Genomic DNA, 250,196 nt, shown 5'->3' with positions numbered 1-250,196 from the left:
CAGCTGTAGACCTTTGTTTAGACCTCAGAAAGATTTAAGATAATGCCTCCTGAACCCTCTCAGCTAGGCAAAAAGTCTACTAAAAAATCCCAAGGACGTGTTTCTTAGACCTTTTCTGTTACAGTAGAGGCTTCTAAAAAACTTAAGAGCCCCGCTTTTCTTCTCAGTGCAAAGTAGAGAGGAACCTGCCTTAGAGTGATTTATCAGTGTGGCTTTTGTTTACTGGAATGGGTTGTAAGTTGATAGAAAAGAAGTCCATACAGTTTCTATTTTATTTTATTTTATTTATTTATTTATTTATTTTAGACGGAGTCTTGCTCTTTTGCTCAGGCTGGAGTGCAGTGGCGCGATCTCAGCTCACTGCAAGCTCCGCCTCCCGGGTTCACGCCATTCTCCTGCCTCAGCCTCCCTAGTAGCTGGGACCACAGGCACCTGCCACCACGCCCGGCTAATTTTTTGTATTTTTAGTAGAGACGGGGTTTCACTGTGGTCTCAATCTCCTGATATCATGATCCACCTGCCTCGGCCTCCCAAAGTGCTGGGATTATAGGCGTGAGCCACCAGGCCCGGCCAGTCCACACAGTTTTTGAAAGAATTCTGCTACCTTGTACTGAAGGGGAGAGACAGCTGAAATAAAAACATGCCTCTGAGTCTTCAAACTTTCATAGTCAGGAAGCAGTTTGAAACTGACCTGCAAATATGGGCAACGTCTTGTAGAAAAGAAAAGATAACTTAGAAGGAGGAGCTTAGAACCCAGAAAGTAGAAGGAAGAGGAATGGAGAAGCACTTCGATGAGTGCAGGACTGGGCCTTCACTGAGGAATGGCGATGTGTTCCCAGCCAGAATTGCTATGACAAGTGACTGCTGTGTGCTTCCTGTTCTCTCAATTTTTTTCAATAGGAATATTTATGCCCTTATCCTTTCTTTGTCTCACTATCTTTTTTGGGTTTGTGTGCACTGCAGAAATCTTTTTTTTTTTTTGAGATGGAGTCTTGCTCTGTTGCCCACGCTGGAGTGTAGTGGTGCACTCTTGGCTCACTGCAACTTCTGCCTCCTGGGTTCAAGCAATTCTCTCTGCCTCAGCCTCCCAAGTAGCTGGGATTACAGGTGCCCACCACCATACCTGGCTAATTTTTGTATTTTTAGTAGAGATGGGGTTTCATCATGTTGGCCAGGCTGGTCTTGAACTCCTGACCTCAGGTGATCCACTTGCCTTGGCTTCCCAAAGTGTTGGGATTACAGGCGTGAGCCACCAGGCCTGGCTGATATCTTGTTTCTTAAGTTCAATGTCTTCAGGTTGAGATATCTTGTCTCCTGTGCTCAAGGAGTAGTACCTAAGGAACTTCACCCAAAGGACTCCATTCACATCTGATTTAGATGATGAAATCTTAGACTTAAGAAGACGAGGCTTTTGAGGAAGAGGCTAAGTGCATTTTGTATGTGGGAGAGAGATGAAATTTGTGGCCAAATGGCAGCTCATAACAATTTGTGTTTCCAAAGGTGGCCACAATAATATCTGCAACCACAGGCTCTGTTGTCATGTGATCTTGCTGCCCCTCCCTCAGGAGGTGAAGTCTGTTTCATTCTTCCTGAATCCTAGCTGACCTTATGATGTACTTGACTAATCAAACAGAATGGAAGTAATACATGACTTCTGCGGCCAGGTCAAAGAAACCTTGCAGCTTCTTCCTGTAGTTTTTGAAGCTCTTGTTCTTGGGAGCTCTGAAATGCCACGTAACAAGTCAAGCTAGTCTGTTGGAGAGACCATAAAATGAAGTCCTGAGACTACATGCAGAGAGAGAGAGAGAGAGAGAGAGAGAGAGAGAGAACAAGCAGTCTCTCAGAATCCCAGTGGAGTCTCCACATGACTCCAATCCCAGCTGCCATCTGGCTGCAATTTCATGAGCGACTCTTGGCAAGACCATGAAAAAAATCATCCAGCTAAGCCATGTCAACCCATGGAACTGTGAAATATGTAAAATTGTTGTTTTAAGCAAATTAGATTTTGGGGTGGTTTTTTATACAATAACAGATAGATGAAACACATATTAATTTATTGTAATATGTGTCCCAATTTCAAGGATCTTTAAATGTAAACAAAGCACAATTTAGAATTGATGAGATACAAAACAAGAAACATATGCAAATTATATGAATAAGTAATTTGTAGAAAAAGAAATCCCAATAGCTAGTATGAAGAGACACTTTACTCCTCTAGTAATCAAAGAAGGAAAAGTTTAAAGAATCAAAAAATAATAATTTTTACTCAAAAAAAAGTACAGACAGGCTTGGCATGGTGGCTCACACCTATAATTCCAGCACTTTGGGAGGCCGAGACGGGAGGATCACTTGAGGTCAGGAGTTTGCCACCAGCCTGACCAACATGGTGAAACCCTGTCTCTACTGAAAATACAAAAATGAGCCAGGTGTGGTGGCATGCGCCTGTAGTCTCAGCTACTTGGGAGGCTGAGGCAGGAGAACTGCTTGAACCCAGGAGGCAGAGGTTGCAGTGAGCCGAGATCACCCTACTGCACTCCAGCCCGGGCAACAGAGTGAGACTCCGTTTCAAAAAAAAAAAAAAAAAGAACAAACAATTAGAAACCTAGATAGTGGTAAATATTGGCAAGAACATAGGGGAAATGAGATCCCCTTGTATACTACTAGAGGGAGTATAGATTGGTGTAGCATTCTGGTTGAATACTAAATTTAAGATAGTATATATCATTTTATTCAACAATTCTAATCCTGGCTTTATAACCCAGAATAATTATCACATAGGTTGATAAATTGACATGTATTAGGATATTCAGAACATTGCTGTATACAGTAGAAGTATCATAAATATCTGTCACTAAAGGAGTGAATAAAATTTTGGTGGATGCAAATTATTTTAGTAGAATACTACACAGAAGTTAGAAGCAAGACACAAAACATGCAAACAGCAACAGAGAAAGAGGTTGAAAAGTACTGAAGGACTTCTGGTTTCTGGCATGACTTACAAAGAGCTTGGAAGTCACCACTGCCACCCTCAAAACAGGGAAAAAAAACTGAAATACTGAAATCAACACCTTTCCTTAGATCCACCAAAGAATTGAGGTTATGGGCAAACCATCACTCAGAAAACTGATAGAACTATAGTTTTGTGAGAGAAGATACCACAGCTGTCATCTGACCTGTGAGGCTTAGATCCTATTTAAGAAGTCTCCAGAGAATCCCAGAGACAAAAACAACAACAGAGGAAATTTTAGCCTCTAATAAAGTCACGAAGAAAGTAAACACAGCCGAACTCCTAGCTAGATAAACATAAAACCTCATGATAACTTACTTCAGTTTCTTTTACCCAATATGTAATAATCTAGATTTCTACAACTAATTACACAGCACTTTAAAAGGTGAAAAGCACATTTTGACGAGGCCAAGCAAGTACAACAAGATTAAGATATGACAGAGATTTTGGAATTAACAGCCTGGAAATTTAAAATAATGATTATTATGCGAAGGGATCTAATAGAAAAAGTGGACAACATGCAAGAAGAGATGGGGGAATATCAGCAGAGAGACTGAAACTCTAAGAAAGAGAAAAAGAAATGCTAGGAATAAAAGTACAGTAATTCTATTACAACGATACATGCACACGTATGTTCATACATCACAATTCACAATAGCAAAGACATGGAACCAACCCAAATGTCCATCAATGATAGACTGGAAAAATAAAATGTGGTACATATACACCAAGGACTACTATGCAGCCATAAAAAGGGGATGAGATCATGTCCTTTGCAGGGACATGGATGGAGCTGAAAGCCATTATCCTCAGCAAACTAACACAGGAACAGAAAACCAAAGACCACATGTTCTCACTTATAAGTGGGAGCTGAAGAGTGAGAACACATGGACACAAGGGGAACGACACACACTGGGCCTGTGGGGGGTAGGTGGGAGAGCATCAGGAAAAATAGCTAATGCATGATGGGCTTAATACCTAGGTGATGGGTTGATAGGTGCAGCAAACCACCATGGCACACATTTACCTATGTAACATGGTCTGGACATGGCTGAGGAAAGAATCAGTGAGCTTGAACATATATCAGTGAAACTGAAAATTTCCCAAACTGAAAGCCAAAGAGAAGAAAGGCTGAGAATAAAGGAACAGAATATCCAAGAACTATGGGACAATTATGAAAGGTATAATAAACACATAATGGGAATAACAGAAGGAGAAGAAGGTAAGGGAACAAAAGGAATACTTGAAGTAATAATGACTGAGAATTTTCCAAAATTACTGACAGACACCAAACTACAGATCCAGGAAGTTTGGAGAACACCACACAGGATACATACCAAGACATCTGCATCTAAGCATGTTATAATCAAACTGCAGAAAGTCAAACACAAATAGAAAATCTAGAAAGAAGCTACAGTGAGGGAATGCTTTGCTTATAGAGAACAAAGGGTGAGAATTACAGCAGATGTCTCTTCAAAAACCATGCAAGCAACAAGATAGTGGAGTGAAATATTTAAAGTATTGAAAGAAAAAAGCCACCAACCTAGAATTGTATGTTTAGGTAAATTGTTCTTTAAAAATGAAGGAAAGTAAAAACTCAGAAAAACAAAAATTGAGAGAAATTGTTGCCTTTCAAGAAATGTTAAAAGAAGTTCTTCATAGAAAAGGAAAACAATACAGGTCAGAAATTTGGACCTATGTAAAGAAAGGGAGAGCATTTAAAGTCTTTCATTTTTCTTATTCTTGTTCTTCATTTTATTTTTATTTTTTGAGACAGAGTCTTCCCTTGTCACCCAGGCTGGAGTGCAGTGCTGCAATCACAGGTTATTGCAGCCTCAAACTCCTGGACTCAAGTGATCTTCCCACCTCAGCTTCCTGAGTAGCTGGGACTACAGGCACATGCCAACATACTCAGCTAAATTTAAATTTTTTTCTAGAGATAAAGTCTTGCTATGTTGCCCAGACTGTCTCAAATCCCTAGCCTCAAGTGCTTTTCCTGCCTAGGCCTCCCAAAGCACTGGGATTCCAGGCATGAGACACCACACCTGGCTTTATTTTTCTCACTCTTAATTGACCTAACAGATAACAGTTTGTTCAAAAGATTAGTAGCCATAAAATATTATTAGTAGCAATAAAACTTACAGATATGTGAAATGGGTAACAGGAATGTTATAAGGGATGGGAGTGAGGTATTGGCAGTTCTCTCTTATAAGGTATGTGTACCACCTGTGACTCAGTGCAGTGTTATTTGAAAGCAGACTTAGATTAGTTGCAAATGTATATTGCAAACTCTAGGCAAGCCCTGAAAATGTTTTTTTGAATTAAGTATAATTGATATGGTAAGAGATGAGACAAAATGAAATAGTATACATTTCTCAATTAAAATCTGAGAAGGCAAAGAACAAGGGAAATGAATAAAAAACAATTAAAATAAGGTAGAGATTAAATCCAAATACATGAATGATAAATTAGAATGTGAATAGTCTAAAGACATCAATTTAAAAGACAGACTATTAGAGTGGATAAGAAAACAAGACTCAATTATATGTAGTCTACAGAAAACTCACTGTAAATATAAAGGATAGATTGAAAATAAAGGATGGAGAAAAATATGCCGTGTTAACACTAATAATAATAATAAGGCTGAAGTAGCTATATTAATTTCAGACAAAGCACATCTTAGAGCAAGGAAAAAGGGGCCAATTCTCCAAGAAGTCAAAACAATCCTGAGGTTTTGTATACTTAACAACAGAGGTCAAAATATGTGAAGCAAAATTGATAGAACTGCAGGGGAAAATATACAAGTCCACTATTACAGGAGACTTCAATACCCATTTATCCATAACTGACAGATCCAGCAGAAGGAAAACCAATAAACATATAGTTGAATTGAGTAGCACAATCGATCAATTGGTGCTAATTGATATTTATAGGATATTTCATCCAACAACAGCAGAATACACATTTTTCTCAAGCTCACATGGAACATTCTTAAAGATGGGTCATATCCTAGTTCAAAAACACACCTTAATAAACTTAAAAGAATAGAAATCAAACAAAGTATGTGTTCAGAAAACAATGGAAATAAATTAGAAATCAATAACAGAAAGATAGCTAGAAAATTTCAGAATATTTGGAGATTAAATAACATACTTCTAAACGACATATAGGTCCAAGAAGTCTTATGAGAAATTTAAAAAATATGTTGAACTAAATAAAAATGAAAACAAGTAAGTAAGAAATACTTCCTAACCCATTCTATGAGAACAACATTACCCTAATACCAAAACTAGAGAAATACATTACAAGATGAGAAAAGTACAGATTAATATTTCTAATGAACAAAAATCCAAAAATCCTCAACAAAATATTAGAAAACCAAACCCAACAATGTGTGAGAATAGTTATGTGCAATGAAGAGTGGGATTTATTCCAGGTATGCATGGCTGGTTCAACATTCGAAAATCATTTAATGTAATCCATCATATTAAAATGCTAAAGAAAAAAACTTTGGGTCATATGAGTAAATGCAGAAAAAGCATTTGACAAAATTCAACACTCATTCCAGATAAAAACTCTCAGCAAACTCAACTGTATATAGACCATCTACAAAAAAAAAATCTACAGCTAACGTTATACTTAATGATGAGAGACTAGATACTTTCCCCTCAAATCCTGAACAAGACGGGGATGTCTACTCTTCCTACTCCTAGTCATCATTGTCCTGGAATTCCTAGCTAATGAAATAAGAGAAGAAAATAAAATAAAAGGTATACAAACTGGTAAGGAAGAAATGAAACTGTTTTGCTCACAGATTACATGGTTGGCTATGTAGAAAATCTTGAAGGAGTTGAACCTTTGGGGCAGGCTTACCTGGCTTTTAATCTTAAAAGAATAAACAAGAGAAACACAGAATTTGAGAAGGAAGAAAGTCAGCTAAGAGACAGAAGTTTATGCTGAGAGGGACTTTCCCAAGGCTAAAATGATTCTTTTAGATTGGACAGAGAGAGGTCAGTGAGTCCCTTAAGAGCAGGGACCTTCTCTAGTTTCTGGTACACTCTGAGTAAGTATCAGGGCTTCAGAAGGAAGGTCTGCATGGAGCACTTGGAAGGTTGGGTTCCAGGCCCAGCCTCTTGTTCTTGGTCAAAGGTTGCTACCCCCAACAATGATAATGTGGCCACAGAATGGTGGATCTAAAATGGTCATGTGGACTACAGACAGATGGCCGTGGTGGAGTGGGTGCAATATCTTGATCCTGCATTTGGTCACCAGGTATAAAGGACCCAAAATGTCTGAAATAAATTTCCTGTCAGTCCAATGGAGCTGGGGTTTAGAGTCATATTTTATTTATGAAAAATAAAGGGATGTGCTATTTCTTGTAGAATATATTGTTTCTAAGAAAACAAAGCTTAAAGCAAAAATCAGCTATTTCCAGGGTTGTGAATGCAATTCTACCCATAGATAAGGATGATTTGTGCTAGCACCTTATTTTATCTTCTCATTTCCGGTTTCTATGGTTATTTTACTCCTCTCTTCTGTCTCCGTTGCCTAACTTTATTTTTATTTTTATTTTTACAAGATTTTTAATAAAGTAGCAGCACTCAACTTTTTTAACCTTTGCTGCCACCCTGTGGCTTTCTTTTGTTTTTTTTTTTGTTTTGTTTTGTTTTGTTTTTTTGAGACGGAGTCTCGCTGTGTCTCCCAGGCTGGAGTGCAGTGGCGTGATCTCGGCTCACTGCAAGCTCCGCCTCCCGGGTTCACGCCATTCTCCCGCCTCAGCCTCCCAAGTAGCTGAGACTCCAGGCGCCCGCCACCACGCCCGGCTAGTTTTTTGTATTTTTAGTAGAGACGGGGTTTCACCATGTTAGCCAGGATAGTCTCGATCTCCTGACCTCGTGATCCACCCGCCTCGGCCTCCCAAAGTGCTGGGATTACAGGCTTGAGCCACCGCGCCCGGCCTGGCTTTCTTTTATTACTGTATATGAAAAGGGCATCTTGGAGCTTCTGCTAAGCCATCCAAACAGGAACAAGTAAGTGTAGGGGAAGCACATTAAAAACGTATTTGAAAATAATACTGCTCAGTATCTGGGGCATGAATCTGATATACACTATATATGCCTTATGTATCAGTATATGTCTTTCAGAATCCTATTAGTCTGTGTCTAACCTTATAGTACTCCCCCATTCTTCACTTCAAATCAAGATGCATAACTACTCTGGGAACACAGTAATTGTTGATCATGACTTGCCACCTAGTGTCAATTATTGATTTTAATAAACTCCAGAAAAAAAATCTTCGTAGGAAGCTGAACCTGAAATCTATAGTAGACTGAATTCTTAAAATAGAGCTCTTTGTAGGCTTTCAGTTGGTCTAAAACTTGTCACATTGGTGCAAAGCATTTTGGCTTTCCCTAAGTGGTAAGAAATATAGTTTTAAGAAGTAGAATATACTTATAGCCCATTTTCCAGGAAAATTTTCCATGAGAAATAAGGATTACTGTAACACTCTCCCTGGGCCTGTCTCTCTCACACTAACTCTGCCACTTGTTATCATCCTAAACAAAATCTGATCTTGCCACTGTGTTGTCTCCAAAAGATTTCATTAGCTTCCTATTGATGGCAGTGGCTGCTGCCATCAAGTCCCCTGCAGCTGGGGTCTGCACACTCCATGGAGCCAGTGGGAGCTCCGCCTCTTCTGAGTTGGGGTGGGGGCTCCCCCAGGTGCTGCTGCAGCCCTGCAAACCTCAGTCCTCCAAATCTCAGCTGCAGACCCAGGCCTCCTGCTCTATGGAGCAGGCAGGAGCCCCGTCCTCCTGGGTGGGGCTACAGCTGCCCAAATGCAGCTGTGGATATGAGCCTCCCTGTGCTCTTGGAGGGGCCGGGAGTAGGCAGGATCTGCTTTTCCGAGTGCAGCTGCAGCCGCCCAATCCGCAGCTGCAGACCTGGGCCTCGTGCTCCACGGAGCAGGCAGGAGCCAGGGACACATGGGAACCTTGCCCCTTCCAAGCTGGTGAGGCGGGAGCTTCCCTGGCACAGGACCTGGGCATCTCTGCAGTGTGCACCCTCATGGGCCCAGGAAGGTCCCTCCCACACTCCTGTCTTTGCAAGCTCAGGGGTGTCTGCTTGCCCTACCTGGCCTCTCTCCGCTCCTGGCAGTGGCTTGGATCTTGGAATGGGGACTTGGGGGCCATGAATGGCAGCAGGAGGCAGAGTCCTGGGAGGAAGGGGGCGGGTCCTCAGTAAGGCTGCACCTTCAGACCAGGAAGGGCCTGAAGGCTGGGGGCCAGGCTGCCAGTCCCACCAACTGGAGTGGGGACTTGTGGTACCTCTTCCTGCCCACCCATGGATGCCCATGGACCAATCAGTACACACTTCCTCTTCTCCGAGGTCCATAAAAGCCCCCGGCTCAGCCAGAGCAAGAGAAGATGGAGAGAATGGAGAGAGGACTCAATGGAAAGACCAGCTGCAGAGAGGAACTACCCTCTCTGCTGAGAGCTTCAGAGACTTCCAGAGATGGGACTACCAGCTGCAGAGAGGAGTAACTCTCTCCAGGATGCCAACTGCAGAGAGGAGCAGCCCTCTTCAGGGCTTCCTCTCTGCTAACAGGAGATGTCAGGATGACCTGTCTACAGAGAGGACACAACTGCAGAGAGGAACTACCTTCTCTGCTGACAGCTTCAGAGACCTGCAGAGAGGAGCAACACTTCCAGGATTGCTCCTCTCCACAGCTTCCTCTCTGTTGATGGCAGATGTCGGGACAACCTGTCTACAGAAAGCTAGCCACTGCAGGTCTCCTCTGAGCTGTTCTAACACTTACTAAAGCTCATCTTTGTCTTGTTCGCCCTTCACTTGTCTGCATGCTGGAAAATCGACACCCTCAAAGATCCCCTAAGACTATTACTTAGAAACTAACATGTAAACTTCTGTTAACACCCTTGATAAATGAGTCTCAACTGATTTCTCTAGCCTCACTTTTTATCACTGCCATCAACACTGTCCTGACTTTTCAACATTAAACCATGTCTAACTCTCTTAGCATAGGCCCCAATTGAGAACTGCTTCCTTTTCTGTCCTAAGCCTTACCTAGATCTTTTCATTGCAATTAGACAAAAATATCAGAGCATTAAGAGTCAGAGACCAATCAACATGATGTTCTCTGTTCCTCTGTTTCCCATCAAATACAGCACTATGCACAAAGGCGGCATTCTCCATTGGGTCCATTTGTTGGGAAGCCCTGCAAATCTGGGCCCCACGCTGATGCAGACTCTTGTGATTGAGATTTACAACAGGAATCGCATGTGCCTTATATAAGAGTGTCTGCAGGCATGGCTGGATCCAATATCTGTGGGCATGGCTGGATCCTTTTCTGAGGAAGGAGATTCTCTGACCCTTTTATTAAATACAGGATAGTGGATGATTCATAATCTTGGACTCCATCGTATTATCTAGTTATAAGTCTACTGGCTCTTTTGAGGACACTGAGGGGCTCTTTTCTTTCTCTACTCTGGGAAGAAAGAAGGTAAGGCAACATAATCTTTAAATAAAGAGACTCTAAGCAAGAACTTTTGTAGGTGTTACCCTTTTGCCTCCCTCAGCATAGTCTGACTTTGGGAAAGGCAAATTCAAATCGTGAGCAGCCCTGGTCACAGTCTACCAGTACCACGCGCCTCACAGAAGAAAGGGACAATCGCTCCATGCTGATGCCAACAGCTCTCAGACATGAACTCACCCGAGGGTCTCACAGATGCCTTTCCTGTTTTCTTTGCCCCATTTTTCTTTTCTTTTCTTCTTTTTTTTTTTTTTTTTGCTTTGCTTTTACATACTTTCTCTTCTTTCGAACACACCTGTCTTTCTGCATTCAGCCTCCCACCATCATCTGAAATCTCAAAAGAGGAGACAGCTGTCTCCTTCCTCACAGCTGAGTAGCACTGAGAAGTCGTTAAGGGAATGGACTCTGGAGCTGGAATGCCTAGGTCAAAATCTTGCCTCATTTTTCACTTGGAGCTTGGGAACGTTTCTGACCTTCTCCAAACTTCTGTTTTTCATTTTAAAAATGGGACTAATAATAGTATCTACATCGTGATGTGATTGTGAGGATAAAATTACCTAATACCAACAAAATGCTTAAAGCAGTGCCAGGCAGATGGTAGATACTCACTATTGCCTTTTAAAAAATTAACCCGTCTACCTCTTTTGTGCTTCTACATTTTTGAAATCTCCTTAGAAAACTTGTTCCTATACAGCAGGTCCTCCAATAAGATTGTTTCTGTTCAACCTTGTTTTGTTATAATGTTGACGAGAAAAAAAAATTAATTCCCAGTCAGGGCCACTTGTCTATGTGGAGTTTGCATGTTCTCCCATGTCTGTGTGGGTTTCCTCTGGGCACTTCAGGTTCCTTGCAAATCCCAGAGATATGCACATTAGGTTCACTGGCACGTCTACGTGGTCCCAGTCTGAGTGTGAGTGTGGGTGTGAGTGTGCCTGCAACGGGATGTCCTGTCCAGGGTTGTTCCCAACTTGGCCCTGAGCTACCAGGAAAAGCTCTGACCACCTGTGACCCTGAACTAGGATAAGCAGCTTGGAAAAAGAAAGAAAGAATGAATACAAATTATTGTGAAGTAAAAACTTCTCCAAACTTCTGTTTGTAGTGTGAAGTAAAAACTTCACAATAATTTGTGAAATTAATGGCTGAGAATGGGATCCATCAGATGTCTGCCCTGTAAAGTAGATGATAATCATACAAATACATGGCAATAAATGAGGCAGGATGAAAATGCTTGGCAACCCCACCACATTTGTTCTCATTTGTTGTTGAACTGCATGCTGGTAGGAGGTTCCACCTCCTAACAAAATTTTGGTTTGTAAACATTTCTTCCTTGGCTTAACCCATCACCACTATGGAAACCATCCCTATAAACTTTGTAAAGGTAATCAGGAAGAAGGAAGGGGGAGAAATAAAAATAAACCCAGCTTGCAGCACACTCAGCATTAAGCACTAGGTCAGCCTATGCTTGGACCTGCTTCCTCCTAGTTGTTTGCTGCCTGTTGCCCTAGAATCACACAGACCCTGGATCGTAGTTCCCCTTAACTGCTCTACAGTTAACAACTTGAACATTATAAAATGTAAAGTTTTCCATTTGAGATATCCTTTCAGGTCCTGCATACTAATGAAACTACTGACATCAGCTGGTCTGAAGGACCCCACAGGAGTTGACTCACCAAAGAATGCAGTTTCCATGTCCTGACGAACTCATTTGCCTTACCCAACCAAACAATGATCCCAATTCTCCAGCTCCTCATCCTCCATGATCCCCTTAAAAGGTCCCGCCCAGAACTCTTCAGGGAGGTGAATTTGAGGGTCTCCTCATATCTTCTCACTTGGTGCCCTGTGAACATTAAACTCTTTCTCTGCTGCAAATCCTGCTGTCTCCGTGTAATTGGTCTGTTATTGTGCACTGGTCATATGAATCTGTTGGTCACGTAACACTATGAATGCTATCACTCAGTGATTCACCATAAATTGGAGAGTTGCCTTGTTTTTATTTATTTATCACATTTATTTCAATGTTCAATATTAGCAATGTTTTGGATCTTCATTTAGAAGTTTGGTGATGTTTCTGTGATCAGATATATGCTGTAGAAACACCTCTTTTTATTTTTTAAACTTAAATATAATTTTTATCACCAAAGTTATGTGCAAAATTTAAAAAAGGCAAATTTTCCTATGACTTTTTATGAAAAATAACGGTTCATTGACTTCTTTAATCTTTAATTTTTATGGATACATAATAGTTGCATGTATTTATAGGGTACTTTTTTTATACAAGAATACAATGTGTAATGATCACATGATCAATGAGATATTCATCACGTTAAACATTTATCATTTATTTGTGTTAGGAACATTCCAATTCCACTATTCTAGTTATTTTTAAATGAAGAATAAATTATTGTTAACCATAGTTGCCCTATTTTGCTACTGAACACTAGATCTTATTCCTTGGTTATATTGATTAGCCTAGGGTAAAATTGGTTTTGTTCTATGTCATGTCACTTAAAGTTGTAGTTTCTAAGAACCTATCAATGATGTTAAGAGAGAATATACTATACAGGTTGAGCATCTCTAATCCAAAACTCTGAAATCCAAAGTGCTCCAAAATCTGAAACTTTTTGAGTGTTGATGTGATGCTAAGAGGAAATACTGACCGGAGCATTCTGGATTTCCAATTTTTGGATTAGGGATGCTCAACTGGTAAGTATACTTCAAATAATCCAAAAAGTTCAAAATTCAAAACACTTCTGGTCCCAAGCATTTTGGATAAGGGATACTCAACCTGTACTTACTTATACTTCTCCAGTAACACATGATTCTCTCACACATGTAAAACTGATATCCAGAGGTTTTTCAACCCAAAGTCATACAAATGGTCAGTGGCAGATTTTGGACTAGAAGTTAAGCTAATTCATTTCTAATTCCATGAAATTGTCATAATATTATGACTCCCACCTAAACATAACTTATTAATTGATTGATTGATAAATTTTCACCATTCTGCAATACGGAGCTTCTATCTAGACTGGCCAGTCATTTTACCTGGTGCTAAAATAAACGATTTCTTCTGCTTTTGCAAAAAATATTTCCACTCAGATATACTCTACACTCTTGTCACTAATCTTCAGTTTAAAAGTGTTTTCTTGGAGTGAAACTTTCCCAGATTGCCATTACATTGCTTTGCGTATTCTGAGGTTCTGCAGTATTGAGGCTGTTGTGAATTGCTCCTAAATTTATGCTAGGTGCTCTTACCTCAATTTGGATGTCATTATTTGTTTATTGCAAATACAGGGTACAATGAAAAGCAGTAAGTGAGCACGGAGCAAATTTGCACTGAGTGAAGAAGGAATCAATTAGAGAGACGCTAGAAGTAGATACTTATTTACCAACCTCATGCAGTATCTGTATTGCAGAGACAAATATCCTTTTAAAAAGTCCTGGGTCTGGGGTTTCCAGCAAAGCCTTGTTTATAGACAAAAGCCTCAAACGTTCTCTTGCTCTGTGTCTGTGGAGAGAAGAGGAAAGCAAACAGGGTGACTAAGGGCTTGCCAAGGAGTGAATATAATTCTAACTGGATATGGACAGCAGCAGGGCTTGCTAAAGGAAACCAAACTGGCTATGGCTGAGAATGGAATCCATCAGATATCTACCCTGTATTACAGGGTAATTTTATTCACATTCTTCTGATAAGAAAAGTAGGAAGCCTTCCAAGGAGTTAGTGTTCCAGTCCAAAGATGTATATTTCTGTGTTATCTTGCGGTATGATAAATCTGATATCAACTAATAAAAGATGTAGATGATTTTGTATTTAGGAGGACCGGTTTTGAGAGCAAAATGAAGGCTTGGGATATGGAGAGCAAACTGCCTATCTGGGACTGCAGGGGACACTGTATTCAGTAAAAGTTGCTTCATCTGAAAGACACCATGGGAGAAAAGCTTGAGAATGGGAGCTTCAGTGGGACAGAGCTACGTGGAGAGGCTTTGACCTATTAGGACTGCAAACCATACCCAATCAGGGCCTGCGTGATCACAAAAATGTCAGCCCACTGGGGAAATATATAGACGTGGTCCAGGAATTTCCACTCTTACTCTGGTGGAAAATCAAAGCCTGCTCATGCTACGGTGTTTAAGCAAAGTACTAGGGGGGATCACGCAGGTATGTCTTCTTTCAGTTCTTATTCCATATATGGTTCTTTTTTCTGGCATGATATTTCTTATATCTTTTCCTCATCTGAAAGACTTAGCATAATTCTCTCCATAAATCAGTATAATACCTGCAATTTTACTTGGGGTGTGTGTGTGTGTATGTGTGTGTGTGTATGTGTGTGTATGTATGTGTGTGTATGTATGTATGTATGTGTGTGTGCGCGTGTGTATGCGTGTATGTGTGTGCGCGTGTGTATGTGTGTGCACGTGTGCTGTATGTGTGTGCATGCATATGTGTGCGTGTGTGTATGTATGCGTGTGTGCGTGTGTGTATGTGTGTGCACGAGTGCGTGTGTGTATGTGTGTGCGTGCGTGTATGCGTGTGCATGTGTGCACATGGCATGTGCGTGTGTGTATGTGTGTATGTGTGTGCGTGTGTATGTGCGTGTGTGTGTGCACGCGCGCGTGTGTGTGCGTGTATGTGTATGTGCGTGTGTGTGTGTGGATATGTGTGCATGTGTGTGTATGTGTGTGTGTGCGTGTATGTATGTGTGTGTGTATTTTGTGTGTGTGTGTGTGTGTGTGTGTATTTTAGGGATGGGGTCTCACTCTCACCCTCACTGCAGCCTCAAACTCCTGGGTTCCAATGACCATCCTGCCTCAGCCTCCTGAATAGCTGGGGCTACTACAGGTGTGTACCACATGCTGGCTGATTTTATTTTTCGATTTTTTGTAGAGATGGGCTCTCGCTTAGTTGCCCAGGCTGGTCTCAAACTTCTAGCTTTAAGAGATCATTCTGCCTTGGCCTCCCAAAATGCTGGGATTATAGGCATGAGCTACTGTGCCCAGCCTCTTCATTTGCTGTTTTAAGACCACTCAGGCTATAGCTCTCTCTCCTCTCTTAGTTCCTACTATAATTATTTGTGTAGTTCTTGGGCTTTTCTTTATTGGTCTCCATTGCTGTACTACCTTTTTAAGGAGATTTATGTATGCCTTTATTCATAAGCACTTCTTGGTAAAACTCTTGGTCCTTTGGATTATTTTGCATGATTGATAAGCTTACATATCAATATACGTGTATATTACAGGTAGTTTTTGCTGTAGTTTTGTAGGTCAAGGAGGAAAAAATAAGGTATGGAGACAGATTAAACTGAAAACAAGATGCACAAGGGTTTACCACACTTTAATTCCTTTAATAATTGAGGTTTGGCCTCCACTTCCACCCATGTTGCTACTATCTCAAGTGAAATAACTCAGAAACAAGAGGTCAAATACTTCACATTCTCACTTATAAGTGGGAGCTAAATAATTTGTACACATGGACATAGAGGGTGAGATAACAGATATTGGAGACTCAGAAGAGTGGGAAGGTGAGAGGGCATGAAGGATGAGAATCACTTAATGAGTACAATGTACTCTAATTGGGTGATGGTTACACTCTAAGCCCAGACTTCACCACTATGCAATGTAGCCATGTAACAAAACCTTATTTGTACCCCCTAAATCTATATAAAGTGAAAAAGAAAAAAAACTCAAACAAATTGGCTTTTATTTTCCCATCAAAGACACTACGCTGGAGAGAACTGAATTTATCTAAGATTCTGTTTAGCTCACGTGTCTCATAGTAATCATAGGCTTTCACAAAAGCAGGTTCCAACTTTCTTATGGGGGTGTCTTGCAGAAGAGTGAAAGAAAAGGTCAGTGTTTGATCCGTAACCTAGGAAAGGAAGGAGCAAAAATTCGGAACCAGGGAGGCCTCATCTCTTTTTCTTTAGCATCAGTCTTCATCCTTTGAAAGATAATTTTTTAGTGAGCTGATAAGATTCATTCTCCAGTTCATCGGGCTCCCTAACGGCTCACATAGGAAGCAGTTGGATGGTAATGTGGATTTCAGAGTTGGAACCTCAGGAGCTTGAGCAGAGGCTCCTGAGAGTAGATTAGAAGTTTATTAGTCTTTTAAATGATTAAAATAATATATATTCCCCTATAATATCCAACGCATGGCTCTGCCTATAGTGAGAGATAGATTATTTATACTGGCAAGCTGACTCTATCTATATTAATATTTCCAAATATTCAGGAAACAGACACACATCAGGTGTTGTTCTTGTGCTGCTAATGAAGTTCATGAAATTACACTATAAGACTGACTGTGATTAATATATCTAGACTGATAGCATATCTATCATCTGTATCTATCTAATCTACCATCTACCTTATTTATCTATTATCTATTTATCTATCTATCATTTATCTAACTTCTCTCATACATGTATGTTAAGGTAAGCTTGATTTAATCACTGACAACCCTTGGAAACACTTCCTATCCTTGATTACCAACTTTCAACATGGATGACGAGGCTTATTTAAGGAAAAGAGTGTTTATCTGAAGTACACAGAAATATTCATATTCTCATTTTAATATAAACAAATCCATACACACTGGCCTCCCCCAACACTCTTGTCTCTGACATTCCAAGTCCCAGGAAGCTTGCGATGAGGAATGAGGATGTAAAATATCTCACGTGAACAGAGAGGATGTGCTTTTCCAAATGGCCTTCCTGATGACTGCTCTTCTCGTACCACATGCTTCCCTGGTAATGAGACCCCCTAGAAGGACTGTTCACCTGGGTCTGTCTAGCAAGGCTGGCAGGGGCCCCACCTGGTCCACAGAAATCAAGATATGGTGCTTGTGCACTTCTGTCCTGCTCATGTGGCTAGATCTTTCAAGCTGAGGAAAATAAGAGAAATCCCCAGTGTTACTGAATAAAGAAAGCCTGTGGGGTAAAAAGAGACAAATAGACTGTGAGACTGAAGAAGTCTATATATAAACAAAGCTGGGGTTACATTTACTTAAATGAGTTCGAAGACACTTGTCCAGTAAGATGAAAACATATACAGGGTATTATGAATACCACCACATTAGATATAAGGTTGACTATTCATAGGATTAAGTAATAGGCATCTTTGGCGTTTGTTTGAAGGTGAGGGAGAAGTATCCTCACACTGGATAGCTAGTCATCTGAGCTGATCTGTGAAAACATCTGTCTCCACACTGCCGTTCATCTCAGCTTTCTTTACACTTTCACAGTTCTTAAAGACTATGCCAATGATTTTGGTACTTAATTATATCTTGCCCTGAAATGTCATTTGACAGTTTTGGCTACCCATGTTTAATAATTTTATCTAGAATGCAGGCCCACCTTCCTTATATTTCTTGTATCAGCACCTAGCACAATGCTAAACATATATTTGGTACTATATGAATTCAGTTTCCTTAGATTATGACCAATGTTGCTTAACATTATTAGGATACTGCTGCTATATTCTTACATGAGATTAAAAAAATCCAAACACTTAGCACCTATTTACCGTTTTCACTGTGAGTTTCAATGGATAAAACCAGATATCATCTTGGATATATCTAAGACTAGACAGCTTCCTGTGTAACTATAGATATAAGAAAGAAAAGAAATAAGCCTCACTATCTTTTGAATCTTGCTCTGTTAAGGTTCCACATAAGCCCTGACATCTTTATTTTTATTTTTAATTTTATGCATGTATGTATGTATGCATGTATGTATGAGTGCACATATGTATGTTGAGACAGGTTCTTGCTCTGTCACCCAGGCTGGAGTACAGTGGCATGATCACTGATCACTGCAGCTTAGACTTCCCAGGCTCCAGCTATCCTCCCACCTCAGTCTCCTGAGTAGCTGGGACCACAGGTGCATGCCACTATGCCCGGCTAATTTTTGTGCTTTTGGTAGAGATGGGGTTTCACCATGTTGCCTGGGCTGGTATTGAACCTCTGAACTCAGGCGATCCACCAGCCTTGGCTATCCCGGCCCGCGGGATAGTCAGTGTAGGCCCTGGAGGAGGGGGTGGGAATTTGGGGAAAAAGAGACGTGAGAAATGTGCTCTGATCAAGTCTCGTTTAATGGCGGTAATGCACTGCCTTATATACACTTGGAAGGGAAGGGGTTGGGCTAAGGCGGAAATGATCTCATTGCCGAGGGCGTGGCCAGGTTAGTTTCGGTTTCTCCGGTCTGACGTCATGTTGCGCTTGCGCTATTAAGTAACAATTTTCCCAGGCGCGGGAAAAGTGAGTGAAGAAGAAGCAGGAAGAGCGCCATCTTTAACGAGGTATTAGTACAGGGGAAAAAAGGCAAAGATAGGGAGGAGGTAGAAGGTGGAAATGAATAGAGCTCAGGCGTTTTAATCGTTAATTATTATTCGCTATGGCCGGGGCGTGCAGCTCCGGACACTTGGCCTCCCAAAGTGTTGGGGTTACAGGTGTGAGCCACCATGCCCAGCCAGCCCTGGCATCTTTAAATAGCTTTGCTAACTATTCCTGTGTCCTCAGTGATCTTTTCATTCCTGGAAATAAATCGCCTTTACTGTCATTGTGAATGGTTCTGAAAACTAACTGCATAACAGAACCACCTAAAGAGTTCATTAAAAACATTGATACCTGTTAGCTGGATGTGGTGGTGGGTGCCTATAGTCCCAGCTACTAGGGAGGCTGAGGCAGACAAATTGCTTGAACCTAGGAGGCAGAGGTTGTAGTGAGCTGAGATCGTGCCATTGCATTCCAGCCTGGGCAACAGAGTGAGATTCCTTCTCAAAAAACAAAAAACAAAAAAAATACAGATGTCTGAGTACATCCTCAGAAATAATAAATTAAATCTTTATTGATGAGACCTGGAAATCTGCATTTTAAAATAAATTCTACAAAGGGTGCTAACCAGATTTTAGAATTGCTGGTATATGTCACTTCTTTATAACTTATGTGTTTTGGATTAATGATGATCCTTTTCTGTCATGTGAAGACTATCTTCACAATTAGACTATAAGATTTCTCTAGGTAAGAGACAGTATCTGTATTTACATTTCCTGTGGTTACTTGAATGTGATTTTGCTTAATTCATACGTCTTGCTTTTATGAAACACATTTAATGTGTCTATTGATGATGGATCAAATTGTGAATATGATTTCTTCTTTTCATCCGAGAAGCTGGGATTAAATTCCTTTAAACGAGTTTGAAGGATTTTGTATTTATTACCAGAGTCATGGGTTCTATTCCAAGTAAAACTTTTTTTATTTTTTATTTTTTTATGAGATAGTATCTCACTATGTTGCCCAGACTGGTTTTGAATTCCTGGGCTTCATGTGATCCTCCCATTTCAATCTCCTGAGTAGCTGCCAGATAAAGTTTCTGAAGAGTGTTGTTGAATTGGGAATCTTTTTTCTGTTAGAAAAATAGAATTGTTGTTTTTAATAGAGATGGGGTCTTGCTATGTTTGCCAGGTTGGTCTTGAACTCCTGGCCCTCATCAAGGGATTTCAGTATCTCTCTCCTCTTGTCCTGGTTACCTGCCAGGGCAAAAGCATAGGCCGGCAGTGCCCTGGTGTAGACATGGCTGCCATGGGTCCCTTCCCTTGCTGACTTCCAGGCTGACTCCAGGCAGAATAGGGCATTACTGACAACAGGGTGAAGACCGAATGATGGTATTTTGACTTATATAAAAAGGGGTCCTGCCAGGTCCTAGAATAAACATAAAGACTATAAGATAGGTGATACCAGTGCTTTTCATATCTATCTATCTATCTATCTATCTATCTATCTATCTATCTGTCTATCTATCTATCTATCTATCCATCCATCCATCCATTTATCTATTCCCTGACCATCTTTTTAGGAATCACTCTTTTTTAAAAAATAAAAAGAATTGCTTTCTGATTAAAATGTAAACTGACAAAAGCAAGGCTAAAGGCCGTGTGCTTTGGATGGATTGGTTTTGGCACATAATCCAGGGCTTTATTGAACAAGTGGATCCTCCTGAAGGAACGACAAATATGATGCATAGTGTTGTGCAAAAGAAAAGATGTCACTTGACTTGTAGAGGAGTGTTATTAATAGTATAACCATAGGCAATATGATTATAACCTTATACCAACCTCTGGTAATATAAACATAGGTCACTGGGTTTCATAGCAGTGTAGGAAGCTGGGAAATGAATGTGGTACCTACAGTGACTGGGAGAGGAATCTCCAGAAGGGATATGGTGATGTAGGCAGAGAGGGTCATTTCATCTTCTACTCTTCTTTGCGAATATAAGAGAGAGAAAGAGAAATTAACTCTACATCAGGAAACCTTTAAAGATGTCCTCTCTCTTCATGGTTAATCTGTTTTCTTCTATGATTCCTTGACAGTTCCTCTCATCTATATTCCCACTGTTCAAAGTTCCACTCTCAACCTAGATTCCATTTCTTTTTCCTTGGCGAGTGGCTTTTTTCTCCTTTGCTGTTGTCCTTTCATATTTTCCAGTCCTTGCCTTTAGGAATTTTCTTGCACCTTCTTCTTACATGTCTTCACCCTTAGAGAAATCGCCATGGACTGGTGAGTCAGCAGATTCATAACTAGCACACAAAAGAGATGATCTTCGTGGCATTGTTGAACAGTGATCTAGAAGTCCTGAAATAGCCATTGTCCTTCTGCTTCTGGGAGAGCCATGTGAGGACTTGGGTAATGTACACTTCATTGATGAAAATGAAGTGTCGAGTTTGAGTAAGGGTCTCACTCAAGGCCCTCAGTAAAATTCAACACCCCTTCAACACATAGCAAGATCTCATCTCTACAAAAATAGAAAAAATTTACCTGAGTATGGTGGCACGTGCCTGTAGTCCCAGCTACTCAGGAAGCTGAGGTGGGAAGATCACTTGAGTCCAGGAGTTTGAGGCCGCAATAACCTGTGATTGCACCACTGCACTCCAGCCTGGGTGGCAAGGTAAGACTCATTATTATTGTCTTTTCCTTTATTATTTACCAGTAAACCTAATTACATGTCTACCCTTGCAATTCAATCATTTGAGAAACACATGTTCAAAATCTGTATCATCTTCTGCTTGAAATGCATTGTATAAGGTTATATTTTGGAAAAAAAGGAATGCTGTTTTGAAATTGGGTTGGCTGTGCCATGAGTTTATAGACTAGTGCTTTAATGTTGCTTAGAAATCAAAGACTATAGGGAAGTAGTCATTATTCTGGAAATGTGTTGTTATAACGTCATATCTCATATGAGTATCTCAATCATCATTGTATAATACAAGAAGGGAATTTAGAATATTATTGTATAATGTAAGAAGGGAATTTAGAAGACAATTATGTTGACTCTTTCATTTTTACTAATGAGATTGAGGCCTGAAGAAGAGGCCTTTTAGCTCCTAATTCAGTCTTTTAAAAAAACGATGGCAATAAAAATAATCTATTGAAAGATGATATTTCAGAGAGTGTTGAAAAGGGGGGATACAATCAGAGGGGAAAATATTTGACTGTGGACTCTGAAAGTAAATAGTCTAAGAGCAAAACTGAAAGTTTAAAAAGGAAGGAGTTAGCCAATAGAGTAACTATACTTTATTTGCAGTGTAATTTGACTTAAAAATGGTTTTCTTTCTCTTGATACTCTTCCCTTTGCTTCAAATGGTTTTTTTTTCCCTCTGCTACCTCTCATACATGTGTCAAAATTCTCTCTGTTCCACATGATGCATCTTCTTTATGAAAAATTTTTATATTCCACAGAAGCGTTATCTTCTTGTGTGTACATTGTACACCTATTGTAATAATTATTACATTTTATCTTATTGTCTTTTTATTGTTGTTGTTGGGTGGCAATGTTGTGTCTAACACATCAAAAGAAGTGGCTTCAGTTCTGGTTCTGCAACTTACCATCTACATGACTTTGGGTGATTAATTTGGCCCATGCAATATTGGGTTCTGTCTCTCTCATACGGGCAATAGGCCTGCTGCACCATTTCATTTTTATCATCTTTGCTAAATAATTAGCATTTATTCTAAAACATAAACTGATTTCTTATTTTACCTAGATCATGGAACACTATATAGTAAGGACAAAATTTGGTACGTTTGATCTTCAAGTTGGTGAACACCTCTAAGCCCATGTCCTGGAAAAAGAATGATTACCCAACCAAACGTAAATATTTAAAAATTATATAAAAGTAGAATACCTAAGTCATGACATTATAGTTTTACCTAACCAAGAAGAGTTACAGAATACTCAGTGCAGTAGTGAATAGTATAATTTTATTCTTTGAAGACTTTGAATTTTGTTTCTCATACTCTTCAGCATAGCAAGGCTGAGTAGTGCAATGTATTTACTATGTACTATATTTATTATATGTAAATGTATGTACTCTATTTACCAATATAGTATTCTATTAATCCTAAATAATTCACAAGGCATATTAATGGATAATATAGGTTACCTTAATAAAGTTGCAAACATTCTCTTCATTGTTGTGTGACATTAAGTACATGAGTAAAGACGTTATCCTATTTGACACAGTCTTTTTCTTCTCCCTCTTGCTAAAACTTGGAATGAAGTCAGTGATGCCCTTCATAGTTGGCAGATTATATGCCCATAAAATATAAGAAATAAAGGGGAGTTTTTTTTCTCTTCTTTCTTGAATGATCCCCAGTGAAAAGAAAATAACCAATGTGATTACTACAAATTATTTCTTGAATGTGTTTATAATTTATAAAAAAGACTATGTGGATATTTTCTTTTAAACAGTGTCTTGTCCTAACGGTGTATTTACCATGTTCATGAACAGACCCAAAATACTCCAAATACCCAACAGTAACAGAAACATCAAGAGAGTTCAAGGATAAATTTTGGACCTTATATATTGAGAGGGATGATATTTAGGATATAATTTAAAATAAAATACATTTATATAATTATTAAGATATTATATATTAAATATATAATATATTAATTCCAGTTTGGGTGACAGAGTGAGACTCTGTCTCAAAAAAAAAAATACATTGACTATACCTAACCCGTAGAACATGATAGCTTAGCCTATCCTACCTTAAACATGCTCTGAACACTTACGTTAGCCTACAGTTGGGCAAAATCACCTAACACAATAGATGTATAATATATCTGATATATTTATATATTTATTTTTTATATTTATTATATTTTATGTATTTATTATATTTTATATTATAGTATATTATATTATAATTTATATTTATTATATTTAAATTATAGTATATTATATTATCATTTATAATAAACATAAATTATTTATTATATTATATGTTATATGATATATATAGCAGATATATTAAATATCTATTATGTTAGGTGATTTTTTATACAATATATAAATATATCAGATATATTATACATTTAAACAATTAAACACCTAAATAGCCCAATTTTATGTGGATCAGTACTACTAATGGCTTAGGGTAAAATGACAGCTACGGCATAACCAGAATGTTAAAGTGCCATGTCTCAGACAACGTGGATGGACATAAAGTATTCGAGAGAATACTCCATAATAGGAAAAAAAAGTTGTAAAGACTAAAAGACTAAATAAGACCTTTTTTTCTTGAGCAATGATTTGCCCAGGCTGGTCTCAAACTCTTGGCCTCAAACGATCCTCCTGCCTTGGCCTCCCAAAGCATTGGGATTACAGGCATGAGCCACTGCTCCTGGCTAGAATTCTTGATTAAACAATAGGGTCTAAATAAATTTAAAACCATTATATTCTTTTTATTCTTGCAGGGTAAACTCAAACATTGTATTTCTTTCCAACTTTGTATTCTTGTCATAACATCCCAATATTCTCTGAGGCAAATGGATGCTTATGACCAACTGGCCTGAAATGGGGGAATATAGGGTTGGTGGTGAGTCACATATAAGAAAATGCAAGAGAATAGCACCATATCATATTTCAAAATAAAATACAAACTCTATATAAAACTGACCCCAACAAGTCTCCATTTCATTTCCTGTCATGTATCCATATGCTTTCCTATAAAGAATAAACTTCAGTTCACAAAATCAGATATAGAAGATACGTTACTTTTTAAAATTCCACGTAATTTTAATTCTAAGATTCCTATGCCACCAGGCTGGTGGGAAATCCATTTTTAGTTGTAATTAGGCCCTTTCTCCAGTATCACATATGAATTTGAGTGTAATACCCCAAAACTTGAGAAGGCCATTGTATCTCCAGTCCACCGGGGCAATGAATAACTTGAGCACCTGATCATTATAATGACCCAGAAGTGTATCTTTTTATTTTACTCTGCGGTGAGTTTTTCTAAGGGAGGAATCCTATTTTGTTTAATTTTGTATTATAGCATGGGATACTGTGCCTGGCAGATAGTAGACAATCAGTTAGTATTTCAGGAATAAACACTCTTGGTCAGTGATACAGCTAATGATTTGCAACAAGCATATCCTTAAAGTACATTTTCAGTAACGATTTCCATATGAACAAAGAAACTAGAACTAAGAGGTAAAATTTATTATAATCCTGTTGTCTTGTTCCCATAGCCATACTCTGATTTCTTTTAAGTTCTGTGCCCTGGATTGATACTTAATTTGACAGCTAATTATAATGTTTATTAAGCTCTGAAATATGCTGTCTCCTGGCCTTTTTGTCTGAAGTTGTTTGAAGTGTCACCATGGTTGGAAGTTAAGAGCGTGGAAGCTAGACTTCTTGGTCTTGAATTCTAGCTTTGTCACTTACTAGCTTAGTAACTTTGGGCAAATTACATGTCTCTGCCTCAGTTTCCTCATTTGGTAAGGTAGTACCTATTTCACAAGGCTGATGGTGGCTGCAGTGGGGCGTCCAGAGCTGCCATCACGCCAGCTGCAGCGACCCCAAGGCAGCCGACTCTGCCGCCACCATCCTCGCGTTGCCGGATGGGGGGACCTGCTCCCAGGCCCGGAGCCTCCGCCGCTCCGGACCCTGGCCCTACGTTGCCGCTCCCGCCCGCCGCGGCGGGCGTGGGGAGGAGGGGAACAGTCCCTGGAGCCGGCCCCGGGAGTCCCCCCGGAGCCTGCCGCCCTGGAAGCCGCCGCGATGGACCGGGCTGAGTCCCCCGCTGGAGGGGGAGCAATGTAGTCGGGCACGGAGGGGCAGACGGAGAGGTGCCCCAAGGCGGAGCTGGGCCCGGAGAGGTGCGGTGCTCGCACACAAAGCGCGGTGGCTGGGCCCAGGGCGCTGAACTGGGCCAGTCTTCTGGGCCGGGGTGGGAAGTGGGAACGGGGCCTGCTTTGGGGACCCGGCCAGTGGTGTGGCCACCGCGCACACCCCTACAGTGCCGCGTTCCTGGGCCTTGGGAGAAAGCTCTGAGTAGTGCCGCCCGGGGCGCGTCTCCAGGGTCCGCCGGGCATTGGGGTGACCGCCGAGCTAGACGCTCCTGACCGCCAGGCCCCAGGGCCCGCGATCTGCTCCCGGAGGCGCCCCCCAGGCAGGGCCGTGAGCCGGGCAAGGGAGAGTCCTGGGCTGCCCCTGAGCCCCGGAACCACTGGAAGAACTTGCAGCAACGTCACCCCTGCTACGAACGCCTACCCAGGCCCAAGGAGGACCTGGAACGCCCCCCTCCTCCCCGCCCCGCTCCCGCCCATCACCCCAGGCTGCAAGGAGGCGCCACCGGAGCTGCACACTCAGAAGCAGGTGAGCCAGGGACAAGCAGGAGCCCCGCCCCTTCCCAACTGGTGGAGCAGGAGCTCCCTGGGTGCAGCGGCAGCCACCCTGCCGCGGCTGTGGACATTTCTGTGCTCTCGGAGGCCCAGCAAAGCCCCCTGCCCACTGCGGGCTCGAGGGTGCCTGCTCCCGCTGCCTGGCTTCTCTCCACTGTTAGCACCCGCTCTGATCACAGGGCAAGATCGGGCCGAGCCTGCGTACTGTCACAGCCTCGCTGAGTGTGCACACGCTCAGGACAGCACTGACACGCCAGCCCCCTGCCGTCTCGGCCCCCTTCGGAACTTGGGCACCAACAAGCACGGGAGGGAGGCCGAGAGGGGGCTGAAGATAGCTGGGCACTGGCTTACAGGCGCCCCTTGGCATGAACAGCCTGGGAGCAGGAGGCAGACAGGTTCCTGGGTGGAAGGGGGTGGGTCCCCAGTGAAGCCCCACCCTCAAGCCGCGGAGGGCCTGGAGCCTGGAGACCAGAGAGGGAACTCGTGGTGCTGTTCCCTGGGCCCACCCGTGGCTGCCCATGGACCAATCAGCACGCATTTCCTCCCCTCTGAGGCTCATAAAATCACGTGGACTCAGCTAGATTGGAAGAGAGGATGGGAAGACAACGGATGACGTGCCTGTGGAGAGAAACTACCCATTCTAGGACCTCCTCTCTGCTGAAAGCTGAACACTCAATGGGAAGACCTGTTTGCAGAGGAGCCGCTCACTCCAGGGTCTCCTTTCTGATAGAAGCTGAACACTCGTTGGGACACCCTGGCTGTGGAAAGGACACCCTTGCTGTGGAAAGGACACCCTTGCTGTGGAAAGGACACCCTGGCTGTGGAAAGGAGCTACTAACTGCGGGTCTCCTTCCTCTTCGTCTTCCTCATCCTTCTGTTCCATTGCTGAATAATGCTCCTCTTCATTTGTCTCATTCTCCAGTTGTCTGCTTGAGGAGCCGCACAGCAAGGCTAAAAGAGCCGTAACACAAACAGGGCTGCAACATGCCCTTTGCTCCCCACAGCGAGAGAAGAGCCGCGGCCCTCTGGAGAGCCCAGACCTGGGAGCTCCTTGAGCCCGGGCTGTGACTCTCTCGTTGGGGCCCTGGTTGATGTCACTGCATTCCCCCGTGCCACTGTGGGAAGCTGCTTGTGGTGCACCCGGTCCAGGGGGAAGCTGTTTGTTGTGTGCCTCGTCCAGCCGCCTCACAGAGAGCCTGTGCTGGTGCTTGGAGCTGCCCAACCCAGGCAGCAACTGGTGTGTGTGACTGCACGGTGGCCACGCTTGCTCACACACCCCTAGCACGCCCCTCTCCGCTGCACCCCTGTCTCAGTCTCTCTTGGATCCGGGACCCAGGTTGCCAGCAAGTGCGAGTGGGCAGAAGTAGCCCGGTGGGCCCAGAGAAAAACTTAGGCAAAGGTGCCACCAGACTAGCCAGGAGAGTGACACCTCAAGGATCCCATGATGCTGATATGTTAATATCTGGGTAATGCTTACAGAATAAGCACCACACAAAAGTGATAGCTTTTATTTCTTATTGTGTTGCCTGGAGACAGAGCTAAGGATTGCTCGAACTTCAAAGTCCTTTCCAGTTCTTAGTTTATACAATTCGTACTCACCTTCTGCCTAACTAAACATTGTCATTTTTGTGCCAAATGAAGAGTAGGACTCCTAGCATTGTCCTCAGACTCTCTTGGCTCAATCCTCCTGCTTTAGTCTTTCCAACTTCTTCAGAAACTCCTGAAGCTTTTGCTTCTCCTTCCATAGAATGGAAATATATGTTGCAATACTTACTGCAAAGAAAATGATATATTTTAAAAATAGACTAAAGAAATGTTGGGAGACATCAGACATCAACCAGATGTTGTGAGAACTGATTTCTGCATCAGAGTATCTCCTTGACTTACAGCTATCCTTTCGTCCTGGCTCAAAGTTCCAGAAGAAAGATGCTCCAGTATAATACTCCTATTTGGACTTTGAGTCATACACATTCCTTCTTCTGAGAAAACTTGCTTCTGCATGAACCCTCCCTTCATTGTTTTCAGCTCATCTGTTATTGAATCTGAGACCCCAGGTTAACTGACTGATGACTCTCATCAGTGGCAGATTTTGGGGTAACACAGGACACACAACTGCCAATTCAGGTCAGGTCCCAATTATCCTGCCTCCCATTATGACCTGTTCAATGTTGTATTCCATTCTACTTCATTTTAATGTAAAGAGTCTTTTCTGGTGAAGCCAGTCTTGTTTTCTTATAAAAATTCACTCTTCGGGTTTTTCATAGGGTATTTCCATAACCACCTTCCTAGTATATAACCCAATACTTTCTTCTTTCCCCACAGTCCTTACATGAAACCTACTCATACCAACATCACTGTATCTTTTTTTTTTTGTATTCTGAAGTCCCTCAGCACTTGATTCCTTTAAGTTTTATCTTGGTGTTCTATTGGGAATCATATGGAAATGTAAAAAGATATTTATTGAATGAACAGGAAACAGGGAAAGACATTGACCAGAAAAAATGTTTATTCATCAAGTCTTTAAAGATACAAAAACATGTGTCTTCTGTGGAGCTCTGAAAACAGGACTCCAGCAAAGCAGTTTTCAGCCTTGTGGTCTTCAAGCATTTCCAAGATCTGTGATATTGGAAAGAAAAAAAATTAAGACAGACTTGGGTCTCCATGAGCAGAGAGTATTCTTTCCCTTAGTTCTGAGTGGCATAGTGCCCAAAGAAACCTAATCAGTACAGTGGGAACCCAAATCTGTTACAAATCTTTATCCATAAGCAATCCTATGGACTGTCTGAGGTTTGACAGAGTCAGTGGCCCTCTCCAGTAAATGTGTTTTTCTATAGTAATGTGCAGTGTGAGTAACCTGATGTTTTTGACAAATATTTACCCAGGGTTTTATGAAGGAGAAGGTTTGGGAGACAAGCTGAAGGAGCTCTGACTGCCTTTTGAAGGAGTGTGAGTGACTTACCTTTGCTGCAAGGGGCATTGTATTCAGCAATTGCAAACTCATCTGGAAAAGAAAAAAACCAACAAAAAACCAGAAATCATTCCATGAAGTGAGGAAGAAAGCAAACATCTGTGGGATACAGGCCAAGGAAGGAGTCTGTTGTGGAAAGAACAGTATTGTACCAGAAACATTAGCATCACTCATTGATGCATTGCTTGCTACCTTATATTCTCCTTTCAAATACAGTGTTTTATATTTTCTTTTATCCCAAACTCCTGAAGGACTCTTCAGATGTTCTACTTACTTAAATCTCATAGTCATACAGTCTATTTATCTGATGAAAAGGGAACTGAATATCCCACCGGTGTTTCGTATTAGTAGTTGATATATTTATAATGTAGGTTGTGTCTACAATGTGTGTATAAGAGACAAAAAGAGGAGCATCAGAATCGATGGAGACAAAATGAAGTGATAATGTAATTACTTAATGTAATAAATAGCCCCAACACATCTCCCAAATCTGAATTTCTGTGATCAGGAATTAAATATTTCTATGTGAAAATCACTGTCACTCACCCGTCTCGTAGTAATCATAGACTTTCACTATGGCTGGTTTCAGATCTCTTACTGGGACATCTTGCAGAACCGTGAAGAACAAGCTCAGTGTCTGATTTGACACCTGGAAAGCAAAAGTCAATTAAATGACCTTTCAGGAAGCTTTCTTCTCTCTTTGAATTAGTTTAAGTATTCACCTGTTTTTTGGGGAAAAGCTTTATCATCCTACAGCACACTATAGGGTCCTTAATTAAATTGTGCAGAAATCTCTCAGAGGGGATGATAAATTCTCCAGATTATTTCTTAAATAACTAACACAACACATATACTTCTGTCAATGCCGATACATAGCTCCTTTCATGTGGGTAAATGATACATACTTTTTATTGGATGACTGTGTTCATTTTTAAATATCCAGAGATTTGGTATAGCTTCACTTCTCTGTCTTGCAGGAATACTTGCGTAGACTCAAGGAGGCATCTAAAAGGTTGATCTTTCCAGGCTTAAATTTCATAAAATTTGTAAACCATAATTCCCATCAACATGTGCATGAACAAACTCTCCTACCACACGTATCTATAAAATCAGATTGGTTTATTGGTGAACTGGTCTTATTTTATGGTTCAAGTCTTTGTGGAGATTGACAGTTTGTTTTCCTTTCATATTGTTGTTATGTTGATAATTAACTAATAATTGACTAATTACAAGTGCTACTTCCTTATATTACTGGGTATCAAAATAACCTGTCAACATAATAAACACATTCTGTGAAGATTTCTTGCTTATGGGGTTTTAGGAATATTCATATCCCAAGATCCTAATAAGCCATTTCTACCCGTAATGCCTGGTAAAATATAAATAAAGGAGAGGAGAACATTCTTTTAGAGTTAACATTAGAATTCTGAAATTTCTAGCATGGAAGTGATGTTTCTAAAATGCATTTACCTTCCCAGACGTTCCCTTGGAGGATTATTATCTACAGTTTTTTTTTTTTTTTTTTTTTTTTTTTTTTTTGCAAATGGACTGGAAGGTCTCTTACCTTATCCAGGTAAATCAAGACATGGTTGTTGCTGACTTCTGTCCGGCTCACATGGTTAGATCTTTCAAGCTGAAGAAAATTGAAACACCACCAATGTTAATAAATAGATGAAACCCCTGGGGGATCCACAGAAAAAATATTTTGTATTGCCAGAATAACCCTGAGGATAGAATTCTTCAAATGCTTTTTGTAAGCAAAGATATAATGTAACACAATTAAAAATGAAAGGCATAAAGTGTTCAATATCAGTATGACACAAGACCAATGTGTAAAGTTATTTATCTGATGAAAAGACAGCTAGGTATTCTAAACTTCGTAGTTACTCATATTTCAAAGTTCAATTCAGTTTCTATTTCTTCATAAGGAGTTTTTTTCCTGTTTTGCTTGCTCTATTTTTCTTTTAACTTCTGTAATACTTATAGTTTATGCCAGTCATTTTCATATTTTTCACTGGTTCATGTTCATATGTTTTATCTTCTTAACAAAATTCTGAGCTAAGAAGACATTGAAAAACACCTGCTGACAATCTTTTTCTTGTAGTCACGGGTCCTAGCGCAGGACTGTGCACACGGTTAGCATTCATACGAACACATGTGATTGTATTTCTGAGCTTGGAAAAAGCGTAAGGCTTTGATAGAGATTGATTTTCATAGTATTTTAATATTAGTATTGTCTTATGCTCGGGATACATACAACATTAAATCAAACGGGGCATTCTGGGGTTATGATAAACCTACCGTTTTCACTGTTGGCTTCAGGGGAATGAAGCCAGAGACCATCTTCACATCAACGATCGCCATGTTGGAGGCAGAGCGGCTCCCGGTATAACTGAGGATCCATGGAAGGAAAGGATTAGAGTTTTCTGTGTTTTTAAATATTTTCTTCTTCTATGTCCATGTTAAGCATTCCACAACTCTAAAAGGTACATGTAAGTCTTCCCAAATATCTTATCCCAGTGGTTTGTAAAAGTGGTGTGTATAGAATTTTTAGGAAGCCTATTAAAGTCACCGAGACCAGGCCCTGCTCTAGACTCGATGAATCAGAATTTCTACCATCTAGAGGCTGAGGATCTGCATTTTTTTTTTTTTTTTTTTGATGGAGTTTTTTGCTCTTATTGCCCAGGCTGGAGTACAATGGCATGATCTCGGCTCACCACACCCTCCACCTCCTGGGTTCAAGCGATTCTCCTGCCTCAGCCTCCCGAGTAGCTGGGATTACAGGCATGTGCCACCACGCCCGACGAATTTTGTATTTTTAATAGAGACGGGATTTCTCCATGTTGGTCAGGCTGGTCTTAAACTCCCGACCTCAGGTGATCTGCCCGCCTTGGCCTCCCAAAGTGCTGGGATTACAGGCCTGAGCCACTGTGCCGGGCCGAGGATCTGCATTTTAAGAAAGCTCTACAGGTGAGGCACAGGCTGTTTGTGACCTCTAATGTATGCCCGTTATTTTATTTATTTAATTTTATTGTCTTTCAGCTGACAAAATGATGTATATTATGAATAATAAATTTCAGTCTACATTATTTACAAAACCAACAACAATTTATAACATTTACTTAAACACTGGCTTTCAACAAAACACTTAGAAACACCTAGCGTCTTGTCCCTGAGAGTTTGCATCTGAAATTTGGACTACTTAATTTATTTTTTGGCATACATATATACGCTAAATTAAATGAAAAAATATATATATATATTTAACTTCCAGGTTCAGGCATACACGTGCAGGTTTCTTATCTAGGTAAACTCGTGTCATGGGGGTTTGGTGTACAGATTACTTTATCACTTGGGTACTAAATTTTGTACTCAATTGTTATTTTTTCTGATCCTCTCCCTCCTCCCATCCTTTACCCTCAAATAGGCTCTGGTGTCTGTTGTTCTCCATTTTGTGTCCATGTGTTCTTATCATTTAGCTCCCACTTACAAATGAGAATGTGCAGTGTTTAGTGTTCTGTTCCTGTGTTAGTTTGCTGAGGATAATGACCTCCATCTCCATCAATGTTCCTACAAAGGTCATGATCTCATTCTTTTTGATGTATGCCAGTTATTTGTTACATAGATTTTGTCTTAACTGTTTTCCTGAATAGTATCCCCAACCAAGTTATATGTTTGTGGAGAGATAATTTTTTGTCAGATCTGCTGCTATTTAAATATTGATGCATATAAGTATATCTTCCCCCAAAATTAATTATATCATATATAACCTGAGATTTAGGAATTCTAACTAAAGATTCACTACTTCCTTCTAGTCAAACTTTTCAGTAATTCTTCATCTCTGTCTTCAATAAAGCAAGAATAATATAGGATTTCATTACATAACAAGGAATTCACGTCAGAGGCAATGGGTAATATTTATTTAGTTGTTATTGAGGGAAATTATTACCCTTTAAACAATGAGGTTGCACAATAATAGATCCTGGATGGACAATGTAAACCCCATCATTGAGAAATTATATTGTATCAACTTAAGAGAATGCATTGCATTTTTAACGAATAGTGCAAACATCTACTATTGTACTGCTTTACTTAAAGAGGAGTTCCAGTATGAAGATTGGTGGTTATTCTTAGGATTAGGTGATACAGTCAGAAGGTCTTACCTGACACTTAGTGAGATTTGGAAGCTGGTGTGGGCTTTGGGTTCGTCACAAGTTGCAGGCAGAGTCTGCACCCCTAACGCAAACGGGAACTCTTCCTTTTCTGGGAGAATATTGTATTTCAAGGATGTCTATGGCACATCAAAGACAAAATCAGTTTTTTGCCCTTTCCCAGAATTCCTCTCAACTTCCCTAACTCTTTCTCTGGTTTGCCCCATTGTTTTCTGAGTGAGGACTTCTCAGTGAGAACAGCTGCTGTCCTCATCTGTCCTCTGTCCTCACCTGCCCAAGAGTCTCACCTGGAGGTAGACACATCCTTCTCCTGTCACTTTCATGCTGTATTCCCCAGGCAGCTCTGGTAATGAGACCCGCTGCAGTAACAGGCGGTTGCTGTTGTCCACTTGGAATTTGTTGGAAAATGTGCCTGAAGACTGGATAGTCACCTGTGCAGCCTTCCCAGTTCTGGTGAACGTGGCTGCTCCATATTTGGACAGAGCATGGAGAGCCACCACTGTGTCCTGGAAGAGACAGATGAGTGAGAGAACCCATTGGGTATTTTAAAGATTTGAGGGCTGAGATATTTTTCAAAGACCCATGTGAGGGACTTTGATTTCCTACTTCCCTCACTACTTAAATATTGGAGCTCTAATTTCAAGATTGATTATAATCTTTAGATAGTTGAAGAGCCATAACATTCAAATATCTACCTTGGACTGTATGCCCTACATGTTTATTTTATTTATCAGAAAATTGATCCTTTTCTCTCTAAGTATATGTGGAACATGGAATGTGGAAAATATAAGTGAATGATAATCAGTTATTGGCATCAGCTATTTGCTAACATGTCTTTCTTGACAACTGTGGTCGTATCTGACATCACCCAAGCAAAGTTCAGTCTGGCTCTCTCCCATATTAAACTTTGCTCAGTTGCTGAGGTCAGTGACCTGAAGAGAACCCAAGGTTCTTTGCAGCCATGAGTAGAGTCATGCTTCAGTTTCTCCAAAAGAAATAAAAGATGAATATTATAATTATCTTATGGATTGAATGACATTTTTATTTGGCTTTCCCTTTTTATTGGGTGATTTCCTGTTCCCAGTGAATGTCTGCTGGTAGACATCCTCATCAACACTGAACCTGGATGGCCTCCTTCAAATAATATATTTCTAAGAAATGAATGATAACCTTTAACAAAATTACTTAGTTTTTTTCATTCATATGATGAAAGATTAATACAATGGAAATAGGATGGAATGCCATTTTGTCACATTTTTTCTGTTTTAGGGTATATAAACAAACATCTAAATTCTCCGAAGATAAAACTGCCTGCTGTGTACATATCGATGAACTGTTCAGATACATGGTTATATAGCTAGACTTAGGAGGTTGGATGAATCGAGACAGTTCTTTATGCTCCTGATGAATAAACGTTTGTGTATTATGAGGTGAATAGGGGGCTGGACGCAGTGGCTCACACCTATAATCCTCGCATTTTGTGAGGCCAAGGTGGGTGGATTGCCTGAGCTCAGGAGTTCAAGATCAGCCTGGGCAACATGGTGAAACCTCGTCTCTACTAAAAATACAAAAATTAGCCGGGCATGGTGGCACATGACTGTAATCCTAGCTACTGGGGAGGCTGAGGCATGAGAATTGCTTGAACCTGTGGGTGGAGGTTGCAGTGAGCCAAGATCGCACCACTGCATTCCAGCCTAGGTGACAGAGAAACACTCTGTCTTTTTTTTTTTTTTTTTTTTTTTTTTTTTTTGAGACGGAGTCTTGCTCTGTAGTCCAGGCTGGAGTGCAGTGGCCAGATCTCAGCTCACTGCAAGCTCCGCCTCCCGGGTTTAGGCCATTCTCCTGCCTCAGCCTCCGGAGTAGCTGGGACTACAGGCGCCCGCCACCTCGCCCGGCTAGTTTTTTGTATTTTTAGTAGAGACGGGGTTTCACGGTGTTAGCCAGGATGGTCTCGATCTCCTGACCTCGTGATCCGCCCGTCTCGGCCTCCCAAAGTGCTGGGATTACAGGCTTGAGCCACCGCGCCCGGCCAACACTCTGTCTTAAGAAAAAAAAAAAAAAAGGTTGAATAGGGGAAGCACAAAATGTGTAGTTTTGAAAAAAGCCTATTAAAGGGGACCGAAGAATGGAGAGATTTGTGAGGAGAGGTTGTTGGAGGATTTTGAGTAGAGTTCCTTTGAACAGTTTGAAAGAGACCCTATAGCTTCCAGGAGAATGGCAGGAGACATCTCCTTCATTCTGCTGATGCTCCACTGCTGCTTGAGGAAGGCAGTGTTGTTATGGGAAACAGAAGGATAATAACACAGTGATGGGTTGCCGGAATTCTGAGCATTTCCTTTTGGCCCTCTTTGACTTTCATTTGCTTTTATTTCCCATTATCCTTGGATACTGAAAACTTTCCTTCATTTCAAGTTATTGTCATCTTTATTTTTTTCTTCTTGGATGTGTTTGTTTCTTTTTTGTTCAAATCTTTTGCTGCCTGAAGGTGAAATCAAAGGTTTTGGCAAATCACCAACCTGGGTGGAGGAGAAACCGCCCTGGGAATTCTGCTGCTTCGTGATCCACTTCACGACGTTGGTTGCAGAGGTCAGGTCCTCCGAGGTGGGGGCTGGCTGGGCCGTGAGGTAAGCGAGGAGCACGTAGGATGTCATCTCCACCTCAGCAGAGGGAGCCTGGGGTTGGTAAAAATGCCCCACTGGGGCCTTAGGTTTCTGAGGGCGCTCCCAGTGGACTGAGTTGTCTTAAAGGTGAGAAAAAAATATTTATAAGTGACTGCATATTTATTTTTAAATATAAATATAAAAGTACCCAAGCCAGTGCTGAAATGAGAATTGCATGCCCATTATAATCCCCTGAACTGTATGTAGATGCTTTTCCTTCTATGTAAATCTGAATTTGGTGTGTTTCAGCTCAGCTAAGGCAGATATTGATGCTGGAGTCAGAAGCCTATGCCTATCTATGTTTTCAAATAGTTGCTATAGTTGGGTTGGTGGGAGAAAGAAATGGCACAGCAGTTGTCTCATTGGGTGTGGCTGTTTCCTATTTATGATGTTATATTAGACCATAGCTGGAGTTTGTTACATTTCCTATGAAGCCTGTCTTTAGTGGTTTCTTGTGAGGATCACAGATCACAGGAAATAGTAGAGTTTGTACTCATTAGATTGAAAAAAACAATACAGTAATCCTTGAAATACCAAAGGCTGACATGAATGTGAAACAGTGGGAACCAACATACACTGCTGTGGGAAGCCAATTGCTCTTTGGTGATATTCAACAATGGGGAAGATATGCTTAGCCCACTAATCCATCATTATGCTTCTCAAAGTGTAATTTGGAGAAACACAGATGCACGAGAAAACAGGCACACGAGTATTCATTGCAGCATTGTTTTTAGTAAGAAAACATAAAACAATTCATGGGAGAAGCTCAATGTGTAAATTATGACTAATTTATAGACTGTAATGTATTACACAGCAGTGAAAATTAATGAGCTGACTCTGACCTACTTGTATAGGGGTCTTCATCCACATAATGTTGAACTTAGAAAATGAAAAGCAAACAAAAAACTAAGCTGCTGAAATATTCAAAAATGTTTCTCTTGTTTCTTGAATGAGAGAGAAAAAAATCTTGTTTCTGTCATGATGAAACACATGTAAAGATTCTAAATATTAGTTAGGGACACATATGCAGAAAAATATAAAGAAATCCATGGAATCGTAATGACAAATTCAGGAGGATGATTGCCTCTGGAGGTGGTAGTGATACACAAGGGATTTATTTTTCCAATATCGGTAATTTTCTATTTCTTAATCTATGAGATAGTTATACAGTATTTTCTAGTTATAGCTTATGCCCTTTTGTGTATCTACTATAAAATATTTCTCAATACATTTCAAGAAGAATTAATGGCTATCAAAGGAAAAAGGTAGACTATTTTAATGGACACCTTATGATTTGCATTTTATTTTCTATGTTTTCAACCCCTCATATAGACCATGGTATATGTAGAAGTATTGTGTGAATATGAGTAGACTGGGCAACATTATTGGTCTTATGAAATGGGCTTAAAATACCAGAATTCACTTTGGGAGGCTGAGGAGGGCGCATCACAAGGTCAGGAGATTGAGACCATCCTGGCTAACACAGTGAAACCCTGTCTCTACTAAAAATACAAAAAAATTAGCTGAGTGTGGTGGCGGGGACCTGTAGTCTCAGCTATTTGCGAGGCTGAGGCAGGAGAATGGCGTGAACCTGGGAGGCAGAGCTTGTAGTAAGCCGAGATTGCACCACTGCACTCCAGCCTGGGCGACAGAGTGAGACTCTGTCACACACACACAAAAAAAAAAAAAAAAAAAAAAAGAAAATACCAGAATTCATTCCAGTAGTTACTTCCATGATTGTTTTCTTATGTTTAAGGTTATACAATGTACCAGGTAAGAATTGGGCATATATTGAGAACTGATATGTTAGTAGTAATAACTAGTACTTTTATAGGATTTGCTATGTGCCATTTACTCTACTGTTTTATGTATACCAATTCATTTAATACAACAGCTCTGTGAGGTCAATACTATTTTTATCCCCATTTTACTGAGGAAGGAACTGAAACACAAGGATGTTAATGACTTTCCCAAGCTCACATAGGTAGCACATTTTGGAGCTAGTCTCCAGAGAATGCTCTTCTTACTAGCATACTATACAGATGGTCCCTGACTTACAATGGTCCCACTTAAGATTTTTCAGACTTTACAATGAGTTTGTCAGGATATAACCCCATCATAAGTTGAGAAGCATCTGCACTGCCTCTTGTCTTTTGATTTCTGATTTAAGAAATCCTAGATTTTATAAAATCACAATATGGACGAAATACATATGATATATAGAAAAGAAGAGAGGAGACAGGGATCACAGGAGGTAGGAGTGAGGGATTTTTGCCATGCAGCTCTTGATACAGAGGATGCGCCAGGAGAAGGATCTCAGGTGTGCTCTCACCTTTCTTCACAGCTTCCTCATTAAGTGACTCGAGTACTTCCTTCCTCTTTTCCTGGTTACCTGCCAGGGCAAAAGCATAGGCCAGCAGTGCTTTGGTATATACATGGCTGCCATGGGCCCCTTCTTGTGTCGTCTTCCAGGCTGATTCCAGGCAAAACAGGGCATTGCGGACAACAGGGTGCTGTGAAGGCAGAACAAGAAGGGAACCGAGCTATGTAAACAGACATGCTAGCGTTCCCAGGCAAATACACAGATCACAGCACAGAAGTTTTATAAACGCATTTTTCCAACTATTTCATTCTTATCGATAGATATAATAGTATTTTTATCTGTTATTCTCACATTCAAAAGATGTATCTTTAAGATTTTTTTTTTTTTTTGGAGTGGTGGTGGTAAATAGCCTAGGGGAATTACTGGGAAAATTTAAACCCTTCTTAAATGGGTTGACCAAATTCTCTGCAGCTCTGGGAAGCACTGGCATTGCATAGAAGGAAAACTGACGCTTTGCTTTTAATAGGATAGTATTTCAGACAGCAGGTCAGCAGTTTCGTGGCATCCAGAACTCTCCTTCAGCAGAGGAATGAGGTGGTACCTACAGTGACTGGGAGAGGAATCTCCAGAAGGGCGATGGTGATGTAGGCGGAGAGGGTCACTTCATCTTCTACTCCTCCCTGTGAATACAAGAGAGAGATGTGAATAATTCAACTTCTGAGAATGCCATTGATTGGTTATTTCTATTCTGCTGTGTCATGGAATTCATCCTTACCCATATCCATCCCTATAGGGCAAAGTATCACAATCCACTTTTGTTCTATCCCCTCTTTTTTGGTGCCATCCAGGTTTTATTTTCTTCTGATGCTTTCCCTTAGAAATTTTCACATTATCACTTCCCTCCTCATCCTTGTAGGTATCATAACGGACAAATCAAAACTAGCTCCAGAATGATTCACCTTTATGGCATTGTTGAGCAGTGATCCAGAGCTCCTGAAACAGCCATTGTCCTTCTGCTTCTGGGAGAGCCATATGAGGGCTTGGGTAATGTGTGCTTCATCGATGAAGATGTAGGCTCGAGCTTGGGCAAAAGTCTTCAGAACAAAGGCTGTGAGCCTGACCAGGGAGGAAGCAATCATGATATTTATGTTGTTACAGTGGTTTTATAACCACTTCACAGCAACAGGCTTCATATGATGTCAGTTAGCTAACAAAAATTCTTGTGTACTTAGAGATCTCATCTCCTTGATTAATCTTTAGTCTGCTTGATTAATCTGCTAGATTTAGCATTTCCTTGCTACCTCTCTCTTTGCCACAGGGAGTCTAAGTATATTTTATTTTATTTTAGTTCCAGGATACATGTGCAGAACGTGCAGGTTTGTTACATAGGCATATGTGTGCCATGGCGGTTTCTTGCACCTATTGACACATTCGCTTAGTTCCCTCTCCTCACCCACCACCTCCCAAAAGGCTCTGGTGTGTGTTGTTCCCCTCCCTGTGTCTGTGGGTTCTCATTGTTCAACTCCTACTTGTGAGTGAGAACATGTGGTGTTTGGTTTTCTGTTCCTGTGTTAGTTTGCTGAGGATGATGGTTTCCATGCAGCTTCATCCATGTCCCTGCAAAGGACACGACCTCATTTCTTTTTATTGCTGCATAGTATTCCATGGTGTATATGTACCACATTTTCTTTATCCAGTCTATGATTAATAAGCAATTGAATTGGTTCCACTACTTTGTTATTGCAAATAGTGCCGCAATAAACATACGTGCGCATGTGTCATTGTAGTAGAATGATGTATATTCCTTTGGATATATGCCCAGTAATGGGATTACTAGGTCAAATGGTATTTCTGGTTCTAGATCCTCGAGGAATCACCATACTGTCTTCCACAATGGTTGAATGAATTTACAGTCAAGTACTTTTTTTTTTTTTCATTCAAGTACTTTGAATTTACTTATTTTTGTTAGTTACTCGAGTAAGGCTTTAAATCTCTCTTATCTTTAGAGATTTCCTTCTGCAGATGACAGAATCTTCTCATATGCAGTAACTTTTAATATTGCTTTACTTTAGGGATTTAAAAGATGTTTTATATTACCGTTTCCTTCTCAATTGTTTCCTCCTATTAATGAATTCATTCTAAATCAAGCTGAATGACTTAGAATGTGGCACAATATACACTGAAGTTAACATGGTTTATCTGGAAGTTATATATGTTCACTGGCAATATCATTTTAAAACTCATGGTTATGGCAGCTACTTTAGAAAGAATAGCCATTTCAGAAAGAAAACCTTGGTATATTATCAATAGGGTCAATTTTGGAAACAAGCCTAACATACATGTATTTGGATATCAGGTTTTCTTCTTGTTACCTTGCTACTCTTGGTGGATTTATCTAGTATAACAAACCATCGGTCTGATAATACATATCTGATAGTGTTGCTGTGAATATAATTGAGGTAATACATGTAAAAGAGCTGGCACACAAAAAGGAGCTCAAAAAATTGTTCTTTCCTTACCAGGTGTTGCCCTGGTTCCTGCCATATCGCTCCCCAAAGGTGCTGTAGGAGCCATCATAGTGTTTGTAGTTCAACTGTCTCTGGTAACCTGGAAAGGAAGATTCATGAAATAGCACAATGGATTAATGTGCATGCTGAGGGTGGAGTAATTACTAAAATACCTTGGCTTCCCTTGTGACATTTCTTAAATTTTGTTGTCATAGATTAGGAGTTTCTGAGCCTTAAACATTTTATTGGAGGTTGGAGAGTGGATAGTTTCCATGAAATTAACTATCATAGTTGCTATCATAGTAGGCTAAGCTAATGTATCATGATATTCATAAGTAACTGAAACCTACTGGGAAATCCAGTTGAAATAACATTCAAGTTTTCCCTTACTCGAGTAATCACTCACCAGTGTTGAGATAGCCAATGGCCTTGGACTCGATCTCTGGAGTAAGCTGCTGTGTTTCATTTAGATAATCCAGAACATAGATGTTAGGAGCAAAGAGGACCATATTCTGCTCTCCACAGCCATAGGGCATCTGGAGAAGATTTTGTATGTTTTGCATGGCAGAGCCTAATATGTCTCCTAGAGAATGGGAGAGATGGGAAGTCATAAAGCTTGGAGATTATCATCTATCAAAATCATTAAGCAGAAATAATTAGTTGAGCTTAGAATTTGAGAAAATTTAGGAAGGATGATTCTTCCAGGGATAGGAGTATGATTGAAAGCAATAAACAAGCCCAAAGAAGAAGAGAAGAAAGAAGTTAAAATTATAGTGTCACTTTTAGTAAATATTTATGGCAATGAAAAATAGTATAATAGAAGCTGTTAATGCCCAGATCCATTATGGGTTGGAGACTCACCCAAAACTGAGACAGAAGCTCGGGCAGATTCTTCTACGACATTTGGTGGCAGTTTCAGGGATAATTCTTCAGCTACCTCACCACCTAGAGAAATAAGCAAATCAGACATATGAAAATTATTTCTGCATTATATCTTTCTAAACAGCTCTATGACCCAGAAGCTAGGACTATGCCTTATACTAAACTTCTCCTGAAAAGTTGTCCTCCTTTAATACGACAGTAATATACATATCTTAAAAATGGGCTACTGATTCCTGTGATTTTCAGAATTTCTTCTTCAATGATCTTTTCAGTAACTTATGTAGAATTGCACGCCAAATATGACAACAAATTGTAAGACCCTGGTGATGCTGTGATTCAGCTGCTGTCATCTGATGGCTAACACAAGATGGTTATCACAAGATGGTCTATTTAGTTCCCACCGCCAACTTCCTTACTCAACAGTTGTATGGAGAAAATACTAACAACAAAGCCCTATAAGTATACATAGGTAAAGGAAAAATTACCCACAAAAGGTCCTGAATTCTATAATAATGCTATGTTCTTTCTTCAAATATTGGATATAAAGATAGTATTTTTATGGAAGACCTAGAAAATTGAGGATAAAGTGAAGATGAACAGTATTTGATGCATTGAAAATAAAATAGTTACTACTGATGAACATACATTTACTTCCATTTTAATCTTGGTAAATTATATGAAATGAAAATGAGAGAAGCGTAGTATTTATTTTCATACTGAATTCCTTCCTCATAAAATTCATATTAAAATGTTTCTTAAAAAAAGCCATTAGCATAGTTAAGGGACAAAAGGCCAAGCAAAATAAAATGCTTGACTCACTGAAAATAAAATAACTGCTACTGATGAATATACATTTACTAAAATTTTAATATTGGTGAATTATATACAAATGAAAAATGTAGAAATTATCTTCCCTTTCTCATAAAATTAATATCAAAACTTTTGTAAAAAAAATGCCATAAACTAAGTTAAAAACACAAATGACCAAATGAAAGAAAATATCTGCAACATATTCAACAGATAAAGAATTAGTGTCATACAACCGAGTCAGAAAAAAACTACTCAAAAGACAAATGGCCAAAGATTATAAAGGCAATTAATAAACATGCAAAACTAAGGTCATGCTTGTAATTAAAAAAATATAAATTAAAACAACAGCAAAAATTTTTTTTCTAAATTTTTGGCAAAAATTAAAATGAAAAACTTTGATGGTAACAGATGATGGCAAGTATAACACTATGGTAATGTATACTGGTGGAAGTATAAATGCATTTGGGTAATAAAGAGGAGAATTTTCTTTTTGTAGTTCTATTAAAACTCAGAATAAAGCAAGATGATGGACTAGAAAGTCTCAGGATCTTCTCTCCCTCCACAGAAAGTCCAACTAGCTACTATCCACAGATCAGAAAATCTATTTTGAAAACCCCAATACTTGGAAACTAGTCTAGAACACATGCATTGTTCACAGAACTGAGTGAAGACAAATTAGAAGGGTAGGAAGAATGGTCTCACTTTGACCATGTCACTGTTCCCACTCTTTTAGGTTAGCACAATGCCAGACAGAGAGGATTCCCCTGGGGTCACAGTTTCTACAGAGGGGAAAGAGAACCAGAGGTAGACATCAAGATTCTCAAGTATTCAAAGACACTTCTCAGGAAGCCCACTCTGGTCTCATTTCACTGGGAACACTGGAAGTAATGGCATGACTAGACTACCTGAGGTCAGGTAGAAACAAAGAAGGACAGAGCTCACAGTGACCAGCATGTGGATTTTAGTAGTGCTTCTGTGTTTCTGCCAGCTATGGCACTCATTCAGAGACACCAGCCAACTGCATAGCCCATCTGCAAAACTGAGCTGGTAACTTTCAGAAGCATGGTGGGAAGTTCAACCTAGCTTGAGTTTCCAGATGGCCAGTCTGTAAGCCCAGCTTCAGAGCTTATGCCAGTGATCCCACCCAGGTAGGAGACACTTCTGTGCATTTCATAGAAGTGTAGGGGTTAAATACGCTTGACCTGGGAGTCTAAAGGGTGGCTCAACTCAGCCAAAACCTCACTCCATGGCTCCATGCACAAGGGTGGGGTAGCAGTCCTCTATTATGCACATCTAAGAAGTATAGTATTTATTTCTGTCCAACCCAAGCAACAACTCCACCTAACCTCACAGCCCAGATTGTGACCCTGTCTACCTTAAGGTCCCAAATAGCAGAATCATCCAGCCAGGCAATATATCCTGTGACTGGCCTGACCAGAGGCCATTGCAGTACCCAGCCAGCAGCTCCACCAGATAGCAGAGACCAAACAGTGATCTTGCCAGACAGCAAGGCATAACCAGTGGCCCTACCAAACATAAGAGCAAAGGCAGTGGCCCAGCCAACTAGGGAACCCATGAAAAACTCTGCCTGCTCAAGGTTGTCACCAACTGATCTTTCCAGAATTATAGGCTAGACTAAATAGCAAATGTTTACCCCTGCCAAAGAATACCTATAAAGGCCAGAAGAAGTGGCTTTCTCCTCAAATGCACAAACAATGCAAGGACAAAGGATTATGAAGAATCAAGGAATCATGACACCTCCAAAAGAAAGTGACAAAGCTCAAAAAATTGACCTCATAGAAATGAAAATCTATAAAATCACTGACAAAGAATTCTCCTCTTGAATAATCCTCTTGAAGAAATTCAGTGGACTGCAAGAATATATAAATGCAAAATTAAATGAATTTGCAAAACAATACACCAACAAAGTGAGAAGTTTGACATAGAAATAGAAACAATTATCTGCAACTTAGCTAATATTGTAAAATAAAAAATAAATAGAAACAATTAAAAAGAAACCAAATAGAAATCCTAGAAATAAAGAATACAATGACTTTATTTAAAAATACAATAGAAAGCTCAACAGTAGACTTGGTCAAGCAGAAGAATCAGCGAGCTCAAAGACAGAATATTTGGAATTATCCAGGCAGAAGAGCAGAAAGACAAAAGAATGACGAAAGCCTATGGAAATTATGGGACAGCATCATGAAATCAAACCTTTGCATTAAAGAAAGTCCAGAAGAAGGAGACTATAAAGCATATTTAAAGCAATAATGAAAAAAAAAAAAAGAGTACAGAATCAGGAAAAAAAAAGAAAAAAAAAGCAATATGGCTGAAAACTTCCCTGATCAGGGGATAGATGCCAGCATCCAACTACAGGAGGCACAGAGTTCTCCAATGAAATTCAAAAGAAAGAATTGTTCACTAAGACACAATAATTAAACTATCAGAAATCAAAGACGAAGAAAAAATTCTGAAAGCAGAAGGTGATAAGAAACATATCACATACAAAGGAATTCCAATACAACCATCCATGGGTTTTTAGCAGGAACCCTGCAGGCTGAGGGAGAGTGGAATAATATATTCAAAGTGCTGAAGGAAAACAAAAATAAAAACAATGTGTAATCAAGAATTCTTCATCCAGCAAAGCTGTCTTTTAGAAATGAGGGAGAAATAAAACATTCCCAGACAAACTACAAGCTAAGGGAGTCGTCAACATTAGTCCTGCCTTCAGGAATTACTGAAGGGAGTTTTTTAAGCTGAAACAAAAGGCTCCTAATTAACAATACAAAAACACAAAAGCAAAAAATTTAATGGTATAAGTAATACAGAGCCATATTCAGAATACTCTGTGACTGTAATGATGGTATTAAAAGTACTTTTATCTCTAGTACAAGGGTTAAAGGACAAAATATTAATAACAAGCATAGGGCAGCGTGATTAAATCTGGAGATTACGTTAAGTGAAATAAGCCAGGTACAGGAAAACTCTGTGTTAGAATGCCCCGAATTCAGCCACCCAGAGTTTGCATTACTAATTATTTAAGGAAACATCCCCTTTGGTATGTGATATGTTTCTTATCACCTTCTGCTTTCAGAATTTTTTCTTCGTCTTTGATTTCTGATAGTTTAAATGGTGACCCACTGTCACCATTTATTTTCAAAGTAGTACTGGAAGTATCAGCAAGAGCAATCAAACATGAAAAAGAAATGAAAAATATACAAATTGAAAAGGAAGAAGTAAAATTTTCACTGTTGGTGATGACATTATCATATATTGGGAGCTCAAAAGACTTCACAAAAGGGTTGCAAGAACTTATAAATGAATGCAATAAAGTTGCAAGATACAAAATCAACACATAAAAATCAGTAGTATTTTCTATACACTAACAATGAATGATCAAAAAAGAAATAAAAACAATCCCATTTACAATAGCTATGAAAAAATATGTAGAAATAAATCTAATCAAGGAGGTGAAGTGTACACTGGAAACTATAAAACACTGATGAAAGAAATCAAAGAGAACACAAATAAATGAAAAAAGCATACAATGTTCATGGATTGGAAGAATTAATATTGTTAAAATGTCCACACTACCCAAAGCAATCTACATATTCAACGTAATCCCTATCAAATTACTGGTGTCTAGTTATGGAATCATAAGTGTCATCAACAGATGAATAGATAAAGAAAATTTGGTATATATACATATGGAATTCCATTCCATTTAAAAAAAGAATCTCCTCATAAATCTGGAGGAGATTATGTTTAGTGAAATAAGCCAGGTACAGGAAAACAAATATTGCATGTTCTCATTTGTATGTGGAAGCTAAAACATTCAAATTCACAGGAGCAGAGAGTAGAATGGTGGTTATGGAGCATGAGGCTGGAGTAAAAGGAAGATTGTATTCAAGGGACACAAAGTCTCAGACAGAAGGAATACATTTTTTTCTTTTTGGGATCTATTGCACAGCATGGTGAATATAGTTAATAATAGAGTGTTGTATGTTTCAAACTTGCTTAGAGAATTTCAAACGTTCTCACCACAAAACATAAGTATTTGAGATTAGCTTGATTTAATTATTTCACATTCTATTCATAAATCATAACATCACTTTGTATGCTGTAAATATATACAATTATAAATGGTCAGTTTACAATGTAATTAAAGAACAACAACAACCAACCAAACAAATAAAACTATGCATATCTACACATATGCTCTCTGACTCAGGAATTTTTAACATTTTGGTATGTACCCTAGCTGTACTTGTATATGTTCATAAGGAGGCTATTATTATAATTAACTAATTTTTTTAAAGCTAGCAAATAGTTGAAAAAACCAATATAGGAAGACTAAAACACTAAGCAGAATTGTGATGTATTTATATTATAGGATTAAAAGCAATGAAAAGGAAAGACCTAGATCTACAATTTGACATAGATAAATCTCCAAGACAGGATGCTGAGTAAAAAACAAACAGTGATTTATACAATGAAACTTATACAGTTTATTATATGTAAATCACACATCCACAAACATATACATCTACACACATTATTTCGAAAGATAAATGGATGACAAAGTACTGAAAAATGTTCAGGGGGTTGACATTAACCTTTAATATGATGTTCTTTTTTGTTTTTTTTAAATAAGAATATATTTTTGTACAATTAGGTAAGCAAATTTGATTATGTTGGTAATTAAAATGAAATTAAATAAAGCTATTTGATGATTAGCCCTTACACCTAAGAGATAAATCAAAATAAGGAACTCAGAAATGGAGAAGTCATGATAAAAGGATTGAATGATAGGTACTCAATTCACTTAAATGTAGAAATAAGGCTAAATGACGAGGAAAATATGGTTTTAGGATACATTTTATATGTTACATCTTGGCCACAGATGAATAGGTAAAGTATTTAGTATTTAGTATGAAAAACATACTAAATAGAAATTTGTAGGTAGTCAGAGAAAGGCAATGAACATATGTATGGTGTTGATTCAGTGTTGGTTTGGGGTGAGAATGTGTTGTGCTGATACATTTCTTAGTGTATTAAATTTTTACTGTAAGTTTTACTGTAAGTTTCTTCTCAAATGATTGATAGAGCATTAAGTACAGGATAGGCATCAAACAAACATTAATATGACAATAATGGTAAAGGCCATGACAACTTTTTCTTTGGGAAATAGCAATCCCATTATCAAATACCGTTGGCTATGCAAAACTCAGTGTTAGAATGCTCCGAATTCAGCCATCCAGAGTTTGCATTACTAACTATTTAAGGAAACATCCCCCTTTGGTAATATTCATTTTGATTCTACCCACTTTCTACCTATGCCCATACCATACACTGGTCAGAAAGTCATTTGATGTTTGCATAGGTGCTACAATAGATCAAGACTCAGAATGTAGGCCTAGGGATATTCTGATCAAATTACTTGGCCTTCCTAAGAACTGTTTTCCCCATTTGTCAAATGCATTGATGCTGCTTCAGGTCTTAGATCACAGAGAAAGTGTAGGAATAATATATAAATGTTCTTTGAACTTTAAATGTTAGACTTTAATGTTTTTTAAATTATAATGGTTGACTCTTACCTGATGGACAAAGCAGGGAGTTGAATGTTGTTTCCTTCTCTAGTCCTTCAGGCTTTAGGTAAAAGAAAGAAAAGTTAGTGAGAATGGACTGACCTTTAGAACATGTGTGTTAACGGAGGGACCACAGATATCTGGATAGTGAAGAGAAGGATTTGAACTGTATTATCTAAGAAAATTCTGTACATATAAGCAATATATGTAGGAGGTAATTTTATGCAAGAAAGTAAATCAAAGGGAGGCTGGGCATGGTGGCTCACACCCATAATCCCAGCACTTTGGGAATCTGACGTGAGTGGATCACTTGAGGCCAGGAGTTCGAGACCAGCCTGGCCAACGTGGTGAAACCCTGTCCCTACTAAAAATACAAAAATTAGCTGGGTGTGGTGGTGCACGCCTGTAATCCCAGCTACTCAGGAGGCTGAGGCACAAGAATTGCTTGAACCCTGGAGGCGGAGGTTGCAGTGAACAGAGATCCTGCCACTGCACTCCAGCCTGGGTGATGGCAAGACTCTGTCTCGAAAACAAAAACAAAAACAAAAACACCCCAACAAAACAGAAAGTAAATCAAGAGACAGAGAGATACATGAGAATAATATTATAAAATATCCATATATTATTATTATGTTACCCATATATATTACTATATATTATCATGGACTATATATTATTTAGGTTTACTTACTTCAACCAACAGAGGCTTGATGATTGTGTCTTTCTTTCCATATTGAGGGACTGAAGCCACCTCAGTTCCACACAGCTCTTGAGACTCTAGTGCCTCTGCACTCACAGTGAAATTCACATTTCCTGGAAAAAAAAAAAAAAAGTCCAATAGAAATGAATGCCATCTTCCCCTTCCTCCATGCCTCCAAACTCAAGATTTATAAATGTTCAATGCTCTGTAAACTTTTGTTTTATTAAAACACAGAAGCAGGAATGGAAACATGCAAATGAGAGGTGAATGATACTGGGAATTCAAGGTGGAGATGTTGAGGATATCTTTGTAGGTATCTTAGAATAAAAGACAAAGGAAAAAAATCGCAGCATCTAGCGGTCTTTTCCTGAAGGAAGTAGCACTCAGTATAAGGTTCCCACTGCCATATGCAATCTTTGAGTAGAGAATTACCTCTAGGAGTTTTTTGCTCACCTAATGATTTTGGGGTTATTGCCCAGGACACAGTTTGCCGCCCGTTTGCACAGATGCAGTGAGGCTCTTGTTCCTTCTCCACTGGGACAGCTAGGAAGGCGGGAGAGGCTTCCAGCTGCACACTGACCTGAAACCACACATAAGAAAGAGAGTAGAGGGGGCAGGAGAACAGAGGGAGAATGGGTTTGCAATAAAGCATCTTGAGGAATTGGTTAGATTTCAGGTTGCCTCACATTAAAGATGATATAAATGAAGATCAAATACCTGAAATACATTTAAGTGGATCTGACATATAAATCTGAGTTATTTTGGAAGCAACCTGCTCTTTCACATGATGGGACCAGAGGAAGGGAAAGGTAATGATGGCATGCTGCTCTACCTCTTTGGTCTGGAACTTTGACCATTCCCTCAGATCTCCCAGCAGAGGATACAAGACTTATAAACAGTTACGGTTTCAGCAGAGGTAAGATGCTCACAAACAACTTTTAAAATTAGGTTTAATATAATGAATGAGCTATGAAAAGTTAAATATATGAGATCATAGAGGTTGAAACCTTATGGAATCTGTCATGAGAATAAAGTCCTGACTTTTGTCATCCCTGTCAGAAGTCTTCATACCACACAAATACTAACTTTGAAGGGTTATAAGGGCTAGCAACTTGCTTTACGGTGCAATTTGGTATTTGGAGATCTCACAACCTGTAACTTATACAATCATGAATATCTAGTAAGCATAGTTTGCATACAAGAGTTTGTCAGTACTCCTAGGAATGCAACTTTTAATTTACTTGATGGCTACCTTGTGTGTAATTGAGGAAAGAGATCCTTACCCGGATGCATTTGGGAAGGTAATTTAGGACCGTGGCCTTGAGTGTGAAGGCCTCTCCACGGATCACAGAGTAGGGCATTGTGAGCTCCACAAAGAAGGGCTGGAAGGCTCGGAGAGAGGCAGTGGGAGAGATACCAAGTCCAGAGTCTTGGGACAAGCAGAAGGCCCCTGCCTTCCAGTCGGTGATGGTGTCAGGGACTGTTACTCCTACCTCAGCCACACCTGATGAGCTGGAGAGGAGGGAAAGTGAAAGATAGAAATTAAGCAGTTAAATACATCCTCTCTAGGGAGAGAATCCCTAGGAATGATTCTACTGTCACGACTTAAAAACACTCAATAGAAATACCAATAACAGAGAGTATAATCAAGGATTGAGATGGGGAATATAAGGCCTTTTCTTCCAGCTGTTTTTAATTGTAGTATATAAGAATTGTAGCATAATTTTTTACAGACAATATAGTTATAAATTTAATATGCAGTTTGAGATTGTTCTTAAGTTCTCTTCCCAAAAATGCTGTTCCACTGAGGGCTGCTTTATAATTTAAAATTCTACTACTATGGTGTATAGTGGGTCTGAGTGAATCTGTATTTAACTCAGGATTGCCAACCAATGAGGGATCTCTTACAGGCATTAATCTGTGCAGTACTTGGTTATATTTGGTCCTTATGCCCATTTTCTGGAAATCTTAGAATTAAATTTGCACAAAATTTTTTAGCTCTGATGCAATTAGATTAGTAAGACTTCTTAGCTGATGTATTTACATTAAACATCTCCTGAAATTAGCAATGCGTTTGAAAGAAGTACTTCAGTACTGAAAAATTAGCTAACAGCTCCTAGTTAGGCTTCGTCTACCCACTTCCTCAGTTGCTGACTGAGTGCTGGGCTTCTAACTAGCCTGCACGGGGAAGCAGAAGGGGCAGGGAAACGATCGACTTACAGGGAGCCTGAGAAGCAGTAAGGGCACTTCCCATGCCTCCTTCCCCCGGCTCGCCCCACAGATAAAACCAGGTCTCCAGCATACCCCTGGGAATAATTTGTCTATGCATCAAGCACCCCAGCGTCTACAGCTCCTACCTAAGGGTCGGGCTCCTAAATCACCCAGGAGTAGTTGGAGCTCTGCAATCAGGAGTCTCCCTAGACCACAGTGAACACAGACGTGGTTTTAAATAGGCCTTTGAGCAATGCCAGTGGCTACCTGCCCCCAACCACCCCTTGGCTCAATACGGAGAGAACAGGCAAAATCTCCTAGCTTCCGGTCTCTCCCTCGAAGGAGTTTGTCTACACACATTTCTGGCTGCCTCCTAAGGGTTGGGCTTCTAAACAGTCTGCATCTGGGAGTGAAAGGGAGAGGTAGACGAGACTCCAGGAGCCTGAAAGGGAGCATATGGCCATTCCCACTCCTTCTCTCCATCTGCCCCACTGGCTTGTTTCAGGGATAAAACTCCATTTCCAGTATCACTTTGGAAGGAGTTTCTTCACTCTCCTGGGTACAAATGCACATTGCCACAGCCATTATGGAAAACGGTATGGAGATACCTCAAAAATTTTAAAATGGGTGGCCGGGCGTGGTGGCTCAAGCCTGTAATCCCAGCACTTTGGGAGGCCAAGACGGGCGGATCACGAGGTCAGGAGATCGAGACCATCCTGGCTAACACGGTGAAACCCCGTCTCTACTAAAAAATACAAAAAACTAGCCGGGCGAAGTGGCGGGCGCCTGTAGTCCCAGCTACTCGGGAGGCTGAGGCAGGAGAATGGCGGGAACCCGGGAGGCGGAGCTTGCAGTGAGCTGAGATCCGGCCACTGCACTCCAGCCTGGGCGACAGAGCGAGACTCCGTCTCAAAAAAAAAAAAAAAAAAAATTTTTAAAATGGAAACTACCATATGTCCCAGAAATCCCTCTTCTGGGTATACTCCCAAAGGAAATGAAATAAGCACCTCGTGGAGATGTATGTGTTTTGGTGTTCATGACAGCATTATTCACAGTTGTCAAGATATAAAAACAACCTAAGTGTCTGGGTGAATGGATAAATAAATTGTGGCTATGCATAATGGAATATTATTCAGCCTTAAGTGGAATAAGATCCTGCCATTTGTGACAACATGGATGAAGCTGGGGGAGATTATGCTAAGTGAAATAAGCCAGACATAGGACAAATACTGCATGATCTTACTTGTATCTGGATGCTAAAAGAAGTTGAATACATAGGAACAGAGAGTAGAAGGGTGGTTGGGGTTACACGGATGGGGAGAAGCAGGTCAAAAGGTACAAAGTTGAAGTTATGTAGGATGAATAAATTTAGAAATCTAAAAGTACAGCATGAGGACTATAGTTGATAATATAGTCAACTATAATGACTATATAGTTGGATACTGAAACTTGGCTAAAAGGATAGATTTTAGGTGCGCTTGCCACGCACACAAAAACAGGTAACAATGTGAGCTAATAGATGTGTTAATTTGCTTGACTGTAGTAATCATTTCACTGTGTGTATGTGTATGTACATCAAAACATCATGTCGTACATCATAAACAAATAAAACAATAAAAACAGAAAAACTAGCAAAGAATTGAAAATAGTGAGGGACCTCTATCGTTGCATATTGCATATGCAGGAAGTTACTTACTTTACCACCACCAAATCCCAGATCCATGTCTCAGGGAAGTACTTCCGTACAGTTTCTGTGTGAGGCTCTTCAAGTTGCAGCTTGCGTGCCTGGCCTCTTCCCATTACATCTGAATCTATGTTGGGTGAGGGATAAGATACTACAATAAACATACAGATAAAGCTTATGGGAGAATGTAATAGTTGTCACCAAAAAAAACCCAAATGGTCTGATGAAATAGAGAGGATGGAGGAGAGGGCACTTGGGTCATTAGGGAAAGCTTCTTTGAGGAGGAAATATGTTGGATGTTGGATGACTTATGAAGTATTAGAATAAGCTAGGAGTGGCCGGGCGCGGTGGCTCATGCCTGTAATCCCAGCGCTTTGGGAGGCCGAGGCGGGCAGATCATGAGGTCAGGAGATCAAGACCACCCTGGCTAACACGGTGAAACGCCGTCTCTACTAAAAAATACAAAAAAAAATTAGCCAGGTGTGGTGGCGGGCGCCTATAGTCCCAGCTACTAGGGAGACTGAGGCAGGAGAATGACGTGAACCCGGGAGGCGGAGCTTGCAGTGAGCGGAGATCGCGCCACTGCACTCCAGCCTGGGCGACCTGGGTGACAGAGTGAGACTTCGTCTCAAACCAACCAACCAACCAACCCACTCCCCCCCAAAAAAAGAATAAGCTAGGAGTGAGCTGGGGGAGGAGGATCATAAGCAGAGGTTATAGAGACTTTGGCAGACAGAGGCTTGGATTATCTGTGGGGCGCAAGGACTTTGTGGAGTCCTTGGTGGCTGCTGCCGCTGTGCTAAGTGGAGAGTACTATGACACAAGGCCGTGAAGAGGGCAGGAATCCAAGTTTCCATTGGTGTGCTCCTCTGCAGGAGCAAGGAAAAACTAACACAGATGTTACGACAGTGGCTTTGAGAAACAGTTTACAGGAGGGAAAAGTTCAGTGATAATAAAGACTCTTTATTCTCTATCGTGTCAGAAGATTACAGTTAGTTTCTTTCACTCTATTCACCTTCTAGTAAGGGTGTGCTGGTCAATATTTCACAACCAGCTCTCTGGAAAAAATTGTGCATATATAAACCTATACATGCATAAATTTACTATCAACCTTACTGATAAAGGATGGCACAATATAATTTATAAATAGTAAAATACACCATAGACTTCATAGTGAATTCCGTAGAGCCAATTGATTCTCCCTAAATGCTTTCCTTGATTTTTGACCCTCTTTTCTCTGCACTCAACTTATCCTCAATCATGATTTGACAATATGGGACTATAAATAAATGCTTGATTACTATTCAGTTCATCAAAGAAGTAGCTCATGTCATTGATGAACGTGTGTGGTTCCAACATCAATATTGGTTGATGTGTTGGGGAAGTTGAACAGCGTTTTTACCTGACTGATGGAGAATGTAGTCCTGTTTTGTGAACATTTCTATTTCTCTTTACACTAATCCTATGCTTGGAAACGTTCTCTTTCCTTTTCAGCCTAACACATCTATCTCCATTTACTAGAATTTGAGTTTATATTGCTATGTGACCTTGAGCAATAACCATAATATGTATGACTCACAAGTCCTTTCTTTTGTTAATTTTTGTCACATTGTATCTTTAAAAAAATTTAAAAGCCAGTGAATATATTAGGTAATACATATGTATTAATTTTTTGTTTACCATAATAACCTACACGTAGACCTTCAGGTCCATGCATTTCATACTGTTGAAGCTGTGGACATATTTTGGGTTTACGAATCTTTGAGTTGGTGAATGCCTTTAAGCTCATGTCCTGCAAAGGAAATTATTATCTAATCAGTAAATATATATTATAAAATATACATAGGTGGATACTTCTTTTCATTGAATTTGACAAGCAATCCAGTTAACTTAATATTAAACTTTGAATATTCACATGTGTAGAAGGGATATTTGTATACTTAAGGAGGTAATTTTATTCTTTTCATTAAACTCTTTCAACAGTAATTATTTTGTATATACGATATTAATAAACATCACAGAGCAATTAATTTCTGTGAAAAAAGGAAACTTGAATAATATTCCAGAAAGTTCCAGCTTAGTTCAGCAGCTTTTAGCAGATCTGCTGCTATTAGTGGAGAAGCCACTTACCTCTTTATATCCCATTACCCTCAACTAGGACATGAAGGCATTCAAATAAAGACTCTTTTCCAAGTGTAATATTTTAAGAACCTTAAGATCAGACCATCTACAACATAAGGAGTTTACCTGTAGGAAGCTATATATATCCTTTTCATTTGTATTTGATACTGGAGTATATGTGATTCCATTAATATAGACATTATGACGATTGACGCAGTCTTCATCGTCCTGGTCATTCAAAGGCTCAGGGAAGCCAGTGAGGTCCTTTACTGGTAGCAGGTTATAAACCTGTACAAATTCAAAAGACAAAAAGGCAAACTTATTTGTGACTTTTTTTTAAGTTCAAGGAGAAAAGAATAGGAATAATGAACATCAGTCTTTCTTTGAGTGCTCTCATTGCTCTGATGATTTATAGTGGGTATAGATCATTTTCTTGACACAGTGTTTTCATTTTGAAGATGTTTAACAATTTTAGGGAAAAAAAAACACTCCATCTAAGTACTCAAGGGCCATACTACTTCGTTACACAGTTCAGAGGCCACCACTAGACTCAACACTGGAATGAAATAAAATTTTATTAATTGAAAAATCGAGGTCTGATGTATATGTGACATTGCACAAAGCTTTGAGATGAGAGAAGGAAATGATAGTTTTGTGCTTATCTTGTGGTAAGCAACAAAGTTAATGGGTGCATGTTCTAAACAGGCACACGATAGGCATATCCTCTCTCCACAGGATATGATGGCATTTTCTTAGGTATTATTAGTGGAAACAAAATGCTCCAGATCTTCATATAATACATAAAACTTTAACTGTAAAATCCTAGGCATGATGCTTTCAAGTCCATTTGAAGGTGAGAAGACAGACAGACATAAAAACTGTGATCGTTACATTGCATTATATTCGTAGGAGTTTAAAACTGATTGACAAGAACAGATGAACAAAGTGAGTGGTGTGATGAAATTAGACACCTTCTCAAAGTATCTTAACATTTCTCCTTTCCTCTCCCTGCTTTATTGTGGCATATTCCATAATTATCATCTGTCTTACCTATGGGACAGACAATGTAACTTCCATGAGACATAAATTTTTATCTTTCCAGTGGCTCACTGCTTGATCTCTACTAGCACTTAGTATAATGCCTAGAACACAGTGGGCATTAAATAAATGTGTTGAATGAATGGCCTATACTAGTAGCAGCAAAGTATTTCACTGGTAAAACACTAATCAAAGGTTGAGAAGAGCTGGTGTTTTCACTCGGGTCTACTACTAAATCCCTGAAAGCTTCGGCTTTATTATTAATACATAAGATTGTCTGCCTTATCTACCCATCAGGGTTGTTATAATTTGAAAAATTCTTTGAGAATTATAAAATTATGTTATTAAAAACATAAAACATGTATATTATTTTCCCACATATCCTCTTGAGATCCTACTGCTGAAATGTACTTACTGCTTCCTTTAGAAGTATTCTAATATTTTCAGTTAAAATCCCATTAGAAGGACAAACAAGTAAGAAATATTTTCTTATAAGTTTCTATTTCAGGAAAATAAAAATATAAATTTCTCTTTGTTCAATTACGGTAGTAGAAAAAACTTCAGTAAGAGGTTATTACAATTGGCCTCATATTAAAAATCTGAAGATGTGAAAAAACTACTATTAGTACATGCCGTTAGCTAGTTTTTGCTGTTCCAATTCAGCATACCCTTTTGCTATTTCTTCTATTAGCTCCATATTTTCAAAGATTTCAGTTATCAATGTCAATTATATAGTAATTCATTTTTCCTAAGTTTTGTTCCTCACAGATAATACATATTAGGAAGTGGGAGCTAAGCTTTGAGGATGCAAAGGCATAAGAATGATACAATGGACTTTGTGGATTCAGGGGGAAGCGTGGAAGGGGGGTGAGGGATAAAAGGCTACAAATTGGGTACAACGTATACTGCTCGGGTGATGGTTGCACCAAAATCTCAGAAATCACCACTAAAGAATTTATTCATGTGACCAAACGCTACCTGTTCCCCCAAAAACCTATGGACAAAAAGGGAAAGTATTCTGATACTTCCGTGGTGTAAGGCTGAATGGGTCAGAATGGGGTAGCAATGCAGAGATGATGGAAATGATGGAAATGATGTGTAGCTTGGGAAAGCAATTATTTCAGCAGATATAATTCTTTTTTTTTTTTTTTTTGAGATTGAGTCTTGCTCTATTGCCCAGGCTGGAGTGCAATGGCATGATCTCGGCTCACTCAACCTCCACCTCCTGGGTTCAAGTAATGCTTCTGCCTCAGCCTCCCAAGTAGCTGGGATGACAGGCGCTACCACCACCTGCCTGGCTAATTTTTGTAGTTTTAGTAGAAACGGGGTTTCACTGGTCGTGTTGGCCGGGCTGGTCTGAAACTCCTGACCTCAAGTGATCCACCCGCCTTGGCCTCCCAAAGTGTTGGGATTATAGGCAAGAGCCACCAGGCCCAACCATAATTCTTAGAAAAACAGAAATCTGATATTTCCTTTAGCCTGTGTAGTCTTAGTACAGGTACCTGTATCACTTTTGTTAGGCTTTTTGAAACGTTGAAACTAGTTTGAAAACTCCTATTATTGGTTGCACGGAGCTCTGGGATTTTAAGGACTTTGGGTAGTGCATGGTCTTTTTACATTTTAAATATATAATTTCCAAATGGCTTCCCTGATTGCTCAGTTAATCCTTTCTTTTATTTTGCATAACTACACTTCTCTTATAGCACTTCTCACAATCTGCTCTGTATTCTCTCCAGCCTTGCATATACGGATGTCTTGACACAATCAGAAGATTTGAGTTTGCATTGCTATGTACACTTGAGCAAGAAGCTTAACATATCTGAATAACGAGTCCTTTTTTGGTTGTTAATTTTCATCACATTTCATCTTTTAAAAAATTCTTTTATTTGATTCATTATACTGTATTAAGCGATACTTTTTTTTTTTTTTACCTATAGAAGTGAGTAGTTTTGTATATATATAAAATTCCTTACCAATGAAAGCCCACAAGAGAGCCCAAAACAATTAATTCCTAGATAAATACAATTTTAATTGATCTTATCCTACTTATCCAGGCATTTTTCCTTGCTCTGAGCCCCTGGCATGGCCCTTCTTGATTCCTGAGGCTGCTGAGAACTCACCGAGGATGCCGAGAGCTCAGCGTCAGGCTTCATGAGCAGCACGCTTTGGTCCACAGCACGGAGGGCGCAGAGGGACTGAGGAGCCGCTGTGACTTGCAGGTGGGCGTGTGAGGCTGGGAGGCTTTGTGATGGGCGGAAGCTCAAATCCACCTGTGAAATTGGAACAAAAGGTCCGAAAAGCAAATTTCCCGGTTTACCCATGCATTCACTCGCATTTGCAGTGTTCCTCATGTACAATGTATAACCACTCTGCTTGACTTCGTGAAGGGTTGGCATTATGTCAATCCTGAAGCTTTTTGTCCCCTACACTTCTCTTTCCTTCTCAAGAATCACTTGAGCCATTAGAATTATTTCTAATTATTCTTATACATTACTAGTCATGAAATGCCATTTTTATCTTTGATACACGGCAAGGTGCTTATTAATTGTGGTGGAAGGTGCATGGGTCGAGGTGCTCTTGCATTTTTTCTTTTGGCTCCTTAGTAGTCTCAAAAACATGCTTACATATTTCCCAACATTTTACCATAGAAGAAGGGAATAATGTACTCTGAACTGTGTAATTGGTAAGAGGCAATGCTAGGAGAAGTTTGAGAGTTTTGTACCAGGAATCAAGTGATTCTGCTTCTTAGTATGACTCTGCCACTACCTTGCTGAAAGTCTCTGGGGAATTTGTTTAACCCTTTTGGCCCTAATGTTCACATGTATAAAACAAACGATAACAGTAGTAACTTCTAGTTTAAAATGTTGAAGATTTTATTATGTAAAGTACCCACCTTGTTGTCCAGACAATTTTCGACCTCGTATTTTGCAGAATCCCCAATCACGTCCCCAGTAGGTAAAACGGCATATATGAGCAACCGAGCGACAGGAGCAATGTCTGACTTCACAGGGATTGAGATGGAAAAATGGCCCTTCACTGGGGCACAAAGAGAATGAGAGGAAGCGATCATAGGTTAATGACTATTTCCATTAGTAGATGTAAAAGACATAATAAACAGAAGATGTAACAAATGGAGGACTGCCTCTAAGGACTCTAGCTTTAGAGAAAAACCTTATCAAAGCCCTCTCTCCTCTCATAAATCCTATACTATGTTGATTTTTCACCAGCTTTAAGCTTCAGATCACCTACATAATGTTCTGATGCTCGTTAAGGGTATGAAGACATCCTGTTCACTACCATTTGATCTAGGCCTCATACTAGAAGAGGGAGCTAGAACCTGAAGTTATGAGATGTAAGAATAAGAGTTTAACACATTGTATTCATGCTACATCCACTTTAACCTTCTATGAGCCAATATTTGATTCTTTCTCCATAAGAGGAACACCATGCTCCTTCAGAAGTTATTTTTTGATGCCTATGTAGATTCTTGAGAGGTTGTATTAAGTTTCCTTCAGTCTGCTGTGGTACTTCTGTGTTGCTACAAGAGCTAATGAGAGAGTCGACTACTGATACTTTTTTAGCAAGTTATCTTTTAGAGTCTATTAGACTAGGAGCAACCTTCAAAGGCTTATATTATAACATATTTGCTCATGGTAAGAGTGCAGTTCAGTGGTGGAAGTACCCAATTTAATGCTTCATAATTCATAACTATCTTGAAGAAAAAAAAGATATTTGTAATAATATAAATGATGGCTGAATGTGGTGGCTCACGCCTGTAATCCCAGCACTTTGGGAGGCTGAGGCGGATGGATCACGAGGTCAGGAGTTCGAGACCATCCTGGCTAACACGGTGAAACTCCATCCCCACTAAAAATACAAAAAATTAGCCGCACGTAGTGGCGGGCACCTGTAGTCCCAGCTACTCGGGAGGCTGAGGCAGGAGAATGGTGTGAACCCGGGAGGTGGAGCTTGCAGTGAGCCGAGATCACGCCACTGCACTCCAGCCTGGATGACAGAGCAAGACTCCGTCTAAAAAATATATATATTTTATATATTTATATGAATATATAAAAATATATTTAATATATTTAAATATATTAATATAATAAATTTAAATATATTTAATATATATTTAAAATATATAAATAAATTTATATAAATATATAAAATTTTATATATAAATAAATTTATATAAATCTACATAAATTTATATATATAAATATATTTATATAAATGTAAATAAATAATATATATAAATGACTCAGCACAAAACCTGGTATATACAACATACCCTGAAATCTTACATTTTCTCCACCCCATTCTCTAACACAGTTCTCATTTTGAGAAGACGTTCAAGAATATTTATGGTTTGAAAATTTGGAATAAGCACAAATTATACACAGCAACATTTTATGTATTTTATTTTCCTATTTATTTATTTATTTATTTATTTATTTACTTTTATAGAGATATGGTCTCACTATGTTGACCAGGCTGGTCTCAAACTCGTGACCTCAAGGGATCCTCTCATCTTGTTCTCCCAAAGTACTGGGATTACAGGTGTGAGCCATCACAGCTGGCCCACACCAACATTTTAAATAACTCAAAGAAAATAAGCTAAAAAGAAAGACAACACATATTTGATAAAGGGTGAGAAAAAAAAATTATTGTTTTCCCTCCCCCAACTTTCTTTTAATTGATACTAGATGGAAATGGTCTCTCGTTACTTGAAAGTATTCCCAATATTTCCAGGTCAGGAATGGAAAACCAAACATCATGTTTTCACTCATAAGTAGGAGCTAAGCTACTAGGAAGTGGCAGCTAAGCTATTAGGAAGTGGGAGCTAAGCTATGAGGATGCAAAGGCATAAGAATGATACAATGGACTTTGTGGATTCAGGGTGAAGGGTGGAAGGGGAGTGAGGGATAAAAGACTGCAAATTGGGTACAATGTATACTGCTCAGGTGATGGGTGCACCAAAATCTCAGAAATCACTACTAAAGAATTTATTCATGTTACCAAACACCACCTGTTCCCCCAAAAACCTTTGGAAAAAAAGGGAAAATATTCTGATACTTTCGTGGTGTAAGGCTGAATGGGTCAGAATGGGGTAGCAATGCAGAGATGGTGCAAATACTCACTGTGTTCCTGCTTCACAAGCAGTCCATGAGTCCCAGTTCGGACAATGCCTCCCCTTGCCATTATCTGCAAAAAAGGAAATAAAAAGAAACTGAATGTGCCAAACAGAGAACATGCTTCAGTCTCACTTCAATATACTTGTTTTATTGAGTCCCTGCTGGTAATAATCCACCTCAAGAGAAGTCAAACTTTCAAAAGGAACATGGATAAGAAGTCGAAGTAATGACATCTACAGAACTTCATGATCACTTGCTCCACAGACAGCTTTTGCCTACAGAGAAGTCAATCCAGTAACCTCCCTTCTCACCAGATAATAGAAGGAGAGCTTCTTCAGTCCCTGCAGGGCGCCTCCGTTCAGAATATAATGTGCCTGGACTGTCTGAGTTTGGCCACATGGTAGTTCATGAGGCAGGGGCTCAAGGTGGACAAAGCTCTTGCTTGGGGAGAACACAAGATAAGCAGTGTGATGAGCCTCTTCGTGTTCTTCTGACACCCACTGGTAGCCGTAACAGGGACTACGATCCTTGTGTTTGACCTAATGAATTAGAAAAATTATGTTATTTTTAGATTATATGTCATAAAAATTAATGTTCTCACAAAACTGTGTAAGTTTGCTGTGCTACCTTAACTAGTAGCTAGAAATCTTTTGTTCTACGATGAAAAGTGGGAGAAGGACCCCGTATTTTGTGTGTCTGCTTTAAATGCAGGCGTGCTTTGTGGCTTTACACTGCGGAGCCTCCTGGGATTGAGATGTATATTTCTTAAGAGGATAAAAAGAAGCATCCTTTGCTCTGATTAGCTTGCCTGAAATTTCTCTGGCTGCTTTACCTGACAGTTAGAGACACTGGAGCTATGAAACTTCATTGAGGAGAGTAAATAATCTCTAGAAATGGAAGAACTGTGCTTTCAGAAAGCAGCTGCCTCTTTTAGGGTGGATTTTAGCAGCTGCCACTTTTAGGGGTATTATGAATAAATAAAATATTGTAACTTTAGGGGTCTGAGAAGACATTGATAAAAAGCATTGGTTTAAGAGCTGAACTGATGAATTAGCTGAAGTCTACCTCTTCCAGGCTATCTTAGGCTGATTGCTATTATTGTTATCGTTTTGAGACAGGGTTTTGCTCTGTCGCCCATGCTGGAGTGCAGTGGCACGATCTTGGTTCAGTGCAATCTCTGCCTCCCGGGCTCAAGTGATCCTCCCACTCAGCCTCCTGAGTTGCTGGGACTACAGGTGCATGCCACCCCACCCAGCTAATTTTTTGTATATTTTGTAGAGATGGGGTTTCACCACGTTGCCCAGGCTGGTCTCGAACTCCTGGCCTCGAGCAATCCACCCACCTCAGCCTCCCAAAGTGCTGGGATTACAGGCGTGAGCTACTGTGCCCCGCCTAGGCTGATTAGTTTTAATACTCCCTGCAGTCTGGATTCTAATGCCTCAGAGGCCGTAATTGGATTATATTTCCAACTTTTCTTCCTGTAGAAGTTATTCCTTAGCTCCTTCCAGGCTTCCTCTACCTTCATCCCCAGCTCCTACAATAGCACTAGTGAATCCTTGAGCAAAACATTTTGTTCATATCTTAATATATATTTTGGTGACAACACATATATGATCACCCCAAACAGGGAGCATGTAGAAATAATAATTTCATTGTCAAGACTGGCACAGTGCCTGGCATGTACAAAGCATTCAAGACACTTTTTGAAATGAGTAAATGTTCAAATTTGAGTTTATTAGAGGTAGGTGCTTTTATGCCATCTATTAAAGCTAAATAAATACAATGCATTATTTATTTCTCTATAACAACGTAAGGACTCTAAAGAGGCAGGGGTTTTCCATTACCATGATTATGTAATATATGTTGAATATGTATTGTATATCCATGTATCTATAGATATGTCTATGTCTCTCTTGATTAATAGAGGACTGCATGTTATACTGACCAAGTTATATTGGTATGAACAGGTCATCTGGAGAAAATTAGAATAGCAAAACAAAATAAAGTAAGGTAATAATTTTTGGAGTATACATTTTTAAAACTAAATGCTAATTATGTTAGAATTGGCTTTTATAGTAGAAGTATCTAACAGTTAAAGGGGGCTTACTAAGTGCTTCAATACGTATTATTTCACTTAATCTTCGCAACCACCCCAAAAGTTAGGTGTTAATATTGCAATCATTTTACAGATGAGGAAATGAAGCATAGAGGTTTTAGTTAATTCCTTAAAATAGGGTTGAGCCAGTATTTTTAACCAATTTATCTGATTCAGATCCTGGAATTCACACTTTTCAGAAAAGTATTATAAACACACACACACACACACACACAACATAAAATTACCATCTTCATTATTCTTTAGTGTACAGTTTGGCAGTAGTAAGTATATCTGTTGTGCAACGGATCTCCAGAACTTTTCACCTTGTAAAACTAAACCTGAATACCAATAAGAGCAATTCCCCATTTCTCTCTTTCCCTAGCCCTTGGCAGCCACCATCCTGTTTTCTGTTTCTATGACTTTGACTACTTTAGAAACCCCCATATAAGTGAATCATATAGTATTGGTCTTATTGTGACTGGCTTATTTCACTTACCATACTGTCCTCAAGGATCATTCATGCTGTAGCATGTGACAGGATTTCCTTCCCTTCTCAGGCTGCATAATATTCTGTTGTATTTATATACCACATTTTGTTTACCTGTTCATCCCTTGATGGACATTTGGGTAGCCTCCATCTCTCAGCTATTGTGGATAGTGGGGCTATGAACATGGGTGTGCAAATATCTCTTTGAGACCCTGCTTTCGATTCTTTTGAATATATGTCCAGAAGTAGGATTACTGGATCATATGGTCATTCTATTTTTTAATTTTTTCAGGAACTACTATACTGTTTTTCATAGTGGTTGCACCATTTTACGTTCCCAGCAACACTGTTAAAGTCTAACCTGCACTTTTAATCACAACAATATACTGCCTTCTTTTCATAAACTTTAAAAAAGTTAACCTTAAATTGGTTTCTAATTGCCAGCTTTTTCTCTCCATAGAACTAAACACAGTTTGGAAATTTTATCACCCTTAGGTTGCAACCTTGTTTTCAAGGCTACTTCATGTTATTGGTAACTTCTTTCCAAACTTACCCTAACAGTAAGAGTGGTACCCATAACGTTGGTGGTGTTGATAGAGAACTGTACAAGGCCATGCTCATCCGTGGTAGCATTGGAGTAATAGTTTGCTTCATTTCCTCTGATGAATATGACTTTATTTGGTATAGGGACGCCTTTCCCATCTACCAGGCGCACCTGAAGATTAAAAACTATGGATGAGTTATATCGGTAATAACTAATAGGCACCAAACATATTCATTTTTTCACATTTTTAAGTGCCTCCTCTATGTTGAACATGGTTCCAGGCACTGAGGACACAATAGTGAAAAACAAAAAACAAAGTTTCTTCCATCACAGAGCTTACTGTCTAGTGAAAGAGACAGATGCTAAATAAATACATATATAACATACACTAATTTAGTAGTAATCAATCCTAAGAAGAAAAACAGAGCAGTGTGAAGGGATAGACAGTGATAGAGATAATAACAAGGGTGACCTGAAAAATGTATTCTAGATATTTTGGAAGTGCTGTGTATTATTATATATAACTCTTAGATAGTCACAGAGCACTAGAGTAATATGATAATGAAATATCTAAATCTATTAACTAAATTTATTTGTGCCCCAAACACCTATTTTGGGGTGGACCATTAACTTCCTATAGATTAGTGTCTGAAGTCTCAAAAGTGCACAAGTAAACAATTGCCAATACATTGTCCCATGTGTTTCTCTAGCTGTCTTAGACATGGTCTCTGCTTCTCAACCTAGATCTTCAGCCTTTTGGAAGGCAGGCAGATTTTATGGCAGACTTCCCAAGTGAAAAATGTAAAATTGGAAAGAGGCACACAGTATTAAATAAGTCGCCAAAGCTAATTTACTGCTAATATTGTGTCGGCAGTTGAGTAGTCCAGCTCAGATTGTAAAGGTGGTGATTCTTTTTCAGTATAAGCTACATTTGGTAGCAGGAAGAACAATAGGCTGACCCCCATCAGTACCCATAATTGATTTACAAAATCTAAGTTTGCCAATGAAATGTTGGCTGCATGTACAAAGACAAGAATAGGCACATAATTCTGATTTTCTTCTAGCTAGAGGCTCTTCTGACAAATAGGATATTTAACAGCAATAAAATATACTTAAAAAGTACACTATCTTTCTGAGAAATTTACAAATGAGCTGCCCTTTCATTTTAGGAAGTTGAATACATTTTGGTGTCATGACATAACCAAGCCTTCCAGAATGTACGCTACTTTGTTGAATTTATGCCTCTTTTACACCCTTCATAGCTGAAATCCTATAACATTTACATTAAGAAAATGATACACAGTAAATACACATTGAGGCACATGTAACTGTCATCTCAGACTTCTAGAGTCATAAAGATCCATTTGTACATCTGCTGACAACAGAAACATCGTAAGAGAAGATTTTTTTTTGGTAGATACTATGAAAAGTCATAATTCAAAAATCTGAGAACCTTAAATAGCAGTGTTTTACCCCATGTTCACTGTTTTAGAAATATACTTGTTATTATAGAAAAATAGTGTAAATATACTATCCATGAAATAAACATTATCGTAGAATCTTTACTACTTCAAAATTAAAACCACCTACCCACCTGTTTCCATACAAAGTTAGTGTTAGCATCATAATGAAACCGGTCAGCATGAATTTTGAGATTCTTGTGAGAAAATGTCATAAAAACCTGAGACTGCCTGGTAAACCATAAGAAGCAGATTGTGTGACTTGTACAATGCTGTTTCAAAAGGAGGGGGAAAACTCTACTAATTTTAATAAGGCTTTAGGATAATTACATACATTTCATATACAAATTTACAGAAGAATAAATCTATTTTTATGTAGTTTTATACCTTTGGTTATACTAATCAACCGTGGTGATATTTTATACCTTTGGTTATATTAAATGATGACATTAACCAGGCATGGTTTTAGCAGAAACCGTAACTATTGTGCTAATTAGGTAACAGCACATGGGTTGATGAGTGAACTGGAAAATACTCCACCTGCCCAAAGAAGGGAATCCCTTGTCTAAAGTTTGAGTCCACTTTCACAAATGAGAGTTTGGTTATGGTTCTTGTGATTTCACTGGACTTCTTTCCAGTCAATTCCACTACTGGAAAAGAAGAAAAAAATACGTTCTTTTTGGGAAGAATGATGTCTCTAAAATTCTATTACCTCCCCTCAACTTACAATTCATTATTTGGCTAAGAAAATCAATGTCTACTGTTTTTTCTCTTACACCCATGTAGTACACAAACCTGTTCCTTCTTCTTGGATCTTGGCTTCAGTGTGAAGTTTCATTTCATACTCCTTCCTCTTCAACTGGAAGACCTTGGTTTTTACTTGCTGATAGAAGCAGCCATGGCTGTTTAGCTAAGAAGGGAGAAAATAAAATACAAAAATACAATGCATATTATACTAAATAGATCATTGGTCAGTTAATCTGGTGTGATTTTTGTGGGGGTACAACATCATGTAGGCATTTTCTATGATGAGGACATGATAAATATTCTCTAGCAACTAAATATTAAATTTCACAACAATGTCTCATGTATAATTGACAGATGTATTTCTTGGTATCTGAAATTCCCTAGATAGAATGCGACAGAAATGTCTTAAAATTTGGAGAGTAATCTTTTTTTGTACAAAGGATGCATAATATTTATACATATTTATGGGGTACACGAGATATTTTGTTACATGCATAGAATGTGTAATGATCCCATCGCGGGATTTAGGATGGCTACCAACTGAAATATTTATCATTTCTATGTGTTGGAAATAGTTCAAGTCCTGTCCATTTGCTATTTTGAAATACATAGTACATCTGCTCTTGACCATTAGAACTCCTCATCAAAGTCTGGTTCCTCCTCCATAATATTCAGCTGTGGCTGGGAAGTGGCCTCCCATATGCGGACTGTATCTGTCTGGCATCTTGGTGGGGCCATGTGTTAGGTTCTTGCTCAAAGAGAGAGCAGAACTGATGCCCTGGCCAGCTAAGGCAGTTAAGAGGTGTATGGTTTTTCTCCTTCCTTTGTAGAAATGAATGCCCATGGAGGCTTCGGATGGCTCAGCGTCTATCATTCTGAAACACTCACAATGGGCAATTACAAGAAATAAATAATTCCCATTGTGCTAAGTTCATGATTTTTTTGAAAAATTACAATAGCTAACATGGAATTCTCTTCTAGATTGTTCTCTTCCTGCATCAGAAAAATGCTGCAACTCACTGCTTTTCAACAATGCCTTTATTGTCATTCTCTAGAAAAAACAGTGTTCAACCTACCTGTCCACTGAATTTCTCACAGAAAGCCTTTGAATCTTCACCAAAGCAGTCAGAAGCGTCACTATACTTTCTGCAAATGCTCACAGTCACATGTCCTGGGACAGGCTTCCCATATGTGTATCTGTCATGAGAACATTCCCAAAGGAATCAGAGCAGGCACTGAACCTCCCCATTTTCTAGCTATTTATATCTCCCTTTTACCTACAGTATACTCCCTGTCTATACTTCCCGCTGCTCTCTGCAGGCTCACACAATACTGAAGATAAGAGTCACTAATGGCTCTTATAGAAATCTCCATTGCAACATGCTGAAATTTACTAGATTCTTCTTTTATCATTTCTTTTTTTCCTTGATTTTTTTTTAGCTTTATCTCAAAAAAACTTCCTTATTATAAAACTTAAACTTGTACTTAAAAGAAAAAGTAATACCAGCAAAATGAAAGAAACAAAACAAAGCAGAACAAAAAAAAGCAAAGAGAAGAAACAAACACCCTCAAGTCTACCTAGGAATACAACCTATTAGTACGACAGTGTCTCTTCTTCCATCATCCTCTCCCCATGTGCAGCCATCTCTATATCGAGTTTTACTTGTTTACTTTTTTACAAAAGTGGGATTGTGTCATAAATATGTCACAGACGATTGCTGGGTTTCCAAGTGCGTTTGTCTCCTTTCCTATTTGAGAATGTCCTCTGTCTCTCTATTTACTAGATCACACTAGTTATGAGGAACCAGAAACTTGGCCATTACTGTGAGACAGAACTGGAGCAGGGGCCCAGCTGAATAGCAGGTGTGTTCCATGTGTGATCTTTGGGCAGGACTGATTCCTTCACTATACCTGCTCTTTCTGCTACTGCTTCTGTGTGCCACCAAGGTTAGGAGCATAAGACCCAGGACACAAGAGTTTTCAAGGTTGGAAGAGACTGTCTTGAGAGATCACGTTCAGTCTCGTAAAAATGTCAGTGCAGAGAGGTATGTAGACCAGCCTTAGGTCAACCAGTAAGTTAGATGAGATTTCAGTTGTATGCCTATCTCTACAAATTCTGAATCTCAGTGATTTTTCCAGCAAGCATGCAAGGTCAGGTAAATGATCTGTTGATGATTGAATTTCCCCTATAGCCATGTGTTAATTATCTCCCTAATATATGTTTGGTTATTTTTGGTTAAGGCAGAGCCAATACCCTTCAACACTATCCACCCTTCCCATTGTGTGTGTGTGTGTGTGTGTGTGTATGTGTGCAGTTTTGTCACTTTCAGAATCAATCTTATTAGCATAACCTCTCTAGAAACAGTTTCTTACCTCATGATAGAATAGTGCTGATAAGAACGTGAAAGAAAATAAAAAGGAAAAATAGAAAAGCAACAGGAGAATAACATTCTAGAGAGGAGGATGCTGTCAAAGCACTTAAAATTTTTGTGTTGCCACTACTCCTAAAGAGAGTAGCTAAATATCCAAAAAAATGAGTCTCTTTTAAATAATCCCCCACAAAAGATTTTTAAAAAATGAACTCACAGGCCACACACTGATACATTCATCTCTTCTTCCAAGATGGTGATTATCTTTGGTACTGTTACTTGTACTTCAAACTTGGGAAGAACTGTTGATTGGTGATAAAGAAGGTTGGTGATTGGTTTTCAACTTTGGGGGAATTCATATTTTCAAGTTCCCTGTAACGGTTCCCTAATAATATTTTAGGGCTCTGAAAAAGGTAGCTCTGCTCTCCAATATAGTCTTATCCACCCTCCTCTCAAATGAAGATTTCAGCTGAGGGACTATGAGAGATCACTGTATGCTTAGTTATGGAAAACTCAGTTAAAACAATAATGTTTTAATTTCAGGGATTGGTATTAAATATTGCTATAGAAAATAACCAAGCTATGTGAAGTCCTATTCACAAATCACTGATGTCCTCGTTGGACTTAGGTGTAATTAGTTCTACTCCAAGCCCAATGTCACCCATGGGAAATGGAAAGACTCCAAATGAGCTTAAATTCCAGGCTCTAAGAGTTTAAATATGAAGAAAAATCATGTTCGATGACTTTTCATGATCCATACCAAATTCCTCCACGGTGAAAGGGTGCTCTGTCCTTCTACCTGATTTCTTCTGTACCACCACCTTGTAGGAGCCCTGGAAGGGCTCTGACGAGAGGGGAAAAGACAATTGCTTGAGGCCACCCTCTAACTGGAAACTCTGCCATTGTGCGATGCGATTTCCTTTGGGATCCTATGAGTGAATTAATTATAACTTACAAAAGCACCTGGAGCATTGGAGCTAATAAAGGATATCTATGGAAACCCTAAGTTATCTACGAAAAGGACAAATGGGGTAGTAGTAAAGGGTGAGGAGAGGAGATTAGTTAGAGCCATCTAGCTCTATGGGAGTTGGAAGGCTTCTCCTTTAATGACAAGTTTCTGAGATATTGTAAAAACCTCTCAAATAAGAACATTTTCCCTGTATGTATTGCTTTCCTTCTAATATGGAACGTTTCATGTTGCTTACCTGAATGTATACTAGTGGAATCTGAAAGACAAAAGAAAAAAGAAGTTTGTACTTATTTTCAAATATTCTTAAATCTCATTTATAAGCAAAGCAGCTAGGGTTTGCTAGCACAACAGGGTGAGTATAGTAAAAAATAATTTAATTGTACATTTAAAAATAACTAAAAGTATAATTGGGTTGTTTGTAACACAAAGAATAAATGTTTGAGGGGATGGGTACTCCATTTATTGATATAGGCATGCAATGCATGATAATAATCATTATCCATATCATTATCCATGATTATCCACAATCATTATCCACAATCATTACCGTGCACTGCATGCCTGTATCAAAATATCTTATGTAACCCATAAATATATACACCTACTATGTTTCCACAAAAATAAAAAAATAAAAAAATAATAAATCTAAATTAGTTTTATGTAGAATAATTAGTTTTATGTAGAAGAATTCCCTCTATAGTGAAATACAGAAATATTCCAGATTAAATTTTATAGAACTTTTCATTAATCTATTTTAAGCAATTAACAAATGTTAAAAACTTACTAGGCCTTCAGCAACAAATATACATGTAAAGTGCCATTTACTAAAAATGGATTTATTAACCTTTCTTAAGTGCTTATAGCATCCTAGTGAAGATCAGTCCTTTGCTGTGCAATTGTATAGGTTAAGAATAAACTCTTATGTAACTATAGGTAAATATGTTCAGATGTAATCATTAAGAGGGGTCATGGAACTCTTAGGTAGTTCTAAGAATGAGGAGGAATGGACATATTTCATTAATAAATATTAGTTTAATAATATTAGTTTATTATTATATATTAATATAAATATTAGTTTAATAATAATAATATTAGTTTAATAAATATTACTTTTAAAAATGAATAAACATTGATAAAGGAGCTACTTATCAATGTTTACTCATTTTTTAAAACTAATATTTATTAAGTAACTTCTCATGTGCTATGTATCATTCTAGGTATTGAGAATATAACCACGCACAAAAGAACAATGTGCCTGCTTTAATGGAGCTTATGTTATAATAGAAATGGGCAGATTTTTAAAAACCAGTATGTGTAGGATGGTGGTAAGTGCCAATAGAAAAACAAAGCAGAGTTAGGCTGACAGAGAGGTGGAAGTGGTGCCTCATTTTAGATAGAAGAGTGAAAGTAGAAGCTGGGAGACCACTTTGAAGGTTATTGCAATGATCTTGTTTAGAGATGATATTGGCTAGGACTAGCTTGCAGCAGTAGTTCAGATGATGAGAAATTGTATGAATATATTTTAAGCCAACGTGATTTTCCAGTGAGGTGGATGTGGGTATGAGAGAAAGAGAAACAAGGACTAGGCCATAATCTTTTGTCTTTGGAGCTGGAAGAGAAGAGTTGCCTCTTTTTGAGATAAGAAAATGTGAAGAAGTTGATTTGGGAGAGAAAAATGAAGACTTTGGGTCGATGTCTGCATTACAATAGAAATAATTGTTTCTTATCACAGATACCAAGGGTTAGTCTTGAGGAACAAATTAATTATCCTGACTTTCCTTTACAGTGAAGATTTTGGTAGGTGTGTATAGAAAAAGTCTAAATCTTTAAAAAGTTTTTGGAGCTTAGGTTCTTTGAGGGTTTATCTGTGTCTGTTATTTAATGTAGCTTTCTAATTGTCCTAATTAAGAACAATCTGAAAAATAAATTTAATTGTGTGACAACTGACTGAGTACCAGCACCAAGACAGAAAGAATCACCTACTTTCTTTACCTGGAATGATGTTTTAGATTAGGATCTTGTGCTGTTGTAATGCCAGAAGTTACTGTTAGTGATACCAGATTCTTTCTCTCCCTGGTCTTCCCTCAACACAGAAAACAGGTTCCCAGCCTGTTTATACAGATAATCATTTTAGGTAGATAATAGAAAACTCACCAACTCGTTCACAGGGTGAAAGTTTTCATCCAAGGAGACAACACGAAATTTCACTGAAACAGAAATATTTTTCATGAGCCCCTAAACCCAAAGTAGGCCTGTAGGCTGGTAAGACAAGCTATTAAGGAATGAAAATTATAAGAACTTTGCCTGGGGAACATCCAGGGGAAGAAGATCTTTCCTTTTTGAAGTTGTTCTGTCTGTAGGCTTCTTCCTACCTGTCTGCTCTGGTTTGTAGATTGATTTGTCTGTCTGGACAAAGACCAGACTTTCCTCGTTCTTAACCATCACTGTGGTCCGCTTCTTAAATTCTTGGGTTGGTCCTTTCACTTGGACAGTGAGGAACATTACCTCCTCATTGGATGAAGACTTTGGGACCTGAAATATAGGACAGATCCTGAAACCCCATTCAGCACCCACAGGTCTCCCCTATTTGCTGTTCCACTCTTCCCTGGAGATTTTGCCCTTCTTACTTAACTTCACTCCCTTGTTCTCAGCAGGGAAAGTTGGCAGGGACAGGAATCACTTCTGCCATTTTACAAATGGGGAGACAGGACACAAGGTGGAGGAAAATACATCAGTAAGAGAGGTCATAAATGAGATTCACATCTTCATACAGCTCAGAAAAAAACAGTCTTGATTCATTTATACACTGAGCTTTACCAGGTTGATGTTACATGCTAAAAGGGCATGGTCAAAGCGTGTTTTAAAGGCTATGGAAAAAAACTCGTATTTTACTGACACTAGGCTGTAAGCATCTCACATGTGGACAACTCTGAAGAGATATTGTACCTTTGCTCAGGGCAATTTCTACAATTTTTACTCTTAGAAGTAGTGTGGAGCAATGTGTTCCCGTCAGTCCACCACTGGTGGCTCAAGTTGAGCCTTGGCCTAGTTTGCTTTATTAATATTTTTTCCATCTTAATTTTAAGAAGTCACATTTTGTTTTTCTTTTCCTTTCTGGCTAGTAGGTTTCTATTTGATTATTAAGTGGATTTTTAGTGTGCCTGTAAATATTTGTCTCCCATGGCTGGAGAGTCATGCATTGCTCTTCAATTTCTATACTTAGCTTGCTACATTTGAATTCTTTCTGAAGTTCTTACCAGCCTCCCAAAGCCTCATCTTGACAGAATACTAGATCCCTATGACCCTGACTAAAATAACCAAGTATATTAAGTCAAACAGCCACACTCACAGCAAAGGCGACGCAGTGGAGCACATCGTTCTCTGCCTCCAGGTCAGTGAAGAGGCTCCTGTTTCCCCTGACAGACTCCAAGGAAGCACTTACAGTCACTGTCTCGTTCAGGTAGCTCAGAAGGACACAGCCCTTCTCAGGGGTCTCAGTGTGGAGCAGGGAGGGGACCAGAACCATATACTGCCTGGGAATGAGACAGTTCAGTTAGAGGAAAGTGAAGGAAGAGAGGCATTGATATCAACAGCACTTTTTCCCATCATAATAATTGTCATCATCAGTTCTACACCAAGAGAAGACATACTGATGAGCATGAAATTTGGCTGTTGAAGGCCATGCATAAGAATTATTTCTTCTTTCCTTCACATGCCATGGCAGTGGACATTTTACTTGAGGTAGGTATTAACAGATTAAAATTTGTAGGCATGTTTCACTTTAAGGAACAATTTCTGAACATCTGAATTCAAATAAAAATATGTAGTTACATTTGTTCATGTTGTAAATCTATTTTACCTTCAAGTTGCTGTAAAAAGTAAGCAAGCTCTCAGTCATGCGGACATTACAAAAGCTAATCAAATTATAGAATTCTCATTAAAATATATATACACACATACACACACACACATATACACACATTCAGCAGCCCTATGAAAATTGTATGGTAAGTACCCGCTCCCACTCCACAAATATGGAATCTGAGCCTCAAAGAAAGTGAGCCATTGCTTTACAGTCTCAGTTGTGGTAAGCAGCTAATAAAGTCTTAAGAGTGTTACTTAACCATGGATGTTTGCATTTTAAATATTTGCCTTTCAGCTCATGATCAGACGATGGCTCCATGCAAAAACGGTCCTCTGGTGATTGACTTTAGACCTTGGTAACTCATGTGAAGTACAGAAACTTTCTCAGTACCCTGACATAATTTAAGATGAATCCTGTAGTTTTTATATGGTTTTACTCACAGAACTCCTAAAATAATTTTTGGACACTGTGCGCTCCTTACATATTTTCAAGTAAACATATTTTTATCATGATTTTAAATAATAGCAAAAGATATTATTTTTGATGATATTTTAAATTAATACTTAGATTAATTTTACAATTTTCTCATGGAATAATAAACACTGTAGTATAAGATACCTACTATCACTATTTGAAAATACATTAAAAATTCTTTTAATGATCTGATATATAATATCTTTCTCTTCTTTTTTCCTTTTCTAATTTGAATTTCCATGCCAATTACTGTACAGAAGTTTATCCTAAATTTTTATATTTCAAAAAATTTTGTGAATTATCCTTACCTCTTTATTATCAAGCATCTACACATATATGTATGTATACACATGTTCACATATATACATATATGTATACATATACATAAATACATATATATGTAACATATGTGGATAGGTAAATTTAACTTTAACTCCTCTTTTAAATAGAATGTGACCATAAATTTATAAATATTAAACATTTCCTTCTGATTGAGCTATTTAAAAAATACTTGTATATAACTGATCAAAACAAAATAAATACATTACAAAGTATGATTCATACATATTAGATATAAAATTAAAATACTTTTGAAGCACATCTTTAATGAGAATGATGAACTGCTTTTCCCCCCAGTGAATTTATGTATCCATGGATGAATAGTCCGTATTGCAAGAATTAAGCAAGATCTAACATTAATTCTGTTACTATTTTGTTTTGTGTAGATATAAGTGCTAAGAAGAATGGTTCATGTAAAAGTAAGTAAATGGCAGGTAAAACAATTGCATCACTGTTACCACTTCTTGCAACTTCTGCATTACATGCTAAAAATCACCTAGTACTCTATTATCAAGAATTGCTTCTCATCACTCATCAGCTGGTATTTCCTTTAGTTCCTTCTTTAGTTGTGTTGAAACAAAGAATTCATCACCACCTCATCTGCAAAAGGGTTTTCTCTTCTGACATTAGAATCTCTCGCTTTTTCAATATCAACACCAGTATTTCAAATTGTTCCTTTATTTGGCAGTCTACAGATTATTATACTCCAGGGCATTATTCCATGTTTGGTTGTGGGAGATAATTGTCTTTATTTTTATAAAATAGAAACTGGACCCTTAAGAAAGAGGAAATAAGAAAAGATAAATAGCATGGTCTCAAGTAGATCAATATGAACAGGAAAATCTAAATATTATTCTTTCAAAAAAACTAAAAATTTCTGACACTCCTTAGGAAGGCTTTGCATATTACAGATTCAGAGAGTTGGGGAAGAATGATGAAAAATAAGCAAGTAATGAGTAAACCAGATTTATAAAATCTGCAAGGAACCTTAGAGACAAGAAGGCGACAGTATCATAGGAAAGAAAAAGGAATGATGGAAAAATCTGCAATAAATGAAGGACTCTAGGTTAATGCTTCATGCTCTCTGTGTGGAACTCACGGTTTTCCAGAGACTGAGACATCTGTGGGCAGGAGGACCAAGAGGAGAAGAACAAGACTTGGATGAAGGAGTGTGTTCCTCCCCATGTTGCAGAAAGAAGGAGCTGGAGGAGACCAGACTGTATTACACCCTACTCCCTACAATTCATCTGGTCCCAAACACTTCCCAGAGCAACTGGGCTTTATGCTGCTCTGTGTGCAAACAGGAAGTTCCACCCACACAAGATCTCTAAACAAAGTTGAGGTCTCTGAACATTCTCTGGAAAGGTCATTGATGGCTTATTTATAGTCAAAGTTAATTCCTGGCGGGCTAAATAGAATCCCTGGAGGGCTAAAGCCACATTCCCGTAAGAGCTCACTTTCTCTGGGTTTTACCGTAAAGCAGCTAATAAGCTTTTCAACCTCTTCTCTCCCTCACTCCCCCACAACTCCTCACAACGCCTTTTATGGTGGTTCTCACATCTCTTGTATGAATAGTTGGCAAGGGAGACTACAATTTAAGCAACACTGGGCAGGCTCAAAATAGATATTTCACTACAAGTCAGCGTGGCTGCAAGTTCTCCATTAGATATGCCTACCCTAAATGTTTGAAGCCACATCAGAATTCTGTAGTCCTCTTTGAAAATGACATGAATTAAACCGGTAGCTTTTTGACATTAGGGATATTACTGGATTGCAGATGAAGAGCCAGGCCCTGAAAGAATGATCATAGCAAAGAGTTTCCTGTTTTAAGAAAGTGAAACAAAGAAAGGTGAAGTAACAGGACTTTAAAAACAAATTTTGACCTATTGTGCCTAACAGACTTCCCAACTGCCTTTAGCATCGACTACACAAACTTCCTTACTGCCTTCCAAATATGATACTCCTCTGCAAACTTTAAGTCATATAAACAGTTTCATTAGTCCATCCATCCATCCTATTCATCCATCTATTTATGTAGCTATTCAGCTGCTTTGTAAGTATTTTTTGATCCTACTAGGAGTAGACATCATGCAAGATTCTCGAGATAGAGTGGTCAAATCAGTATGAAAACAGGCACTTAAAGGTTTTTACATTCTTGTGGAGGCAAAAGCAGAAAAACAGAAAAACAACTACTGTATAAAATACAGTATAAAATACAATATAAAACTACTGTATAAAATACAGTAGCCAAACATATTATTGGAGAAGTTCAGGATGCTCTGGGAGCACATAGGAAGGGCACATAACCCAGACTTGGAACCTTTTAAAAAAATTTGGAGGGAAAGCAAAATGTAAATTAAGATCTGAAATATGAGTAGTGGTTGTCTAGAAGAACAAGGAGATGAAAAGAGCTTTCTAAGCATAAAGAATGACAGACGCAAAGGTCTGGGAGGGAGAAGAATCACGGCACATGCATGAAATGAAAACTATTTGGTATGGAGGAAATACTCCTTTCTGATGCTTCAAATCAGAAAGGAACTTGTCGACAATATTAAGGTATTCAGAGGAGTAATCAGTGGATTGACTTCAGATTTGTTTCCTGGAAAGCTTGCTCTTATTGAAATTTGAAAGGGCCGCTGGAAAGAGGTGATCCAAGATGCAGGAAGACCAGATGGGAGTTGTTGTAATAATATAGGTGAAAGCTGATGGCATTTTCAACTGTGGTATTGTGGTGGTATTGAAAAGAGCTTTCAGATTTGTATCATATTTAAGAGGTAATTATAGTGCTTAGTGAATATATGAATGGAGGAATAAAGGAAAATGTGTCTTTCCATTTTCCTGGCTTGTCACTGAGTGAATTGTGTTGCCTTTAGCTGAGTGGGTGAAACAGAAGAAACACAGATTGGTGGGAGCAGAAGGAGGACAAAAGGGCTGAGGGTTGGGAAGATGAAGTAAGTGTCTGTAGGATATTTACATATTAATATTCACAGGAGTTTGACATTTGAATGCTGAGCTTAGAGCAGTGTGGTCTACTAGAGATATAATGTGAACCCCCTGTGTAATTTTAAATTTTCTAGTAACTACATAAAGAGAAACATTAAATTAATTTTAATAGTCTATTTTATTTAATCCAGTATATCCAAAATATGATTATTTCAACATTTAGCCAATACAAAATTGTTAATGATACCTTAAAGACTTTTTTTTTCATAATTTGTTTTCACAAGCTGGTGTGAATTTTATACTTACAACATAGATCAATTTAGGCTAGCCATACTTCAAGTGACCAATATTAGACATAATATAGGTAACAATTTTCAGATTATGGTGTCACCATCTAAGTGGGTTATAACATCATGACCTGAGAGTCATGACCAGGATTTAAAAAAATGAAATAGAGTATAATGAAAAATACAATGTACCAGACAGAATAAGTGAGAATAGTGATTTGGGAAACATCTGTTTCATATACATGCAGCAGAGGCTGGTGGTTGTTCCTGTTACCACTTCTCCAATTCTGCTTTAATAATAGACCTCCTGATCCTTTGCTGGGTGCAGACTGCCTGGTTGACTTCTATTTCTTAACCCACTCCCTTGAAGCTGGGTATGGCGTATGACTAAGTTCTGGTGATTGGAGGGCAAGTGGAAGTGATACATGCAACTTTCAGTTCATGACTTAAAAAGGAAGGTACAGTTCTGTGCTTCCCCTTTCTTCCTTGCCGAGGCTGCAATGTGGACATGCTGACTGTAGTGATAGGTACTGCTGTAGCTCGTCAGATGGAAGCCATGTGTTAAGGAAGGCAGAACCACAAACAAGGCACAGCCCGAGCCCTTGAGTCATCAAAAGGCTACTCTAGTTGGGACCTTCATGTGACAGAGAAATGCATTCTGTTAGTTAAGCCATTGCATTTTGAGGTCTGTTTGTTACAGCATTAAAACCTATATCCTAACCTTATTTTTCTTTGTCACTATTTCTGTCTCAATCATCTGTATCCTTTACTATAAGTGGCCTAGGTCACAATTGTGAAAATGTGATTACAGTGTTACATTGGGAACTGCTTATTGAACATGTACAAAATCCCTTATTTTTGGTTAAAGCTAAAGCAGTCTGAATGCCACTAGCTGATGAGATCTGCTCTACTTATAGAGACTATGGATATATCAGTTTATTGGGAAAGCTGATGCCATGGAAATGGATGATAATACCCAGGTAGAAGATGTTGATGAAAAGAGAAAAAGAGCCCAAGACAGAGTTAGAGGGAAAGATCTTGTCTACGCAATAGGCAGGAGCACCCAAATGGAGGAAGAAGGGCCAGTTAGAGAAGAAGAAACACAGGCAGGAGAGTGTGGGGTCTCTGAGTCCCAAGGAAGGGAACACTTTAGGAAGAGAATGATCAATAGAAGATTACTACTAGACCAGAGTGGTCATGACTTTATACAAGGCATCAATGTTAATAGCACACAACATTTAAAAAAATTATTACAGAAGATTGTATGATTTTATAATGTATTGATTCAAAATGTAACATAATTTAAATGATTTCTAAGGAGCTAGAAATAAATGAGCATTTACTCAGATTAGTGACTTAAAATCGGAGGGATTAATGTTAATAATATTCATTTGATGCCTCATCATAAGTTGCAAAGATGATGATCTATAAAGGTTGTTATTGATAAATTCCTGGCTACCCATGTCAAGTGCTGCTGTGAAATCAAATAATAGATTGATTTTTTTTTTTCTGCTGGGTTTAGGGACAAGGACATTGGGATTCAGTTGTTTCAGTGCCAGTGTGGGGCAGAAGCTTGCTGAGGGGGGTGGGGAATGTGAGGAACTAGAGCCAGTTTGGCAGTTTGTCTGAGGGAGAGAAAAACGACAGGGCAGTACCTGATGGAGATGCCAGGGTGAAAGGAGTATTTCTTTAGGTGGAGATAAACTTGAACAAGTTTGAATGAAATATTGCTTCTAAAAATGCTGAGTGGCGGATGCAAATGACAGGGGAGAGGTTGAGCTTTTTCAAGTGAGAAGGGATGATCCCCGAGGAAGGTCTCTGAAGGATGCATGCAGCAGATGTATTCAGAATGTGGTGGAGGAATGATCCTTAATGGGAGAGATGCCACATTCATTATAATCACAGATAAAGAGGAAAGTATCACTAAAATCCCCTTTCACCATGACACAGCCTCATATTCTTTAGGAGAGGGAAAATGAGCTTGAGGGAAAAAATAACTGGACCAGTTAGTTGCCAGGACACCTGAGCCCTACTTCTAACTTAGCTGTGTGGTTCTGGGTAACTCAGTTAACTGCTCTGAGCCTCAGCTTTCATGCCAATAGTGGGGCAATAACATCTGTGATCTCACCTTCATGAGGTAGTTTCATGCAAGACGCTAGGTGTAACACAGCTTTAACATTCTGATCCTTACGATACCGATGTAAATTAATTTTATCGTTTGAATCCTGATGGCTGAGGATGACATCTATTTCATCTCCATTCTGGGTTTTGCTATAGGAACAGCATCCATCAGCATTTCCAGGAAAAATCACCGATTGGGTTACCTGAATAGCAAGTTCTTGACAGAAAAGGAAGCACACAATTTGAACAAGTTCTATACAGTTTTGAAATATTTAGCAAATACTGCTAGAAAGCTGAGGTGAAGGGGTAAAGAGAGAAAAAAAAAAAAGGAAGGGAAAAAGATAGTTCATGGAAAAGAAAGTAGAGGAGCAAAATACAGGAAAACACATAACATTAAGAACAAGCAAGGAATGTTTGGGAAATGAGAGAAATTAGGATTAGGAGGTAGATGGGCCTTAACGAAAATAAATAGAATAAAAATTTCCCCTTGTATTGCTGTAGTGCTTCCCAGGAACTGAATATAACGTATTCAATTGTACCAGTTGTACACTTCATGCACATTGTTCTGGAAAAGAGAACACTTAAGCTTCCCGTAGTCCTGACAGTGACGATAATGAAAAGTTCAGCTGGTTACATATTAACTGCCACCAAAATTAGAAAGCCCAGTAGGTGGCATAACCATATTCACCCTATTAGAGGGTTTACTGGCTTTTTCTTTGCCCAAGTATCTTGGGCAAAACCTGGAGTGAAGGAAATATGTATCTACAGAGAGGTACTCAGAGATCAAAGAGCAGAGCTTTTCTCATTTGTGCTATCTCATTAACATATGTGTGTGTGTGTGTGTGTGTGTATATATATATATATATATAATTTTTTTTTTTTTTCTGAGACAGGGTCTTGCTCTGTTGCCCAGGCTGGAGTACAGTGGTTAGATCATAGCTCAACTCAGCCTTGAAGTCCTAGGCTCAAGCGATCCTCCCATCTCAGCCTCCCAAATAGCTAAGACTACAGGTGCACTCCACCACGCCCAGCTAATTTTTTTCTTAAGCTTTTTGTAGAGACAGGGTCGTACTATGCTGCTGAGGCTAGCCTCGAAGTCCTGGCCTCAAGTGATCTTCCCACCTCGGCCCCCCAAAGTGTTGGGATTACAGGCATGAGCCATCATACCCGGCCTTTCTGATTTTTAATGAGAAAAAAATATTTGAATATACAAAGACAAAAGCACATCCTCAGTTTGTTTTCATTCTAATATACTTCCATCGTTTTTCAAAATTATCAAAAAGCACTTTGGGAGGCTGAGGTGGGTGGATCACGAAGTCAAGAGATCAAGACCATCCTGGCCAACATGGTGAAAATCCATCTCTACTAAAAACACAAAAATTAGCTGGGCGTGGTGGTGCATGCCTGTAATCTCAGCTACATGGGAGGCTGATGCAGGAGAATTGCTTGAACCCGGGAGGCAGAGGTTGCAGTGAGCTGAGATTGTGCCACTGCACTCCAGCCTGGCAACAGAGTGAGCCTCTGTCTCAAAACAAACAAACAAACACAAAAAGAAAAAAAAAAGCGTTGGCCGGGCGTGGTGGCTCAAGCCTGTAATCCCAGCACTTTGGGAGGCCGAGACGGGCGGATCACTGGGTCAGGAGATCGAGACTATCCTGGCTAACAAGGTGAAACCCCGTCTCTACTAAAAAATACAAAAAACTAGCCGGGCGAGGTGGCGGGTGCCTATAGCCCCAGCTACTCGGGAGGCTGAGGCAGGAGAATGGCGTGAACCTGGGAGGCGGAACTTGCAGTGAGCTGAGATCCGGCCACTGCACTCCAGCCTGGAGGACAGAGCGAGACTCCGTCTCAAAAAAAAAAAAGAAAAAAAAAGCGTTTTATCTTTTTAATCAGGATACACTTGCTCTTTTAGATTTCTAAAGAGGACTGATTTCCACGCATAATCCATTTTACTAGATCCTATGTTTTGCTACAGAGGAATTAGTGTTTGGACTAAAACAATTTACTACAAACCATAGAATTCAATGGCTGTCCTAACATATTTATACTTTCGGGTATGTAGAAATATTTTTGTGTAATGAATCTGTCCCCACTGTGAATTTGCTATGTCAAAGAGTATATACATTTTAAACTTACAGATACTATCTCATCAACTTTCTAAAATGACTACCAACTTACCTTCTCACTAGCAATGCTTACATGTGTGTATTTTCCCATCACTTTTAAAATTTTACCAATCTGATGGGGAGGGGAGCATGATCTATTAAAATTTTACCAATCTGATGGGGAGGGGAGCATGATCTATTTTGCCTTTTCTTTTTTAAGCTCACGGTTACTAGTGATGTTCAACATCATCGCCACTTATAGGAACTCTGTTTCTTATAATTTATCTTTGTTTAACTTTCTTTTTTTAATACTTTATCTTTGTTTATTTTCTGATTAATAAGTACTTCTGCATATGCATACTGAAATTGTAAAAATATTATCCTACATTTTTTCCTACATTAAGTATTTGTGTTTAGATTTTATTCTTTATCTGTAGTTTATTTTGGAATATGAAGCAAAGTGGGGGAATTACGGGATTACTTTTCCTTTGATGAACAGAAAATAAATGTGTGTATGTTCGTGCGTTTGTGTGCACAGGGTTGATTCATGACTCTTAACCATAGGAGTCCCCTTTGTTCACTGTGGCTCTCATGTTCACTGTGGAACTTTCCAGTGTCAGAACTTTCATTTTAGAGAGCTCTATTTACTTTGGGAGCAAACATTGGGGTTAAATGTTAAAAGCAGGAAAGATAAAGTTGTTTGCCAACTTTACTTAATTACTCAGATGATGCTGATGATAATGATGCTAACAACAATAGCTACAACAGTAACAAATAATGACAGCTAGCAATTATGTAGCACTTACTATATAAATGGGCTAAGACAAGTTCTAAGAGATTTAGGTGTTCTAATTTTTGTTATGCTAAAAGATTATTTTACCATTAGTTGAACTGTGGGTCCCTAAACCCACAATTTACAGTAATATCATAAAAATTTGTAAAAAAGTAATTATGGAATATATTGTATAAGATATTATTGAAAGCTCTTAAGTTTTAAATAGTGTAGCTTTCATGATTCATGTATTTTCAAAGCAAGTTATACATATGTACTCTCATTATTTAATTTAAAGTAATGCAGTATAATTTGAAGGTAAAATTACAAGTTATGTATAAAGAAAAGGGTATAAAAAGGCATGGTATTTAAAACGTATGCATCAAACTCGTTTTTGACTTTTGGCAGTAATTATAAATAACTATTAATTAGACATCATAATGTAACTTTTCCATGTAATTAAAGAAAATGGTATAGACTGCTAACACATTTTAACTTTTATTAGAAAGTAAAACATGTTTTTATTTGGTAAAATAATTTGAATGTATCTTGTTATTGGTACAAATATTTTAGGACATAATTTTATAAATGAATTTTAAGTGACTTTATTTAATCTTGTATATAGTAGTTCCCCTTATCCGAGGGGCATATGTTCCAAGATCCCCAGTGGACGCCTGAAACCACAGATAGTACCCAACCCTATATATATACACTATGTTTTTTCCTATACATACATACTTAGGATGAAGTTTAATTTATACATTAGGCTTAGTAAGAGATGAACAGAACTGATAATAAAAGAACAATTGTAACAATATGCCAACATCACTACTCTTGAGCCTTGGGGCTGTTATTAAGTAAAATAAGGATGACTTGAACATAAGCACTGCAGTATTGAGATAGCTACTAAGTGACTGGGCTGGGGGCTGGGGGAATACCAGCAGCATATACAGCATGGATACACTGGAGAAAGTAATGATTCATGTCCCGGGTGTCAAGATTTCATTATACCACTTCGAATGGCACACAATTGAAAATGTCTGAGTAATTTATTTCTGGAATTTTCCACTTAATATTTTTGAACCCTGGATGACCAAGGGTAACTGAAACAACAGAAAGTGAAGCTGCGGTAAGAGAGAACTAATATACGATCTTTCTTGCATAAAGCACATCAGCAATACTAATTGACTACATTTCTAGTTTCAGTTTCTTCCTTGTTTGTGAAGCAATTAGAGTATTTTCCTAGATCTTTTACATTATCCCTTAAACTTTATAGTAATTTCCTCTATGCCTAATTCAGTGGCTTTTTTTTTCCCCAGAAAATGCAAGATGAGCCTAGAATATCTTATCCTACCAAACAGAAAGGATGCTGCCAAAGACTACTAGGGTTATGTCAAAAGCACTCAGCTGCCGCCCTTAACCCATTTCCTGTTTAGAAAAAAAAGTGCAGAGCTCCCTGCCAGCATTCATTTAATTTTAGTAAACACATTCCTTGAGGCTGAAGCAAATCTGACTGATTTTCAATGTGAAAATAAAATATAAAAGCTGTTCTTTTATATTTTATTTCTAAACAGAAAGGCTTTAATTTTTTCTTTTACTCACCTGTCCATTTAGTCTGTATATCATCACTAGACAATGCTGAAGTGTATTAGACTTTGCTAAAAGGGTTAGAGTAATTAATTACAGAAAACATTATAACACAAGAGGGAAAATACAGAGCTACATGGTAAATATACTTTGTCCCGCAGTCTATGAGTAAAAGCTCTAGATATTACATTCTTTCTAGGCGGTCTGTCATGGACACACTCAGCTCCTAATCTCAGTTCCTTGTTCTCACCTTCTTCCTATCCCTTTATAAAAGCACTTCATTCTTCTCTTCTCTGCTATCTTTCCAACAAACTTTTGCGAATGTCTGTCCAGTCCTCCTAGGAATTGATTCATCTCTCCCCAGGAGTACATTTTTCCTGTCTGGGTTGTTCTATCTAGAATAATGCCAGGGAACCGCCTTTGGTAGGACACCCTGCGGTGGGCTTGGTTAGCTTTCTGGGGAATGAGGACTGTGCTTTAAATTCTATGGCAGTCCATGGTGAGTTTGGGAGCTTGAAGCCTGGTTCCCTCTTAAGTTCTCCTCAAGAGTGGTTTTGGTGTTTTCCCGGCCGTTTTTTTGAGCCCACTCATAGCACAAAAATTCTTATAACTGGTAATAATGCAATTAAAATTTCCGATTCCTTCTGCCGATTGCAGCTCCTTGGGCCGTTCTCCTCCCCCTCACCCTAATTTCCTGCAGCTCTCGCCAATCATTGGCCACTTAGTCCTTTGGGGGCTGGGCAGCAGTTCCGTGCACTTTGGGGTCGGGGGCGCCTTCCTAGCGCCCAGCCTCCGAGGCCATGGCCTGTCTGTGCCCTCCACCCGCTTTGTGCCCTCATCCTCCTCCGGGGCTATGGCAGCGGCGATGCCAGCGTCCTGGGCAGGTCCGACAGGCTGCTGACGGGCACCAAGATCACCACGCAGAACATCCACGACCACCTGGTTCCTACCTGGACAAGGTGCGGGCTCTGGAGGAGGCCAGTGGTGAGCTGAAGGTGCAGATTCACGACCGGGGCCACAAGCAGCGCCCCGGGCCCCCGGCAATTACAGCCACTACTTCAAGACCATGGAAGACCTGCGGGACAAGAGTCTTGGAGTCACCATTGAGAACTCCAGGATTGTCTTGCAGATTGACAATGCCCGCCGGCCTGCCTGCAGATCACTTCCGAACCAAGTCTGAGATGGAGCAGGCTCTGTGAAGGAGCTTGGAGGCAGACATCAAGGCCTGCGCAGGGCGCCCGATGAGCTGACCCCGGCCAGGGCTGACCTGGAGACGCACATGCAAGGCCTGCAGGAGGAGTTAGATCACCTGGAGAAGAACCACAACGAGGAAATCAGTGCCGTGGGTGGCCAGGTCAGTGTGGAGGTGGATTCTGCTCCAGGCGTTGGTCTTGCCAAGATCCTGGACAACACGTGAAGCCAGTATGCGGTCATGGCTGAGCAGACACGGAAGATACTGAAGCCTGGTCACCAGCCAGACTGAGGAGCTGAGCTGGGAGGTCGCTGGCCACACGGAGCAGTTCCAGATGAGCAAGTCCGAGTCACGGACCGGTGGCGTACTCTCCGGGGTCTTGAGATTGAGCTGCAGTGGCAGCTCAGCATGAAAGCCGCATTGGAAGGCCACACTGCAGGAACGGAGGCCTGCGTTGAGGCCCAGCTGGTGCGGATCCAGGCCCTGAGCAGCGGTGCCGAAGTCCAGCTGGGCGATGTGTGTGCTGACCACCAGAGGAGGCCTGAGCAGGAGATCACTGCCCACCACATCCTGCTCGAGCTCCAGAAAGATCCCTACAGCAACCTGCCCACCTGCAAGGCCCGCTGAGTGGCAGTCTCCTGGCTTCTGCTCTCCTTCAGAGGGAGGATCCTGGGTAGGGGATGGGAAGCGAGGGACCCTTACCGCTGGCTCTTCCCCTTACCTGCCAATAATACTTTATGGCCCAAGGGGGTGGGGGAAGAATGCAATTAATTTCCAAACCAGTTGTTCTTACACCGATTTTCTCTGGCAGAAGCTGGAGTGGGGTGACTGGGTCTGCAGGTATTTCATACTTGCAGTTACACGTTTTTGAAGTATGTGAAATCTATTCTCTTTGCTATGTATTTAGGCTCTAACTATGATAAAACCAGACCACCAGAGTACCACACACCTGGACGATACTATCTTGACTTGTAATGGGGTTTCATGAGGTGGCTTGCTTTTGAATGTCACCAGCTAGCCATAACCTCTTTCTTTCTCTGTTTCTCTTTTGCTCTTTCTTCATCAAAAGATAGTTTCAAGAAATAACCATGTTTTTACTCAAAACCTACACAGGCACATCGGGCATATCCTAGGCACTGAATAACAATCGGTATTCATTAAATGAAGAACTGTATTAAACTAATTTCTTAATTTGGTGCTAAATATAACTTTTTATTAAAGGCATTATTCATTATCACTAGTTGATGATACATTTATTACTTCACTCAATAAATATACATTCTGTTGGTGACTATGTAAGTACAAATAAATGGTCATTACTATTTGAGAAGAGAGATAGAGAAGAAAGTACCTTGTAATTTTAAAATTTTTTCAAATATTTCTCTGACTATAAAAAGTAATGTATACTTATAAAATATATAACTATGAAGAAAATATAAAGTAATGTGTGAGCTACCCACCAAATTCATAAACTGAAAGTATTGTATATAATAATATACATGAAGATGCAGGAATGGGTTTCCTTTTTCCCATCTTAACCATTTTATTTTTCTGAGACAGAGTTTTGCTCTCTCGCCCAGGCTACAGTGCAGTGGCACGATCTCTGCTCACTGCAAGCTCTGCCTCCCGGGTTCACACCATTCTCCTGCTTTAGCTTCCCGAATAGCTGGGACTACAGGTGTCCACCATGGTGCCGGTTAATTTTTTTTTTTTTTTTTTTTTGAGACGGAGTCTTGCTCTGTCGCCCAGGCTGGGGTGCAGTGGCCGGATCTCAGCTCACTGCAAGCTCCACCTCCCAGGTTTACGCCATTCTCCTGCCTCAGCCTCCCGAGTAGCTGGGACTACAGGCGCCCACCACCTTGCCCGGCTAGTTTTTTGTATTTTTTTAGTAGAGATGGGGTTTCACCGTGTTAGCCAGGATAGTCTCGATCTCCTGACCTCGTGATCCACCCATCTCGGCCTCTCAAAGTGCTGGGATTACAGGTGTGAGCCACTGCGCCCAGCCAACCATTTTTAAATGTACCGTTTAGTAGTGTTAGGTATATTCACATGGTTGATCTGATCTCCAGAGTTTTTATATCTTGCAAATCAGAAACTTTCTACCTATTAAACAACTTATTAAATACCTCCCCTTTCTCCTCTTCTCTGTCCCTGGTAACCAGCATTCTTCTTTCTGTTTTTATGAATTTGGCTTGGATACTTCTTATAAGTGAAATAATACAGCATTTGTCATTTTGTGACTAGTTTATTTTACTTAGCAAAATTTCTTCAAAGTTCATCCATGTTGCAGCATGTATCAGAATTTCATTTCTTTTTAAGGCTGAATAATGTTTGATTGTATGCATTCATTCTTCCATTGATGGACATTTGACTCGCTTTTACTTCTTGGTTATTGGGAATAGTGCTATGACTGTGGTATGTAAATATCTCTTCAAGATCATGTTTTCAGTTCTTTTGGGTATATGCCCAGAAGTAAAATTCCTGGATCATATAGTAGTTCTATTTTAATTTTTTGAGGAAACTTCACAGTGTTTTCCATAGCAGTTAAACCATTTTACAATCCCACCAACTATGCACAAGGGTTTCAATTTCTCCCCATCCTTGCCAACACTTGTTACTTTCTGTTTTTTTTTTTTTTTTTTTTGATAGTAGCTATCCTCACAGGTGTGAAGTAATATGTCATTGTGATTTTGATTTGCATTTCTCTGGTGATTAGTAATGTTGGGCACCTTTTCAATGTTTATTAGCCATTTGTATATATTCTTTTTTTTTTTTTTTTTTTTTTGAGACGGAGTCTCGCTCTGTCACCCAGGCTGGAGTGCAGTGGCCGGATCTCAGCTCACTGCAAGCTCCGCCTCCCGGGTTTACGCCATTCTCCAGCCTCAGCCTCCCAAGTAGCTGGGACTACAGGCGCCCGCCACCTCGCCCGGCTAGTTTTTTGTATTTCTTAATAGAGACGGGGTTTCACCGTGTTAGCCAGGATGGTCTCGATCTCCTGACCTCGTGATCCACCCGTCTCGGCCTCCCAAAGTGCTGGGATTACAGGCTTGAGCCATTTGTATATATTCTTTAGAGAAATATCTATTCAAACATTTTGTGTACTTTAAAATCTAGTTATTTGATTTTTTCATTGTTGAGTTGTGGGAGTTCTTTATATATTGTGGATAGTAACTTCTAAATATATTCTTTGTAAATACTTTTCCCCTTTTGTATGTTTCCCTTCACTCTTTTGATTGTGTCCTTTGATGCACAAATGTTTTCAATTTTGATTCAGTCCCATTTATCTATTTTTTCTTTGTTACCTGTGCTTTTGGTGTCACATCTAAGAAGTCATTGACAAATCCAATGTCATGAGATCATCTGGTCTGTTTTCTTCTAGAAATTTTATAGTTTTAGGTCTTATGCTTATGTCTTTAATATAAGTTACATTTTGTAAATAGTGTAAAATAAAGGTTTAACTTTCGTTTCTAGTGTTCCCAACACCATTTGTCGAAGAGACTATAATTTTCCCAATGAGTGGTCTTGGCACCCTTGTTGAAGATCATTGACCATATACAAACAGGCTTATTTCTAGGCTATTCATTCTATTCCAATGGTTTATTTGTCTGTCTTTATGCCAGTGCCATACTGTTTTGATTAATGTATCTTTGTAATATGCTTTCAAGCCTGGAAGTGTGAGTCTAATACCTTTGTTCTTCTTCCAAAGTTGTTTTGGCTATTTCAGATTCCTTGAGATTCCATATGAATTTGGGGATGGATTTTCCTTTTAAAAGTGAGAGTTTACTATACATTTTGCTTTTCAATTTTTTAAATTAAAATATATATTGGAGACAGCTTTTCATGTTAGTATGTCTCTATTAACAGGAATATACTCTTTTGAATAATTACATTTTATAATTTTATGTATATTATAATCAATCCCATAGTGATATTCAATCAGATTTTTGTTATTCTAGTTATCACCTCAGTGAGCATCCTTGTTTTTGAGGTGTAGTCTGTAAGGTAAGTTACTAGAGGTGAAAAAGTTAGATCAAAGGGTAAACACTAGGATGTAAATTCCACAAATGAAAGGAAGTTGTTCATTGCTGTATTCAGAGTGTCTAGAATAGTACATACTATGCCCTGTGTACAGGTGTTTGATAAATATTCAGTTAATGATGAAACAGTACATACTATATATATATTTATATATCTGTCTTTTATGTATGCTTATATAAATATCAATATAATTTATATACATATATACATTTCTAAATTTCTAAGATATAACTCTTGAGTTGAATCTCACAAAAAAGGAGAAGATATTTTCCAAGCAGACTGTGGCAGACACTGCTTATTGGCTAAACTACCCACAACATCCCTCTCTCTAGGCATCTTCAAACCAGAGTGACTAAGGTGCTGTTTGGGCAATGAAATGTAAGTAGAAAACTGCTGGGTAGGGCTTATGGGAAGCATTTTCTTTCTTAAAAAGAAGAGTTGTAGTGGGCATACTCCTGAATGTCCTTCCTTCTTCTTACTTAATGGAAAATAGATGTGGTATTTAATATTTCAATGACCATCTTGAGACAGCAAAGTAACAAGCAGGGGGATGAAGGTCTGCTTGTTAAGGAAGTCTGAAAGATAAAATGGGCCTTGGTCCTCATCAGCATTATTGGGCAATTCTATCAACCTTGGAACATCAGCCTATGGACTTTCCTATTTGTTTAAGCAACTGCTAGTTGCTTTTCTGTTATTTATTGCCAGAGGGATTCCAGCTGATACAAAATATTTTCAAGATAAGTCAGTGTGATAAAGGACATGGGTTGTGAAACAACATAGGGTGTTAAGTAATCTGCAAGTACAGAAAGAAGGTCAGCTTGACTGTGGCTTGCTTAGGGATTAGGCTAAAGAGAGAGAGAGAGTCAGAGCCCTGTGTGCCATATGAAAGAATCTGGATTCCATTCTGCAGGCAGTTGTGTAGATAATGAAGTGAGTGAGGCACAAGAGAAACATGATTTCTCTGGCATGAATATGACACACACATTGGAGAAGGGCAATATAGTCGGCAGGGAGACCATTCATGGGGCTAACTCAATGTTCAGTTGAAAGAAAATGAGGGTCCAGTGTAAGATTACAACAGTGGGAAGAGTGAGAAAAATATGTATTTAAAATGTATATGATGTGACGTAATTACTACTTTAATATGTATCGGCACATTGGAGAGAGAAGTTGTGTTACTGCAAATTATCACATCTGAAGCACCATTGAGGTAAAGGACACAATTTTCTAACAAAGTATTTAAAGAAAAAATTTCCACCTGATTAATCATTGGATGTGTATCCAATTACGAAACACTACTTATCACAAAACATATCTTGATTTCAGAGATGTGAAAAGACGTGCCTCTTTGAATCAATGAAAACGGGTATAGCTAAACTACTATTTATAGATACTGTATGCCAGGCATTGTGATAGGCACTTTGCTTATTTCATTTAGTGCACTCAAAACTTTATGAAAAAGTTGTGGATTTTTTTTTTTTTTTTCGTTTTAGAGATAAGTAAAGGATGATTGTAGATTTCCTACTAGGGCAAGTGCTGGGTTGTGTTGCTAATAACAGATAGGGAAAGTAGACATATTGAATTTGAGGTTCTTTTGAGATATCCAGTGAAGCTATTCAGTAGGGAGCTGGGCACAGAGTTCAGAAGTTGAAGAAAAATTGATTAATTGGGTTCAGTCAATATTTAAGGGCTGACAATGAACCAGGCTCTTGAATTAGGTACTGGGGATGTGTGGCAAGTAAAGCAATCAAGTAGAGAAGATGGATATTATTTAGTCAGTTCACAAGAATTTTAAAGCCTATTTTGTATCAGATACTCTTCTGTGGTGAAGAAAAACCACATGTTCCTGTCATTGGGGATTTTACATTCCTGTGGAAGAATACAGGTCAAAGTATATAAACAAATAAATTAAATAAGGTAATTCCATATGGTGATAAATGCTGTGAAAGAAAAAAATGTTTCTTTTCTTCCTGATTATCTAGGGAGATCCAACATAGATTGTGCATTCAGGGAAGACCTCTCTTATGATATGGCATTTAAGCTGGGAATGATCCTTGCAAAAAGGGAGAGGGCAAGTTATACAACATTATAGGCAGAGGGAAGCATGTGCTAAACTCCCCAGACAGAAATAAAGTATTCAAGATTAGAGAGGGCCAGTGTGCTGACACATCATCACCAAAGAGGGGAATAGTATGAGGCGAGAGAATCACGGTGAAAATAGCAATCTGGGAGCTACCTATACATGCTATTAAAAGTTGTAGAAATGAATGAAGAAAATGTAGAGTGCAAAGAACAAGGAGTGTAGATCTAAATCTAGAGGAATCTCAACATTTAGAGGTCTGATAAAGAAGAAGATATCCAGAAACGGGTCTGTGAAGGAGGGGCCTCAGAAGAAAAATAAACAAGTGTTATTTTGCAGAAATCAAAGGTAGAGATGGTTCTAGAAAGTATAGATTGTTGGGTTGAATGCTGCTGGCAAGAACCCTGCTCTCAATATCAACCTTGGTAGAACTGGAAGGAAGTCTATGGAACGCTTCCTTCCCTGGTTAGACTTTGCCTGTCTTGGTCTCCATAACTATCATAGCAGAATTGCATAAGGGACTACAGAATCCATGGTGTTTTGGAGAAGAATGCCACTTCCAATCTCTCCATCAGTCCCCACCTCAAGTGCTTGACTCCAGTCTCAAGATGGAGGCTATAATCCAGACCTCTCCTTAAGAGAAAATAAACTAATGCCCACACACGCATACATCTTTATTTACTTCAGTTGCTACAAGAAAAAGACCCCCAGGTGTCTTTCTTTCAAAAATTTTATTTTATTGTGGTACTTTTTAACATGAGATCTCCCTTTTAACAAATTGTAAGTGTACAATACATTATTGTTGACTATAAGTACAGCGTTGTAGAGCAGATCTCCAGAGCTTATTTACCTTGCTTCACTGAAATTTTATGTCCGTTGATTGCAAACTCCCCATTCCCTCTTCCATTTAGCCCCTGACAACCAGTATTTTACTCTTTGGTTCTATGAATTTGTCTGTTTTAGGTAAATCATGTAAGTGGAAACATGCAATATTTGTCTTTCTGCGACTTATTTCACGGAGCATAATGTCCTCAAGATTCGTTAATTTTGTCGTATACAGCATAATTCTCTTCTTTTTTTTTTTTTTTTTTTTTTTGAGATGGAGTCTTGCTCTGTCGCCCAGGCTGGAGTGCAGCGGCGCGATCTCGGCTCACTGCAAGCTCCGCCTCCTGGGTTCCCGCCATTCTTCTGCCTCAGCCCCCTGAGTAGCTCTTCTTTTTAAAGAAGTTCGCCCTTTGGTGCTGAAAATGCAACTGTTGGGATCTTCAGAGGCTGCGCAGCTAGGGGCGGAGGCAGCTGGGGAGGTCCTAGCCATGTAACCACACCGCCATCGCTCCTCTCTTCCTCTCGTCGTCCTCTTCCTGTACAGAAAATAACTTTTTTACTCTAAAGAAAGAAAAAAGTAGCCGTCCGCCCCTCACGCCCTCTCTTCCTCTCTGCCCTCTGCTCTGTGAGGAAGCCCTGGGGGCTGCTCAGCAGCTGGGGCAGCGCAGCCAAGCCCCGGCATTCCCGGGCCGCCCCACCTCTGCCTCCTTGCATCCCTTCTACCCCAGAGCCACCACCAGGGTAAGCGAGATGTCCGCCGCCATGTCCTTCGTCTCCAAGTTTCTCCACACCAAAGGGCTCACGAACGAGCAACAGCTGCAGACCTTCAGCCACAGCCTGCAGAAACTGCTGACAGAACATTATAAACATCACTGATTCCCAGAAAAGCCATGCAAAAGATCAGGTTATCTTTGTATTCGCATCAACCGTAAAATGGATCCTCTGGACAGGCAGCACAGCGGATTGGACCGAGCAGTCAGGAGCTGTTCAAGCTTCTCCCAAGTGAACTCACACTCTGGGTTGGACTCACGCTCACCTGAAACTATGAGGTGTCTGTCCTACAGACTTGGAGAGGATGGCTCCATCTGTGTGCTGTATGAAAGCCCCACCAGCAGGAGGAGGTAGCACTCAAAACAACACCGACATGCAAATGGTAGACAGCTGAATAAGCTGTAAGGACGAATTCCTCTTGGGCAGAACAAGCCCTTCCAAAAACTACAGTATGATGACTGTATCAGGTTAAGATGGATCATCTTATAGTGCATGGATAAATTTGATTTTTGCTTTGGATGGGCCCCTATCGGGGATGGATTATGGACTTTAAACCATGTCACAGCTGTGAAGATCTGGCGCAAGATAGAACGGTAAACATTTTTTAAAAAGTTGGCAGTGCCATATTTTGTACAGTACCTTTCAATAACTTAATAGCCTGTGAGTCCAAGTAAATGATCACTTTATTTGCTAGGGAGTGAAGTCCTAGAGTGGTTTCAGCTTCTCCCAGACATACTTAAATTTTTACATCAATTTCTTTAAAGAAAATCTGTATGTCAAAGAACCTTTCTCTGCAGTAGATCTTGCAGAGGAATTTGCACTATCATGCTTGAAAATTATTGTTAACATTTTTGGCACCTCAATAGTTCAACGTTTTAAACATGGTAGTACTGGAAATTTTACGACAAGACTTTTACCTAGCAAATATTTATAAATGTCCATAAAGACAAGCTAGCAAACATGACCTGGGAAAATGGTCAAACTTTGTATTGTGTTTTTGACCTTGAAAGTAGGGAGTGACCAGAATCTGCCATGGCAACGGGTTTTTAAAAAGACCCTTAAAAATACTGTCTCAACTGTGGTGTTGGCACCAGCCAGCTCTATGTGTATTTGCTAGCTTGTAGTTTTCTAAGGCAGAGTAGACTTCTATTTTAGAAAGTGGAGGTCTGGTTTGTAACTTTCCTGGGTAAAAGTATTTTCATCTATTTTGTGAACTTTGTTAATCATCTTTTATTTGGTAAATTATGAATGGATATAAATTTGTAGAGTTCATGTATATTGATTGTGGCAAAGTTGTACAGATTTCTATATTTTGGATGAGAAATTTTTCTCTCCAATAAATTGTGTCTTATCTTGGCATTTAAAAAAGACAATATTCCACTGTGCATGTATGTGTGCATATATATGTGCATATATATGCATGTGTATATAACATGCATATACATATATACAAATACACAGGAATATATATACCATGTTTCCACAGCAGTGGCACCATTTTGCATTAACACCAACGGTATGCAAAGATTCCAGTTTCTCCACATCTTTGCCAACACTTGTTGTCTTTTATTTGATAATAGGCATCCTGACATGTGTGAAGTGATATCTCATTGTGGTTTTGATTTGCATTTCCCTGATTATTGGCATTGAGCATTTTTTTCATATACCTATTGGTCATTTGTATGTTTTCTTTTGAAAGATGTCTACTCAGATCCTTGCCCATTTAAAAGTTATGTTATTAGTTTTTTTTTTGCTGTTGAGTTGTAGGAGTTGCTTATATGTTTTGGATAGCAACCCCTTGCCAGATACATGGTTTGCAAATATATTCTACCATTCTGTATGTTGTCTTTTTACTCTGTTGATTATTATTCCTTTGCTTTGCAAGAGCTTTCCAGTGATATAGTTCAACTTACATATTTTTGTTTTTGTTGTCTGTGATTTTGTTGTCATATCCAAGAAATCATTGCCAAGACCAAGGTCATAAAGCATTTCTTTTATTTTTTCTTTTATCAGTTTTACAGTTTCAGACCTTACTTTTATGTCTTTAATCCACTTTGAGTTAATTCTTGTGTATGGTGTAAGATAAATATCCAATTTTATTGTTTTGCTTATGGATATACTGCTTTCTCAACACCAGGATAGTCTCTACAAAGTCTCTTCAACAAGGAGACTATCCTTTCCCCCTAGTGTATTCTTGGTACCCTTGTCAAAGACCAGTTGAGCTTGTATGCATGCGTTTATTCCTGAGATCTCTATTCTGTCATTGATGTTTGTCTGTCTTTATGCCAACACCATACTGTTTTGATTACTGTGGTTTTGTACTAAATTTTGAAATTAGGAAGTGTGAGTCCTCCAGCTTTCTTCTTTCTCAAGATTGATTTTGTTATTTGTGGTGTTTTGTCATTCCCTCTAAATTTTAGGATTTCCTTTTCTATTTTTGTAAACAATACCAATGTGATTTTGATAGGGGTTGCATTGAATCTGTAGATTGCTTTTGATATTATGGTTATTTTAACAATAGTAAGTCTTCTAATCAGTGAACATGGTATATATTTTTATTTGATTGTGTCTTAATTTCTTTCATCAATGTTTTGTTTCCAGATACAAGTCTTTCACTTCCTTGGAAAAGTTTTTCCTTAAGTGTTTAATTCTTTTTTGTGCTATTGTAAATGGGATTGTTCTCTTAATTTCCTTTTCAGAGTTTATTGCTGATGTATAGAAATGCAGCTGATTTTTGTATATTGATTTTGTAGCTTGCAATCTTACTGAATTTGTGTATTAGTTTTAACAGTTTTTTAAAATGGAGACTTTGGGATTTTTAATACATAGTACAATGACATCAGCAAACAGGAAAAAGTTTATCTCTTCCTTTCTGATTTGATAGCCTTTAATTTATTTTTCTTACCTAACTGTTCTGGCTAGGGCTTTGGTACTATATTGAATAAAAGCAGCAAGAGTGGGCATGATTGCCTTGCTCCTGTTCTTAAAGGAAAAGCTTTCAACTTTTCACCGTTGAGTCTGACATTTTCTATGGGCCTTTCATATATAGCCTATATTATGTTGAGGTACTCTCCTTCTATTTCTAGTTTCTTGAGAGTTTTTAACGTGAAAGAATGTTGAATTTTGTCAAATGCTTTTTCTGCATGCATTTATATAATCATGTGATGTTTTTCCCTTTATTCTGTTAACATGGTACAAATTTATACATATTGAACCATCCTTGCATCCTGAAAATAAATACCACTTGGTCATGATGTATGATCCCTTTAATGTGCTGTTGGATTCTATTTCCTAATATTTTTTGAAGAATTTTTGCATCTATATTAATCAGAGATATTGGCCTGTGATTTTTTTTTCTTGTAGTGTCCTTGTCTGGCTTTGGTAGTAGAGTGCTACTGGCCTTATAAAGTGAGTTTAGAAGGGTTCCCTCACTTTTTGGAAGCATTTGAGACAGATTGGCACTTTTTAAAAAAAAAATGTAGTAGAATCTACCTGTGAAGCTATCTGATCCTGGGTTTTTATTTGTTAGAAGGATTTTTATTATTCATTGAATCTCCATGCTAATAATAGATCTTTTCAGACTGTCTTTATTGTTACTTTTGGCATATTTTACGTGTTTAGGAATTACACATTTCTTCTGGGTTATTAAATCAGTTGACATATTTGTTCACTTATGATCATTTTTATTTCTAAAAGAGCAGTTATAATGTCTCTTCATTTCTTTTTTTTAGTCTAGATAAGAATTTGTCAATTTTTTTTCAAAAAATCCACTCAGCCTCTTTGATTTTTTTTCTTTTCTTGTTTTATTTATTTCTTCTCTAACTTATGTTATTTCTTTCTCTCTGCTAATTTTGAGCTTAGTTTGTTCTTTTATGAAGTATAAATTTGGGCTGATTATTTAAGATCTTTGTTCTTTGTTAATGTATGTATTTATCACAGTAAATTTCCTTCCTAATAGTGCTTTTGCTGAAGACCATAATTTTAGTGTTTTTTATTTTTGTTTTCATTTGTATTGAGGCACTTTAAATTCCTTTTTGATTCCTTCTTTCACTCAATGACTGTTCAAGAGTCTGTTGTTTAATATCTATGTATTTTTTATTTTTCCAGTCTTCCTTCTGTTTTTGATTTATAGTTTAATTTCATTGTGGCCAGAAAAGACACTTGGTATGATTTCAGTCTTCCTAAATTTGCTATAACTTATTTTGTGACTTAATATGTGACCTATCCTGGAGAAAGATCTGCGTGCACATGAGAAGAGTATGTATTCAGCTGCTGTTTGGTGGAATATTCTGCATATGTCTGGTCCATTTGGTCTACTGCATTATTCAAGTCTGCTGTTTTCTTTTGGATATGGATTTCTGTCAGAATGATGTATCCATTATTGAAAATAGTATTGAAGTCTCCTACTATTATTTTATTGGTGCCTATTTCTCTTTTCTGTTTTTCCAATGTTTGCTTTGCATATTTAGGTGTTCTACTGTTGGATGTGTATATAATTGTAATTGTTATATATTCCTGTTGAATTGACCCTTTTATCATTATTTCCCTTTTTGTCTCTTGTAACAGTTTTTAAGTCAAAGTCTATTTTATCTGATATAAGCATAGCCACTCCTACTGTAAGAGTTAAAGAAAGAGGAAAGAAACATGAAAAGTGGCTCAACAGTCAAAGACAGGTTTATTTTGGAGAATCAACATGAGAGAGGATTCTGGCCGATTTTGGTCAGGCCCACTTTCTCTTACAGACTAAGAGTATTTAAGGGTTTTAGGGCAAGAGACTTTATCACAGGCTTGGAATGTTTCTGTGTGGAGGAGAAGTTTATTGCAGGGTTGGAATGTCTCTGGTTAGAGGGGAGGTTATCTTGGGGCTGACATCTCTCTGGCCAGAGAGGAGGTTATCTTGGGGCAGGCATGTCTCTGGTTGGGGAGGAGTTTATCTTCATGTTAGAATATTTCTGGTCAGAGATGTCATTTGTGGTTTATGGTCATGCTGACGTTAGCCATTAGGCCAATGCCCTTTGGGGCGCTTTTTGGGTAGTTGTAAGTGAAATGTCCATGACCCTGTCAGTTAAAAATCTTTCAAAAAGATTAATTAGGCAGGGTAAGAACATTAGTCCTAGGCATATTAGTAGGGGAGGGCCCAGGAATGGGATGACCCATGCTATGGTTTTGTTTCCAAACCAAGAATCCATTTGGTTGTTTTGGAATTCCCTTAGCTTTTTTGGCCCTTTCTTTAAGTTATTTAGCAGCATTTCTAACTAGGCCCGATTGGTTGAGATAGAAGCAACATTCCTTACCTAATAAGAGGCAGAGGCACATGTTTGGAAAGGGCCATGTGTTATTTTCTGCTAGTAACCATTATTAAAAAATAAATCATGGTAGGAATGGTTTGCTTTATTATACTTGGTTTAATTATTTGCATACAGTGCAGCAAGAATAATTATTTGTTACATAGGCTTTTTAAACTGGCATTGATGGAATTTTGTTCCATAGAAGGAATCTGAGATAAGGCCTTTTAAAGCTGAGCTCAGTCATGGAATTGTACTATTAAATACCTATGAGTTGGGTGAATTCCTCTCCTCTTGAGGTTCCAAGATAATTTGGTGGTCCTGGCCTGTCAGAAACTAATATTCTTTACTTACCACAGGTCAGAAACCCTGTACAGGGACTGTGCACATAAAATATGAGGCCAATTTCCCAAGAGCTTTATTGGCCCCATAAGTCAAGTTTGATTCCTTAAAGGAGAGCACACCATTCCAGTCAAAGCCTTGGTAAAATAACCAGTTTTTCAGATTGTGTTCTGTTACAAAATAAAACAGATTCTTATTGCACTTATGCAAGTAACTATATTACCATAACTTAAAAATCCTCAAAAAGTCAAAAAGATTACTTTAGTCTCTAGAGACCAAAAACAAGACAACAATTGTTTATGGATGACAAAAAGTTTTATGGTAGCCACAGTTAAAGTCACAATTGACAAGAATATCTGTTACCTTTGTGGCATGCAATAATTTTAATATAACAATTAGAATTAATACTGATAACATACCCTAAGATATATCAGAAATATAGGAGTCTCTTATAACTTTGGAACACATACCAATAACATATTTATACAAATATAGCCCAAAGAAAGTCAAATACCATTTTATATTTGACAATGCTTCCTGTATGATTTTATACCAAATAAGCGAAATTTTACCTTTATATTAGTGTGCTATTAATGTTAAACTCGATTTTTAATGGAACGTTGTAGACACATTTACCCAATTTTAATGTTTGACCATAAGGTAAGATTTCTATAGACCCTTTTTAACCCTTCATAATTTTTGTTAAAGAGCAGGTTAGTGCTTTAAGAGAAACCCATTGTGCTTTTATTTTAATGTCAGTTTACAGAAAAAGTAGACGATACCCCTTCAACTTTAGCCAGCATATTTATACACAGAATTTCCTTTACAATTAACCTTCAACAACTTGCTTAAACCTTCATTTTTATTTTATTCAACTTAAAACAATTCTTTAACCTTTTAATCTAGGTAAAAATCCACATTCTCATGCCTCCTTATAATCTTTTTACCAAAAGTATATGTAAACTGTTTTTTCAATAGTTTTAAATACATGTTACACTGTTAACTTTTAGCAACCTTTACTTTGGTTGGTAAGTTTGGGATTTTAATTATGTACTAGGTGGAAAGCTTAGGACCCAGACAGAAGTTCAGATAAGGTCTGACTTATTCCAGCATTTAACTCCATGTGTCCTAGGTCTTACCTAGCTGCAAAGCAGGCAAGTTGTACAGCTAAGAGTTATATGGCATTTTATAAAGCATTCAGGAGGCCTAATCACTTTTAAATTGTACAACATTTCTTGCATAAATTCCCTTCTATAAATTTTTTTATGACTTACATGGAAAATCTCTGACGTGCCTCAACTTTGATGTAAACATCTCTCTCTTTAAACAACCAGTTAATTTACTTTAGGACAAGAATTTACCATATATGATTCCTTTTAATATAAATTCTCTTTTCTTTAATATCAAAGATGATAACAGTCCTTTTGCAAAACAAACTTCCTTCATGTCTGTGGACTAGACTGCCTAAGGCCACAAGATTAGAAGTTAGGGTATTTCACTAAATAGTTCAAGATGAAGCTATCTTTATTAAACCAATATTAATGTTTCATTTATTAAAAAGTTACACAAGCAAAGATTATTCTGATTGGGCTGAGTTATAGTTTTGTAGACTCTATGCAAAATTTTGCCACCTTATAGTATTTGACAGAGATAAGTTTGAAATTGCTTGATTAATAAATGCAAACAAAAATGTATGCGGGCAACTCTTAAAACATTTCAAATTTTACTGTACCAGTACGTTTTAAAGATTAAAGTCATGTGGACTGAAAGGTCCTACAGCTTTTACTTTTCCCTTGAAAATATTTGATTTAAGCACTTATTTTTCTTAGGGCAGTTAGAGCTTTTCAAATAGACATTGCACACCTAACACATATATAGCCACACAGACAATCAGAAGAAAATCTAGTAGTTATAAGATTTTTTTTTCCAGTTTTCCAATTGGATTATTGGTCTTTGGGTAAGGCCCTTTAAGAACAGGGCTAGGAAAATAATTTCCAGGGCCTAATAAACAAGTATAGCTGGGAGACAAAGACAAATTTTGAGAGGTACTTATTTACCTCTAATTCCAGGGATTCCATAAGGAAAACAAAGGTTTTTCCCAAAATGAGATTTGGGGCAACTTTTGTTTTCCCAAGGAATCCCAGGCCACCAGAGGTCATTTTAGGGCCTTTCATACCTGCACCAAGAGTGGCAAGAAAGAATGAAAAGTAATTCAGTTGACTGGGAAGAAACGTTTTCCAGGAAAACAAGATTTATGAAGAGAAAAACATAAAGGCCTTTGAATATACTCATAGCTTGGACATCCATTTTAATTAAGCTGAGTGCTTTTTTTCATCAGGGGTGAGGGACAAGGTTAGAATTATATAGATAATATGCCAAGTTAAATTAAAGGATTGGGTTATGTGCAGGAATTCCCTGTGATAATGAGAGGATTTTCAGAGAAAGATCCAAGGTGCTGTTTAATCTATGACAAATCAGACATGGAGAAAGGGACATGAACACAAGCAATACCTTTAACCTCAGCCACTTCCCAGAGTGGGAGAAAGGCAGAGGTGGTTTGACTGGTTGGAGTAGGTTTTGAATGAGTAACAGGTGGAGAAAGAGGAGGAGTAGAGTTTGAGGCTGAGGGTTCAGACAGGCAAGAAGAGGATGCAGAGGAATGAGGATAGAGAGGGCATCCATCTGTAGGGTCAAAAGGGGTTTCAGAGGAAGGGGTTTAGAAGGAAGGAATTTCAGAGGAAGGAGAAACCTGGGGAAGGTTTTTATTAAGAAGAATTTCATGAGGGGTGCAAGCTTGACACAGAGAGGGTCAGGATCTAAGGTAGAAGAAAGCCTGAATATTCAGGCAAGAACCTCTTGCCATTTGCCGTTCCTGGTTATAAAGTTGTTAAGGTCCCTGAGAATTTGAAAATCAAAGGTGCCATTTTCTGGCCGTTAGCTGTCATTGTCTAATTTGTATTGGGGCCTGGCCACGTTGCAATAAAAAGCCAAACACTTTGGCTTTATGCTTCCCGTAAACCAAGTTTGGCAAGGCTGTGAAGGAGACAGCCCAGTGAAGAGGACATAGGAATGTCGGATTGTTGGGCACTCATGTAGACTGGTAAAAAGAAGCCTAGGGTGTCTGTTTTTGTTCTAGGTGTCCCCAGACAAAAGACAGACCCAGAATCCTCTTTCTAAAGAGGACAATTAAGCTGAGAAGAAACTGGGTGTCCCCAAGATTTCTTCTAGCCTAGTCCCACTGGTCCTCTGAGGATGGGGATGGCATTCCTGACTTTCCTGGGTACCATGAGAAAGCCAGGGGAAGGCAGATCTTACCAGTTGGCTGGATTAGTGTCCAATATTGGATGTTCCAGTTGGAATTGGCAAAGAGCCTCTTGAACTGGAGCCACATGAGGAAGAGAGAGAGAGAGAGAGAGAAAGAGAGAGAGACAGAGAGAGAGGAAGAGAAGGAGAGAGAGGGAGAGGAAAGGGAGGAGGAGGGAGGAGGAAGGAGGAGAAGGGGACAAGGGCTAGAGAGCAAAAAATACCCATTGTGGATGGTCAGAAGTGGATTCCTGAGACCTGAGAGATTTGAGAGCCCACTGGAGAGTAGCCCCAGCTCAAGCCTCACAGTTCCCTTCAGGTTAGTTGTCCTGCTCATGTAAATCACTTGAAAAGTGAAGTAAGAGGCAAGACGGGCTGGTTGGCCAGAGACTCTCAGGATCCAGCAGGACGAGCTGCCACTGCCCACTGCTTCCTGGGTTGCAAGAGAGCCTCTACCCACAACACCCATCCTGGGTTTTGGCACCAAATGTAAGAGTTAAAGAGGAAAGAAACATGATTAGTGGCTTAACAGTCAAAGACAGGTTTATTTTGGAGAATCAACATGAGAGGGGCTTCTGATCAATTTCGGTCAGGACCATTCTCTCTTACAGACTAAGAGCATTTAACAGTTTTAGGGTGAGAGAGCTTATCACAGACTTGGAATGTTTCTGTATGGAGGAGAAGTTTATTGTGGGGTTGGAATGTCTCTGGTCAGAGGTAAGGTTATCTTGGGGCTGACATCTCTCTGGGTGTAGGGGAGGTTATCTCAGGGCAGGCATGTCTCTGGTCAGGGAGGTTTTATTTTCATGTTGGAATGTTTCTGGTCGGAGATGTTATTTGTGATTTATGGTCTTGCTGACATTAGCCATTAGGCTGATGCCCTTTGGGGCAGTTTTTGATTAAGGGGAACTTTAAAATGCCAGTGCTTGTCCAAGATGATGATACTCCTACCCTGTCAACTACTCTCTTGTGATTACCATTTGCATGGGATATCTTTTTCATTCCTTCACTTTCAGCCTATGTGTGTTCTTAAATCTAAAGTAAGTACCTTGTACATAGAACATATTTGGGTCTTTTTTTTATCCTTTCAGCCACTCTATGTGTTTTCACTGGGAGGTTTACTCGATTTGCATTTAAAGTAATTGTTGACAGGGAAAGATTTATTATTGCCATGTTAGTTGTTTTATGTTAGCCTTGTAATTATTTTATCTGTCTTTTCCTCTCTTGCTGTCCTCCTTTGTGTTTTATTGTTTTTTGCATATCAATATACTTTGATTTTTAAATTTCTGTCTTTTGTGTAACTTTTTGGGGTTACCTTGGAGTCTACACAAAATATCTTGTAGTTATAACAGTCTGTTTTAAGCTGATAAGAACTTCAGTTTAATCACATATAAAAACTTTACCCTTTATCATCTGTCCCTACACACTTTATGTTATTTTTGTGAAAATTGGTATCTATTTTATGTTTTAAAACATATTTTAGCTTGTTATTTTTAATACTTTTGTCTTTTAACTTTTAACTAGAATTAAAAGTGACTTACTCACTAGCATTATAGTAATACAGTATCATGTGTGAATCACCACATGTATTATGTGTGAATCACCACACTGTCTTCCACAATGGTTGAACTAGTTTACAGTCCCACCAACAGTGTAAAAGTGTTCCTATTTCTCCACATCCTCTCCAGCACCTGCTGTTTCCTGACTTTTTAATAATCACCATTCTAACTGGTGTGAGATGGTATCTCATTGTGGTTTTGATTTGCATTTATTTCTCTGATGACCAGTGATGATGAGCATTTTTTCATGTGTCTGTTGGCTGCATAAATGTCTTCTTTTGAGAAGTGTGTGTTCATATCTTTTGCCCACTTTTTGATGGGGTTGTTTGTTTTTTTCTTGTAAATTTGTTTGGGTTCTTTGTAGGTTCTGGATATTAGCCCTTTGTCAGATGAGTAGATTGCAAAAATTTTCTCCCATTCTGTAGGTTGCCTGTTCACTCTGATGGCAGTTTCTTTTGCTGTGCAGAAGCTCTTTAGTTTAATTAGATCCTATTTGTCAATTTTGGCTTTTGTTGCCATTGCTTTTGGTGTTTTAGACATGAAGTCCTTTGCCCATGCCTATGTCCTGAATGGTATTGCCTAGGTTTTCTTCTAGGGTTTTTATGGTTTTAGGTCTAACATTTAAGTCTCTAATCAATCTTGAATTAATTTTTGTATAAGGTGTAAGGAAGATATGTACTGGATCATTTTCAGCCACACATGAACATTGTATAATGGATTATATTATTTCACAATCTTTCTTATAGTTTAAATAAGATATAAGTTAATTCCACTTACACAAAATAGTCTAGAGGTGGTGGGCAGCTCTGAAAATGAGGTAATCTGAGGAAACAATGTGCCCACTTATCATCCTCAATCCATGACTTCTGGTTCTGGGTCCAAAGTGGCTGCTCTGTTTTCAAGACAGAAGCAAGGATAGGATGGGTAGGAAGAGAAGTGGGAGAAGTGGGTATGCAGTTCTGGGCAAGAGGCTTTATCTTTAAAGAGAGGATCTGAAAGTTGAGCACATCTCCTCTGCTAACATCTTGGTGTTATTCTACTCTGTTGGTCAAAACTAATTGTAAGGAAAGTGAGGAAATGAGGTTTGTGGTGATATAGGAGTTAAGAAGAAATTACTCATGCGGTTAGTGAGGTTACGGGGGTTCTCAGTAAGGTTTTCTATTTAATGAAAAGCAGTCCCCAAGTCATTTCCTTTTCTAACAAAGAGCAGCCTGTAAAATTGAGCTACAGACATAGACAAGCAAGCTGGAATCTTGGACAGGTGAATGCCGGCAGCTATGCCAATAGGCTACCTGTGACTAGGCATGATCAAAATGGTGGCTTTGTCTTCCATTCTTTTTGCCAGCTACGTGTACAGTAAGGAGGAGACAAAATGGCACTGGCCAAGTAGAAAGGCTATGTGCATAATAAGATGAGGGTGGAGCGACCAGCCTTCCCCACACACTATGTAAGCATCACATCTGGTCGAACCAATCTTTGGGCCCTGTGTAAATCAGACACTGCCTCCTCAAGCCTGCCTATAAAATCTGCTGCTGTCCATCACTCTTCCTTTTTTGGACACCTGTCTCTTGCAACAGAGACAGGCCTCTGTTCTTCTGCCTATTGAACTTTCCCCTTTTTAACACACCCACATGTGTTTGTGTCCTTAATCCTTTTGGTGGGAGAGGACGAACCCGGGTATTTACCACAGACAATGATGCTGCTTCAGTGGCTTAGTGGTCATGCACTAAAACTCAAAAGGTTCTGATACTGAAAAGAAAAATGGGGTAGAATATATACTGGAGGATAGTTAGCAGTTTCTAGCATCTTGCCTTGATCCATATCTCCCCTGAGCTACAATCCCAATTTTCTGTTCCCTTTTAGAGCAAATCTCTACAAATGTATTGTCTATACCCACTGTCTCTCATTCTTTGTTTTCTTGGTAAAATAACTAGAAATTAATTGAATAATTCTAAAAGATATTCTGGTATCTAATGGAATAAAGAATAATAAAATATATAAAGACTTGATAAATCTATGGAACTATGATAATGCTTTAATCTGAGTATTCTAATCTATAAGCTTGAAATAAATCATTCAGAGTGTATGTATATAAAACAGAAATTTTCATTCAGCTTTATATAATTAAAAAATAAAATTTAAATCAAATAAGTTTCATTGTGGCTGTTACCACAAATAGAATAATTATATGATATTTTTAAGTTTAATTTTAAAATAGAAAAATGTTAATATATTAAAAAAATATGGAAAAGTATATGATATCTGTGCCTTCCTACACTGACCCAATTTTCACTCCTTCCCTCTACTCCAAACCATCAGTAACTTCTTGCATACTTTAAGAGTTTCTTTCTAGATATAAATTAATACAATATGTATGTATATATGTATATATATTTTTATTTTTATTTTTCAATACAAAGGCCAGCATACAATATATATTATTAGACATGTTTTATTTTCAGTTAACTATATATGGAAGAATTTTTAGCCCATAGTTTTCTCATTCTATTTCTGTTTTCTTTTTTTGCAGTTGCATATTATTTTATTGCTTTGATAAACCATAATTTAGCTAGTCCTTGACCAACTATAACAAACAATCCTAAAATGAACATTTTGTTCATATGCCATTTCATTTGTATGCAAGAATGTCTATGGAAAAACTTTGCATAAGTGGAATTTCTGATTGAGTATGTGCATTTTTTTGAATTTTGATTGACATAGACATATTACTCTCCATAGAAGCAGTACACATCTACCTTCCTCAGAACTAGCAATGTATGAATGCTGAGCTTACCAATAGCATTACCTTCAAGGTGTCACCAGATTTTTGGATTTCTGACAATCAAATATGTGAAAAATAACGTCACAATTTGACCTTAATTAGTGTATCTCTTTTGACAAATAAAGGTGAGCATGGCTTCATAACTTAAGGGCTATTTATATGTTCCCTTCTTTGACTCTTTATGAGCTGCTTGTTCACATCTTAAAATTTCTAGATTCTCTCTCTCTTTTATAGGCATTCCAGTGATGTGATTTGTAAATGCAGGTATTTTGTTTCCAAGTTTGTTGTTCATTTTTGAAATTGTGTATGGTGGGTTTTTTTGATTTTTTTTTTTTTTACTCCACTAAAGATTTTGCTTTAAATATATTGACTATATCAGTCTTTTATTTGCTGCCTTCTGGATTTTGAATTTTGGTTCAAAAGGTCTTTCCCACTCCAAATTTATAAATCTTATGTTTTCTACTTTTATAGCTTCCTTTTTAACACTTAAGTATTTAGTAAATTTTGAATCTTCCTGTAGGGCATGAGGAATGTATCACACTTTATTGTTATATAGATGAATACTTATCTGTACCAACATATTCTTTTCTTTTTGCTTTTTTTGAAGGTCCATACCCTACTAATTGTTTTGGGATGTTAATTTATCATATGCAAAATTATCATATTTATTTACAAATGTTTTTGGCAGGACAACAAATGTGACCTCAGGATAAGATAAAGTCAAAATTTTGATTGCAACATCCTGCATTAAGATTCAGAACTATGTAAGGTATGTTTAGCAGGTTTTCTCAGGTTAAAAAAAAATGACTTCTAAGAAATTTAAGGGTGTGTCTTTTAGACCATAACAGAAATCCTAATAATCCTATTCACAACAGCCTCACACATGGCCTAAGCTAGAGAATGGTCTTTGTTGGAGAGATTTGTAGGTGTTGCTTTTGTCTTAGGGAATAAATCTCACTGAGGTTCATAGGAAACTCATGAACTTTTAAGAGAATTGTATTAGTAGAAATATTGCCAGATTGGACTTCAAACGATAGAGACAATTCAAAATGAAAAGAGATTTTAGAGCCCTCAAACTTTATAGACAGGCAAAAGGCCGAGAACCCTTCTCAACTAACACATGTCCATTCTTGTGAAAAAGAAAGGATTGATTAGCATGTACAAGAAACCCAGACCAGCAGAGAACTACTCTGAGGAAGCAGGACTGAGCCCTGGTGAGAGAACTGGTGACATGTGCCTGGCTATGTTTCAGAATGGCTATGGACCAGTAACTCATATGTGCCTCCTGTTCTCTACCCTTTTAAGCAGGAATGTCTGTTACAGTTACCCTGTGACTCCTCCTAGCTGTGTGGTGGCAGATGACTTGTGTTTTTATTCTACAGGTCTTCAGATTGAGAGAAACTGTGCATTAGAAACTGCACTCAAGGAAGATGAACTCTAGGGACCTCAAATATACTTGGACATAATTTAGATGATAAGATCCTTGATTTCAAGCTTGAGAATGGTGCAGTATTGTAATGAGACATCAAATATTGGAAGGGACTATGCATGAGTGTATTTTGCACACAGGAGAGATGCAAATCACTGGGGCTCCAGAGGAAGATTATGGTATCTAGTTGCTGAAAATTGTTCCCCCACTGAACCATGCCTCATAGTATTCATGCCCTTGTGTAGTCTCCTCTCCTTAAATTTGGGCTTGCCCTGTGAATTGCACTAGATAAAAGGTATATGATAGAAGTGATAATGCATGACTTTCAAAGTTAGGCTAAGAGGTCTTTTAATTTCTTCCTTGGTCCCCTGCAATGCCTGTATTTCAGACACACCCTCTTGGAATCCTGTCACCATTTTGTGAGAATCTGAATCACAAGGAGAGGCCACTTGTAGGCACCTTTGTTGACATCCCCAGGTGTTGGCTAGCATTGACTGCATGTTGTATGAGGAGCTGTCTTGGACACTAGTCAAGTCGAATCTGCAAAGGACTGTAGCCCTAGTCAACATTTGACTGCAACTGTGTGAGAGACCCATGGCAAGCACTTCCCTGAATTTTAAGTTTTACTTTAAACAACTTCAGATTTTTTTTTCTTTCTTTTTTTCTTTTTTTTTTTTTCCTTTTTAGAGACAGGGTCTTGCTCTGTCACCCAGGCTAAAGGGCAGTGGTGTAATTGTAGCTCACTATAACCTCAAACTCCTGGGCTCAAGCTATCTTCCTGCCTCAGCTTTCTGCATAGCTGGGATTATAGGCATGAGCCACCACCTGTGACCCAATCCAGGTATTTTGACATTTAATGTTTTAATTATTTTTCAGTCTAAATAGTTTTATGACTTTCATTATTATTCACTTTTAATTTTAAAGTTTATATGACAAAGAGTTTCAAACAAAACAAAATTAGACAAGACAGTATTATGAATCCAGACATACAATACTATAATACTAAAATAGATCCACAATGCACATCCCCAATATCCATTAACCCATGTACAATTTTACCCTTCCCACATCCCATCCATATTACCATCTACATTCTACCACTATACCTCTCCTACCATCATTTGGAAGCAATATCCTTAAGTATTTGATTATATGTTTCTAGAAGATAAGGATTTTTTTTCAAACAAAAGCATAATATTATTGTTGTATATAAACATTTAGTAAAAATATTTCATATCATAAGTATTCAAATATTTAGCTGCCACAAATTTCTAATTGCTGATTAAATGTCATAATTTTTTTATGTTGTTTGAATAAAGATCTAATTTAGGTTCATACTTTGTGATTGATTAATATGTCTTTTAAATCTCTTTTTAACTTATAAGTTCTTTCTCTTTCTGAGATAATGTATTTATGGGAGAATTTGCAATGTTTTCCTTCATGTACAAATTTTGCAGATTACATACCCATTATATAATTTAGCATGTTCCTTTGAACTCTGTTTTCTGAAAATTAATAGATATATCTAGGTTTAAGCAGAATTAGCTTCGATTTTTTTTTTAGCATTTTTGTAACCTCACAGGTAGTATTTTATTCATTTATCAAGATCCCCTAAGTATCTATTTCACTTTTTGTAATGTTAGAAACTGTTGGTGTGCAAGCCTTAGATCCATTATTTCATTATGAGCTGCAAAATGGTGATCTTGGAGTTCAGCCTTTATGTGGGATATAAAAAGCTGCAATAAAATGTTGCTTTCACTGTAACAAGGAGAAATAAAATGGGATAATATTTCAAAACTATAACCTTTCTTGTACTCATCAGTGATCTGAGGTTGCAAGGTAACCAAGTGGAATGGATTGATTAATTCTGAAAATGTTCTATAGCATTTGACCATAAATAAAAATTGATCAAGCTTTGCCATTAACATTTGTGCATTTTATGGTATATAAATTATATCTTAATAAAAGGGAATTCCATAGCAAATCTTTTTATATGTAACTAGTTTATATAATAAAATATATATACATTTTTAATAAGAATATGAGACCTAGAAATAAACTAAATATATATATATATCCTATATATGTATATGTATCCTATACAGAAAAATCTTTAAAATACTGAAACACACATAAGGAAACTTGAAAAATGACAATTAAAAATAAATAAATACAACCTGTTCTTGGATAAGAGAACTCAACCTCGAAAAGCTGACCGTGTACCCTATGTGAATGCACACATTTGATGAGATTCCAACTTTTTTAAAAAAAAAACAAAGTTGATTCTAAATTTCATATGAGAAAATAAAGGTGTATTGAGAAAAATAAGAGCAATGATGAAGAACTATCCCTATGAGATATTAAAATATACAATTATGACAATTAAAATAACATGATATATGAATACACAGAGAGAGCAAAGAAACAGACTAGAAATTCATTAAATACCCCACAAAATGTGTGGGAATTTAGTATGGGATAAAGGCATCCTTTCAAATTAGTGTGCTATGGAGGAACTATTTAATAAAAGCTTGTGAGATTAAGTTGTATTTATGTTTCACTCCTGTGTGGAATTTCATGCTTTTTCTTAATTATCTACTGTTGTCCCTGTAAGACAATTATGTATTTCTTCACATTGTCATGTGGCTTGTGTGCCTGCCTGTGAGAAAAGTCACAGCACTCCACCATCAATCTTATAATTAAAGCATTAAAGCCAGGCTTGGTCATGTGACTTGCTTTAGCCAATAGAATGTAAGTAAAATTGACATACAACTCATTCGAGCAGAAGCATTGAGTCATTGCTTGATTCAGTTATTTCTCTTTTCCCTTTTCCAGGAGGATGGCACATTCTCATAAATAATACTTTGAGCTAGAGTTGAAACTGACTCAATAATCCCATAGACTTTTATTTTGGATAAACATAGAAATTGACCTTTCTGGTCTTAAAACTTGAAACTTACATTTGTTTTATCTGACTTCCTTCCTCAGGAAAGGAACTTTAGGCCTCTCAAAAGAAAGTATAAAAGAACTGAAACTCACCAGATCACCACATCCAGACAATGAGACATTGGATACCTCATTCATCATAATTGCTTCCTTGTCCCTCCCTAGTTCCCATTTTCTTACAAGTTGTTACATTTGTTCCCTGCTATATAAACCCCTGGTTTTAGTTGGTCAGGAAGATGGATTTGGTACTGAACTCCCATCTCCTCAGCTGCAGGACCCAATTAAAGCCTTGTTCCTTGGCAATACTTGTCTCAGTGATTGACTTTCTGTGCAGCAAGCAGCAGGACCTAGACCCGGACCCCTGGTATTTCAGTAATAGAATCTGTTGTTATTTTCATCTCTCAGTGAGAAAGCTGAGGCAGTGAGGTTAAACAATTGCCCTACAAAGGACATGAACTCAAAAGAAGACATTCATGTGGCCAACAAACATAAGAAAAAAAGTTCAACATCACTAATCATTAGAGAAATGCAAATCAAAATGACAATGAGATACCATCTCATGCCAGTCAAAATGGTGATTATTAAAAAGTCAAGAAACACCACATGCTGGTGAAGTTGCAGAGAAAAAGGATTGCTTGTACTCTGTTGGTGGGAGTATAAATTAGTTCAACCATTGTGGAATACAATGTGTGGCAGTTTCTCAAAGATCTAGAGGTGGAAATACCATTTGACCCAGCAATCCCATTACTGGGTATATACACAAAAGGATATAAATCATTCTACTATAAAGACATAAACATACATGCACATGTATGTTCATTGCAGCACTCTTCACAATAGCAAAGACATGGAATCAACCCAAATGCCCATCAATGATAGACTGTATAAAGAAAACATGGTACATATACACCATGGGATATTATGCAGCAATAAAAAGGAATGAAATCATGTCCTTTGCAGGGACATGGATGGAATTGGAAGCCATTATCCTCAGCAGACTAACGCAGGAACAGAAAACCAAAAGTCGCATGCTGTCACTTATAAGTGGGAGCTGAACAATGAGAACACAGGGACACATGATGGGGAGCAACACACATTGCCGCCTGTAAGGGAGAGTTTGGGGAGGGAGAGCATCAGGAAGAATAGCAAATGGATGTCAGGCTTAATACCTAGGTGATGGGTTGACCTGTGCAGCAAACCATTATGGCACATGTTTACCTATGTAACAAACTTGCACATTCTGCACATGTACCTCGGAATTGAAAATAAAAGTTGAAGAAAAAAAAGAAAGAAACCCTCACTGGGGGAAGGGATAGTGGAAAACAAACAAACAAACAAATAAATAAATAAGTAAATAAATAACTGCCCTAGTGACTTAGTTGGTGAGGTAGGGATGGAATCAAGATTCAAACCTAGGCAGTTTGGCTGTACTGTCTAAAATTTAACCACTGTACAATACTGCCTCTTTCCAACATATTCTCCATTTACTGCAATCATTTTTGCCTCCAGTCAAATCAATTTTTGATGCTTTTGCTTAGGATATTCTTTCTCAAGAAATATTTATGCCTTCCTAATTATTAATCAGTACTACATACTTTTGCCTTTAGCTTCTAAGTAAAATCTTCCTAGAACATTTTTTTTCTAATGTTTCTTAGAACTTTATTTAAAATTATCCTTGATTTGACTTTATATCCACATTTGGAATACAAGCAAATATGTTACACAACTGTAATCTTAATAGTATTTGAAATAATATAACTCATCATGTGAACATGCTATTAATGTCTGAAGAATGATTGACGCACCAAATGATAGTTTGACCAGAAATACGTATTTATTCAGCAAACCTTTTTAGTGTCTATTTTATAGAGACAAATAGCGCCATTCCTTCTAAGTAAATGTATAGGACAGAGAATCCAGCAAAATATACAGCCTGTATGGTCCTCAAACATTTCCAAGCTCTGTATCTATGGAGAAAAGAAAAACGTAAGAAGGTTGTAGGGTTTCCTGAGGAGCATTCAGTTGAGTGTGGGCAACAGAGTGAGTTTACGCAGGGTCAGCAAACTTTGTCTGTGAAAGGCCAGATGGTAATTATTTTAGGTTTATATGTCATGTGGTCTGCCATGACTAATCAGCACACAAAGGCAGCCATAGACAATATTAATAATAAATGTGGCTATGTGCCAATAAAGCTTCATTTACAAAATTAAGTGTAAGGCTAGATTTGGTTTGAGGGGTGTGATTAGTTGACCATTGTGTTGAAGGAAGCCCAGTTAGCTGTGAAGTGAAATGTTGCTTTTAGAGATAGCTGTCCTACAAATAAAGCTTATTGACTTTTCTGGGAGTGAATATCTGAAATTGGAGAGTCTGCTACAGAATAGGCTTGCTCGGTGTGAGGACATGCCATGTGGATTGTCTCAGATGTAGGAAAAGCACTGTAGAGAATTTAAAATGTAGGGGCTCTTGGAGAGTGGGTTAATGCCATCTAGTACTGGTCATAAGCTGTGACGTCTTACCTGTGCTGCAGGGGGCGATATACTCAGCAACCACTGACTCATCTGAAAGATACATTGGGTGAAGGAAGAAACAAAAGATCTATGAACTAGGGACTGTGGTAAATCTGTCTGGTCACTTTACTACTGGAGAAAAGCATGCCATATCAGAATTGTCAAAACTTCATGTAAATAGACCAGAATTAAACAGGATCATTAGCATATTTATATATTCTTTCCCTGAGACCAGAGATGCAGATTGAAGCCTGTTCAGACGGCATATGTTCAAATTTTAAATTCTTGGGAAGATGATCATAATTGCATTAATCTGTAGTTCTCTATTCCATGACCTCTCTGCTTCTATTCACTTTGTTTAGCTTGCTCCCTTAATTCCTTTTCTAAGATTATTGTTCCAGCTTGAAACGCTCCTCCTACTTTTATAGACCCCCAAAATGGCATTCATCCTCTAGGATCCAAATCAGATCTTTCTTCCTGTTTGTTCTTCATGAGCACCAGCCTTCTGTGCTGTTTTTGCCTCTCAAACTTATTGCTTAGCTCACTAACACTCATTTGTCATAAATAGTCTTTCCTTGTTATATAATCTTTTCATCTGTATTATGTTACCTATGTCTCTAAACGACTTGAAGGCAATGACTATATATTATCATTCTTTTTAAATTCTTCAGTTTCTGACTCAAAAAACACTAATTGATAAATTTGTTCAGTAAATGTTTTTTGTTTTGTTTTGTTTTTTCTTTTTTTTTGAGACGGAGTCTCGCACTGTCACCCGGGCTGAAGTGCAATGGCGGGATCTCGGCTCACTGCAACCTCTGTCTCCCGGGCTTACACAATTCTCCTGCCTCAGCCTCCAAAGTAGCTGGGATTACAGGGCGTACACCACTACACCAGACTAATTTTTTGTATTTTTAGTAGAGATGGGGTTTCACTATGTTGGCCAGACTGTAGTAAGTCGTTTTCATAGTATACATCTTGGAGGAAAGAAACAAAAGATTAATATTGACTAACTGGGCTAAGAACAGGATCAACTGTCACAACAGGATCCATTTCTTGGCTCTGGTTAAGATTAATTGCTTCATTTTTCTCTCACTCACCTGTCTCATAGTAATCGTAGACTTTAACAATTGCTGGCTTCAAGTCTCTTACTGGGATGTCTTGCAGAACCATGAAGGAAAAACTTAGTGTCTGATTTGTCACCTAAAAGGAAAAGTGGGAGTAATCAATAACCTAGAAAGCCTCCTTTCTCTCATGAGCAAAACATATTCTTATTGTTCTTTGACTCTTTTTTGCCAGTGTCTTTAAGTGAGCAGACAGTTGTGGATGTCAAGACGGGTTTTAGAATGCATCCTGGGGAACTCTATTTACAGTCAACAAATTTTCACAGATTTTCTTCTAAACAATTGAGACAACCCTATTATTTTGTAGTCCCTCGGTATGAGATTAAATCTTTGGGCCCATGTGAATGTGTTCTAAGCTGGAGAAACATGGTTTCATACAACCTGTAATTAAAACCACAAAGTATTCTTTCTGTTTGGATACATAAAACATTTTCTTTGTTTTATGGTCTTATTTGAAAATATCCATAAAATCCACATTTTATTTTATGGTGACATTTTAGAATGTTAATATTATCACTAGTCAACCACTGGGATCATATTTATTCATTTTGTGGAGGTGGTCTTTAACATAACAGGCATGCATGATAAACCTTTAGTCCTATTGATTTATCACTTCAAATTTAATATTTATTCATATTGTTGGGGAGTGGGGTCTTTAAAACAAAAGGAATACATGGTACGCCTTTTGTTCTATTGATTTTATACTTTAAATTTCATGGAAATATTCATATTCCAATTTTAACATAATTGAAAATAGAACAGAACACTACATGGAGTTTAAAGGAGATTTCCCCTCTTACTCTTCTCGGAATAGAGAAACTTTCTGGAAGGTCATTGCTAATGATTGTTTTCCTTATATTACTGACTATTTACTATTCTAGGAGAGAGACTCACTTAGAAAGATGACCTATATGTAGTCTCAGCCAGGATGTCAGAGCCCTCACCTGTTCCACGTAAATGAGGACATGGTTGTTGCTCACTTCTGTCCGGCTCACGGAGCTAGATCTTTCAAGCTGGAGAGAATTGGAAAACTCAGAAAGTTAGAGAACAGATGTGAGAATTCTGTGAAATCTAGAGCAGATTGTAATAAGGGACAAATGGTCGTTCTCTGAAGAGAAGAAAGCTAATTGTTTTCAGGTCCAGAGTTCCACTATTCTTCAATATCCAAGTAACACATTAGATCCTCTGGCATCTTTGATAAGTTTAGTTCACGTTGGTTTTTTCCCTTCCCCAACTTTTAGTGCATGTCAGTCAGTTTGGGATTTAAACCGTATCCTATCTTTCTTGGGTGGTTTTATTGTTTTGTGCTCATGTGCTTTAAATTCCTAACTAACCTATGAGTGGCCTAAGGGTGGGGACTCCTTGTGCATTTCTCTGGTATCATATATGTCCCTTAGCTTAGGGCCAAATAAATAGTTCATTTACTTCCTGGGTTTGGGGAAAATATTTTTTTTCGAGGCAGGATAATGTTGACATGGTTTTGATACTGGTGTGGTCTTAGTTTGGAGATACAGAACATACTTTTGTGTGAGGTCTATTAGGATTAAAATACACCTACCATTTTTACTGTTGGTTTCAGGGGAATAAAACCAGATACCATCTTTACATCAACAATCACCATATTGGAAGCAGGACGGTTTCCTGTGTAACTGTAGTGTCAAGGAAAAAAGAAGTTAGGGTTTTATGTGTAAAAGAAAGCCAAATTTCTGCTTCCAAGAGTCACCTTAAGCCTGTCTGTCTTCAATACGTTGTCCCAGCAATATTCTACAAAGGTCAGTGTTCCCTGGACATGTGCAACATTGACATTGGACACATGAATATACATCAGATCTGCCACTTGCTAAAATTACAGATGTTTAAGCATCACCCCAAAACTATCAAATCGAAATCTTTGGTAGTGAATCTTGCTAACTGGCATTTTAAACATGGTTTTTGCACACCTCATGTATATGGTTCATTCGTGATTTAGTATATATTACTTTTATATTTTTAGTAGAGAAAGGATCACATCATAATGATAAAAGGTTAAATTCATTTATAGATATATCAATTCCAAATTATATTAATCTAATAACATAGCTTCCTAATGCACTATTAATTTCTGGTAATTCCACGTTACTTTGGGGCCAAAGATCAGGTGATGAGGTCAGAATGTCTTACCTGATGGTCAGTGAGATCTGGAAGCTGGTGTGGGCTTTGTGTCCATCACAAGTTTGGGGCACAGTCTGCACTTTTAAAGCAAATGGGGAGTCCTCTTTCTCTGGAAGAATATTGTATTTCATGGATGTCTGTGAAACAGCAAAGACACTATCAGTTTCTCTCTATTTCTGGGACCCCTCACTTCCTCATTATTTAATGTCTCCGGAGGTGCCCTTTACTTTCTCAGGAAGGAAGGAACAGAGTTTCCATTTCCATTGGCAAGTTTAAAGTGGACTCTCACCCATATAACCTTGGAGCCTCACCTGAAGATACACACATCTTTCTCCAGTTACTGTTATAACGTATTCTCCAGGGAGCTCTGGCAATGAGATCTGCTGCAATAACAGGAGGTTGCTGTTGTCTACTTGGAAATTTGTGGAAAAGGTCCGTGAATCCTGAATGGTGACTCGTGCAGTTTTCTCAGTTCTGGTGAAAGTGGCTGCTCCATACCTGGACAGGGCATGGAGAGCCACCACTGTGTCCTGGAAGAGATGAGAGGACAACCGCCCCAAAGAGTAAATTTTTGGTGTCTGGGGTTTTCCTCCAAAGTCTGTGTTAACCTGCCATGAGGGAAGCTGACTTTTTACCCCTAAAGTAGATCTTCACTAACTGCCTTTCCTTTTTCTCTGCCTTTCAGGCATTATCAAAATCATGCTGCAGTTTCTCCAAATGAAATAAAAGGCTAATAATGTTTATTAATTTCACAATTTATTTTCATTGATAGTCCTTTTGGATATGTCCTTCAAAGAATAGGTCTAAAACTAAGAAGTTAAGACAAAAATAGTGACCATTTTTAAGTAGATGATTGATGACCAGTTAGATGGAAGAGGGATACTGTACATAAAAATGGTACGAGACAAGTTGCGCTTTCTTGAGTTTCTTTTTACCTTCATCTAGTTTGTTTTTATTTCCCCTACCTAATCTCTCTGAAAAACAAAAGTTTCACTATGTAGATCCTAACTGTTGAAAGAAGACAAGTAAGAGGGAAAAGCCAGACACTCTGGATGTTTAATACAATCATTTATACTCTCGATAAAATATTTTTAGAATTATGCTAGAAAAATAAATTTTCAAGAGCTTCAGCTTAAAAAAGATCAACTTAAAGAGAAAGTAAGAAGAGCACTCTCAGGGAAGGTAGAAAGGAGTGAAGAGGCTGAGTTCCTTGGAGTAGTTGAAATGGAACTTCTCATTCTGAAAAGATCAAAGTGGATTCTACTTAGTCACTGTGCTTTTAATTACACAATTTTGGGGGGATACATCTTAGAGGATTTCTTGTTAGATTCTGAAGATGTCTGGAACATTGATTCCCAACTGGAGGAAATTTTTTCTTGTTTCAACTGGAAGTGGGGTGCTGCTGGCATCTGATGGGGAGGGGCCAGGGATGCTATTGAACATTTTATAAGGCTGAGGATAGCTCCTTTTACAACAATGATGTGGCTCCGAATGTCAATAGTGTCGATGCTGAAAAACTCTGGTCTAGAATGTGTCCAATGACCATAGCACGGCTTTAGAGGGTAAAGATGCTCCTCGTAAGTCTCCATGTTGCTAACATATTAACATAGGGCTTAGTGAAAATGGTTGTGGAGGATGTCTTAAGTCTTTCCTTTAAATTCCCATGGTCCTCAAATATTCCTAGATACTTATTCTATGATTTAATAATTGCCTTCTCTTTTCTATTAACTGCTCTACTTTTAAGCCTCCCAATTGCCAAGTGAACTTGGAGCAGAAGAGTCTTTGGGAACCACTGACCTGGGTGGAGGAGAAACCGCCCTGAGAGTTCTGCTGCTTCATGATCCACTTCACAATGTTAGTTGCAGAGGTCAGGTCCCCTGAGGTGGGGGCTGGCTGGGCCGTGAGATAAGCGAGGAGCACATAGGATGTCATCTCCACCTCAGCAGAGGGAGCCTGGGGTTGGTAAAAATGCCCCACTGGTGCCTTGGGTTTCTGAGGTCTCTCCCAATGGACGAGGTTGTCTTAAGGGTAAGAAAAAGGAGATAATTGCAACTCATAAATAAGTAATTATAACTGGTAAATAAGAGAATGCACATTCATAATACATGGAGCTGAAAATAATACAGGAGAAGCAAGTTCTTCTCTGTCATAAACTCCTAAAACTCACTAACTCACACTTTTATGCTGAACTTCGTCCTGTGGGATGACGGTAGGGTAGGTTGATGGAGGAAGCAGCATAGAGCGTACTCACCAATCTCTCAAATGTTATTTTAGTTGGACTGATGGAAGGGAAAAGTGGTAGACAGAGTTCTTTCATTGTTTGTGATATTTCCTGAGAATTGCAGTATAGACTAGAATATAAAACCTAAAATGACTTCTGTGATGCTCTCTCTGGCAAATAGAGATAAAAATACTTTGAAAATGTTACTGAGTTTTCTTTCTTTTTGTTGTATCTCTTTTCTTTCTTTTTTTTTTTCTCCTCAACCACATCGGTCCCTTTTTGTTCTTTCGGTAACCTCTTCCAGAGTTAACTACTTCCATTGTAGGTGATGAAATGTATAAGGCCCCACTTCAAATGTTGGCACTGCTATAAGCATGTTCTTTCCCGTTAATTCAACTCAGAATTAAAACTTTTGATTCTTGTTGTTTTTGTACTCCAGCCTCAGATATAGTTTCCACTGTAGAAGTTATCTCATGGCAGTCGTATTCTTTCTAATAGTGGTCTACAACCAGACTCTAGTTTCTCCAAGAACACTACAAGACAGATTGAATTTAAATATGTACTAAACTATATAACACTCTTTCAAACGAGTTTGAATGCATTTTATTTTTAGACAATCTTTATGACATTTTTTCCTTAAAAACAATGCCTCTGCTCCAAATAAATCATGGTCAAAACAAATGAAGATCTCAAGATGACATCAGTTCCACTTGTTTAAGTCCTGGTGTTGTGTGGATGACAAGCAGAAGCCAGTTATGATGACAGGTGATACATCCAAAGTAACTGCCAAATTTGTTAACATTTTTCCATTTCTAAACCATTGAAAATCATCTATGGAGTCACACCACCCTCACGGTAGTCCAGCAGAGGCACCATGCTATATGAGTTACTGTTTTCACTAATAAAGAACTGGTAGATTTTATTGCTTCTTGACCTTTTGGCTAAAATCAAGTGAAGAATTGGTAGTTTTTGAGATTAGCAAGAGTGTGCTTGATTTGTTCTGTAGCTCCTGTCATAAAAGGTTTAACTCCTTCTGGTCTCTGTTCTTTAAGTTTGTCTTTGATTTTATGTCAGCTTTGATGTTCTTCTTGTAGGCTTCTTTTGTGAAGTTGGTTCCTGCATGTGATTGTTCTTGACAATATCAACACTGGTGATTACTCTGCTTCCAGTACCTTCGCCTTGGGAAACCTCAGTGAAGGCATTTCCACCAATAAGCGAGTCATCAATGTCACCCTCTGTCCTACTGACCATCTTCCCCTCCACCTCCAGGCACAGTCCTTCCTCCATCTCTGGATCTTGTAAATGTCAGAGAACATGTCAGCGTGGCTGATGAGATCCTGGTAGATAATTACGATGGTAGCTGAAAGGAGACTACAGCAGTGCTAGCTTAGCAGGAGCCTGGAGCATGAAGTGAGCGAGCATGGTGCAGCCAGGACGGCGTTGGGTGGGGGGTTTAGGGGGTATGCAAGAGCTGTTGTACTTCTTTTCATTCAAGTAAGTAGGCAGAAATCATGAGAAAATGAATATATTTGTCTATTATATTGGTTTTAGCAAGTAGAAATAAAATTCCACATTTTATCAGCAGCATTACGTCTATTATGTTCCGTTCTGTATAACATATGCAATCCCAGAGAAGATAGTTTTATAAGAGGTGCTCTGATCTCACAAGGCATGACTTGGCTAAAGAATTACAGATGAAACTTGTGGATTTCAGCAGGAATATATTTCTCCTCTTTTTGTAGAAGCAGTGTAAATGGAAATGGAAATTTGGTACCATTTGCTGTTTGCTTTCACCTTTTTTTGCACACTTAAAAAAAACTTTTATTATTTATTTATTTATTTATTTTAAAATTTAATTTAATTTAATTTTAAGTTCTGTGGTACATGTGCAGGATGTGCATGTTTGTTACATAGGTGTGCCATGGTGGTTTGCTGCACCTCTCAACCATCACCTAGTTATTAGGTCCTGCATGCATTAGTTATTTATCCTCTCTGTTCTCCCTCTCTGCACCTCCCAGACAGGCCCCAGTGTGTGTTGTCCCCCTCCCTGTGTCTATGTGTTCTCATTGTTCAGCTCCCACTTATAAGAGCTCTCACCTTCTTTCACAGCTTCCTTATCAAGTGAGTTCAGTATTTCTCTACTCTGATCTTGGTTTCCCACTAGGGAAAAAGCATAGGCCAGCAATGCCTTGGTGTAGACATGGCTCCCATGGGTCCCCTCCTTTGCTACATTCCAGGCTGACTCCAGGCAGAATAGGGCATTGCGAACAATAGAGTGCTGTAAAGGCAAAAAGGTGGTTGTGTCAAACTAGGGTGAATAGAGGGTCTGCAAGTCGAGAGCTGGATATTGACAGTCAGATGTTATTAATGGATTTCAGACAGATAGGCAGACAGCTAGATATTCATCAAATTTAAATAGAAAAATATTTCGATCTCTTCATTTTATAGTTCAATTCTAAGGAATAAGACTAGAGAACCTGTTTTTAGGATTGGCTTTGATACATAGTCTAAGGGTATTACTGGACAAGTGTAAATCCCTCTGAATGCATCAACCAAAGAGCTTATCCGTCTGAGAAATGCCTCATCATTGAACCAAAAGAGACTTGAGACTCAGCCCTTAGCAGGGTGGCATTCCAGACAGCAGGTCTACAGTTTTCATGGCAGGGAATCAGATTAAGCTGGTACCTACAGTGACTGGGAGAGGAATTTCCAGAAGGGCAATAGTAACATAGGCGGAGAGGGTCACTTCATCTTCTACACCTCCCTGTGAATACAACATTGATTTGATTAATTCCAATGCCAAGTGTTAGTATATTCTCTTCTGTTGGATGGAAACCCTCCTCAGTATCTGTTTCTATCAGGTAAGGTAACGCCACCATTCAAAGTATACCATTTTTATCTTTCTCTCTCTCTCTTTTTCTCTCTCTCTCGACAGGGTCTTGCTCTGTAGCTCAGGCTGGAGTGCAGTGGCACTATCACACCTCATGGCAGCCTCAAGCTCTTAGGCTCAAGCAATTCTCCTGCCTCAGCTTCTCAAGTAGCTGCAACTACAGGCACAGGCCACCATGCCTGGCTAATTTTGTAAAATGTGTTTTTGTAGAGACTGGATCTTGCTGTGTTGCCCAGGCTAGTCTTGAATTCCTGGGCTCAAGTGATCCACCTGCCTTGGCCTGAAAGTGCTGTGATTCTAGGTGTGATCCACTGCATCTGGCCCAGTTTCTTCCTTCTCTGTAGAAGGTTTAATACTCTTTCCCTGATGCCTTCCCACATTATCCAGGACTTCATCTTTGCAATTTCCTCGTGCCTCCTTCCTCCCCTCACCCCTGGGGGATGTTACATTGATGTGTCATAGAGTCAGAAGTTCATGGAACAGTTCACCTTTATGGCGTTGTTGAGCAGTGACCCAGAGCTCCTGAAACAGCCATTGTCCTTCTGCATCTGGGAGAGCCACGTGAGAGACTGGGTAATGTGTGCTTCATCAATGAAGATGTAGGATCGAGCCTGGGCAAAAGTCTTCAGTACAAAAGCTGTGAGCCTAGCGGGAGGAAAAATGCAGTGCTGAGGCTGTTTTCATTGAGCGCTTTACTGCTCTGTTTTGTACACATAGGTTCCCCCATCACAGTGCGCCCCCAAGAAAGTCAATCAGCTATTACTGAGAGTTTGGAGACTTTTTCTTTTAACTTGGAAATTTATTTTTTTCTTTTTCTTTTCTTTTCTTTCTTTCTTTTTTTTTTTTTTTTTTTTTTGCTGCCACATGTTGTTCAATCCATTACCAACTTGTCCTTGCTTCCTAAAGCATTTCTAGGCCACTTTAGAGATTCAAGCTCCTTCTAGTTTTCTTGGTTGATTAACTAAGTAAGGCATTTGCTTTTACACTGTGGGCTTTATGCATTTATTTCCTTTCATAGATTTCTTAGCTTACTTTCTGTAGTTTTAACTCTAATCAACTAACTTCTAATGTTCTGCTTCAGTAACTATTTCCCTCCATCATCCTGCCCCTCCACTTTTTTTCCCCTGTGTTTGCCTGTGTGGCAAAACTCCAGAGAGAGAGAGAAAGGATATCATCTAGTAGAAGGTAGTAAGGTATGACGGTAGTAAGGTGTGCTCCGTCATACCTTACTACCATGTTGTGGTCTTTTCTAGAATTTTTCTAACACCTCTTAGTGCTGAGCAACAATTTAAGGGGGCAAGTTACAGACTTATAATGTTCTCTTAGCAACATGAGAAGGAAGAGGGTCTGGGTATTTTGGATTAAAAAAGTCAACCTAAAAGTGTTCTCAATTTTGCCACTTATTACATGTTTGCTCCTGACACATTTGTTTATCCACACTGAATATTAGTTTTCTCCTCTGTAAAATGAAGCTAATAACTCTCACTTTGCAGAGTAGCTATAATAATTAAATACGGTAGCATTATGGTTTAGAAATGGTTTCTCCACCAAAAGTCATGTTAAAACTTAATCCCCAATGTGGTAGTATTGAGAGGTGGAGCCTTTAAGAGGTGATTGGATCAAGAAGGTTCTGCTGTAATGAATGGAATGAATGCATTCCTAGATTAAAGGGCTATCATGAGAGTTGCACTGGGGGCTTCATAAGAAGAGGAGGAGATGCTAGCCCAGTCTCTACAAAGTAAAACAAAGAAAGTAAAAGAAGACAAGGAGAGACCTGACTGAGCACATCCAATCCTCTTGTCATATGATGCCCTGCATCACCGTGGGACTCTTCAGAGTCCACACCAGCAAGAAGACTCTCAACTAGACGCGGCCCCTAGACTTCAGACTTATCAGCCTTCACAGCTGTAAGAAATACATTTCTTTTTCTACATAAATTTCCTAATTTCAGGTAGTCTGCTATAAGCAACAGAAAATGGACGAAGACAGGGAATCTCTATATGCATGTTTTGAACTCACAGTTGAAACTCAGAATATATTTTCTTTCTTACCAAGTGTTGCCCTGGTTCCTGCCATATTTTTCCCCAAAGGTGCTGTAGGAGCCGTCTTGGTGTTTGTAGTTCAGCTGTCTCTGGTAACCTGAAATGGAAGGCTACAGATGGTTCATGAAGCATTAAAGAAAGGCAGGCCATCCATATGTGCAGGCTGATGCATCCAGGAGCCACGGACATTTTATGACGTCCTGTGATCTGCCATAGTTTTGTGAATGTTATGGATATATCAGAACACAACATCCTGTTAGAGTGTGGGAAGATTGCTGTTTTCATAAAAATGGTCATCGTGGGTTAATATTTGATGATATAACTGAAGCCTCATTGGGAAAAGTTTCATTAGAGTAACAAAGTAAATTTTTCTGTCTCACGTACCACTGATGAGATAGCCAATGGCCTTGGCCTTGATCTCCTGTGTCAGCTGCTGGGTTTCATTCAGATAGTTCAAGACATAGATGTTAGGAGCAAACAGAACCATGTTTTGTTCTCCACAGCCATAGGGCATCTGGAGGAGATTTTGTATATTTTGCATAGCAGAACCTAGTATGTCACCTGGGGAATGTGAAAGATTAGATGTCAGAATAATTTCAGTTCATAAGCAGCCAACATTATTCACAAAAATGGCTTTTAAGTTCAGAGTCTATCATTTAGGTAAGAGATAAGTTATACATACAGAGTGTGATTTCCAGGATCCTAATAAGAATAGCAGCTATCAAGAACTTGATAATTCAAATACAAATACATAGATAAGATGTACAGTGGCAACTCCTTTGGCCCAGGTTTACTAAATGGAAGGTGACTCACCCAGAACTGAGAAAGAAGCTCTGGCAGATTCTTTGACCACATTTGATGGGAGCTTCAAGGACAGCCGCTCAGACACATCAGCACCTTTAGAAACAGACAGCCCATGTTAAAGGAGGACATCTACGATTACAATACAACTTAGCAATTATAATGTAGCAAGAGCTTCAGAGCCACACTGCCTGGATACGGTACTGGCCCCGCTTTGTGACCTTGGGTAAATTGTGATGATTTGAGGAAAAAATACATGTAAAACATTCAGAACAGGATCTGCAACATATTGAATTTCAATGAATGTGAGCAATTATTATTATTGTGGTTATTTTATTATTAGAGTGAGCAGTAATGTTATTATATCTCCTTGAGGAACTCTGGGTTCTAGGAATAAGAATTTGATTTAATGATGAGATTACCTTTAACAGTCTAATTGCTTTTGGCACTGTGTGACTTCCAGAGTCCTTCCTCTCCTCACTTAACTATGTTTTGCATTGCTGTGCTCAGTAGCTTTCTAAAAGAAGTCTAAGACTTCGTGGGGGAACTATCGCTCTCTTTCGTCGCAATATTAACACTTATACTCATAATAATACAAGTTATTTTACTGCCTCCCTTACTCTATATAATATTGGAATGGATTCCCATGTTTATAAATAGATAACATGAATATAACATGAATATATCTTAAATTAGCCCTTCTCAAATGACAAATACAGTGTTGTATACACTCTGGACATAGAACTAATAATGCGGCAGTGCTGTATAAAAGCTAGAACTAGTTCTCAATGATATGATGAAGTTAAATGTAAATTATTTTCTGACACGGAAAACACACATTTGTAGTGAGATGGGTAGAAAATGCTATATGTTTTGTCAGCAGCTGTTTTAGAGACTCTCTCTTGGGATTCAAACTTATCATGACCCTGCTCTGTTTAGTTTTTGTTGTTGTTGTTGTTTGTTTGTTTGTTTGAGACAGAGTCTCACTCTGTCACCCAGGTTGCAGTGCAGTGGTGTGATCTCGGCTCACTACAACCTCTGCCTCCCAGGTTCAAGCTATTCTCGTGCCTTAGCCCCCCACGTAGCTGGAACTACAGGCGCCCGCCACCAGGCCTGGCTAATTTTTGTACTTTTAGTAGAGACAGGGTTTCACCATATTGGCCAGGCTGGTCTCAAACCCCTGAACTCAAGTGATCCTCCCGCCTTAGCCTCCCAAAGTGCTGGGATTGCAGATGTGAGTCACCATGCCCGGCCAACCCTGCTCTCTTTCTACCTCGTCCTGGGACACTCTAGGCTTCTGCAGCTGGGCTTGTCATTGAGCAGCCACTGGGCTATTCAGGTAAAATAACTACGTGTAAACCAAGAAAGTCCAGGTATTAGTCCTGTCTGTACCACCTGAGTCACATTAACTTGCTCTCTTGGGCTCAATGTCTTCGTCTGTAAAACGTACATAAAGAAATATTTAGTATTATGCTGCCTTTAATGGAACATGCTGAAAACTGGGAGATAATATGTATGAATATGCATTGAGGTTTATACCCCTCTGTGGCTTTGATCCCACTGTGATTATGAGGCTGGACTCTTACCTGAGGCACAGGTCATGGAATTGAAAGTCTTTTCTTGCTCAATACCTTCAGCCTTGGATGAAAAGAAAGAAAAGGAGAAAAGATAGAAACATCCCGGTGACAAGAGAATAACCATAGATTCCTTTCTTTGATGGGTAGGGTTTACGTGAATGATGTTTACCATTCTACTCTTTTTTTCCCCAAATTTTATTTTAAGTTCAAGGGGACATGTGCAGGATGTGCAGGTTTGTTACATAAGTAAACGTGTGCCACGGTGGTTTGTTGCACAGATCATCTCCTCACCTAGGTATTAAGCCCAGCATCCACTAGCTATTCTTCCTGATGCTCTCCCTCCTCTCACTCCCACCCTCAGACAGGCCCCATATGTGTTGCTTCCCTCCATGTGTCCATGTGTTTGCATCATTCAGCTCCCACTTATAAGTGAGAACATAACATCCTACTTGTTATTAAATTATTACAAATCCATAAAACAGTGAAGAACAAAGGAAGGTGGTAGAAAGAAAATGGGAAGAGATAATAAGGGCAGTGAATCAAAGGTAATGGGCATGAGAGAGATGTGAATCTTAGGAAAGAGGTGGAGATCAAGAAATTGCACTCAAATAGTTTGTGAAAAAAGATTTACAATAGCTGGCAATGTCTGCTGCAATGCTTTTAGGATAGGAAATTCCATTAGTCTTACAGGATGTATTATGTGAGCATGATATTAATGGTTCTTTGTTGTCTCAAGAGTGACCGCCCAGTGTTGCATTCTTACAGTTGTTAGGGACTCCCAAAAATATGTTACCTCCACCAACAGGGTTTTGATGACTGTGTCTTTTCTTTTAATCTCAGGGACCTCAGCAACCTCATTTCCACAGAGTTCTAGGGACTGCATTGCCTCTGCACTCACTGAGAAGTTCACATTCCCTAAAACAAGGAATATTGAAAACATGAGTATCCATTTTGATAGTCCAACCACCTTTAAGAACTACACCTTAAACTTACAATTGGCCAGAATAGAAAATAATGGTAAAAAAAAAAAAAAAAAAAAACCCACAAGGTTAATGTACACTGAGTAGCCAATGTCCAAGAGTAGTGATTATGGGGACTAGCTTGGGTGAGAACAGTGGGAGCAGGTCATTGTGGACAGAAATAGGAAAAAATATTAACTTTATAGAATTATATCTATGGCAAATAAAACAGAGAATATGATGAAAAAAGTGCTCAGACAGCCACCATCCTTGTTGATTGATAGGCCCTTTTGGGTGCTGTCACTCACCCAGAGTTTTAGGAGTCACTGTCCAAGACAAGGTTTGCCGCTCATTTCCACAGATACAATAGGATTCTTCTCCCTTTGTGTTTTGGGAAGCTAGGAAGGCTGGAGAGGCTTTCAGCTGCACACTGACCTATTAGCCCATGTGAGGCAGAGACAGAAATGATGAGAATATGGAAAGACGTGAACACATAGAATTGGGGCCAAGGGTGAGATGCTGCAGTAAATTGGGATTTGTAAGAAAAATGGATGTCATATAGATTCATCCATGCTTTAAGAAGCATGGAAATGGCAATGATACAAATCAAGGCTGGTTATGTATTAGGAGGATCTGGCATTTGCGTTAGGGTAGATTGCAGACATGCAGACTTGGCAGTAGCAGATGAAAGGGAAAAGCAGTGATTGTATATTGCCCTCGGGAGTACTATCTGCTGCTATGTAGATTTTCTGACTGTTTCTTCCTCCCTCTCTTCTCCTATTTCTTAGAACATATATTACATGTCTACTCCATACAAGACATAAAACACGGGGAATGGTATATGAGAGGCTCCCGATCTTGAGGATATTGTGTTACAAGAAAGATGATCTATATACAACCACTATTACATAATGTACAAAGAGATACGTGCTATAAGATAAATTAAAATTATATATTGTGGAGATTTCAAGATGAGGGGTTGGAGAATGACACTGGTGGAATTGAGAAAGCTGAGTTATGTGTCAGCTTCAAGAATGTTCCTGGCATAAAATCTAACTTGTAGCAAAGAATTCTGCACGCGCTAAAAAATAAAAAAGCAAGGTGTGGCTTAGAGAGCCATGGTTTAAGCACCCATAGCACACATAGCATTGTATTATCTCTCTGATCATGTCCTGCTTTGCATAGCACTAATTATTCACAGTGCTAACACACAATTCCTTGAATTATCCTTAGTCTCAGGAACAGAATCAGGAGCTGACTGATCAAAGGAATCGTTTGTTCTACCCACCTTTCCTGTTCACCCTCATTTTCCTTACCCGGATGCATTTGGGAAGGTAGTTTAGGACCGTGGCCTTGAATGTGAAGGCCTCTCCACGGATCACAGAGTAGGGCATTGTGAGCTCCACAAAGAAGGGCTGGAAGGCTCGGAGGGAGGCAGTGGAAGAGATACCAAGTCCAGCGTCTTCAGACAGGCAGAAGGCTCCTGCCTTCCACTCGGTGATGGTGTCAGGGACTGTTACTCCTACCTCAGCCACACCTGATGAGCTGGGGTGGAGGACAAGTGAAGAATACAAATAATGAATGTGAGCCACCTTTCCTCAAGTGAGAATCGATATGCATAAAGCTAATGTCAAGAACTGAATCCACTTAAGGGTATATGGGTGTGTGCATGCATGTGAACACTAGATTATGTCCTGGGATCTGAGCTGGGAAAACAAAAGCCACTAAATGGTACCTCTCCCTCTTATCAACAAATGATCACATCCCACATGTCTGTACTTGGAATAAAAATATTTGAATTGTGATTCATTTTGGTTCTTAACTTCCCTTGCTAGTGTGTAATCCCATAAATAAGCATTTTTAAGAATCATGACCAATGAGACCACTGGATTAATGTAGCCTGATTTGTTTATGTGCCTGCTCCAGCCCTGATATTTACAGAAGGCTCCCTGAATGACATTAAGCAGTACATATAGAACTGAATATTATAGTTCTCATGTCTACTATTTGACAGTATCAGGAATAATTATTTTAGAATTGCTCAGCACTGAGACGATTATATTAATAAGCCTATACAATTGCAGCATTTTACTTAGGTCTATCCTAAAAAGAGGTTAAGATAATTATTCAGAACCTTTCAGAAAGATTATCTTAGAATTGAAAATGTTGGAGGAACCACATTCCCTCCCCTTCAGCAAATGGAGGAAAGTAAAGTTACTTACTCCACTGCCACCAACTCCCAGATCCAAGTCTCAGGAAAATAGCTTCGCACCGTTTCAGGGACTGGCCCTGAACTTTGTTCATTATTTAAAGGCATTATATTATAGGCGCTCATTTGAGGAGGATATGGCCTCCCTGCTACTCCTAGACCTACTAGAGAAAATTGTCTAGTTAGGGAAAAACATTCATTAATTTCATGGTGCACACGTGAGACGTCAGAGAACAAATTTTCAGTTTTCCTGCTCAGACTGTCCTAAAAGTCTTACAGAAGTTGTAGAACTTGGGAACTACTTTGTGATCCCTCACTCTCTGAAAAGAGAGGAGTCTTTGTCAAAGGTGGAAATTCCATGTATCCTAGACATAGCATAATTTGATGTGAGTGGAAGCTGGAAAAACAAGATCATTTGGAGACAGTTCTATGGGTTTTGTGGGGAAGGAACAGTTTTGAAGTTGAGACAGTATTGCTTCATTCTTAGAGAATCTCAGCAGGAATTGTAAAATGCTCTTTAGGCATTGTCAGTGGTTGCTATACTGAAAATGGAATTACCAGTGGAGTGAACAGAATTTAATGACTTAAATTCTGTGTACTGTATGGAAGTTTGCAAAACTGTTGTTCTCTGGGGAATAAGATTAGAGCATTAGATTTTATTCCACTTATTTTTTGACATCTGAAATAAACAATTTGGATGTCAAAAACAGATATTTCCATTTGGAATGGCTGTGTAGTTGAGACAAAGAAATCATTTACCAATGTGAGAGGGCAGAGAGCTAGACATGTAGGCAATTTTGTCCATGTTGTGCCTGAAATCATGCTTACTAATTGAATTTGAGTTAAGATCTCTCTCCCATGTATCCCATCTGATATTTCAGAAATACCTTGTGAAAGAATACTTATAAGGAAAAATATATTTCTAGCAATTTCACCCTAATAGTTTTCTACACTGAAAAAAGCATCAGTAGTAATTTCTTTAGTGAATATCATACACCTTCTTGCCCCATGTCCTTCTAAGTGGTAATGATTTCTGACTCTGATTTTTCACTGATGTTCTGTCCTCTCTGTCTTCACTCTTATCTTAAATATTGAAATATCTAAAAGGATGATACATCTAAATGAACTATTTTCCATTTTCTGTTGGATATGTCAAGGGCCCTCAAACTCCTCCAGTTATTGCAGTTAACAAACCATGGCATTATGTGTTATTTCAACTCCATTCAGAGGACGATGGCTGTATCCTTCCTACTCTTACTGTCAACTTGACTTTCCATGTATCCTGTCTTAGTCTCTGTATCAAAGTTTTATTCTTCTGCATGACACAACTAATAATCTCTACAGTAAATGCCTTTGAATCAGTTTCCCAGGACAAAAATCTTATTTTTTTTTCTTGCTTCTTTTCCCCATTTGACTTTATGAAAATTTGTTGAACTCTGGACTAAGCCACTCATACTCTGTTTTGTTGCTGATCTCAAAATACTTTCAATGAAATTTTCTGTTCATGGCTTAAAAAGGGCTGCTCAACCCAGCTTTGTAATACTTTTTGACTTTTAATACCTTCAAGCAAACAACAACAAAAACAAAAAAAAAAACCCTGAACATTTTCTTTTAATTTAGAATCTAGTGTGATTGAGACACATGTTAGATCATGTCACCCCTCTTCTGAAAAGCTTCTTATTTCACTCATAGTATAAAAGTCAAGTCCTTACTATGACCTACGAGGCCCACACAATGTGGCCTCAAGTATTGCTCTGATCTCTCTCTCCAACTGCTCACACTTTATTCATTCTGTTCCAACCACACTGGTTTTCTTTCTCTGCTTAGAGCATTTCAGGCATACTCTCACCTCAAAGCCTTTGAGAGATAGACTAGTGAAGAGGTTATGAACATGAGATCTGGAATCAAACTCCCTGACTTGAATCTACCGTGTGCTACATTTTATTGGCTATGAGATCTTAATGGCTGAGTTATTTAACCTTTTTGGGCCTCAGTTTTCCATATGAAAAATGGTGTTAAAAATACCTACCTTATAAGGCTACTGCAAGAATTAAGGAAATCTATCTAAACTCATCTATCTATAACTATCCATTGATCTATCAAACCTACCAATCTATCAATCATCTATCTCCCTATTACCTATCTCCTGGAGCATAGAAAACACTGCATAAGTATTTTCTATTATTGATATTGTTTCCTAGGACTATGACACTCGTCTTCCAGAGAGTCACATGGCTTGTTGTCTTCCTTGAAGTTTTTGCTCAAATTTCACTTTCTTGGTAAGATTTTTACTGACCACCCCCCCATTTAAATCTTCAACTTCCTTCAGTCTCAACATCCCTTCCCTACTTGAATTTTTCCATATAGTATTTATGAACTTATAGTGAGCCATATAATTTACTTGCTTATTTTGTTTATATTCTCTCTGAGCCTATTAGAACATAACCTTCATATAGTTGAATAGTTTTGTTCTTAATGTTTGTTATATAACCAGAAACTATGTCAGTAACTATTGAACACACGAGTTAAAATTTGTAACTTCTTAATTTTTGTAGTTTCAAGTACTAGCCATGTCTTTCATTGTCTAGCATAATTTTAGTTCCTTGTTTAGTTTAATTATTATCTTTCACTCGTCCTCTCTTTTAGGTCCTATCAATGCTATTGAATTGATCTTCTTCATATGTACTGTTCTATAGCATTAAACACTTTCAGGGTGCATGATGACTTCCCAAATAGTCATGGAAATGGCTTCATGTTGTTGAACTTATTATCCAGAAATTTCACAAGATATTTCAGTTTTCTTAGTTCTTTTATTTCCTCATATACCTGACTCATTTATAGCTACTAATTTCAATCCCTGTTGTGTATTCACCACACATTTTAGAAGCTCTTTTTTATCCTGAGTGTTATTATATACCCCCAATTCCAGTTTTAATAAATTCAAGAACATTTCCTTCCCCCTAAACCTCCATGGTTTAAACTTGAAGTTTGTTCTATGTAAATATCATGGCTATTTTCCTTTCCCTTATTCTCTATTCTCATTGTTTATATAACATCTTAGTTACATGACAAAATCGTATTTACCACTTTTGAGAAATTGTTTGAAATTTGTGCTATCATTGAAGGTATACTTAGAGATAAACAGTCCATGGCCCTTGAAAAGGTGCCATTTTCTTAATAATAAAGCTCATTTAAACATTGATATTAATCTTAAATGCCAAGGAACATGGAAAATGCTATTTAAATAATCAAAGTTCTTAATTTGTGTTGGTACATTATATTTAGTTATCTTATTGGGCATTTTGCAAGGTCTTGAAGAACCATTAGTCAAATTCCTTCAATTTATTAACGAAGGATTTGAGTCTTAAAGAGGAGATGTGACACACCCATTTCACATATAGGACTTCTAATTTCCAATCCGAGCATATAAATATTTGTTAGCAGATGGACGTCAGGAATATTTTGGAGAAAAGGGGAGTTGGATTCATGATAGAGGGATGAGAAATGGCTGGATAGTGTTCAAATGTAAGTAGATCTGGTGATGAGACAGATGTTTTAATAAGTTGAAGGGTCTTGAAAAAGGCTGCTCTATTTGAGTAGTGGGTTTGGCCATGGATTATGAGATATTTCTGTGATGTTCACGTTGTTTCTGGTCACCAGTGAAGCCCTTTGTCCTTCTTTATGTTTTTCAAAATACAGCATCCCTATGAATTTCTTTCCTGTTTCCATAATCAGAATTATTCTCTCCTTCCGTTGTCAGCATTTTCCCTCTCTTATGGTACATCAGAATCTTGTATTTTATCTGATTTTGTGCCCTGAAGTATCTGTTGTATCTAAAAAATAATCCTTGATCAGTTCTGGCTATCACCAGCTAAGTCACCTCAGCAAGAAACAATTAATTTGAATCTTGGTTTCTTTGTGTGTATAAAATGGAAATAGGGCTACATTATTTCATTTTAGCATTTTTGGCATAGTAATATTGCTGGACATGAAATAAAATTAAAAGCAAATTTTACCTCCATAGTATCCTTGACTTATTACTCCTGCAGACATGGGGGGGATGACTGAACACGACTTTGGTTTTCGGATTTTCGAGTTAGTGAACACCTTCAATCCCATCCCCTGGAAAAAAATAATTATTCAATCAACTTATAAGCTTGATTAGAATATATAAAACATACTATCCTTAGAGACTGCCCTATGTAATTCCAGTAACCTTATATTAATTCTATGGCAAAACACTTGACAGTAAATATAGAGTAGTTAAATTATAAAACTTATGGGTTATTAAGATTTTATTCTTTATTTATTATTTTTTAGTTTGCAAGAAAACCCTAAATATAACTAAAAGGTATCTGGATGAATAGGCAGAGGTTAGATCTAGCCCTGACTCACAAACTGAGCTTCTATGTGGTCCTGACAGAGACTTTAACCTTTTAATTGGCTTCATTTTTCTCTGCTGAAAAATGGAGAGGCAAGTCTACATAATTACTAAGATTATGAATAGATAGAGTTTTATTAACATTCAAAAAATCACAAGCCAGCATGTTAATAAGTAGTGAGAATTTTACCTTGAGAAAGCTATAAATATCTGCTTCATCATTACTTGATAAGGGAACATAGAAGGCTCCATTACGAATGAAGAAAGGATGGGGACAGTGTCCTTGTTCTTCCTCCTGATGGTCCACATTGGCAGGAAAATTGGTGAGATCCTTCACAGTTAGCAGATTATATACCTGTAGCAGTGGAGAGATCAAAGGCAGAACTGTTACTTACTTTTCTTTTGAAATAGAATGAACTGAGAGAAATAAAATAATTATCACCAATCTTTTCTTGAGTGTGTTCATGTAGTTGGTACCTTAGAGATAAGTTGAAGATTTTCCTTATATTTAACAGTGTTGTTTTGTCATAAAGAAATAAAACCTACTTGGGAAAATGCTTCCAAAGATTAATAAAACCTTAAGTTATGAAGGATTAATTAAAACTTCATTGTAGAGTCTACAGGTAAGAATAGACTAAATATAGGAAGAAGACCTAACTTGCATCTGTGTTTAATTAATACTTAATGCCCTGAGGAATTTAGCTACAAATTATTATTGCCATCTGTTAAACATTTACGTCTACTCAGGCTTATTCTCAGATAGAAAATCGTATAGATGGCCAATTAGAAGCAGCTGTGGTCTGCAGCACTTACGGAGTGGAATGAAAAAGGGATATTAAATTCAGCACCTTCAACTGAAATACCCAGGTTCTCACATTGAGACTGACTAGGCAAGCAACCTGAGCCACAGAGAACAATGAAAAGCAGCAGGGGTGAAGGTGGGGGAGGGCAACGGAAGGAGTGATTGTGCAACCTCGCCTGGGAAATCACACTTCTCCCATGGATCTTTGCAACCGGTGGATCAGGAGATACCCTAGTGAACCCACGCCATCAGGGCCTTGGGTCTGATACACAAAGCTGTGTGGAGTCTTGGCAGAGCAGCCACTTAGGCACACAGAGACCCAGGAGTTTTAAGTACTCCGGCCCTGGGATCCCTGGAAAGGTAGAAAATCTGTTTGTACATGTCCCTACGAAGGGGGCTGAATTCAGAAAGCCAAAGAGCATCATCCTGTGGACCCCACTTCCACAGCACCTCACAGGTTAAGACTCACTGTCTTGGAATCCCAGCCAGCCAATGGCAGTGGGTTGGAGTCCACCTGAGATGGACCTGAGTTCCTGGGGGAGAGGTGGCTGCCATCTCTGTGGTTCTGAGGACTCAGCCACTCCAGCCTGCAGGCTTGGGGAATACAGATGGTCAGGATGAGGAAGGGTCTCCCACGATGCAGCACAACTACCTTGCCAGATTGTGATCAGACTGCTTCTTTAAGTGGGACCCTGATCCATTCCTCCTTACCGAGTGGGACCTTTCTGTGGGGGCTTCAGGTACTCCAGGCAGGGTTCTAAAGACAGAGCTTTGATCTCTCCTGGGGACTGAGTTCCTGGGGGGCAGGGGTGTCTGCCATCTCTGCAGTTCGGTTGACTCTGCCACTTCAACCTGCTGGCTTTGGAGAATACAGGTGATCCAGACGAGGAAGGATCCCACCCAATGCAGCACACCTGCTCTACCAAAAAGCAGCCAGTCTGCTGCTTTGAGCAGGTCCCTGATCCCATTCCTCTTGACTGGGTGAGACCTCCCAATAAGGGTCTCCAGTCACCTCCAACAGTTGCATGTGGGCTGGCAACAGGTTAGTACCCCCCAGGATGAAGCTTCTAGAGGAAGGCACAGGCTGCCATCTTTGCTGTTTTGTGGCCTTTGCTGGTGATACCTCCAGGTATGGGAGAAATCAAAGCAACTGGGGTCTGGAGTGGACCCCCAGCAAACCTCAGCAACCCCATGATAGAGTGGCTTGACTGTTAAAAGAAAAACAAGCAGAAAACAACAGCATCAACAAAAAAGACCCAACAAAAATCTAATTCAAATGGCAGCAACCTCAAGGATTAAAGGTAGATAAACTCACAAAGATGAGAAAGGATTAATTCAAAAACAATGCAAACTCCAAATGCCAGAGTACCTCTTCTCTTCCAAATGACTGTGACACCTCACCAGCAAGGGCACAGAACTGGGCTGAGGCTAAGATGGTTGAATTGACAGAAGTAGGCTTCAGAAAGTGGATAATAATAAACTTTGCTGAGCTGTAACCCAATGGAAAGAAGCTAAGAATCCTGATAAAACAATACAGGAGCTGGTAGCCAGAACAGCCAGTTTAGAGAGGAACATAACCTACTGATGGAGCTGAAAACCACATCACAAGAACTTCACAATGCAACTGCAAGTATCCTTAGCAGGATAGACCAAGAGGAGGAAAGAATCTTAGAGCCTGAAGATTATCTATCTGAAATAAGACAGGCAGACTAGAGTAGAGAAGAAAGAATGAAAAGAAATGAACGAAACCTCTGAGAAATATGGGATTATGTAAAAAGACCAAACCTACGACTGATTGGGATCCTTGAAAGAGACAGGAGAATGGAACCAAGTTGGAAAACATAATTCAGGATATCATCCAGGAGAACCTTTCCCAACCTAGCAAGATAGGCCAACATTCAAATTCAGGAAATGTAGAGAAGGCCAGTAAGATACTCCACAAGAAGATCAACCCAAAGACACAAAATCATCAGATTCTCCAATGTCAAAATGAAAGAAAACATGTTAAGGGCAGCTAGAGAGAAAGGCCAGGTCACCTACAAAAGGAAACATATACTAACAGTGGACCTCTCCACCAAAACCATGCAAGCCAGAAGAAATTGGGGGCCAGTATTCAGCATTCTAAAAGAAAATAATTTCCAACCCAGAATTTTATACCTGGCCAAACTAAGCTTCATAAGCAAAGGAGAAATAAGATTCTTTTCAAACAAGTGAATGGTTAGGAAATTTATCACCACAATGCCTGCCTTGCAAGAGCTCCTGAAGAAAGCACTACATTGGGAAAAGAAAGACCATTACCAGCCACTACAAAAACACACTGAAGTACACAGGCCAGAACATGGTGAAGCAACCACATAAACAAGTCTGGAAAAAAGCATTATGATGACAGGATCTAATTCACACATAAAAATACTAACCTCAAATGTAAATGGGCTAATGCCCCAGTTAAAAGACACAGAATGGCAAGCTGAATAAAGAGCCAAGACCCATCATCAGTATGCTGTCTTCAAGAGACTCATCTCACATGCAAGGAGAGACACAAGCTCAAAATAAAGGGATGGAGGAAAATTTACCAAGCAAATGGAAAACAGAAAAAAGCAATCCTAGTTTCTGACAAAACAGACTTTAAACCAACAAAGATCAAACAAACAAACAAACAAAGAAGGGTATTATATAATGGTAAAGGGTTCAATTCAACAAGAAGAGCTAACTATCCTAAATATATATGCACCCAATATAGAAGCACCCAGATTCATAAAGTTCTTATACACCTACAAAGAGACTTAGACTCCCACACAATGATAGCGAGAGACTTTAACACACCACTGACAATATTAGATGGATGATTAAGACAGAAAATTAACAAAGATATTTAGGACCTGAACTCAGCTCTGGATCAAGTGGACCTGATAGAGATCTACAGAACTCTCCACCAAAATTCAACAGCATATAAATTCTTCTCATTGCCACATGGCATTTACTCTAAAATTGATCACATAATTGGAAGTAAAACACTCCTCAGCAAATGCACAAGAACTGAAATCATAACAGTCTTTCAGACAACAGTGCAATCAAATTAGAACTCAAGATTGAGAAATTCACTCAAAACCACACAACTACATGGAAATTGAATAAACTGCTCCTGAATGACTCTTGGGTAAATGATGAAATTAAGGCAGAAATCAAGAAGTTATTTGAAACTAATGAGAACAAAGAGACAATGTACTGCAATCCCTGGGATGCAGCTAAAACAATGTTAAGTGGGAAATTTATAGCAGTAAATGTCTGCATCCAAAAGCTAGAAAGATCTCGAGTCAACAACCTAACATCTCAACTAAAAGGACTGTAGAACCAAGAGCATACAAACCCCAAAGCTAGCAGAAGACAAGAAATAGCAAAGATCAGAGCTGAGCTGAAGGAGATAGAGACATGAAAAACCCTCTTAAAAAAACAATGAATCCAGGAGCTGGTTTTTTGAAAAAAAGTTAATAAAATAGACTGACAGCTAGACTAATAGAGAAGAAAAAAAGAGAAGAATCAAGTAGACACAATCAGAAATGATAAGGGGATATCACCGCTGACCTCACAGAAATGCAAACGACCATTAGCGAATACTATAAACACCTCTGTGTACATAAACTAGAAAATCTAGAAGAAATGGATAAATTACTGGACACATACACCCTCTGGAGACTGAACCAGGAAGAAATTAAATATTTGAATAGACCAATAACGAGTTCTGAAATTGAGGCAGTAATAAACAATCTAACAACCAAAAAAAGCCCAGGACCAGATGGATTCACAGCTGAATTCTACCACAGGCACAAAGAAGAGCTGGTACAATTTCTACTAAAACTATTCCCAAAATTGAAAAGGAAGGACTCCTCCCTAACTCATTCTATGAGGCCACCATCATCTTGATACCAAAACCTGGCAGAGTTACAACAGAAAAATAAAGCTTCAGGCCAATATCTCTGATGAACTTCGATGCAAAAATCCTCAACAAAATACTTGCAGACCAAATCCAGCAGCACATTAAAAAGCTTATTCACCACAACCAAGTAGGCTTCATCCCTGGGATGCAAGCTTGGCTCAACATACACAAATCAATAAATGCGATTCATTACATAAACAGAACTAAAGACAAAAACCACCTGATTATCTCAATAGATGCAGAAAAGACCTTTGATAAAATCAACATCCCTTTATGTTAAAAACTCTCAATAAACTAGGTATTGAAGGAACATACTTCATAAGAGACATATATGACAAACACACACCCAATATCATACTGAATGGGCAAAATCTGGGAGCATTCCCCTTGAAAACTGGCACAAGACAGGGATGCCCTCTGTCACCACTCCCATTCAACATAATGTTGGAATTTCTGGCCAGGGCAATCAGGCAAGAGAAATAAATAAAGTGTATTTGAATAGCAAGAGAGAAAGTCAAGTTATCTTTATTTGCAGATGACGTGATTTTATATCTAGAAAACCCCATTATCTCAGCCCAAAAGATTCTTAAGCTGATAAGCAACTTCAGCAAAGTCTCAAGATAGAAAATCAATGTGCAAAAATCACAAGCATTTCTATACACCAACAACAGGCAAGCAGAGATCCAAATCATGAATGAACTCCCATTCACAATTGCTACAGAAAGAATAAAATACCTAGGAATACAGCTAACAAGGGAAGTGAAGGACCTCTTCAGGAGCTACAAGCCACTGCTCAGGGATATCAGAGAGGACACAGAAAATGGAGAAACATTCCATCCTCATGCATAGGAAGAATCAATGTAATGACAATGGCTCTACTGCCCAAAGTATCTTATAGATTCAATGTTATTCCCATTAAACTACCATTGACATTCTTCACAGAATTAGAAAAATCTATTTTAAAATTCATATGGAAGCAAAAAAGAGCCTGAATTGCCAAGACAATTCTAAGCAAGAAGAGCAAAACTGGAGGCATCATGTTACCTGACTTCAAACTTTACTACAAGGTTCAGTAACCAAAACAGCATGGTACTGGTATAAGAACAGACACATAGACCAATGGCACAGAATAGAGAACTCCGAAATAAAACCGCAAACCTACAACCATCTGATCTTTGACAAACTTGACAAAAACAAGCAATGGGGAAAGTCCTCCCTATTTAATAAATGGTGCTGGGAATGCTGGCTAGTTATATGCAGAAAATTGAAACTGGACCCCTTCCTTACACCATATACAAAAATTAACTCAAGATGAATTAAATACTTAAATGTGAAACCCAAAACTATAAAGACCCTTGAAGAAAATCTAGGCAATACCATTCAGGAGATAGGCACAGACAAAGATTTCACTATGAAAATGCCAAAAGCAACTTCAACAAAAGCAAAAACTGACAAATGGGATATAATTAAATTAAAGAGCTTCTGCACAGCAAAAGGAACTATCATTAGAGTGAACACACAACTTAAAGAATGGGAGAAAATTTTCCCAATCTACCCACCTGAGAAAGGCCTAATATCCAGAGTCTACAAGTAACTTAAACAAACTTACAAGAAATAAAAACCCATTAAAAAGTGGGTAAAGGACATGAACAGACAGTTCTCAAAAGAAAACACACATGCAGCCAACAAACATATGAAAAAAGCTCAACACCTCTAATCATTAGAGAAATGCAAATCAAAACCACAATGAGATACCATCTCACACCAGTCAGAATGGCTGCTATTAACAAGTCAAAAACAACAGTGAGGTTGCAGAGAAAAAGGAATGCTTTTTTTACTGTTGGTGGGAGTGTGAATTAGTTCAACCATTGTGGAAGAAAGTGTGGTGATTCCTCAAAGACCCAGAGGCAAAAATACCATTTGACTCAGCAATCCCATTACTGGGTGTATACCCAAAGGAATATAAATTATTCTGTTATAAAGATAAACGCATGCATATGTTCACTGCAGCACTATTCACAATAGCAAAGACATGGAATCCGTCTAAATGCCCATCAATGATAGACTGGACAAAGAAAATGTGGTACATATACACAATGGAATACTATGCAGCCATAAAAAGGATGAGTTCATGTCCTTTGCAGGGACATGGATAGACCTGAAAACCATTATCCTCAGCAAGCTAACACAGGAACAGAAAACTAAACACTACATGTTCTCACTTATCAGTGGGAGCTGAATGATGAGAACACATGGGGGAGAACAACACTCACTGGGGCCTATTAGAGGGTAGGGTGTGGGGAGGGAGAGTATCAGGAAGAATAGCTAATAGATGCTGGGCTTAATATCTAGGTGATGGGTTGATCTGTGCAGCAAATCACCATGCACATGTTTACCTATGTGACAACCCTTCACATCCTGCACTTGTACCTCTGAAGTTAAAATAAAAGTTGAAGAAATAAATAAATAAAACACAGTCCATGTTCAAAATAAAAATAAAAGAACAACATAGGCACATGAATGAACTTGTATCATTATATTGGATAGACCAATGTCTATGCAGGGTACTTTTTATGGAAAATGCATGACTCAACAGAATCAAGAACCCACAGGGCAGGGCCAGAGGCCTGAATATTTATCCCTGGGCTGATGTAAGATTGAGTCTTAATCAGAGAACTTCCATTTGCCTGGCTTAATCTTGAGTAATTATGGACCAGTAACCCCTGAGTGCCTCTTGTTTCCTCCTTTTTGAACAGGAGTGTCAATAGTGACTATTCTATGCCAGTTCCACCACTGTATGTTGAGTGTGTGGGGCCAAATAACTTGAGTACGCTTTAGCTCAATGTCTTTGTATCTAGAGGTATCGGACCTGAGGAATCACACCTGAGAGGCATTATCTGTACTTGGACCTGATTTAAATGATATTTAGCCTTTGAGCTGTTCCTATTTTACGATGAGAATTTTAGGGACCTCAGAGGGAGGATCGAGTATATTTTACATGTGAGAGCTCATGTATTTCTGGGGATCAGAGGTCAGGCTGAGGAGACAGCTTCCAGAATTGCCCACAACAGTCTCTGCCTCCTGGTATTCACGCCCTAACATTGTTCGTCCCACAATGAACAGGGTTGACCTCTATAGCCAATGGGATATTGTGGAAATGAGGGGACATGACTTTCAGGCCTAGGTCATAAAAGATATTGCAACTTTAGCACTCTTTGGAACACATTAGCTCTCTTGGATCACATGCTCTGGAGAAGAACAGTTGCCACATTATGGGGATACCAGCAGCCCCAGGACCTCTGTGTGGTGAGGAACCGAGGCCTCCTGCCGATAGCGTTCGAGAAACCCGTCTTGGAAGCAGATCTTCCAACCTCTGTCAAGCTGTCAGGTGACTGCAGCTTTGGCCACCATGTTAATCACAATCATGACAGGTCACAAGCTAGACCCACCTAGCTAAGCTGCTCTGAATTCCTGACTCACAGAAACGCATGTGATAATAAATGTTTATTGTTTGAAGCCACTAGGTTTTGAAGAAAATTGTTATGCAGCAGTAGGTAGCTAACACAAACACCCTTTCTACTTATTTATCTATTTACCTTTGTTTTTGAGGAGAATTAAGTAGGTACATAAATGAACGTGTATTATTTATATTGGGTGAACTAATGATTTCTATTACTATTCAAAGTGACTGAGCTTAAAGGTTTCTATAATTTATCATCTGAAATCTTCAGTTACATTCATAATTTCTTCTCACTTCCACAACACTCCAAGTTTACCAAACCTTACTGAAGTGACTGTTAAATGTATATGACTAAACAGAATAAGACAGACATAAACTTTTCAGAGGTAGAATAAATTCCTGTACTACCTGCTGAAATTAATAGCTTAGAATAGACTGCCATAAATACAGAGTGTAAAAATAATAGGCATATTTCCAAAGAAAGCACTCAAAGAGACAGTTTTCTTGTATCAGGTTAACTTCTTGATGTTGTTTCCTCTAACTAAAATACAGAAATATAGTCATTGTCTCTTGCATAATAATTATTATGCTATGAGGAGATATATCAAATATATATCAAATGCAAATCAAGATCAAGAAAAATTTTGATTATAGCAATCTCCCCGATCTGCGGTTTTGGTTTCCAAGATTTCCATTATCTGTGGTCAACTGTGATCCAAAAATGTTAAACGGAAAATTCAGAAATAAACGATTCATAAGTTTTAAATTGCTGCCATTCTGAGCAACATGATGAACTCTCACACTTTCCTGCTTCATCCTGCTCGGGACATGAATCCTCCATTTTTCCAGTGGATCCACACTGTAGCCACTCCCTGCCCCTTAGTCACCTAGAATCCTGTTACAAGGTTGTCACAGTATCACAGTGCTTGTGTTCAAGTCACCCTTATTTTACTTTATCATGGCCCCAATGCACCAGAGTACTGAGGCTGGCAATTCGGAGGTGAAAGAGAAGCCATTAAGGTGCTTCCTTTAGGTGAAAAGGTGAACGTTCTCCACTTGATAAGGAAATTAAAAATGATGTATGCTGAGGTTGCTAAGATCTACGGTAAGAATGAATCTTCTATCCATGAAACTGTGAAGAAGGAAAAAGAAAATCATGCTTGTTTTGCTGTGACATCTCAAACTACAAAAATTATGGCTACAGTACGTGGTAAGTGCTTCCTTAAGATGGAAAAGGCATTAAATTTGTGGGTGGAAGACAGGAACATAAACGTGTTCCGGCTGATGGCCATTGGGTTCAGTGCTATCCACAGTTGGAGGTCTTGAGACACACCCCTGCAGATCAGGGGGCACTAGTGGACATGCTCCAACCTGAAGAATGTTAATTTTGATAATTAAAAGTAGGACAGGGGTCTTGGATACAGTTATCTCACAGTTTAACATTTTAATAGACATGAAGTAGAAACTAGAACAAACAAAAGAAACTTTCGTATTACTAATTTACCAAGCAACATTGAAAGGTAATAATACCTCCCAAATACATAAGTCAATTGACCCTTTTAAATGGTGATTCATGAGGCAGTTAAAGCTATCAAATTTCTCATAACTTTTTATCAATGATCAAATCATAATATTATTTTTTCTTGCGTTATGTTAAAAATTCCAAATATGAGTAATCTAGTTTTAAATAGGTTAGACAAGTAGTTTCTGAACTTTTCCCTTCCTTCTGATAATTGTTCTTCAAAAACCCCATATTAGACAGTATTTTCTCCAAATGGCAATAATTAACAAATGTTCACCTTTTATTTTGCTGAGCCACCTATAGCCTTTTTTAATTGCCTCTCTCTAAGGACAAGGACTGTGATACGTTTCCTTCTGTTTTCCCAGCTTCTACAACAGATCTAGCATGTAGTAAGCTTGAAATAATAATAATAATAATAAATAAATCATCACAACATGCCAAATGTTACCCCCATGAATTAATATAACTATAGTAAAGAGCAGAGAATTAAAATTTTAGTCCGTGAATCAACATTGCTAACAAAGGTGTAGTAGGTCATTTTCTAAAAGTAGACAATAATTTGTAAATCACTGATTACCACTTTCACAGATGCCAACAACTCTACAGACATAAATAGTTAGATCTGTTAAAAGGTACACGACTTCCCTTATGTTTGCAGGTATTAATTTTATAACAAGCTTACCTACTCCAGTGACCAAAAGTGATTCTATTTAGACAGGATCCAAATTATCTATTACTTGGGCAACACTCTTTTAAACACGACTATCACATAAGTGGGGAATCTTAAAATATAGCTTTCATGAAGATCACTGTAAGACATTAATAACTGAGGTTAAGACTTGATTATTTACAGAAATAGAAGCTGTGTCATAGAAGGAATTATACTTGCGGGCAGATTCAGAATTTCAGAATCACATCTCAGCTTATGCCACTTATCTTGAACAAATCTCTCAACTATTCTGAATCCTCTTTTCTCATCTTAAAATGGGACTACTACTCTCCGGAATGTTGGGCAGATTAAGTGAGAAAACCTATATGAGACAGCTTGAGAAACTATCAAGTACTCGGCAAGTGGGAAGTATTTTTACTGTTACATTTTACTCTCAACAGAGGCTTCCTGCTCTGAGCCTCTGGAACGGCCCTTCCTGGTCCCCAAGGCTGCTGGAAACTCACTGAGGACGCGGAGAGCTCAGCCTCAGGCTTCATGAGCAGCATGCTTTGGTCCACAGCACGAAGGGCGCAGAGGGACTGCGGAGCAGCTCCTACTCGCAGGTGGGCGTGTGAGGCTGGGGGACTTTGTGCTGGGCTGAAGCTCAAATTCACCTGTGGGAAATGAAGGGAACGTCAACTAGCATTTTCCCAACTTCTGTAATCTTGCAGTCACCTGCATCTCCTAAGTCACCCTTATATTCAATTCATACGACTATGTTGGTGATGTCAGTCAGAAACCTATTTTTATATGTTTCCTTCACTTTAAAAATAGAAAATAATTTGTAAATCACTTATTACCCCAATCACAGATCCCAACAACTCTAGAGACATAAATAGTTAGATCTGTTAAAAGGTACATGACTTCCCTTATGTTTGTAAGTATTAATTTTATAACAAGCTTACCTACTCCAGTGACCAAAAGTGATGCTATTTAGACAGGATCCAAATTATGTAATACTTTGGCAACACATTAATTTATTCACTCTTTTAAACATGACTAGCACATAGGTGGGGACTCTTAAAAAATATAGCTTCTCAGTAGCTTAGTCTTGTCCTAAGGAGACAACTGAGGCAGAATAAGGATAGATATCTTGTTTGATTTTTAGATGGCCATCTTTATCTCTGACACATGATAAGGTAATCCTACTGTTTGCACTTATTCTTCAGGCTTTGGGAACTTTTGAGTCTTAGCATTTTACATACTCACACAATTGAATCAGCAGAGAAGAGCATCATGAACACAAAACTGATCGTATTTTATTTGGTAGCAGCTTTGTGTAATTGAAAAAGTACTGTATTAGATGCCTAGAAATTCAGGTCTGCCATAAACTTGTTGGGAACTGTTCAGCAACTCATTTTACTCTTCTGGGCTCAGCCTTCTCTGGGGTAAAATAGATGGCTCCTACAGTATCATTTATTTGTGTTCTTTTAATTTTCTGTTAAATCACTCACCTTGTTGGCTAGACAGTTTTCAATCTCAAACTTTTCAGAGTCTCCAATAACTTCTCCATCTGGTAAAATGGCAAAGATGAACATTCGTGCAATGGGGGCAATATCTGACTCCACAGGGAAGGATAAGGCAAAACTGCCTTTCACTGGAACATGGAGAGAGTGAGATAAAATGGTCATAAGTCCGGACACTATTGCTTGGTCTTATTCAGTTTAGAGCTGTGTCCATTCATTCAATGGCTTAATCTCTCTACGTGCCATTAGTTATTTGGTGAAATTAGTAGGCCAATGTCTCCGTTCAGAACTTTAATTATAGCATAAGTTAACAAAGTTCCATTCACTCACATCTTTTTTATTTGATATGCCACTTAACTGTTGCCTAAATCAATTAAATACCAATAGCTCCAGATTTTCTGCGTATATATGTGACAACTAGTTTGTTTACATTTCAGACTAGAGGTGATTCTCAATTTAAATATAGAGCTATAACTTGTAAGATATAATGAGTTTATTTTGTAATATATGACTTTTAAAAAGTTCTGTATGTAAAAAAAAAGTTCCTACTAATTGAATTTCCTAAAAGAATATTTCATTCTTGGAGTTTTCATTACAGCATTAAACTCTTATAAGTACATTAGCATATTTCTACTGGAAGTATTAAATGGTGCCAGATAACACTTCAGAAAATACATTACATTTTAAAGCAGGGTAAAGGGCCACCAGGTAGTTACAAAAGGACAACAACAAAGGTTCCATTTTCTGAATGGTCCACTGGTGACTTGAGTAGATGGCCCACATTTAGTTGAATAACAGTAATTATAAAACCATGAGAGACTTAATGACAGCAAAGTTTCTGAGACCTTGGTACATAAAGAAAGGACAGATACCATCTGGCATTGTTTCCACATCTTCCTTTTCTCTACATCCCTCCTGTTCCAGATTCCCAGCTATATGGCTTTAAATTCTGGTGCTTCCAATTTCTTTTCCAGTAACATATTCTTGGTGCAGTAAGACAATACGTAGGATAACAGAGTCTCTAGACATTGTTGAAACTCCAAATAATGTAGGACAAGGACAATTATAATTGCAGAAGAACTATAATTGATTTTATTTTTTTCTTAACCATATGTATTAAAAATTAAGTCTAATATCCTTAGGAATATTTTATGACGTATAATATCAGGATGAACAAGGTTAGCTATCTAATACACAACATGAAGACTGTAGTTAATAAAATGGCACTATATTTTAGATTTTTGCCAAATGAGTACATTTTAGCTGTTCTTGCCACACACACACACACACACACACAAATGAGTAAGTAAGTGAGATAATGGCCATGTTACTTTGTATCACTATAGGAGTCATTTTATTATCTATATGTGTCCCATAACATTATGCTGTACATCTTAAATAAATGTAATTTTTTTTTTGAGACAGGATCTTGCTCTGTTGCCCAGGCTGGAATGCAGTGGTGCAATCATAGCTCACTGCAGCCTCAAATTTCTGGGCTCAAGTGATTGTACTGCCTCAGCCTCCCCAGTAGCTGGGACTATAGGTGCACAACACCATGTTTGGCTAATTTTTCATATATTTTTGTAGAGACAGGGTCTTGCTCTGTAGCCCAGACTGGTCCCAAACTCCTGGGTTCAAGCAATCCTCCTAAAATGCTGCAACTACAGGCAGCAGCCACTGTGCCTGGCCAAAATTTACTTTTTAAAAATGATTGTATTAAAGCCCTGAGATAGGTGGTACTCAATTAAAAACTGTTTTAACTCTACGTAGAACATGGAAATTTTCCAACTTTATGCAAATTTTATTTTAGCTTAACAGTACTTATTATTTTATATCACTATGTGTTTATATTGCAAAGCTCTTAAGTTTGGGAAGAAAGGAAGTTTAAAATGTCCTTAAGGCAATGTCATGCCATTCATGTTTCTCTTCAGTTGGACAGATCAAGTTTTAGCTCAGACCTCAGAAAGGAAATAAGTTCCCCTTCTAAAAGGAAGGAAGCCCTTCTATCACTGTGTCTTGAGTTCAACAAGGAAGGTGGGGTAGATCGAAATGTCATAAAAACAGAAAAAAAAATTATAGTGACTTTATGGCAAAGAATAGTGGCAGGAAATTAAAGCTTTTAATAATAAAATTTGCCAGCACCTGTGTGTGCGTGCACCATGCCTTGCCACTGCTGGCAGCGTGAGTGTACTCCATCCCGCCTACCCCTACCACACCACCACTGACATCAGAGCATTGGCAGACACTAAGCTCACCAACCCCAGCCCTACCAGCACCCTGCCCGTGCACTGGAGCTACCAGTGCAAAACTAGGCACAAAACACACAAACCCACCCCTAGCCATGTGCAGACACTGCCACCAGCATGAATGCACACAAAAGGTTCATATAGTCCTGCACCCACTAGTGTCCCATCCCCATGCTAACACCATAGTGTTATGCAAATGCATGCACAGTTGCTGGTGGGGATCCCCCAATCCCCTGAGTCATACTGCTGTGACCACTGCTATGAATGCCTGCACAAAGGCCAGGAACCTGGCACCTGCTAGCACCTTGCCACAGCTGATGAGTGTGTACCCCACCACCCTGCCACTGCCGTGCTGCTGGTACATGTGAATGAGGAGGGATCCCACTGCTATCATCCTGCAAAGTGCTTTGGCTGACATCACCCATGGGAGTGTTGTGACCAGGGGTTTGGGAGCACTTTGGTCCCTTCAGTACAGCATGTTCCCAACCTTGAGGAGCCAGAGAACAAAGCTGGAGCCAGATACCAGTCCCCCAGAGTTACAGCAGGCAATCCAGGAGTCCTGAGCTGAGCCTTGCCCCTCCCTGCCTCCACTGCCTCTGAAACTTCTGGTAACAAAGTCAGTTGACTGAACCCACTTTATACCACAATCAAACTCCCAAGGTCATCAAATAGGATAAAAGGAAAAAATCAAAACAACAGCAATTTCTCACACTGAAGGAACATCAGCCCACAAAGATGAAAAAGAACCAGCACAAGGACTCTGATAACTCGAAAAGCCAGAGCATCTTCTTTCCTCCAAATGATCACACCAGTTCTCCAGCAAGGGTTGTTAACTGGGCTGAAATGGCTGAAATGACAGAAATAGAATTCAGAATATAGATAGGAATGAAGATCATTGAGATTCAGGAGAATGTTGAAATCCAATCTAAGGAAGCTAAGAATCACAATAAAATGATGCAGGAGCTGACAAACAAAATAGCTAGTAAAGAAAAGAACATAACCAACCTGATAGAGCTGAACAACAGTCTACAAGAATTTCATAATGCAATCACAAGTATTAACAGCACAACAGACCAAGCTGAGGAAAGAATCTCAGAGCTACAAGATTAACTTTCTGAAATACAATAGTCAGACAAGAATAAAGACAAAAGAATGAAAAAGAATGAACAAAACCTCTTAGAAATATGGGATTATGTATGTAAAAAGACTGAATCTACAATTCGCTGGTGTCCCTGAAAGAGATGAGCATAATGAAAGCAACTTGGAAAACATATTTTAGGATATCATCCACGTGAACTTCCCCTCCTAGCTAGAGAGGCCAAATTCAAATTCAGGAAATGTAGAGAACCTCAAAATATACTTCACAAGAAGGTCATCCCCAAGACACATAATCATCAGATTCACCAAGGTTGAAATGAAAGAAAAAAAAATGTTAAGGCAACTAGAGAGAAAGGACAAGTCACCTACAAAGGGAAGCCCATCAGACTAACAGTGGGTCTCTTAGCAGACACCCTACAAGCCATAAGATACTGGGGGCCTATATTCAACATTAATATTTTTTTATTTATTTACTTATTTATTTTTAGATGGAGTCTCACTCTGTCACCAGACTGGAGTGCAGTAGTGCAATCTCAGCTCACTGCAACATCCACCTCCCAGGTTCAAGAAATTCTGCTGCCTCAGCCTCCTGAGTAGCTGGGACTACAGACATGCACCACCACACCCAGCTAATTTTTGTATTTTTAGTAGAGATGGGATTTCACCATGTTGACCAGGATGGTCTTGATCTCCTGACCTCGTGATCCACCCACCTCGGCCTCCCAAAGTGCTGGGATTACAGGCATAAACCACCATGCCCAGCCAACATTCTTAAAGAAAAGAAATTCCAACCAAGAATTTCATATTGGGCCAAACTAAATGTCATAAATGAAGGAGAAATAAGATCCTTCTCAGACAAGGAAATGCTGAAGGAGTTTGTTACCACCAGACCCATCTTACAAGAGCTCCAGAAAAAAGCACTAAATATAAAAAGGAAAGACTATTACCAGCCAGTACAAAAACACACTGAAGTACACAGACCAGTGACACTATAAAGCAATTACACAAACAAGTTGACAAACAGCTAACAACATGATGACAGATTCAAATTCACACATCTCAATATTAACCTCGAATGTAAACAGACTTAATGCCCCAATTAAGAGGCACAGAGTGGCAAGCCGGATGAGGAAGCAACACCTAGTGGTATGCTGTCTTTAAGAGACCCATCTCACATGCAATGACACCCATAGGCTGAAGACAAAGGGAAGGAGAAAAAACTGCCAAGCAAATGGAAAATACAAAAAAGCAGGGGTTGCCAAATGCCCATCAATGATAGACTGTATAAAGAAAATGTGGCACATAAACACCATGGAATACTATGCAGCCATAAAAAAGGAAGAGTTCATGTCCTTTGCAGGGACATGGATGAAGCTGGAAACCATCATTCTCAGCAAAGTAACAGAAGAACAGAAAACCAAACACCACATCTCACTCATAAGTGGGAGTTGAACAATGAGAACACATGGACACAGGGAGGGGAACGTCACACACTGGGGCCTGTTGGAGGGTGGGGGACTGGGGGAGGGATAGCATTAGGAGAAATACCTAATGTAGATGATGGGCTGATGGGTGCAGCAAACCACCATGGCACATATACCTATGTAACAAACCTGCACATTCTGCACATGTACCCCAGAACTTAAAGTATAATAAAAAGAAAAAAGCAGAGGTTGCAATACTAATTTCAGACAAAACAGACTTTAAACCAAGAAAGGTTAAAAAAAAAAAAAAAAGACAAAGAAGGGAATTACATAATGGTAAAGGGTTTAATTCAACAAGAAGACCTAACTAAACAAAATCTATATGTACCCAACACAGGAGCACACAGATTCATAAAACAAGTTTCTAGAGACCTTCAAAGAGACTTAGACTCCTACACAACAATATTGAGAAAAGTCAACACTCCACTGACAGTATTAGACACATCATCAAGGCAGAAAATTAACAAAGACATTTGGGATCTGAACTCAGCACTGGACCAAAATGGATCTGATAGACATCTACAAAACTATCCACCTCAAAACAATAACATATACATTCTTCTCAACTGCACATGGCACTACTCTAAAATCGATCACACAATCAGACATAAAACAATTCTCAGCAAATTAAAAAAACAAAACCTTACACTCCACACTCTCGGACTACCATGTGATTAAAATAGAGTTCAATAAGAAGAAAATCACTCAAAACCATACAATTACATAGAAATTAAACAACCTGCTCCTGCATGACTTTTGGGCAAATAATGAAGTTTAGGCAGAAATCAGGAAGTTCTTTGAAACTAATGAGAACAAAGATAAAACATACCAGAATTTGTGGGACAGAGCTAAGGCAGTGTTAAGAGGGAAACTTATAGCACTAAATATCCACATCAAAAAGTTAGAAAGATCTCGACAATGTCACATCACAACTAAAAGAACTAGTGGATCAGCTGTGCTGTGCAGGGGATCCATGCTACATCCTAATCACTGCTTGCCCTTCAGAACCTGAAAGTTACAGCAATGGAAGCTTCAAGACAGAAAAAATGGCAGCCAGCCTCTCCCTCTGTGAACTCTGTCCCAGGGAAATGTAGAGTTGCTACCAGCCTGAAAACCCTGATGGGGGTGAGGGGGTAGTGGCTGCAGTCCCAGGTTGTGGGGTTGCCCCCAATGAGGAGAAGTGGGACTCACATAAAAAATAGTCTGACCAAACGTCCTTGGTGAACATTGATACAAAAATCCTCAACAAAATTTTTGCAAACCAATATTCTTGATGAACATCAGTGTGAAAATCCTCAATAAAATACTGGCAAACTGAATCCAGCGGCACATCAAAAAGCTTAGCCACCGTGATCAAGTAGACTTCATCCCTGTGGTGCAAGGTTGGTTCAACATGTGCATATCAATAAATGTGATTCATCATATAAACAGAACTAATGACAAAAATAAGATTATCTCATCAGATGTGGAAAACGATTTTAGTAGAATTCAACACCTCTTTGTGTTAAAAATTCCCAATAAACTAGATATTGAAAGAACACACCTCAAAATAATAAGAACCATCTATGACAAACCCACAGCCAACATCATACTGACTGGGAAAAAGCTGGAAGCATTCTCCTTAAAAACTGGCACAAGACAAGGATGCCCTCTCTCACCACTCCTATTCAATGCAGTATTGGAAGTCCTAGCCAGAACAACTGAGCAAGACAAAGAAATAAAGGGCATCCAAATAGGAAGAGAGGAAGTCAAACTATTCCTGTTTGCAGACGACATGATTCTATATCTAGAAAACCCCATAGTCTTGGCCCAAAAGCTCCTTAGGCTGAAAAATGATGTTAGCAAAATTTCAGGATACAAAATCAATGTACAAAAATGACTAGCATTCCTATACACCAACAACAGCCAAGCCAAAAGGCAAATCAGGAATGCAATCTCATTCACAATTGTCACAAAAAGAATAAAATATTGAGAAATACAGCTCACCAGGGAGGTGAAAGAGCTCTACAATGAGAATTATAAAACACTGCTCAAAGAAATCAGAGATGATACAAACAAGTGGAAAAATATTCCATGCTCATAGATAGGAAGAATCAATATCGTGAAAATGGTCAAATTGCCCAAAGCAATTTGTAGATTTAATGCTTTTCCTATAAAACTGCCAATGACATCCTTCACAGACCTAGATAAAACTATTTTAAAATTTATATGGAACTAAAAAAAGAGCCCCAAATAGCCAAGGCAATCCTAAGCAAAAAAAAGGAGGAGGCATCACACTACCCAACTTCAAACTGTACTACAGTGCTACAGTTACCAGAACAGCATAGTACTGGTACAAAAACAGACACACAAATCAATGGGGCAGAATACAGAGACCAGAAATAATGCTGCACACCCACAACCATCTGATCTTCAAAAAAGCTGACAAACACAAGGAGAGAACTCCCTATTCAATAAATGGTGCTGAGATAACTGGCTAGCCATAGGCAGAAGATTGAAATTGGATCTCCTCCTTATACAATATACAAAAATCAACTCAAGATGGGTAAAAGACAAATGTAAAACCAAAAAGTATACAAACTCTGGAAGACAACCTAGGCAATACCATTCTGGGCACAGGAACTGCAAAGGTTTCATGAAGAAGACACTAAAAACAATCTCAACAAATGCAAACATTGACTAATGGGATCTAATTAACCTAAAGAGCTTCTGTTCTGCACAGCAAAAGAAACTATCAATAGAGTAAACAGACAGCTTAGAGAATGAGAGAAAACTTTGGCAAACTATGCATCCGATAAAGGTCTAATATCCAGCATCTATATAGAATTTAAACAAATTTACAAGGAGAAAACAAACCACCACATTAAAAAGTGAGCAAAGGACACGAATAAACACTTTTCAAAAGAAGATACACACGTGGCCAACAAGCGAATGAAAAAAAGCTCAATACCACTGAATATCAGAGAAATGCAAATCAAAACCACAATGAGATTATCATCTCACATCAGTCAGAATGGCTATTATTAAAAGTCAAAAAATAACAGATGTTGGCAAGGTTGTGGAGAAAACAGAATGCTTATACACTGTTGGTGGGAATGTAAATTAGTTCAGCCATTATGGAAAGCAGTGTGGTGATTCCTCAAAGAGCTAAAAACAGAACTATCATTTGACCCAAGAATCCCAGTACTGGGTATATATCCAAAGGAATATAAATCATTCTGTCGTAAAGACACATGCACACGTATGTTCATTGCAACCCTATTCACAATAGCGAAGACATGGAATCAACCTAAATGCCCATCAGTGGAAGACTGGATAAAGAAAATGTGGTACATATACACCATGGAACTATGCAGCCCTAAAAAGGAATGCTATCACATCCTTTGCAGGAGCATAGATGGAGCTAGAGGCTATTATTCTTAGCAAAATAATGCAGGAACAGAAAACCAAATATTGCATGTTCTCGGTTATAAGTGGGAGCTAAATGATGAGAACATAATGGATACAAAGAGGAGGACAACACACAGTGGGGCCTATCTGAGGATGGAGGGTAGGAGGAGGGAGAGCAGAAGACATTGAGGCCTATTGGAGGGTGGAGGGTGGGTGGAGAAAGAGGATCAGAAAAAATGACTATTGGGTAGTAGGCTTAGAACCTGGGTAATGAAATAATCTGTACAACAAACTCCTGTGACACGAGTTTACCTATATTACAAACCTGCACGTGAACCCTTCAAACCTAAAATAAAAGTTAAAAAATAAAAATAATAAATAATAAAATTTGAGAAAGCTTCATTATTTAAAATCTGAATTCTGAAAATTAAATAGGCAAATAGTTTAGGAAATAATAATTTGGACAGTATGAAGAATAGTGTGAAAAGAGAACAGGATGAGGAAGCTCAACTTGGACAATTTGAAAAGTTTTAAAAAGTTGAATTTAGACAAATTGTGAATAAAATTTGTTCTTTTATCACAGAAGTGTAAGGGCTTTCAATAATTCTTTGATGAAGAGTAAATCGGTAATTAATAACTATTAAAATATGTGGTTAAAATTGTTTTATGATGAAACAATTGTGATTTAATTAGCTACATAGAGAAATTTTTCCCAATTGTTGACTCAGCTACTTTCAATAAAATTTTGTGGCAACTTCACAAAGTGAATGATGAAATAACTATTCCTCATTTTACTACATAGAGATTTTTATACAGACTCTTCCTGTTATGACTAAAATTCAAATTGAAATATTATAAAAGAAAAAATCAAATAAATGTTTTAAAACCTTCAATTATTTCTGCGAATGTGATACATAGACCAGTATTAGAAGAAAATTATTCAACAAAAATTGAAGAGGAACAATGTACACAGTGGGGTCCACTCTGTATATCTATCTCTACACTAGTATTGGGAAAAAACTGATATTCAAAACTGGCAGCAGTTTTTAATGTTTAATTAAAATAATTATTAATTATTAGAGTACTGATTAATAACTTGTAAATTTTAACTTTCTCAAAATTGTTTCAATTTTCAAAACTGAAAAATAAATGTTAAAAATTGATATTTTATGTTTCCAGCTTAGCAGGAAGAGAAACCACAAAAACAGAAAACATTAGGCATGGAGCAAATCCTAATGGTTATTAAGTTTAGCTCACGGATGTGGTGGAAACTGGTAAAATGTTTGCCTTAGTTTAGGTTAATTACAAAAATGTTCATAGGTTCTCTTTTCAGTGGTTTAACCTCTACATTATTTGACTTAGAATAGAAAACAGTCTTGGTTCCCTGGGCCTCAATTTATTCTTGAAGTGAATCCAGCTTCACATGTAAAGTACTCATGGCCTGGCACAAGAAAAAAAAATATCTATCACCTTTCTTCCTTCCCATTTCCCATGATAATTACTCTTTTCTTCTCTGCAATATTAGCATAATCAATGTACACTTTATTGGGGGTGGAGACGAATAGAAGGAAGCTTTTTAATTTTACTGTTAGAAGAAACAAACGAAAGTGAAAACTAGCGTGCCTTAGCAGAGTGACTGATACAGAGTAGACAATCAAATTTATCTGTTGACTGTTGAATTTAAAAATGCCAGAGAGTCATAAGACGAGAATGTTCCTGCATATCCTCCTTACTGTGAAGGGGTGATGGAAATGATTTCCCATTTGTGAACTGTCACTGAGGGAAGGGTAAGGATGTGTTAGCGGAGCAAGGAGAGATGAATCTGAGGATACTCACTGTCTCCTGACTCCACAGGCAGAGTGTGGGTTCCAGATCTGACGATGCCTCCCTTAGCCATGATCTGAAATGAAGAAACAGTAAAGGAACTTTTCTTGAGCTGGACACAGTTCTCAGCATTCTGTTCCCCACATGACCCACTTTCAGTTGTCAAATCTCTGCTGGAGAGAATCAACCTCAAGAAAACTCACGGAATGAAGGACGCACAACAAGAACACAAAGCGGTTGTGTGCAAGTAGTTTAATCTGACATTCCTGAGCCTACTGACCACTTTTGTCCTACTGATAAGCTGCAATTGTATTCCATGGCCTCATTCTTACCAGGTAATGGAAACTGAGCTCCGATAGCTCTCCCACAGCCTGAATATTCAGTATATAGTGTGTCCTGATATTCTGTGTGTGGCCACAGGGCAGGGTACCAGTCACAGGCTCCAGGTGAATGTAACTCCCACTTAAGGAGAAAACATGATTTGCAGTGTGCTGAGCGCCCTGGTGTTCTTCTGTTACCCATGAATAGTGAAAACACAAGTTAGGATGTACAGTGTAAACCTGAGTAAACAGAAAAACAAAGAAAGGATATTGTCTTGAAATTCTTCACCTTAGCTTCTCACCAAAATGAATAGTTACAGCTGTGTCTTCCACTCTAAAATACTCTATGGCTTTCCCTCATAGTGGTTGACAGCCAAATGAATGAATTTTTCAGCCTCCCAACATTCAAATATTAAAAGGAAATCATCCACAAATTTATCTCTTTTGCCCTGATTCTGCTAACTCGTTACTACTTTGACATTTTCCTCCTGCCCCTCAAAACTAGAGGAAAAATGACATCCCAATGAGAATGATAAATAACTCAAACAAGTGGAAAAGGGATTTTTCAGAATTAGAATTACCTCATAAATTGGCTTAATTGAAATTAGGTTTGTATTAATATAACATTCTATTACCTTATGAGCTTCAAAATTAATTATAGTAATCCTTAGTAAATTAGCATTTATGCCTCTTATCATTATTGTGACTTCCAACCTTTAAGACCCATGTGATTTCTGAAACTTTAAGCCTGGCAGATATTGTTTAGCGCACAATTCGATTTCCCTTGTGGTAACTGCTCCTTAGCTTTTCTTCAGAGTGCACTTATTTTTTTCTAAGTTTATTAGGCATATTTTATGGACTCTTCTATTTGTTCTCCTAATAAAATTCCTACTTAAAAAAACCTTTTGCACCTAAACACATTGTAGTAATAATTTACAGATCTGTCAACTTTATGAAAATAGGAACTTTTAAAGCATAAGGAGACTATTTAGTCACCTTTTAAATCCTAGGGACAGCAAGTGTCTATCACATAGAAAACATTAAAATCATTACATATTTTTGAGCTGAATTCACATGTGAACACTGAGAAACAGAAATAATTTATATGCTATTTACACTGAAATCCATAAACTAGTCTTTTATCACTTATTTGAGATAACAAGCATGAAAACTTTTTAGCTATAGAAATCTCTTGATCATCATCATTAGACAATTTATATTAAGAGTGTGTGTGTGTGTGTGATCAGTTTACAAAATTTCTAAGTAAACATGGGAAAAGTAACGTAAAATCAATTACATGAATTACTGAAGCAGCTGATCTTGTCCAAGACCCAAATCAAATAAAATTATTTTCATAATATATAAAATGTTACAGATAATGATAGTAAAATTATCAGGCACTTCTGTAGTGTCTTTTCTAATGCCTGTATATTTTTCTTCATGAAATTCTATTATCCTCAACTTTATAACCTCAAAGTTAGATATCTTCTTATTTCTCACTCTTAAATGCAATCTGTATGTTTCTTCTGAATATATCACTGTTCCTAACATTTCCTCTTGTCCTCAGAGGTTTGTCTTTGTGTCTTACCTGGACAAAAAGTTTATTAGCCAAGATATGGGTAGTATTGATTGAAAACTGTGCAAGACCCTGTTCATTGGTGGTTGCATTGGAGAAATAATTGGCTTCACTCGCAGAGATGAAGATGAGTTTATTGGGGATGGGCACACCTTTCCCATCCACCAGAAGCACCTAAAAAAGAAAAGTACTTGATAGTTGATGTGAATAACACCCAGAGAGGACTGAACTCATGTGAACAATGCTTTTGCTGCTATAACTAAAACAACCCACCTCCCCCTCAAAAAAAAAACCCACCAAACCTTTATATTTATGACAAAATGTTTCCTTCCATTTGGATCCTCATGTCCTGCATAGCTTATCTACGAAACTTTGCAGTATTTCCATTAAAGTCAGGGAGATTTTTAATAACTACAACATGTCACTTAATATGCACTTGGAATAGGAATAACAGAAATGAATTTAAACTGGCTGTTTTTCCCTTTTCACATAGATGGAGGCTAGAATGATTGGCTGTGTACTGAACTCTACTAGCTAAAAAAAGTTACTTAACTTCTCTGTGCTTCAGTTTTCCACCTTCATTAAAAGGGGGATAATAGTCGTGCCTCCTTCATTTGGTAGTGTTGAAGATTAAATAATTATCTAAAAATACATTAGAGGAGTAGGGCGGTTATAGTTTTTCAATAATCCATTGTGATTTAAAAACAGCCAGAAGAGAATAACTTGAATTTTTAGCAGAAAAAGGACAAATACTTAAGGTGATGAATATCTCAATTATGCTGATTGAATCTTCACAAATTATTTGAATGTATTAAATAATCACATGTACTCTCCAAAATTGATACTATGATGTATCAATTTTTTAAAAAATTAAAAAATAAAAATACATCAGAAGATATTTGGTGTATGATAATTATTCCATAAATGTTAGTTAATAACATTATTATTATCTCCTGCAACAAACCACCTAAGAAAATCCACATGAGAATGTTTTCTTCCCTTCGCTTCCCTCCCCTTCCCCTCCCCTCCCCTCCCCTCCCCTCCCCTTCCCTTCCCTTCCCTTCCCCTTTTTCCTTCTTTTCCTTTTCCTTCCCCTTTCCTTCTTTTCTTTTCTTTCATAACAGGTCTTGCTCTGTTGCCCAGGCTGGAGTACAGTGGTGCCATTATAACTCACAACAACATCGAAGCTCTGGGCTCAAGAGATCCTCCCACCTCAGCTTCCCAAGTAGCTGGGACTGCAGGTGCATGCCACCAGCCCACTGCTAATTTTTTTTTTTTTTTGTAGAGGCAGAGTCTTACTATGTTGCCAGGGCTGATTTAGAACTCTCAGCCTCAGAAGATCCTCCCTCCTTGGCCTCTCAAAGTGCTGGGATTATAAGCATGAGCCACTATGCCTGGCCAAATGTCTCAATTTACTAATTATAAAACTGGTAAAATTAATTATTAATATGAATAAAATTAATATTTTATTTGTTTTATTGTTGTTAAAATATGTTAGCCATATAAACAATATAATAATAATAACCATGAAATGCACACTATTTTAATACCTAGGCCTAAAATTAAAGACTTATTTGTTTATGTCAAAAGAGAACAACAGATAGAAAAAGGACACTGACAGCCATAAATGTTACAAACTCTGAAAATTCTGATGCTGCCTGAGTCATGACAGAAATATCATTTATTCTAAACTGGATGAAAGAAGAGGTTTGATATAATAACTAAGTCACATTACATTAAGTATCTTTATTAGCTACATATTAAAATAGTATCTCTGATTCTCATAATCATTCAATATGTGTCTGTTCGTTTCATCAGTGATATTTAGAAAGGAAAATATTTCCCCTTGGTTTCATAGTTTTGGTCATATTAATTAACTGATAACACTCATCAAGTGTGGGCTACATCATTGTGTCCTGTGCTTAGGTGTAACTGGGCACTTTGCTTACCTGTGCATTACAATATATCCTACCTGTCCAAAAAAGGGGATTCCTTGTCTAAAGTGTGAATCCACTTTCACAAATATGAGTTTGGATGCAATGTTTGTGATTTCACTGATCCCGTTTGCAGTGACTACCAGGTCTGAAAAATAGAAAGAGTCAGTACTTTTAGAAGTTACTTTAGTCATAAAATTTCTTTCTTACAAATGACCCTTATTTTGTTATGGAAAGTAAACTAATGTTTATTGTTTTATTCCCTACGTTCCTTCATTACTCACACCTGTTCCCTCTTCTCTGATCCTGGCTTCCACTCTAAGCTTCATTTCAAAGCCCATATTTTTAATCTGGAGCATTTTGGTGTGTACTTGTTGGGTGACGCAGCCATTGCTGTTGAGCTGAGAAAAATGCCGAAAACAATAAATGTCAAACTGATTAAGATCAATAGTCACTCAATCTATTCTTCTCTCTCTAATGACAAGAAAACCTTTTTTTGCATTAAGTATGTTAATTGATCTTCAAGAACTTAATACTCATATCTGCCATGTAACCTCCAAAGTTAGTCATCCAAATGAGAATCTTGCTGACTAAGAACAGAAATTTCTTTTTTGGCGGGGGATATTTTGGGACAGGCTTGTCCTGATGCCCTCTTTCTAGTAAAATGGAGTCTCACTGGTTGTAAACAGCGATAGCACTGAGGGAGAATACCGCCTACTAACCTGTTGACTGAATTCCTCACAGACCTCGTGCTTATCACAGTTAGGAACATGAAAGAATTTTCTACACAGGCTCACAGTTGCAAGTCCTGGGACAGGTTTCCCATAGGTGTATCTGGCACATGAGAAATAAATCAGGAATTGAGAATGGCTATTTGCATTTTCCATTACCACTCCTCCACAGAACTGCTCCTCTTTAGAGCTCCCCACACATCTTTATCATCTGGCTGCCCACCGAGTAGAAACCTGTCTGGAAAATGTCTCCCTCAGGAAATGTTATCCATTAAAACCTTTGCAACTTGACTGCACTGGAGCACCACATTCTCTTTGGGATTAAATATATGTAATATATTTATATCTATATATTTGTATAGATATCTGTATGTTTATATAAATATCTATATATATTTAGATATATAGATTTACATATTTATATATGATTTATATATTTATATAAGTATATATAATTTATATATTTATATAAGTATATACTTATATATTATATATAATTTTATATATTTATATATAATTTTATAATTTTTTATATTTATATAAAAATTCATATATTTATAAATTTATTTAATTTATTAAATATTTTTAATTTAATTTATTTTTTAAATTTATATATAATTATAATTTCTATAAATAAATATATAAAAATTTATATTAATATATAAATCTTATATAAATATATAGTTATATTTTTTTAAATATAACTTTTAAAAAAAGAAAATTACTTTTAATTTTGTTAAGTGAGCATGATGTCATGGAAGTGGAAAATGTCTCTGTATTTCAGAGGTACATACTACTGCATGTACAGAAAAATATCATGATCTTTGTGATTTATCCTAAAATGTTAAAGCAAAATATATGATGAAATAATACAGAAAGATGTTTATTGTCAAATCATAATTAAGGGTGTTTTTATTCTTTTATGTATTTGAACATTTTAATAATAAGTCATCAAATAAAGAGAATAAAAAAACCTATATATTTATATAAGATTTATATATTTATACATTTATATAAGATCTAAATATATATCTTAATATGTTTATATCTATCTGTGTATAGATATCTATATCTATATAAACAGAAATCTATACAAATATAGATATAAATATATAAATATTTAATACATATATTAAATATATATTTATATATTATATTATATATTTAATCCCAAAGAGAATGTGGTGCTACCGTGCAGTCATATATATATGCAAACTATATATATATATATGTTCTTCCTTTGGCCAGGTGCGGTGGCTCATGCCTGCAATCCCAACACTTTGAGAAGCCAAGAAGAAGGATCACTTGAGGCCAAAAGTTCCCGAACTAGCATGGGTAACATAGCAGGACCCAGTCTCTACACAATTTTTAAAAAGATTAGCCAGGTATGGTGACATGCACCTGTAGTCCTAGCTACTTAGGAGGTTTAGGCGGGAGATTCACATGAGCCCAGGAGTTTGAGGCTACAATGAGCTAAGCTTGCGCCACTGCACTCCAGCCTGGGTGAGAGACTCTATTAAAAAACATTTCTTCCTTTTAACCTATTTCTTACCTATCTTTCTTTTTTATTTTGTTTTAATAATATCAAAGCTTATTCTGTATACCAAGTGAGCAAATGTAATGACAAATTAAATAAAAATAAGTACATAATAACTCAGCAAATCTAACACAAAATGCACAGACACACACACACACACACGTGCACTTACACATACGCACAGAGAAGGGAAGGGAGAGAGAGGGAGAAAAAGAAGCCTAGGAACACCATGAAGCATGTAAATACAAAATAATTTGTGGGGTTATATGTGTGTGCACGTGTTATATTAGTCCTTTCTCTCATTAGATAATGGGTAATAGAATAATACACAAAAATTTTGTTTTGGACATTGGTTTTCTTTCCTATTTGCAAATGGTTCTGAAATTACTTCAAATACAAAGATAGAATCAAAGCAGCTTATTCTGAAACCCTTCTCCAAGATCTAGATATCTGTACTACGGCACTGTTAAGTTAGACACATAACTCCTTGGCCATTGCTCTGAGGCTGAAATGAGGCAGAGACCTAGGAGTTTTGGTGTTTCTGGTATATGATATTTAGTCTGGCATATTCCTTCACCCTACATGCTCCCTCTGGGACTGTTTGTTTGTAGGCAATCAGTTTTGCTTCTCCAGGTTAAAAGGAACCATAAGAGGTATCTGTAATCACAGAGGGCAATGGTGGAAAGGAACCTCATAGGTAAGGTTCATGCCCTCTGTCTACTGCTTAAGAGATGGAGGCACAGAGAAGCAGCAGAATGCCTAGTTAAAATAGTAAGTTCTGGTAGGGGAGGCACACTCATCACTGCCGATTCTGAGTCTAGTACCCTTTGTAATCATGACATCAGTCACTGGGTCGTTTATATTATGTTTAAGTCACTTCTATAAAATCCTAATCATTGACTTTTGCCCAGTAATTGTGACCTGTGATCTTTAGGCTTCTCTTTCACATATTTAGTCCATTGTATCAGCTCATCCTCTTTCCTCAATGACAGGATTAGTATTTATGGTATACATATGAAGAAAAGGAGAAAGTGAAATTGCCTGGAGTAGAAAATTCTGGGGGAGAGATTATTTCAGGTTATTAAACAATTTGTTCTACCATTGCACTATTTCCAGTTATTAAACAGTTGTTCTATCAAAAAGATCAATGTAAAACATTCAGTATATCCTCTTAAAATTGCCCAGAGGAAAGATTAGGCATAATTGATTCAATGTTCCATGAGAAAACAAACAGGCAGATCCTGCAAGCAAGACATCTAGAGGCCAACTGATAATCTTCAGTGAAATGTCATTAAAAAGGAGGTTATAAACTTTTAAACCTCTAAGATATTTATAGATTCCTATGGCTTGCTTTAAAATATTAGAGCTAAAAAACTACTGTAGGGGAGGAAATGGGGCAAAAAGAACCTGGCAAATTTTATAATTTTATAAAAATAGGTGATAGGTACATGAAATTGTATTTTACTACTCTGTTAACTTTTGCACGTGATTGAAATTTTCCATTGTAGAGAGTTTGGAAAAAACCAAAAGGTACTTAGGAGTCATAATAACCAAAACCAATGTATGAACACGCAGCTTTATGAGACAGTTTTTAGGACAATTGAAGATACTTGACTGTAAACTTGGAATTAGTTTTAGAAAATTACTTTAAATTTTGTTAAGTGAGCATGGTGTCATGGAAGTGGAAAATGTCTCTGTATTTCAGAGGTACATACTACTGCATGTACAGAAAAATATCATGATCTTTGTGATTTATCCTAAAATGTTAAAGCAAAATATATGATGAAACAATACAGAAAGATGTTTATTGTTAAATCATAATTAAGGGTGTTTTTATTCTTTTATGTATTTGAACATTTTAATAATAAGTCATCAAATAAAGAGAAGTCAATGGAGTAATATTATAAAAGTGCTAACGGAAAATAAATTTATAATTTTGTACGTACATAATCACTCAAAATTGAGGCAAATATAACATTTTAGATAAAAACGATATAACTCACTTTCCACATACTGTTATGTTCACTTTTTCATCCACAATACTGATTATCTTTGGCACCTGAACTTTGACCTCAAACTTGGGAAGCACTGTTAATAGAGATAATATGAATAAAGAATGTTGGTAAACGTTTATTGGAAATACAAATAATTTCAGTATGTCTATAATTTTTCCCACAATAATACCCTGAATGTTTCCAATGTATCCACCTTAAGATGGTAAGGTTTAACAATTCATGCAGAATCTAACTGACTTCTTGAGCACAGCAGATCTCAGTGACACGAACAAATGATGGTGGTTTCACTGAAATAAGAAGTTTCATACTTGGCAAAGCATAATTTGCTACTGAAAATCAGCAAGCTCTTATGAGCTTCTGTGTTCACACAGTCCTAATGGTCTTAGAAGCAGGTATGTCTGACTCTACTGCAAGTTCAACATACCTATGGGAAATTCAAAGGATCTAAGTGAGCTCACACACTAGGAACCAAAATGTCACGCCTTTTTCATCTTCCATAATCCATACCGAATTCCTCCACGGTGAAGGGGTGCTCTATCCTTCCGCCTGATTCTGTCTGTACCACCACCTTGTAGGAGCCCTGAATGGGCTCTGATGAAAGGGGAAAGGACAATTGATTGAGGCCACCCTCTAGCTTGAGACTCTGCCATTGTGCAATTCGATTTCTTCTTGGGTTCTGAAGGGAAACAAGCAGCACGGGCAGTAATCATTTAGTCACAATAATCATTGAGCATCTCAAATGATTTTGAAGGTGATAATTAGCATTGCCTCTGGAAAGACAAATACAGAGGGAAGAGAAAACACAATCAACCTGACAACTGGGAGTAGGAGGAATTCAGATCTGAAAGTTTTCAGAGTAGTTCATCTGTCTGAAGTTTTATCAGAACCTCCTACTCTCTAAAAGTACTAATTTCCTTATAAGATACTTTTTCTGATACTTACCTCAAGGTATATCAGTGGAATCTATATGATAAGAGGAAAGAAGAGATGTGATTAGAATTCCAGCAAAGGCTACAATTTCAGACTTGCGATCAAACAGCATACTGAGGAAGAATACTACCTGTAGCTAAATTCAACAAGAAACATCACAGAACTGGATAAAATCTCAGGGAAATTATTAAATAGTTCTGGGATGAGCACACACAATATATTCAATAATTATTATGTGTTGCCATTTCCCTGAAAATTATTATTGGTGAATGATATTATTGAATCTTTAAGTATTAATATTATTTGGAAAGTAAACTTCTCCTAGTGAGTAATATGACTGTACTGCTTACTTTCATAAATTGGGAAATAGATATTAATAGAATTATATGTCATTGTGATTTAGACCTAACAGAAAGAGAATTCCCAGAATCATTTGGTTGAAAGTAAACCAATAATATTTCTTCTAATTTCAACATTGTCCATTTTCTACCTATTAAAAGCAGCTTTGTTCCTTTGCACTAATATTGAAGGTGAGTTGAAAAAAGGGAAATTCAATTAGCATAAAAAAGTGTTTGTGTCTATTTCTATACTATATGTATAGAATATATAATGAAATTATAGTCTATTGTACATACTTGGATATTCATAAAAGTATAATTCTTTGTTTCTTTTTAAATCATAAATTCCTTGAGAGTATGAATATGAAAAGTGCTTTATGCCTCTTTAGTATTGTTAATGCAGTGTGTTCAGAGCAACAAATGCAGCTATTACCAGACTGGTTAACTACTGTTATAAGAGAAAGAACTTCCTCATCTCTTGTCCCTCAATTTTTGTCTTGTATAAGACTGCAAATCCGTGCTGAGGCTGGAGCCAAGTTCAAAAACAAGTGTCTTTCATCCTCTCGCTTTTCTTGTACCTTTCTACCTCACTCTGGGTGCGTATTCCCACTCTACCCCTCACCCAAACCACAGATAGTGGATGCTTACCAGTTCATTTCGAGGGCGAAAATTTTCATCCACGGAGACAACACGGAATCTTACTGGAAAAGTAGTTCTCTGATAAGATTCAGACACGATGAAGCAGGTAATTTGGGTAATAAGACAGGAGGCTACGGGGCTAGGATAATGGAGACTTTGGCGGCTCAGGTGGCCCTTCCTTCTCAGTGTTGCCCCAACCGGTGGAATTTCCCTACTTACCTGTCTGTTCTGGTTTATAGACGGGTTTGTCTGTCTGGACAAAGACCAGACTTTGAGTGTTCTTTACCAGAACTGTGTTCCTCTTCCTGAAATCTTGCGTAGGCCCCTTTATCCGGATGCTAAGGAATGCCACCTCTGAAGAGGCTGAGATCCTTGGGAGCTGAAAAGCGAAGGATTTTTTGCTGCTGAGGAACTGTGCAGTCTTCTCCCTCTGCATTCTTCTGTCATTGTTATTTCCTATCTCTCCTTCAGCTTCACCAAGAAGGAAGGTATGACTATTTCTCCAGAAGTAAGAGTGAAGATGTTAATGTGAGATAGAGGAACTGTATCAGTAAGAGTGGCCATCAGTAGAACCCAGATCTCCATGGAATTCACCTAGAGCTCTAGCTATTAAATTAGATGCCTTTTAACTGAGTATCTGTATTCAGAAGGAATGGAGAGAAACATCTCTGAAAAAATGTGGGAGAACATAGGAGCTGAGTATCCCAAGTTAGGCAACTTTAAAGAGGTCCTAGGTGTTTGCTTAGAGTATCCTGCATGCGCAAAAAATTATGTGGCATGCAAAGTTTTTATTATGAAATTTTCATATGCTCTATTTCTAGGCAATGTCCAGCCCCATCCTTAAAGAGACAGTTACAATCAAAACTAGAAAACTCCTCTAAGTCATGAAACTTGTGGGCAAAAGGATTATTATTTATAAATGAAGTTTAGAAGAGTATTTCTCCCTTACTCTGGTAAAAAATGCTTTGTTCCTTAATAGTTGAAAAAGTCACTTTTTTTTTTTTTGAGACGGAGTCTCGCCCTGTCGCCCAGGCTGGAGTGCAGTGGCGGGATCTCAGCTCACTGCAAGCTCCGCCTCCCGGGTTCACGCCATTCTCCTGCCTCAGCCTCCCGAGTAGCTGGGACTACAGGTGCCCGACACCACGCCCGGCTAGTGTTTTGTATTTTTAGTAGAGACAGGGTTTCACCGTGTTAGCCAGGATGGTCTCGACCTCCTGACCTCGTGATCCGCCCGCCTTGGCTTCCCAAAGTGCTGGGATTACAGGCGTGAGCCACCGCGCCCAGCCCCTGAGGTCCTAACTACATTCTTAAAAGTCATTCCTTGGTATTGCACACCAGAGCTCCATCACCATGACTTAGAGAACTCAATAAAACGTATCAAGCAGGGACAGCCAGCTGGCACCATAGCACTCACAGTGAAGACGACACAGTGGAATAAGTCCTTCTCCGCCACCAGGTCAGTGAAGAGGCTCCTGTTTTCCCCGCCAGACTCTAAGGAAGCACTTACAGTCACTGTCTCGTTCAGGTGGCTCAGAAGGACACAGCCCTTCTCAGGGGCCTCAGTGTGGAGCAGGGAGGGGACCAGCACCATATACTGCCTGGGAAAGGAAGAAGTGTACATTAGAGAAAAACTGATGATGGTAAGCGTTTTCATTCATAAATGTGTTTTCATAACAATATGTAATCATTGGTGCAATCAGTTTTATTCCAAAAGTCAATGGACTAAGAACAATACAAAGGAGGTTCTGTCACAGATCAGCACAAACATTTTATCTTTGACTCATCAGTCATGCCTCAGCCACACAATCTGGAGGCACGCAACACTGGAGAGTGCTTTCCAAGATGTTACAATTTCACAGGCATTCCTGGCTTTAAAGAGCAATCTGAACTCTTTAAACTTTAACTTTGAACTTCAAAAAGTATCTGAATTCTTGCATATATATCCATAAAAGTGCACACCCACAAACACACACACATATATAATAAATTGGGAGTGATTATTCATTTTAAAAAGGACTTACGTTAAAATCTGTCTAGATAAACATCACTTTGGAATGAACACCATGACTAGATTTACAGAAATTCAACTGAAAGAACTTCAGTAAGCATATATCACTACACAAAATAGCACATGTGTATATTGTGAAATCATTTCCTTAATATCAGCAACACTGAAAAAAAGTATTTGCTGTTTCTTTTAGGCTCCTCAGATACGGCTCAAAGTCAATATGTGATCAACAAGTTTGAAAATTTTGTCAATTATTTACATGCACAACTCCCCACCACACACACACTACACACACACACACTGTATTTTATTATCATTTGCCTTTATGTTTAATTTCTTGAGGCAACATTAATAATTTAATATTAGTATGTCCACGTTTATAAATATATGTTTGTTTCAGAATCACATGGGTGGATAGGTTATCTTTTTCATTAAAAAAAAAAAAAAAAAAAACAGGTTCAGGCTGGGAGCAGTGGCTTATACCTAATTCCCAGCACTTTGGGAGGCTGAGGCAGGAGACTCACTTGAGGCCAGGAGTTTGAGAACAACCTGGGGGCAACATTGTGAGGCCCCCCCGCCATCTCTACAAAAATCAAAATAAAAAGTTTAGCCAGGTTTGGTTGTGTGGTGGCGCTTGCCTGTAGTCCCAGTTACTCAGGAGCCTGAGGCAAGAAGGATCACTTAAGCCCAGAAGGTCAAGGCTACGGTGAGCTATGATCGCACCAATGCTTTCCAGCCTGGGTGACAGAGTAAGACTCTGTCTTAAAAAAGAAAAGAAAAGAAAAGAAAAGTTTATGTGAGTACTAAAAGTACATATTATTTTGAAAAGTCTTGCCTTTTTTATTTAAATTGTTCAGTGTTTTCAGTTTTTCAGAGGCACAGGCAATTTCTTGTGTAAACCTCACATTCTTGCCTTAGCTTTATTGATGAGTGTCCTTTGTCTCTAATGCCCTCCACGCCATATTTTCCTGTCACTTTCCAGAAGACTACAACTCAATATAATCTCTCCACACTCTGAACTCCTATGGGCTGAAAGAGAATGTGTTTCTGTTGTTGCTTTTTTTGAGTATCTGCCACACGACAGGAATTGTTAAGCGGTCTGTGTATTAAGCCATTTAATCTTCCCAGCAATGCTGTAAGGTACATACATGATACTCTCCATGTTCCTGAAAGCTAAAACATGAGATCCTCATCAGTCCCCAAAACTTGAATACATAACAGAAGGATAAAATCCCTGCCCCCATGCCAAATCAGTAAATCATGATGAAAATCTAACTCCTCAAAGCTTTAACGTTTCAACGACTCACAATTCAATGTCTGCAGGGTTAAGCCATTTGTAGAGTAAATTTGCAAGTAAAAACTATTATTTTCTTATATTATTTTACTACCCTTACCTTTCCATTGGCAACATAAACTCTTACCTTTTAAATTGTTTTCTGGACAGGCAATTTGACACAAGAAACCCAATATTATTACTTTACAAAATTAATAGGTGTGAGACTTGGAGGAGAGGATCCAAGGATAATTGAGTTGTGGAATCTGGAACTCAAATTTGGTTTCCTCATCCTCCATGTAGTCTGCTCCAGCACAACAGTCTTGCTACACGTGTTTTAAAGTGTTCCTGGGTAAAGCTATATGCCGTGAATCTCTAGGGCCACTCTTAAATCATCCAAGTTTCAGATGATTTTACTGTATGAGTGTTATGGTTTTGTTCTCTAGCACAGAAGTTGAGGGCAGTTAAGTAACTCGCTGATAGTCATTCAGCTAGTCCCTTAAGTCTAATCTTTTTCTGGTATCTGGATGCTTCTGATCTCCTGATCACTGCTCTTTTAAGGACATAATACATAATAAAAATTTATCATTTTTACCTCCCCATCCCAAAATTTTCCCTTTAGTTCTTTGATCTTAATAAGAAGGTGTATACATATATTTATAATTTATCTAATATACTATTTTTATTCTTATAAATTATAAGCCAAAAATTATCATGAGTAAAAATTAATTCCACACATATTTGATATTCTAAAGAGCTGTTTTGTAGGAGTTCAGTTAATATTTTTAAATAGATACTGAAATTGGAACAAATCCAGGTTGACAAACTGGCCCAAGATTTCACTGGTAGTGAGCTGCTAAAATGTTTTAATATATTACTCAATCATGAATGTTTGCATTTTAAATATTTGCCTTTTTAGCAGGGACTAAATTTAGCAAATATTAAAGTGATAACTTTTAATTTTCTCTTTTTCATTTTATTCCCCTGAAGGCTTCATCTCTCTGAAGCTTACTGCCTCAAGGCAGGGTAGAACGGCTATTGGGTCTCTTTGGCAATCTTTCTCTCATTTATCACATCAAGGGTTAATTCTGGAGGGATAAAGTTAAGTTTTCTCCTTACAAAGGGAGAAAACACCCCTCTGCTTGTGATAACTAGGGCATGACGCTTGCTGTTCTTGGTTCAGTGGCGGACACAATGTAAAAGGATGGTTTCAATGGCAGCATGGTCCTATGCAGTGTAGGACTGCATCCAAAACCACAAATTGCTTCATGTTTCTGACCCAATACACGCCACTCGCTTTATCCATTCAGTCTGCTCTCAGAAAGCAAAATAGCCTCCACATACTCCAAATGCTTTCTGGGTGGAGTGCAGCCGGAAGTAGTAGCGCCCACAGCTGTAGATGAGGTAGAGGGATAGTGGGGGAGAAATGTACCCCTACCGGTTGCCAGGAAACTGTGCAAGGAAAAAGCCTGAGGAAAGCAGGAGACTTACTGGATTGAAGTCCTTATTTCTGCTTTCTGCGCTTTGGCCTGAAGAGGGCTAGTTATGTCAGATGAATAAGGGTAACACACAGAGCAGAGGGACCCCTTATCCCTTTCCCCATTTGGGACTCTGAAGACTTCCCTGTATCAATCTGAAATATAGGAGACACGATAGGCATCTAGAAGTGCAGTGTGGGTATGCAAGAGAGAGGCAGAAGTTTAACCTCTCCAGGACACCTCAGTGCCTATGTGCTATTATTGGACCCAAGAGTTCTCACCATTCTCTGGAAGAAATGTAAAGGCAGCTGGGTTAAGGCCAGGGACCTTAAATGGCCTGATCTGCAAAGGGGCAAAGTGGCCCTGCATCACAGGCTGGGTTGGAACAATAGCCATAGTATTTGAGGCAAGATGCAAAGGTAGGAGTTCTGTGGGATATGAAACAGCTGAAGTGAGACAGTCAGGTAGAGAGGACTGTTGGGTCCTGACCACACAAGAGAAACCAGATGACTAAACTTCAACAGTGCATGCTAGCAGGTAAGAAGAAGTCAGACTGACAGTAGCCAAGAAGGACGGAGAACTTTGAGACCAAGGACTCTGACACTTTTCTCTATTAGGAGTTAATGGAGACCACAGTCCTCTAGATGAGAGGAACTACAGAGAGGTGAAAAAGAAGTCTTACAATTATTGAATTTTACTAACTTACAACTGGATAGGGTTAAAATTATTTCCCCTACTTTGGTTCCCCATTGGGGCTGTTGGTGAAGACTTGATACATGATTGAAAAATAAAGGAGCTATACTTTCTGTATATATATAAAGCCTACAATACATGTTAAGTTGCACCTCACTATACATTTTGAATATCTTTATTTTCAGTGCCTTCCATCCAAAAGAATGTTTCTGTGAAGGTGGGATCTAGTGTTTTATTTAATCATGCTTCTTAGTGACTACTTGTATTTATGACACTGATTGGCCCAATGTAGAAAAAAGTGATTTTAAGGGTAGAGGATAAATGAAAGATAAACAAGGGATTAACTGGAATGATTTCTTATGTTTGGAAGGTATCATAATGAGTGGAAAGGTCGCATTTACAAAGGAAGGCAAAGCGAAGACATAAGGGAGAGCCTGAAATGCACACTGGAGGAAAGGGTCTTGAGTGAGACTTACGGTTCTGCAGAGTTGGAGTCATTGGCAGAAAGCAGGATAAGAAGTAGCATGAGACATAAATGAAGAAGTCTGTCTTTCCCCATTGTGAGGGATAAATCTCAGGGTTGTGTTCAACTCTCTGCCCTCAGCCTCATCCCAGAGACCAGCAGAGTTTACCAGGCTTTATGCGGCCACTATGTCAAACAAGCCCCACCCCAAGGCCTCTGAATAGAGTTCAGAATTGAGCACAGATTCCCTGAAAGGGTCATTACTCTCAGTGCTTGCTTCATTTTTCTCAAGGTACTGAGGCATGTCTGGAGGATAAAATTCATATTCCATTTGGAATAAGCTTTGACAGCAAACCTCCTGACAAGGAACCTTCAACCTACCTTTCTCCATCTCCTTCAAAATCCTTACAAGAAGATGACAAAAGATGCTGACAAAGAATATCATGGGACACGTTACCACGACAGTAACTCATGCATTGCAGATTCATTTCTGGCACTGAGTGAGTTATAACTATAGACTTTAGGGGTTTTGGTGTTTTTTGTTTTTTTTTTTTTTTTTAGCTGTTGATTGAATACATGGTCCTGGAAGAAAGTGATACAAAATAAGGATTTCAAGAGTAGAGGATAAATGAAAGATAAAAGAGATAAAAGATAAAAGAGATTTTAGAAAGGAGTTATCAAAGATCACCCTTGCCTATTTCACAGCATTGATCTGATCAGATTCTTAATTGCTCGTATCTGTCCTTGCTACTGTCTGAACATACTAACATGTGAGTCCCTTAAACTATGTCATTCACTTTATCTGAGATTTTTTTTTTGAGCCGTACTGTATGCTAAGTGCTATTCTGGTGATGAAAATACAACATTGAACAGGATATTCCGTATCCAATCTCTCATAGAACTTGCAGTACAATGATGATCACAGAAAAACCGCCAGCAGATTTAATGCCATCTCTAGACTGCAGACGTTGGTGTCTATTAACATACTGTATTGCTTGAAACTTTTTTTTTTTATCAGCTTACTTTTTCTGTCTCCATATTTCAGCCTAATCATTCCTTCTTTGGAGAGCTAATTCCTGGCCACACTGCTTAAAGTGGATTCCTTCCTATTAGTTTTTATTTCACATCTTGGTTTCTTTTGTCACATTATCACAGAATGAAATAATTTATTTTAAATTATGAAATGTTTTATATATATATATTTACACTCACAAATATAGAGAGCAAGATAAAAAACACTTGTACCTCACATGCGCCCAACTTTAATAAAATTAAACACTTGCCAAGTTATATTTACGATCATTTCTTCTTAGGAAATGAAGCATGGCAATGGTAGAGCTCTTTTAGAATTTGTCTAGCAGGTTTTCCAGTTTTTACCAGATCCCCCGACCCAAAAAAAGAAATAAAGCAGGACAAATATGGTTAGAGTTTCCTTTGTAATTCTCTCCAATCTCATTTCCTTCCCAATGTTGTGGGATTAGGAAGTTGATACGTATTCTTCAGGACATGTTTTTATGTTTTTAATCCATATTTATGTAAATAATATATAGCATAATTTTGTGTTTTGTATTATATATATAAGTGGTATGCACATATTGTAAAATTTGTTGCCACTATTATGGTTTTAAGACTTATTAGCATTGATAATGAGGATGTAATTTATTAATTTTAATGACCATCTATATGACATTCTATTGTATGAATGTGACCGAACCTGTTACTCTATTTCTCTAGTACTAGATTTTGGATTCTTCAGAGTTTTTCAACATTACAAATAATGCTGCTACAAATATGGTGTGTCTACTTGAGCATGTTTGCAAGAGTTTCTCTAGGGTAGACAGCAGAGATTGGGTTATAGGCTATAGATATATGTACATCTTGAAATCTATCAGATATTGGTAAATTGCTCTTCGAATTGTTACACGGATTTGAATACTCATCTGCAACAGAGGATATTTTCAGTTTATTGTATCTTTACCATCATTTTACTCTGCTAGGCAGTCTACTTTTTATCAATCTGATGAGTGAAGCAGTATCTTGCCCTAATTTTCATTATTAATGACTTTACACATCTTTTCATATGTTTATGGGCCATTTGAATTATATCTTCAGTTTGATATCTCAACACAATATGTAAAAGGTCTAGCAGGAACATCTCCTTGCCCCAATTTGGTGAGCCTTGGACTCTAGATGCTGCAATTTTATTTACTAAAGGCTTTAAAATGTGCTTCTAAATCTCTCAGCCAAGTATTCTGGAGCTGTTAAATACCCTAAGGGGAAAGTGCCCTTTAACACAGAATTACCGCTTTGGGTTGCTATGTTACTTTGGAACTTTGGATTTATAATTCTTCACAGTTTTTGCTTTTCAATACCTCCAGTGAATATATATATTTATAAAATATACATATATAATGAATATTTTATATATATATATATATATATATATATACACACCAACCATTTGTACTTTAAGTGGGAAGTTTGGTCTCAATTACCTTGTATACCATTACTGGAAAGGAACGTCCTGAGTGTGTATTTTTATTTTATATAAATAATATTGGAAAAAGACCTTGCCTGTTTCTTACTCTTTTTAGTTATTGCTAGTTTTAAAACATCCTCCCACGTTTATATGTATGTATTTTGTTAATTGCATTTTATTACAGTATAGCCCTTTTTGGTGATCATCCGCGATGTTTAATGTTTCCACTCTCCTAATGATAAAAACAAGATTGTCTCTATTGTCCTGCCATGATCAAATAATGCTTTGATAAATCTCTTTTTACATATACCCTTTGAAACAGGTAAATCCTCCTGCAAGATGCATACACAGGAGTGTGATTGTTGTATCAGAGGCATGTACTTAAGTGACTAAGTCGTGACATATAACTCTCCAGAATGGTTACATCACACTGCAATTCTACCAGTAGCGCATGAGGATTTTCATATCCCCATATTGCCACCAATACCCTAGCTTTTACATTTTTCTTCGTATTCCTTTAAATAAGCTTTTTGCTCATTTCCCTCTTTTCTCCTTCTAGGACTCCCATAATATATGTATTTGCATGCTTGATGGTATTCCATAGGTCCCTTATACTTTCTTCACTCTTCTTTAATCTTTCTTCTTTTTTCACCTTTAATTAAACTATTTACATGACTTGTCTTCAAGTTGCTAATTCTTTCTTTTGTATGACTGTGTCTGCTGTTGAAGTTCTCCATTAAAATATTCTGTTGTATTCTTATATAATTTTTGTGTTTTTTCTTAATGGTTTCTATTTCTTTATTAAACTTCTCATTTTGTTCATGCATTGTTTTTCTAATTTTATTTAGTTGTCTGTCTGTGTTTTCTTGCATCTCACTGAGCATCTTTAAGATGATTATTTTGAGTTTTTGGGGGAAATTTGTAGATCTCCATTTGGGGTGGAAGTTAGTTTCTAGAACTTTATTAGTTTCCTTTGGTTTTATTATGTTTGCCTGGTTCATTATTATCTGTGTAACTTTGCATTGGTTTCCATGCATCTGAAGGAGCAAACACCTTTCCCCATCTTTATAGACTGGTTTTGCAGGTAAAAGTCCTCAGGATCCTCCTGTTGGGTTCCCAGGATGACAGGATTGCTTCTAGAATTGTGGTCAACTGGAGATAGAGACAGGTCACGTGGTTATGCTGGCTTAGATTCTGTCTGTCTCCTCATAGAAGTTTTATTATTTTAGCTCTTACATTTGGGTTTGTAATTGATTTGGATTAATTTTTTTGATATAATGTGAGTTATGGGTCCAACTCCAATCTTTCTTTTGCATATGAGTATTTGGTTTTTTCATCATTTATGTTGACTGCCTCCCAGACCTTGGTCAGTAGGTCTGGCACTGGGATGAGGGTCTACTTCAGAGTCCACAGACTGTGGACTAGTTACCAGATATGTGGATGAATGTGGCTTCCTCTGGGTCCTTAGGAGGGCTCCTGTTGGGTCACTGGGTAGGTTCCTCGGCAGTCAGTACTGGTCTAGATTGCAGCTGAGAGAAAAGGAAACCAAGTAACAGGGCTGCCTCAGGGCCTAAAGCTGAGACCAAGGTCTTCAGGCCCGCCTCTGGGTTCATGAATGAGCATGTCTCTCAGTGGGTCCCTGAGTGGGCAGGGCAGGCCTGCTCTCAAATCACAGATGAGAGGGTCTGGATCCAGTTTACAGTGCTGCTTTAAGATCCACAGTGGGACCAAGGTCAGCCTACCAGGGCACTTAGGAGCATTTCTCCCAGTAGGTCCCTGTGAGGGCAAGACTGCTCTTAGACTGCAGCATAGAGGAGCTGGTACCAGATTTCAGGGCCATTTTAGGATTCATTGTATAGGAAAGAAAGTAGTAGATGATCTTTTCTAGTTTTTTTTATGTTAAGTGGTTATTTTCTTTCATTAAATGTTATAACTAATATGTATAGTTGAGGCCATGGTAGAAACAATAGTGACAAAAAACATAACTGTGTATGCAAGATAATAGGACAAATGTTTTCCAAATGAGGAAAAGAGAGTAATTTTGTGTTAAAATATCTGATCTTTCCAGAATGTGAAATGGGACAGTGAAAGAGAAAATCTGAATGAATGTACAATCAGGTTTGCAGAAAGGGAAACTATTTCCTTTATTTATAACATTGAATCTGAAAAAAAAGGTAAATTTTTTCCATAGTTGGCTATTTTTTACAATTTTTAAATGGACATAAATTCCCATTATGTAACATTTATTACATTACAGTGTACAATTCAGTGGCTGTTAGTATGCTCATGGTGTTATGTAATTATTACCACTATGAAATTATGGAACATTTCCATCACCCCCAAAATAAACCACTTACATGTTAGCAGTCACTTCCTATTTTCAATAAGTGGAAATACTAATTCGTGCATTCTCTGCAACCACTAATCTACTTTATATTTTTATGAATTTACCTATTTGTACACTTCATATTAACAGAATCATAATATATGTGGCCGATGTCGGGTGGCTTCTTTCACATAGCATGTTGTTTTTGAAGTTCATCCATGTTGTAGCATATATATAGTACTTCATTCCTTTATATGAGTGAACGATATTGAAAAATATTCCAGTGTATGACGTGCCACATTTTGTTTATCCATTCCTCAGTTGATAGACAATTGAGTTATTCTCATTTATTAGCTATTATGAAAAATTCTGCTATAAATATTTGTATACAAGTGTTTGCATGAGCATATGATTTCAGTTTTCTTGGGAATATATACAGGAGTGAATCTGTGGGTCATATGGTAGCTCAGTGTTCAACTTTTTGCAGAACTGCCAGACTACTTTTCACAGTGGCTGAAACATTTTAAATTCCCACCAGCAATGTATGAGCATTCCATTTTCTCCACATTTTTGGCAACATTTGCTATTCTTTCTATATTTAATTTTTAGAATGATAATCATAGTGGATATAAAGAGGTATCTCATAATGGTTCTAATTTGCAGTTCCTTAGTGAATAATGATTTTGAGCATATTCTCTTGTACTTACTGATCTTTCATGTATCATCTTTAGAGGAATGTCTGTTCAATTCCTTTGCCCATCTTTTAATTCAATTGTTTATCTTTTTATTGTTGAATTGTAAGGGTTCTTTATATATTTTGGATCTTTGATCTTTATCAGATATATAATTTGCAAATATTTACTCCTGTGAGTTGTCTCTTCACACTTGATAGTGTTCTGAGAAACATAAGTTTTTAGTTTTAATAAAATACAATTTAAAACATTTTTTGATTCATTGTGCTTCTGATGTCAAGTTTAATAAATTATTGCCTAATCCAAGGTCCCAAGGACTTATACCTATGTGTCCTCATAGAAGTTTTATTATTTTAGCTCTTACATTTGGGTTTGTAATTGATTTGGATTAATTTTTTGGATATAGTGTGAGTTATGGGTCCAACTCCAATCTTTCTTTTGCATATGAGTATTTGGTTTTTTCATCATTTATGTTGAAAATGTTATCCTTTCCCCATTATATGTTCTTGGCACCCTTTTCAAAAATAAACTAACCAAAAATGTGTGGATTTATTTATGGATTCTCAGTGTTCTTCCATTGATCTATGTATCTATCCTTGTGCTAGTACCATGCTATCTTGAGATTGCAACAGCTTTTGTGGTAAGTTTTAAAATCGGAAAGTAGAAGTCCTCTAACTTTGTTCTTTTTTTCCCTTCAAAATTGTTGTGACTAATCTGAATCTTTATCATATCCAAATGAATTTTAGAATCAGTCTGTCCATTTTTGTATAAAAGATGGTTGTAATTTTGATGGAATTGTATTGAATCTGCACATCAATTTGGGGAGTATCGTTAACTTAATCCGATTAAGTTTTCCAACTCATGAACATGGAGGTATTTTAGAGTTGCTTACTCTGCCTTTTGTGCTAATGTCACTTTTGGCTCAATTTTAATTGGCTTATTAATTTAAAGGTTTTAAAAGATTTACTGCCAAATATTATATTTATACAGAAATAATTTGACTTTCTTTTTGTTAAATGATATATTGACTTTAGAGTGCTTAGCAAAGGTGATGAGATTATTACTTATCTTTTGTTGCAATGCATCCAGATAGCAGTTATTTGATGTCTCACTGGAATACTTTTCTCTGCTTTGTGTTGACTTTACAGTCGTGTTACCTTTTCTAATGCTAATTTTAAAATATTTCCTTGTCATTTGGTTACATAAGTATAACTGAGTATTACTTCTTGGGCATATAACACTATTTAATGAAGTAACCAGTGGCAACTCTTGCTTTTGCTTCCAAAAATATAATTAAAAAATTTTTTTTAAGTCAGTTTTAAAATCAGGTTATTTGACTTTTTCCAACTGAGTTGTAGGGGTTCCTTATATATTTTGAAAATTAACCCATGTCACCCATTATCAGATATATGATTTGAATTTTTTTCCTCTCATTCCATAGGTTTCCTATTCATTTTGTTAGTTTTTTTTCTTTGCTGTGAAAAGGTTTTTAGATTGATGCAATTCTGCTTATCTTTTTTTCTACTTTTGTTTTCTGTGTTTTTGGCATTATGTCAAAGAAATTATTGCCAAAACCATTGTCAAGAAATTTCCCCCATGTTTCCTTTTAGTAATTTTATAATTGCAGGTCCTATGTTTAATTTTTCATCCACTTTGAGTTGATATTTGTGTGTGGTATAAAGTAAGGGTCCAATTTTATTTCTTTGCATGTAGATATCTAGTTTTCCCAACACTATTTGTTGATGAGACTATCCTTTCCTCATTGTGTATTCTTGGGACCCTTGTCAAAGATCAGTTGACCTTATATGCATGGGGTTATTTCTGGGCTTTTATTCCATTCATTTGTCTATATGTCTGCCTTTATGCCAGTACCATGATGTTTTGATTCTGGTAGTTTGGTGATATATTTTGAAATCAGGAATTGTGATGCCTCCAGCTTTGTTTTCTTTCCTCAAGATCACTTTGACTAGTCATAGTGTTTTATGGCTCCGTATACATTTTAGAATTGCTTTTTCTATGTCTGCACAAAATGCCATTTCTTCAAAGAATACATACAAATGGCCAACATGTATATTAAAAGATAATCAGTATAGTTAATTATCATGGAAATGCAAGTCAAAACTACAAGTATGTATCACCTCACACCTGTTAGGTAGCTATAATATACATTTTTTAAAAAACAAAGATAAGTGTTAGTGAAGATGTGGAGAAATCAGAACCCCTGTGCACTGTTGGTGGCATGAAAGCAGCTAAGAAAAATAGTATAGAGTTTTCTAAAAAACTTAAAATAGAACCACCTTATAATCCAGCAATCTCACTACTGAGTATATATTCAAAAGTGTTGAAATCAGCATCTTGAGAAGATATCTGCACATCCATGTTTATTGCAACATTATTCATATTAGCCAATAAACAGCCCAAGCATCCATCTACCAGTGAATGGATTTTTAAAATGATGTATACATACAACAGAATATTATCCAGTCTTAAAGATAAGGAAATCCTGCTGTTTGGAGCAACATCCATGAACTTGGAGGACATTATGCTAAGTGAAATAAGCCAATCATAGAGGGACAAATACAATAAGATTCCACTTATATGACATATCTATAATAGTCAAACTCATAGAGACAGAGAATACAATGTGGCTCTTGGGGTCTAGAAAGTTGGGGGGATGAGGAATTGTTGTCCTATGGGTATAAAGTTTCAGTTATGTTACTTGAACAAATTCTAGATATCTACTGTGCAATGTGGTACCTGTAGTTACCAATATCATATTTTGCATTTCAAAATGTGTTTTATTGTTGCTTCACCAAAACAAAAACAGACACAAGAAAGCTTTGGGAGATGTTGGATATGTCTGTTGCATTGATTACGGTGATAGTATCCCCATAATCAATAAGTGTTTTCATATGTCCAAACTCATCAAATTATACATAATAAATATGTGCAGTTCTTTGTATATCCATTATACCTCAATAAAGGTGTTAAAAATTAAAATTAAAATAAAGTAAAAGATGTCTTTTAGTATTTTTGCTAATTACTTCATTAACATTATGACAGCTCCTTGAGAAGAATGATCAAATCAGAAGAAATAGCCTTCCATATTGTACCCTTTATATGAAGCCACTAGAGATTTGTCAGTGCCTTCGCTGTATATAACATGTTCTTGCTCTCAGAGAATGATTGCACCAACACTTACAAAATAGCTATGTGTGGTAGTCCAATAGAAAATTTTGTCCTCCTCCATTCTTACATTATTGGTTATACTAATAAATTGATCTCATTATGAAGCAGATTTTTGCTTCTTTATGCTTGCTGAAGGCATCTGGAAAGAACACTGTTAGACACTGTGAATTTTGATATTTCAAAGAATGGACCCTTGAATTCAATCCTCTGAGGTGTTATTCTTTTGTCAACTTTCAGATTGTACCACTGACTTGAGGCAGGATTTCCAAGACTCTTTTTAGTTCAGAAGCAAACATACTTCCTTAAAAAAGAATGCTTGACATAAGATCAAGCAAAAGAAGAATTACTAGGACTGAATAAAACTGAGAAAAAAATTAAATTGTGATTACTCTTTTGGAATATGGTAGGCTTTATTTTAATTATATTTTAATAAATATGGAAAAAGTCCTTTCTCTTTCTGTTTATACAATATCTAACTCTTAATTTAGAAGATTTTACTTTTGTGGATTGAATTAAACATTTTTAAATGATATCTGATTTTTGTGAACTCCATTAGAATTCAGAAGAAAATAATACTTTTACTGAGTCTCCTTACTTTTCATGGCATATAGTTATTTACATTATTTAGTAAAAATCTGGTTTCCTTTTAAACTGTATATAATTGGATACATTGATACAATTATATTAAAGTATACCTGGTACGTTAATATTTGAAAATACTCTTTTAATCAGGCATGATAAGCCCATTACAAGAGGACTTCAAAAAGTCCTAGCTATCCTAAATATATGTGTACCCAACACAGGAGCACCCAAATACATAAAGCAAGTTCTTATAGACCTATGAAAAGACATAGATTCCTACACAATAATAGTAGTAGACTTCAACAGAGCATTGACAGTATTAGATCACTGAAGCAGAAAACTAACAGAGATATTCAGGACCTGAACTCGACGCTTGACCAAATTTACCTAATAGACATCTACAGAACTCCCTACCCCAAAACAACAGAATATATATTCTTCTTATTGTCACGGGGCAAATACTCTGAAATTGTCCACATAATTGTCCACATAATTGGATAAAAGAATCCTCAGCAAATTCAGAGAAACCCAAATAATACCAAACACAGTCTCAGACCACAGTGCAATAAAAATAGAAATCAATACTATGAAGATCCCTTAAATCCATACAATTACCTGGGAATTAAATAACGTGCTCCTGAATGGCTTGTGGGTAAACAATGAAATTAAAGCAGAAATCAAGAAATTCTTTGAAATGAATGAGAACAAAGATAGAAAATACTGGAATTTCTGGGACACATCTAAAGCAGTGTTAAGAGGGAAGTTTATAATGCTAAACATGCATATCAAAAAGTTACAAGATCTCAAAGTAACAACCTAGCATCATATCTAGAGGAACTAGAGATATAAGAGTAAACCAATCGCAAAGCTAGCAGAAGAAATGAAATAGCCAAAATCAGAGTTTAACTGAAGGAAGTTAAGATGCAAAAAAACCTCACAAAAAACAAAAAACAAAAGATAAATGAATTGAGGATTTTTTTTGGTAGAATAGATAAGTTTGATAGAACACTAGATAGACTAATAAAGAAAAAAAGAGAGAAGATCCAAATAACCACAATCAGAAATGAAAATGAGTATTTACCACCAACTCCACAGAAATGCAAAAGAACCTCAGATACTACTAAGAACACCTCTGTGCAAACGAACTAGAAAATCTATAAGAAATGGATAAATTGCTGAAAACATTCAACTCTCAAGACTGAATCAAGAAGAGATTGAATCCCTGAACAGACCTATAATGATTTCCAATACTGAATCAGTAATAAAATGCCTACCAACCAGAAAAAGCCCAGGACCAGACAGATTCACAGCCAAATGCTACCAGATACATAAAGAAGAGATGGCACCATTGCTATTGAAATTACTTCCAAAGATTGAGGAGGAAGGACTCCTCCCTAAATCATTCTATGAGGCTAGCATTATCTTGATACCAAAACCTGACAGAGACAGAACAAAAAAAAAAGAAAACTTTAGGCCAATATACTCAATGTACATGGATGCAAAAATCCTTAACAATATATTAAGCAAACTGAATCCAGCAGCACATCAAAAAACTAATTCACTGTCAGATGTATAGATTGTGAAGATTTTCTCCCACTCTGTGGGTTGTCTGTTTACTCTGCTGACTGATCCTTTTGCCATGTAAAAGTTCTTTAGTTTAATTAAGTCCCACCTATTTATCTTTGTTTTTATTGCATTTGCTTTTGAGTTCTTGGTCATGAAATTCTTGCCTAAGCCAGCATCTAGAAGGCCTTTTCTGATGTTATCTTCTAGAATTTTTATGGTTTCAGGTCTTAGATTTAAGTCCTTGATCCACCTTGAGTTGATTTTTGTATAAGGTGAAAGATGGGGATCCAGTTTCATTTTCCTACATATGGCTTGACAATTATCCCAGCACCATTTGTTAAATGAAATGTCCTTTTCCAGTTTTATGTTTTTGTTTGCTTTGTCAAAGATCAGTTGGTTGTAAATATTTGGGTTTATTTCTGGGTTCCCTATTCTGTTCCATTCGTCTATGTGCCTATTTTTATACCAGTACCATGCTGTTTGGGTGACTATGACCTTATAGTATAGTATAGAAATCAAGTAATGTGATGCTTCCAGATTTTGTGTGTGTGTGTGTGTGTTTATTTTTTGTTTTGTTTTGTTTTGTTTTTTTGCTTAGTCTTTCCTTGGCTATGCAGGATCCTTTTATGTTCCATATGAATTTTAGGATTTTTTTTCTAGTTCTGTGAAGAATTATGATGCTATTTTGATGATAGCACAATTCCCAATTGCAAAAATGTGGAACCAGACCAGATGCCCATCAATCAATGAGTGGGTAAAGAAACTGTGGTATATATATGATAGAATGCTACTCAGCCATAAAAAGGAAATAATTAACGGCATTCACAGCAACCTGGATGGGACTGGAGACTATTATTCTAAGTTAAGTAGCTCAGGAATGGAAAACCAAACATTGCATGTTATCCCTCATAAGTGAGAGCTAAGCTATGAGGATTCAAAGGCATAAAAATGATACAATGGACTTTGGGGACTTGTGAGGAAAGGGTGGGAAAGGCGTTAGGGATAAAAGACTACAAATTGGGTTCAGCGTATACTGGTTGTGAGGCTGGAAAATAGGGTCTGGAGGCAGGGAACATAAGGCCGATTCACACTTCAGTGACAACAGGAAATATCCTCTCCATGAGGGCATAGGTTAAGTAAATAAATGACTTTGCAACTTTACTTCATCCTCTTCATTTACATAGGGTGTATCCCAAGTAGAGAGTATTTAAACTCCCAAATATTCTGTAATGGGGCCTTTGAGCTCCTATGTTCAGGTCCGCTCTTACACCGTAGAGTGTACTTTCATTTTCAATAAAACCCTTCATTCCTTCCTTGCTTTGTTAGTGTGTTTTGTCCAATTCTTTGTTCAGGACACCAAGAACCTTGGATACCCTCTACCGTTAACACGTGCATGATGGGTGCACCAAAATCTTACAAATCACCACTAAAGAACTTATTCATGTAACCAAATACCACCTTTTCACCAAAATCCTATGGAAATAAAAATTTTTTTTTTTTTTTTTTTTTTGAGACGGAGTCTCACGCTGTTGCCCAGGCTGGAGTGCAGTGGCGCGATCTCGGCTCACTGCAAGCTCCGCCTCCCGGGTTCACGCCATTCTCCTGCCTCAGCCTCCCGAGTAGCTGGGACTACAGGCGCCCGCCACTGCGGCCGGCTAATTTTTTGTATTTTTAGTAGAGACGGGGTTTCACTGTGGTCTCGATCTCCTGACCTTGTGATCCGCCCGCCTCGGCCTCCCAAAGTGCTGGGATTACAGGCTTGAGCCACCGCGCCCGGCCAATAAAAAAATTTTTAAAAAATAAACCCATGCCAAAAAGAAAAGCTAATCCACCATTATCAAGTGGGCTTTATTCTTGGTTCAACATGCATAAATCAATAAACGCTATTCACCACGTAAACAGAACTCCAAACCAAAAACAAAACCACATGATCATCTCAATAGATGCAGAAAAGTCCTTCAATAAAATTCAAAATTATTTCATTTTAAAAACCCACAAAAAACTAGGAACGTACTTCAAAATAATAAAAACCATGTATAAAAAACACACAGCCAACATCATACTGAATGGGCAAAAGCTGGAAGCATTCCTCTTGAAAACTGGGATGAGACAAAGATGCCTTCTCTTACTACTCCTATTAAACATAATACTGGAATTCCCAGCGAGCACAATCAGACAAGATAAAGAAATGAAAGGCATGTAAATAGGAAGAGAGGAAGTTAAACTCTCCGTGTTTGCAAATGATACGATTCTATATCTAGAAAATCCCATCATCTCTGCCCAAAAGCTCCTTGATCTAATAAACAACTTTAGTGAAGCTTCAGGCTACAAAACCAATGTACAAAAATCAGTTGTATCCCTATCATATTCCCCAATTTCAAACTATACTACAGGGCTATAGTAAACAAAACAGCATGGTCCTGGTACAAAAACAGACTTACAGATCAATGGAACAAAATGGAGAGCCCAGAAATAATGCCACACACCTACAACCATCTAATCTTTGACAAAGTTGACAAAATTAAGCAACAGGGAAAGGACTGTATTCAATAAATGGTGCTGGAATAACTGTCTAGCCGTATGCATAAAATTGAAACTGGACCTCCTCCTTATACCATGTGTAAAAATGATGGATTAAAGACCTAAATGTAAAACCTAAAACTATAAAACCCTGGAAAATACCTTTTTGGACATAGGCCCTTGCAAAGATTTCATGATAGAGATACCAAAAGCAATTGCAACAAAACAAAAACTTGACAAGTGGGACCTAATTAGACTAAGGAGCATCTGCACAGCAAAAGAAACTATCAACAGAGGAAACAGACAACCTACAGAAAGGGAGAAAATATTTGCAAACCATGCATCTGACAAAGGTCTAATAACCAGCATCTATAAGGAACTTGCTTAACAAATTAACAAGCAAGAAACAAAGAACTCCATAAAAATGTGGGCAAAGGACAGGAACAGACACTTCTCAAAAGAAAACATTCATATGGCCAATAAGCTTATGAAAAAATATTCAACATCACTAATCGTTGGAGAAATGCAAATCAAAACCACGTTGAGATACCATCTCACACCAGTCAGAATGGCTATGTGATGGTGGCAATGTTGGAGAGAAAAAGGAATGCTTATACACTGCTGGTGGTAATGTAATTTAGTTCACCTATGGTGGAGAGCAATTTGGTGATTTCTCAAAGATCTATGGAATTACCATCTGACCCAGAAATCCTGTTATTGGGTATATACCCAAAGGAATATAAATCATTCTACCATAAAGACATATACATACTATTCATTCCAGCACTATTCACGATAGCTAAGACATGGAATCAATCTAAATGCCCATCAATGTAGACTGGATAAAGAAAACATGCCACATATACACAGTGGAATACTACACAGCCATAAGAAATAATGAGATCATGTCCTTTGCAGTAAAATTGAAGGAGCTGGAGACCATCATCCTAAGCAAACTAACGCAGGAACAGAAAACCAAATACTGTATGTTCTCACTTATTAGTGGTGGTAATTGTGGTAGCTAAACATTGAATGGTAGCTAAACATTAGTGGTAGTGATAGCTAAACATTGAGTACATGTGGACATAAAGAAGGGAACAATAGACACCAGGGCCTACTAGCGGGTGGAGAATGGAAGAGTGAGGATTGAAAAACTACCTATTGGATACTGTGCTTTTTACATGGGTGATAAAATAATTATACACCAGGCCCCCATGACACACAATTTGCCTATATAACAAACCTGCACATGTACCCTTGAACCTAAAATACAAGTTAAAAAAGAACAATCTTTGGTAAGGGGAGACTCTGAAAAAAACTATCAGAAACTAAAAAATAAGGTAAAATGATGGTAGTACATTCTTTCAATACTATTTTGGGGTAAGGGTCACTTAAGTATTATCTAGGGGAATATCCTTAGTTCATCTCATTATTTATCATAAAGATTCCAAGCTTGCTAAAGTTACTGTTTTACTTTTATCAAGCACTGATATAAATAATTTCTGTCCAATGGGACAGAAACTGAAGATTTTTACCATATTTTAACGTTAACCAGTTTTATACTTAACATGTCATTCTTACCCTAACAGATTTTTGGTTTGTTTGTTTAATTGTATGTAAATATCTTACTTTTTTTATATGCTCTTTGAATTGGTAATAACATCTTACTGGTTATTTCTTTGACATATGTGTTGTTTTTATATTTCCTTAAGAATCACGGTTTTATCCTTTTAAAATTATGTTTTTACAAAAAATTTGTCAAAATAGACAGTTACCATAGTTGGCCAGGTGCTGTGGCTCACACCTGTAATCCCAGCACTTTGGGAGGCCAAGGTGGGTGTATTGCCTGAGGTCAGGAGTTCAAGACCAGCCTGGCCAACATGGTGAAACCTCATCTCTACTAAAAATATAAAACAAGCCGGGGGTGATGATGTGTGCCTGTAATTCCAGTTATTCCAGGCGCTGAGGCAGGAGAATCTCTTGAACCCGGGAGGCGGAGGTTGCAGTGAGCTGAGATCACGCCATTGCACTCCAGCCTGGGCAACAAGGGCAAAACTACGTCTCAAAAAAAAAAAAAAAAAAAAAAGGAAAGTTACCACAGTTAATAATACTTACCTATAAGCCTCAGTATGAATTATAAAATATTTTATAGAAAAGTACTCTTTATACAATGTGACAAAGGCATTCTCTTTATTTTCAATATTTTACTTTTTTATGCCTGCTACAAAGAAGCAATTTAATTTTTCATTCAGCTGCTCTGTGATGTGGAAAGAGTATTTTTGGGCCAAGTGTTATTCAAGTGTACTGATGATGAAAGTCTTTTGTTAATATATTAACAGACTTGAGTAATCAGAGATCACTTACTGGAAATGACAAGTTTCGTCTTGTCTGATTAAGTACACATTAAATCTTGGCACAGATTTTCTTAGGCAAAACTTTGCTCCACAATAACTTGAATCCACATAGAACCCTTGCCTTTAGTACCTTGAATATTCTTTGTTATCTCATTAATTCACATTCCTAAATTTTACAAGATGTCTGAGACTATTAAGTAAAATGCATAAAGATATTTCTCACATTATTGCTGTGTAAGTGACTCCTTTATGTTTTAAAAATTCTTAAGAAAGGTCTTTAACAATACTTCTACTTTGTATTAAATAATAATGAAAAATCCCCTTGGGGGTGTGCCATACAGATTAAAATGAATAAATCAACCCCTCACCCAAACATTTGTGCACAGATTTGCTTTTTTATTACAGATCATCTTTTGTTTTTCCTTTTTGCCACAGGAATAAACAAGAAAATTCTTCCTGGAGAACTTTAAGAACACAAAGGGATTTGTCTTTTCTGCGATAAACTCTAAACATGACAGAGGTCTAGAAATGGAAAACTGAATCCCATATCTCAGATTTTATTATTTATTATTTGTTTTTATTTTTTTTAATAGAGATGAGGTCCCACTATGTTGCCCTGGTTGGTCTCCAACTCCTGGTCTTGAGCAATCTTCCACCCTCAGCCTCTTGAGTAGCTGGAACTATAAGTGTAAGACCACTGCACTGGGCCAGATTTTAATATTTGTTTGCTTATTTTAAATTATACGTGATTTATTTATTTATTTATTTATATTTTATTAATTAATTTACTTTTTTGAGATGGAGTCTCGCTTTGTTGCAGGGCTGGAGTGCAGTGGTGCAATCTCGGCTCACTGCAATCTCTGCCTCCCAGGTTCAAGTGATTCTCCTGCCTCAGCCTCCTGAGCAGCTGGGAATACAGGCGTGCACCACCACGCCCAACTAATTTTTGTATTTTTAGTAGATACAGGGTTTCACTTCGATCTCTTGACCTCATGACCTGCCTGCCTCGGCCTCCCAAAGTGCTGGGATTACGGTATAAACCTCCACGCCCAGCCAAGACATTTTCATTCTTAAATTAAACTCTGTGGAAATATGTAAAACATGTATTCTTCCTCCACCGAACCACTTGAATCTGCTTAAAAGACAATTAAAAATTTGCTAAGTAAACTTGGCCAATGATTGAAAAGGTAATTATTTTAATTGCAGATTATAGTAGTTCTAGGACTGCCATAACAAAATACTGCAAAGTGGGTGGCTTAACACAACATACATTTACTCTCTGTTGGTTCTGGAGAATCACAGTCCAAAATCAAGGTATTGGTAGGGTCATGATCCCACAGAACGTTCTAGGACAGAATCTGCCCCATGCCTTTCTCTTAGCTTCTGGTGTTGTGAGCAGTCCTTGGTGTTCCTGTGTTTGCCCCCATCATCACACAGAATTTTCCTTGTGGTCTGTCTGCATCACCTTTCCTCTGTACATGTATCATTTCTTCTTATAGGATACCAGTCGTATTGGATTAAGGACCCACACTACTCCAATATGACTTTATCTTAACTTACATCTTAATTACATCTGCACAGACCCTATCTCCAAATAAAGTCACATTCACAGGTACCAGCGGTTAGGACTTCAACATATCTTTTTTGGGGACACAAATCAAACTACAACAAAGGTCATTTGTATTTACCTTTCTGATAATTGTTAACAGTTCCTTTGGCAAGATAGAGGCCATGATTTCCCATGTAGAGTTTATTGAATGTATAAAATGTACTTTTAAACAAGTTTTGCTCAAAGTCCCAATAAATAACCACTTTTTTTTCCTTCTCATTTATTTGACTTTGGGAAAATATCAAAATCTTCATCCTTAAAGTGTTTGTGAAACATTAAGCAACTCAAGTCAGGTATGAGTCAAAATTATTTTTCTAGCTCATTTTTCCTGCTGGTGTGTGCTGACACCTTAGTGTTACTCCATTTCTCCTCTAACTCTCTACCTACAGGAATAGGCTCACTCAGGCGCTGACACACTTAATCACTCCTTTGTTTTAATGAGTGCCTACAACTTTCCCAGCACTGTGTTGGGTGAACAGGCTGCACAGACATAATTAAGATACAGGTTTGGCTTTCAAAAAGGTATGAGTATATGGACGAGAGGAAAATAAATCACTTTTTTCTTTTTTTAAAATTATTATACTTTAAGTTCTAGGGTACATGTGCACAACATGCAGGTTTGTTACATATGTATTCATGTGCCATGTTGGTGTGCTGCAGCCATTAACTCGTCATTTACATTAGGCATTCCTCCTAATGCTATCCCTCCCCCATCCCCTGACCCCACCATAGGCCCCAGTGTGTGATGTTCCCTGCCCTGTGTCCAAGTGTTCTCATTGTTCAGTTCCCACCTATGAGTGAGAACATGTGGTGTTTGGTTTTCTATCCTTGCGATAGTTTGCTCAGAATGATGGTTTCCAGCTTCATCCATGTCCTTACAAAGGACAGGAACTCATCCTTTTTTATGGCTGCATAGTATTCCATGGTGTATATGTGCCACATTTTCTTAATCCAGTCTATTATTGATGGACATTTGGGTTTGTTCCAAGTCTTCGCTATTGTGAGTAGTGCCACAATAAACATACGTTTGCATGTGTCTTTCCAGTAGCATGATTTATAATCCTTTTGGTATATACCCAGTAATGGGATCAAAGGGTCAAATGGTATTTCTAGTTCTAGATCCTTAAGGAATCGCCACACTGTCTTCCACAGTGGTTGAACTAGTTTACACTCCCACCAACAGTGTAAAAGTGTTCCTATTTCTCCACATCCTCTCCAGCACCTGTTGTTTCCTGACTTTTTAATGATTGCCATTCTAACTGGTGTGAGATGGTATCTCATTGTGGTTTTGATTTGCATTTCTCTGATGGCCAGTGATGATGAGCATTTTTTCATGTGTCTGTTGGCTGCATAAATGTCTTCTTTTGAGAAGTGTCCGTTCATATCCTTTGCCCACGTTTTGCTGGGGTTGTTTGATTTTTTGTTTTGAATTTGTTTAAGTTCTTTGTAGATTCTGGATATTAGCCCTTTGTCAGATGAGTAGATTGCAAAAATTTTTTCCTATTCTGTAGGTTGCCTGTTCACTCTGAAGGTAGTTTCTTTTGCCGTGCAGAAGCTCTTTGGTTTAATTAGATCCTATTTGTCTATTTTGGCTTTTGTTGCCATTGCTTTTGGAGTTTTAGTCATGAAGTCTTGCCCAGGCCTATGTCCTGAATGGTATTACCTAGGTTTTCTTCTAGGGTTTTTATGGTTTTAGGTCTAACATTTAAGTCTCTAATCCATCTTGAATTAATTTTTACATAAGGTGTAAGGAAGGGATCCAGTTTCAGCTTTCTACATATGGCTAGCCAGTTTTCCCAGCACCATTTATTAAGTAGGGAATCCTTTCCCCATTTCTTGTTTCTGTCAGGTTTGTCAAAGATCAAATGGTTATAGATGTGTGATGTTGTTTCTGAGGATTCTGTTCTGTTCCATTGGTCTATATCTCTGTTTTGGTACCAGTAACATGATGTTTTGGTTACTGTAACCTTGTAGTATAGTTTGAAGTCAGGTAGTGTGATGCCTCCAGCTTTGTTCTTTTGGCTTAGGATTGTCTTGGCAATGCAGGCTCTTTTTTGGTTCCATATGAACTTTAAAGTAATTTTTTCCAATTCGGTGAAGAAAGTCATTGGCAGCTTGATGGGGATGGCATTGAATCTATAAATTAGCTTGGGCAGTATGACCATTTTCACAATATTCATTCTTCCTATCCATGAGCATGGAATGTTCTTCCACTTGTTTGTGTCCTCTTTTATCTCATTAAACAGTGTTTTGTAGTTCTCCTTGAAGAGGTCCTTCACATCCCTTGTAAGTTGGATTCACGAGTATTTTATTCTCTTTGTACCAATTGTGAATAGGAGTTCACTCATGATTTGGCTCTCTCTGTTTGTCTGTTATTGGTGTATAAGAATGCTTGTGATTTTTGCACATTGATTTTGTATCCTGAGAATTTGCTGAAGTTGCTTATCAGCTTAAGGAGATTTTGGGCTGAGACAATGGGGTTTTCTAAATATACGATAATGTCATCTGCAAACAGCGACAATTTGACTTCCTTTTTTCCTAATCTAATACCTTTTATTTCTTTCTCTTTCCTGATTGCCCTGGCCAGAACTTCCAACACTATGTTGAATAGGAGTGGTGAGAGAGAGCATCCCTCTCTTGTGCAAGTTTTCCAAGGGAATGCTTCCAGTTTTTGCCCATTCAGATGCTAGCTGTGGGTTTGTCATAGATAGCTCTTATTATTTTGAGATACGTTCCATCAATATCTAGTTTATTGAGAGTTTTTAGCATGAAGGGCAGTTGAATTTTGTCAAAGGCCTTTTCTGCATCTATTGCGATAATCATGTAGTTTTTGTCTTTGGTTCTGTTTATGTGACGGATTAGGTTTATTGATTTGCATATGTTGAATCAGCATTGCATTCCAGGGATGAAGCCAACTTGATTGTGGTGGATAAGCTTTTCGATGTGCTGCTGGATTTGGTTTGCCAGTATTTTACTGAGGATTTTCGCATCGATGTTCATCAGGGATATTGGTCTAAAATTCTTTTTTTGTTGTGTCTCTGCCAGACTTTGGTATCAGGATGATGCTGGCCTCATAAAATGAGTTAGGGAGTGTTCCCTCCTTTTCTATTGATTGGAATAGTTTCAGAAAGAATGGTACCAGCTCCTTCTTGTACCTCTGGTAGAATTCAGCTGTGAATCCGTCTGGTCCTGGACTTTTTTTGGTTGGTAGGCTATTAATTATTGCCTCAATTTCAGAGCCTGCTATTGGTCTATTCAGGGATTCAACTTCTTCCTGGTTTAGTCTTGGGAAGGTGTATGTGTCCAAGAATTTATTCATTTCTTCTATATTTTCTAGTTTATTTGCATAGAGGTGTTTATAGTATTCTCTGATGGTAGTTTGTATATCTGTGGGTTGAATGGTGATATCCCCTTTATCATTTTTTATTCTCTATTTGATTTTTCTCTCTTTTCTTCTTTATTAGTCTTGCTAGCAGTCTATCAATTTTGTTGATCTTTTCAAAAAACCAGCTCCTGGATTCATTGATTTTTTGAAGGGTTTTTTGCATCTCTATCTCCTTCAGTTCTGCTCTGATCTTAGTTATTTCTTGCCTTCTGCTAGCTTTTAAATGTGTTTGCTCTTGCTTCTCTAGTTCTTTTAATTGTAATGTTAGGGTATCGATTTTAGATCTTTCCTCTTTCTCTTGTGGGCATTTAGTGCTATAAATTTCCCTCTACACACTGCTTTAAATGTGTCCCAGAGATTCTGATATGTTATGTCTTTGTTCTCATTGGTTTCAAAGAACATCTTTATTTCTGCCTTCATTTCGTTATGTACCCAGTAATCATTCAGGAGCAGGTTGTTCAGTTTCCATGCAGTTGTGTGGTTTTGAGTGAGTTTCTTAATCCTGAGTTCTAGTTTGATTGCACTGTGGTCTGAGAGACAGTTTGTTATGATTTCTGTTCTTTTATATTTGCTGAGGAGTGCTTTACTTCCACCTATGTGGTCAATTTTGGAATAAGTATGATGTGGTGTTGAGAAGAATGTATATTCTGTTGATTTGGGGTGGGAGTTCTGTAGATGTCTATTAGATCTGCTTGGTGCAGAGCTGAGTTCAAGTCCTTGATATCCTTGTTAACCTTCTGTCTCTCTGATCTGTCTAATATTGATGGTGGGGTGTTAAAGTATCCCATTATTATTGTGTGAGAGTCTGAGTCTCTTTGCAGGTCTCTTAGGACTTGCTTTATGAATCTGGGTGCTCCTATATTGGATGCGTATAATTTAGGATAGTTAGCTCTTCTTGTTGAACTGATCTCCTTACCATTATGTAATGGCCTTCCTTGTCTCTTTTGATCTTTGTTGGTTCAAAGTCTGTTTTATCAGAGACTAGGATTTCAACCCCTGCTTTTTTTTTGTTTTCCATCTGCTTGGTAGATCTTCCTCCATCCCTTTATTTTGAGCCTATGTGTGTCTCTGCACATGAGATGGGTCTCCTGAATAGAGCACACTGATGGGTCTTGACTCTTTATCTCATTTGCCAGTCTCTGTCTTTTAACTGGAGCATTGAGCCCATTTACATTTAAGGTTAATATTGTTATGTGTGAATTTGATCCTGTCATTATAACGTTAGCTGTTTTTTTTTTTTTTTTTTTCTCGTTAGTTGATGCAGTTTTGTCCCTGCATTGATGGTCTTTACAATTTGGCATGTTTTTGCAGTGATTGGTACTGGTTGTTCCTTTCCATGTTCAGTGCTTCCTTCAGGAGCTCTTGTAAGGCAGGCCTGGTGGTGACAAAATCTCTCAACATTTGCTCGTCTGTAAAGGATTTTATTTTTCCTTCACTTATCAAGCTTAGTTTGGCTGGATATGAAAATCTGGGTTGAAAATTCTTTTCTTTAAGAATGTTGAATATTGGCCCTCACTCTCTTCTGGCTTGTAGTATTTCTGCCAAGACATCCGCTGTTAGTCTGATGGGCTTCCCTTTATGGGTAACTCAACCTTTTTCTCTGGCTGCCCTTAGCATTTTTTCCTTCAGTTCAACCTTGGTGAGTCTGACAATTATGTGTCTTGGGGTTGCTGTTCTCGAAGAGTATCTTTGTGGTGTTCTCTGTATTTCCTGAATTTGAATGTTGGCCTGTCTTGCTAGGTTGGGGAAGTTCTCCTGGATAATATCCTGAAGAGTGTTTTCCAGCTGAGTTCCATTCTCCCCATCACTTTCAGGTACACCTATCAAATGTAGATTTGGTGTTTTCACATAGTCCCATATTTCTTGGAGGTTTGTTTGTTTCTTTTTACTCTTTTTTCTCTAAACTTCTCTTCTCACCTCATTTCATTAATTTGATCTTCATTCACTGATACCCTTTCTTCCCCTTGATCAAATCAGCTACTGAAGCTTGTGCATGTGTCATGCAGTTCTCATGCCATGGTTTTCAACTCCATCAGGTCATTTAAGGCCTTCTCTACACTGTTTATTCTAGTTAGCCATTTGTCTAATCTTTTTTCAGGGTTTTTAGCTTCCTTGCGATGGGTGTGAACATCCTTCTTTAGCTCGGAAGGATTACTGACTTTATGAAGCGTACTTCTGTCAACTCGTCAAAGTTATTCTCTGTCCTGCTTTGTTCTGTTGCTGGCAAGGAGCTGTTTTTCTGTTTTTTTTTTTTTGTTTGTTTGTTTGTTTGTTTTTTGAGACGGAGTCTCGCTCTGTCGCCCAGGCTGGAGTGCAGTGGCGTGATCTCGGCTCACTGCAAGCTCCGCCTCCTGGGTTTACGCCATTCTCCTGCCTCAGCCTCCTGAGTAGCTGGGACTACAGGCGCCCGCCACCGCGCCCGGCTAATTTTTTGTATTTTTAGTAGAGACGGGGTTTCACTGTGGTCTCGATCTCCTGACCTTGTGATCTGCCCGCCTCGGCCTCCCAAAGTGCTGGGATTACAGGCGTGAGCCACCGCGCCCGGCCAGGAGCTGTGATCCTTTGGAGGAGAAGGGGTGCTCTGGTTTTCAGGATTTTCTTCTTTTCTGCTCTGGTTTCTCCCCATCTTTGTGGTTTTATCTACCTTTGGTCTTTGATGATGGTGATGTACAGATGGAGTTTTGGTGTGGATGTTCTTTTTGTTGATGTTGATTCTATTCCTTTCTATTTGTTAGTTTTCCTTCTAACAGTCGGGTCCCTCAGCTGCAGGTCTGTTGGAGTTTGCTGGAGGTCCACTCTAGATGCTGTTTGCCTGGGTATCACCAGCAGAGGCTGCAGAACAGCAAATATTGCAGAACAGCAAATATTGCTGCCTGATCCTTCCTCTGGAAGCTTCGTCTCAGAGAGGCACCCAGCAGTATGAGGTGTCAGTCAGTCCCTACTGGGAGGATCTCCAAATTAGGCTACGCAGGGGTCAGGGACCCTCTTGAAGGGGCAGTCTGTCCATTCTCAGAGCTCAAACACCATGCTGGGAGAACCACTGTTCCTTTCAGGCTGTTGGACAGGGATGTTTAAGTCTGCAGAAGTTTCTGCTGCCTTTTGTTCAACTATGCCCTGCCCCCAGAGGTGGAGCCTACAGAGGCAGGTGGGCCTCATTGAGCTGCGGTGCTCTCCACCCAGTTTGAGCTTCCCAGCCGTGGCTGCTTTGTTTACCTACTCAAGCCTCAGCTATGGCAGATGCCCCTTCTCCAGCCAGGCTTGCCACCTTGCTGTTCAATCTTGGACTAGAGTGAGCAAGGCTCCGTGGGCGTGGGACCCACTAAGCCAGGCATGGATTATAATCTCCTGGTATGCCATTTGCTAAGATCATTGGAAAAGCACAGTATTTGGGTGGCAGTGTCATGAGTTTCCCCATACAGTCTGTCATGGCTTCCCTTGGCTAAGAAAGGCAAATCCCCAACCTGTTCGCTTCCCGGGTGAGGTGATGCCCCGCCCTGCTTTGGCTCATGCTCTGTGGGCTGCACCCACTGTCCAACCAGTCCCAGTGAGATGAACCAGGTACCTCAGTTGGAAATGCAGAAATCACCTGTCTTCTGCGTCCATCACACTGGGAACTGCAGACTGGAGCTGTTCCTGTTTGGCCATCTTGGAACTGGAATTCATAAATCATTTTTAAAGTGTGTAGTTGTGTGAGTATGGAATAGCAATATGTCTACTAATTCATTTGGTTAATCATGAAGAAGAGTACTCAGCTCTGCACAAATGGACTGTGAATCTGGGATCCAGGAAAAGCTTGCTATCTTCTTCTTGCCATTGCCTGGAAGATGACTATCCATAATGCAAATTGGAACTATTCTCCTGCTTAAAACCTTTCAAGGACATCAATCATCAAATGAGAAATACTGTTCTAGTTTTCACTATCTTGTGAAAATCTTTTGTCTCCATGTATACGTTATTTTTCAATTTATCCTACTATATATGTCTATGAAGCTAATCTTCACCTTTGTATTTCAGTCCAAATTTAGAAATTAAGTCAGAGTTAGAATTTGCTTCATGTGAATTGAGTAAATACAAAATGAGTCTGAATAGGGAAGATTAAATGCAAAAAATTGACACTTGTGACAATAAATTCATTTATATATTCAATGCAATTCCAAACAATACCTAATTGACTATGGGGATAATGAACTTAAAAGATTCTAGAGTTTTAACTTGAACAAATAATGATCTTAGTAATTGTATTAGTCCATTCTTGCATTGCTATAAAGAAATACCTGAGATTGGCTGATTTATAAAGAAAAGAGGTTTAATTGGTTCACAGTTCCACAGGCTACACAAGAAGCATGATGCTGGCTTCTGCTAGGCTTCTGGGGAGGCCTCCAGGAACTTACAATCGTGGCAGAAAGCTAAAAGGGAGCGAGGCTTCTAACATGGCAGGAGCATGAGCAAGGTGTGGGAGATGTGCTACACACGTTAGATGACCAGAACTTGCTAGAACTCTATCATGAGAACAACCACCAAGGGGATAGTGCTAAACCATTAATGAGGGATTCACTCCCACAATCTAATCACCTCCCACCAGACCCTACTTTCAATTCTGGGGATTACAATTCAACATGAGATTTGGTGAGGACACAAATCAGTAATGCAAAGAAAAAGTGAAAACAGAGAAGTGAAAAGACATCAGCCATAGTAGTTATTAAAATATTTTATTAAGCTACGGTAATTCAAATATTTTAATTCTCATAAAAGAATAGACCAGGTACTCGATGGACTAGAATAGACCTTTCAGAAACAAGCCTTGGTATACATGATAATTTAATATGTGATAAAGGAGGCATGTTTTATTAGCAGGGAAAGATTGAATTGGTCCATCAATATTAATAGGACTATTAGAAAGCTACGTGGAAAAAAAGTCAGTTTAGATACTCTCTTGCTCCCCACCCAACAAACAAGAAAATAATTTGAGATGGAATTAAATGTAAAAATCTGAAGAAGTACTTTTGCTTCTACACATGTAAGATTTCATCACCACAAAAACTCTCTAATGCTACCCACTTACAGTCACACCCATCCCACTCCCCCACTCTCTGTAACCGTTAGTAACCACGAATTTGTTTTTCATCTCTACAATTTTGTCATTTAAGGAATGTTGTGTAAGAGAAATCATACAGCATGTGACCTTTTGAGATTGGCTTTTCTTTCCCCCATGCAGCTTAATGCTTTTGAGATCCACTCAAGTCATTGTGTATGTCAATCGTTTGTTCCTCTTCGTCGTCCAGCAGAACTATGTTGTATCGTTGCCAAACCATTCATCTACTGATAGACTTTTTGTTGTTTCCAATGTTTGGAAAAACTGTTTTCTTTTTCCTTTTTGTGGGTTAATTGACTTCTTAAAAATTCCACTTTAATTCATCTATAGTGTTTTTGAGTGTACCTCTTTGTATAGTTTTTCTGTGACTAAGTGCTATGGAGAATAGATTCATATTCAGAAAAGGGAATATGATATTGATAAAGAACAAAAGAAAAGATAGAGTTGTAAATGCCATAAATTTATTCAACATACACATTTTATGTATTTCCAATGATCTTCCCTTCTTTCTCTCACTGTTGTCTCTCTTGATGAGTCTGTTCTTCATTTCTGGAGTTCACCTGGTGAGGCCCATAAGTTGCTGTTTTTAAGCATTTCTTTGTTCAGATTCTAAACAGTAAAAGAAAAGGAAGAAACATTAGGGAAATTCTGTGACCTACTTAAGAACAACTCTTTGTCTTTCAGTTATAAATATTTGAACTTAGTAACTTTTAATTATTTTTAATGATAGAGATGTTCTCCATTTTTCATATTTCACAGCGGAGATGCAAAGGTTTCGTGGTAAATTCTATGTCAAAGGTGAACCCTGTCAATCAGCCTAAAGGAAGGTCCTACAGGCTGAGCCTTTCATGCTGTGCTATATGGATAATTACAGTGACAAATTTTTTGACTTTAGTATACACTTAGAAATATCCCAGAAAGGTTATAGGTGATGAATGTATCACCACTGGGTATAGAATGGAAACTACATATTAGATAATTTAGTTTTTATATACGGCAAATTCTTAGATTCATCTTCAAACAAGTCACCCCAGACACCAGTAATTGTATTAACTTGCATTTTTTTTCTGAGAAATGCTATAATACATTTGATATAGTTCAATTTATATACAGTACATCAGGGGTTTTTTAGGATATAGAAAGGATACAGTCATCTCAAGAAGCAGTCTTATGCAGAGAACTGAGATGCTTATTTGTTTTGAAGTTGGGATTAGACTTTACTGTTTAACTGAGATACTTATTTATTTTCTTTCAATTGAATCATTAATACTTTACCAGCACTGCAAGGGGCACTGTATTCTTCAAAGGTGAATTCATCTGAAACACAGAAATTAATGGAGAGAAAGAGTGAAGACATTCAGACATAAGCACCTAAGATGTGAATCGTAAATAAACTATGTAAGCCAAGAAAGAAAGTAGAAAGCATCGCTATAGAGCCAATAAAAATGATTTCTCTATTAAGCTGTTTGGGATTGGTGGGAGGAAACCAAGAGAAAATCTGACTTGGGAACAGAATTGAGAGGCCGGGTACACAGGTGGTGTGCCTGAATATAGTTACAGGACTCCACAGATAGTGCCTTTTCACAGCTGTATTTTTCTCATTGGAATTGCACCTTGCTCTCTGAACCTTCCCTTCATCAAAGAACAGTTTTAGCACTACCATCATGCTACGATGGTGGTTAATTTTCTAGCTCAAAGCCATGAGCAAATCAAAGTATTTCCTGATATATTACAAAGTTCCCCAAATTGTGTGAGACTATCCAAAGCACAAGTCAAAAACAGATCAAATTTTTCACGTCAGGCATCAGCACTGAGATGTGTTTTTTCAGTTACCATACTCTTCTTATCTCTTTGGAATAATTCAGCCCAGGACAAACAACTTTATAGGGAAAGTTAGATAGAATGGACCCTCTCATTGCCTTATGGTCAATTTATAAGAATGACTCTAAGACTTGTTTAGTGGGGGGACACGAGAGGTTCATATACAAGAACATGATTATTCAGTGCGCACAAACTCACCTTTTCCTCCCGTGAAACACTGTGGAGTTTTGCTTTAGTTAAGGCAATCCTTTACTGGGTTAGTAGTTTTGTTTTTGTTTTTGTTTTTGTTTTTTGTTTTAAAGCTCAGCATGTCTGAAGCTTACCTGTCTCATAATAATCATAGGCTTTTACTGTAGCTGGTTTTAAATTCTTTATTTGGATGTCTTGTTCCACAAAGAAGGAAAAATTCAGGGTTTGATGGGTTAGCTGGGGGGACAGGAAAACAATTAGAATCAAAGGTTAGTTAATCTTTGATTAACTAGTTACTAGTTACTGTCCTCTCTTCATAAGATATTATCAAACCCTGTAGTTATGCTATACACATCTGTACCAGAACCTATGAAAAGAAAGGGGACTTCCGTGACCTGCATAACATACTAAAAGACAGATAAAAGAAGGACAAAAGAGACAATTTTGTTGACAGCCAAATGTAATAAATCAAGCCTGTTGACAGTCCAGGCTTCATTTCTTTTTTCTTTTTTTTTTCCTTTTTTTGGGGGGAGGGGGGCAGGGACCGAGTCTCGCTCTGTTTCCCAGGCTAGAGTACAGTGGCACGATCTCGGCTCACTGCAACCTCTGCCTCCCGGGTTCAAGCAATTCTCCTGCCTCAGCCTCTCAAGTAGCTGGGACTACAGGTACCTGCCACTGTGCCAAGCTAATTTTTGTATTTTTAGTAAAGATGGGATTTCACCATCTTGGCCAGGCTGGTCTCGAACTCCTGACCTCGTGATCCACCTGCCTTGGCCTCCCAAAGTGCTGGGATTACAGGTGTGAGCCACTGTGCCTGGCCGGCTTCATTTCTTTTTATAGCCACTTTGTCCTCTCTCACCTGTATATGTGAACAGCACTATATGGAACCTGTTATGGTTTGTTAGAACCTCTAGTTGTTACTCCAGATCTAGCAGAGTCACAGAAAGTCTTACCTTTTCAAAGTAGATTAGGACATGGTTGATGCTCACTTCAGTCCTCTGAATCTGAGGCTGTTTCTGGAGCTGTTGATCAAGGGAATAAGCCAGAAATATGGAATGAGAAAATGTTATACTGGCAGTAGTTTTCAGGAATTTACGATATAAACAGCTTCTCAGGAGCATCCAAACTACTAATTTTGATTTCTTTAAGAATAATAATGATAACAATAGCAATATTTATTGAACTTTTATTCTCTATATATGCTATAAGTGTATGTGCAGACACATATATGTGATATATATATATATATGCATGTACACACACATATATCCTTTTCTCTTTTTATATATAGCTGGAAAATAATTCAATACCATTCCACATAACTAGGTGTCTTGGGGCCTGTTGGAATATTATTTATCATGTTTCTGACTTATACCCTATACCTGACACCATATAACCATGATACACACTATTAAAATGATAGAGACATCCTTTAGAGAAGCAATTTTGAGGGAGCACACCTCTTGAAAAGTGCATCAATAAAGTCAAACTGACAACCATAAATGGCAGCATTTACTATGACTTTGCTATTTGTAAGGGATCTAGGGATTACCTGTTTAACTGATGGTTTCATAGGTATGAAGCCTGATACCATCTTCACGTCAACAATGACCATGTTGGAACTGGGTCGGTCCCCAGTATAACTATAAAGTCAATGCATAGGAATAAGGAAGTCAAACAAAATTTCTTGGAATTCATTCAAGACAAACTCTCTCTTTACCTTCTAATTCTAACACTAAGTTACTATATCTACTGTATCTGTTTCTGTTGTGGTTGTTTGGAAAACCCATCATTTTAGGCTCACACTTTTCAGGTATTGTAATACCATATTCTCAATGTTAACGCTTTTTCTTGTTAATAAACACTGCAAGAAAGTTTCTTGTAATAAACACTGCAAGAATTCCATATTCATTATGTGTGGCTTTGGAGAGTGGAGTTTCTCCACATAAGAAAATCAATTTCTCCATATTCTATTAGGTTGGTGCAAAAAGTCTGGTCACGATCTAGGATTTACCTAATGTTGATGTGAATCTGGAACTTTCTGTGAGCATCCACTCCATCACAATTCGTGGGGAGAGTATTAACCTGCAGAGCAAAGGGCGCTTTCCCTTCTTTCTTGGGAAGGATGTTATATCTCAGGCATGTCTAAAACAAATGGAAAAAAATCCTTAATTTTTACACTGAAATTGTCTCATAATCTGTTCCAGATGATTCATACCGTTCCTTAGCACATAACTTCTTTTTCTTATTTTGAAATTCAAATATAACTCTTGAAACTTTCTCTCCCATTTGCAGCATCTCCTAAACCCCAGCAGTCTCACCTGGAGGTACACACATCCCGACCCTGACACGGTTGTGCTGTACTCCCCCGGAAGCTCTGGTAACCGGACCTCCTGCAGCACTAGGCGATTGCCATCATCTACTTGGAAGTCTTTAGAAAAGGTGTGTGAAGATTTGATGGTGACCAAAGCTGCTTTCTCACTTTTACTGAAAGTTGCTGTTCCATATTTGGAGAGGGCTTGAAGAGCCACCACTGTGTCCTGAAAAAAAAAAAAATGAGTAGAGAAATCACAGAAGAGGAAAGTAACAAACGCACACTGGATGTAAACCATAACAACACTATTCTTTCTTCAGAACTATTTAGTCATAAACGCAGTCCACTAACTATTTCAATTTAGTTCAATCTGGTTAGTAATGATAAACTATTTCAGATACTTTGAAGGTAAATTTTTAAAGTTTCTTCATTCAGCTGGTTTACAATATACATATGGTGATAAGACTTAGATATTTGACACAAGCACAGGTTATTTCAATAATTTATAAATTTATGTAACAATATTTGTCATGAAAGGTCAGAGAAGAGAGAAGAAAATATGGGTTCGAATAGTAAGAGAAGACTGAAGAAGGTGAGAAATAAGATTATCTCTGAATAATGAGCAGGGTTTATGTAGACAGAAGAGAGGTATCAGGGGGACCTGGGTGGGGAATGCTCTATGTGAAGTAATGGTGCAGTGAGCTAATTCCAGAAGAAGCAAAGGGATCTGCCTAATCAGATTGGTGTGCTCATGTTTACTGGTGAGAGGAAATATTATTGATAAAATATTAGATAATTTTAGGCTTTGGGTGAAAAATGATTTATTTTCTAAGGGAAGTAATCCCATGAAAACATTGCTTTGTGAAAACAAACCTACCTGCATGGTTGGGGGTCCCCTAGGGAGTTAAGAGAGGAGACAGTATCAAAAGGACAGAGTAGTAATCCATACATAAGATAGTAAGGCTGGAACTTGTCTGCTGATGGAGGGATGGAGAAAGTGTGAATTAGAAATACCAACTATTCCATTATTCAACTCCCAGAAGATGGCTGTATCTTCATATATGTGAATATATTTATGTTTCCTTCTAGAGTGTCCCCACAGACCTGAGTGGAGGAGAAGCCCCCTTGGGGATTTTGCTGCTTGGTAATCCACTTCACAATACGTGATGCCACAGACAGGTCCTCTGAAGATGGGGCGGGCTGGACAGTAAGATAGGTAAGGAGCACATAAGATGTCATCTCCACTTCTGCAGAGGGAGCCCGTGGTTGAGAATAGAGGGTCTTAGCTTCTTGAAGTTTCCCAGGACGTTGCCAGTGGATTGAATCCTCTTTGACATAGAAAAGGGTAGAATTTTTAGCTTAAGGGATGATTTCAAAATCTAATCCATAAGTGATAATTATAAGTATAGTTCACCTAATAAATTGACATTTCATTTTAATGAAGTGAAAGCATTAAACAAAGTGAAAGCATTAGTCACTATCAAACAAATCCTTGTCAAGAAAGTAAAGTTCCAGAGAATAACATTGAGCTTTTGTGTCTACTACATGTGTGTGTGATACTAGAAGCTGGGACTGTATAGAGTCTATACTGTGTGGATTAATAAAATGATCCATGTTATCCAGAGAATTCAAGTCTTAGATCAATGATAATTATTCTGTCATTAAATTAAGGCAGCATGATAGGCATGAGCTCAGTAGAGGCATCCTTCCTTCTTTTGGTCACTGGTGGTTGTTAGAAGTAAACTTTGCAGTAGCAACTCTTACCTTCTTTCACAGCCTCTCTGTTTAATGATTCAAGCAACTCTCTTCGTTTGACCTTGTTTCCTGCTAGGGCAAAGGCATAGGCCAATAATGCTTTGGTGTAGACAAGACTTCCTTGGTCCTCTGAGGTGGAGCTCCAGGCCGTTTCAAGGCAGGATAGGGCACTGCGGACCACTGCGTGCTATAAAGAAAATGAAAGGCTATTGTAAAATAGCAGAAGTAGGCAAATGAGCTATCCCCAGGCTAACTGCAGATTAAAAACCCTAATGTGTCTGTGTAACCTCACAGTTCTGACCAGAGAGGAGTTTCCTCTGCTGCTTCCAAAAGGATCTGGTCCTTTACATTCCATTGAAATAAAACAAAATTAAATACCATAAAAATCACAATTAATTTCCCTCAGGGATTCATCATATCATAATTTTATTATTTACATGTGTGAAGGAGGTACAGGGGATGTGCTTGAACATACAGTGGCAGGCAGTGGCATCTCCAGCAAAGCAATGGTGATGTAGGCAGAGAGTGTCAACTCATCGTTCACCCCACCCTGTAAGGATCAGAGGCAGAGACTCAAACACTTCAATAGTCACGAGACACCATCTGCTAACATTTCTTTTCCTTTTCACATCTTCACTAGATGGTTTCTTGTCTTGTGCTAGATTGTTGATTTTCTCCCCTTCCTCCTCTACCCTAAAATTCTTGAGTGTGTCCCAAATCACCTTCCCTCACTTTTTATAGTGTGTTCGGCTTTGAGGTTTTTTTGAACACTATTTTCATTCAATAACAAACTACTAAGGCATTGCTAGATTTCAGGAGATTTAGAATCCACCATTCCTCCTGAAATTTATGTCGCAATGACTGAAGGACTCAATTCAAACATCATTTCCTCCCATATATCACTATCTTCGGGACCAGAACAAAAATAGAGAAGGCATCACCTTAATGGCATTGTTCAGCAGTGATCCAGAGCCTTCGAAACAACCATCTGCCTTTTGTCTCCGTGAAAGCCAGGTGAGGGCATCCCTGATGTGTGAGTGCTCCACAAAGATGTACGATTGGGCTTGAGCAAAGGACTTGAGCACAAATGCAGTGAGCCTGTCCAGCAAAACAGAGACACAGACATGAAGACCACCTCACTTTTACAGCTCACTTTGCACACTGCCTCCAGACATTGCTCTTCACAATTCAGTGGAGAAGATTACTGGGAGGAATTGATGGGAAAACAGTATATAAGAGCGGAATATACTCTAGTCCAACAAACATCTCAATATCTTTTATTCTCTCTCAACTTTATTGGTTTCTCTGAGATGATGTTTTTTAAATTTTTTGTTGTGAAACATTTGTTGGAGCCTCCAAGCCCCCCCACCATGAAAGCTGCATTTCCAGAATGACTTTTCCTGATTTTACTGCATCACGGTCTCCTTCTGTCCTCCCCCTCCTCTCCTTTTTTAATGCACAGTGTGGGAGCTTCTTCCTCGGTCATTTTATAGAGTGAAGAGTGACATTTTCTGCTCTATATTTCCATTTAGAAGATCCTTATTTCACCATTTTCAGCTGTGTTATCACAGCAGGTAAGCTTTCAGAGATGAAACCGTGAGATTACCCAACAGGAATGATACATACAGCATATGCATTATTTAAAGATTAACAATTTTCCACAAAAAACTCCAGATATTAGAGAGTAGCTGTTTCTAGAATCCTGAAATATCATGGATCTACAGAGAGCATAGGGAAAAAATAATCTTACCAAGTGTTTCCCTGACTGCTACCGTCATTGTCCCCAAAGGTGCTGTAGGAACCATCTCTGTGCTTATAATTCAATTGCCTTTGGTACCCTGAAGAGGAAGTTTTCATAGATTTATTGAAATGGCAAAGACACTGGAGGATTATTAAGCCTTTTTCTCAGTGCTGTTAGGAATCGTAGGGTAACTAATATTTAGTTAAAATCTCCCCCAATCCCCAATCACAGGCTTGATGATAGTATTGAATTTTCTACTTGTATATTGGGACATTTTATTGAAAACCACAGCAATGACTATCAAATCTTAATGAAAGAGATTTTAGTTCACCAAAAATATTTAAGAGAGTATGGCTTTTCCTTCTGAGGTAATCTCTCACCACTGATGAGGTAGCTAGTGGCTTTGGCCTTGATCTTCTCTGTCAGCTGTCGTGTCTCATTGAGATAGTTTAGAACATAAATGTTAGGGACAAAAAGGACCATATTCTGCTCTCCACAACCATAGGGCATCTGGAGAAGGTTCTGAAGGTTTTGCACTACAGAGCCTAGTATATCACCTGTGGAATGAAAGTTGTAAAGAAATCAGATATCGTTTGTATTGGGCTAGGAAAATAGATTATCAGCTAACTGAGAGGTCAAATGGCCTATATAGGGAAGGACAAGAAGACTAAAAAAGGTGAAAAAACAAGAAATAGGGAGAAAAACAAAAAGTGAGAAAATGAAGTAGATGGTTTAAGGATGGAGAAAGCAGGGAAGAAACTGAATGGTAGGTGATCTATCTTTTCTCGTGGGCCATATGTCTGGTAAAACTCAACCACAACCATTTTCAAATTGACTTGGAAGCACTACCACCTAGTAAATTGCTAGAAGATGAGGGCACAGAGAGGTGACCCTTTCTTTTTAGAATATATCAAGGCATAATATGTAGCACAACATCTATTCAAGCCCCTTTCCAACTGTAACATAGTGTAACCCTTAGTGCTTTCTCTCAATCCAATGCCCGTTGTCAGAGACTTCAGTAATCACGGAAGGCGAGGCCCATGCACTAGAATTACACAGCTAGACAGCTGCTTCCCTTGGGCTGAAAGACTCACCCAAAACTGAATATGTTGCCCTAGGAGATCCTTCAACCACATTTGAAGGAACATTCAGTGACACCTTTTCAGGTACTCCAGTATCTAATGGAAGAAGACAAACACATATAAAGGAGGGGAAATTATGAATCATGTTTCTCTACATCATCTAAATCCAAAGTTTTATTTTCCTTGGTCATTATATAACTTTTTTTTTTTTTTTTTTTTTTTTTTGAGACAGTATCTCCCTCTGTCACCCAGGCCAAAGTGCAGTGGTGTGATCTCACTGCAACCTCTGCTTCGTGGGTTCGAACAATTCTTGTGCCTGAGTCACCTAAATATCTGGGATTACAGGCATGCACCACCACGCCTGACTAATTTCTGTATTTTTTGTAGAGACAGAGTTGGCCAGGCTGGTCTTGAACTTCTGATCTCAAGCGATTTGCCCGCCTCCATCTCCCAAATTGCTGAGATTACAGGTGTGAGCCGCCATGCCTGGCTCGGTTATTATATAATTTCTTTGATACAGTCCAAGTTTCTCTTTTTTTTTTTTTTTTTTTTTTTTTTTTTTTTTTGAGATGGAGTCTCACGCTGTCGCCCAGGCTAGAGTGCAGTGGCGCGATCTCGGCTCACTGCAAGCTCCGCCTCCCGGGTTCCCGCCATTCTCCTGCCTCAGCCTCCTGAGTAGCTGGGACTACAGGCGCCCGCCACCGCGCCCGGCTAATTTTTTGTATTTTTAGTAGAGACGGGGTTTCACTGTGGTCTCGATCTCCTGACCTTGTGATCCGCCCGCCTCGGCCTCCCAAAGTGCTGGGATTACAGGCTTGAGCCACCGCGCCCGGCCAGTCCAAGTTTCTCTTAAAGCTATGATTCATCTCTGTGAAGTTCATATTCATCACATACATTTGTGCTAAATTTCTATGGCTTTTCCTATAGGCATATACTTATGGTATACTTATTTCCTTCTCTTCATGATTTATATTAATTCCTGCTACTGTTAATGCTTTCCAAGAATTACATTCATTCTATTGATTTGTATTCAGTGTATACTATGTACCAGGTTTAAGTGCAATGATACTGAAACTTTCAAAACAAATTTCCTGGCCTCCTGGAGATTTCAGTTTTAGGGGAAGAGTAAGATAAAAAAAAAAAAAAAACCAAGAGTATATTTAGTATGCTAGATGTTGATAAGTGCTATAGAGAAAATTAAAGCAGGGTAAGTGTTTCTATGGTGAGCTAGTAAAACAAGGCAGATCAGGAAGTGCAGGATGTAGGGAGGGGGCTCCCTATGGAAAAGCTCATTGATAGAAAGTCCTATGTGAGCAGAGACTCTAAGTAAGTCAAGGAGCCAGATTTATCCAAACCTGGAGGAAGACACTTCCCGGAAAAAGGAACAAAAAGTAAAAGGACTCCAGAGACTGAAGAATGCCGGATGTATTCCAGTAGGAAGAAGGAGGTCAGTGTGGCCAGCATGGGGTGAGCAAAGGAGAGGTTAGGAAGATGTGAAGTCATGGGGTAGCAAGGGTTTCTTTTTTTAAAAAATTTATTATTATACTTTAAGTTCTAGGGTACATGTGCACAACATGCAGGTTTCTTACATATGTATACATGTGCCATGTTGGTGTGCTGCGCCCATTAACTCGTCATTTACATTAGGTATATCTCTTAATGCTATCCCTCCCCACTCCCCCCACCTCACGACAGACCCCAGTGTGTGACGTTCCCTGCCCTGTGTACAAGTGTTCTCACTGTTCAATTCCCACCTATGAGTGAGAACATGCGGTGTTTGGTTTTCTGTCCTTGTGATAGTTTGCTGAGAATGATGGTTTCCAGCTGCATCCATGTCCCTACAAAGGACATGAACTCATCCTTTTTTATGAGTGCATAGTATTCCATGGTGTATATGTGACACATTTTCTTAATTCAGTCTGTCACTGATGGATATTTGGGTTGGTTCCAAGTCTTTGCTATTGTGAATAGTGCTGCAATAAACATACGTATGCATGTGTCTTTATAGCAGCATGATTAATAATCCTTTGGGTATATACCCAGTAATGCAGTGGCTGGATCAAGTGGTATTTCTTGTTCTAGATCCTAGAGGAATCACCACACTGTCTTCCACAATGGTTGAACTAATTTACAGTCCCACCAACAGTGTAAAAGTGTTCCTATTTCTCCACATCCTCTCCAGCACCTGTTGTTTTTTGACTTTTTAATGATCGCCATTCTAACTGGTGTGAGATGGTATCTCATTGTGGTTTTGATTTGCATTTCTCTGATGGCGAGTGATAATGAGCATTTTTTCATATGTCTGTTGGCTGCATAAATGTCTTCTTTTGAAAAGTGTCTGTTCATATCCTTTGCCCACTTTTTGATGGGGTTGTTTTTTTCTTGTAAATTTGTTTGAGTTCTTTGTAGGTTCTGGATATTAGCCCTTTGTCAGATGAGTAGATTGTAAAAATTTTTTCCCATTCTGTAGGTTGCCTGTTCACTCTGGTGGTAGTTTGGTAGTTTCTTTTGCTGTGCAGAAGCTCTTTACTTTAATTGGATCCCATTTGTCAATTTTGGCTTTTGTTGTCATTACTTTTGGTGTTTTAGACATGAAGTCCTTGCCCATGCCTATGTCCTGAATGGTATTACCTAGGTTTTCTTCTTGGGTTTTTATGGTTTTAGGTCTAACATTTAAGTCTCTAATCTATCTTGAATTAGTTTTCGTATAAGATGTAAGGAAGGGATCCAATTTCAGCTTTCTACGTATGGCTAGCCAGTTTTCCCAGCACCATTTATTAAATAGGGAATCCTTTCCCCATTTCTTGTTTCTCTCAGGTTTGTTAAAGATCAGATGGTTGTAGATGTGCGGTATTATTTCTGAGGGCTCTGTTCTGTTCCATTGGTCTATATCTCTGTTTTGGTACCAGTACCATGCTGTTTTGATTACTGTAGCCTTGTAGTATAGTTTGAAGTCAGGTAGCATGATGCCTCCAGCTTTGTTCTTTTGGCTTAGGATTGTCTTGGCAATGCAGGCTCTTTTTTGGTTCCATATGAACTTTAAAGTAGTGTTTTCCAATTCTGTGAAGAAAGTCATTGGCAGCTTGATGGGGATGGCATTGAATCTATAAATTAGCTTGGGCAGTATGACCATTTTCACGATATTGATTCTTCCTATCCATGAGCATGACATGTTCTTCCATTTGTTTGTGTCCTCTTATTTCATTAAGCAGTGTTTTGTAGTTCTCCTTGAAGAGGTCCTTCATGTCCCTTGTTAGTTGGATTCTGAGGTATTTTATTCTCTTTGAAGCAATTGTGAATGGGAGTTCACTCATGATTTGGCTCTCTGTTTTTCTGTTATTTGTGTATAAGAATGCTTGTGATTTTTGCACATTGATTTTGTATCCTGAGACTTTGCTGAAGTTGCTTATGAGCTTAAGGAGATTTTGGGCTGAGACAATGGGGTTTTCTAAATATACAATCATGTCATCTGAAAACAGGGACAATTTGACTTCTTCTTTTCCTAATTGAATACCCTTTATTTCTTTCTCCTGCCTGATTGCCCTGGCCAGAACTTCCAACACTATGTTGAATAGGAGTGGTGAGAGAGGGCATCCCTGTCTTGTTCCAGTTTTCAAAGGGAATGCTTCCAGTTTTGCCCATTCTGTATGATAATGGCTGTGGGTTTGTCATAAATAGCTCTTATTATTTTGAGATACGTTCCATCAATACTGAATTTACTGAGAGTTTTTAGCATGAAGGACTGTTGAATTTTGTCAAAGGCTTTTTCTGCATCTATTGCGATAATCATGTGGTTTTTGTCTTTGGTTCTGTTTATATGCTGGATTACATTTATTGATTTGCGTATGTCGAACCAGCCTTGCATCCCAGAGATGAAGCCCACTTGATCATGGTGGATAAACTTTTTGATGTGCTGCCGGATTTAGTTTGCCAGTATTTTATTGAGGATTTTTGCACCGATGTTCATCAAGGATATTGGTCTGAAATTCTCTTTTTTTGTTGTGTCTCTGCCAGGCTTTGGTATCATGATGATGTCGGCCTCATAAAATGAGTTAAGGAGTGTTCCCTCCTTTTCTATTGATTGGAATAGTTTCAGAAAGAATGGTACCAGCTCCTCCTTGTACCTCTGGTAGAATTCAGTTGTGAATCCGTCTGGTCCTGGACTTTTTTTTTATTGGTAAGCTATTAATTATTGCCTCAATTTCAGAGCCTGCTATTGGTCTATTCAGGGATTCAACTTCTTCCTGGTTTAGTCTTGGGAGAGCGTATGTGTCCAGGAATTTATCCATTTCTTCTAGGTTTTCTAGTTTATTTGCGTAGAGGTGTTCATAGTATCCTCTGATGATAGTTTGTATTTCTGTGAGGTCGGTGGTGATATCCCCTTTATCATTTTTTATTCTCTATTTGATTTTTCTCTCTTTTCTTCTTTATTAGTCTTGCTAGCAGTCTATCAATTTTGTTGATCTTTTCAAAAAACCAGCTCCTGGATTCATTGATTTTTTGAAGGGTTTTTTGCATCTCTATCTCCTTCAGTTCTGCTCTGATCTTAGTTATTTCTTGCCTTCTGCTAGCTTTTAAATGTGTTTGCTCTTGCTTCTCTAGTTCTTTTAATTGTAATGTTAGGGTGTCGATTTTAGATCTTTCCTCTTTCTCTTGTGGGCATTTAGTGCTATAAATTTCCCTCTACACACTGCTTTAAATGTGTCCCAGAGATTCTGATATGTTATGTCTTTGTTCTCATTGGTTTCAAAGAACATCTTTATTTCTGCCTTCATTTCGTTATGTACCCAGTAGTCATTCAGGAGCAGGTTGTTCAGTTTCCATGTAGTTGAGCGGTTTTGATTGAGTTTCTTAGTCCTGAGTTCTAGTTTGATTGCACTGTGGTCTGAGAGACAGTTTGTTATAATTTCTGTTCTTTTACATTTGCTGAGGAGTGCTTTACTTCCAACTATTTGGTCAATTTTGGAATATGTGCGCTGTGGTGCTGAGAAGAATGTATATTCTGTTGATTTGAGGTGGAGAGTTCTGTAGATGTCTATTAGGTCCACTTGGTGCAGAGCTGAGTTCTAAGTGCATTAAAAGTTTACACTTTAACTTTGGGGGGATATGGGAGATTCCTGAAAGCGTTAGAGAAGACAAGATACACAATCTGACACATGCTTTAAAGGATCCCTCTCGCTGAAGGGGAACAAGAAAAGATGATCAGGAGACCAGTTAGAAAGCTATTGAGAGCCTGCAAGAGAAAGGACTAGAATCGTAGAGATGGAGTGAAGTGGGTAGATTCCGGATATAATTTGAAGGTGAAATTGACTAGATTTGTGCATGGATTGGGTAGGGAGTTTAAGGGAAAGAATGTAGTAAAGAAGAACTCCAAAGTGTTTCTCTCCCAGCAAGTAGAAGAACAGATTTTTCATCATCTGAGATGAAGGAAATTGAAGGAGGAGCAGGTTTGTGAGGAAGAGCTGATACTCAGTTTTAAACTTGCTGATTTTGATATGCCTATGAGACCTACAAGCCTGTAAGTGGAGAGGAGTGGGCAGTTGAACACATGAGTTTGAGTTCAGGAAAAAGGTGTGGATCCAAGTTGTATATTTTTGGACACAAGTACATAGTTGTTATTAAAGCCATTGACTAGATGATTTTATCAAGGGATCTTCATATAGAGAGGAGAGATCTGCAGACTAAGCATTATCGTCAAGATGATTATAGATGGCACCGAGTTGCATTTTTAATGATAATTTAAATAAACATAAAAAAGTGTTAGCTTTTTCCTCTCTCTTTCAATATAGGGGTAATTTTTATATTGTTATATTAATGATATTAGTAAAATGTTGGTTTTCTATACAAGTTAGTGACCTGCAGTTCCTCTTAAAATAACTTGTTTAAGTAAAAACCTGAGTGCATTTAAACTGTTAATTGAATGGTAAATCATACTAGCGTCACACAGATATTTCAATATTTTGAACACGGTTTAGAAAGACATTTGAGAAACAGATGTATCAGAAAGAATTCTGTCCTGACGTCAACAGCCTTAGTCCTTATTATTAGGCAAAAGCTTTTAAGCTTTTAATCGAGACTTTTATTTCTCTATGCCCATTTCTTTATTCTTAAAATACAATAATAATACTTTAAACTGAAAAGTACTTTCTATTTATTTCCCTAAGAAAGTTGAGGCTCATTCCAAGTGGTTTTCATTAGGACAATGTTTTTCATCAAATGTACTTAGATTTTGAGGAGGGTAAGAGTTTCTCTCTCTCTCTCTCTGTCTCTCTCTCTCTCTCTCTCTCTCTCTCTCAGAGAAAAGCATGCCTCCAAAAGACATTCCACAACTGTATACTCTGGCAAGTCACTTAACATGAAATTTTTCTCTATTTATTACACTTACCCGATGCACACAGCAGCGTGTTGAAAGTTTCCTCCTTTGCTATTCCTTCAGGCTTTATATTGACAAAAAATAAAAAAAAAAGTAAAGCAATACTGAATGTATAAAAGAAAAATTAAACACTTGAAAGCAAAGGAGAAAATGCTGGTGAAAAATTGGATTGCAGATCTATCCACATTCTTGGGAATTAAATGTCACTGTCAGATGCATATTAGATAACACTGTATGAAATAATAAGGGCTCTGAGACTCACAGAGAGTAAACTCACATACCTCAACTAGTAAGGGCTTGACTACAGTGTCCTTCTGCACAAGTGGTGGGACATCAGTCAACTCATTGTTACACGCTTCCTGAGAATGCATGGCTTCTGCGGTAGCTGTGAAATTCACCTTTCCTGGGGAACAAAGTTCTTAAGAGTTAAATGGTGATTTTATATTGAACGGTTTCTTCTTTTTCAGTTTCCCCAGTGTATCTAGTGGTTGTCTTCCTCTTGATTAGTATTAAAGGAGGAGAAAAAATATGTATTGGGGTCAGTGCAGAAAAAAAATCATCTGAGCACACGAAGTGGAATTTGCTAATAGCGTTACTACTCACCCAGTGACTTTGGAGTCACAGTCCAGGACACGGTTTTCCGCCCATTTCTACAGACACAGTGAGATTCTTCATTCTTCTCTGTTGGGACAGCCAGGAAAGCGGAAGAGACTTCTAGCTGCACAATGACCTGTCCCCCCACACCCAAGCACAAGTTTATGAAGGGACACAGAACAGGATGCATACTGGGGAAGATGCTGTGTGCATCAGGTAAGTGGACTGAGGGACAACGTCCGTCCGTCTGGAGGCGCTGAGAAGCTATGCAAACATGACCAACTGTATCAGACACTTTGTAGTTTAGGTGTTTGAAACAAGAAAATGGAAAAACTGACAGGAATTAGGATAAATGTTGAGGATTTGGCCTTGTGCGAACAGAAGAAAGAGGTGTTTAGTGAAAAACATGAAGCAACCAGGTGGACATAATGTCTGAATTTAGGAATACACAGATGTAGGAGCCTGAATGAATATAACCTTACCACCTTGGACCCGTCAGGTACCTTTTCTTTTAGTACCAGGTCTGTTCCAAAATTAGGATGTGTCATACGCAGTTCTGATTTCCTGGGTTACCTAGGAGACCTGGTAATGAATGGTGACTATCTTCTATTCTCATTCACTTCCAGAGAAGTGCCCTTACCCGAATGCAAATGGACAAGTAGTTAAACACAGTGGCTTTGAGTGTGAAGGCTTCTCCTCGCACCACAGAATAAGGGAGGGTGAGTTCCAGGAAGAAAGGCTGGAAGGCTTGAAGAGACACGACAGGAGAGAGGCCAAACCCTGTGGTTCCAGACAAGCAGAATGCGCTGGCCATCCACTCCGTGATTGTGTCAGGGACCTGCATCACCAGGTCCCTTACACCTGATGAGCTAGTGAAGGAGCAGAGAAGAGGAGTGTGAGCAAATCTCTCTCTCTCTTTTTTTTTTTTTTTTTTTAACACAAAGCATGGGTGATCCTAGAACATGATAACTCAGTAACCTAGTGTGGTAAATGCTAAACTTGATCTAAGGGTTGGTGTTCCTGGTAAGGTCTTAAAGTTTTTTTTTGTCCCTACCTCCCTTAGTCCCTCCTTCCCTCCCTCCCTTTCTTTCTTCCTTTTTTCTTTCATTCTTTCCTTCCTTTTGCTGTTTCTTCCAATCTCCCTCCCCTCCCCTTCCCTTTCCTTTATTTAAGAGGGCTGGTAGCATCCTACTTTCTATTATTTATCTATAGACCAAATTAGAAAAAAAAATTAGCATTGTTTAATTATGAGATAAATGAACTATAAACCTAAATATTTACCAGCAAAGAGCAGAACAGAACTAAAAGGATCAGGAATCCGGGATAAAGTCAGTCATACAGCAGGATTCAAACCCTTTCCTAAACTAAATTCCAGGCAACACACAACTTACTCGACTACTACCAAATCCCAGATCCAGGTCTCAGGGAAGTACTTCCGGACTATCTCTTCCACTTGCAATATCTGAGGTTCTTCTTCGACCATTGGGCACATTATTTCTCCTAGGGGTAAGCCTCGCAGACCTGGTCCTGGAAGACAACACACAGGCCTCAGTGTGAACCTCATTTTTTATAATCAATTTCTTATTGCTGCCTTATTTCTCAAGTGGAATAAGGTCATATGCTCACGGAATGTTTATTATTGGAACAATTTAATCTATCAGCTTGTTATTTTGTTCACTTTCCCATAGAAAAGCTAATCCTATTTTTTCTTCAAACAGAATCTAGAGCTAAATATATTTTTCTTTATAAATAAAAACAAATGACCTGTACATGTACCTCCTGAATCTAAAATAAAAGTTGATTAAAAAAAAACAAATGTAGCTCTCTCTAGGATGATTATTCAACTGGTGAAGGGAAGGATAAAGAGTAATTTAATACATCAAATACGCTTTTACACTGAAATTGTGTTCACATGTCTTCTGTTTGCAGTGAGAATCAAACAAGAGGAATGGATATTAGTTAAGCAAGATGATTTCAGGAATGATTTTTTGTTTGTTTGTTTCAACATTGAATTAATATGGAGATATAAACAATAAGCAACAGGATTCAGTGGAGTATGTGGTATAGACAATGGGGAGTCAGGAATGAAAAGACAATCAACTTTAGTTAGGCTGGAAAAGACTTAACCAAAGCGGAACCTAAGATGATCATTCATGGATGGGAGGCAGAGGAGAATGAGGAGGCATTCCCAGGAAACGACTGTGCAAACATATACACAAAGGTGGAAGGGTGCTTCACAGGGATAATAAAAATTTACCCTCTAGAGTAGAATGGCTATTTTCAGGATGTGTTTCCCAAAATTATGTAAACAGAAGGTGTAATATATAATAAAACATCATGAAGGCTAAGACAAATAAATAAGATCTGTTAAGGCGGGAGTTAGTTAGCTTGATAAAAAAGAAATTGATATTCCAGAGATCAGAAGCTATACGTATATATAAGATATACATAATCTTAATATATTGTTAATATTATCTTAAATATCTTTATTATAATAGTATTCTATAATATATCTTCTGATCTCTGGGGCATCACTTTCTTAAGATAATTATATATGTGTGTAATGTGTGTAATTATAAATACATATATGATATATATAAAATAATAGAAGTGCTCTTTTAAAACCTTAAATGCAATAATCTTATGAATTCTGGAAGTAGTAACTATGTTTGAGAAATAAGTGACTTGAGAAAAGCAGTGTTTAAGGGCATGTGGGATAGAGGGAGGTAAAGAAAAGCTGGAGGCAAAGAAGGTAAATTAGAATGGTTTTTCAGTAATCTAGCTTTGAAATAATGACAGATAAAGTGATGTAACTGAAAATGAGAAGGAAAAAATGGATAAGCAACAAATACCAAAAGAAAAAATTGCATAGAATATTATAGAATATTTGGGGTCAGAGTGTAATGATGTACTGTGAGTTTTCAGGTTTTCTGAAATCATACCTTTGTTTCCATTGATCTGTTTTCTCTTAGGGTTAAAAAGAAAATACACACTTAGTGAAATGAAAGTGAATTAATCATGCTTTTCAGTTTCTTTTTTTTAAACAAACATGCCATTAAAGGAATCATGATTTTTTTTTCCCTTTTACAATCACAATACCTCAGTGAGTTTGGTGTTGTCATTCTGACTTCAGATTTAAAGAAATTGAGCCTCTGAAAGGTTAAGTGAGTCTGCAAATTTCCAAAGTCACAGAGTCATAGCAGAGAGGAGTGTGATGAAAAATTGTCCCTTTGTTCTTAAAACAGTGTTCTTTTTTCACTATACAGGATTTTTTTTTTTTTTTTCTGGGGAGGAAATATCCTTAATGACTCCTTTGTTTCCAACTAGAACGTTACTCCTTGCCTTCCCAGACAATGAATCTGCTGTATTAAAATGTGTTTATTCCTTTTTTTTTTTTTTTAACACTTTTTACTGCCATCCTCATTTTTTATTACAAAGTAAATTGGGTAGACATTCAAGCACGCAGAGAAAATTTTCTCTATGTCTGATGGCAGTAGAAAAGAATTTTGAGTTAGGCCCTTTTCAACTTTTCCTCATTTCCAGGTATACTTGAAACACACAAAGAGACTATGCAGAGGTAGTGTATCTGCCAAAAGTTGCATTACTCTCTTTTTGCTCAATATTACATAAATCACTTCACTTTCCATAAGAACATATGACAGAGACAGTTAATATGCACATGAGCCTTCCCATTTCTCAGCCTCTTTTGCATTTAGGGCAGGAACATGGGCGGAAGTGATGTAAACCATTCCTACTCCTGGCTTTAAGAGTCACATGCAACCTGCTTCCCCATAGGTATGACCCTGAAAGCCACGTTGGCGATGGCAGAGTCACCAGAGGAAGGTAGACTGGTTCTCTCTGACTCACTGTTTGGCACGGAGCTGTCCTGGAGAGCGTCTGAACTCACAAGTAGATTTTGTATGAGCAAAAACCAAACTATTATATGCTTACCCACTGAGATGTGGGAGTTTGTTTGATACTGCCATTTAATCTAATTCTGACTAATTCAGGTATCGAATCCACCATGGATAAGGAAGATCTAAAATGGCAAGACTATTAAAAGCAAAAACAAAAAGGTAGTTGATTTTGATGTCAAAGAGAAAATAACAATAATTGCTTAAAAATCCTCTATTTGAGGAAAAAATATTATTTGGGGCTAACTTACCAAGAAGTTGCTGCAGTTTCAAGATCCAATACTTAGAAAAATAGCTTTTCACCTTAAACCAACCCAATAAAGCACAATTTTTCTTCTATTTTGTCAGACAAATAAATCGCACCCTTACCTCCTATTATGCTGGCACGCAATCTTCGTGGTAGACACAAAGGTGGCTTATGGATTTTTGAGTTGGTAAAAATATCTAATCCTATGGCCTGAAAAAAATTAATTGTTAAAGTATAGTGGCAATCCAATCTTGAGACTCTAAGTAATTTCTTGAATTTGTATTGTACTTTCACTATTATGTTACATATAGCTCATAGGCTCATCATGAAAATTACACATAATGAAGACAGCTATTTATAAATACAAAAACAGAGTCAGAGGAGGTCAAGTTCATTAAGCTATTGAGTGAACAGGAGTGGGAATTCAAACCTATTTCTGATTCTTATTTTTAAATATTGTCTGGTATACGCTAATGCTCCTTAATTTTTTTTTTGCATCCTTAAAACTGAGTATTTTAGACTTCTTTTCCTGCATGAAACAAATATCCGTGTCTATGTATGCATCTAGAGAGCTCTCCTTATGGCTTTATTGCAGAGAGAATTTTTTTGCTTATTTCTTGTCATTTTAAATGGAAGGTTTGCATATTGGAGGTTGTTCTTTACAATCTTAGTAAACTCTGTTTTGGTTTTACCAGAAGATATGGCTTTTCCTGAATATCTATGCTTAACTCATTTCTGTTGTCCTTTCCTCTTTTTTATCAGTTTCTTTTAATTGTCTCAAATGTCTGCATCTAAAACCCACATTCAGATGCCCACAGTTGTCTACAGTCCACCCATTTCCGTCTTCCCCCTTCTTCAACGTTAGTCACAGATAAATATTATTTGCTGTTTTATCTCAGAGTATGTGGGAAACTGTGGGACTTTTGAGCACAGTTGTCAATGGGGGTTGCGTACGCAACAGAAAGAAATAAACCAGAAATAAATGTTTAGAGATTAAACAGCTAGTTAATAAACCAAGAAGTATTCTTTTCATCCTTCTACCATCTGATTTATGATTCCAGAAGGTCCAGAAGAGAGAGATTTAAATGGCTTTCAGCTAAGCTGTAGGCCTCTATCAGATGAATGACATATTTTCCTGATGGTATGATGAAAGTTTTTAGTGCTTTTTGATAGTGATAAGATTTAATTTCACAACCTGAATAATTCTGCTCAGTTAATACTAAATAATTACATTTTTAAGACATCTTGACATTTCTAATACAAGTTTTGTTAATCTTTTCTTAATGAAAGACAACTTTAAGTTTTCCTGGAATTTTATTAACCTGTGAAGACTAAAGTTTTTCACTTTATGTATTCAATCCTGTATTCATTCAACAAGCTTTTTTTGTTTTTTTCTGAGACGGACTTTCGCTCTGTCGCCCAGGCTGGAGTGCAGTGTTGCAATCTCGGCTCACTGCAAGCTCTGCCTCCCGGGTTCACGCCATTCTCCTGCCTCAGTCTCTCAAGTGCCTGGGACTACAGGCGCCCACCATCGCGCCCGGATAATTTTCTTTTGTATTTGTAGTACAGATGGAGTTTCACCGTGTTAGCCAGGATGGTCTCGATCTCCTGACCTCGTGATCTGCCTGCCTCGGCCTCCCAAAGGATTACAGGTGTGAGCCACAGCGCCTGGACTCATTCAGCAAGTGTTTGTTGTGCAAATGACTGAGATGGTGGCCACCAACAAGGTGCTTACCTTTTCAAGAGTGTCCGACACATTGTGGAAAATATTTTGTTTTGGTTTTCTCACATATTGGAATCCCCAAGAGCCCCGAGAGGGGAATATGATGGTGGTAAGCAGCTTTGGGATCCATTTGGTTAAGGATTGGGGCCTAAAAGTAAACCACTTGCTGTTTAAGGTGGTAGAGAAATTCATGTGTGAACATCTGTATGTCCACAAAGTTCTCTGTCTCTGAGATTTCAATATTTTTCTGTTAGTTATCATTCTGTTAGAGGGAGGGGAGAAAAGATCCTAGAGCTTAGAAGTCCATTGTTTCTCCATCTAAACAGAGAGGTAGAAATTAATTTTTGTTACGCTTTAGGAAAAAAAAATTACCATGAAGGTACTATAAATGTCATCGCCCTCCAAGACTTGCTTTGGTGTGGAAGTGATTCCTCTGTGAGTTGTGTCTTTTGCAATGTTGCACTTTTCATCATATTCATCCGCAGGACCTCCAACTCTAAAGGTAAATGGACTCTTCACTGGTAGCAAGTTATAGACCTGCAACATTGAGAGAACAAAGAAAATCTCTTTCTTTTAAACAAATTTTAAAATGTGATAATGTCCCACAGGCGATTTAAAAGATTATGGTGTTTATTCAACATGCCCATGAAAAGCAACACAGAGAATCATGGAGTGATATCAAAGGTCATGGATTCTAATTCTTTGGTTGTGCAAAAGAAAGTAATATATAGAGTGATGAAACGAATTGATCAAAATCTCAAAATTCATTTTGGTTGAGTAAAAATAAGACAGTCTCTATTTCCCAGGGGAAAAAAAAAAATGCCTACTTGTAAAAGAAAGTAGAAAATATGGACGTCAGAGCCACGTAATGAAAAAATAAAAACCACTCACAGTCCCCTCACCTAAAATAATCCTGTACATACTTGATTCATTTCCTTTTTCCGTTTCATATGATTAAGGCTGTGTCAAGTTTTCTTTTTAGTCTACCATATTAGGACCAAGTTTAGCTTAAGAAAAATCCAGGTGCAAGGGACAACTGAGAAATAATTCAATTCCACTTTGGTTTTGCCCAGAGCCTAGTGTAAGGCCACCTGCTAGGTATACACTGTTCAGGCCATTAAACACACCTGCAGACCTTCTAATGTGGCTTCTGTCACTTGTCATCTGTGCTACTGTAATAACTTAGTAACTGTTCTTGTGCTTTCATTCTTGCTCCCAGACTCTTAGCAGCAAATATGATCTTTTTAGTAGATTCATCTCAATTGTCCACTCTCCTGTGTAAATTTCCTTATTGATTTACCATTGCATTTACTATCTACTCCAAACTCCACACCAAGTAAACAGAGCCTGCCATGATCTTCCTAGTTTTTCATCCTACCTGCAGCCTCTATCATCCTCCCCTCTCACTGTTACATAGTAGGTGATTACCTTTTCCTTTTCAGTACACTCCAAATTCATTCTGACTCAAAATCTTTGGCATGCAGCTTCCATTTTTTGTAAACTTGCTCTGTCCTCTCCACTATTCTCCAATGTAAAAATTTCAAAATTACTCAACTATTTCAAAAATTTCTCAGCACCTTTATTCTTGATGTCAATACTCTGTTTATTCTTTTCATAGTATTTATAAAAATCTGGAATTATATATTTATATGTTTTTGTTGCTTGCTTATTTGTTTTTATATCTTACAATCAAAATTGTAAAAGACCAAATCTGGATTGTCCATCATTAATAATCCTGGTCTCAAAACAAAGTCCATCTTATAGTCAAGATGCAGTAAATATTTCTTAAATAAATAAGTGAACCATGAAGCCAATAAAATATAGGGTTATTCTGAAATTGCTTCATTGCAAGAGACATTTTTAAAGACAACATGGAACGGAAACTCTCTTTTGTCCACACTTAAAACCAGGGAGTGGGTGTCTGGATTTTAAGAAAAGCATAAAATTTTTGCATAATTTCTTGAAATTATATTAGTAGTGGGTTAGGAAGTGGATTTAAAAGAAAAGAAATTAGAATCGAATTCCTCCTTTAAAACGCATTGTTTTTATCATCAATTTCTTATTATTACCTTATTTCTCAAGTGGAATAGGTCATATGCTCAGGGAATGTTTATTATTGGAACAATTTAACCGACCAGTTTGTTATTTTGTTCACTTTCCTGTAGAAACGCTAACCCTATTTTTAATATATCCTAGTTGTGTTTTCTTCATTCATAATATTAAATTAATAATACCCTTCTCAAATAATTATTATTTATTTGCTCACTCATTAAAAATGTTTCAATCATCCATTGTACATAAGATTCTGTGCTAGGCAAGATGATAGAGTCAAGACCTATCAGTATGTGTTTTCAAGAGACCCATCTCATGTGCAAAGACACACATAGGCTAAAAATAAAGGAGTGGTGGAAAATTTACCAAACAAAGAGAAAACAGAAAAAAGCAGAGGTCATAATCCTAGTTTCTAATAAAACAAAGTTTAAACCAACAAAGATGAAAAAAGACAAGGGCATTACATAATGGTAAAGGGTTCAATTCAACAAGAAGAGCTAACTACCTAAATATATATGCATCCAATACAGGAGCACCTAGTTTCATAAAGCAAGTTCTTAGAGAATTACAAAGAGACTTAGACTCCCACACAATAATATGGGAGAGTTTAACATTCCACTGACAATATTAGACAGATCATCAAGACAGAAAATTAACAAAGATATTCAGGACCTGAACTCAGCTCTGGATCAAGTGGACCTGATAGATATCTACAGAATTCTCCATCAAAAAACTTCTTCGTTTCTGCCTTAATTTCATTATTTACCCAGGAGTCATTCAGAAGCAGATTATTCAATTTGCATGTAATTGTGTGGTTTTGAGTGAGTTTCTTAATCTTGAGTTCTAATTTGATTGCGCTGTGGTCTGAGAGACTGTTATTATTTCAGTTCTTTTGCATTTGCTGAGGAAGGTTTTACTTCCAATTATGTGATCAATTTTAGAGTAAGTGCTATGTGGTGATGAGAAGAACTGAAATCATAACAGTCTTTCACCATTTCACACCAGTCAGAATGGTGTTTATTAAAAAGTCAAGAAACAACAGATGGGGGTGAGGTTGGAGAGAAAAAGGCACACTTTTACAAAGTTGGTGGGAATGCAAATTAGTTCAACCACTGTGGAAGACAGTGTGGCGATTCCTCAAAGATCTAGAAGCAGAAATACCATTTGATCCAGCAATCTCATTACTGGGTATATACCCAAAGGAATAGAAATCATTCTATTATAAATGTTCATTGCAGCACTATTCACAATAGCAAAGACATGGAATCAACCGAAATGCCCATCAATGATAGACTGGATAAAGAAAATGAGGTACATATACACCATGGAATACTCTGCAGTCATAAAAAATGAGATCATGTTCTTTGCAGGGACATGGATGGAGCTGGAAGCCATTATCCTCAGCAAACTAACGCTGGAACGGAAAATCAAACACTGAATGTTCTCACTTAAAAGTGGGAGCTGAATGCTGAGAACACATTAATACATGGCATGGAACAACCCACATTGGGGCCTGTTGGGGTAGGAGCAGGGGGAGGGACAGCATCAAGAAGAATAGCTAATGGATGCTGGGCTTAATACCTACCTATTATCTTTGTTCACTGATGACATGATCCTATATCTAGAAAACCCCTAGATAGGTGATGGGTTGATCTGTGCAGCAAATCACCATGGCAAATGTTTACCTATGTAACAAACCTGGCCGGGCGCGGTGGCTCAAGCCTGTAATCCCAGCACTTTGGGAGGCCGAGACGGGCGGATCACGAGGTCAGGAGATCGAGACCATCCTGGCGAACACGGTGAAACCCCGTCTCTACTAAAAAATACAAAAAACTAGCCAGGCGAGGCGGCGGGCGCCTGTAGTCCCAGCTACTCGGGAGGCTGAGGCAGGAGAATGGCGTAAACCCGGGGGGCGGAGCTTGCAGTGAGCTGAGATCTGGCCACTGCACTCCAGCCCGGGCGACAGAGCCAGACTCCGTCTCAAAAAAAAAACAAAAAAAAACAAAAAAAAACAAACAAACCTGTACATCTGGCACATGTGCCCCAGAACTTAAAATAAAAGTTAAAAAAAAAGATTCTGTGCCAGGCATAGCACAGATTGTTTTGGCAAGCAAGATTGCTCCCTCAATGAGAATATAACAGAGAATACAATGAGATAAAGTATGTAAAGTACTTTATGCAATTTCTGCTTGTTGTGGAACTACATCATGCCTCTTACTCTGAAGAACTTGTTTTTTGCAAACATTTTTGGAACTTTAACTTCCAAAAATGATCTTATCATGTGAGCATTTCATGATCTCCAAGGCTGGAATGGGACTCACGGATTGAGGTGAGAGCTCAGCTTCCGGCTTCATGAGCAGCACACTCTGGTCTACAGCACGGAGGGCACAGAGGGAGAGGGGCGTGGCTGTCACTTTCAGGTGGGTGTTTGAGGCTGGCAGGCTCTGAGCTGAGGAGAATCTCAAAGTTACCTGTAAAGAGGATATGATTAAAGCAGACACTTTTATAATTATTACAGTAACCAGCCTTCCTTCTACTCCAGGCTGAGGGTAGTCTTTTCTATACTTCCTTTCTCTTTATTCATCTTAGAGCAGGATTAAGAGATGAACAGCCTAGCAACTACCAATTCAGTGTCTCTGGAACAACCTGGAAATGTGATGTCAGTTAACTCAGGTTTTCTATTCCTTACATAACTGGTGAAATATCAATTGACTTTAATCATATAGAAATAAAACGCTGCATTGAACTGAAAACACACGTACAAGAAAGACGCATACCTTGCTATCACTGACCTATCTCTGTGCAGTGTTTTTGTGATGACTGTGTGTCATTTGCATGGTGATGTGAAAATCACATTTCACCCCTGAGACCAGTCAACAAAAGTCTCCTCCAGTTGGCAGTCTCAGTCATCTGAAATTCTAAAGCAGTGTGGGACTGCGCATCATGATTGGGGATTTATTGGTCCATTTAATAAAATAAATATCTAATATACAGCCTAAGAGTTAATTGGTTCAGGCAATTTAAACAATGGTGAATAAAGAACAACAAGAAATTGTGCAGAATTTTCCCAAAGATTTGATTCTACTCTGGCCAAAAAAATTAATTGGCAAGTAAATCTATTAGTTCCTTCTGTTGATATAGACATTTCTTGAGTAGAATCTGAGTTATACAGTAGTAGCATCAGGTAACTTCCTTGACTCTTGGACTGAAAACTGATTTGTATTGGAATGAAATATCAATATGTTTAGCTAAATAACATCTGACTTAGGTTGCTAAATTTCACTATGACAATCCAGCTTTGTGGTCTACTGAATTAATACAGCAGTTTGGAATCACTTATCAGAAGACATATATAAGAAAAATCAGTGACTATTTATCTTCAAGATGCAGTAGTATTCATCTTTCTAATTCAATATACTATGAAAACATTGCTTATGGAGAATCTCTTTGAAATATATTTGTTATTTTTAGAAAATTTAAGTTCATTAAAATGTGTTAGTGACTGTCCATGTCAAAAGAACAAGTAATTTAGGATTATAATAAACTAAAAACACTATTAACAAGAAGTGGACATGTTAGAAAATAGAAAATGTTTTACTGATATGAAATGTAACTTTAAGGCATATTTCAAAGCAATCTGTACCTCATATATTATATTATTACCAATGTTATTCTTAAGGAATAATTATATCCAGTTGAGTATAACAAATGATTCCAACTATTACATAATATTTAATGTGTACACTAAATCTGTTGTTTTTAAGTGAAGAAATAAGTATATGAAGTTTGAATAGAAAACTATTTTTCTCTGTTTCAGCGAAGATTGAAAAAATTTTTAAATGTATCATTTTGCAAGGATGCATGTCTGACTTGGGATCTTTCCTCACATCCTCAGTGCACTATTTATTTGTTCACCATCCCACCAAGATGTCTCATTTTTAGGGTGCTTAATTTGTAATTTTAATAGATCTACTGTTTTTCTAATTTTTGTGGTAGTCAACTTTCTTCTGAATCTTCTTATGAATCTTTGTTCATGTTATTTTTTACAGCGGATCTTCAGTTACAATCAATGATGATTTAAAAGGTATTTAACATGAAGTGATTGAGTGTAATGTCCATGGGCTTTTGCTTCTATGGTGAAGTCGTATACTGTTGCACAGGGACTGTCATAGGTTTTGCAAAATCAGAAGTGTTTTTCAGACTGGAGTCCAGGGAGAAAGTCTTTTTCTGCCAATTCTGTTTTATAATACTTCTCTCATTTCCAGAGTGTGAAGAGGATACTGACCCACCCAAAAGAGACCCCACAGAGAGAACGAATAAGATGCGCTGAAAGCCGGAGCATAACTTGGCCATTCCGAGATTTAACAACCAACTAACTACCCATCATTAACAGTAAAGGTACTGAAGCATGAAGGAGTCTCTCCCAGTGGGTATGAAACACACAGAAATGCAAACAGAACAGACACTATGCTTCTTGGACACATCATCCAGGTTTAATAGCACTCTTTAGTAAGGTGGAATTAAAGGTTTACATCCGAATCCACTGTGTATTTTTCTTATTTCACTGTATATTTAAAACAAGATAACCTAAATATAGGTCTCAGGGCAGAAATGTTCACTTGCTATAAACACATTTTGTTGTAATCTCCACAAAGCCCATGTTAAAAAAAAAAAAAAAATCCTTCCAGGTTTATTTGAAAACAGGCATTTGAAGTAGGCAGCTCTTATCTGATCGCTAACGTTAGGATTATGCTGCCAGAGTAGTGAAAATCAGATAAACAGCACCAAATTCTGTTGGAATAAAGCATACTCGTATCTCAGTGAGCTTCACATGGCAGCTCTGCATTCCTTAAATAAAAAATATGCCATTTGAACCTATGTTAAATTTTTGTGCTACCATTGTTTTTAAAGTGTCCAGGCTGTTTCTCATCTGTTCTATATTATCAAGCTGAGTTTAAACTCATGACAACTTACTGGTGTCTGTAGCGGTACATGGAAGTGTGCCAGTGTCTGATGGGGTACAATTGGCACAGCCTTATGAGGCATCATTTTTAATCGAAAATATTAGCAACAAAAGATTTTAAAATTCAAACTATTAAAGGTTTATAGATGACTTGATTCTAAAATTCATATGAATTTTATAACAAAACAAGAGACTTTTAAAAAACTGTGTTTATGATTGCCTATTTTGGATGTCAGCACTAGACCTCTCAGTGTGACATCACTCTCCGCCTTTAGAAGTAGTTGGGAGAAATGTTTTAGGAGCACCGTATGGCTATCTTCCTTATTACCTTCTTTTCCACACATCACCATGGGAGAAGAATAAAAGGACTAGTCTTAAACAAAACAACCCACCTTGTTGGCAAAACAATTTTCAATCTCAAGCTTGTCGGCGTCTGCAACAATTTCTCCATTAGGTAAAACGGTGTAAACAAGCAGGTGAGCACGAGGAGCGGAGTCTGATTCCACTCGAAAGGAGAAGGAAAACACCCCTTTCGCTGGAGAATTGAAAAAGAAGAACAAGTCCAGTATCATACATTAGCAACAGAATTATCTTTTTTTTTTTTTTTGAGACGGAGTCTCGCTCTGTCGCCCAGGCTGGAGTGCAGTGGCCGGATCTCAGCTCACTGCAAGCTCCGCCTCCCGGGTTCACGCCATTCTCCTGCCTCAGCCTCCCGAGTAGGTGGGACTACAGACGCTGCCACCTCGCCCGGCTAGTGTTTTGTATTTTTTTTTAGTAGAGACGGGGTTTCACCGTGTTAGCCAGGATGGTCTCGATCTCCTGACCTCGTGATCCGCCCATCTCGGCCTCCCAAAGTGCTGGGATTACAGGCTTGAGCCACCGTGCCCGGCCAGCAACAGAATTATCAATTTTATTTTTTAAAAAGGCATTTCCAACTATGGACTTTATTTACATTTGGAGCACACTGAAGTAAGAAAAGACCTGCATTTATGCCACTGTGCAGGTAGTAGTGTTCAATAAATATATGCTGAGCTAATGACGTTTTCCCTTAAAATGACATTTCCTTAATCCTTAACATGAGCTAATGACAGTTTTCCTATATCAGGTTTAATTGTTCATTTCCTCTGCTTAAGAAGCAAAAAGACATTTAATACATGTCTCTATTTCTAAATTGAAATATATTATTCAGAAAGCAGTCAAGAGAGAAGAAAGAGAACTTCTAGACACTTTTGGTTATAATTCTTGTGTGTGTAAGGGCAACATAAAGAAGGCAACACAGTCTTTTCCTTCAGGTCATTTATAATACAGCAGGGATACAGACACAAATCACATAAAAAGCCTTGTGAGCCTTTGATTTTTATAATAGAATTCTATGTGTTCATCTTAGTGGTTGTCCTCTGTGTGAACTACATAGTGCTTATGTAACCTTCCACTTGATTTTTTTCATAAATGTTCTAAGTTTGATCTTTGTAGCATAAAATTATTCTTTAAAAATTGTACCCTTCCCGTATCTATAAAAGATTTGAGGGCAGCTTTCATGAAAATACAGAGGAACAGCACAGTCAAAATTTGAAACAGTAAGATGAAAGCCGAATGAACGTGGAATTCTGGAGCAGGGTTAAACATTTCAGGAGTTAATTTTATTAGGAAGCTGCAACAAAGTGGTTATTATACTAGAGTACTTAAATTTTTCATTGAGTTTCCGAAATGTCAAAGTCAAAACAACCATTTACATAGCTGTCATTAAATAAAATGAAGTATATTTTTTCTTAGAGAGACACTTCTTCTCCCCACCCCACCACCTTAGGACTCAATCCATACAGGATTTAAACTCCACTGCAGAAACAAACTTTGAAGATACTGCTTTGTTAGGCAGTAACTTTTTCTTATGTTATTAGAGACAACCTTACCTGCTCTAAAAAAATCAATACGATGTCCAATAACATAAAGTCAAGGATTAAATGGAAATTTAGAGTCAATGTTTCATATTTGAATGAATGTATTCAAATGTTGTGTTTTATTTCAAGCAGAAAGAAAACAATCAGTAAGAGATTATATAGACCTAAGAGATGTTACAGACCTAAGAAGAACCTATGGTGAGTGGGGTCTTAGCGTGTGGGTATTACATCCTTATCATGACCTTAGAAGCCTCTTTCTGACTCAAAAAGACTGAGAGAAATTCTATGAAAAAAGGGTTTTCATCTAGAAGTAGAGTTACAGGAAATTTATTAAGAGGCTAATCTGGAGCTCAAAAAATTACAAACAAACATTAATATTTTTAAATCATACTTAAATTCATAATTAATTAAAAAGGTATTTTAGGCTGGGTGTGGTGGCTCAGGCCTGTAATCCCAGCACTTTGGGAGGCTGAGGCGGGTGGATCACAAGGTCAGGAGATCAAGACCATCCGGGCTAACACGGTGAAACCCCGTCTCTACTAAAAATGCAAAAATTAGCCGGGCGTGGTGGCGGGCACCTGTAGTCCCCACTACTCAGGAGGCTGAGGCAGGAGAATGGCGTGAACCTGGGAGGCAGAGCTTGCAGTGAGCCGAGATGGCGCCACTGCACTCCAGCCTGGGCCACAGAGCGAGATTCCATTTCGAAAAAAAAAAAAAAATTATTTCAATTAAACTTTACGTGACTATTTAAAGGAAAAGTTGTAAATAGTTGAGTTAGGTGACTAATTAAAAATCAATTTTTATTTGAAAATTTATTTGAGCTCTGTTAATAAAAGTTGCTTCAGTCAGTGATAGCTCCTAAATATTCAATTTTGTTTCAAAATTTGAAACAAACAAACAAAAAGAAGTCTATTATTTCTTTATGAGATTTAACTTGGGGACAACAGGTAACAGGTAAATAGGCCAGCTGTACTTATCTTTTGTAAAAAATATATATTTTTACTTATCTTTTTAAGAAATGTTAAGCATTCTTCCTAGGATAACAGGAATTAAGAGATATTTGTGATTCAAGGAAATAAAGAAGAAAAGTATGATCTAAGATAGAGAAATACTATTAACCCAGTTGACCTCAATGACATTCAGAGAACACTCCACTTAACAGCAGCAGAATACGCATTCTAACATTTACCAAGATAGACCATATTTTCTGAGCTATAAAATATCTCCATAAATTTAAAAGAATTAAAGTCATACAATCATAATGTCATTAAATTAGAAATCAGTAACAGAAAGATCTCTAAAATATCTCCCATTTAGAAACTAAATAACACACTTCTGAATAACTCATCATTCAAAGAAGAAATCAAAAAGGAAAGTAGAAAATACTTTGAACTGATTCAAAATGAAAGTATCACGTGTAAATATTATGGGATGCAACTAAAGCATTATTAACAGGAAAATGTGTAACACTAAACCCTTGTATTGGAAAAGAAGAAAGGTCTCAATCAATGACTCCGGCATCCTCATGAAGATAGTACAAAAAGAAGACTAAATTAAAATCAATCTTTTACTGATAAAGATCAGTGGATACCAATGACATAAAAATAAAAAAAAAAAAACCAGAGAGAAAATCAATTAAACAAAAAACTAGCTGTTTGAAATGATCAGTACAGTTGAGAAGCCTCTAGCCAAACTGATCAAAAGAAGACATAAATTATAAGTATCTTGAATGAAAGAGGTTCTATCACTATAGAAATTCAGATATTTTAAAACTATAAAAGAATATTATGGACTATTTTATGTAAATAAATTAGACAGTTTAGAAAAATAGACAAAATTTTAAATGACATACACAACCAAAAATTTACTAAAGTAGTTGCAAACTTAAATTGCACTTCATTAAAGAAAATAAATTTGTATTTAAAATCTTCTCATGAAGAAAATTCTATGTCCAGATGGCTTCACTGGTAAATTCAACAAAATATTTAAGAAAAAGAAATACCAAATATTAATGAATTCAGATATTTAGGGAGAAATCTTTAAAGAAAAGTGTTAAAGGGTCAGTCTGGTTTCTTCTTCCTGCTTATAACAAAACCGGAGAGGAGAAAAATAAATTGAATGAGGAATTAGTCATCAAAAATGAACTAGGACTTGATAATTTGGAAATTTCTCAGCTTATCTAGATCGCAAAAATCGGTAAAATTAAGACATTCACTGTCAGGAAATTGTGCTCTAGAAAAAAAGCTATGATGTGATTGGACAAACTTTTGCTAAAGATTTTATTTGCAGATAAAATGTCAGAGTAATTTAATCACAAAAAAGGGCTCTTCGAAGTGCATGACTCTTAGATACCCTTACCCATCTCAACAAAAGCCAAAAGTGAAGATAGAATTATCCAGCAAATGTCAACGAAGAGGCTTTTTGTTTAACGGAATGAATCTCTGTGACACACAGGAGACCTACATGGTTCTTGAAAAGTTTGTACTAATAGAAACATGGTCAGCTTCAACTGAAAAGGACAGAGAGAGTACAGAATAAAAGAATGTCAGACCTCTCAAATTATGCAAGCAGGAAACAAGGTCTGATAAAACAATTCAGCTGCAAACGCATCCTTCATGAAAAAGGGCAAATGATTCCATGAATGGATTCTTGAGCCCAGAGGATAGAGAAATGAACTAAAGAGGATTATTCCCAGGTGTTAAAACTACGCTGTTTTCCCAGCCAGATTTCAGCACTTCTTAGGACTAATGACTCTTTTTGCCCTAGGATGGATTATGTCCAGGACCTCATTAACACCTAATTTAGATGATTGAGATGTTGAGATTTGGAACTTTTGAGCTGATGAGACTGTGAGCTCTTAATCTTGTGTTAATGCTGTAATGGATTGAGGCTTCTACCGGTGATGGATAGAGTGAATGCACTTTGCATGAGGGATGAATGTGAATCTCTGGGGCCAATGGGAAGATTGTGGTAAATAGAATAACGGCCCCTGAAGCTATTCAATTTCCAATACTTCTGCATGTGTTACTTTATATGGCAAAAGGGCCTTTGCAGAAGTGATTAAATTAAGGATCTTGAGGTGTGAAGTTTATTCTGGATTATCCAAGTAGGCCCAATGTAATCACAAGGATCTTTCTAGGAGGAAGACAGGAAGGTGAGAGAGATTTGAAGATGGTATGTGGCTGAATTTGAAGATAGAGAAAGGAACCACAAGCCAAAGAATGCAAGAGGTCTCTAAAAGCTGGAAAAGGCAAGGAAACAGTCCGCCCTCAAGCTCCAGTCCTGACACCTTGAGTTTAGCCTAGTGAGACTTCTGACCTCCAGAACTAGAAGACAGAAGTGGTATTTTAAGGCACTAAAACAAAGAATTAGAAGTGTTGTTTTAAGCCCATAAATTTGTGGTAATCTATTTCAGTAGTCATAGGCAATGCATATACAAGCACACAAAGTAAAATTTTTCTGTGGTTATTTTCCATATTTTTCAATTATTTTCTGCCTTCTAAAGACATTTAAGACATAAAATGAATATATATTAGTTTAGAAATAAAATTTAAAATGTAGAAATGCTATATAAAAGAAGAAAAAATTTTAATTGGGCTAAAGCGAACCCAGTATGTCATCCTATTACATCAGCTTCTTCATCTTTGGATGAAGAGGTTGATGACTGTTTCTTCTAATGTGAAAATAGCTCCAAATTGCTAAATTGTTCAGAATTTGACAAGATGAGGGAGGAAAGAAAAAGGAAATCTTGAAAATACTTACTGTTTCCCTGTTCAATGGATAATACGTGGCTTCCTGATTGGGAGATTTTTCCTCTTGCTTTAATCTGAAGACAGAGGGAAATATATTCATTATTATTTAAAAGAATACATTTTAACCTAACTTTAAAACATTCATGACATATGGGTGAATCATAACCTTATTACCCCAACCTAGAAGTCATTTTGATCACTAAACTTCCTTTTCAATATCTTCATATATGTGTCTTTACATACTTTAAATAAAAATATATAATTTTATGATGTTTTACTATTTTATCTAATATTTATCACTCCTAATATATTATATGTAAATATGTAAACAAAATTTATGTATTTTTTCAACAAACATTCCAAACATCTACCTTATGCAAAGCAATATATAGTGAAGGCAGATATTAACTATGCATAACTATTCTCTATTGTTGCCCCTATTTTTTAAAAAAACTAAATGTATGCGCATTCTCTATATGCCAGGAACTGAACTAAGTAATTTACTGTTAATTTAATTGTTTAATTTACACTATAATTCTATGAAGTAGGTATTAATATTATTTCCAGGACTAAAGTGAGATGACTGACATTTGCCTTTCCAGATGAAATTAGGTAAATTATCCAAGGTCATATATCTAGGAAGCAATAAATCTAGGAAATTCAAATGTATTGTTAATTTTTCTGATTTTTTTATGGAATTAAGAAAATGTTATTGATAGTTAATGCTCTTATACAGAATTCCCTATATTTAACTTTTTCTTCTTAAAATGACTTATTTGATTAACTATTAGCCTTGGATATTTTAAATTTGGGGGTATTCATGGGAATATTGGCCTCAAAAGTATCACTCCAATTTATAATCTGCCTGTTAATGTACCTTTTCCTTGCAATCACACCAGTCATGAACTTTGTAAAATAATTACAATTGAATATTTTTCCAGAAGATTGTTTATAAGTTTTATTTCCTTTTGAAGTAGTTCATGGCTCTTAGCCTTTGCTTATTTATCTACTGAGTTCTAAGAAAAAATTTTCTCTTTGACTAAAAACATTTTATCCTAGGCTGTTTCCTCTCTTGCTCAACAAATTGCCATTGGAACTCTGCAAGGAAAAATTCTAAAAGTTTCAGTGGTGACCAGAGCGTAAATGAGAAATTAAAGCATTAATATTTGTTAGGAAGTCACTTCTCTTTGAGCATAAAAACAACAAAAAATATATTATTGTTATCTTGTAAATGGCATTACTTAGACAGGAACCCAGCAATTTTGGAGTCTATACAATTAGAAAGAGCTACAGTGGCTCTTATTCTTACCAAATAGTAGAAGGTTAATTCTTTTTCATCCTTGACAATCTGTTTATTCAGGATATAGTGTACTTGAATCTCCTGGGTTTGTCCACAGGTCAAAGTACCAATAGTAGGTTTGAGGTGAATATAACTCTTGCTTGGGGAAAAAAAATGCTTTGCGGTATGAGATGCTTGCTTATGAAATTCAGCAAGCCACCAGTTATCAAAAGAACTGTTACTCTCTTTGTATTTGACCTAATGGAAGAATAAATAAGCTGTTTTATATATATCTATTATATATATGATTGCAAAAATACATAAAACTATGTATATTATATGTATTTATTTTTATGTATATACATAAAGCAATATAATAAAGCCATATAAGAAGGCTGCTTTCTTAAATATAGCATAATCTATAAACTGCTTCCCCTTGAGATCTTTTAAGCTTATGCTGTACTGATTTAGTAGATGGTATTCATTCATAAACAAGGTCAATTACTTTTTCTTAACACGCTATGGCTGCAAATTGCATAAGAACATTTGAATATTCAACACAGAACAAAAATAGTAGTATGCCAAAGAAACCAAACAAGATCTTACTTGTATTAGAATCATAAAAATATTCAATTTTTCAAAGGAATATCAAGATGATCTATTCAATGTCTCTTGAACCTAAATCATATTGTCAACAGAGTTTACCTACAAGTAAAAGATTTCTGGCAGACTTTTCCGTTTTTATAATTTAGGTCTCCATGTTGTTTAATTTACATTTTACTCTTTATCACTTTTTTTTTTTTTTAACTCCGAGAGTTCACGTGCTTCTCAAATATCTTTAAATTATCCTGGCCACAATAATCTCTATCTTTTTGGTCCCAGATGCCCCTTTCCACTTACTGAAACTGTGAGAAAAGGTGATACATAGTTGGTGGTGTCCATGGAAATGTTCACCAAGCCACGCTCATCAGTAGTTGCACTGAAATAGTATCTAGTATTCACATGAACATCTACAGTTTTGTTGGTGATCGGCTGATGGTTTTCATTGACTAGAAGAACCTAGAGATGTAAAAGTCATAGTTGGTTAAAGTGTCATGTGGCAATAACATCTTCCACTCTGTCATGTTTATCTCCAGGTCCCTCCCTGTCATTTACTGAAGATCTTAGAATCTGAAAATGAGACTTGTTTTCTGAACTCTAAACTATGATTTTTCTTTTTAATACTTCTTTTTAAAAATTAGTTTGAAAGCTAAATGGCAGTTTATTTTCCATGATTATTCTAAATTCACAAATCATAATTACATACATTTCCTGGGTACAATGTGATGTCTCTATATATGTATACAACGTGGAATGATTAAATATACTAATGAGACATTTGTAATTTATTTATTATTTTGAAATGTACAATATGTTATTACTGACTATAATCATCCTGTTATGCAACAGATCTCAAAATCTTGAATAGTTCTATTTGGATATCTCATGGGCACTCAAATTGAGAATATCAAAAAGTGGGATCATTACACTACCTTACCAAACTTTCTCCACCCCCAGTGTTCTCTCTTTCAGTATATGGTTCTTCCATCTATGAGATAACTGATGCAGGAATACTGAGGAGTGGGGTTTTTTTTAATGAGTCATTTTCTCGCTTTCAGTGCTTATCTCAAACTTATTGTCAAGTGCTATCTCCTCTCCCCATCTCCCATCAAATATATATTGATTCTATCTGCTTCTCTCCAAATCTGCTGCTACCATTCTAGTTAAAACCACAATATTTTTCCCATCTGGTTTCCAGTAGCTTCCTATTTAATCTTCTGCATTTCCTTGCTGCTTCATTCTTGTCTAAACCATTCTATACAGCCTGAGCTAACCTGATCATGTTACTCTCTTTCTTAAAACTTCTTTCTTCACTTCTCAATCCAAAATTCTTACCATATCTCAAAAGACCTTAATAGCTGTTCTTGCTTGCCTGCAATTATTCAGTCAATTTGGTCATGTCTTTAACCTAAGCTGTCATCACACTGGCTGCTTTTTAGTGCTTTGCTCTCGAAAAACTGTTTCATACCTAGAGCCTTAGACAGTCTCCCTTTTATCTTACATTTCTGACCATGTCATACTCACCCTTCAAGTCATCAGTTTTTCTCATGATCTTCTCTCTACCTGAAATGGCCATATGAAACTATATCTATATATTTATTAACTTCTTGATAATTTAATATGAAATACTAGGATAAATGAAGAAAATCTAAAATTCAAGTATAAAATATCAGATATAAAATTCAAAATATAGCTTGAAATGTTTGCCCATGAACTGTTAGTTCAAAAACTAGTTACTACAAAAGATAATTTAAAATACCTAGAAATCTTGCATCTCTTATATGAAAGAAAATGGATAGTTTACTAAATTATTGGCTCTACAATTTACCAATATTGATATCTATATGAAACTTTGAAATGGAAAACAACTTTAAAAACTACCAGTAATAAAAAATTCAATCATCTAGGTGAAAGAGTGTGTTTGAATTCTTCCCATAAAAATTATGTTACAAAATCATTGTTTATAAAGAGACAATCAAAGAGTATGCAGCTGAACTACATAAATGTATTACAGAGGTGTGTTAGGAAGTTAATAAAACATGCTTTATTTTTCTGGATTTTGTGATTATATTTGCTTTTTAAATTATAATCTGCTGTACTTTTTTCCTATTTGAAATATTACTTTTTACAATAAATTTTGATTTTGTGATTTAAAACTTCATTCTCTTAAAAACCTCATGCCCCAAATTGTGATTATGTTAAAAAAATTTTTTTTTTTTTACCTGTCCATACCAGGGGAGTCCACTTCTGTAACGTGAATCTACTTTAGTAAATCTCAGTATGCTTAAGGTATTTGTGATTTCACATGATCCATGCCCAGTTAATTCCAATCCTGAAAAAAAATGAAGTTGAACCATTCTATGTATTAAAAACTCACCTCCTACTTCCTCCCCAGCCTCACTTCATCATAACAAAATGCCATCCACATTCTGTTTTCTTTATTCTTGCCAGAGTTTCCCACACTTACAAGCTATTTGATCAGCAACTTGACGCTTCACCTTCACATGAAACATTATTGGTATCCACCATCCCTCATTCCTCTGGTTTTCTACCTATGTTCTATATTTTCTCATCTCCTCTATGATCTTGCTCCATCTTTGTTTTTTCCTCTCTCACATCCCTGCTCTCCCTCCACAACTTTCTGTACATGGTTAGATTCTTCATAATCACACTGGCCAAAATATGCTTGAATTTCTAATACAAACTTTATTTCCAGAAAGACATGTCGTTTCCCTGCATGAGCTATCCAAAGGATAGTGAACACCTGGTGCTTTTCCATTCAATGATGTGTACTCTGTATCTTGTTCTTATCAAAAACACAGTGCTATCAAAGTCTTAAAAGATTCCTTACTTGCCCTCCATATAGAATTCTCATCTCTGACTGCATTGTACATGAACTCTCGGTAGTACTCCACACTAAGTACCACTGAAACTCTCCCTGCTTGTAAAAAATTCTCCTCTGTGACGAGTTGATGGGTGCTGACAAGTTGATGAGTGCAGCACACCAACATGGCACAAGTATACATATGTAACAAACCTGCACGTTATGCACATGTACCCTAGAACTTAAAGTATAATGATAATTAAAAAAATAAAATAAAATAAAAATTCTCCTCTTTGTTTTTCCTCAGCTCTCTGACTTATTTAATTATGCTGATTTATTTGTTACTCTCTGCTAAATGCAGTTGTTTCTGTCCTTGGACACCTCTTTGTTCTGTCTCTATCCTAAATTTAGCAGTGCTAAAAGAGCTCCTTTCAGAGCATTTGCACTCACTCTTAAGAGGACATAGACACAATGAGAATGGATTTAGATTTACATCTCTGGTCCTAATTTAACTCTGGCTCTCTTTTAAAATTATCAGCTAAATACATTCACTTCCGTTTTGATATTCCAAGTTATGGTTAATTATCTTTAACACATCTCATCAAAACAGTTCTTTTTCATTGACTCATTATCTTGGTTAATGGCATTTCCATCTCCCACACCCCAAATTTGGAATCTTTGGGGTCATCTTTGATTAATCTTCTGACTTACCACATTTTTTCATCTACCCTATGCTCTTCAGTTCTGCTAGACTTATCTTTTAAGAACATCAATTTATTTAGATTATTCTTCTCAAATATATTGAAAGATATTCCAGCTTTTCAGAATAAATCTAAGCTCTTCAGTGTATGATTTACTTTTCTCAGCCTCCATTTTCAGATTCTTCTGAGATCAAACACAGTTTTTGATGCTCATCACGTTTTCCCTTTTCATCATTAATCTTTCAAAGTATTACCTACCCTATATAAATCAGTTGAAATGCTATTTTAGCCATAAGGTTTTCTTTGGGATCTAGAAGGTATGCTAGAATTAATTACCTCTCTTCATACTCACTTGGCCCTCGTTTTTGTATTTCTTGTACAAATTTTATTATGGCTATGTGCACAGACACACCTAATTTCTGTTTTTAGATGCCTAATTCCTTGAGGGCAGGGACCATGTTATTTTCATAATCTCCAGAAACTATAAAGTGTTTTACATGGAATGGAAGTTTGATAAATATGTATCACATTAATAAATACTTAAAAATAATACAAACCAGTTCCCTTCTCTTTGACCTTGGCTTCCACGTGTATTGTCATGTCATACCCTTTTCGTCTCAGCTGAAATATTTTAGTTTTTACGAGTTGTGTGAAACATCCTTCAGTGTCTGTCTGAAGAGAAAGAAAGAGAATTCTCAGGTCTTCCAATATGCTACTTAAAAAGTCTGCTGTCAATTTATGAGAACTTTTTTATTGGCCATAAAAATATATGTAACAAATGTTCTGACCATCCTTTTGGTGCTTGTCTTTTCCCAAGCCCAAGAATGACATAAAGTTTCTTCATTCATCATTGATTTATTCATTATCAACCTTTGGTTTCTCCCCTCTTTTCTGAAAACGGATTCCATTTCTGCCATATGAAACTTTCTAGCGTTTTCCAAACGTGCCATGATATTTTGTAATTCTATCTCTTTGCATATGTTGTTCCTCAAATGATAATTTTCTTTCTCCCATTCTTACCTTAGCCAAAAACTTAACTCAGACATAACCTATTCTGAGAAGGCTTTCATAACCACCATTACCTAAATATTGACTAAGGATTGCTATGTGTTTTGTTGTTGTTGTTGTTGGTTTTTTGTTTTTTTTTTTTGAGACGGAGTCTCACTCTGTTACCCAGGCTAGAGTGCAGTGGCCATGATCACGGCTCACTGCAGCCTCAACCTCCTGGACTCAAGAGATCCTCCTACCTCAGCCTCCCAAGTAGTTGGGACGACAGGTATGTGCCACCACACTGGTGGTTTTTAAATTTTTTTATAGAGGCGGGGGTCTCACTATATTGCACAGGTTGGTCTCAAACTCCCGGGCTCAAGCGATTTTCTCACATCAGCCTCTTAAAGTGCTGGGATTACAGGGGTAAGCCACTGCACCCAGCCAGGATTGTTATGTTCTTAACTGTATATTCTCAATATCTAGGATATTAATAGGAATATATACATTTTTTAAATAGATGAATCCTCGCCATAACCAAGTTCTCAAACTAAATGTTGGGGTACATGTTTTAATAAAGATTTGTTTTCATTTTAAATTTATTTATATGAAAATCTTCATTGCATAATAAAATTGAATCGTATTTATTTTTATATAGATGTCATGACTCACTTGAAAATAGAAGTTAATACTAGTCTCCCTGATACATTACAGATTTGGGCAGCTAGATTCTTCTTATGGTATCTTGCTTATCAGTGTCTGCCTTGGTGTTCATTATTATATTTGTTATTCTGGCCTCTCATTCATTTGCTCTCTGCAGCTTTGATAACTTTCTTTTCCATAACCTTGAGGTAAGAGGTGGGACTCAACTTTGGAAGCAGGTCTCGGACACTGGACCAAAGAGGGAACTTACTAAAACAGAGATGCAGGGGAGGCTGCTTTCCATAAGACACGCCTACCAGTGTGCCACGTCAGTTTACCGTTGCCATGGCAACACCCAGAGTTAATGCCCTTTTCCATGGCAATGGCCTGACAGCTCAGAAGTTACCACCTTTTTCCTGGAAATCTCTGCGCAATCTGCCTCTTAATTTCCATGTAACTAAAAATGGGTGTACATATGACTAGAGTACTCCTTGGAGCTGCTACTGTGGGCACACTGCTTATAGTACCTCTGCTGCTGCCCTACACTGCTGCTTCAGTCAACGTTGTTGTCTCTAACACCTCTGGCTTGCCCGTGAATTCCTTCCCGGGTGAAGAAAAGAACTTTCTTGGGCTAAACCCCCATGTGGGGGCTTACCTGCCCTGCATCACCCCTACAGCATCCGCTCATACTGCCACATCCTGGACTGTTTGCATACTCTGCCTCTGGAATCAGTAATTTTTGCCTTTTATTTTTTAATATATCACATTCTACTTTCAGCTGTTTCCCTTAATTACTCTTATTCCACTTCTTCCTTGACATGTTTTGGGCTTCTAATCCATTGTCCTTCGAAGTCTTCCTTTCTTCAGCCTTGTACTTGTTTAACATTCTTCCAGCACAGTTGACTTTCCATGCCATGCCATTTGATTCTCCCACTAGCCAAATTCTGAACACCTGCCACACACATTTTTCTGTTTTCTGTTTGATAAAAGCCAACTTTGGATCCTTCCATGTCCTTTTATGCCCTTATATCTGGCATTTTGATTGCTGTTGGAAGGAAATTACCAAACTAACCAAATAAATACCACTAGACACCCATGAACTCAACCCTCAAGTGAGCCCTTAACACTGCCAGACCTTCTTACAATTTTTCCCCCACTCCACCATTTTGCTTGATGGGTATTTCAAACATTATTCTCTGTTGTATTGTATTCATTATTGTAATCCATGAGAAGAGAAAACCTTGGTTTTAGTGTCCTGAGGAGAGTGATTTCCACGTACCTGTTGACTGAATTCTTCGCAGATACTTCGTGAATGTGTGTTGTGGCAGCCGAAACAGAATAATGAATGTTTTCTGCATACACTAAGTGTCACCATACCAGGGACAGGCTCTCCATATGTGTACCTGTAACAATAAGGTGGCCATGCAAAAAGCTACTTGATATAAATAATACTGATGTTTCTTCAACTGATTTGATCCATTCATACATCCACCTTAAGCAATTGTATTACCTTCCATATTATTTGCATTTTATAAACACTTATTCTGAGAGACTGCATCTTAATTGTCCATAACTCTAAGAAAAAGTACTGGAAGAATCTTTTTGAAACAACTCCAAATGGAAAATTACCGATTTAGTTTTTCTCAGAGCTTTCTTCCCTCTTAGCTGCAGTTTTAGTGTAAGATGGTCCTATTTCCCTCTTTCTCAGCTGTCAGATTATCTAGGTCATGATTCCAGCTTTGACAACACCTCCTACATTGTTTTAGGGCAACATATTAAGACTATGTAGAGAGTGTATTTCTGCGTTATCCTTGATTTATAAGCACTTTAAGAAAATAAATGAGAAGTTAGATGGAAAATAGTAGCTATAAAACAAAAATGTTATACATAATGACTCAGTTTGATTCTGCCTAATATGATAGAAGGATATGACACAAAGCCATAACTAATTTGTGGTCTCTCAAAAAAGTGTTTTGTGGACCACCAACATTGAAATGATCTGGGATACATGTTAACATGCAGATTTCTGAGACTTTCCTCAGATGTATGATTGGAATCTTTGGACATGGGGCCAGAGAATCTGCGTTTTAAGTAAGCACACTCCTCACCCCTTAGATTCTGATGAACACTGATGTTTGAAACCTATTGCTTTAACCCAAATGATGGGGGAGATAAGGTGTAGGGTCAGTTCCCCAAGCTTCTTCTTTTTATAGTTCTTTTTCCCCCTGAATTCCTTTAAGTGCTGATAAAGTCATAAATCATCTACTAAATTTCAATTACTTTTGGAATCTTCAAATCTGGATCAAAAGGCTTTCCCTCTGATGAAAAATTTAAAGCACTGAGTCTAGTGAGAAGGATGAAAACATGTTGCTCATGCTGCTCGCAAAAGCAAGAGGGGACATACACTCATCTCGTGTGTGTGGAGGATGCCGTAGTGCACTAAAAGGCACTAAAAGGCAATCGAAGGAAGAAATAACTACAATATGGATTTTTAATTCTGTCATGTGCATCCAAGACTTGAGCCTAGCTTCCTCCCAACTATTTCCCGTGTCTTTCCATAGTTTAATTAGAAGCAGTGAAGAAAAGGGAGGTAATTGGACACAGAAGGCATGAGCATGAGATCCTTAGTTGGATGGCCTAGATTCAGTTGAGCACTGAGTCTAGGATACATAAATGCTTCATAAAGCTAGATTGCTATTTAAATTGCAGAACCAATATAGAATAGTGGTGAAGAGTTTGGGGTCTGGTTCCAGACCATTGGATTTAAATTCCAGTCTACCATTTACTATCTGCAGTAATGTGAGCAAATTTCTTATTCTCTAAATGTTATAGTTTCCCCATTGTAAATTGAGGATAATAATCCTCCCCATCTCACAGGATTACTTACAGAATAAAAATGTTAGTAAGCACAAGGCACTTAGAACATTGTCTGGCACGTTTCAAATGTCCAGTAAATGATTTTACAATTAGCAGATGTGTCATCTGCTGCCGTCCCTACTCCCTACTATGAGGCAAGCTACAAAGAGAGTTATTCCTCTCCTAATTAAAATACTTCCAAGTTTAGTAACTGTTATTTACAATACCTCCCCTCAGATACAGTATGCAAATAGAAATGAGACAGAAAAAAAAATGCAACTCACAAGGCACAGGTGGTTACCACAAATTCTTCGTCTAGAAAACCAATAACCTTGGGCATTTTTACTTGGACCTCAAATTTAGGCAAAACTGTTTTAATAAAAAAGAAAAAAAAATGGTGAGAGTGGGCCAGAGATCTTGCAAGTATTAGCAGTAGATGCTATGACAGAACCTTTAACACGTGATCACATGAAACGACTTCAGCTACAATAGGGACAGGACTGAGAAGGAGAAGTCATTCATTACCATGAGCAGTTTGTGCTACGTTCACTTGGTTAACCTGATAGTACATTTCGTAGCCTCTCTTTCTCTGAATTTGTGCAAGATTTCCCAGATAGAGGGAAGGCAGCATGATTAGTCCCTGAAGATCATCACAGTTAATGTGGTAAAGCGGGACCAATAGGTTGCAATGTGTTCTTATTCTTTCCCTCCCTATGCCGAGCTCTTCTTCCCGAATGCTAGCCCTGCTGACTAACAGAGGTCTCAGGCCTACCATCTGACACTTGGCTACAAGCCTACTAAAGTGGTAGCTACGTGGAGTGCAGAGGTAATCTTCCATAGATTCTTCTGTCAGCTCCTCTGCATGGTTGGTGCACTTGGGCAACTGAGGGTTCCTGGCTTCCCAGACCTTTGCAAGCTCACATTTATACACCCCTAATCATGCTTCAGAACTGGCTAGTAATTTTCTGTCATCTGTCAACTCCTCCTGATGGCCTCTTACTTTTCTAGCTTCTCTCACAGTTTTGTAAGGTGTTATTCCTATAATACAATCCTATTCTGTGATTTTGATGGCAGTTCTGATGAATTTTGGGAACCACGTTTTGTGATAGGACTTCTCAGTCATGGCATAAAATATTTAATTTACATTACAAAATTCACGTAACTGATAACTAATAAGATGGCTTCAATGTCTGACTTAGTAATCAACTATGGTTGAGTACTGACTAAATCAAGTGTGTTAAAGTTTAGTTGATTACTATACTTAGTTGAACTATAGTTTAGTTGATTACTAAATTATATGGTTTAGGAATTGTAGTTGATTAGAGTAGTGTAGGTGTAGGTTATAGACAACCATACAATAACCCCAGGAAATACTTTCAGTTATAAAATATAAAAAACAGATATATAGTGTATGTAGCTGACACAAAGTATTGGTTAACAAGTTATGTTTGAGTATCAGTTCAAATCTTTCTTACCCCTTAATGACTCTGTGATTTTTTTTTTTTTTTTTTTTTTTTTTGAGACGGGGTCTCGCTCTGTCGCCCAGGCTGGAGTGCAGTGGCCGGATCTCAGCTCACTGCAAGCTCTGCCTCCCGGGTTCCCGCCATTCTCCTGCCTCAGGCTCCCGAGTAGCTGGGACTACAGGCGCCCGCCACCTTGCCCGGCTAGTATTTTGTATTTTTTTAGTAGAGACGAGGTTTCACCGTGTTAGCCAGGCTGGTCTCGATCGGCTGATCTCGTGATCCGCCCGTCTCGGCCTCCCAAAGTGCTTGGATTACAAGCTTGAGCCACCGCGCCAGGCCATGAGTCTGTGATTTTTTTAAGTTACTGACTTTTCCAGTACTGATACGCTCATTTGCAAAATGGGAATAATAATAGTATCTGCCCCAGAGGGGCATTGTGAGAATTAAATGAGGTAGTGCATAAAAAGCACTTAGCAAATATATGGGTAAATTTAAAAGCTTGCTAATTTTCAACTATTGTATGCTAGACCTTTGATTCTTACCTATAGGTGAAAACTATCTAATCTTAAATACTCTGATGTTATCAATGCCTTACACATGGAGCATTCTTACCATATTCATTCACCTCAAATGAGCGCTCTATTTTCTTCCCTGACTCTTTCTGCAGCGCGATCTTGTAGGAACCCAGAATGGGCTCCACTGATAGCGGGAAAGAGAGTTGGTTGAGTCCTCCTTGCAATTTGAGACCTTGCCTTTGGAAAATTCGGTTCTTCATGGGGTCCTATAGGTGAAAATATTATGAGTTCATAGAAACAATTGAAATATATAACTTTGAGTAGAAGGGCAGCTTAGCAGGTAAGAACGACATAGGCAGCTGTATCACAGATGGTTGGTAAATTGGCCCAAAGGTATTAACAAAGTTTTATAGGAATTCCAGCCTGAGATAAGGGCAAAAAGTTTGCTAGCTATGAGATATTACAGATAACATTTCATACTGGTGACTCTTTTTGGTATTATGTATGTTTATTTTGGTCAGAAATATTGGACGAGTCATCTCAAGAAATGTTCCTGCATTTACATCTTATCCACTTAGAATTTAAGGTGGACAGAAAAACAGTATTTGTTTAGCTTTGGTGAAATGATGAGGGAAGGGACAGATGCAATGTAATGTAACTTGTAGAGAGTCCTCATTCCAGTTGTAATGTACAATATACCACTTACCTCAATATAAACCACTGGAAACTGGAAAGAAAAAAAGATAGTATGAGCACGTGGTAGAATATAGAAGGAGAAAACCAAGACACCAGCACTGACAGAGTATATGGGCCAGAGGAGGTGAGTCTGTATATTCCAAATGAGGAAATACCCCATTTGGTTCACAGCACTTTATATGTTTAGCTTGGGACATACATCTTTCAAGAAGTCATGACTTCCCTATTGTTAAAAAACATACAATTGAGGAAACCTATTTAGATAAAAAGGTCCGAATAATAAGCTTATTATTATTTCACAGATGATATTTGTTTAAGAGGGAAATCAAATTCACACATTTATTTAATGAAAGTCACTAGAATCTTTAAAAGGACAACTTCAACTGCATACTGAATTCGTTTTAAGAATGCGGTTTATCGAGTGCCTTGATTCTGACCTCCCTTATTCTTCTAGCAGAGATATCCTTATGAGATCTTCCTGTGGTGGGTTTAAAATACCTCTTTAATTGGTCTTAAATTTCCTAAAAGAATAGGCCTCATATTTTCCCTCAACCGTCACCCGTCGTTACGAGACTCACCATTTCATCCAAAGGGTGGAAATTGATATCCATAGAGACAACACGGAATTTCACTGAAACAGAGGTATTTTTCTGTGAAATCTCCCAGTGGAGCCTGGGGTAGTAACAGCATGCCTGAATTCCCAGGATTGCAGAATAAAGTAATAAAGAAGCTCCTCCCCTCTCCCAAAGTTCCCCTTGCTCATTTGATTCCTCATACCTGTTTGTCCTGGTTTGTATATGGATTTGTCTGTCTGGACAAAGACTAGGTTCTCTGCTGTAGTTACATGTATTGATTTGCTCTTTGTGAAATGCAGAGTCGCCCCCTTTACCTCCACAGCAATGACCACCCAGGAAGATGGTAATTCTGGAATCTGTAAAACAGAAGTGAGCTGAAGAATCTGCCCAGACTTTTTTCTGAATTTCTCAGCCATTAGGAGTTTCTGTCTTCCTGGTTGGTCCCTGAGAATTAGTAAGGGACAAAGTCAAGGATTATGCTCCTTGTTTTAAAAGTAGATTATTATGATGTTGTAACATGACAGTAACATGATTGAAGGAGAAAATATTACAATAAGGTAAGCTAATTCTTTCAAGTCAGTTATGACTGAAATGGGATGCTTAACATTTTCACAGCAAAATGGTGATATTAATAATTATTAATTTTATTTTTCAAAGGTCAACAACATTATATATTATACGGCCAGGCACAATGGCTCATGCCTATAGTCCTGGCACTTCGGGAGGCCAAGGTGGGCAGATTGCTTGAGCGCAGGAGTTCAAGACCCGCTATAGTATCAGCTACTCAGGAGGCTGAGGTGGGAGGATCAACTGAACCTGGGAGGCCAAGGTTGCAGTGAGCCTTGATGGCACCACTGCACTCCAGCCTGGGTGCCAGAAAGAGACCCTGTCTCAAAAAAAATTTTATGTTATTATTTGTGGTAGTCATGTATGATTAAACAATTAATACCTTAAGTAGTAAAAGATTAAAAGGATAATACATCCACTATCAACCATTGGTGAGATCTTATATAAGTTATTTGACTTTATAAATCTCAGTGTTTCTATCTGTAATGGCATGAATATTATTTACCTCAGAAATTTAAGATCAGATTAAATCCTTTCTATAACTACTGTTAAATTTTATGCATGACACTTGTTTGTAAATATCATGTGAGCATATTCAGTAGAACTTCCATTCTTAAAATCTAAATTGAGGCCGGGCACTGTGGCTCATGACTGTAATCCCAGCATTTTGGGAGGCCAAGGTGGGTGGATCACAAGGTCAGGAGATCGAGACCATCCTGGCTAACATGGTGAAATCCCATCTCTACTAAAAATACAAAAATTAGCTGGCCATGGTGGCGGGTGCCTGTAGTCCCAGCTACTTGGGAGGCTGAGGCAGGAAAATGGCATGAACCCGGGAGGTGGAGTGCAGTGAGCCGAGACCATGCCACTGCACTCTAGCCTGGATGACAGAGCGAGACTCTGTCTCAAAAAAAAAAAGAAAATGTAAATTGAGATTCACTCTGTATTTCTCATTTTTCTTTCATTATGCATTTTTATTTTCAAAGGATCAGAACCAAAGGTATCAGCTAATACAATATGCTCTTTCTCTTTCCAGCTCCCTTATTTCAAGGAGCAGTACTGACCGTGAAGGAACTGCAGTAGAAATAGTTCCTCTTCGTCACCAGGTCTGTGAAGAGGGGACTGTTCTGCATTTCGTACCTCAGAGTTACTTTCAGTGCCACCGTCTCATTCAGGTGATTAAGGATGACACAGGCCTTTTCAGGAACTCCAGTGTAGAGGTGCGATGGGACCAGCACTAGGTACTGCCTGTGGAGGGGAGAAGTCCAGATTAACTATGGAAGGGTCAAAAAGACATCATTATTATGGGCATATTCTAAGTAATTTTTGCTTTTGTCACCAATCATAGAACAGAGACAGATTTCAGCAGGAGTGTATTCTCCAAAGGCTAACCCAAAAGATCTGAGGAACTGAGAAAACCTCAAATTAAACCCCAGATATGCTTCTCTTCTGTTGTGGAAATACTCACCCACATAATATTAGAAAACCTGTCAATAGCCATGGGTAAGCAATCCATGAGTTGTTATGTATTTTGGATAAAAATTTCAAAATTTCAAAATGTGAATCAACCAACAAATCATCATTGAAAGCATTAAGGACCTCTCTGCATGTGATCTTGGGTTTTGCATGAATGTTACTACAAATCTCTTTGTTCCAGGAAACTAGGAAAGATATAACATTTAATACCTGGGGAGAAACTGAATTGCTTTGCACTACGACCATGGGAGCAAAAATATCTTTTCTTTCTTTAGCTCTTTGGTGATGGAGACAAGGCAAACTGAGCTAGGCTAATCACCAGACATACTGCCATAGACACCCGGAAGAAAATACCACTCTCCTCTCACCAATTGCCTCTCACAGTCACCCAGGCACACTACATCTGGGGATGCTGTACGTGTGCACACTCTTCTCTCTCTTCCTGAGTGTCCCTGTCTACCTGGAAACTTCTGTTTGCTTCATAAGACTTATCTCAAAAGTGACTTTCTCTGTGCAGAATTTGGTGAATCCCTCTCTCTTCCCTCAGGCCTCATGAAGAGGGAGCTTTCTTTGGAAGTATTCTGACAGAATCCTGCAATGCCTGCTTCTGTTTTTCTTCTATAGTTCATTCTCTGTGCACCATCTCTCTACTTTTCCATACTGTGAGATGTTGAGGGCAGCGTCTGAATTTTGTTAATCTGTAGATTCCCAAGACCTAATGCCAGCTCCTAAAGGTGTGCCAAAGGATTGAGTGAACTGACACACAAATCCTGGCTTGTCTGTTGAGCATACGTTCATCCTGGCAATCCCTGACTTGAGGAAAACACAGGTACTGAGTCATTTCACAATGGTCACGACGTGCAATCCATTTTATGAATCAATAAAAAACGTATCCCTTTTTGGGTAGGAATTCTCTATTCTTTTTTGGTAAATGTTTCATAGATGTCGCTGCCTTATGTCTGTGAGCTTCCGGAAATTGGAGGATGTCTCTTTTCATGTGAGTAGTAATGACTTGCTGATCCTTCCTGGTCCCTTTGACAGCAGAAAATTGTGTAGGGAATTAGGAAACACAGATCAAAGAGATAATACAATGGGAAAAAAGGAGGACAATATAAGTTTCTGGAAATAGTGCTTACGGTTCTGCAGCAGCTGAAGCATCACTGGGAAGGAGGAGGAAAAGCAGGATCAAGACTGGCTGGGGCAGTTGATTTCTCATTACGGTGCAGAAAGGAGGAGGGCAGAATGGGAGTCTGAGCCCTCGATTCTTTTAACCCTGTTCTTGCTCCGGCTCACTGGTTTTTATTTCATCTGATGGGCAGTGAAAGTAAACTGCCAATCATTTATTTTTGTAACATATTAACTACTTCCAGCATAAAAAAATCAATTCCAGATAATTTTCATGACTATTGGTATTATTTTATCCACTTTCCCAAATTTTCTAAATTCCTGAAAAATAGTAGTTTGAGGCTACCACTAGCTCAGGTCATTAATCAGTTTTAAAACTATTTTCATGAAAATACAAAATAAATTACATGTTTTGATGAAATAAACTAATATTCTTGCATTTTTTAAAAGAGGTATTAATGTAAATCCATATCCCAAATATGTTTTGGTAATCTAGGGAGCATGACATATATTCTTCACCCAAGATTCATCCTAACTGGCTCTTCACTGAAACACGGAAAAGAAATCTGTCACAGAATTTTAAATAAAATAAGTTTGGGAGCAACCTCTCCATTGCTTGAAAGATTCACTTTTGATTTGTACAGGCATCCTTATGTTTATTATTTTAAAAAGAGCTGTTCATTGGGTATAACAACGTATGTAATATATAATTACTATTTCTTAGTTCATTCAACATCTAGAATATAAACCCAATTAACTTACGTTGTTCTCTAAGAAAATGATCTCTCTTTGATGAACATTCTTATTTAATTTTATCCTGAGGGATAGAAAATATTTTATCAACAGTGATGCATCATCCTGTTTGCTTTCCAAGGGGGATTCAGATGTTAGAATTTATTTTTATGGAACACTGAAAAGAAGAAAGGTCCCATTGTTAAATTAATAAAACTAGGGCCTTATAAAATTGAAGTTTGCACATTTTGAATAAAGAACTGATTTCAACTATAAAATAAGATGTGAAGAGAAATAGGCACTTCTGAGAACGGGGAATATTTTATTGTGTTCCCTTCTAAATTGGGGCTAGGCAGATCTTGACGCACCCTTTTCTATACGACCTGGAAGAGTGATGGAGAAGTAAAGATGATGTATGTGACAACCCGTGGTGAACTGCAAAACTGTAGATATGTAAGCTATTAAAATTGCAATGATGATAAACTATAGCTAAAAAAATACCAAGTCAAATAGAATAAACTGTAGTATAATACATTGTGTTAGCCCTTGGTAGTTGACAAATACTTGCTTGGGTGATTGTAAAACTCTTCTGCTTTATTTTGGCTCCATTTGTATGCTCTCTTACTTCCACTCATCTTCCCAGCTCTTCCCAACTCCCACCCTCACCCCTAAATTACCATAAATGTGCTTATTGTCTATCAGCTTAATATGGGATAAATTAACCTACAGTAAGCAGTAAATGACTTTTAAGAGGTCTCTATATTACTTTTTCCAGGCATGACTATCCTTTTTAGATATGCACCAAACCTGTATTTGACCAAATGCTGAATGACTAAACATAAAATCCTTTTTCGTAAGCATGAAGCAAAAATTGTCATCACAGTTCGAACTTCTGGAATAGAAGAATAAATCTCAAGAATTATCAGAATTTTATCATTTTAATTTTTAATTAAAAATTTTAGTGGATGCATTTGAAATATTTGACATTATAGGGTAAACACAATACTTTCTCAGCACTGTCAGCTAAGGCTTCTATACTTTTGGGATCTTCAAACATTTTCCTTGTATTCCTTAAAAGAATTTTATTAAACATGTAATACCTCACATATACCTGACATCTAAAATTTTCACCATTATCAAGATGGTAAGTGTAGTATAATACTGATATTTTAAAAATAAAATGTAATACCACTTTTTAAATGTATCCGATGAAATGTAGACACTGCAGTGATTTTTTTGCCCACCACCATTCCTGTAAAACACACTTGAACACTTTTTTCCCCAGCAGGAAACTTTATATCGCTCTTGTTTCTTTTTAGTCTTGTATTTTCATTCTACTTCCTCAGGTAATTTTATCCTGGAGTTACATACTTCAATACATTTTATTGATCGCCCTATTATATGTTTCTGCAACTAAAGATCATCAAAGATTATTATAAAAAATATTCTTGAGCCT

At 37.9% G+C, this 250,196-nt stretch overlaps 3 protein-coding genes, 1 long non-coding RNA gene, 1 other non-coding gene and 2 pseudogenes across 12 annotated transcripts; 3 read left to right on the top strand and 4 right to left on the bottom strand.

Moving 5' to 3' along the window:
• Positions 1-28,727: 28,727 nt before the first annotated feature.
• On the bottom strand, positions 28,728-75,649 carry LOC716834 (alpha-2-macroglobulin). Its single transcript, XM_001114328.5, has 36 exons — positions 75,494-75,649; positions 73,066-73,249; positions 72,089-72,248; positions 71,871-71,923; positions 69,952-69,972; positions 69,507-69,675; positions 68,964-69,048; positions 67,454-67,574; positions 66,426-66,540; positions 66,171-66,280; positions 64,180-64,341; positions 61,353-61,580; positions 61,048-61,111; positions 58,800-58,942; positions 58,027-58,176; positions 54,995-55,156; positions 54,428-54,539; positions 52,760-52,874; positions 50,136-50,364; positions 49,306-49,432; positions 48,844-48,965; positions 48,162-48,213; positions 41,731-41,814; positions 41,276-41,452; positions 40,882-40,969; positions 39,322-39,478; positions 38,968-39,042; positions 38,372-38,552; positions 35,896-36,119; positions 33,667-33,885; positions 33,371-33,498; positions 31,509-31,599; positions 30,772-30,840; positions 29,754-29,856; positions 29,199-29,240; positions 28,728-28,855 (listed from the first exon to the last, which is right to left on the bottom strand). The coding sequence occupies exons 1-36, from the start codon at positions 75,577-75,579 to the stop codon at positions 28,839-28,841; spliced, it is 4,425 nt and encodes a 1,474-aa protein (XP_001114328.3). The 5' UTR covers positions 75,580-75,649; the 3' UTR covers positions 28,728-28,838.
• A 17,181-nt stretch (positions 75,650-92,830) lies between these two features.
• Positions 92,831-94,953, top strand: LOC100430214 (protein BTG1 pseudogene; annotated as a pseudogene). The gene has a single exon (XR_013401732.1). The product of XR_013401732.1 is annotated as a protein BTG1 pseudogene (transcript).
• Positions 94,954-112,576: 17,623 nt separating this feature from the next.
• LOC100430319 (pregnancy zone protein) lies at positions 112,577-171,708 on the bottom strand. 6 transcript variants are annotated; one of them, XM_077953591.1, is made up of 37 exons: positions 168,732-168,756; positions 168,419-168,612; positions 166,990-167,173; positions 165,795-165,954; positions 165,585-165,637; positions 164,611-164,631; positions 164,176-164,344; positions 163,657-163,741; positions 160,108-160,219; positions 159,672-159,786; positions 159,424-159,533; positions 157,464-157,625; positions 155,888-156,115; positions 155,568-155,631; positions 145,502-145,644; positions 144,512-144,661; positions 133,811-133,975; positions 133,256-133,361; positions 129,253-129,403; positions 128,347-128,575; positions 127,339-127,465; positions 126,865-126,986; positions 126,081-126,132; positions 124,507-124,590; positions 124,078-124,254; positions 123,703-123,790; positions 122,140-122,296; positions 121,451-121,525; positions 120,859-121,039; positions 118,338-118,561; positions 116,852-117,070; positions 116,550-116,677; positions 115,948-116,038; positions 115,334-115,402; positions 114,366-114,468; positions 113,278-113,319; positions 112,577-112,728 (listed from the first exon to the last, which is right to left on the bottom strand). In XM_077953591.1, exons 3-37 carry the CDS (start codon positions 167,164-167,166, stop codon positions 112,706-112,708), a joined length of 4,362 nt encoding a protein of 1,453 aa, XP_077809717.1. In that variant the 5' UTR covers positions 167,167-167,173; positions 168,419-168,612; positions 168,732-168,756; the 3' UTR covers positions 112,577-112,705. The 6 variants fall into 6 exon arrangements, 4 of the variants coding, with proteins under 4 accessions (XP_077809717.1, XP_015006525.3, XP_015006526.3 ...); XM_015151039.3 differs by lacking the exons at positions 168,419-168,612; positions 168,732-168,756 and adding an exon at positions 171,504-171,708; XM_015151040.3 differs by lacking the exons at positions 168,419-168,612; positions 168,732-168,756 and adding an exon at positions 171,504-171,708 and having other exon boundaries at positions 129,253-129,400.
• Positions 119,601-120,538, bottom strand: LOC100427891 (TPT1-like protein pseudogene; annotated as a pseudogene).
• A 31-nt stretch (positions 171,709-171,739) lies between the features above and the next one.
• LOC114670782 (uncharacterized) lies at positions 171,740-214,969 on the top strand. The gene is made up of 5 exons (XR_013400886.1): positions 171,740-171,990; positions 201,590-201,736; positions 202,698-202,824; positions 213,216-213,369; positions 213,780-214,969. It is a non-coding gene; the product is annotated as an uncharacterized LOC114670782 (long non-coding RNA).
• On the top strand, positions 172,818-172,877 carry LOC114671174 (U7 small nuclear RNA). Its single transcript, XR_003721063.1, has one exon. It is a non-coding gene; the product is annotated as a U7 small nuclear RNA (small nuclear RNA).
• LOC722289 (pregnancy zone protein-like) lies at positions 197,724-248,187 on the bottom strand. Of its 2 annotated transcripts, XM_001118453.5 has the most exons (36): positions 248,020-248,187; positions 246,472-246,655; positions 245,043-245,196; positions 244,844-244,896; positions 244,276-244,296; positions 243,667-243,835; positions 241,876-241,960; positions 240,015-240,138; positions 237,664-237,778; positions 235,804-235,913; positions 233,882-234,040; positions 233,012-233,239; positions 231,713-231,776; positions 226,445-226,587; positions 223,411-223,560; positions 219,410-219,574; positions 217,437-217,524; positions 214,545-214,680; positions 213,794-214,022; positions 213,163-213,289; positions 212,841-212,962; positions 212,572-212,623; positions 206,199-206,282; positions 205,485-205,661; positions 205,114-205,201; positions 204,305-204,461; positions 203,839-203,913; positions 203,373-203,550; positions 202,713-202,936; positions 201,616-201,834; positions 201,309-201,439; positions 200,847-200,937; positions 200,248-200,316; positions 199,429-199,531; positions 198,560-198,601; positions 197,724-197,893 (listed from the first exon to the last, which is right to left on the bottom strand). In XM_001118453.5, exons 1-36 carry the CDS (start codon positions 248,097-248,099, stop codon positions 197,871-197,873), a joined length of 4,419 nt encoding a protein of 1,472 aa, XP_001118453.5. In that variant the 5' UTR covers positions 248,100-248,187; the 3' UTR covers positions 197,724-197,870. The 2 variants fall into 2 exon arrangements, with proteins under 2 accessions (XP_001118453.5, XP_028685083.2); XM_028829250.2 differs by lacking the exons at positions 244,276-244,296; positions 244,844-244,896; positions 245,043-245,196; positions 246,472-246,655; positions 248,020-248,187 and having other exon boundaries at positions 243,680-243,798.
• Positions 248,188-250,196: the final 2,009 nt, after the last annotated feature.

Source organism: Macaca mulatta, chromosome 11 (genome assembly GCF_049350105.2).
Source record: "Macaca mulatta isolate MMU2019108-1 chromosome 11, T2T-MMU8v2.0, whole genome shotgun sequence".
Classification (NCBI taxonomy): Eukaryota; Metazoa; Chordata; class Mammalia; order Primates; family Cercopithecidae; genus Macaca; species Macaca mulatta.
This window is presented reverse-complemented; position numbering and strand designations above follow the sequence as displayed.

What these genes read in the sequence shown, in the direction of transcription:
- LOC716834 (XM_001114328.5), bottom strand. Translation starts at nt 75,579, where the DNA reads ATGGGGAGGAACACACTCCTTCATCCAAGTCTTGTTCTTCTCCTCTTG. An exon ending in AATAACCCCAAAATCATTAG is followed by an intron (nt 48,966 to 49,305) that starts GTGAGCAAAAAA and finishes TTTTTTTTCCAG; the next exon opens with GAAATGTGAATTTCACTGTG. An exon ending in AGCTTCTGTCTCAGTTTTGG is followed by an intron (nt 41,453 to 41,730) that starts GTGAGTCTCCAA and finishes CCCATTCTCTAG; the next exon opens with GAGACATATTAGGCTCTGCC.
- LOC100430319 (XM_015151039.3), bottom strand. Translation starts at nt 171,586, where the DNA reads ATGGGGAAAGACAGACTTCTTCATTTATGTCTCATGCTACTTCTTATC. An exon ending in AAAACTGTCTAGCCAACAAG is followed by an intron (nt 144,662 to 145,501) that starts GTGAGTGATTTA and finishes CATTTCCCACAG; the next exon opens with GTGAATTTGAGCTTCAGCCC. An exon ending in TAAGGAAGCTGTGAAAGAAG is followed by an intron (nt 118,562 to 120,858) that starts GTGAGAGCTCTT and finishes CTTACCCTTAAG; the next exon opens with ACAACCTCGTCCATTGGGAG.
- LOC722289 (XM_001118453.5), bottom strand. Translation starts at nt 248,099, where the DNA reads ATGAGAAATCAACTGCCCCAGCCAGTCTTGATCCTGCTTTTCCTCCTC. An exon ending in AAAATTGTTTTGCCAACAAG is followed by an intron (nt 223,561 to 226,444) that starts GTGGGTTGTTTT and finishes TCCTCTTTACAG; the next exon opens with GTAACTTTGAGATTCTCCTC. An exon ending in TCCTAATCTACTTTGAAAAG is followed by an intron (nt 199,532 to 200,247) that starts GTAAGACTTTCT and finishes CTGTCCCCCCAG; the next exon opens with CTAACCCATCAAACCCTGAA.